This window comes from Diceros bicornis, chromosome 20 (assembly GCF_020826845.1).
Source record: "Diceros bicornis minor isolate mBicDic1 chromosome 20, mDicBic1.mat.cur, whole genome shotgun sequence".
NCBI lineage: Eukaryota > Metazoa > Chordata > Mammalia > Perissodactyla > Rhinocerotidae > Diceros > Diceros bicornis.
Genome location: NC_080759.1, coordinates 47,266,704 through 47,555,061, shown reverse-complemented (window position 1 = coordinate 47,555,061; position 288,358 = coordinate 47,266,704). Strand labels below are relative to the sequence as shown.

At 36.5% G+C, this 288,358-nt stretch overlaps 1 pseudogene; it reads left to right on the top strand.

The window, feature by feature from the left end:
* Positions 1-16,447: 16,447 nt before the first annotated feature.
* On the top strand, positions 16,448-17,834 carry LOC131418952 (E3 ubiquitin-protein ligase RNF167-like; annotated as a pseudogene).
* Positions 17,835-288,358: the final 270,524 nt, after the last annotated feature.

The following is a 288,358-nucleotide window of genomic DNA, read 5'->3' as shown; positions in this document are numbered from 1 at the left end:
GGCAAAATGAAAATGCAGGGCTCTTGTTTGAAGAGTATTAAGAATTTCAAGATGGCAAGAGCAGAGCATTAAACCACGTGTAGGGCTCCTTTGAGTCCAGGGCCCTGTGTGACTGCACCTATCACATACCCATGAAACCAACACTGGCCCTGGGATGAATTTTCATATAACACTCTTTTTGTCATGTCACTCTGCTTATACATTTCTAAATGGTCCCTTGGGGCAGGCCCAGTGGCACAAGCGGTTAAGTGCGCGTGCTCTGCTGCAGTGGCCTGGAGTTCGCTGGTTCAGATCCCTGGCACGCACCAACACACTGCTTGACAAGCCATGCTGTGGCGGCGTCCCATATAAAGTGGAGGAAAATGGGCACGGATGTTAGCCCAAGGCCAGTGTTCCTCAGCAAAAAAAGAGGAGGATTGGCAGATGTTAGCACAGGGCTGATCTCCTCACAAAAAAAAAAATAATAATAATGGTCCCTAGTAGTGTTTAAACTCCAAGATCCCTCCACCTTTTGGCCGAAACCTGACTTTCCATCCTTAATTCTCATGTATCTCTTAAGTGAATACTTTTCCTGCCTAACTAATGGGGTAATATACAAGAAAACATCCATTTTCTTAGGAGCTGGGAGCAGAATGGCAGACTGTTTGAAGAAGAGGTCTTGATGAGTTGCCCAAAAGGAGAAGTGATGCTCAGGAAGACAGTCACATAGCAAGAGACAGAGGCAAGTTCTTCTATATAACAAAGGAAGGAGAGAGGAAGGTGATGCTATGGGGCAGAGCCCCAATGGGTACAATCTCAGGAAGAAAGACTGTTGGCTTCTTTGGTAGCAAGATTTCAAAGAGAGGAAACCATTTGAGTGGAGGTTTGTATTTGTGTTTTGGTGATCGTATCATGGAAAATCTCCTCCATCTTCCCTACAAAATCTCCTGCTAACTTTACCTTGTTCAGTAATGCTTTTGGGAACAATGGAATCATTCTGGCAATGCATGGAAATTCTGAGTGAGTCTGTGTCAGAGTTGATATGTTGCAAAATCAGTGACTTCAGGGGCTGGCCTGGTGGTGTAGTGGTTAAGTTCGTGTGCTCCGCTTTGGCGGCCCAGGGTTCATGGGTTCGGATCCCAGGTGTGGACATACACATCACACATCAGGTCATGTTGTGGCAGTGTCCAACATACAAAATGGAGGCAGATTGGCATGGATGTTAGCTCAGGGACAATCTTCTTCCTCAAGGAAGAAGAGGAAGATTGGTAACAAATGTTAGCCTAGGGCCAATCTTCCTCACACACAAAAAAAAAAGAAAGAAAAAAATCAGTGACTTCATGAGGGAACTACCAACAAATGGATTCTGCCAGTTATTTTACCATTCCCCAAACATATCTGGCATATACCATTTCCCTGCCACCCTCTTCAACCTACCCTGTCCCCCAGCTCTTCCTTCCTCTTTGCCCCTTGGTTACCTAAAACCTACACATCCTTTGAGGTCCAAATCAAATTTTTCCTTCCCTAAGAAATCTTAAGGACCATTCTACCTCAAAATGATCTCTTCTGCTATAGATGTATTTTATTTATTACTAATCACTTGACATTGGCTTATTTCCTCTTTCTAGATAGAGTTGTTTTGTATGACTATACCTGATCTCCCTACACACTAGAAAGTTACTGAGGGCAAGTCTTGTCTTTTTACCTCTTGTTACCATCACACCCAGCCCAGTACTATGTCTCTATAGCAGAAAGGATGCTGATCCTAAAGGGGAAACTTGAATGGGCTAGAAAAAACCTTAACATCAAAAAGAAAAAACGAAAAAAGGAGCAGAAAATATTTAAGTTTTAGAGACAGCCTGACAAAGCCATAGCTAACACTGGGTGACTGTATTTGAGAGAGCCAAAGCCTTCCATAAAATATGTTGGTAAATATTCTCTTCTAAAAAGTGGTATTTTGATCAGGTACATTAGTAAGTCTAAGACTTTTTACTAAGCTTCCTGAAGGAAGTGGCAGATATTCCAATATAGGAGTCAGAGGACAAGTGTAATAAGGGACACACTGAAAACATACAGGCTGTTCCAGAACATTTCTGTTACCTGTGATAACAAGCTGAAAATAATCACTAATTTCTTGGTAGGAACTTGAGTCTGACATATGTACTCAGATTATATTCCATTACCATAGTCATCATGCCTAACGAACTCAACACTGTTTTCATGATAGTGTATGGGTTCAATTTTCCCATCTAACTTATTTGTCACATTCCTAATGTTCTGCAGGTATTGTTTGTACAGACACCTGATGGGGTACAAATTATGACTACTAGACTCAATATTTTGATGCCTAGAATGGGCTACAGGCTGGTAGGCAGCAGATTTTGGAGAATTTTGTCTTAAAGATGTTCATTTTTGTATGGATATCCTGACACAGAGTTTTGTTAAAAGAGGAGGGAGTTGGGATCAAGTGAGAAAGCAAGAACTGACTCTGTTGGAGGGGAAACTCTCAAGTAGGAATAAATTTTTGGTATACCAAAAAGTATGGTAAGTCTATATTTGATTTCAGAAGATATTAGTACCTGAGAAGTTGAACAAAATGACGGTGGTAGTGATAGTGAGTAGATATTTACACAGCAGAAAATTCAAACAGTCTTTCCTGTACGAAGTCATATGAGTCAGTAGAATATGGACCCAACAAATAAGCTGATTGGGAATTTAGAAATCTCAATAAAAATGACTCACTCATTTGAACAACTTTTTGTCTGCAGCTCTTTTCCGCTAGATACCTGCCAGGGAGGCATTAACTGAGGGAGTTATTATGGTGCTTGGACTTACAGACTTGGAAGCTTGATTTTGTCAGGCAATTGAGAATCATCTATCTCTAAGGCGCAGGTTTGTATTAACTGAGATTGAGGCTGATATATGGACATAGAATGCAAATTTATCCATTCATAGTCACGGCTGTCACTGTCATAGGAACCAGAGAACTCAAGACCTCAGCACCAGTAGGTTCTTTCCCTACATGTCAGTCTGTGAGGGAAGCCAAATTCTAACCAGAATACTTGCCAGGAAGGCATCAGAACGTAGAGCATTAGTTTGATGAACTGCAATGTTTCTCAGCAATAAGCTAAATTACCCTGTTGTTTTCACCACCACAATAAGACTATAGTATCGACAATAGACTACAGTATTCTGTGACTGCTGGCTAGGCCTGTTGCCTATTCAAAATGCTTTGATGAGCAGCTCACATGTATCCTTCTGATACTCCTTTTGCAGCTTCCGTAACTCACCAAGCCCACTTTGGAGCAACATATTCTTTTTTGAGACTTGTTAGTGAAATCCATCTGATCCCAATCAGATTCTTCAGTTTTAGGCCCTTAATGTGACCTTGCAAAATGGGATGACTTTTTAGAAATCATCTTATTTTCTTCTTTTCCAGCTTCATCAATGATTACTCGATTATAGCTTATGGAAAATAAGGAGACAAATCCCAGTCATTACTTGGTGAGGGGGCGTGTGGTGGCATTATTGTGGAGTTTGGTTAGTGGTGGCAAGATCTTCAAGATGGAAATTAGAAATGAGGAGAAGTTTCTAGTCACAGAAGAAGCCAGCCTGGTTTGGAATGGGAAAATTTCGGGAGAAGATCACTTGTGCTGATTCAGCTAAGATGGTTGTGGGGTGCTGATCTCCTGGTGTGAAGAGCTTACCTCAACACACATCAATGCCTAAATCCAGGACAGTGGACAAATACAAATGAGTGCTGGGTCTGCTCTGGTCAGGACAGGGTGGTGTAAGCTAGACCTAGTCTTAACTAAAGACATGGATGCCTAAGGCTTGGAGAAAAGGCCAGACACCAGGAACAGGTTTGGTAATTCTTTCTGGAAAACCCAGTCATATCCTGATTGATGGAACCAGCAGAAAAGGTGAAATTTTCATTTTGCTTCTTGTTGTCTTGTCTACCTTTCTTTCTACTAGAAAGGAAGAAACGTGGAGCATGGAAACATTTTTCGTACAAAGGTTTAACTAAAATCTTAACTAATAGCCATGCTCATATTTTTCTTTTCCTTTTTTAGCGTCATATTCTGACAGCATTTGGCCAAAAATTAATTTATTTTGCAAAGTGCTATATCCTCCCCCCAAAACCAAAAACAGAAATAAAAACCTTTAAGAGGAGGTGTGTCACTGGTTTCTGATAGATTTTGTTAGCAAATTCAAACTTTGTCCTACAATAATATTGAACCATTGCCTTGTAAGTTAAAACCAAAGCATTATTAAACTCTTAGCAAGAGAAGAAATAAACTAGTTTAGTTGACATGGTTTTGTCTTCTACCCAAGATAAAGAAGAAAAAAAATTACAATGATATAAACTGCACCAGTGCATAAGCCCTTTTGACAGTGTTGTGTTGCATACTACATGACTTCAGTAACTGAATTTTGCAAATATACGAGAATGGGATATTTGTAAATAGTTCTATTCTGGTTATTAAGCAAATGTGAGTCAAATCATTTAATTCCACTTTAGTGGCATTAAACTGATTTTAAGCCCTTTGTTTTCTCCAGTCCACCCTTCTGATCCTATGTTGATATTTATAGTACATATTATATCTCAAGGAGGTATTTTAGGAAAGTAAGAGATGGTGGCAGAATTACTTTGATAATGGACAACACAGTGACATTTATGGTATGTTAGAGTCCTCCTGTAATATCTGTCTGGGCTCAAGCTGTGGATCTAGTTTGAATATATTCATTTTAGAACAAGACCTCTCAGTTAAATAAATGAATAGTCTTCGATGTGCTTCAGGAGTGGAATTCCTTATGTTACACAGCACTCTATGGTATGTTGTTGGATCACTTGACGTTTTTTATTTTTATTTTATTTCTTAATTTATTTATTTTGAGGAAGATTAGCCCTGAGCTAACATCTGTCACAAATCATTTTCTTTCTTGCTGAGGAAGATTGGCCCTGGGCTAACATCCGTGCCCATCTTCCTCTACTTTATATGGGATGCCACCACAGCATGGCTTGACAAGCGATGCATAGGTCCACGCCTGGGATCCAAACCTGTGAACTCTGGGCCACCGAAGCAGAGCACAGGAACTTAACTGCTACGCCACTGGGCCAGCCCCATTGATGTTTTTATTTTGATAAACTTTCCTTAAATATGAAAAGTGTAAGTACAGTCAGTTCTGCTATAACATGGTATATGTATTCCTAAAAATCGCTCTACTATGCAAAATCACACACTATAAAAGATTGGGCTTTTGGAGACAGAAACCTAATAAAACAGGTAGTACAATCTTTTACATGTTAAAGAGTTAGGAAACATTTTTTTTGTGTGTGTGTGTAGAAGATCGGCCCTGAGCTAACATCTGCCAATCCTCCTCTTTTTGCTGAGGAAGACTGGCTCTGGGCTAACATCCATGCCCATCTTCCTCCACTTTATATGGGACACCGCCACAGCATGGCATGACAAGTGGTGCGTCCGTGTGCACCTGGGATCCGAACCGGCAAAGCCGGGGCTGCCGCAGCAGAGTGCTCGCACTTAACCACTTGCGCCACTGGGCCAGCCCCCAAGGAAATATTTTAATACTATAATAAATATGGCACTTTAACCTGAAGTTTCCTTATAAAATCCGTACAGTTTGTGAGTTACTGTGAAGTGGTGGAAGGACAGTTATTTAGAAGCCATTGGAAGGTCGTAACACCGCCTGTGGATGGGTGTGGCTCCTAACACATGAGTGAACTCAGGTAGGTGATAGATGCTCGTGTTTGAACGTTTGTATATTCCTACTTGGCTCAGTTTAGCTGAGTTGCATTTTCTGTGTTCAGCTGGTGTTTCTCAAATTTTCGAATTCAAATTTTCCCCTAACAAATCAATTGTGGTGGAACAAAATTTGCATTTCAAACAAGCATTCGAAACACGAACGGACTGTATCTTCTTCCAAGTCATCATTGCCACCATCGTCATCATTATTCCTCAACATTTTCATGAGTTGACTTTAGAATAACTTCTTGGGCATAATTTTTTTCTTTCAGAATAATGCTTTATTAAAACAGAACTTGACAAATCTGGGAAATAATTTTTGTCTTTCAGAATAATGTTAAAGCGTATTCTCAATATTACAGAATAATGAATCCATGAGATGATCTTTTGGCCATCTGAAGGTTTTGTTTTTAGCTTGCAGATTCTCCTTCTGAAAGTGGGGCTAGTCCTGTTATTTCTCCCAGTTCTAGGCACACAAAAGGTGCCCAGTACATGTGCGTTGGCTTGACTTGACTCAGAGGAAGTGGAGAGAACCAGCCAAGTAATGTTGATTGACCAGCAGCTCTTGCCCATTAGAATCTTCAGAAAAAAACTGAGAGTTACCCTTCTAAAAATCCTTTTTTAAAATCAATGTTGATTTATTTTAATTACTTCCCATGAGTCATATTTGTGTTCCCACAAGAATCATGGAGAGGCATCCATATATGAGGGAGGTACATAGAATTTGAGAAAAAAAACACATTCTATGCATTAAAAAAAGATGTATATGCTTGACTCTTTACCCGCATTTGGTGAGCAGGTTTCTTTTTTCTACAGCAGTGAAACCATCCATCTCTCTGGAGCGAGAATCACTGATAAGATGCCCCACTCCATTTGTGGTCTGCAAGAGCTTCTTGACCCTTTTAAGAGTCCAGCGGATAATCAGTTTCTAAAACCTGATTTGAGAGTATTCAACTCTCAGACCACAATTTATCAAAATATCTGTGAAACTAATTGAATTATCCTCTTACAAATGTACACCATATGAATGAATCTCTTAGAACTTTAATACTGAACAGAACCTGGATCTTTTAGTCCATTTTCTTTCCTCCCTTGTCTCATTTCTTACTTAAGAAAAATTAGTAGAGAAACTAATAAAGAGTGATTCCCTTAAGAATAGTAACAAATCTGCATTATTTTTTCCCTATAAATTAAAATTACAGAGGTGGGCATATAATGATTTGTAGACTTCTTGATGATTTTCTGCAAAGTTAGACTATGGAGGAGTAAGTAAGAACTTGGGGGTGATTAAGGCCATGAAGACTAACCTTGAGGAGTTTATTTGTTGACTTAAATCACCTGAATATAACTTTTCTTGTGACCATGATTACCAGCACACCATAACTGGACTACAGAAGTTCAAGAATAACAACTACATCAGTTCAACACCGATCTCCAAAAGGTCCCACTGACTTAAATTTAGCTTGAGACTCATCAACAAAAAAGAAAACCAGATCATGGGTATCGTACAGAGTCTATTTCAGTATTGAAAATATAAACTGAACAAACTAATTTTATGCGTAATTTAGTTGCTATTAAATTTATCTTTAATGACATAATGACATTAGATAAAGAAACACTACACAATGCTGGAATTTCACATTTTCTAAATAAGTCTTTCAGTTAAAAAGTAAATACATGTTATAATATTATGTAAAAATAAAAAAATACAATATTATGGAAAGATGAATAATAAGCTGTTATTTATTTATCTATATGTAAAAGTAACAAAATTGAAAGCACCCAACTTATAATCAAACATTTGATTCCATGAAATTTTATGCCATTTTTCTTAAAAAGGCCAAAGGGGGATAAAACATGAGTAAAATTCAGTGTATAAGAATAGATCCTGTTCTTGTATTGAGTAGTATAACAGTCAAATAAAGGAAACACATATAATCTATTGCATGGATGCACCCAAATGTGAGGTGAGGTACCAAGAAAAAGCTCTATGACACATCCAGCCAAACTGGATAAAGCAATCTCTCTTATTCGGGGTTGGCATTACAGGTCTATTACTTAAACTTGTATTGGGGAGTAGGCAGGAAGAAGTTGAACTCAGGAGTTGTCAGGCACCGTGGTTCCTGCTGTGTAAAGACAGCCAGTTCGCAGGGAGGGAGAAGGAGGCTAATACACACAGCGATGCAGACATAAGGGACAAGTATAAGCCCAAACTGTACAAGCCCATGGACTCCCACTGCACCCCAGTTCTACTCTGCGTTTGTTGTTGTATTTGTTCCATCAATTCCATGCATCCACATATTTCTATTTTTGCTTAACTGCTTAGGTTTCTGCCAGCGGCAACCGCACCACTGTAAATACCTGTTTATCCCACACTTAGGGCTTTTCGTGGCTCTGCAGCCTCTCCAAACACTAAAATGTTCTTTCAACACACTTCTGAGTGATTCAGCTGATGCTGATTACATCTCCATATAAAGTGGAATCGCTAAGCTATAGAAAACACGGGCTACTTGAGTGGCAGAAAATGAAATTGCCGCATAAAAGACAAAAATGGACACTGACTAGCTCCTCCTGAGTCCAGGGAGAGACAAACTCCTTCTCAGGGAAGAAGCAGCTTCCCCTGAGACTACTCGTCATCGGGGCTTTTTCAGGAAAAGAGTATGGAGCATATGCCCGGGCTAGTCTACTTAGACAAGATTGAGACAAGAGGAAGCTAAATTGCTCTGCCTGAAAAGAGAAGACAGGAGTTTTCCAATTGGATGAAAGTAGAGTCAGGCCACAGGGTTTAACAGCACGTCTGCGTGCAAAGAGAGCTACTCCCTACTTGAAGGTGCGCAGGTGCACAGAGGCACCTTATTCCCACAAAGAGGCTTCTTGGTTTCTGAGTAACTGACAGTTCTGGTTAACAGAAACTTGGTCTCGTGTTCAGAGTTTGAAAGTTAAGCACCTTTTGCTAGTTTTGACACTTTCATTAGATTCAGAAGTCAAGCTTTTTGGGGTAAAGCTTATTGATTTTGGCTCAGGGCTGTTTTGGACGTGTAGGCTCAGCTTTGCAGACCATCACGCCTTTTGGGATCCATCTTGTTACTTCCTGAACACTGTTTCTGCTCATATTTTTTATCCATTTTATTGAATTTGGATTCTTAAATTCAAATTAGAAGCCACACTTGTTATTTAAATCTTCTAGCTCTAGACTGAGAGGAAGCCAGGTGGGCATTCCTGTGGGGACACGGGCACACAGTTTAGCTCATTGGCTTTGAGTCCTATATGGTTCCTTCAAGGAGGTTTTTGACATATGGCCTGAATATATGAATTTTGTTGAACGTATAGTCATTCTTTTCTAGGTTACTTTAAGATTTAAGATCCTAGAGGGTACATTGTCTCTAAATTATGGGCAATAAAATATCATTATTTTAGAAGCCATACATGAGATACACCATAGAAACCACAGAGCAGACCAAAGGAGGCTGGGTCTTATGCTGACAATTCCTAGTCAAAGAAAGAAGTAGAAGGATTTTTTTCTATAGTTTTAAAGTGGGGTGACTGATTTGGGAATACGGTTAATATAAAAGGAGGAAATAATATCATACCATCAATTAAGAAATGATCTGCAATGTTCTATATCTTCATTTCTTTCTTTACTGAAAAACAATTACTTTGAGTTGCAACCTGTTAGGTTGGTTATTAATTGTAAACATCAGCTCATTTTGCTTCTCTTTTGGTTATAGAATTTCACATTTATAACTTTCAAGAATTTAAGGAACTTAAATTTTAAACTAGAGAAACAGTGCATATTCCCAGGGATGGTTCTTCATAACAATAAATAATATTTACTTAATTTTTGCATATTAGATTAAGTTTTTAACTGAGGAGAAATATGTTTTTTTCCCCTATGATTGGTTATTCCTAAAAATAAATCTATATTTTAATTTAATCCTTCAGTGCACTTTCATCCTGTGAATAATGCCATTTTAATGAATTTTACATTGGTTCCAAAAATCCTGAGCAACCTAATACATTCCTATATATTCCAAGCTTAGGGAGTTTCAGTGCTAAGCTTTTAAATCCAATTTAATAATAGTAAAAAATGTTATTCTAGGTTTTTATGTGATGGCTTCTGAACTTTATATAGTTTACAAATATAAGTAAGCTAATCAGTGGAATCAGTACTATGTCATAGGCATTATGGTTAAAACCCAGACCATGCGAGAGGGGAGATAGAGGCAAAAATAGAAAGAAGACCGATACATAAAGACGAGATACATAAGGTCAGGCTGCCCTTTAGAGAAACACACAGAAAATGCACTTTTAAAGGTACAAAGGTCACAACTTTCATTGTTGATTTTAGGACAAGTTGATGTTTCTTGTTTTTATTATTATTATTTGTGTGTGTGTGTGTGGGGAAGATCAGCCTTGAGCTAACATCTGATGCCAATCCTCCTCTTCTTTTTTTTTTTTTTTTTTTTGCTGAGGAAGACTGGCCCTGGGCTAACACTTGTGCCCATCTTCCTCTACTTTTTATGGGATGTCGCCACAGCATAGCTTGACAAGTGGTGCGTCGGTACAAGCCCAGGATCCAAACCTGAGAACCCCGGGCCACCAAAGCGGAGCACGCACACTTAACTGCTGTGCCACCGGGCTGGCCCCATGTTTTTATTATTTTTTAATCGATAATTTTTCTGATTTTCTTGTCCTGTTCTTAGTGTAAAGACATGGAGAAAATATATTTTTAGTAGCTCTTAAAGATATTCATTGTAGAGGGAGATGGACTTTGCTGAAAAGACACTTTCTAACTCTGGGTTTCAGGGGGATGCAAGGGGTTCCTTGTCATAATAAAGGAAGGAGAGGGGAAGGAAGGGGATGCAGTGTTGCAGAAGGCATGGAGGGAGGGAACAGCCATTGGCTGCACATGGAAAACATGCACTTGGGAAAAGAGACAGTTGAATGAGGATTTCTTTTTAGTGGAATCCTAGGGATCCCACTGAAACAAACTTTGAATAATCCTACCCAAATTATCACATTCTGGATACAATTGGATTTCTTACAGAAGCTGGTTAAGTAGTTAAAATCTGAGTTAAGGTTGCACAGAGGTCAAAAAGAATTAAACTTAGCAGCAAGGGTAGTTTTATATTTCTTCTAATCATAAAAACTACTTTTAATACACAAAAGTAAACTTTTAAAATTAGATTTTATTTAATTTAAAAACCTGATCAGAAGTATACTGTCTGCCATAGATCACATTAACAGAAACACAGTCTAGTTATAAAAATTAATTAAAAGAGATTAAATTGATATTATTAAACATGATGGAGGAGAACTAATTTGTAAACTGCAGTAACACATCTTAAAATCCTCTTCTCTGCTCCTTTCTCTATCAGTAGCTCCCATATCCTATGGCTGTTCAGAAATCATTCTCATTATCCCTCACTCTCCAACTTCAGAACAAACTCTTATCTGCATCCTAATCTCCAATTCCAATCTAAAACCAATAAATAGCAATAGACACTTGTTGAACATCCACAACTCGTTAAGCAAGCTGATGAATGATGAGGATGCATCGGTGGATAAAATAGAAAAGCAGTTTCTGTTTTCATGATCCCCTGTCATTCATTCTAGTGGGGGAATAGACTATAAAAAAGAAAAATAAGTAAAATATGTAATATGTCAGACAGTTATAAATGATAAGAACCAAAAGTAGTGATAGTGAGTCTACAAGGTCTGTTGGAGAGGGTAGTGGCCAGTGAAGTTCTCACTGAGAAGGGGATTTTGAATAGAAATTTCAAAGAAATGAAGAAGCAAGCCATGCAAATATACAAGGGAAGCGCGTCCCAAGCTGAGGGAACATCAAGTACAAAAAAACCTGCACGTGGAGTAATTCTGGCATGTTCAAGGATGGGAAAGGAGGCCTGTGTGGATGAAGGAGAGCGTAGAAGGGCAGGGTTCATAAGGGAAGGGATCAGAGAATGTGTGTGACTTTACATGTAGTAGAAATACTTCTCCTCTTATTCTGCATGAGATGGAGCACACTGGGAATTTCTGAGTAAATGAGTGACACTAACTTACTAAGTTTTAACAGGCTCTGAGTTGAAAATAGAAGTACTAGAGTGAAGGGAGGCAAGAGTGGGTGCAAGAAACTCAATCAGGAGACTTTTACAATAATTTAGGAGAGAGACAATAGTGTTTGGGAGCAGGGTGGTGGTAATTCAGCAGGATCCTAATATATTTTAAAGGTAGCACCAATGGGATTATTTTTAGTAGACCATATGGGAATTGAGAAAAAGAGAGAATGGAGTTGTTATCATCTATGATAGCAAGGATTGAAGATGAGTTGTTTTGGGGATGAATACCAGGAACTCTGGTAAGTTTGAGATGTCTGCTACATACTCAATGGATAAGTCAGGTAGGCAGCTGGATATATGGGTTTGGGTTTGGATTTTGGAGAGAAGTTTGAGCAGGAGCTATTAATTTGGAAGAACATAGGTGCCATGGAACTGGCTGAAATCCCTAAGGGTGTGAATGCAAATAGCATAGGGAAGAGATACAAAGGCTGAACTTTGTTCACTCCAGCATTTAGACATGGAGTGAGGAAGAGAAATGTAAAAGGGGCAGGAAAGAACAGTCAGAGAGATAGGGAGAAAATGAGATGAAGGTACAGATCTGGAGGCCAAGACGGAAAGTGTTTCCAGGACAAGGGTGTGATCAGCTGGGTTAATGCTTCCCATAGGTCAAGTCTAATGAGGACTGAAAAATGATCATTGGGTTTAGTGATATGGAGACCATGAGTGACCTTGAGAAGAGCAGTTTCAGTGGAATGATGGAGGCAAATCATGATTGGAGAAAGTTCACTAGAAAGGGAAAAATTGAAGAAAGGGAGTCCTAGAAGGCCCTTTGCAAGAAGTTTTGCTATAAGGGAAAAAGAGAAAGAAGAAATAGCTAGGAAGGAAAGCCGAGTCAAAAGAGAAGTTTTTTTTTTTTTTCCCCTAATCTCTCTCTCTCTCTCTCTGTCTCTCTATCTATGTCTCTATCTAGCTATCTATCTAATCTATCACCTATCTATTCATTCATTCATATTTATTCAATCCTGAGAGAAATGTTCATAGGCTAACAGAATTGATCCATGAAAGAAGGAGAAAATTATGACTCTGAAGAGAGATGGAGGACTGCTAGAGCAATGACCTTGAAGGACACGAAGGGATGGGATCTAGTGCATAGGATCCAGAGAGGTCTTGGCTGGGAGCATTGGAATGACAAGGTCAGGAGTCTGGAACCTGCTTTAGCTCCTTCCATTTCCTCTTCCTCCTCCTCTCCAAGAGCTCTACTATCTAAATGTAAATTACCCCTTACAAGCTGGAAAATGAAGAATCTTACCCAAAAGAATCAAGTGGGGAAGGAAAGGGTGGTGGTGAAGAGGACATGGAAACCTACATAGATAGGTGGTAGGGCACAAGGCAGTCGGAATGTTGGAATACTTCACACTTAATATGTTTTCTTTTTTAACTCTTAAAAATCATTTATATTTGCAAACTGGAGTGACTTATTGATGATTATATTTCAATAAAATAATTTTGTGTCTGTCTGCAGTATGGACAATGAGTTGAAAATTGAGAAAAATCTATATAATCACCAATTGTTTAGATAATGCAATGCCCATCAACAACTTCACTCTTTTCCACTACTGAATTGACTGATTGTTTTCCTCCACTGGAAGGACACAATATGGATTTGAAGGCTTATACTGGATCCCAGATGATAGTCTGATCCACATCCAGGGGCCCTATTGTTCTACACTAAACATTTTCTTTTGTTTAAAGTTTTCTGAGAAGGCCATTACTAAATAGAAAAGGCGAGACGAGAGGAGACCTTTGGATTCTTTGGGAAAGTTAAAGATGGTGTTAGGAAGCTTTCAAAGTCATAGAGATCCTTAAACACATGTCAACTCATATGAAGAATAGCAAACAAAGGCAGATAGTTTTGATACCCATTACAAGCTAAATGTTCTGGATTGAGATAATTATCAGTCATTGATGACAACTGATGAGCATTTGATCTGGAATATATAATCACCAAATGAAGATAGCTTAACAAGTTAAGCTAATGAATTTGTATTTGATTTAAGAGACAATTACTTTAAAATTATATATTCATAGTTATATAATTATAACACACATATTTATTTTTTATATATTATCTCTATTATACACACACACACACACACACACCTCAATAATAGTTGACTATATGATAGTCTCACTGTGAGGTGATTAGGTTTTTGGTAAAAAGTTTTCCTCGCCAGCAACTTTATTTCTGGGACAGAATCCTTGCCCTAGAGACAAGAGAGTTGGAAAACACAATCTCACTCCCCTGAACTGGGAGAATGTTTGAGGGCCTTCCATTTGCATGGGCCCCTTCAAGGCTCTGTTCTTGATTTTGAAAACGCAATTTTGTCCTTTTCTTTAATCAAAGAGGGGTCCCAAATTGATAAACTCCAAGACTAAAAAAACCTGAGCCCATCCCTGCCTCTGACCACTTTAAGCTCAAAAACATTCAGTCTAGTATGATAACTGCACAATTCTAGTGCAGTCTGGTATAATATAAAACCCCAGACTTATTAAATATTTTCTCCTCCCCTAGCTTGGGTCCAAATCAGGCTTTGAAGGTTTCCAGGGGGCACTGCTGGCTTCTCTTCTCTTTGGTCTCCAACTGCTCTGGTTAGCTTCTGCTCTTGACCTCTCTAAGACTGGTCTCAGGGGGAATAGTCACAGGTGGCTGGCCAACTAGACATCTGGTGCAGGTGCCCCCTGGCACAGCAAATAATCCCAGACTGATTCCTTTTCTCTGATGCTTTGGTGGATTTCTTGGCAATATTTTCCCAAGTCTTTTCAACTGCTCACTTGATGAGGACAATATCTTTCCTGGGCTGTCTACCTGTGACTCGTCCTCTGTCCCTAGGTTCCAGTATCCACCCCTCCATTCTGGTGTCCCTTTGCCCTTTCACAGAGAGCCCTCTGGAGGATCCCTTTTAAGGGTTCCCTATAGCAAGGTCCATGTTTGGACTTTGAGAAACTTCTCTGAGTGTCGAAATGCAGCGTGACCCAATGCAGACTCCCCACCCCCTTCCTTTTCCCTGGACTTCAAATTTCACAAGTCTCTCTATGTCATTTTCCCTTGGCTGGAGGTTAAGGGAAAGCACCACCTCTGCTTCCCCATGGCTGGGGGTGTGGGGGTCAATATAGCTCACTGATAACTCACTCTAAAGAAATCGCCTCAGTCCTTCAATTTTTTAGGCTGGCAGGATCAATTTGGGACTGCTCTCCCCTCTCCTCCACACCTCTAAAAATCCCTAAGGAATGGTTTAGACTAGCATCTGTCCTCAAGTACTAGGTGTACTTGGGGCTTACTGTTTTGTGCTTCACCTCAGAGGGATTATGCTGAAGCAGGAAGAGTAGCGTTTAATAACCCGTTACACTCTCAAATTGGAAAATCCAGGAAAATGGAGATGAAACAAGTCTGGAAGAACATTTTGGCAAATGGAATCAATGTACCAAAATGGCAGGAAAATCCTGTAACGTGAGACGCTGGCCACCCAAGTCTGGAGGGACCACTTGGGGCAGTGTACTCAGAATAAAACCTTTCCATTTCTGACTTGGCAGATCAGGCACATCTTATTTAAAGTGCTCTATAATTTCCTTTGCTAATCTAGGTTTTGACCTTTAGGTGTACCAAAGAGAAAGAGGCTAGCTGTATGGAAATGTGAAATCTAAGAACCAACGGATACTCTTTCACGTTGTAAATGGTCCCTCAAGAAAAAGAATCTACCTCGGTTTCCCACAATTTTATATTCCGATTATTTCCTTAGTCATACAACAAAACCTCCAGAAAGTCTACAAAGTCTAGAAAAATTTACCACCCAAACACTCGGCAGGTTAACTTCTAACCTAACTTGGTTCTCATGAAGAAACAAGATTTTATTCCTTTCTCCATATCGTGTTTGAAATGGAAAGAGACATGTATTAGTTTAAAAGATTGTATTGAGGGCCGGCCCCATGGCTTAGCGGTTAAGTGCGCGCGCTCCCCTGCTGGCGGCCAGGGTTCCGATCTCTGGCCATGCTGAGGCCATGTCCCACATGCAGCAACTAGAAGGATGTGCAACTATGACATACAACTATCTACTGGGGTTTTGGGGGAAAAAAATAAATAAATAAAATTATTAAAAAAAAAGATTGTATTGAGGTATGGGGATAAAATGATTAAAGTGTTAAATTCTTTTAAAATAGATGATCCTTGGTTATCTGTATCATAATAGTGGCATTTGTGAATTATCTCAGATTTCAGATATTTGGGAGGTAGGATAACAAAAGAGTCACACTCATAGATATTGATGTGCATTCTTATATTACATTCATCTGCCATAAAACTTACAGTAAAATTAATAATCATCTAGAAATTTTCCAGTTGGGCTGCCTTGGCGCAAGATGGGATGACCCAGGCTTGCCAGTTACCACTCTCTCGCGATAGACACAGTAAGATTTCAGTGGTGGGAGGTAAGCATAGTGAGTACTCTGGCGAGACCTGAAGGTACCGCAGCTGCTGCAGCGGCCAGAGGGAGGAGGAGAGGACCAGAAGTCCTTCACCTTGAGCGTTCAGAGCTGAAAGCGGCCGGACTTTCTTTACCAGAAACCGTTTGCCAGAGCCTACCTGGCAAGATGGGCAAGACGGCCCACCTGGCTGGATGTCCCACTCCCTTGAACTCCTCCACCATTCCAGAAGTTTTTGTGTCACCTGTGCTTGCCTCCGCCCGTTTTCCCGGTTTTATTCCTGTACTAGAAAAGGATACATTTAGTGTCTCCACCCCAGCTCCACTAAACCAGTTGCAGTCCAGGTTTCTTCCCTGCACCCCCACGTAGCTGGGAAGTGGGACCTGGGAGTGGTTGGTCCTCTGGAATCCTGAAGGAGGGGCGGAGAGGGCGCAGAGCTCCGCCTCTGCTGCTGCTACGAGGACACGGCCTCCTCAGCCTCTCCCCTCCCGCTGCCGTGCACCCTGTGCCTTCCTGTGGTTGTGGCCCCTGTGCTGCGGGGAGTGGCTCCCATCCGGGGGCTCTTTTGAGCTGTTTCGGACCAAGGTGCCAGCGTCGCCTTTGCAGACCTCCCAGCTCTCTTTGAGGCTGCCTTGAGACAGGAGGGACTTCGGAGTCTCCTTGTGGAGGCTCACCCAGCCAATGCCTGCAGCCCCCTTTCCCCACCACCTCCAGCCCCCGTCCACGCGTCAGTCAGTCTTCGTTGCACTGCTTAGAAGATTCAACTACAGCTTTGCCCTCAAGGTCGTAAGTGCTCAGAAGGCTGGCTATGGTGCAACTGTGGTACACAATGTGACTTGCAGCGAACTTCTGAACATGCTTGGACCAGGGAGGAAATTCAGCAGATCTGGATCCCGTCTGTGTTTATCAGGGAGAGGAGCTCTGAGTACCCGCGTGCCATCTTGGTCTACCACAAGGGGGCTCGGGTGCTTCTGGTCTCAGGCAATAGCTTCGTTTTGGGCTATTGCCTCATCCCTTTTACAGGGATTGTGGGACTACTAATTTTTGCCATGGGAGCAATGATGATAGTTCATTGTATTCCGTGCCAGCAACACAAGCTCCAGTGGAATCGGTTGACCAAAGAGCAGCTCAAACAGCTTCCTACGCATGACTATCAGAAGAGAGACCAGTATGAGGTCTCTGCCATCTGCCTGGCTAGATATGTGAATGGGCACAAGTTGTGGGTACTTGCCTGTACTTATGCCTATCAATCACAGCCGCTGTATGGACCCCTGGCTCATCCAGACCCGAAGACCGGCCCCATCTGCAAGCAGCCTGTTGGTCAGGGTCCTGGGGAGAAGAAACAGGAGGAAGAAACTCAAGGACAAAAGGGTGATGAGGAAGGGGAGCCCGGGGACCATCGTACCTCAGAACAGACCCCACTTCTGAGCTCTGGCCCCACACTTCCCGCACCCTTTGGCTCGCTAGCCCCAGGCCCCCTTGTTTGCCTGGATCCTCAACAGATTCCTCCCCCACTCCTTCCTCCTCTTCCTCTTCAGCTGCCCTCCTGGTCTAGTATTCCCCTTCCTCCCTCCCTCTGACTATCTACTTGCACAGCTCCTCCTCCTGCCTCTAGTCTTCTATGTTATGTCTTCTATGTGAGGGGACATTTCTGCCTCAGGTTCCTCCCTTACCCAACCCCAAGCTTTTGAGGATGTTGGGGTTGCAAAGGGACTGGGTCTTCACTTACTTGGTTAATAAAATAATAATAAACTTCACTTACCTCACTTGTTTTTGTGGACCCCCCCAAAAAAAATTGTTCAGATATGTGTGAAAGCCATAGGTAAAAGCTGTCAAAAACAATACTTAAAGAGCAGATTTTTGTAATTTGTGTCAAAGATGACAAAAAATAATTAGAACATTAAGTTCCTCTTAGAGTATCAAATTTACTTCAGGATATTAACATTTCACATTTGGCCTCATAATGCAATTTCTCATGTCTGTAAAAATTTCATTACATTTCCTTTAGCCATTTTTGTTCAGGGTGAATATGAATTAAGTAATCTACACTTATCTACATGTTTAATTGTCATTAGTTAATACCTAAAAAGTGCAAAACTGCTGAAATGTCTACATGGTCATGACAAATAATAACTTGGTTGTAGGTCACTTGTCCCCTGCATTTCCCATCTGTTAAGTGGCTTGTAAATACAACAGATTTAATTGCTTTGTAGCATTCGGTCATTTAGCATTCTAATATGGCTAACTGGGGTGGAATTTTAAGAGAATGCTTTTTAGCTTTGTCTTTTCACCTCTTGGAAGTAAAAACCTATTTAAATGAAGGAAACATGCAACATCAAATGCTTTTCACCTGAGAGTGGTAATTGTATTTTCTGTGTCTGGAGCTGCCTATGTGTAATTGTATGAGAAGGGAGTTAGCTAATGGGAGATCATTAAATATGCCCTTCCTGTTTAGAAATTAAGGTCATTTTCACCCTTTAATGATTGTTAATGATAGCTAAGCTAGTTCTCATTTATATGGCCAATTTCAACTCACCTCAAACTTCCAAGCACTACACTGATAATGTAAATGATTAAATACTCTCAGTGTAACTCTGTTATTTGGATTGGAATGTTCTATTTCATGCAAGCTTGGAAATAAACTGTTACCACACACTGAAAGCTTTCTATCTTGGAAAACAGAATCAATAGGCATAAGAAGATCTATTATTTAAGCAAATATATATTTTTATTTCTATAAAGATGTATTAAAATCACAATTTTAGAGCTGAGATGGGCCTAGTGAATCAATTGTCAATACTATTGCAATTGATTATCTGTTCTATTCATTAATGTTATGCTCCAGTTTTTTGATTTTGATATTTCTAATAATATACATCCTTTGGCATGAGGTTGTATTGAGGTTTAGGCACTGATAAGCGTTACACAATATTAATGGCTGCAGTATGTTGGGGTCCCCAAGAAAAGACCCCAAAGTGGAGTTTTGTGTGCATAAGTTGACTGAGGAGTTAGAGAAGCAGAACTGGGCAGAGATAAAAGTTGAAGGTAAATGTGGTTTCAACAGCCGCCTCAGCAGATCTCCCAGAGAGCACTGGAGCTGGGATGGCCCTGCAGAGCTGTCCCTAATCAAAGCAAGAGGGCTGGGTCCACATGCCCCTGAAGCGACCAGTCATTTCTTACAGGCTGTCACGAGGGAAGAGGAGTGATTTTGGGCTGGGTAGCTTTGTTCAGACAAGGACAATTCCTCTGTCTTGGAGAGAGACTCGGCTGAGAACCTTTGTCTACCAAAGCCCTCCATAGCTGGAGGAATGAATGCTTCCGTCCTGAAGAGAGTGGGTCTAGGCAGACCACTGCAGAAGCTACTATCAGGATTTACTAAGCGTGGATGTGTCCAAAGAATAACAAGAGTGAGAGACTTCACTAGCTTACTTTGTGCAGCTTACTTTCTGTTTTACTATAATACTCCGAGGTTAGTAGCAAATGTGAGCGATATACAGAAAGTGCCTAATTAATATTTATATGAGCTTCCTCTAATGTAAGTTAATACCAAGAGAGTGGCCTTTGTTAAGCTGAGTCAGTGATGAGATGAAAATAGGAAATAAAGACTACCAAATGTTTGCAACAGGATTTTCCCCAGATCCAGGCTAGAAAGGAGCAATTGTTCAGTGTTTCATGTATTCATTACAAGTATCCACTGAGCTTCTATAATGTTCCAGGCACTGCAAGGACCGGTGACACAGAAGAAAGAGATCCCATCCCCAATTCTCTGATCTTCAGGAGAAAACAGACAAGTACAGTCATACATAGCAGGTTGCTCGTGACAAGTACTAAGAGAGGGATAAATAATCTAGAAAGAATAATACACTGGTGTGTTGGAATGGCTCATACTGGCTCAAGAGAGCTAGTTGTTAAAATTTCAGAAACTTTGCCACATTGTTGCTAAACATGGGCATTATTAAAAATAAAATTTTATAAAATTACCATTAAATAATTTATATTAAAAATAAAGTTAATACATACTCATAACTCATCACTTACTAATTATATTAGTATTATTTATGCTCTTGAGGCTCTCTATGTCTATTAAGTCTGTCTGGTGGAAATACCACATAATGGTGTGCTAGTGTGCATATCTTCCCATCTCTGTGTTCAGTGACATTACACTGGAGCTTGAAATTGGTCATGATAGGATCATTTACACCACAGAAATTGGCAAATGCTTCTTCCCTCACTTCACTTCATCAAGATTTGATTTATGTTTTGTTGATTATCTAGACTTAAGAAAGTAATGGAGAAAATGTTAATAATGCAGATTAAATTTAAATATGTGTCATATCTATAGCCATTACATTATGAATAGTACAAAAAACTGAAGAAATATTCTTCTAGTATTTGAAAACTATTATCTGTTTGGGTAAGTAAGTCCTTATGTCATTGATGAATGAGTGAAGTTGTCACATACATCTTCATTTATCCCCTTTTGTCTTACTCATTAAAATATATGGGAATATCAACTAATATTTATGTCAGAACTATATTAGTTTGTCAACGACATGAATCACTTCTGAATTGGGAAGTAATCAAGCATTTATTCATAGTCTAATTTTGTGAAATCATGGGTGAATTGCAACCGTAAGTTTGACTACACATTCAAGAGTTCAGCAAAAATCAGGCTAAGTATTGTGTGAGAATAAATTGACTATGTTATTTTCACAATAAAGAGTATTGTATATTTTATTATTTTTGTAAATTGTGTACTACACACCCCTTTGCATCAGTAAAAATTATAATCAAATTATATACATGTATACATCCATTCATTTTTTTCCCCCACAAGAGCAAGTTGTTAAACCTTTTCCAGCACACCACTGAATAAAGCAGAGCTAATACAGAAATTTGCATAGTTACTGTGTGAGCACAATTGGAAAGGATGGAGCGAGGGGAGGAGGAAGAAGAAAAGGAAGGTTGAGCTGAGATCACTAGTAGAATTCAGGTTCCTCCTCTTTCTCTCTTACTATGTTCTGCTTTGCAGCAGATCTTGGGGAAGATAAAATTCACAGACTCTCCCTCATTCTGCCATTAGTATTGTTGATCACAAATGCACTAATTATTGTTTGGACTAGATGAAGGTATTCAAATGAAGCACTTCTTATGGTCATCGTATTTCTACAACCACATTTTTGTGACACCTATTAAGCACGGTTGAAATTACCTGCTTTTCCTCATGAGATGCTTCTCAGCAGTCTGGCTCCGTATGGATTCTCTCTTTAGAGCTCACTATGGCAGAACTATTTCCTTGAGTTATTTGGGGTAAGCTAAACCTCCCTTCACCATTGGAAAGTGCCATCCATCCATTACCCAAAAACGGCGAGGCTATGTCCTGTAGGCCCTGGTTTCCATATTGGACGTGATGGGGCTCACCACCTTCCAGACACTGTGGTGGAATATTTTTCTCAACACACAACAGGAGAGCATTTCTTTAGGTAAGATTTTGCTCTCAATCCTCCTCAGATCATTTTTCCTAGGTCCTAAGTATCAAATCTGCCCCATCCACATTTATTTTGCTGTTTTCCTCACATGGATATATTTTATTTAATCTTTGTAGAATTCACAAGATTGAATATTAGACAAATCAGAAATATCTTTAAATTTAAATTTAAAAATTCATGTTTTTTTCAGTTAAAACCATTTTTAGAATTCTTTAGTACTTTTAAAAACTGATTTGTAGAAATAGTTTTTTAAAGACAATGCAGAATTATTACAGTTTAATATTTTTTTTCTTTAAAAAAGACTTTTTTTCTTTAAAAAGTTCCTTGTATAGCACCTCCCTAGACAGTAAACTTTTTATGGAAAGAAATAATGAATTTTGTCTCATGGTCCTGAGGTACTAGCCCAGTGACTGCCATATACCTGAATAAATACATAAGTGAATATTTTTAAATCACTCCTTTAAAATTTGATTATATATATGAGGTTGTAAACATTTTTTTGGTCATGAATGTGTTCTGTATTAAGTCAATGCAGATTGAAGTCAGTGGAATGTTTTTAAAGATGTATTAATACTAGCAAAGGCTAGTATTAAAATTCACACTGTCTCTGTTCTTTTCTCAGATAGCCATCCCAACTCTACACATTTTAAAAAATCTATTCACCTATTCATTCATCCATCCATCCATCCATCCATCCATCCATCCATCCATCCATCCTTCCAACCAACTAATCCACCAGTCATTCATTCTGTAAGTATTAATTTGTATACTGGTTATATAATGGTGTGCAGTTGAGGAGGGAGAAGAAACAAAGAAGGAAATTTAAATAGAGTAGCTGCTTTTCTGGTATCCTCTAAGTGTGTTATTTAATTTGGGAGCAAAATCAAAACAAGATGCCAGATTGTGCTTAACATACATGCCCTCTGAGTCGGTGAATATAATGTGGTTGGACAGACTACATGCAGGGTTAGGTCTTCTGTGATTTCTTTTGAAGGAGATAAAGACCATGGGAGGGTATCCAGGTCTAGAGCTTCTATCCTCTTGATTGAAAAAGGCACTAAGGCATTTGGGACATTAATTTTGGAAGAAGACAAATACAGTAAATAATTGTTGCATGAAGACATGGCACTATTGTTTTATGAAAGCCCATTCAAAATTTTAAAAATCATAGATATGTTTCTTTAATATTTATTTCAGTACTACATAGATATGATGCTTAAAGATCTCCATTAGTAAATGTGATCTTTATTTAACATTTGACCGTAAGTAGTGATTATTTGTGGCTGATTTATTCTTATTATCACTGTAGGTTATTGTTTTGTGAATTTCAAACTGCCTGTTTTTTAAAGATAATGTTATTTACTTAACGATGAAGAGGAACTTTGATTGTCTGAGATTGCCTGCAGTGGCCTTAATAGTTGAAGAGATGGTTTACTTTGCCTGGAAAAGGAAATGTGACCCTAGGATTACACCCTTGAGAGATGATACTTCAATTCAAATTGGGATTCACAGAGTAATTGCAGCCTGTGGTAATGCATCTTCAACATCTTGGAATAGCTCTTAGATGGGTAGAGCTTTCCCCTAGAGGAATGGCAGTGTTCACCACGCGATGTCTTTTGTCCCTTTCAAACCGCAGAAGCAGCCTTTGAACAATTCACATAGAAACACAATATTTGATACTTTCCGGAGTGACTTGAAAATGCACTAAGAACAAATATATTCTTATCTGTTTTGGATGGTGCCACAAATAAAAAACAAATAAAGCAAATAAATAGAATAATATCTGGAAAAACTCCACATTGGGGAAATTCTTCTGCTTCTAATAGTGAGTATAAAATTTAGACTTCTTAGAGCTCTTTCTTAGCGTACCAGCAAGTCACTGAACAAACTCTCCATGTAATGGGTCATTAAACCCAGTTTATCTGTATTCTTTATAGAAAAACATGTGAAGAATAAAAATATGTCACCATTTTTTTCCATCTCCTGTAGGCAAAAGGTGACTGACAGCAAATAGTGAGATATTTCTTTATTCTTAATTGCTCAAATTGAGCCTATGGTTTTCTTAAATATTCAGTGAACTGGGCTATTTGATTATTTTTTTTCTTGGTCACAATTTGGACGAGAAGTAGCAAAATCTGATTTAAAAAAAGTCCTTTGAAGAGTCCTCCATTCACGTAGAGGGCTGCAAAGCACAGAAAAGTGTGAAGATGAGAGGAATGTGGCTGGTGAGAGACCAAACCACACCTAAAAGACAAGAAGCTGTGGAGGATGATGCAGAAGGTGTGTACAGACTCCTTTCTCATGTCCGGAACTGCCGGAAGGCAAACTGGCCCCAGGGAAGCCTTTTGGGAAGGGAGGACATAGATTGAGATGAGAGAGCATGGCCGTCAAATGGTTATGAAAATGCCAAACCCGGAAGAAAAGACAAAAGCTAAGTCAGAAAAGCAAGTGAGGATGCGGCCCCGTGGCATAGTGGTTGAGTGCGCGCGCTCCGCTGCTGGCGGCCCGGGTTCGGATCCCGGGCGCGCACCGACGCACCGCTTCTCTGGCCATGCTGTGGCGGCCTCCCATATAATGTGGAGGGAGATGGGCACGGATGTTAGCCCAGGGCCAGTCTTCCTCAGCAAAAAAGAGGAGGATTGGCATGGATGCTAGCTCAGGGCTGATCTTCCTCACAAAAAAAGAAAAGCAAGTGAAAGACTGAGTCCAGAGAGAAAGGATTTTATGTAAAACTGGAAGAGCAGGAAAGTAAACGACAGACAAATAGCAAGGCTGGGTGATCAAGGAGATCGGGACACTATGAGCAGGAACAAGGCATGCTCGTAGGTTGATCCAATCAGTTCAGGAACTAAATCTGTAAATGCGGAAAGGCAGCGAGGTGATTAATTTGGAAATTCTTAAATATAATGGTGGCTGCTTAAAGGAAATTCATTGGGTCCAACAGAGGACAGGCAGGGACTTGGCATCAAGAATAAAATACCAGAGGCTTCAGCCGCCCAGAGTCTGTGGGAGGAAAACTGAGAGTAGCAAGCCAGGCAGTGTCAATGGTCCGCACAGCTCCAGAGGCTGGGGAGTAGGACAGATTCATCCAAACATACGCAAAGAGCACTAGTCATGCGGCGGGTACAATGCATGGGTTACAAAGAGATATCCGGGTTGCTTTCTTTTTCTCAGGAATCTGAAAATCTGGTTGGGATACCACCAGCAGCCACTCTCCTTCCCAAACCAAACAAACAGAGACTTCTTGCAATCATATATAAGCTGCTGTTATATATAACTTTACATTTATTTTGTTTTATGACAGGTGGGCTTGGGGACCCAGCCAGCCCAGCGTGGTGGCTTGCCTGTGGCATGGCTTGCAGTAGTTCTGAGAGAAGTGATTACTGAGTGGATAGGAAATAGTATGAGACATTTTCTTGACATCCATCCTAATTTATCTCCTAGGCATGTAGCCATCAAATGCTGAGCAGCACAGTAGGTCTGGAGCCCTCTCCTTGGCCACACCAAGCACTAAACCCAAGATAAAATTGCAGGAAAGGTCTTTAGCATAGTATTGATGGAAGAAATATGCTTTGATTCGCTAAGAGTCACGGACTCTTTGATTTGCTAAGAGTCACTAGTCACGGACTAGTGCCCCAAGGAACTCAAGAGCTGGTTTGGAAGCATTTAACTGTTGTTATGTTAAGGAGACAACCAGTAGCCACCCTGAAGCTAAGAAGCCTCCCTACAAGACCTGCGCCCATGACCTTGCCTTATTTTTTAATGTGAAGATCTCTTCAAGAAGAGATTAAGGGGGCCGGCCCCGTGGCTTAGCAGTTAAGTGCGTGCCCTCCACTACTGGCGGCCCAGGTTCAGATCCCAGGCGCGCACCCACGCTCTGCTTGTCCAGCCATGCTGAGGCAGTGTCCCACACACAGCAACTAGAGGGATGTGCAACTACCACGTGCAACTATCTACTGGGGCTTTGGGGAGAAAAAGGGAGAAAAAGGAGGAGGATTGGCAATAGATGTTTGCTCAGGGCCGGTCTTCCTCAGCGAAAAGAGGAGGATTGGCATGGATGCTAGCTCAGGGCTGATCTTCCTCATAAAAAAAAAAAAAGAGAGAGAGATTAAGCCTCAATACCATAATCTGCAGTGTACCCACCTCTCCCTTTTGAATACTCATTCTCCAGCCAAATAAAAGTTCCTCCTGCCCTTTGTTCGGGGACGCAATGACTTTGGAAATGATTCCTTGTGGCCTCCTCTTTGCTGCAAATACGCTTTACTTTGTGAGACAACTTCCACTGGTGTAGAGTCTTATTTAACTCACCAGGAAGCAAGCCCACTTGGTTCGGTAACAAGACCAGTAACAGCAGTCACTGCAACCATGTTATGAAGTAGTCTAGGAAAGTCTTAGCCACCGTAACAGATTAATTTAACTCCCCAGGAAAGAAGACCAAACACAGTATCAGCAGCCCACTGTGACCATTGTCATTCTTCAGTTGTCACAGTAAGCATTTGCAGCTATTTCCTCCCTGCTGCTGAGAAGGAATGTAACTTACTTTTCTGTAATTGACCTAGTGGATCTATTTTGAGTACTCAAGTACTCGAATGTGCTTTCTAGATCTTATCTGTTTAAGTGCCAAGTATTGGGATACACAGGGCAGAGTCTATAGTAAAAGTCAGGAAACCATGTGCCTGGGGCCAAATCAGGTCATTGTCCATCTTTGTAAATAAAGTTTTATTGGAACACAGCCACACTGATTCATTTACGATGTTGTCTATAGCTGCTTTCCTGCTACAACAGCAAAGTTCAATAGTTACGTTTGGTTCACAGTGAAAACTATTTGCTATGTGGTCCTTCAAGAAAAAGTTTGCCTACTCCTAATCTACACAGCGTATTGCCCAGTGGTTACGAATGCCACGGTTTGAATCCCACCTTTTCCATTTTCTAGCTTTGCGACCTTGGGCAATTTATCTAACTCTGCCTTCAGTTTTTTTATCTGCAACACGGGGCCATACTAGCTCCCACTGCATAAGCTTAATATGAGGATTAGATTAATTAAATCGTGAAGAATGCTTCTAATGGTACCTATAGTGCTATAAGTACTCAATAAATATTAGCTATTGTTATCACTAACTGACACAGTGCATTTTTTCATTTACAAAAATCTATTGAATATCTACAAATGCTGGGCAGTGAGTCTAGGCATTGGAGATGAGTTAGGGTCCATTCCTTCCCCTGATGGGTTTATGGCATAGTGGAAGTGATAGAGATGTAAATCGCTAGTTGTAATATGACAAGTAGACATATGTTCAATGTCAGTGGAAGTATGAAGGAAGGTCAGTGGAGTGCTGAGATCTGGCCTGCATCTTGAAGTAGGAGTGGGTTTTTGTAAGGAAGATACTGTGTAGAGCGGCAGGAAGAGCCTGTGCAATATCAGGGCAGTGGGATGCTGTGGAGTAAGGTAAGAAAACATAAGACGTTCTTTAGATCCATGTGGAAAAGTGGCAGAAGAAGAAAATGGAAATGTAGGAAATGGGAAAAAGAAAAGGAGTTTAATGTAGGGCAAAGAAAAATTGCATTTTGGAGCTGACTTGGTGTGAAGGGTGGATTGGAGAACAATGAGACTAAAGCCAGTGCGGAGAAGCTGGCCTTTTGAGGGTGTCTATTAAGGGGACATAGAAAAGAGAACTGAATCATGGACGGTGTCTGAAATAGAAGACTTCAAGGTGTCTTATTCATCTTTGTGTTCTCCACGCCTGACATTGTATGTATTCCTTAAAGGAATCTTCAAGTTGCTCACCATCAATATTGACAGTAAAAATTAAAGGAATAAGTTCTATTTTTTGAAGGAATTGATTTTAAAAAGAAGGATGCATATAGTTTGAGGAGCCCTTCCTGGCACTGACGTGAAGAAGGTTGTCTTTGAATCAGCCCCTCTACAACAGTTTTACGTCTCTGTGAGCACCTTGGAAATGTAAGTCTGGCAGTCAGGAGGCCTGTGTTATTGTTTAGATTTTTTTCCTAACACTGCAGCCATTTTCTCTTTGTGCTTGAGCAACTTGTTCATAACTATATCCTGGGATCAAACATATATGTATAAAGTTCCGGAGCTGGCAAATTTTCAGCTGAATAGGCAGATCTCACCATGGGCTCTTTAAGACTAAATCTGGAGTCACTGGTCCCCTTTCAACTTCAGTGTTCCAACCTTGTTCTTTCTTTTTTTTTTTTACATTTCTTTTTTTGTTTGTGTGTGTGTGTGAGGAAGATCAGCCCTGAGCTAACATCCGTGCCAATCCTCCTCTTTTTGCTAAGGAAGACCGTCTCTGAGCTAACATTTATTGCCAATCCTCCTCCTTTTTTTTTTTTTTTCCCCCAAAGCCCCAGTAGATAGTTGCATGTCATAGTTGCACATCCTTCTAGTTGCTGTATGTGGGACACGGCTTCAGCATGGCCGGAGATGTGGTGCGTTGGTGTGCGCCCGGGATCCAAACCCGGGCCGCCAGCAGCGGAGCTCGCGCACTTAACCGCTAAGCCACCGGGCAGCCCAACCTTGTTATTTCATATTCTTCATTTCTGCCTCCTTCTTCCCTTGTCCTCCTCCTCCTCCTTCTTCATCCTTTCCCTCTCTCTCTGCCCACCCCCGACCCCGAGAGATATGCAGACATCTTGAAACCAGAAATGATTATGAGAAGCAGTCTAATTTTTTTTCCCCCCTGAAGGGATATAATATGAAAGTCAGGAAAAATTGTTCCTTTGGTATCAGCCTATATTTAACTTTTGGGAGAAATACTCACAGGAATTGTCACAGAGATTGAATGAGTGCACACGTTTCTTATAAAATGGAGGGTGTCATGCTTTTAGTTGTCTGCCAGGGTTACCCATCTGGTAATAGCAAGGATGAGAGGTGAGAGAAACTCAGGCTCTAGGGGATATTTCTTCCTGTGGGTCTTAATCGTCCTTGGGAGAACCTATTCCCAATGAGAAAGACACACCCAAGATAGAACCTTGTGTACAGCGAGTGGGTGGGAGAGAGAAAAGAAAGGGGCATGAAGTGAAGTGAGTCTATTCCACAGTGAAATTTTATCATTTTGCTGAGGGCGAAGATGATATCAGTTGCTTTCGTCATAAAGCAGTCTGGGTTAATTATTACAACCAGAGGAGAAAAAATGTATTGTTCAGTATTAACTATGACCTAGTTGAGGTCTGTTTGTATGGTATTTGGCTACGCACAGGGTTAGCCTGAGACAATATATTGCGTGAATCAAGTAGGCCCTTAAAATATGTGCACTACCCTGTTTAATATGTTGGGTTCTTAGTGGTTTCAGTGAGATAGGTGCTATAAGTCAGATTCTCCCTGGAATAGCTAATATCTTTGCTTTGACTTCACAGAGTACAGCAATTTGTTATTGAAGTCAAAATATTAAAAATGTACAGCCGGTCTCCTAATGTTCTTGAGAAATCAATTCCTTTTCTCTCTTTCTTAGCATTTTTTTGGCTTAAGAGAATAAAAATATTTCCATTTTTACGTGAAAATAGGAATAAGGAGGGCATGTTAAATCTACTGGTGAATAAGAGAAATGGGCACAAACTTAAAAAGGCAGCATCACATTTTTAGTAATAAATAATGACAACTATTTTTTACACCCTACCTTCCCTACAGCTCTGAGCACTGTGACTTTCTATTGTGGCATATTAAAAGTGTGGACATTCTAGATTTTTCTAAGCATCAACACTATGAAGAGACTTGTGAAGATCATCAGAGTTGTTAAAGCAGATGTAAGGAGAAAGAATAGAGAATGTGCAAGGAAGCACGAGGTCTCTCTCTTGGAAGATTTTCCAGGGAAATATTTCTGTGGAGACTGGTCCATCCATTTCAGGCTTTATTGTTAGAGTTCCTATTTCTTTCCCTCACCAACTTATCAGCAAATACTAGGTTCTATCTTTAAAATAGATATCAAATTTGACAGTGTCTATATTCTTAGGTCTATTACTTTTCACATGAGCAATTACAATAGCTTCTTATTTGCTGCCTATGTCCACAATTGGACTGCTCCATCTCTTCTCCATACAATAACCTGGTCCTAAATTGAAGATCAGTTTCCTGATTGACGCTCCTCAATGCCTCCCAGTCACTCTTAAGGTGAAATTCCAACTCCTTCCCTTGATTAATGAGACCTTTGTTGGGCAGACTTCTAAAATGTGCCTCAATGATCCCTACCTCCAGGTATTCAGGCTGTTATGTAATTTCCTCCTCTAGTGTGTGGCCTAGACCTAATCATTTGCTCTGACAAATAGAATAAGACAAAAGCGATGAGACCTGACTTCTTTGATTAGATTACAAAGGATTCTGACTTCCATCTTGCTAGCAGACTCTTTACTTCTCAGTTTGCTCACTTGATGAAGCAAGCTGCCACGTTGGAGAAGCCCACAAGACAAGGAATGAAGGGTATCCTTTGGCCAACAACTAGTGAGAAATTGAAGCCCTCAGTCCAACAGTGCACAAAAGACTGAATCTTGGCAACAACCACATAAAAGGTTAGAAGTGGAACATTTTCGAGTTGAGACTTCAGATGACCCCAGCCCAGGCCAACACCTTGACTGCAGCCTATGAGAGACTCTGAAGCAGAGGATCCAGCCCGGCTACACACAGATTTCTGACCTAATAATAAATATTGTTTCAATCTACTAAGTCTTGCGGTAATTTGTTAAACAGCAATTGATAGCTAGTACATGGCCCTATAGGATCTGGTCCTTGGCTGCTTCTCAGACCTCACTCTCTTCGCTTTCTTCTCGCTCACTTTTCTCCAGCAACTCTGCCCTTATTTATTCTTCTTGGACACATTAAGCTTATTCCAACTCTGTGGATGTTATGCTTGCTGTTTGCTGTCTTTGCAATGCTCTCCCTAGACCTCCACATGGCTTGTTCTTTCACATTTTCAGGCCTTGTTTCAGTTATCACTGTTGCAGAGAAGCTCTCTCTGGCTTCCTCCTGTGGAGGAACGGCAGCTTCTGTCTCCACTCCCCTGCTTTTTGCCCCCATCCCCTCCCTCTGTCCCTTTGTCCTGCAGTACTTTCCTTCCTAGCCTTATGCAATATTTAGTTTACTTTTTATTCTGTCCTCTGCATTAGATTTTAAGCTCCACAAAGGTCAGGGTTTGGTCTATCTTCAGTGCCTAGAATGTACAGGCACTAACTAATATTTATTGAATGAATGGGTATATTTTACTACAACAGTCAGACATTTCCTCATATGTAAAATAATGATGTTGGGACAAAAATAATTCAATTCACATCTTATCTAAACTTCTTATTTTATGACTAATATGGCAAAGAGATTAAAAATAACAAATCAAAATTGGATCAGAATGAGATTTGGGGCAAGAAGATTTCTGGAGAGATAAACATGGGGCATGTGAGAGACTGTGGATAGAGAGGATGTGAAATTTATGTCATTTGCATAAACACTATCTGGTCCAGTTATGTCCCATAGAACTTCCTGTGATGTGGAAATGTCCAATTCTGTGCTGCCCAATGAAGGAGCCACGAACCACCTGTGGCTACTGAGCTCTTGCAATGTGGCTAGAATGACTGGGGAACTGAATTTTAATTTTTATTTCATTAATTTAAATTTAAAATTAAATGGCCCTTTTAGATTCTAAAGGGTGTAATTCCTCTTTGGCACTATAATTTTACCGTCATAGTCTGCTCCCACACGAAAGGTAAGGGCATATTAGGGTGGCACAGTCATACGGTGTGTTGACTTCAGAGACAGCCAATTAACAGGAGAAGGTATAGCTTCTATGTACTTGCCTTAGATTTATGTCTAAAAAGCAAATTAGGAAAAAATATTTTTGCTTAGAACCAAAAAGATATGATGGAATAGTACTCCTCAGTACAAATTAAGTGCCTTCTTATAATAATGACAATTTTCTGTGTGTTTGAATTTTTTCTCTCCTGCTTCGTTTTACTTTATTCTATTTTTCGGTTCCATCTCTGTGGTTTTGAGCTCTGGTGAAAGTAAGCAAAAAGTAAGTGCTCGGTTTCTCTGCCACATTGAGTACAAGTGTTGATTACCACCTAAGAATATCTTTGTGGATGATTCTGAACTTGAAATAATCCATTTGGTTCTCATGTTCTTTGGGTCTGTGATGTCTCTCTTGTCGTCTGGCATTTAAATGTCTGAGCTGCTGTATTTCTGCCCCTTTCTTCTTAATTATTATTCCTTTTGCCTCCACAGAGAGAATCTGAACTGTCTTTTAACAAGTGATAAATGCAAAGAAATGTCAATGGCCTAAGCTACCCTTTACACTCAAGGGAGCCCCTCCTTAGCTCAGGGGCTCAGCTGGAACACGGAGTTTCTTAAAGAGCCCACACACTTATTTTTTCCTTCTTTGATAGAAATATTAAAAGACATATTTATTTTCCTGGATAACAATAATAATGACTCAAGGAGATCTTATAATGTTTCGGGTTTTCCTTAACAACACATTAATTTTGGCATCTGTGAAAGGTAATGTGTTACATGGGATTTGAGGTTAAAAGACCGGGTTTAAATTTATGCTGTGCTATTTATTCATACGTGACCTTGAGAAAGTTGCTAAACAACACGGTTTATCTTCCATTCTTTCACAGGCAAAAAAGGGATGATAATATGCATGTCTCGGGGTTGCTGTGAGGCCTTGCTAAATTCCTATATATGAAAGCACTTCACACACAGGGAGTTGATGTGAAACTAAATTAACAACAACTAAAAAATTTGGAAGTGCATTCCAGTTTTGAGACCTGCCTTTGAACTTCTTCTCTCTCGGGATGTTTATCTGCCCCTCCCCCATCATGAATTCCCCCTCTTAACATATGGGTCTCACATCAGATGTCGCCCTTCAGAGAGGACTTCCCTGACCACTCTGTGTCCGTATCAAATTATTTTATGTTAAGCACAGCTCTTAGTAGTGTGTGAAATGATCAGATTTATTTATTAGTTTCTGTGTATATTAGCTGTCTCTCTCCCCACACCCCCAGGATGTAAATTCCTTAAGGGCAGGTATGCCTACTGTTTTGCTTACTTCTGAATCCCCAGTGCCAGGAACACTGTCTGCTCATAGTAAGTGTTGAATAAATAATTTTTGCTGATGAATCCTCAGGAGCTCTTAAATTCATCAGAATTCATCTGCTCTTTCCATAGCAGGCAATATTTACTGAATTTATGAACATTCCTACTTATTATCAACTTTAACAGTGTGGTTGCTATGGAAGCTACATTTCCTCCTAAACTCATTGTGGGTGGCAGTGGAAAATACAGATAATCTGTCATCCTGAATCTAGCTTAAATATTTTGGTAAAGAGTTCCACAGCTCACCACAAAGCTCTGTTAAATTCTTTACCGAATGTCATTAGGATCTACAGGTTGTTAAAATAGATTTAGGTATAGGGTTAGACCTAAAGGAGAAACTTAGATTTTATTTCGCTAGCGTCATAAGTTACACTTTTATCACACAACGCTCAGCGGTGTTATTTCTTTGCACATTATGCAAAATTCATAAAGTAATTTGGGATTGTATTTAATTAATAATCAAATGTTTTTATTATGCTACTCCTGCTGGCGTGAGTTGAAATAGTGGTCCATTAGCAAACATTTCAGAAAGTTCTCTCTTGCCATTTGCTAGTGCCCCAGCAAGGAGACTTTTTGCTGTGATGGGTACCCCGCTTTTCCAGGCTCTGGGGAACAGAAGGAATTTCTGGTGCCCCTAATGCGACACTATGCGAGATAATGTCTGTAATTTGCAGCTTAAAATGTCAAGCCTGCAAAGCGAAAGATGCTCAAAGTAACACAGTGATTCAACAGCAGAAGCATTAGTAGAAGTGACCTCCCCATTTGGGGCCAGAATACCGCCATCACGGTGTTAACTGATAAATTCAAAAATTTCCTTGTGACAGCGATATTTATTATTCTTAGTGGACCTTGAAGCTGCACAAACTCCTCTAAGTCATGGGACACATCAGTTTTGGAGCCATTCCCTTGTACTTGTAAGATTTGCAGGGAGCAGTCATAAACTTGCCTATACATAAGTTAGCCCAGAGTGTTAATTACACTGCTTTCACAAGTTCATATTTTAGGGCCCTCTGATGGTTAATTCATGAACCACCATGTTAAATAAGAATCAGAAACCGCATTTTTCTTCCGCCACGTGTCTACAAGTGACAATGGCATCCTCAAACCAGGCACATCTACTTTGAATTAGTTGTGTTTAAAGAGAAATAAAATAGAGAGGTTGTATTTTAAATATTTTTTATGACATACTTAAAACAATTTTGAATTACATCTGTCTTGGTGAATGATGTCATTACCTGATCAAAAATCTTAGATGTATGGTGAAGATAGACCTGAATTTAAAGTTAGACTAATTGGTTATGAATCTGAAACTTACTAATTATATAAATATTAGATAAGTCATAATTTCTCTAAGGCTTGTTTTCTTCTTTTGTTAATCAGTTGGGGAGGAAGGCAGGGAGACACATGATTTTTCATGTAAAGGATCCTATCTGCTGCATGAGAAAGTGACACTGTGAGAAGGGCATGTGCGAATGCTAGACCAGGGCCTGGGGCCATGCTTCCTCATCCTCTTGGTTGCATATCAGGCTAGTGGAGGCCTCCTTTTTGCATAGGCTGTCATAAGATGTTTTGGGCACTTTATTTACTAAACATGCTGATAAAGTCTGCCTGGTAAGAAAAGTTATTAAAAAAAATAGTCTTAAATTAAGGAAGAAAAGCAAAAGAAGGAACGCTAGCTTTGTCACCTGTGTGCCCAATGCTACCCTTACTACTTGGGTTGAAATTCTCATTCTCAGAGATTATCAGAGGCTGGGGATTTTAATTACAGAAAAAAACTAATTGATTTACACATTACCTGAAAAAGAAGAGGGTGACCTCTAGATAAACTTTATTAACTTGGTCTCACCCGTTAGTGCAAGGATGAGACTTGACTGATATTTAATTGACAGATGACACTATGGTTCCTGGAAAACTGGGAGGAATTGACTTCACCAGAACACCAGGATGAGACTTCACTTTAATCTAACCTAGAAATTCTTCCCCTTTGCCGTAAAGATTGGTTTAGAAAACCCAGGATACAGCCAGTCGGCAGAAGGCATTCTCTTGGCACACGGCTTGGTTTAGAAATGGGCATATAACACAATTTGGCCAATGAAATACAAGAGAAAGTTTACTTGTAGCTTGTGAGGAAGAAATGTTCTCAATTCTAAAATAGAGTTGTCAAGAGAGAGATTGGAGACCCAGAAATATTAAATCCATTTTTTTATGAGCATGAGGATGCGGAACAAAAGAGCAGTAGCAGAAAAATGCAGTTGGATCAGAAATTGCACTGTCTCTGACCACTGCTCTGCCTCTGACTTTGTCTTTAGTTTTCAGAAGTTTGACTATGGTGTGTCTTAGTATGAATTTCTTTGGGTTTATCGTATTGTGGTTCACTCAGCTTTCTGAATCTATACATTTATATCTTCTGCCAAATTGAGAAGATTTAAGCCATTATTTCTTTAAGTACTTTTTCTCTTCTTCAAGATCTCAGATGGCATTAGTGTTCCATCTTTTGTTATAAAAGCCCATAGGTCTCTGGTACCATAGTATTTTTTTTCCCCAATCTATTTTCTCTCTCTCTTTCTTTTGTTATTTTTAGATTTGATGATTTAATTTATATTGCTCTATCTTCAAATTCACTGATTCTTTCTCCTCTTCTCTCCATTCTGCTATTGAGCCTCTCCATTGAGATTTTTTTTTCAGTTATATTTTTCTGTTCTAAAATTCCCATTTGGTTTTTCCTTATAGGTTTTATTTCTTTGCTGAGACTTTTTTCTTTCTTTTATTTATTTCTTCCCTGAGGAATATTCGCCCTGAGCTAACATCTGTTGCCAATCTTCCTCTTTTTCGCTTGAGGAAGATTCACCCTGAGCTAATATCTGTACCAGTCTTCCTCTATTTTGTATGTGGGTTACCGCCAGAACATGGCTGCCAATGAATGATGTAGGTCTGGGCCTGGGAACTGAACCTGGGTTGCCAAAGCGGATTCATTGAACTTAACCACTAGGCCAAGGGGCCAGCCCCTGCTGAGACCTTTTATTTTTTGTTTGTTTCAGGTGTGTTTGTAATTGCTTATTAAAGCATATTTATGATACTTGCTTTAAAATCTTTCACAAGTAATTCCAATATCTCTGTCTTGTTGCTGTTGGGGCTCTTTGTTACTGCTGGATGATGATTGGGTTCTACTGCCCCTGTAGGTCTCCACTGACACCTTCCTGGCTGGAAGGCCTAGGAATAATGCATTACTGCTGCACACATGGCCTCTGCTGACCCCACAGATGGAGCGGCCTCATTACTGCTGGGTATTGATACAAGTTCTGACTACCCACTAGGCCTCCTCTGACACCACCCTTGCAGGGAGGTGGAGTGTTGGCTTGTTCTTGCCAGGTGTTGGTGGAAAACCAGTCTCCCCATGTAACTCCACTGAACCAGTCGTGGGTGGGGTCGTTGTTACAGCCTAGAGAGGGTGGAAGTCTGCTTCCCACTTGGTCTTTGCTGAAGAGGGTGGGAGTAAGCCACAGATTGTTTTCTGTGGTATTTGGCTGGAGTGAGTGTTTCTTGTCTAAAAGTTTCTGTCTTGCTGGATGCTCCTTTCCTGGTCTTTTGGTTAGAAAGATCAGGCTTTTCTTGGGGTTTTTTTGGTCTGCATCATTGGTATTTCCAGGCTGTCAGTTTGGCTTTTTTAGGTCCAAGTCTGGGATATATTAAGCAAAAAGAAATTCAGGGAACTCATCACTTGGTAATTCTTCAAGTCCCTAGCTCCATAGCCCATCTACCTTCTATTCTCCATATTTCAAAGTTTTCTGATGTTTGTTTTATAGATAATGTCCACGTTTTTAGTTGTTAGTGGAGGCATAGGGAAAAGTGTGTTTACTCCATCTTCTTATAAGTAAATCTTTCCATGGTTTCTGTTTTACTTTTTTTTTTCTCTTGAAGCATGCATAATTTATTTTGGTACAAAGAGTAAGATAGGGACCACGCTTTACTTTTTCTCTCTAATAACCAACCAATTATCTTAACAGCCTTTATTAAATAATCCATCTTTTCTTCACAGAATTAAAGTGCCATTTTTGCTACATATTAGATTCCTATATATATTTGGAAATATTTCTGAATTCTCTACTCTGTACCTTGATCTGTCTATTTGCCCTCCAGCACTGAAATGTTTTGATTACTATTTTACTACCTGGTATGTCTGGTTTATCTTTATTACTCTTCTTTATCAGAAATTTTTGTGGGTATTCTTACATTTTGTTTTCCAATATGAACTTTAGAATAAGCTTGTCAATTAAAAAAAACCTTCTTTTTATAGCATTATATGAGAAATATTGAATATATCAATATGCAGGATAATTGAGTCATTTAAAATAGTCTTCCTCTATGAGAGCACAATATTTCAGTTTATTGATGTCTTTTATGTATCTCAAGAGAGTTCTAATATCTTCTTCATAGGAAGAAAGGCATAAGCCTTATTAAGTTTATTCTTTATTAGGTATTTTATTCTTTCTTTATGCCGCTATTATAAATGAGATATTTTCTTCTATTATTTTTTATTGTAAATGCCATCTTTGCTTTTTCTTTATAATTTGCTATTTTGTCTGTTTTTGGTGATTCATTTATTTATTTATTGACAATTTAGAATTATTTCAATCTGTTTTTAGAATGTAACTAAATTCTATTTTGGATTTTTTTTTTTTTTCATTTAGAAAATATCTATTGTCCTTCCTTATAAAGATGAGAACATTGGCATAATTTCAATATCTTTTACTGCCTTCCCTGCCACTCAAATTCGGCTGGTATACTTATATCTGTTTTTCTTTATTTATCAACTTTAAATAATCTCTTTAAGTGTATTCTGGATTCTTCACTCTCAATTCTTTTAAACACATCTGCTTCCCTGAGCCAAGGTTTGACCTATAGCTTCCTTTGGAAGGGAGTGATGCTTTCTTCCCTTTGGTGTGGGTGAGAGTTTGGGTACTGATAAAGGAGAGCCTTGGGAGAAAGGCTATGAAGGTATTAGATCCTTGGTTCTCCAGAACAAAGGTCAGCTTTGGCCTGTATATGCCCCTTTCTCCCACCCTCTGTTCACCATAGGGCCTTGAGAAGGAATTGTCTCACAAGCAGAGTCCTTTGTATCCCCAAGGCTGGGAATGTGTATGAAGATGAGGAGGCAGGAAGGCCTCTTTCTGGTCCCTTGACAAGAAAGTCTCAGAATTTTGCTGCCCTCAGAGGGGCAGTGCACCACATTCCCACCACTCTCTAGATGACTACAAATAAAGGCTTCCAGCAGTTGGACTCACACACTTAACTGCTGGCCTAGGGGGCCCAGAGCCAGGGAAAGAAGGAACAATCAGAGGAAGCCTCTCAAGAAACAGAGATGCTAGAGGAGACTACTAACAACCTGAACAAAAATAATAATGCCTCCTAAGGAGAGTCAAGTTAAAGCCAAAAAATAAATTTTGAACTAAAAAAAAATTACATAAGGGGCTGGCCTGCTGGTGTAGTGGTTAAGTTTGAGAGCTTTGCTTCAGCGGCCCAGGGTTCGCGGGTTCAGATCCCAGGCATGGACCTACACACCACTCATCAAGCCATGCTGTGGTGGCATCCCATGTACAAAAAATAGAGGAAGATTGGCAACAGATGTTAGCTCAGGGCCAATCTTCCCCACCAAAAAAAAAAAAAAAGTCAAATATAATTTAGTAGGTGACTCAAATGTTGGTAATGATTGCTCAGTTTGTCAAGCCTGCCTTCCACGTCCCTGACTGTATTTTTTCTGCACTGCCTAATCTCTTTTTGCTGCTTCTTTTGTGATTTTTATGTCTGTAGTAAATTTCATTTTCTCTTCAATTTCTTGCCTGAGAATTTTCAGCTCACTTTTTTTCTTCTTCTATTGCTTTATTTCGTTTTTAAGCTCTTTTCTCAGAAAGGTGATATTTTCTTTAATGTCTTTAATTTCATGCCCATTTTTTTTGTTCCTAATTATCACCTGTCCCAATTAAAAAAATAAATACCAATAGTCCAGACATTAACTAAAGACCTCCCATGTTTTGCTTATGATATTGAGGAACTGGTAGGCTTGTGGATCCATTTTGCAGTGGATCCACATGTAATTGTGGCTATGGTCATTTGCAATTCTCGGCAAAAGAGAGGAAAGAAAGCAATTAGAAATGCTTGTTGTGTTCAGTACTGTGCAGGGCACTTTATGTACACTTTCATTAATTCTTGAGGGCAAGTGAAAATGTACACGAACAGGAATCTCTCCTTAATTTAAGCTCTTCCCATTGTTATTATGGTGGCTACTTCTTGCCAATATGGACAGCCTACTTCTCACTTCTCTTGGATACCAAAATTTTTACTTAGAACATCTTTTTTGTGTGTGGTGAAAAAGGTTAGCCCTGAGTTAACATCTGTTGCCAATTCTCCTCTTTTTGCTGAGGAAGATTGGCCCTGAGCTAACATCCGTGCCAATCTTCCTCTATTTTATATGTGGGACGCCTGCCACAGCATGGCTTGATAAGCCATGTGCAGGTCCACACCCAGGATCAGAACCTGTGAACCCTGGGCCGCCGAAGTGCAGGGCACGAACTTAACCAATACACCACTGGGCCAGCCCCAGAACGTGTTTCTTTTTATCAAGACTTTGATCCTTTAGAAAAATATAAATCAGACATTCTCTAATGCTTAACAGTATTACCAATTCCTTGCCCATGAACATGGATGACATGTGAGCAGAGAATTTGGCAATAATATAAGATCCAGACACTTCAAGAACAGTGTCAGAAATTTTGAGTAGAAAAATAGCAAAGAATGAGGAAGACAGGGGACTGAATATGAAACATTTAACAATTTTGTCCTAGACGGAACCTGGGTTTTAAGCATGTGTAAGTGCTGAGATGGAGGTTTGTACCAATTGGTAAATTTTCTTCTAATTACAAGTTCTGCCTAAAAGAGGAAAATGAATTAGGTTATAAAAACTGTGAGAATAAGGAGGGCTAGGTGAGAAACAGATCAGGAGAAATCACCAAAGATGAAGAGGTTGCTGGATGTGTGAATGGAGCCGGTACAGGCCTAGGTATCATCAGGTAGTTACAGGTGATATAATGTGAGGGGCCCTGGGAGGTATTCTCTCTACTTCCGTTCTCTCTCCTCAGCCCAGTGCCCATTGCTCACAACTCCACCTTGAGAGGATGGTTCTATTAACAGTTTGTCCTTTTCCTGCTCATGTTCTACTCACCCGGTGTCCAGACAATCACCAGGTGTGATCTTTGGGAATCATAGGCTGGATTATTTACTGCATATCAGTTAATGCTATTCCCTCCACCTGAAATGTTTTCTTAATCATTTTCACAAATTATTAAAATTTCCTTTCAAGCATATCCCTGATCAGTCTAGCTAGAAATGCTCTGTCTCATAGCTCTTGGTTCCGACGTTACCTTGCTGACGATAGATTACACGCTGTGCGATGCTTTATTGGGGTTTTCCTGCACCCACCAGACTGTAATCTTTTTGATTGCAGGGCTGTGCCTTAACTAAGCCTCTATCACAGTATATCATTGGTTATGATAATGACTAAATACTTGCTGCTTGAGGAAAGGATTAAGTTTAAAAAAACAGTTTGCTCTACTTTTGTTCCTCCTTCCCGCCTGTGAGCATGTCTACATCTGTGACCTTCTTTCCCACTGTACTCTTGTTCAGAGAGAGAAATTTCCCTCCTCTGAAGGGAATTATCTGCTTCTGCTACAGATTCCCACTCTTCGTGTCTCTCTTTTCTAGAATGTTTCATCTTGACATTCTTCACTAGTTTTTGGAGTTTTCTCTCGGCAGCTCACCTTCTTAACAGTTTCTCACCTTTAAAGACATAACCAGCGAAAGAAACACGAATAGACCTCCCTCTGCAGCATCTTTAATGGGTAAGAGAGAATGGGATCCCATTACCGCAGTCCTGGCCCAAATGAAAAAGGCTGAAGTAAGGTTATATCACTGAGGATGGAGAAAAGGGAAGGGTTTTAAGACATGTTAAGCAATTTCCCTTTTAACTAGCAAGTAAATCTGATTATTCCACTCTTACTATTTCTTTCATCCATTCCCATTGCTCCTCTGTCTAGCCACTTTGTCTCTTTTTTCTTCACATCCAAGTTTATGAGAAAGTTGATCACCGTCTACCTTATTCCTTCCCATTTACTTCTGTCCTCTTATTGATCCTGTGGTCCCCTGGACGCTTGCTTCTGTCACATCACTGGTGGACTTCCCATGACTGCCTTCGAGTTTTCTTTGTTACTAGGCCAACGGACATTTTGCAGTGCCTTCTCTGCTGCATTTGACTCTGTTTCCACCCCCAAATTTTGAGACTCTATCTTTATTTTATTCCAGATCATCTCTGTCTCCAGCTTCTCCTTCTGCCTCTCTGGCTGTTCCTTCTCACTTCTCAGTCTCCTGTGGGCATTTCTCCCTCCACTCTCTATTTAAATGGTAGAGTTCCTCAAGGATTTGTCAAAGTCCTTCTCACCACACTCAAACCCTCCTTGAGAGATCTTATCGTTTCTTATGTCTTCTAACATCTCCTATATGCTTTATTGTTGTTAGTGCCCTCGAGTCATTTCCTACTCCTAGTGACCCTATGTTTAGCAGAGCAGAACTCTGCCTGGTCTTTTCGAGCCGTCCTCTCACCTTCCCAAGGTATATCAGACAATGCTCCACTGCTATTCATAGGGTTTTCATGGCCAATTTTTTCATAAGTGGTTGCCATGTCCTTCTGCCTAGTCCGTCTTAGTCTGGCAGCTCTGCCGAAACCTGTCCATCATGGGTGACTCTGCTGGTATTTGAAATACTGGTTGCATAGCTTTCAGCATCATAGCAACATACAGCTGCCACAGTATGACAACTGACAAGACAGGTGGTATGGTTCCCTGACTGGAAATCAACCTGTGCTGCAGCGGTGAGAGTGCTGAATCTTAACCGCTAGATCAACAAGGCTGGCTCTCCTATATGCTAATGACTCTCACTTTTTTTTTGTTGTTGTGCTGAGGAAGACTCACCCTGAGCTAACACCTGTGCCAATCATCCTCTGCTTTGTATGTGGGTCACTGCCACAGCATGGCCACCGATGAGTGGTACAGGAACCCGGGCTGCTGAAGCAGAGTGCTCCAAACGTGACCACTAGGCCACAGGACTAGCCCTGACTCTCACGTTTTTATTTCTAGTGTCCATCTTTCCCTGCACTCTAATCATCTATCCAGCATCTCTCACGGTCACTGACCCGTAACAGATCCAAACAGAAGTCACCTCCACCCCATCTTGCTTGTCTTCCCGTACTTCCCATCCTGAGGAATCAAGTTGACTAAAACAGCAACATAGGGATCATTCTGGATTTATTCCTCTCCCTCACCCCAGAATTTGGTCTCTTATCAAGCCGCACCTATCCATTGTATTACTGCCTCGACCTCTTTTTTCTCCGTCCTCACTGCCACTGACTTCATGCAGGTTCTTCTGATTTTCCTTTTTATCTATTACAAAGGTCTAAAATCATTTCCTATAGTACATCAGAATGACCTTTCTAGAATGTATTTCTGCCTTGGACAAGGCCCTAGCTCTCTAGAAGGATGAGAAGTGCTGAGAGCTCTTTGTGATCTGGTCCCTGTCGGCTTCTCCTCACACCTGCCACCTCTTCTGCCCTCCCCCACCCTGGGCTCCAGCTGTGCTGAACACTTGCAATTGTCCCCACAAGTCTCTGCTTGTGCTTGCCACCTGCTCAACATCATTCATTCCCCACAGCCATCTCTCGTCCTGAATAATTCCTATTTGTCTGTTAAGACTTCAGTCAGGCATCCTGATATCTGTGAAATCTTCCCTACATCTTTTCTCTACGCATCTCACTCCAGACTAGGTTAGGTGCCTCCGGTATGTTCTCTTAGCTCCCCGGGCATGTCTGTTTCTTTCTCACCAAGCTGCATTGTAAATGCCTGTTTATTCATCCTTTTTCTTTACTTACAAAGACTTTTCAGTGCTCTGAGAAAAGTGACAGTTTCTTAATTTGTTTTTGTATTTGTCTAACCTAGCAAAATGACTTTTTTTTTTAATGAATGAATGAAACTCAACAGAGATTTGGTGGTTGAACTACATTAGGGTATTTAATCTAATCTAGTTAAAATATCAGTTTTAATCTAATTATTTTAATCTCAATTCCTTTCTAATCATTGTTCATATGCAAACATCACTTTACTTAATGTTCCTACATTTTTATAGCATGCCATTAATTTTAACATTATAGAACATTGATTCATAATCTTCACAATTATTTCAATTTAGAAATGATATTTCATTAAATTGACGTATTGTCATTTATTTGTGTAGTTCTCTATTGCTGGCCACTTTAGTTGTAAGCTCTTTTTACTTATAAAGACAATGATTCCACAAATCTGACGTGGCATTTTCCCCCATTCACTATTACTTAGGTGCTTAATGGAAAACAAGGATCTTACACAAGAAGGGGACACTGTAGTCCAGCCTGGATATATAGGAGGAAGACATAGTCAAACATAATTTTCTCTTCTATCATTTCAATTTTCCTGTAACATTTGCTTTTCAGAATTATTAAGATCAAAGTCATGCCAAAAACAGGGACTTAATGCTGGTCCATCGTCTTAGCACTATTGAAGCAGGTCTATCAAGATTGGACTCTGCTATCTTGCTTTTGTTGAAATCTGCACCAGGTTTCAGGTTGGTGCAAACTGGCACTTGGGTTCTTAATTCATAACCTGAGCAAATGCCCGTGATGGATTGTCCTATCCTCTGTTGCTCTGGGTTTGCACCCGTTGAAGCAGCTGCTAATGAATGAGTGCTGCCTGAGCTGAGTGAGCTGCTGTTTTGTCCCAGAAAGGAGGTATAAGACTGTGTTATGGACTGAATGTTTGTGTCCCTCCCAAAACTCATATATTGAAACCCCAACCCCCAGTGGGATGGTATTAGGAGGTAAAGCCTTTGGGAGGTAATTAGGTTTAGATGAGTTCATGAGGGTGAATCCACCATGATGGGATTAGTGTCCTTATAAAAAGAGAGAGAGACTAGCACCCTCTCTGCCATGTGAGCACACAGTGAGATGGCAGCTGTCTGCAAATCAGGAAGAGGGCTCTCACCGGGAAGCAAATTAATTGCCACCTTGATTTTGAACTTCCCAGCCTTCAGAATTGTGAAAAATAAATATCTGTTGTTTAAACCATCCAGACTATAGTAATTTGTTATAGCAGCCCAAGCAGACTAAGACAGATTATGTAATCTGGAAAAAAATATTGTTCCAGGAATTTTGAGCATAGAAGATGCTCAAGACTTCAAGACTTCCTTCATATGTTTTACAATATGGATTCTCAATTTTTCATCTTTCTGGCTATTCATCTTTCAATTAGCTTCAGTATATTGACAACTTTCTTAAATGCAGGGATCTTTAAGCGCACTATTCTAAATGTGGCTTAGTAAACTTTGAGAAGTGGGCCTATAATCTTCCTAATTCTGACATACAATGTCCATTAGTATAGCTGAAGCTTGCGTTGTTGTTTCTTTTTAGCAACCTCATCATTATTTAAAAAGTCAACATTCGTTTGTGATGAATAATGTTAACTCTGTCCTTTTCAAGGCAACACCCTTAGATTTTAAAATTTAGAGTGAGAGGCACAGATCTGCTCATGAGGAGTGGGAATTTCAGGCCCTGTAGGAAGAGGGGAAGCTGTCCTGACAGGGCAATGGCAGAGTTTCTTTGGGATAGACAGGATTTTGCCTCTCTCAACTCATTCCATATGCTTCATTTACTCAGCCTAGGCATGTGGCCAGCCTTGATTAGCACAACTTGACCTCATGTTGCTCCTGCTATCCTTTGTTAGAGGAAATCTCATCTCCCTGTAGCACTCGTATGCCCAGTTGACAACGAACTGTGTATTGCTTGTTTGTTCGGTAATTAATTAATTAATTCCTTCTGGTAATTTTGAGTTTCCAATATATGGCCAACACTTTGGGAAATATAAAGGAGCCTGTAACATGCTCTTTTATGATTAGACTGCTTACTGTAAAATGTTAGATTGAATATAATCAAATGTCAAATTATCTTTTTTGGGGGCTAGGTAAATTGGAGTATCCTGACAGACACTACTATTGCTCACCAATATTTCTAGTTCCTCTTTCCTTCCTGGCCCCCAAGAGGATTGCACTTCCCTGACCCTTAAAGCTAGGCATGGCCAGGTGCCTTCTTTTGGCAACAAAATGTGAGCAGAGTGATGTTTGCCACTTTTAGAAAAAAATCCTTTCAGAGTAGTGTCATACCAACCCTGCTGCAGGAAACTATGAAAGTTTCTTGTTGAGAGGTTGGCATCACAAGTTGATAGAGTCTACAGCATTCTGGTCCCTGAATATTACAATGACCAGAGCCCCAATACGATGAGTGTGGAATAAGTAGCCTGCATGACATTCATAGCAGGTGCTCACTGAATATTTTTGGGCAAAGCCATGTATGCATGAATGAATATCTTTTAAGGTAATTGTCTTAGCTTGGGGTGCCATAACAAAAATACCATAGACTGGGTGGCTTATAAACAACAGAAATTTATTTCTGAGTGCCAGCACGGTCAGGTTCCAGTGAGGGCCCTCTTCAGGGTTGCAGGCAGATGTCTTCCTGTTGTATCTTCACATGATGGAGAGCAGAGCAGCAAAGCGAGCTCTCTTGTGACTCTTCTAAGAACACTAATCCCATTCATGAGGGCTCTACCTTCATGACCTCATCTAATTCTAATCAATTCCCAAAGGCCCTACCTCCTAATACCATCACATCTGGGGGTAGGGTTCAACACACGAATTTTTAGGGGACACATTCAGTCCATAACACTGATGATGTACTTTTTTGGTGAAAAGAGAGCACTGAGGTCTTGGCTCCAATATTGGCAGAGACTATGTTTCTATTCTGTAGGGCTAGCATTCTAACTTTTATCTCAGGATCTTTATCTATGAAAATTCAGTACAGTTTTGACAAAATAACAACTTTTTTACTGAAAGAATATAAGTTCTCAAAGTTAATTATTTTCTTGCTTATGTAGATTATCCCTAAATGAGACAGATGTGTATTTATTCTATTTTGCTTCAATTTTTTTAGATTGAATGTTTACCCTTTAAAAATTATGTTTGAGAATAAAATAGATCTTTTTCTTCTTTAATGTATATTGTCCTACTAAGAATTTTACATGATGCATTGATTAATCTAGACCTGAAATACATGTTTTAATACCTTTTGAATAAGTAAGGATGCATTTCAGGTGAAAGAAATCACAGATTCTGAAAGCTAGAAAAGAACCTGAACATGGTGTACTCTATTCTTTCTTTGTACAGGGATAAGGAAGTCAAAGTCAGAGAAAGTGGCAGAAAGTTCCTAATATTTCAGAAACAAGATGTTTTGGACCACAGAAATATTTAATTAGTTAAATTTTCTATTAGAATGAAAAGCTTTGAAATCATGGTAGGAGAAATAGGTTAGCAGTTTAAAGTGATACCATCCATTTCAGATTTTAGATAATATTGATCAGAAGTACTTTAAACACCACTCTGAAATTTACCACCTTCAGGAATAGAGAGAAAGTGGGAGGTGCTTCTGCTGCTTCATTAGTGATTTGTCAATCAAAGGTATAACTTTTATCAGACGGATAAATGATTTTTAAATGACTAACATGGACTTGTCTATCTAGCAAAAAGTGAGAAAAAAAGAGCAAACATCATTTCTGCTTCTAATATTTTACCATTTTAGCAAAGGAGAGTGAGTATGATGTATCTGTATGGGTTCTAATCATGCCAGCTAATTCTCGCCATGTCACTAACTTCAGACGTGACCAGTGTCTGGGTCTCCCTGGGACCACCCTAGTCAGAAGAGTGGTCCAAAGGAAAGCTTCCGGCTAAAAATATCAGAACTGGCATCTCAAACAACGCCAGGCAAGTGGCAGGCTCTCAGGAAGTATTTGTGAAAATGATGCTGGGAGTTTATCTTTAAAGGTTGTCACATGGGAAAACAATGGTCTACTGAGTGTAAATTTATTTGCAAAGTTCTGGGCTATGGAAGGAAATAACTTGTATTTCACGAGTGTGTAGAATGTTAAGGGAAGCAGGTTCTTGTACTTGGAAGGAAGAATGCACTGGAATAGAGGCAAGAGCGACAGCTGGAGGCATTTATTGTTATAGTGTATAAATTAGCTTAATCCTGCAATTAGCAGGTGAGCGGGTGATCCTTGTTTCTCTCAATTTGATTGACAGTTTATTCTTGAGTGTAGCTGAGTAAGCATTATTGTCAAATGTGTACTGAAAGTAAAACTTTTTTTTCTCCTTTTCGTTGGTGTCAATAAAAAACTATTTTGAGAATCCCAAGAACTGGACTGTTTAAACGAAGTAAAGATTGTGTAAAGAGCACATTGACAAACTCATCAACACTTCTTTTCTCTTCCACATTTGCATTGGAAATCAGTTACTTTCGTCGATTTATCATATGCACTGAAATGAAGTATGAATAGAAAGGCCGGTTCCATTTTGTTTTCCATTGTTTAAATAGGACCCTACTTAGTGCTTGTGTATCACCTATTCATTTAAGTTTCACCTTAGACTCTATCATCTTTGATAAAGCATTGTTAAGAGTCTGGCGTTAGGTATACTTGATGTATAGGTATTTCTGCAGTTAATTTGCATGCATGGGAGAAAACGAAGCATAGAGGTTTCTTAAAACATTTATCTGAAATAAAAGACATTCATAAGAATGAACTCTTTTTATTCTTACCAAAATTGCAGAATTTCACAGTTAGATCCGTTCCATGCAAGGAGATGTGCCTAACTATCCCTGTGCTGTGTAGAGTCACTGCACAAATTTACATATGACACATAGAGGTTACGTATAATAGTTACTAGTTTTGTGTTAGGCAAAATGGCAGGTTCTGAATGACGCAGATATTGACCCTGACACAGACCATTGAGCCTGAAATTATTTGAAGGATTGTAGACACCTTATTTATCTCTTCTTCCACCTTTAAAAACACAACAAATACTGCTTTAGGAAACATCCCTACAAAATCTTTCAAATAGAGAATTGTAGTGCTACTGAAAATTGTTTCAATTTTGTTTAAGCAAATAATTTTATTTTGCCCCTTGTTGTGTCTTTATTCTGTCCATTTTTAATAAACAAAAATTATTTTATATAGCCAAAGTGAATAATTACACCAAACAATCATTATGTACAAACTTTTAATAAATTCTCACAAATAAATATATAGCAACATCATCAATAGCTTTCAAATCGTAGGGCAAATTTATGAGTATGGAAACTCTTCAGTACTTATAAGTCTAATAAAATATATTATACAGCTCTTCTAAATTTTTAATAATCAGATGGGTGAAAGAAATTAGAATAAGAAGTAATATTTATGCAATAAGTTTAAAAGACACTTTAATGGATATTCATCTTTTTATGTTATCTCTTAAGCTTTGGGTTATTTCAGATTGTTCACTACTATACTATATGTATATGTATATATATAAGTCAGGTTTGACTTTTGTTTCCCTCTATAGACCGAATATAACAAGCTCTCTTTTAGTAAGAAATACCAACAGTACAACTTCTTTGTACCCATAGCATTTTGCACATTCTTTACACATAACGTTCATTGTCCTTGCCTTGGAAGCTTCCTTTCTGTTACTCACATCTCTCATATCCAATCAGTAGAGAATATTTTCAGACCCAAATGATGCTGACAACCCAAGTTGTATCATCAATGGGCAAAGCAAAGCATCTTTTGCAACATTTTGTAAGCAAAATTTTAATACCCTAATATCAAACACCTCCTAGGTTCAAAAATCTATTACCAATCCGCCCTACCCCACCTCCACATCTCTACGGTATTTTCTGTTTCTAGTTCTAGATTGCTCCAGATTTCACCTGGTTTTCCTTTAGAGAAAAGGAGGTGGGAGAAAGAAAAGTATTTTTGTTTTAATGGCTGCCATAGGGAAGTGCTCAATTCTGCAGTTGGTAAATGGCACACAACTCTGCTTGATAAGCACTTCCAGGTATAGGAGGATGCTTTTCAAAAAGGCAAAGCAATCAACTTTTTTCTTTTATCTACTCTTCAAAAAAAACCACAGTTATGCCTTTCTGTACATTCCTAGTCTTTTGGTGGCCATTACGTTTTATTAATAAGACCATGTCACCAAACTGGTAACAGAGACTGTGGCTGTAACAGCACAAATCTTCTCCTGAAGAATATTGATTTCCCTACTTAAATGCACTTGTAAACAGGGCCTACAGCACAAGCATCTTATCCTATGGATGAAACCAGTATAAACATCTTATCTGACATCCTTTGTCTTTTTTTTTCTTGTAAAGTATTGAAAAATTTTAAGGATGTAAGATTATGTCTTTGTAGCTTTAACTAAGGCTCCCTGAGAGAGAAGAAACGGAACAATTAATCATGAATGTTATGTGGTGTAGAAGATTCAGTGCTGTGCCTGGAGCCAGGGTGTCTGTGTTCTAGTGCTGGCTTTGTCACTTACAGCTGTGTATTTCAAGATAACAGGATGCTGGATCTCCCTCGGATTAGCCATTGAATTTGTTCCCCTTGACTACCATATAATCTAGCCCAGGAGATCCCAAATGCTGTAGGTGCACCCCAGGGGATCCTCAACACTCTTTCAAGAGGACTGCAAGGTCAAAAACTACTTCATAATAATATTAAGATTTAGTATATCTTTTTCACTGAAAGTGCAAAAGCAATGAAGTGTAAAACTGATGGCACCTTAGCATGAATCAAGGCGTGGCACCCACCTGTGCTAGTGGTCATTGAATTCTTCACCACCACGCATTCACGGTGTAAAAAAAATTGCTAGTTTCACTTGAGAATGTCTTTGGCAAAGCAGGAAAAATTATTAATTTGATTACATCTCTACTCTTGAGTACACATCTTTTTAATATGCTGGTGATGATTTCCGAGGGAAAATCACAGTTGTTTGAGTTGTGAGCTGAATTAGTTGCTTTTTCAGGGAACACTCATTTTCCCTTAAAGAACAACCAATAGACAAATGAAAATTTTTAGACTTGGATATATGGCAGATATTTTCCTGAAAAAGAAATTAAGTGAGCCTGCCACTTCAAGAAAAACGAAAGACAGTATTTGCAGCTAAGATAAAATTGGATATTTCAAACAAAAATAAGAATTTTGGAAAACTGGTTTTCACCATTGTTTGACAGCTTCACAATATGTAAAGACTAATCTGATAAGATTGGTGGTTGTTATGGATAAATGTTTATGTTCTCCTAAAATTCATAAGTTGAAGACCTAACCCCTAATGTGATGGTATTTAGAGGTGGGACCTTTGTGAGATGATTAGGTTTAGATGATGTCATAGGGATGGGGCCTCCCTGATGGGATTAGAGCCCTTACAATAAGAGGAAGAGAGACCAGAGCCTTGTCACTGTCTCTCTCTTTCTCTCTCTCTCCCTCTCTCTCTCATTTATGCAAGGACACAATGAGAAGGGGGCTGTTGGCAAGCCAACAAGAGAGCTCTAACCAGGAAGGAAATTAACTGGCACCTTGGTCTTGGAATTCCCAGTCTCCTGAACTGTGAGAAATAAATGTCTGTTGTTTAGGCCGCCCAGTCTGTGATATTTTGTTACAGCAGTCTGAGGTGACTACGAGAGTGGTGATATTAATGAATGTGATTTTTTGATAATGTGCAATAAAATAACTTAAAATTTGGAAGATCTATATCAATCATCTGAAACAGCTATTAAAATACTCCACTCTATTCCAAACACACGTTTGTATAAGGCCAGATTTTCTTTATGTACTTTAACTAAAGCAACATATCATAAAAGATTGAATCCATAATTGAATCCATATATTAGAATCCAGCTGTCCTCAATTAAGACAGATATTAAAGAGATATGCAAAAATCTAAAACAATGACACTCTTTTCACTTTTTTATTTTGCTCTGGAAAATATATTTCCCATGAAAAATATTATTTATGTTAACATACAATGTATTCATCATTGTTACTTCAAAAAGATTTGATAAAATATTTCTCAGTTTTTATCTCTAATATGGTAAATATCAATAGATGAAATCCACATAAACAAAAGCTCTTTGACATCTTCAATAACTTTTAAGAATATGTGAAAGGGATCCAGGGCCTACAAGCTTAGGAACTGCTGATTTCGCCTGTCCTGTGCATTCACCGCCTTCTCTTTGTTTTGTCACACCCCCCCCAGCCCCTTCAGAGTCACTTGGGTGACACCTCACAATGACTATTGCTGCCAGAGCCTGCTGGGACCACCCCGAGTCCAGGACACAAATTCATCTCCTATACTCTCCAAACTGTGAGGTCTGAGGTTCTGATGGGGTGCTGGTCTCTTGGACTCTTCCCCCTACCAAAACTGCTACAGTCTATATATAAAGGAAGGACACTCCCCTCACCCTCAGGGGGTTACACTGTCCTCTGCCAGCAACTATGCTGTGGACACCCTGCGTCTCAGGCGGACCTTTGTGAAAACAACTTCTCAGGCATCTGCCGGAAGTGTTCTCTTACAGCTTCAGTCAGGAGCACATGTAACTGAGCACGGAGCAGTGCTGGTTTTCTATTCTCTTTTCTTCTTTGGTTCTGACCCCAAACAAAACTCAAACCAACCAAATATAATACAGAAAACCCTCATGCCAAACAAACGCCCCTGAGTTGATCCAGACAAAACCAGCCTTGTCCATATGGCAGTTCAAGTTCAAACCGGATGCTTTGCTATTGTAACCTTTTACTGAATGAATGTTAAGGTGCAAACAGAAAACAAACTTTACTTTTCCTGCCACTAACCTCTTAAACTCGGACCGTGGGATTGTTCTCTCCTTGCCCCTGGATGAACTCTCAGATTTGCATCGGATTTTTATTCAATTACACTTAGATAATAAAGAGCTCAAATAAAACTTCAGAGAACAGTCTCACTTCAGTCATTAAAATGTCCAGACCAGAGTAATAATCAAATTCAAAGATTGAAAATTAATGCTTCTTTCTGCTTGGCTCCAGAGTGAAAGTTCTGGTCATTCCAGATTCATCTCTCTCTCTGTCTCTCAAACTCTGTCTCACTGTCTTTCTCTTTGCTGTTGGCTCAGATCAACAGTATCAGACTCTCTTTCGACATTCGGTTTTGCCCATGTAAATCAAGGCTTAACCAAGGTTGATCTTTTGTCAGTGACAGAACTTTAGGGATTGTTAATCTGTGAGAATTCTTCTCTAAATTTGGTAGGTAGGTTACCCTGAGTTCTCAATCAAGTCAGTGCCCCCTTCCCTGTCTCTCTCCTCCACGATTCTCCTCACTGTCCACCATCCAGCAATTGAAAGGTGTTTAGAACCACAGGGCACCAGGATCCCGCTCCATCATCTGTTAGCATCAGCATAGTGGCAGTTGTTAAATATTTTGAATATCACCACTGAATCAACCCATATCCCCAAACTTCCAGAGATGTGGGTCAAGATTTTTGGTGGTCCCTTGAAGCCCGGTTTGATTGGCTGCCCTCACACTTCACCCTTCACCGGAACCCTATCCAAACCGATGTCCTCAGTTTCCTCTACAGGCTCTGCAAAGCTGGCAGCACTGTGTTGGGCCACTCCCTGTCAAGTATCCATGGATGACCCAGCAGCTTGCTTTTAAAGAGGGGACACTTGGTAGCTACTTTTTGTTCTAGACTTTTCGAGTTCAGCTGAGTCAGTAAATATCTCATTTTTAACACTCAGAGACATTCTATTTAGTATGAGCACAAATCCTTCAAGAAAATTTGTGCCATTAATAACTGCATTTCTGTTTGGAAGCTAATATTAGCTGCTTATAATATAATATAGGGCTAGCATGAAGATATAGAAGGGGTTTTGTGAGGGGGTGGGAAATTATCACATGACTAAGGAACAATTTGGCAATAATTTAGAAATAATTTTGAAGTCTACACAAATGTCTAGTTCCATGACTAATTCTATGTATAATAACATATGTGTGTGCTATATGTAATATATTGATTACATGTATATGTCTATATATGTTTCTGTGCACATATGTTTTGACACTCTATTTGGATCGTTAAAATACATAGACAAGTGACAGTTTATGTCATCTAGAATGTAAAGCATCAAAGAGAAGAATCTGTGGGTGGTGGCAGGAAATAAAAAGATCATTTACTGGAAAATTAGCTGAAGGAAAAAATAGTGGAACTAAAGCAAACTGTACACTTCAGTATTTCAAATGTGGGAAAAAATGGTAAAAAAAATTCTATTTAATAGGTTTAAGATGGCATTATTTTTAATCATCAATATTGTCCCAATTTAAAATTTTCTTTCCTCTGCCTCCTTTTATTCCATTTCTATTTCCATCATCTTCTCATTGAAGTTGTTCGACATCATGCAGTAATTCATATTCACTTATTTAAAATAAAAGCCTTATACCAAGCAGGAGAAGAAAAATGAGCTGTCTTATGCTTGTAAGAGCACCTAATGCCTGATCAGCATAAAGAGAGGAGCAGAGAAGGAACTAATTGTTGCCTTAATGCATTTTGAGACATTAGCAGGTCAAGGATTAAGACAGGGAGATAATTCAGAACAGAGAGACTAGTAACGTTGCTAATGCATCTCAAAAGACCACAAGAGGAATGTGATCTGTTTTGAAAATATTGATGAGTTTTTACTGAGGGTCCTTGCAAGTCTGTGGTGCTGTCTTCCATGATCTAGTGCCTCTCCCTAATAACAGAAGAATCCTACATTGCTAATGCAATGAATGCTGCTTGCTTAATGTTCCACAGATTTTCATCGTTCAGTGAAATGGAGACCTACCTTTAAACTCAGCTACTCATAAATTTTGGTTATTTTAGATATGGATGCTTTTGTGTCTCTCATATCAACGGTATCTTTGGAAGTGTTTTGAATATGAAACTAATAGAATAAAAATCAAGAAATGGTGGCAGGTTTGTACAAATATATCAGGGATATATCATAAGACAGTCATTACAAAAGGACTCAAATTCTATTTTCCCCCCACATTTGTGTATGTAGACAATCCTAGAGTAGGAATGATGGAGGTGGAGAAATAGTTAAAAAGAATTCATTGACTTGTCCTTAAAAAAGGTTATTGCTGTTTAATTAGAAGATTATAAATGAAGTTAAACAGCTTATTACATGTATTTTTTAATGACAGAATTACAAATTACCTCCATTATGTGTATATTTTGCAGTTGATAATTTTGGTTCTTTATGTTTCAGAGTCCTGAGGAAATATTGGTGAAAATTGAGAATTATCATCATGTTCAAGTGAGGCTAACTCAAAACATAAACCAAGCCTTATGAGAATATTATAGAAGTTTATAAGGGAAATATGTATCTTAGCAACAAAATACATACTTAATCACGCATCCATTATGAGCTTCCTAATCTGGCCCCCTGACTATCAGAACACCTTGAGAAGCAGATAGTTCTACCATCATTTCAGAGATCTAAGGGGTAAGCCAAGAGGTTCCCTTGTAGCAAGTACAGAAAACAAGAGCTAGGGAAGCTTCCTTTTCCCTGTATGAGATGGTCACAGCAATGATAAAGCATGAGTTGATGAAGCATTTCTGTACCCTATTTCCTTATGTGATCATTTGACTATTTCAGTAACCACCTATTCAATCACCATTCCTTCTCATGCTTCTAGAAGAAACATTTCAGGAGCCATGATAAATTGCATTTTAAACATCACATTTCTGCATTAAAGATTGGACTGTAAGGCAACTTTCTGGATCCATTTCATTATTTTATTACGTTTATGACTTTTATAATAAGTCCCTACATACACCAGAAGTGAATGTGGGTGGAGTATGAGAAGATTCAGAGAGCAGTAGAATTGTTAAACACTCCCATAAAAGACATTTGTACAAAAAGAGGTGAAGGCATAGGGACGAACAGTTCTTAAAAACATTTGTTGATTCTTCTTGTCAATCAAAGAAATTGAAATTGCTCGTAGGCTTATTTTTTAAAAAATTTTTTTGCTGAGGAAGATTCTCCCTGTTGCCAATCTTCCTCTTTTTTTATGTGAGCTGCTGCCACAGCATGGTCACTGACAGACGAGTGGTGTGGTCCCACACCCAGGAACCGAACCAGGCTGCCGAAGAGGAGCATGCCAAACTTTTAACCACTAGGCCATCAGGGCTGGCCCTGCTCTTAGGCCTATTATCAGGGATGTAAGTCACACCAAAATCCACATCCTTCTAATGATTCTAGAGTTCACCTCCCCACTCATTATGATGCATCTCCAGTTCATACTCTCATGCTTTCCTGATCCTGCTATTTACTTTATCTCCCTAGTTACTTACTTTGTGTCTCTCTTTTCTCATACTTCTTTCCCTTCTCAGGATTGACTTTTTTTTTTTTTTTTTGGTGAGGAAGATTAGCCCTGAGCTAACATCTGTTACCAATCCTCCTCTTTTTGCTGAGGAAGATTGGCCCTGGGCTAACATCCGTGTCCATCTTCCTTTACTTTATATATGGGATGCTGCCACAGCATGGCTTGATGAGCAGTGCATAGGTCTGTGCCTGGGATCCGAACCTGCGAACACTGGGCTGTCAAAGCAGAGCACGCAAAATTAATCACTATGCCACCGGGCCAGCCCCAGGACTGATTTTTTTAACACACTCTCTGCTGTTCCTTTCTAGCTTGCATTTTAATACCCAAATTCAGATACGAAATATATTCACTCCATTCCTGACTGCTACTTCCTCAAATAATCCTGTCATCTTTACAACTTAAGTGAGGTTTTCTGTCTCCATTTAAATCTTTCTAGTCTATGCCTCCCCTCCCCAGTAGAATCAAATCTAGGAAATGCTGGCTTACAGTAACTGCTGACCTCACTCTCTCTCAATTTTCTTATGGTTTACTAGAGAGCATTTAGCAGGGAGGGGGTGGTGATAAAAATATATAAAGCAGATCAAGCTAAAAAAATTTTGTGTAACTTAGTGTACATGCACATCATTGGTTCAAAAGTTGATGTAAGCTAAACACAGACTTAGCTTACACCCCATCACTTGTACTTTTACTTATTTACCCAATTGACTTGAAAATTTATGCCCACACACAAGCTTGCACACCTGCACATGAATGTTCATGGGAGTTCTATTCATAATCGTCGAAAGCCGGAAGTAGTCCTTATGTCTTTCAAAAGGTGAATGGAGAAAAACACTGTAGTACATCCATACAATGGAACACTACTCACCAATAAAAAGAAATGCACTACTGGGCCCTATGAAGACGTGGAGGAATCTTAAATGAATATTGCTAAAGTGAAAGAAGCCAATCTTAGAACGCTATATTCTTTACGATTCCATTTATAGGAGATTCTGGAATAGGAAGCACTATAGAGACAGAAGCCAAATCAGTGGTTGTCAGGGAAGTACATCTTTTCTCCTCAAATCTTTTTTTTGTGTGTGTGTGTGTGTGAGGAAGATCAGCCCTGAGCTAACATCCATGCTAATCCTCCTCTTTTTGCTGAGGAAGACTGGCCCTGAGCTAACATCTATTGCCAATCCTCCTCCTTTATTTTTCTCCCCAAAGCCCCAGTAGATAGCTGTATGTCACAGTTGCACATCCTTCTAGTTGCTGTATGTGGGACATGGCCTCAGCATGGCCGGAGAAGCGATGCGTCGTTGCGTGCCTGGGATCCGAACCTGGGCCGCCAGTAGCAGAGCACGAGCACTTAACCGCTAAGCCACGGGGCCGGACCCTCTTCTCAAATCTTGACAAGACTGCAGGCTTGTGAGAGACCGTGAGACTGAGGACCCAGATGCGCTGAACCAGGGTGCCTGACCCAAAGAAACCGTGAGATAATAAACGTTTGTTTTAAGCTGCTAAATTTTGGGGCCAATACACGTTAACTCTGAAAATAGGACGGTTTTGAAACTAGACACAGAGAATGCTATACCTCCTACCTTTTCAGAATAATAACACTTTTCAGTATATACTATACTTCAAAGAAAATTCCTTACCACGAGTCATACTATTCCATTCTCATGCAATTTTCTCTCGAATTAGTGCTGACTCTCCAATCATTAAGAGGAAAAAAGAAAAAAGATGTGCCTTTAAACATGAAATAAGACAAAATAAATGTTTGGTCCTGCCTTCTGGTTCCTCCTAGATGTGTCTACATTTTAACTCTACAAGAGGAACAGGCTTCTTTCACGTGTTTTGTGCTAATGGAATGGAAAAGAGGAAAGGGATGGTTCTAGATAAAGAAGTAAAAGACTGTTATTTAGACTCAGAGGGGGAAATAAAAATCAAATGGAAGCCAAGATAGTTTAAAATGTCAAACTGTAATTTATCTGATTCCTCATTCATATCATGTTTGAAACTGCTCTCTCCACCGAGCTCTCTTTTCTATACAAATGTGGCCCATTTCCTATACAGATATTTTCTTTTGCTAATGTTCCCCATATGCACAGATCAATCTTCACACCTTCTCACATTCATTTTGCCTCTTTTGGCATGTATTCTGTTTGCCTGCCATATGTAACCATCCCTGCAACATTTCCAGACCCAATTTAAAGTTTGAAAAATATCCTTCCCTGCACTTTGCATTTCTTTGGAACTTGGTGCAAGTTTTCTACATAAAAATCTGACTGATCTTTTTTTACTTAGCTTGTTAATTTCAAAGAAGTATTTCCTCTTACTTTTATCGTGTTTGGCCCAACTCTGAGTTCAGAGAACAGAAAAAGGTAGCAATGTGTCAGAAAAATCTCTTTGTAGTACTGTCAGGGGGATCCTAATAGACAGGTGGTGTCTTCGTGGGACAACTGGATTAGAGTAGAAAGTTCTCACCTAAGCTTTTCAGCTGACTGTGTGTGTGTGAACCTCCCTTGGCTCAAGAAAGATACTACAGCAAGTGACCATTTACTATGATAGGAAAGAAAGTTTGTCACATATGAGATCTGATCTAATTTGTAATTCATAGAATGGTCCTTGGAGTGATTGCCCAAAAACTAAAATTCCATATCCTAATTTATCTAATGGCTCTATGGACAAAAGCAAACTATTCTATCACAATTTATATCGCCCACCATGACTATGACAAATGCTTATGTCCTTACTCCAGGTTGAATCTTCTTTCTCCCCCTCTATACCTTCTCCATTTTCTAAAATCTGGGTCAAGTATCACTTCCTTCACAAATCCCCCACTGATTACACACACATTGATCTCAACTTTTCTAATCTCTCAAAGCATTAACTGTCTTTCTCATTTTAGCTCTTAGTTATAGAGTCTTACACAGCCTGGAATACTCTTCCTTCTTGTCTTTGCCTGACAAACACCCTATACTTGTTATTAAGGACTCATAGTAAGCATCACCTCCTCCTTGAAGTCACCCTTGACCACTCCCACCTTCTGTCACCCAAGGAAGTAAATGTCCTCTTGACACTGCTCCTACAGCATCATCTGTATGAGAATAGAGCATGTATCCTTCTGTTTGATAACATTTTTACATTCTCCACCTTCCCATTGCAGAGCGAGCTCCTTTCTAGTAGGCAGTTAATCATGTCCAACTCTGCCTCACTGACACATAGCCCTAGGTCTGGAAAACTAAGGAAGCTCAATACGTATTTGACGAAATAATAGATGAAGGAACACAAAAACTAATGAACGTGTAAATGAATGAGTTATTGCATTGTTATGTGTATCAAATAATTACTGATGCATATAAATTAATTCATTACATGTATCAATTAATCAATTAATTATTTGCATGAATGAATCAATCATTATGTTTATCAATTTAGGACCATCAAATCAATTAACAGTATGTATCAATTAATGATTTTGTGCACATTTATTTTTTGCTAAGTATAAAGAGGGAAAAAATGAATGCGTATATATGAATTTTCCTATAGGCAAAGGAAAGAGATTTTGTTTTATTCACCAGTGTAGAATGAAAGTTTGTGTCCTCTGAAAATTTATATGTAGAAGTCTAATCCCCAATAAGATGATCTTTGGAGATGAAGCCTTTGGGTGGTGATTAGGTCACGAGGGCAGGGCCCTCGTGGATGGTATTAGTGCCCTTACAAAAGAGACCCCACAGAGCTCCCTTGCCCCTTACACCAAGTGAGGACACAGTGAGAAATCTGCTATCTATGAACCCGGAAGTGGGCTTTCTCCAGACACTGAATCCTCTGGAGCCTTGATCTTGGACTTCCCAGTCTCCAGAATTGTGAGAAACGAATGTCTCTTGTTTACAAGCCACCCAGTCTGTGGTGTTTTTATTATAGCAGCCCAAACAGACTAAGATATTTACACTTTGCATATTTTTAACAAAAAGATTATTATTAGAAATAAATACTTTCATTATTATTCTAATTTTATTATAAATAAATAAATAAATAAATAAATAAATAAATAACTGAACTTTAAGGAAGTGAGGAAAATAAGGAAGAAATTACTGGCAAGAAAAATATGGATAAACCTGGCATTTTAACCATAGCACCTAATATATTTTCTTCACATGTTTTCCATGTAGTTATTATTATGTTTTACCATTTTGTATGCTGATAGAATGGCTGTATAATACTCAATATAATTGGCTGTCATAATTTAACTTATTGAAATCCACCAGCCAAAGACCATGAGAACACATCTGAGTGAAACAAAGGAAGGTTGTTTAGCTTGCTGCAGCCAGAGCAAGTTCTCTCCAGGGGAACCATGGAGGTCTTAGTAGGAAGACTTTGCAGGTTTATTAAAGGATTGGGCTTATGCTGGGTGATTCTAAGCAGGTTTTCCTAAAAGGAGGGGACCTTTCTGAATTGGATGCTATCAGAAATCAGAGACAATCCAAGGATTGGCTATCGTGGCAATTATTCTCTAGGAGGTTAGATGATTAAAGCCATGCTGGTTGTCACTGGTAAATACGTAGTAGTCACTGGGTTAGTACAAAGGGGGGGGGGGTCTGTTTAGCTGTTTTGTGGTTGCCAGTGACCTTGCCTCCATCTTGTTTCAGGCATGGTCATAGCCACGCCTCCCTGATGAATGTTGACGTTTTGTGTGTGTTATCCATCACAGCCTGGCTCTAACTGCCTGCTGCCAGGACTGATGCTCAATTTTACTTGTTGTTGGACATTTAGTTTTTCTCCTTTTTCATTTCTGTGATATGATATGCTGAGCACCATTATAAATAGCCTTAAAAAAGAAATAGGATCCCAAAGATGGCTATTAGTAACAATTTGTGGAAATTTTTCCTTTGATCTCCTTCTATTGCCATTATTTTCCTGTGAAATTGCCCTATATCAGTTAGAACTATCAACAGGAATATATGACAATATCCTGCCATCGTTATCGTAAAGTGCATATTTAAAAAATTCATTATTTAGTAGGCAAAAATGAAATACAATTTTAATTTATTTGAGCTCCTATAGTTATTTGTGAAGTTGAATTTTTTTCTCACACATCTTTATGGTTTGCATTTGCTTTTTTCGAAGTATCTGTTCAAGTTCTTTGTCAGTTAGTTGAAGCCCTATGTTTCTTATTGAATCTATGTTAGCTCTTCAAGTAATAAGCTGAAAATAATTTTTTTAGTCTAGTCTAAAAATAATTTTTAGCGTATTAAAAATGTTACAGAGTTCAGTCAACTTTCTTTCTTTGTACTTTCTAGCATGCGTTTCCTATTTTCACACATCTTTCCACCCTTCCAAATTTGATCCTACTATGTTAAATTTAACTATAATTTAATATTAAATTTAACTCTTCAATCTGTCTGAAATTGTTTTGGAGAATGATGAAAAATGCATCTCTAAAATATTACTATGGTGGATATTAATATCTACTCAATTTCTCATCATACATTATGTTTATTTTCCTACAGAAAGTAGCATCTTTGGACAGCTGTGTGTGTAGTTGTTGAGACTAAAACTGAATATTTGATATATTTAGAAATAGTGTTTTAGTAGACAAAATAAATAAATGATTTCTTCAGGGCAAAAATTTCAACTCTTGGTAGAAATTACAATAGATATTGTAATTGAATGAATGAATGAATGAGAAAAAAAAGAGCAATTATTATAATCACACAAGATGCAAAGGCAAAGTTTTTGAGCTGTTTGCTTCTTTATAAAATTAATGCATTTAAATTTCCAAAATGAGATAACTGCTAAAAGCTTTAAGCTGCTAAATTTGTAGTCATTTGTTTTGCAGCAATAGAAAACATATTGGTTTTTTATTTTCCCAAATATTTTTGGTTGGACCTCCATTTGAAAAATAAAGGAGACTTCCAGAAAGGAGGACAAGCTTCCATGATGTATGTATCTGAATTTTTGTTTTATGCAATCTTGGTTTTAAGTTAACATGATAAAATTCTAGACAACAAGTATACTCTCCTAAACATCTATCGGGTGATAAGCTATAGGTAAATGAGAATTTCTAAATGTTAATATTTCAGCTCTGCATCTTTCTCAAAATAGACTTATAAAATTAGCTAAATATAAACAAAAGACACTCCTAAAATGACTTAGAATGTATTTCTGTTTATCAGTTATTTTGCACTGACTTTCATATTTCATATGATTGTAGCTTTCAGGTAATAACAGAAGTGTACTCAATAGTAAACTATATATTTAAAATTATTGTTCAAGTTTTATTTTAATATTTTAATAATTAAGTATTAAAACATAGTAAAAATTATTTTAAACATTTAAACCTAATTTATTTGAATATACATACCAAGATACATGGATATTTTATACATATAAATGTTATTTTATACATACAAATGTGATTTTATACATTAAGCATATATGTATATGTATCATATATTTGTACATACATTCAAAATATATGTATATTTAAAATCTATGATACCTTCAAAAACACAAACAATTGCTTTTCCTCTGATTTTGAAGGCTAAACCGCCCCCAGAATTCCTAGTTCTGAATATGACACGCTTGCTTTATTCACTTAAGACAATCTTGTAACATCGATCACATCCTGCAGCCAGCAACTGCAGCCATGATGTTGTCCAGCACTTTCCCTGTAATTATTTTTCAAGTCATTTCCAGAGTACTTCATAAAACATTTTTAATGTTCTATGTGGAAACAGATAATAAATTAATTCCATTTTCATGGGCCTTAAAGAAATGTAGCTTTATTTTAGGTTGCAGTTAATTTTGTATTGTTACTTTTATCTGAGGCGTAAGATATAGTGTTTTTGTTTCTTAAGATAAGGTTTCATTGTTGCTGTCTAGGAAAAACAATTACGTTATAACAGTGAAGTCTTTTTTTTTTTTTTGCATGGGGAGGGGAAAAAAGCGACCTTACCATGTCCTCTCCCATATGCTTCAACTTTCATGTCTGTTTTGCCATCACTTCCCTTAACATTATGATTAATGAAAGCTCTCCAGAGTTTCAAATCCCTTGAAAAGTAGCCAATGCCTGCTCTTTGGAGGCTGCATTGAAAATAAATAACAATAAAAACAGGGTGATCCAGGCGGTTGAAGTCTTTAAAGACACCATCCCTGTGATCTTTGTACCACTGCTGTGGAAAAGAGGACAACATTTCACATTTCTGGCATCACTAATGACAGCACAGCAACTGAAAGAAAGCATGAATTTCAGGGAGTAGCATTAGGATACAGGACTCCTGCTGAGCTCACCAGTTCCTTGCTCTGCACAGCTGCCTTCTCAGCTGGGGGTGTTAAATCAGCACTGTGAGAAAAGACAGAAATGACCATGATGCATTTGCCTCACTATGAGCTCAAGGTAATGTTCAATTAACGCTTCAGCCTTCTGTTTTCCAACTGACTTATTTCTGTCTTTTGTTTGTACGTTTTGCTTTGGGTCTTTTTTTGTTGTTCCTTTTCATTTCATGAAATAAAATGCTTAAACTAAAAATATCTGTATGCTTGCAGTGATGCGAGAAAGATACTGAACTTCTTTGGCTTTGCCGAAATCAATGAGTTGGAGGAATTATAGTGTTTTTAAACAATGTCTACATGCATACCCACAGGATATTAACATGGGATTATGCTCCCCTAGCTAAGGCTGCATGTAACAGTAAAAATATTACGACTGAAAGAGTAGAGCCTGTTTTAAAGGTGTTTCAATAAATGCAACATCTGACTTGTAGAGAATGCATATATTTGCTTTACCTGCTGTTCCATTGTAGAATTGTCTATAAATGGTATTAATGATGAGCTCTGCTTTAAGGCTGGTTTGAGTACTAATATAAAAAGAGAGTTAATTGCAACAAAGCAATGTTTTTAATCTTCCAGCGATAAAGAAATATATTATCATTTACACTTGTTACAAATTGTACTTGGAATTGCATAGACACAAATTAATAAACATGATTTTATAGAATCCTGTTCTTCACAGGGTTATTTGGTTCTCTGTTCTTAGACATAAACCCGCTAGGGCTCTTAGTTGTACTGTTTTATTTTGTTTTTTTTCTCTTTGAGAACAATTTATTTTACAAGCCCAGAGTGATATGAGAAAAAAGAGCTACGTGATATGTGTATGTGTTCTTGGACGAGTGAGTATATGCCTAACTCTGACTTGGGTCTTATGAATTTCCTCTCAAATTTTCATTAGCCTTCTGGTTGGAAAGATGAATGATTTTTGAACTTGAATAATATTCTTAAGAATGAAGTTCAGGGGTTGAGTGTTCATTGGAAACATGTCGATACAGTTTTATTTTAAGGTGTGAACCAAAACCACCACTTTAGTAATCACTCAATATAAAATCAGGCCAGCAATTCATTGTACAGACATTTATTATGTGCCAGGCACTGGGTTTGGCAACAGAGACAAAAAGATAAGCATGTGGTTCTCACTCTCAAGATATTTATAGTCTAAATCTTTTGATCAAAGAACTATTTTCTGAAGAAGGATCTGATGTTTAACTCTGTTGCTGTAAAACTCATGTTAGAGGAGAGTTTTGCAGAATTTATTGAATTTCACCTCAAAGTAGAATATTATTTGCCTGGTAGGCAAGTGGTCTGCAAAGGATTCATTTTTACCTACTCAGGCAACAACTATTTGTTGAATGACTATATAGTCATTCAACACTGTTGTAAACACTTGAGATATAGCAGCAAACAAGACCAGCAGAGCCTTTTCCCAGGATTTTACATTCTCGCAGGGGACTAAGGACAAAGAGGTACCACGAACTTTCATTCTTGTATTTAGAAGGACAAAGGGACAAGGATGACCTAGCAATTGAACCTGCCGACTTGATATTAGAGCAGTTCATCCTGCCCACTTGTTTTTCATATTGGGCCACGCTGACCCAAACGAAGAGAAAGAGCTTCTACAAACATTTGTAAGCACATTCAGAATACTTGGAAGTGACTTTCAAGTCAAACAACAAATAGTTTGTAATAATACTCTTCTTCCAAATTCTTTGTTAAGAAGAGTGAGCAAAAGTTAATTTACATTAGTCACACATTTTAGTGATTTTAAATTTTGGACACTTGTAAGTGACTTTCTTAGCAATAGTTTCTCTGGTGCTTTCCATTGACCTACCAATTGGCAAAACACACAGGTTCTTAATGTCCACTGAGATTCCTCTACCTCCTCTGTTGGCCTGCTTTGGTTACTAGTGACAATGTTCCCTGAGGAGGCTTCTAGGATTTCACGCTGGAAGGCATCTGGAAAACATTCATACGCAGCTCCATATTCCCTTTCGTTCTTGATTTGAATACCTCATTTTACTATTTTAAGATCGCAGTAGAATACATTTTTCCTATTTTCTTTTTTGAGCTCCTTCTTGATAACTTTTTTTGTTTCTTCCTGATCTCTTTATCTATCTCTCTGTCTGTCTATCTATCTATCTATCTATCTATCTATCTATCTATCTATCTATCTATAATCTCCATCTACAAATAAGCATCTAATCTTTTTAGCTGACCTCCAGGTATTTCAAATTAATTTCTCCATTGTCACATCTGTTATGACAGTTGAAAAAGCTAAGTTCTCCTGTTCCCAGGCTCCCTTGCAGTAAGAGTGGCCATATTATTTAGTTCTAGACACTGAGACATGAGCATAAACTTGTTAAGAGCTCTACTAAAAATTTTGTTTACCTGCTATAAGGGAAAGACATGGTTGGCTTGGCTCCTTCTCCCTTCTTTTGTGAAGGCATAGTGGGTTGCTGAAAGCTGCTGCAGCCATTTTGTGACAATGAGGAGGCAAAGATGAGGAAATCTCAAGAGAATTTCAGAAATGCCAGCCCTAACCTGCTGAATCCTATGAACCAATGCCAGCAGCCTCCCTCAAGATTCCTTGTTATGTCAGAAAAATAAACTAATATTTATTTAGCCATTCTAAATGGTGTTTTCTGTTACTTTTAGCTGGAAGCATTCCTAACTGATGCCATATTCATAAAAAATTGATTAGAGATTGTTGAAAGTTTAGCATTATGTTATAAAATAAAACACAACAATAAAGGCAAAATGCAATTATTGTCTTTAAGAACCTTATGGTGAACATTTTATATAGTAAGCAAGTAAGAATCAAAAGATTTTCTGATACTTGTCCAAGGTATGAGACCAATTTGCATGGGCATATTTCTTACCGTTTCTTGGTGTTCGTTTTCTTGTATGTAAAATAACAGATTACATTATTTCTAAGGTCCATTGCAGATCTAAATTTCTGAGTTTATTGCAGTAAAATGTATCTTAAATCTATGGATTTATAAACACTACCTGTTGAATGATATTTTAAAATTTGTATTCCATGGTACTTTGGATATGAAAGAAATCATTGTGCTTTTACTGTTTATGCTTAGAATTCTGTATATGCAGCATTGAAAAAGATGGGATATGAGTCTGAGCCTTTTGATGTGCCATTATATACTCTAAAAATCTAATTTATTTAGTTATTTACCTACTGAAATTAGCATAAAAACGATATCTGGAAGTATCCTTTAGGAAGAATTTCCCCAGCACATCTCTATATGACCTCACACCCCAGTTTTGTGAGTACAAAATCCAGACAAAATAATATTAAAGTATGTCTGACATACTAGATTTTTCAGCCTTTTCGTGAAATAACTGTGAAAGGCAGGCATGTGGGATAATTAAGGAAGGAGAATGAAAATGCACCAATAGAGAGGCTGTGTCCTTTTCATGAGATGAGTAAACTATTGCCACGTATGTATCACCACCTCTTGTTTTCCAGAGTAATGTGAAGCCCATGAACTGGAGAGTCGATTTGGTACTTAAAAAGGAGGGGTTCTTTCTTTCTTTGAAGCAATATAGTATCTCTGGGTGGTAGTCGAGCATAAAACAAACAGAGATGCCTTTTTTCTACATGCTGGAAGCAGTCATCCCTGTTGCCAAGGAAACATCCTCTGGCGGCAAGGGTCACCTTTGGAAACAATTGAAAGACTTCAAAGGCAGATCAATAGAGAAACACCAAGACCTAAACTTCCTAGCTAATGTTGTCTCCTATTTTAAATGTCATTTTCAACAAACACTTGCTTATGTGATTACTATGTACTGGGAAGTAGGAAGGCAAATTGAATGCATAATAAGTCTAGTCCAGTATTTTCAAGCTCTGCTCTTTGAAGTCTGTGGTTTTGGTAGAGATGCTTGGAGAGGGAGAATGAGCAGGATCAGCATCCTGGATGATGGACTGACATTCGGGTTTAAAGAGAAAATCTGCATGTAAGACTTCATTTGAAGAAAAGAGTCCACTCATTAAAAAAACACAGATTCTTTATGTATATAAGGACACTTGATTATCCTTTGTCTAAATTAGTGAGAGTTTTGTTTTAATTTCTGAAAATCTTTGGTAATATATTAGGTTTGTGTAGATTTTGTGTCAATAATGCACAATTTCATTCATTAATTCATTCTTTTGCCAAATATTTATGATTTTATGCTATGAGTCAGGTACTACTCCAGAAATGAGAAGCAAATAGAACACAGTCCCTACATTTAAGGTCTGGGGGACTCAATCGGATGAAAAAGGTAGATATAAAAATAAACAATGGAATTACTGGTGGAGAGAGCATAGCAGGATGCTGGTAATTCTTCATGGGGAGATGAGAAAAGGCTTTTGGGGAGAGGAAATGCTTGATCTTAGCTTTGAAGGGTGGATAAACATTGAGCAGGGAGTCTAGCGCTGGAAAGACATTCTAAGACAGAGACAACAACAAATGCAAAGTGCAGAGATATGAAGAGCAGATTTCATTGGCATTCTGTTGACTGAAGATCAGGATGTATTTGGGAGTGAGTTTGGAGATGAAGTTGGAAAAAGCAAGTGGGTCTAGATCATAAATGTCCTTATATAGTATGAAGAAGTTTATACCTTACTGTTAGTTTACCAGATTTTTCCTTTATAACTTTAGATATAGCTAGTGAGATTACTTAATGCTATAATAAACTAGGCTTTAGATTGGTGTTATTCTCCTCTTTTCCCCTTTTACAATCCATAATTATTTAAAAATACCTATGTGCTTTCAGATGGCTTAAGGAATTAGAATTTCTGCAACTGTTTATTATCTAAAGTAAGAACTGTGAAATCTAGGGATAAACTCTCTTGCTATTAAAACTCACAATAATATTTGATTTATTAAAGTGCAAATAATGGAATTTTGTAATAGGAGTTAGGATGACCTCCATTTTCAAAGTAAGTAGTAGAATTGAGTTGTTAGTAGCAATCATTTCTTGAAAGCATGTACCTTTCTTTTTGTCAGAAAATTCAAAAGTGACAAATGCAGACAGCTCTGGTGACTACTACTGTGTTACATTCTGCACTGAAATGCACCTTGTTAACTCTTCCTTTATGAGGGACAAGAATAAAACTTTGTGTACAAGAAATTGTGGAGGCTGCGTATGTTCAAGAGCTAAAGCTTTTTGGCATCACTTAGGTTAGCCACCTGTTCTAGCCGGCGTTGACTGAATAAATTAGATGCTGTGGGAAGAGAGTGTGCAGCTGATTGGTCTGCCTTGTTACCAAGGCAACCATTTTTCTCTCTGCTCTACAACTCTGAAAGGATTCATAACCCATTAGTGCTCCTCTGGGCGAGAACATGAGAAAATTTCTTTCTTTCTTTTCTTTTCTTTCTTTCTTTTTTTTAAAAAATTCCTGATCAAGACTATGGGATTAGCGGCACTTAACAGATACTCTTACCATATTGTTTATTCAGACGTACATTTTCCAAATGTTTGAGAAACTTAAGTCCAAACCTTAAAGGCACATAAATAACAGCTAACTGGAGGGATGCTAATGATAACTACTAAAGAAAATTGGAAATATTTTCAATCTCAAGTGAGTTTATCTAAGGCAATATATGTAAAACAGATTCCCTGAATTCAGTCCAAAATGCAGTGAATGAAAAGCTATTTTCCCAAATTATTCCAGCTATTATTTCTATCATGGTTTTCTCACTCTGCAGAGATAATGAAACATGAAAGGACAACAATGTAGCAAAGCATTTATCTGATCCACCAAGCCATAAGTCCAGGGGCTAAGTGATCATGTTCTGAATGCTCAAGTGCTGGGGGAATTGTGAGGGAATGGCTGACCCCACACTACAGTAACACCGTCAGAAATCAACGCAGATTTTCACCCCCAAGTGACATTTAGACCTCAGCATATTAGTTTTCTTCTATTTTGTAATCCGTGTTTGTCTTTCCTCTCCTCCTTTGTATGCTGTCCCTTTGTATTTCAAATCTTCATGCATTAAAAAAAAATCAGTAAGCCACCCAAAGAAATAAATTTCTCCAGCATCTACCTTGTACCAGGAATTTTACATGCTATCCCGTTGGCTTCATTCTTCACGTCAACTCAGTGAGATAGATAACATTTATCCTGTCTTACAGTCGAGTAGACTGAGACTCAAGTGGATTACGTAACTTGCCAAAAGTAACGGGGTTGGTATTCATATTGAGTTCTAGCTCATTCTAAAGCCATGTTTTTTCACTATGCTGTGGTGTCACTGAAGATCTGTAATAATACTAACAAGATATGTCCTTTCTGAACATTGAAATATTGGGGAGAATAAAAGCCAGATGGAATCTTAAAACATTTAAATGAAGCCTCTTGAAGGACTTGTTCTATTATTTTGGATTTTTTCACAAATAGAATGCAACTTCAGGGTCTACTAATTCGCTATAGTGCTGACGCTTTTGTACATATTAAGAGGAATGGCTTTGTCATACATGGCAATTCTTGTGACATTTCTTTTTATTACCTTTCTATAAACACTAGAGAAGCTGATTAAATTTGAACCTTAAACACCTATTTTGTAATTATCTTATTTGTTGCTCTTCGCAGTTGAGGAAGAACATATAGTCTGCTGATATACATGGTAGGACTGCTAAGACCTCTGTGAGAGATAAGGCTCATGTTTTCATCATGGAAAAATATTAATGCAGTTAGATTTACTTTGATTTCCAATTTTCTATCAATTTTGATTCTGCATTCTGAGGTTTCAAAGCTGGAGTTGATATTTGTAAATAAATAGTTCTTTGATAGATATGGGAACATTTTAAGATACGACCACACCATGAATGGGTAGTTTTTAAAAAGTAAAGTTCTCAGGGTCCAATAAGGCAGTGGAAATATTTCACTTGGTGTGAAGGTAAAAGAATCCTTCTTTTTTGAGTATATTGGGATTGATCTTTGCTATGATTAAAGATTAACAAACACTTCACTAGATGATCATAAATATTCAGGAAGAATACACAGATATTATTCTCCCAGAATATGGGAATTTGGCCAAAGAAGAAAATGTGTACTTTAATTTGTTGCAAGCAAGATAAATTTGCTTTTTTTCCTCCCATTTCCAGCATCAGTTCAATGTTTGAAAGTTTCGCTAAAGAACAAGGCAATTATTTACAATCTGAAAAAGAATGTCATACAAGGGCATTCTATTTGCATTTTTAGAAATACCTTTATTTAAATATATTTGCTTCTGCCATTTTCTTACACAGTTACCTAGATTAGATTAAAATGCTATTTTTTTGTGCTCAAAATAGTATGCTAATATCCTAGTTCATTCAACATGCTTTCAGCAACGATTTATGGTCTCCCCTGTGCCAGGTACCCTGTTTAGTGCTGAACCCCCAGAAATGAGCATGCAGTTCCTCTCCTTCATGAGCTCAGTTTTGTGGGGGACTGTCTACAAGACAGTCGGTGATCTCAGTGATAAATGCTGTCATAGAGTCTAATGAACTTGTGGATTGAGGGACATATTAGAAAGTGTTTCCAAACAGAGCGATTCTTCCAGTACCTACACACTCTTCATCCTGAATCACCCTCAATGTTTTGTACTGCTGATTCGTGTCTGGCTACTCGCTTTTCTGTTTTCAGCCAAGACTTTGGATGCGTCAGAGTGTTAGCTTCCCAGTTATTGCCTTGGTTTTCCTCAGTGTTTTCCTCTCTGCCTGTGCTATATAAGTCAATTTGAACCATGACTCTCCTAGAATGATTTCACAGTTGTGATTGTACGGCTACTTCTCTCACTAGGATAATCCTGGCCCATTTCTTCCAACATTGCATTTTAATCACAAACTTTTAAACAGTTGACCTATCCATTAACTCCAAGTGTACGGGGTGTGTGTGTGTGTGTGTGTGTCTGTGTAGGAAACATTTCTTCCTGAGGGATCTCCTCACAAGGAGTGCTGTACTATAATCAGCAATTAAATGCCACTCCTCAATAGTGTCCCCACATCTCTGTGGAGTATTTTTGCAGTATGTACAACTAAGTTGCGTAATGCCAACTAGAGGCCTGACAGCACCAACCAGGAGAGCAGCTAGCTTTTCATCATGAAAGTCAGCGGGCACCTTCCACCAACATTGAGAATCAACACAGTCTTGGGGTCTGAATTTATTTTGTTGTTCTTTTAAATCTAAATTTTAAGCACCCCTCTTTTTCACACAAAAGAAGTCATATTGGACATATTATTCTACAACTTGCTTTGTTTCCATGTAATTTGGAGACCTCATGGAGTGCTCAAGTCAAAATGGAAATTTAGTGACAGACTCTGGGCAGTCCAAACCAAATCTCCAGAAAGAAGGAAACCAAGGCTGTTCTGGGGAGGTCAGAAGCTGCAACTCAATAGGCCATTGCCATGATGTAACTCAACTCACACTGCCTTTTTGTCTGGTTGTCCTTGTTCCACTTTGTAAACTCCTAAGGGAGAAAATCTGGGTCTAGTTTGGGTCACATGTCTCTACACCTGACTCAATCAACCATGCCCAGAGAGACTAGTGGAATTGATCACTGGGGGAATGATGACAAGTGTTCCAGCCACCCCAGCTTGTGTTTTGCAATTACACTTGTCTTTTCTTCATTTCCTTGAAAAGACCCAGTTTCCAAATAAAAGTGGCTTTCCAGCACTGACTATCAATTTATTATCTCGTCTGAACTACTAGCAAAGGTCTCTTTTCTGAACTTATTTCTTCTTTCTTGAAACTGTCTTAACCACAAATTAACCTCTCCTGTTTATGTCCTTCCCTTTCTTTTTCTCTATGGGCAATATTGTTTTGTCATGAATTTCCATAACTTCACTGATCTTGATTTTTCTTGAAAATGATTCTAGTTCTCTACCTGATTATGTGATCTCAGGCTTTCTAAATAATAACTCTCTTGATACAAAATTGTCTCCTTGTAGGGCTCTCCTAGTTAACTTTCCAGTGGCTCTGGAGCGGGTCCTTGACGTGTTAAATCTTGAAAACAGAGGGAATAAAAAAATGTATGGAGGCATGAGGAAGTATAGTAATTTTAGGGGACATTAAAGGCACAGTATACAAGTGAATGTAAGGATAGTTGAGTCTGTAAAGGTAAAAAGAGCTCAGGGAGGTTTGAAGGCAATGATGATCTTATGAAGAATTTATTTAAGAAAATGACATGACTAGATATGCATATTAGGATAAAGCTTAGCTTAGTGTAAGGCTTTGAGGCCTTTTAAGGGTTGTTAAAATAATCTAAAGAAATATAAAGAGAGTCTAAACCAAGGTAGTGGCAATAGGGGTGGAAAGTGGAGAACAAATATGTGAGATGTTTAGGAGGCAGAATTGATAGGACTTTATGGAGTAGTGAGGGAGAAAGAGTTGAGGTTGACTCTCTAAAGGCTCAGATATTTGGAGAGGTTAATGACATTGTCATTTATCAAAAAGAAAATACAGAAGGATAAAGTGTGGCTGAAGTGTGTGTGTGTGGGAGGGGGTGGTTAATACCTTTACTTTGGCTTAGGAGTCTGTGGGCAGTTTAATCAGAAATGTCCAAGGAACAGATGTGTATGTGGGACAGGACCTCAGGAAAAAGTCTGGGTTTGGGCCCTAAAGTTGGTGAACAAAGCTATTGAAGGGCAGATGAGACTAAGTATGAAATAGATTATTCAGGAACAGTGCAAAAATAAAATAAAAAGAGGGAAAGAAGAAAACTCTAGGAAATAATTATTTTCACAGTAGGAGAACAAGAGAGAAGCCAGGACAGAGTTTAAAAAGAAATTCACAGAGACTGGAGTTTACTTTTAACCATGCAGGAGAGAGTGGTGAATAGCTAGTTAAGGAAAAAAAGAATTCTTGAAAGGAGGGCATGATTAACAGTACTAAAAGTTATAGAGAGGCCAAGTGGAATAAGGTATAATTTATGTAGACCCAGGTGATTACCAAACAATTCCTCTGAGTACTTCACTCTTGGAAAGTACTTAAAAATTTAACTTTTACCCTAGAATGTATGAGACCCCTGGTCAAGGCAGGCAGCCTTTGCTTTCCTATGAAATTCATGATTCCACAATCAGATTGCTGGTTCCTAAGTGACACGGCGCTCAAGATTCCTAATCTTTTTCTTGTTCTTCACCTCTGATAACCACGAAACTCTGAAGTCTGTTAACTTAAGAGTTAAACAAACAGGAATCAAGTCATTTTATTTTTTAATGATAAAATGATGTATTATTATCGCAAAATTTCAGAAAATATAGAAATACAAAACACAGGAAGTAAATATAGAAATGCGTAATGAAGAACATAGAGTATCTCAGGATGAAATGTCTGGCCCAATGATAACTATTGTTAATCCTCTATTGTATATTCTTCAACATTTAAATTTATACTCAGGAGATTTTTCTGTGTAGATACATTTTTAAAATAAAAAATTGAATTTTACTATTCATACTATTCCTTACCAGCGTTTTAACTTGACTGTAAAAAATGTTATTTACGTCTTTACTTGTACACAATAGCCCGAGATTTCCATCATGCTTTTTAATAGTGACTTGGGATTCTGTGGGCCCTCCTGTGATTTACATAACTAATTTCCTCTTGATGGGCATTGTGTTATTTCCAATTTTTAATATCATATGTAACATCAAGATGGGTACATTTGTACAAATATCTTTACGCATTTGCTGATTACTTCCTTAGGATGCATTCTCAGAAATGGAATTTCTGGTCAAAGGTATAAACATTAATATTTTGATAGATGCTGCCAAACTCTTGCTGATAGCTTAGAAGGTTATTACTTTTTCTCCTGTACTGTTGCCAACAGTGGATTTAATCATTTTTTTAGAGCGTTTGCTAGCTTGATAAGCTGTCAGAGTCTTAACAATTGCCTGGCTCTCCAGACCTCGATCCATGTGTAGGGCTCTTGTGCTCTGGCTGCCCTCAATGAATCTGATGTTATAATAAGGCAGACTTCACAACTCCATCATTGCTCTAAAGGGAATTTTCTCAGTATTTAAAAAAATGTTTGGGTCTCATTGCTTAGGTTTCAACAGTAGCCTCTCATTTATAGCTGCTGAATGGACCTCCTTCCTTAAGTGATATTCCCACTGCTGGAACACTTTGCTAGCATCTCCTGCAGGATATGAAGTTTCCTAAAATTTTATTTCCTCTTCCATCCTTGCCCTAAGTCTACTTTTCCAAGAAAATCTACTCCTCCTCTTTCAAATATACCAACAGTGTTTACCTTTGTATTGGCTTTTTATCTTCAATTGGTAAATTATTCATATTTTGCCAGAACTGAATAGAAAATAGATTCCCCAACTTGGACAACAGGGCAGAAGACCCTACCCAAGCGATGGTGGTAACAGTGCAAGTCGATTCAAAGGCAGACTTCTTGGACAAGGCATGTGACCAGATTCTGTGGCTTAACTTCCAGCCTCCAAAGATTAACTCACACTTTTGTTTCTTTTTTGTCACATTGATCAGCATTGTGTTGAGAGAACTCACACAATACAGGCCAAGTTTCTGTTCCATCTTTAGCTTCTGGTATAGAGACTTCTGTGCCACAAAATTGAACTGGGTAACATTGACTGCAATCACTTGGGGAACATGACGTCACAGGAATGGTTGGAGCAATTCTAAGACTCCTGTATTTACAGTCCCTACTTCCTCACTCCACTGGGGCTGACACCTGGAAACCTCTAGTTTCACTTCTATATCCGAGGTTTTATCAGACAGATACCTTTGCAATCATTACTATCATTTTTTCACTAGAATGTGAGCTATTTAAGTTCATAAAATCTTTGTTAATGATCTTTAGATTCCCCACACTCCCAAAGGACTTATTCAAGACTCAAGAGATACTGAATGAATTAAGTTTTAACTGTGAGTCATGCTTCCAAGGATGAATGCAGACATATCGAAGGTATAAAAAATTCCTAAGCTTTTTCTCCTTTTACTGTCACCAAGTTTATTCAGGCTACTTCCATTCTCTTACATGTCAAAACTTTCCCAAACTACATAGAAGAAAGAAATGGCTAATCCTGCTACTGATTCCCCAGGCTTTAAATCCATTTCACATGCCAGGAATTTGGTGCTATGCAGAGTGCATCTGGTATCTAGTGATTCAAAGGTGTCATTTTGCCTTTTATTTTGGGATATATTCCTTTTTATCTTGCCTTCTTTGGTTCTTTGGTCATTGTCTCAACATGCTGTGATGCTAATGAATGCCTTTGTTTCAAAGGTTTGGCCTCTTCCCCTATTTGGAGGTAACCCTGTTCAGGACATTATTTGATGGAGTGCTCTTTGGGATATTGTCTGAGGACGTCATGAAAAAGTGCTGTTTATATGACCTGGAAAGCACACCCAGTATCTCCTTAAAATACTTTGAGTTTAGAATCATTTTCAAAAGCAGAGGGTCAAGATGACCTCTAGCTTTATAACTATGTCATTACCTTTGAACCAGGTCTATGTGAAGGGATGTATTCAAATTCGGGTCCAGGACTATGAGCAGAAAAAATAAATTGAGGGCTGGGTTTATTTTTCTTTTCATGCATCTGACGATACAGCCTCCATTGGAATATTCATATTTGTAATAATTTCCTTGTCTTGAGTCAAATACAATTGTGGATTGATATCTATTTTGCTTCTTCTTGAACTTCTGGAATTCTAGGCAAGGACTGAATGTAACAACTCATGAAATTTGATCCAAAGGAAGCCTATTGTTTAGTAGAGACGAGAGAGTAAGAAGAATGGAGAAAAATGTTTTTCTGGATGGGATGTAGCATTTTTTAATGTATAATCTTGCCTTTGGGTCATGTCAGTGGTTCTCAACTGTTTGCACATTGGAAACCCCTGAGGTGCTTTGATAATAATAATAATAATAATGACAAATGATAAATAATTAAGGCCAACGTCTCATCCCAAATATTCTGATTCAATTTTGGGGTTCTATCTGGATGCTGATATTTTTAAAACCCTTAAGTGATTCTAATATGCAGCCTAGGTGAAAACTCACAGTCTAAATAGCAATGCCCCACTGTATTCTGATACTGTCCTTTAATATTTCCTTAATAAGTCTGCCAGTTTTCTTGCTTGCCCATAGCATCTGTGACATTGCATCTCTTAAAACCCCGTTATGTTAAAATAAGAAAACTATGCTTTTTATAAAGAAGAAACTTTATTGTTGCTATATCTTTTCTCTCAAAATGGGTTTTCAGGAGATGGAATGACCATCACTCAAGTATGTGTGGAATGCAATGATTTCTTTGGCTTCTCTGGTTTTATCAGGGCTTTGTACAATGGTCCTCAGACACTGTGGAACCCATCACTGATCTGCTAATAAATACATACTGTCTTGTTCCAGAAGATGCCAACCGAGTGTTCTGCTTTCAATCAGCTAGAAACAACTTTAATCCCTTACTGAGAAGAGTTCCTTCTAACTCAGTGCTCTTCAAAGTAAATCGACTTGTGTACTACCCAGTCACTGTCTGTTTCTTGGCCACCTTTGTCCCGTGGGTCTTCAGGAAGGCAAACGATATTTCTACTATGTAAAAATGAGGAAGATAGATGACAGAGTCTCTCTGAGACACCCTTTGAACTTTAGGTTCAATGAACTATGATCTAAGTAGACATTTTAGTAGACCACTGAATGCTATTTGGACCTAACAGAAGGAACAATAGTCTTCATCTTTTTTGTAATTTTATTTGTAACAGCTAATTATAGCCAAACCAAATTGTTATGAAGGGCCATGGACTCCTAGCATGTGAGCAAACATGCAGTAATTAATTAAAAAATAGAGAACTTTTTTTTAAGGCCTGGTGGTTGCTGTCACGGGAGTTACACACTTTTATCAGACACAATCCCTAAGTTTACTTTTAAGAAGTTTACTATCACTCATCAGGAAGCTAAGGCAAGTATACAGAAATATCAAATACCAGGTCACAGGTCTGTGAGATTGGTACACACTAAATCCTAGTATTGGGAGGCAATCTTTTCTAGCAGCATGAGATGTGGAGAATACTGCACAGCTGAAAAAGCCCCTCAACTCTTCTCCTGGCATGCATTCTTGCCCACTGCAATCACTGTAACCAGAAGATCTTTTTTTAAATTTTTTTTTCACTTAATTGTAGATTCACACGCAGTTGTAAGAAATAATATGGAGTGATCCCATATACCCTTTACTCAGTTCTAACCAATAGTAATTTGCAAAACTATAGTATAATATTAGAACCAAGATATTGACTTTGATATGATCCACCCATCTTAGTCAGATTTTCCCAGTGTTAATTGTGTTACTGTGTGTGTGTGTTTTAGTTCTATGCAATTTTATCACATCTGTAGATTCCTGTATCCACCTTCATATTCAAGACACAGAACAGTTCCATCACCACGAGGATCCCTCTCTTTGCTCTTTTATAATCACTCATGTCTTTCCCATTACTCGCTCCTTCTCTATCTCTAAACCCCAGCAACCAGGAATCTGTTTTCCATTTCTATAATTTTTTCATTTCAAGGAAGTTATGTAAATTGAATCATACAATATGTAACCTTTTGGGATTGGCTTTTTCACTAAGCGTGATTTCCTTGAGATTCATCCAAGTTATTACATGTATTAATGGTTCATTTATTTATTTTTATTGATGAATAGTATTTCATGGTATTCCATGGAATGGATGGACCACAGTTTGTTTAACTGTTCTCTCATTGAGGACCATCTGTTCTGTTTTCAGTTTTTGGCTATTACAAATAAATCTGCTATGAATGTTCATATACAGGTTTTTGTGTGGACTTAAATTTCCATTTCTCTGAGATCAAATGCCCAAGAGTGCAATTTTTGGATAGTATAGTAATTGCATAGATGATCTCTTATAAACACAATTTGATTGGGCCTCTCCCCTTTTTAAATTCTTTCAATGGCATTCCATTACTCTTAGCATCAGAAGAGCAGACATCAGGGCCTATAACTCCCTGATATATCTGGAGTCTGCTGTTTGTTCTTGCCCTTCTTTTCCCTTCTCTGCCTCTCCCCTCTAGACACATGGGTTTGCTTTAAGTTTCTTAAATGTGCCATGTTTTTATCCTACTACAAATGCCCTTTAAGAGCAGTAGAAAATCTTTAATATCAGTAGAATGCCAATGGAATGGTTAGTCTGCTACTGAATTAAACATAATATGAGTTCTTTATCCCCATCATCCAGCTCATAATCCCCATGCTCTTCATATCAAACCCAGCCCTCTTGAAACCAACTATTTTTTTTCCACACTAAAGCTCATGACACCTATGTTAACAGGGGTAAAATCTTCCCTCACCTCCACTGTTATACCATGTCATGAGATAACATGACCTAGCAATTCAACTTTCTATCAAGTCAACATGTATTATTGACTTAATCTGAGTCAGTGGTTTTTTATTTTGATGGATCAATTCTATTTCCTTGGTGGTAAGAGTTAGTTTTTATACATTTTGTTAATTTAGTACTATATTGACACGAACTAATTGTATTAATATGGAGATATTGGATCATTGTTGAAATGATGGACAGTTTTTACAACAAAACAATGTGGCTAATTTGATGGTCTTTAAAATCAGGGCAAATAGAATAAACTTTGACATTATGAAATGAGTAGAGATTTATTAGCTTTTGGTATGCTGTCTCTAAATATTATCTTATTTAACATCACTAAACGAAGCCAATGTCAAATTTATTTAGAGACAAATAAGTTAATTAATTAATTAAATGTCTGTTTTCTGTTTCTCTGTATCAATTATCATGCCTAATATTTTCTTCACACCCATTTGGACTGTCTCCCAAAATATGTCGTCTAATATTGAACAGAATATAGACTAATCATTTAAAAATATATAATTTGCAAGCTTTATTCTTCCAGCTTTACATCTTAACTTTTTTGTTCTTCAACTTTTATAGTTTATCTCTTATCCTTCCTGATTTTTGCATTAAGAAGAGATTATAAGTAATAACAATGTTCTCTTCATTCCAAGAATTAGGTAAAGGGTCTCAGAGTTATCTGAAAATGAGAAAAGTTAAACAATGATATATTTGACTTTCATTTAAGATTTGCAAACTGATATACTGGAAGAAAAAGTCACATTTAAGAAATTACAAAAGAACTTAGCGAGAATTCTTTGCTTTGGTAAATTTTAAAAGCTTCATTCTTTTCATGAGATTCAGACTTTCATTGGAAATAAAACTTCCTGTGGCATTTAAGTTATCTTAGGTAAGATATTTAATTATTGTTTTATGATGCATAAGACCTTTAAAAAGGTAAACATGATTAATCTAGAAAAGGACAGCGAGAAAAAGAGAAATTCAATCTGTGAGAGACAATTTAGTATGCTTCACAGAGAATCTAATATTCTGTACTTTAATATATAGAATCATAATTTCATTTATGTGCCTTGCTGAATTTTCAAAGCACTGATGCTGGATTTTCAAATGAACAAGGATGAATATATATCCATATAATTGATCTGAAGCATAGTGGTCCTAATATGCACACACTGAAATAAAGATTTCTTGTGACCAATAGAAGTTATCAGTTCTGCCTTTGAAATATCTTTAAATTATTTCCATTGTTTCATGTACCTATTTATTCATTCATTCAATTATTCATTCATTTAACAAATATTTATTATGTACCTACCAGGTACCTAATACTGTGCTAGGTACAGAGATGCATTAACGAGCATAAAGCAGATAGGGCATCAAGCACAGGGTTTGGTAGGAGAGCCTGACACTCAAATACAATAAAAAACAGGTCTTTTCAGGTTGATAAAAGTGGTCAGATGGAAAGAAACATGGCTTTTTGTGAGTTATAGCAAAAAGCCTGGTTTAAGCTGAGGGGTCCAGGGAGCTTTCTTGAGGGAGTGAAGTTTTAGATTAGATGCAAAGGTTAAATTGGAGCTAAAGGAGAGGCTGGAAGAAGCACTCCAGGCAGAGGAATAGAATATGCAAAACCAAGTAGGAGGGAATATGTCACATGTAAGACATGAAAGAAGGCAACTGTGTTGAGTACAGCTTCAAGATAGAATAGAAAGCACCATAGTTTGGGGGTGGAAATGTACTCAGGGATAGGACCAAGCATTAGAAACCATTTCAACAACTTCTGAAAAAAGAGCCACCTCTCCTATTGCAAGTTAATATGAACATTATACACAAGTACAGGTAGTTAATTTTGGAACAAAGGACAGCAAATATAATGTGAAAATCTGGAACATAAAACATTGAATATAATAGGAAACACCATATGGAGTAAATGGGATATATTTCACCATTTAAGTTTCCAACATCATGCCTCATGATTATTTTTTATCTAATAAAATAAATTTGTGATTTGGAAGGTGATATAGGGTCTTTATGTTAGAAATGCTTCTGGTTGCAAGAAACAGAACTCCCGATTAACAGTGACTTAAACCACATGGACACACAGTCGTGCTCCACATAATGATGTTTCAGTCAATGACAGACCACGTACAGGATGTTGGTCCCATAAGATTAGTACCATATAGCCTAGGTGTGTAGTAGGCTCTACTGTCTAGGTTTGTGTAAGTACACGCTATGATGTTTGTATAACGACGAAATTGCCTAACGATGCATTTCTTAGACTGTATCTCCAATGTTAAGACACACATGACTGTATATTGTTTACCTAACAAGAAATCTAGAAAAAAATGTGGAAATCACCAAATACACAGGCTCTTCTATCTTTCTTCTCTGCCACACTTAATGTCTTGACCCCTTGTGGTTATGAGATGTCTGATGTATCACCAGGAATCAAAAAAATAAAAAAAGTCCTTATCAACGCAGAAACAAGGAGGAAGAGGGAGTGCAAACAATTTATCATTTCATACCTGTCACTTTATCTGGAAAGCAAAACACTCTCCCAGCAAATCTAAAGCAGTCCTCTGCTTCTATTTCGTTGACCAAAATAAACTCATGTTACCACCCTACCTGGAAGAGAATCTGTGAACATGAGAATTTGGCTGTTCTCAGACCCTTATGGGGAGCCCAGAAAGGGAGAAAGGAGGGGGAATGCTGTTTCGTTATTCATCAACAGTGCAAATACATGAAGAGATTGGGTTATGAGAACACTTACCTTGGCAATCAAGAAAGGCATAATTTATTTTGGACATAATTATCCACTAGGCTTCTTTTTCTCCCATTGGGGTTTTGTGAATATTCTACAATGATTTCTTGATTTTCTGTCTTTGTTTTTATGATCACAAACAAAAAATTAATGTTGGATCATATGATCATAGTTTGGATCACATAGATAACTGCATTAGAACTGTTCCTCATGTTTTTTTGATGTTTGGATCACATGGGCACCAATGGTACATCTTTGATAGTCATCAGTTAGCAAAAAAAGAATGGAATGTGATTAAGCAAGTACACCAAGCTTTCCCAGAAGTGAAGGTCCAGTGATGTCATGAAGCCCTATGTAGATAAAAGTTTCACATGAGTTTGGGTGGAGAAAAGTGGTAGGTGAAGTGAGTTAGCAGATGGCACACAGTGGCACAGGCATGCCAAATTCTTCTGAAACCATGATGTGGCAGTCACTACAATATTCAAATTTTAAACAGACTCAGTTTTAGCATATGAAGATGATTCACCACATTAAATTAATAACTAATTTTAATTTTATTGGTTTATAGTTTGGTTCATATTTAATTTGTAAATTTGTTTCTATAACTGACTAACTCCTCTGAGCATAAGATCTTTACACCTAGTTTTATATTTGTACACCTTTATAAGGATAGTCAAAGTAATGCAAATCAACAGTGGGTATATGGGTCAATATTTTTTCCTTTAAAAAGGTTCAGGTTTTAGAAACATTGAATTGGAGAGCCCTTCAAGTTAATCATGGACAACCCTGAAATTACCCTAGCTTGCCCCTATGTCACGGATAACTAGATATGCCTATTTCTGCCCTATCCTGCCCTTTGCTATTCCACATTTTTAAAAAGCAATCAATAAACTCATCTTGTGTGTTTTTAGATTTGTCCCAGGAACTTCACACTCCAATTCAAGGAATGGACGGGTGTCCCTGAGTAGTATCTAATGGAGTCCTTCATTCATAGTACACAATGAACTGTTTACTTAGGATTTTAAAGTTGGGAGTATTTAATTTGCCAAGGAAAATTAAGAGTGTTTATGCAGAGATAATCTGCAAGGAAAACTTGATAAAGAAGCTGTAATAGAAATCTAATGGATAGGTTCAAATAGAATCTTGGCTTTCTTCTCATAGTAGGCAATGGCCCATTTCATGGAACAGCACAGCCAAGAAGAACCTTAGAGGTCATTTACATGGAGGGCATCATGCTGTCTCCAGGACTTCAGGAGGCTAAGGGCCCTACTAAGGCCATTTCATAAGCTAACAGAAACATGATTAGGACCTGGATGTCCTAAAAGAGTATGGGTCTTTTTCTTTGTATCATATTTTTTGAAAATGGAACTGACTATTTGCAGGGGGGGGTGGAGAGTGAAAGTATGTGTATTACAGACTGGTTCACTAAGCAGTGGCGTATTCCCTTCTTCAGGTTCCTATTGCTGTATTATTGAATAACTCAACACCATACTCACACATTATGCTAAAAGCGATAAATAGATCAATCTGAATTGTACATTTAGGGAACCTGATACTCTAGTAAGCAATCTTTGCAAGCTTTTCAGGAAAAATGCATCTGTCCTTTTTAATCAAGGAAACAGTATTAACGACCACAACTGTTTTAGAGCATCTTATAAAAATTTCTAAGGTTATTTACACAAAATATTTTATCTGTAAATATTCAGTTAAAAAAGCGTAATCAGTACACACAGGACTCTGAGAAAAGTTTAGTCTTTTCTAAAAAAGATTACAACATAAATTACACATGATTATGTAAAGTAAAATAATGAAGGTTCTGGGCAGTTTGAATGTCTCATATGAAAGTCGTAGCTCTGCACAATAATAAAGAAGAAACTGGGACATTAGAGAATTTAGTTAAAGACTTCGGGAAAAAAAATCAATGCTTATTTTGAGCAAATCTTTCTTGAAAGTGACCTTTTGAGTCAGCTGATATATCTTGGCAATCATTTGTGGTGGTTGTGTTTAGGTTAGGAGGCATATTCATTCTCAGCAACCACCACAAAATGCTGAATTGTGAAATACATTGATCGTGCCCTAAATAAATATCACACGAAAAATTTCTGCCATTGGAAATTAGAGGATTCAGCGTTAAAACTTGAGGTTTGCTAAATGACTTCTTATTATGGAGTGCAGCAGCAGCTGAGCTGTTTCCTGTTTCTGGAGCAATCTGTATGTGTACCTGTTGGCCATATTTTCTTTTATCAGATGCTGTCGCTAGGGCAACCATCTCCTTTGTACAGGCCCAGGATAGCTGCTTCTTTTTGGAAACGAACTCTGGGCTGGTTGCCAGATTTTCAATTCTCAAATTCAGGACTCTACCGTGGCTAACTTAACCCTTTCACGGGCCTGAGAAAATATAGAGTGCAAAAGTTTTTTAATGTTTTATTCCCCCCAAGAAGCAGAAACGATTGTGTGATTGAAATCTAGAAATACTCTTTTGCTGGGACATATGCTGTGTTGATAAGGAAAGTAAGGAAGATTGCTTTTTTTAAAAAATATAATTAAAGGGAAGACAAACGTTATTGATGTTGTTCAGAACATCAGGGTTCAAAGGGGCTGTGATTTAAGTCCAGTTTACAGTTCTCTAATTCTAATCCAATGCAGGGGAAAAATCGGTTCACATTAGTAAGAGGCAGTGGATTTTTAGTATATTCCTTACTGTTTTCTACTGAAATGCAAAATATATCATTATTACAAAAGAAAAAATAAAAGCTTCCAAACCCAGTTTCCTTATAATCATTTGAACAAACCATATTCCTTAATTGGTTGAGTTTCTCCTATTCTTACCATCTTTATTCCTAAGTCTCACTGGGCTTCAAGATTGAGAAGGGGCTCCACAGGTCTCCCAGCCTAACTTCTGATTCTCCACTACTCCTTGTCTTACGAAACTGTTCATTTCATCTTTCAGCCCTAATTATTAGAAATTCTTCATATTTTGATGAAGTCTGTGTGTAGTATCCACCTCTTTGTCCTACTTCTGTGCTTTGAAGTCATGTAGAAGAAATCTAGACCTTTGCCCAAATTACAGCTTTTTAGTACAACTAAAAACAGCTATTATGCTTCCTCAAGTGTTGTGGCCATGGAGGTGTGCCTTCAAAAGACCTGCTGGAAGAGCGTACCTGGTTGACAGTCTCCAATGGCTGCACCTTTGGATCTGCTGGAGCACCAATGAGAGAGCATCCTTTCTTTGGGCTGCTCCCACCCAGTGGCTGAACACAGCTGCCGTAGATGAGCGAAGTTGGTCCTGCTCTACAGGAGATGCATCTAAGAGCCAAGTTTGGTTTGGGAACTTTCCATAGGTCTGGCTGTTTCTTTTACAGAACTACACTGTGATCTGAAGCTCTTCCTCTACAACCCTTTCTTTTTTCTGTCCTTCATAGGTGTCAGTGCTGAGTCACGGTCTTTTTTTTTACCTGTAGATTTTTTTTTATTTAAAAATGTGAGAATAGTAAATTCTTTAGGTAAACATAACTGCCCTAGACTAATAAAATTATAAAATAGTAGAAAATTGCAGCCACACAAAGAGACTTTAAGTGTGGTTAAAAAAAGAGAGAGAAAAACAACTACATGCCTGAAAAATACTTAAGAAAGTATTTAGAATCTTATATTTCTACTACTTTCTTAATTGACTTTGGTCAGGGTTAAATAAAGTCATTTTCAACTTTTTTCTTATACCTGTGAACACATGAGGGATAATCAATTTTAAACCTATTTCTCAACTGAGGTAGAAGCAAGGGAGGGGTGGACTTGGGTGAGTGTTTATTAGAAACTTCCAGACTCTGACTACATGTGTGAAATGTGGATTCTTTTTTTTCCTATCTTCTCAAGTTATTATAAATCTAAAACAGTTCTGAACAGTCAAGTCTATTTTTTTTTAATTTAGTTTCAGGTGTATAACAGGGTGATTTGGCATTTATTTACATTACAAAATCACCTTGATAAGTGGGTCACAATCTTAAGACTCTTTCTACCTACTCCTGTTCTCTCCTCCTTTATTCTTCACAGACATTTTCCAATAAATCTCTCGTATATCCAATTCCATCTTAACTTCTGCTTCTTGGGGATTCAAACTGACACACTAAGTGTTTTCTTTCTCAGGACAAATATTCTCAGCTCATCAGTCTTTTTAATATGTATGCAGTACTTTGCAGACCTTTATCTTCAGGATGAATTCCAGTTTCTCAATGTTTCTCTTAAGTGAGGCACCCATGTTGAACAAAGATCTCCCAGGACTGTCTGAACAATGCAGACTAGAGCTGCACTTATTCTGAGTTCTTTAGTCTGAGCACAATATTTTTACTAATGCCTTTCAGGGTGACATTAACATTTTGAGCAGCTATATCACTCTGTTGATTATTAATGAGCTTGTGGAAAATCAAATGAAGAGTTTGAATTCAGTTAAAATTCAAGAGTACTTCAGCTATCTCATTCAAGCCCTTTGGGATCTGAATCCACTAAGACTTTTTCACTTCCACTATTTGTAATAAAATTTCTCTTCCCCTATCCTATACATGTAATTAAAAATCTGGGCATAGGGATTTACATCTGTTCCAAGTTTATTTCACTTGATAATTTCAGGCCATCTTATCATCCATTAGATTAGCTATTCCTTGTATCACTGCCACCCTGGAGTTCCATAAGTATGACAGCAATATTTAAATCAAAGCTATTGAACAAAATATATAGCCACAACTGAGGAGAAGCCACAAGAAATCTCTTTATATTAAACCAATCATTACCTTTGGACAGGGTCATTAATTCAATTACATTTGCCCAATTATATTGCCATTCATAGCACATTTCTCCATCTTTTCCATGAGAATATTATAAGATATTTTCAAATGTATTACATAGATAAAACACACCTGAATGCATTTTCTTAGCTTATAGATAAACTATATAAATATCATATGATGTGTTTTGAACCCATATGGGTGCATAATATTTATTAACCTTTTCTCTCCTTAGAGTGTAAAATCCATATTTGGATTCTATTCTAGAAATGTAAAGGGGGTGGGGATATTGTGTAAATATGTCTAATTAGTATTAACAGAATACACCTTGGCACTAACAGCCGTATAAAAAGGTTAACAATATTTCCACTTATCATATATAATACATTTAATTGTAAGTTTTTCCTCTTGCTACACTGTTCAAAATGAGGTTCTTAAAAGGTGGTTCATCACAGAATCATGACAAAAAGAAATTCACTGAGAAGTGAGTGAAAAGTCTAAGTGCAAAGAAGATTTCAGTAAGCATGTTTAAGAAACATAAGGTTCCAAAGGCTCATTTAGGTAGAATTTATAAACCCTTTGATATCTCTCATCTATCATTGTTAAAGGAATTTGGAGATTTGTAGTACAAAATTATTTAATACTCAGCAATATCGTGTCTCCCATTGATAATCACACAAGATGTCGATTTTGGCTTTCTTGTTCTTTTTCCCCCTTTTTTAGTAATGCAAAGTATTTGAGGATTTTATCTGTGTTCACACAAATACAATTTTCTAAGCAAATATTTGAGAAGAGGAGTAAGTTGGCAGTGATGCATTTATTCTAAAACTATTGTGAAAGAGTACATGCCTGGAAAAATGTAGTATTTCCATTCTCTTCAGAGGTTTTAAGAGGTGTATATATATGAAGGGCAAATACATATGTTTAACCTCAACTCTTTTGTATGTTTTTTCCGAGTTTTCTGTGGTGAGAGATGTGCTATGTTTTGTTTTGTTTTGTTTTTATGGTGAGAGAGCAAGTTATTCCCTCATGTCCTGTCCAGAGGGTAGTACCAGTTTCAGAAGAAAAGAGTGTTTTTAACCTCTGCTTGAAGTTGTAGGTCAAAAGGCAATTTATTCCTACTTAAAAAACTGAAATTTTCTCACATTCTGTTTTCATTTGCTAAGCTAGAGTTTTGCTTCCTATAGCTTGCTCACGGATTACGTATATCTTAAGTCTGTAGGCTTTAAAGCTACACAGCCTATGTCTGTTTTTCTTTCATATGACAGTTGTTTAAAATTTGAAGACAGAAAGTACTTTCTTCCCCAGAAATGGTTTTCTAAATCCTTCATAATCTTGGACAACTTTTTGGATACTATCAGATTAACAACATTTTTCCTAAAATATATTGCCCAGAAATAAAAACAGCATTCCAGATGTGGTCTGATGAAATCATGCATATGGGATTGATTTTACATTAGGAAATAATTAATAGTATTTGTCCAAAGAAAACGAAAACACTAATTGGAAGAGATATATGCATCCCTGTGCTCTTTGCAGCATTATTTACAATAGCCAAGATACGAAGCAACATCAGTGTCCATCAATAGATGAATGGATAAAGATGTGATATATATAAACAATGGAATATTACTCAGCAGTAAAAAGAATGAAATCTTGCCATTTGTGACAACATGGAGGGAACTAGAGGGTATTATGCTAAGTGAAATACGTGATTCATCAAGGAAGACTTTAATCTTTTTAAAACCTTAAGGCTGGGTTAGATGCTCTTTCTCTTGCACCCCAGAATTTTTTGAATAATGCTGTCATTTTGTTTAGCACATCTCATTGTAATTTTCAATATATATGTCCATCTAGAATACCGAGGTTCTTGACTAGTATTATCTTTTAATTAATAGTATTTAGTAAAACATCAGGAACAAAGCATAAGTGGAATAAATGTTTGTTAAGGAGAAAATTAGTTTTATGAATTAGGAAATTGAATTTCAGAGAAATTAATTGGCTTGTCTAAGGACACAGAGCCAAATATTGATAATCAAGACATAGAATTGAAATTAGATATAGTTTAATTCGTTTAATTTTTGAAGATTTAGTTTTTACATCTTAAACAGAGGAAACTCACGCAGACATATATCTTATAGCATCTATCTAGAAAGGCAGCATGCTTTCCTGGAAAGAGGGATGTTAGCCAAAGGTTTATGTATTAAGACTTTCGTGGAGAGTGTAGTCTCAGAGATGCAGGAGAGAGGGCTAAAAGAGAGTGAGGAAGGAAATAAAGAGAGCAAAAATGAGGAGATGCATTACTGAGCTAGCCATTATTTGACATCAAGAACAATGATTGATTTGGCAGGACTGTTGTTGGAGAGGTGGCGTGATCTATTGGGTATCCTGACAGTCCCTCTGGGGGAAGGAAGGGAGATAATTTGTCTGCTAGGTTTGTCTCCTACTGGTCTAAGATTGGTTCCTCAGGGATTACTTCTCTATGCTTCTTGATTGAACATGTATGACTGCCACCTGGTTCCCATGGTGTCTTAAATGTCAGAGAGGACTTGTTTTAGTGTGCTTCAATTGCACCGTCTCTACATGAAAAATGCTTCATAACGTTCTCATATAGCTCTTATTTGTCTTATTAGATTTTGACCTATGGAGTTAGCTCTTTCCTAAAGGTGAGACTGGTACTCTGACTCCTCTCCCCAAAAACATTTTGGGCGCTAGATTGGAGGAAAGGAAGTAACGTGCAACTGCAAAATAGAAAAACGGCAAGTATGAGATGTAACGAATGAAAGTTATTTCCCTTAATTTCCTGAATAATAGATATCAAATTGTAAAGCACTTTTGTGGAAGTGATGTTGTCCCTAGAGTGTCCTAAGGAACTTCGGTGATCATTCTCCTTGCTTATTTTCAGAAGTTCTTATGTTCTTGAATATGATAATTATCATTCACCAATTTCTGTTACTCAAAGAGATAGTATATTAAACATGTTTTATAGTGGATTATTGCATTGCCAGAGGAAAAGTAATACATAAAAACAATGTTTAGTCAAGACTTTTTGATTCCCTTACCAAATTTCCAGATATAAACATGGTTAAAATTTTGGTATGTAGTCTTCCATATTTTTATACAATGTATGTGCACACATACAGCTGGGGAAATTTTCCTATATATGCTGCTCTGTAACTTGCCTTTAAGCTTCATCTTTGTTTCTTTCTTTTTCTTTTCTTTCTTTCCCTTCCTTCCTTCCTTCCCTCCCTCCCTTTCCTTTCTTTCCTTTCCTTTCCTTTCCCTTTCTTTGTTTCTTTGTTCCTTCCTTCCTTCCTTCTTCCCTTTCCTTTCCTTTCCTTCCTTCCTTCCATCCTTCCTTTCTTTCTTTTCCTCTCTTCCTTTTTCCTTTCTGCTCTTATTTCCTTCTTGTAGTTACAAAACTGCAGTGAAGATTATTCTATTTCCATAACTTTGAGTAAATTTTGCATGTAATCACTGCAAGTGGAATTGTTAGTTCAAAGGGAAGGCATGATAGGTATTGCAAAATATGTTGCATCAATTGAACCTCTTCAAATGTTGAGTGCCTGGTCTCTCCCATGTTCAATCGAGTATTAAACATTTTGACCTTTGTCTATCTGATGCGTGAAAAAGATCTCATTGTTCTTAGTTGCATTTATTTGATTATTATTTAATGTTTAGCATCTTATTATTTGTTTATTGGCCAGTTCTGTGAATTGCTTTTTGTATGTCTTTTCATGTTTATTGGAAAGTCTCTGAATTGTTTGTTCCTGTTCTTTTCCATTTTAAAAACTAGGACTGTTGATATATTTTTATATTAATATGTAGGCATTTTTGATATTTTGTATAGTAACCTATTGTCTATAAAATGTATTGTAAAAATTTCTTCTATTCCTTTTCAATTTTATTTATGATGTTTTCAGTTTGGCTTATGCGGCTATTTGCTATTAAAGCATTTCAATAATTAGGTTTCAAATATATCAATCTTTTCTCTTTGTGGTTTCTGGGTATCATGTCGTTATTAGAAAGGCCTTTTTCATTTTAAAGATATAAAAATATTCTTTTTGCTTTTACATGTATGTAAGTATTCAGTTTATCTGGATTTATTTTGAGCATAGCAAAAAGTTGTATAATATTTTTTAAAAAAATAGTTACTTAGGGGCCGGCCCAGTGGCGCAAGCGGTTAAGTGCGCGCGCTCCGCTGCCGCGGCCCGGGGTTCGCTGGTTCGGATCCCGGGCGCGCACAGACGCACTGCTTAGTAAGCCATGCTGTGGCGGCGTCCCATATAAAGTGGAGGAAGATAGGCACAGATGTTAGCCTAGGGCCGTCTTCCTCAGCAAAAAAAAGAGGAGGATTGGCGGATGTTAGCTCAGGGCTGATCTCCTCACAAAAAAAAAAAAAAAATAGTTACTTAAATTTCTATACACGATGTATTAGCACTCTTTTACTCACATGTTTAAAATAAAATGTCTATTATATTCTGAAGTTGCATAAGTTTTTGCTCCTGGCTCTGGGCTCTTATCTTGTCTATTGAGCTCTCTATATTTTTATGTGTCATTATCATAGGATTTTATAATTGTGACTTCATAGTATATTTATTCACTTACTCAGTTCTTTGTGTGTCTTAAGCACTGTGTGAGGACCTGGGAAGATAGCATGGAGCAAGAAAGATAAGGCCCTTGCTTGTATGGAACTTAGTGAAGAAGACGGATCATAACAAGCAAACAAAGAGAAAATTAAATTACTAATTATGTAAGGTTCTATAAAGGAAATAAAATGGAACATCACTAGTCTGATTTAGGTAAGATGTTTTTGGAAGAGGTCAGTCGATTAGCAGCCTTAATTCTACCTGCAACCTTAATTCGCCTTTGTCATGTAACCGAACATATTCACAGGTTCCAGGGATGAGGACATGGACATCTTTGGGGGCCCATTATTTTGCCTCCCACAGGAGGGGAGGGTACTGCGGTGCTGTGTGAGTGCACAGCACTGGGATGAAAGTATGGGAGGTGGGAAAATACAATTTTGTTTACCATGGTAAAGAATTTGGATTTAGGGGCTGGCCTGATGGTGCAAGTGGTTAAGTGCGCGCTCTGTTGCGGCGGCCCAGGGTTCCTTGGTTCGGATCCCGGGCGCGCACCAACGCACCACTCGGCAAGCCATGCTGTGGTGGGGTCCCATATAAAGTGGAGGAAGGTGGGCACGGCTGTTAGCCCAGGGCCAGTCTTCCTCAGCAAAAAAAGAAGAATATTGGCAGATGTTAGCACAGTGCTGATCTTCCTCACAAAAATAAATAAATAAAATAAAATAATAAAATAAAATAAAATAATTTGGATTTAAACAAGAACCAGCCATGGGATTATTTCAAAAGGGACATGCCATGATTTGATGTAGGTTTTTAAATGACTTTTTTTTTAAATCAGTGTTTTATTGCTTATGCCAATGACTTACTATTGGAGGTGAACTCTAGAGCAAAAAAGGTAAAAATATATCCAGGAAATACAGCAGTAATTTTGATTAAACCCACACTGAATTGATACAAATATTTGGCAAATGGCATCTTTACAATACTGAGTCTTTCCATTGTACAAAATCTATCCTTTCGTTTACTCAACCTTCTTTTGTGTTAAAAGAAAATATTTCTTACCTTGGAACTGTGTATTTAGTGTTAGGTCTAATCTTAGGTATTATATAGAATTAAAAAATATTTGTAATGTGATACAATTGATAATTGCTACTTAAATTAAGTGCTATTGATTTTTGTATATTTTTTAAAAATCTAGCAACCTAGTAAAACCTTCTTATTCTAATATTTTCCACTTAATACTTTTTGACTTTCTAGGTAGATAGTTTTAATATAATATTTATTCTTTCATTTCAATATTTATACATCTAACATTTTTCTTAGCAAATTGTACTGACAAGGGCTTACAGAAATATATAGAAATGATATATAATAGAAATGATAAGTGTAGGTATTGATTAGTAGTGAATGCTTAATTTTGTTAAATGTCTTATTTTAGCATTCTCCATTAATGTGTAATGCAATGAATTACATCACCATATTTCTCAACATTGAACTATTCTTACCTTTCTGGAACAAATGAACACTGTGCTTTTTTCTTAATACAGTATTCTTTTGCTTCTGTTGGCATTTATGAACTAATACCTTGAGCATATTAACTAATCATATATATGTATGTGATGTTGATCTATCATAGTTTTTATGCCATCTTTGTTCATTGGATATTAGAGTTATAGCAGCTTCATAAAAATATTTGAAGGGTCTCATTTTTTTTTTTTTTGTGCTCTGGGGCAAAATAAAAACTCAACCCTTTTGTTAAAATGTATTTGTAAAGTCTTATGGATCTGGTGTCTTTGTTATTGGTCTCTTCAGGCTTTCTAATTCTCTTGTTAGGTGAGGTTGGTCATCTATATTTTCCAATAAATTATTTGTATTTGTAAACTTATTGGTATAATATTATACTTTATTCCTGTACAACATTTTAACCCTCTTTGACTCCATGGTTACGTCCCCCCCCTCATCTCTTTAGTCTTGGGAATGTTTGCAAGAATTTTTCTATTTTATTAGTATTTTTAAAAATCAGCATACTTTCTGGGGCCAGCTCCGTGGCCTAGCGGTTAGGGCTCTGCTACTGGCAGCCCGGGTTCGGATCCCGGGCGTGCACCGACGCACCACTTCTCCGGCTGTGCTGAGGCCACGTCCCACATACAGCAGCTAGAAGGATGTGCAACTATGACATACAACTATCTACTGGGGCTTTGGGGAAAAACAAAAAAAGGAAGAGGATTGGCAATAGATGTTAGCTCAGAGCCGGTCTTCCTCAGCAAAAAGAGGAGGATTAGCAGGGATGTTAGCTCAGGGCTGATCTTCCTCACACACACACACACACACACACACACACACACAAATCAGCATGCTTTCATCTATTATACTTACTTAAAATATTAATTTATATTTTACTTTTATTGTTGCTGTCATTCAACTTTCTTTGGGAGAAGATTGACTACAGAGCACATGTAATTGGATAAATTTTTTGACAGAATGAGAGACTTGTACTCTATTGGAGAAGAAACAAAGAAATGTCTGCATCCATTATCTACTTCACTGATTAGATTGAATGTTTTAAAATTTCAGCTCTTACATTTTTAAATTCCTTTGATTCTTTTCTGATTCACTTGTTATAGTATCTTGCTCTTGATTTATGGATGCAATATGTTCTCAATTTCCACTAAGAATACTACTATTCTGTCTACTTTCCTGTATTAATCTCATTTCATTAGAGAAAGAACACTTATTGTCTTTATTTGAGCCTCTTCCCAGGGTATTGAGTGTCCTCCAATGACACATTATCTGACAGTAGCACCAATTTTTAGAATTGAGGGTGTAGATCCTTATATTGCAGCTGGTATGGACTTCCTCCACAAAGCATAAGAGTCTATGTAGCTGTGTCAACAGGTAAATATGGTTACCTTTTTCTCTCTGTTACAAAATCAATTTGTATTGCTATAGTCACATACCAAAGTGTTAGGCATATCAACACTTTGGTTTTTTGTTTTGCTTTTGTTTGTATTGATTTTCTTCACTATGGAAAAACGAGAAACTAATGTTTTCAGAAGCCATTCTTTTCTTGGCTGTGGTAGAGTTGTCCAACTTCTTTGACTTGCTCCCTTGTGTCTACTTTCTAAACCAACCAAACTTCTGCCTTCTGATGGTGGAATATTAGGAGTGTCTGTGTCTGGCCTGAATTTTAGCTGCCAGTGGTAAGAGTGTAGGGAAGAATTTACTGTAGGAATTAAAGTTTCTGGGGATTTTATTGCTGTGCTGAGTCATTTTACCCTGCATGTGTGCTGTGGTTGGAGAACTATTTATCTTTTCTCTCTCTCCTAATACTAATAATTGAAGTCTGCTTTGGCAAAATTTCCACTTTTCTTAGTGACCATCCTAAGCCAAATCCAAGCATGGTGTAAATACTACAATCCGGTGTGTCTAGAATGGGATAGCTCTTGAAGTTGCTCTGCAGTCTTCTGTTTTCCCTGTCACTTCCTCTTTCAACACTGAGTTTTGGGTTATTTTGTTGAAAAATTTGTTACACTTATTCTATAAGGTAACTTTCCTCTGTCTGAGTTCAGTAATGAGTGATATCCAATTGATATCAATAAATTCTTCAGTTTCTTATCCACTGATAGTACATGTCTCTGTATAATGCCTTTATTTCTTTCTCTTCATTTTTCTTACATGTAATCATTTGTTGGTGATTAAAATAGTATTTAGGAAAGAAGAAATATATCTAGATCAACATGTCATCATGTAACTCAAATGTGAAATTGGGTTCCTTTAACAATCAATTTGATTTTTCTACATGTGCTCCTTCGTCCAATACTTTCTTTCCAGGGCATTCTAAATTCTCATACATAACCAATGCAGTTTGACAATTTTAATGTGCTTTATAGAGTTAAGGTAAAGTATGTCCAAGAGCTGTGTGTCTACAGTGATGGAGAGCAATTTGTTAGGCATCTCATTGAAATGGGTGGGATTAATGGTTTTGTTTCTTCTGAAGGATTTTTTATTTTTTTTCCATCTCTGGAAGTGGAATTATATGTAAACACATTCTGTATTTTCCACAGCTCCATACTGGGAGATTCAGGACCAAGAATCTAATTCATCCAAAAACTAATGTACATCTCTTCTACCTTTCCAAAACTCTCTTCCATTTTTGTGGCTATTAGATGTTTTGGTCAGATCTTCTATGTTCAGGTAGCTAAAGTATTATTTAGCTATATTTTGCAGATGTGGCAACTGAGGCTCATAAAATTTAATTAATTCCCAAGAAACCTAGTGAGACAATGCTAGAATCCAAACTGTCTCCTTCTGCTATAGTTGTGCTTATACATAGAATTATGTCTCTAAATATGAGTGAAAAAAATTTAGTCAAGAAATATTTTATCAAGTATCTAATCGTGCAATATACTATTATGGCCAGGAGAGACATGTGAAAGTAAATATGACATGAATCTGAAGAGTTTGCAATTATCTGGTTGAAGAAATAAGCAATGAAGGTATAACATTATCTATATCATTGCGCTCATTAACAGAGATAAAAATCATTATAAGCAGTGAAAACAAAAACGGAAAGATCCCCAGTAAGCCCAGGGTGTTATAGTCAAGACAGTATCTTTATGATGTTGTAGAATAGGAGTTGGCTAGGCATGTTAACCTATAAAGGTTTCCTGGACCCCCCTGCAGAATCTGATCTCTTTAGAAACTGTTACCTGTCTTGTGTCACTGTGGACGCTTCCTGGGCTCCTGATGACTCCTTGGCTCCCGTTCTTGACCACGGCATTTGGCATCTGCCCCACTTGGCTCTGGATTTCTTTGACCCCTGGCTGCCCCTGCCCACCCCTGCGACCTGGGTCTTTACCAGGAACTGAACCTGCTGCTCACTTGCTGCTTTTTAGTACTGACTCTGCAAATTCCTGATCTAAATCCTGCTTAGCCTGGCAGTAAGTGTCAGTGGGGACATATGTAGGCAAAGCAAATGGAGGGTTGCATAACTGCCTAAACAACTCTTGCCAAATTCAGTTCAGGCAGAAATATCCATTTTGATGTGGGTCAGGTATATAGAAAATGAGTCTTTTGATCAGAGCTCTTAATTTAGCACTTCCAGGGTTGGATATGCCATACAGTAAAGGGCCTTTTTGAACATGCGACTATTGCCCAATGCATTGAGTAGAGACAGACAGTTAAAATATAATCTGTAACCCAAAGATCTATTGTAGAAAAGGTAACTAAAAAATAGTAAATCTTGGGGCCAGCCAGCTGGTGCAGTGGTTAAGTTCACGCACTCTGCTTTGGCGGCCCGGGGTTCACAGGTTCAGATCCTGGGTACAGACCTACACACTGCTTATCAAGACATGCTGTGGCGGCACCCCACATACAAAACAGAGGAAGATGGGCACAGATGTTAGCTCAGGGCTACTCTTCCTTAGCAAAAAAAAAAAAAAAAAAAGTAAATCTCAAATGGTATCAATCTGGATATAAGACAATCTATAACAGTGAAGTAGTTTTAAAAATTTAAAATTTCCCTATTGTATTTGGCTGATTCGGGGCCACAGATTCAACATCCCAATGGACATGTTGAGCTCCATGTTAATCAAGCTTCTGGGTTAGAATGCAATCTATTTTCTCTCCTCCCCTCCTTCCTCCTCTCTCTTTCTGTTTTAAGCTGAATATATATATTATAGATAGTAGTTAGGATGAACTTGATTTCCAACTATTATCATAGACTAACTATAACCATTGTCTTCAGAGAAGTGTCTTATGCAAAATAATGTTGCTAAAAATGGGAGAATTTTGTCTGCTTGTTTCTAAAAGATGATTCTTGAGCAACAGAATAGAGGAAATGATCCTGTCTCTCAAATGGAGACTACTCTTCCAGCACAAGTGTCAATCCACCACCAAGAACAAAACATAAAGAGGTCAAGAAGCTTTATGAACATTCCAATTGCCTTTTGTCTTCATCTGCACTTTTTTTTTTTTTTAGGCATTCTGAAAGGTGTATAGTAACACTTAAGTATGGTTTTAGTTTGTATTTTCCTAATGACTAGTGATGTTTGAACATCTTTTCATGTTCATTTTGCCATCTTTATCTTTTCTTTGTTGAGTGTTTATTTAAATCTTTTGTGTAAGTTTTATTGGGCTGTCTTCTCATCACTGAGTTGTAAGAATTCTTTATATAATTTGGATACACATATTTTATATGATATGTGTTTTGCAAACATTTTCTCCCAGTCTGTGGCTTATGTTTTTGTTTTCTTTACACTGTCTTTCAGAGAGTGAAGTTTTATTTTGACTGACTCCAATTTATAAATTTTTTAATGGTTGGCGCCTCTCCTCTCCTATCTAAAAAATCTTTGCCCAACCTAAAGTATATAGATTTTCTCTCATGTTCTCTTTCAGAAGTTTTATAGTTTTAGAATTAGATTTATGAAATATTTCAATCACTTTAGAAAACAGTCTTGCAGTTTCTGATAACTCAAACATCTTTACCATATGATCCAGCAATCTCACTTCTAGGTATTTACTCAAAAGAAATGAAAACATATGTCTGTAAAAAGCTCTATGCATGAATGTTTATAGCAGCTTTTTCATAATTGCTAAAAATTGGAAACTGCCCAAATATCCATCAACTGGTGAATAGATAAATCGTGGTGCACTTATATAGTGCAATAAAAGGGAAAAACTGCTAATACGTGCAACAACGGGATGCAGGTCAAAAGCACCATGCTAAGGGAAAAAGACACAAAAGCTATGTGGTTTATTATTCCATTTATAAGACATTTTAGAAAAAGCAAAAACTATAGGAACAGAAATCAAATTATCAGTTAACAGGGGCTAAGGATGGGAGAAGGGAGTTGATTACAAAGTGGTGTAAAGGAACTTTTTGGAAAAATGGAAGTGGTCTACATTTCAATTTTATCAGAGGTTATGTAACTACTTATGTTGTTTAAAACTTTTTCAACTGTGTATCTACAAAAGGTGAAAAGTTTCTTTCAGAGTTCAAACTTTTACACAATTAATTTCAAAGAAAAAAATTTGAGTCTGTTTATAAAAACGTTCCTCCCAATTTTTCACCATGAATGGACTGATTTTTCCCAGGAGACAGAACCCAATAATCAATTCTGGGCTCTCAGAGAGGTGCTAATAGGTTATCAAAGAAGTTTTCTCCATTTTTATTATCTTATTGAATCTATGTCAATTTCTCAGGCCAGAAAAATCAGACATATGTTAGACTTTTGCTCCTTACGTGTTCCTAATAAGTTATGTACCTAGTTCTTGCTGCCTTTGCTGTCTTTGAACTAAATTTAATTCTTTCTTTTTCCTTTCCTCTCACTATCCTAGTCTATGGTTCCTCTTGAATCAATGCATTTGGCTTTCAATTGCTTTTCCTCACCCTAGGCTCTAACTCTTCCAATTTATATTGAAGTTGATGACCCATTAAATCTTAAAATGCAGACTTTATCAAGTTGCCTAATACATCATCATTACTTCTTCCATTTGCCTTTAAATGCTTTTGGTTATATGGCTCACTTTGTCCCATGGTTCCAAGCAAAACATTCTCCAAAGAACAGGTGCTAAAGCATTTTGTTTGGTTTAGTAACTATAACATATACTTGAATATAAGGTAAGAATTTGTTTTCTCCCAAATTATCCTCCCAAATTAAACATATACTGGTGCCCTTACAAAGTCTTCTACATATTGAAGTACTCTCTCAATGACTTCATTTTGATCAAGAAAATATATTTGGGAAAAACCATTTAACCTTTAATGATATCAGTAAATGCTGGGTTGGATGCCCATAGAAGTCTTCTGGTAGAGTCAAATACGGGTGCTAAGAAATTTAACATGGATTTAGTGATGGGTGCAGTATCACAATTGCAAGACTGTACATTGTAAACAAGTCTTTGAAAATGTTTAACTGATTTCTAAGAATCTATTTGACCATTTGATGTTATTATTCAAGTTTAAGTTGGCCAACATACTCCATTCACCTTTTTTTGATTTTCTCATTGAGATCTATCAATCTATCTATCATGTATCTATCTATCTATCTATCTATCTATCTATCTATCTATCTATCTATCTAATCAACCAAATCAATTGAACATAACATTGATGTATTGTCCATCTAGATTATCTTGACTATCAAAGAAAATGTAATCAATTCACTTTCTCTATCCATGTTTAGTTTCTTCAACTTCTAAAAGAAATCTGCAACTGTCTTTCACATAGGGTTTAGCAGTACTTGGCAAGAAAATTGTGTTTGTGAGGCTCTCAACCACAGTAAGATTTGAAGAATATTCATGCTCTCACTACCTCCTCTCCTCATTAATCTATGGGAGTACCTTCACAGAGAAATCGAAGCTTAATGGAAAATTGATGTCTTAGGAATTCTTTAGTAGTTTGCGTTTTCTCAATCTTGTCTGGCACATCTATTAGAATTTGCTCTTCTTCTATAGATGTTTTTAAAATGTGACCATGAAATGTGTAGTACATACTGGATGAAATTAGCTTAAATTTAGGAGATTCGGCATTATCCCTGGGCCTATTATCCCTCTCCCCTGGACTTCTATTGGTCCTCCGTCAATGGAAGAAGCAGGAATTGAAGTTGTATGCATTCTTTTCAGACTTTAATACTATTCAATCACACACAGTTTATAACCACAACAGATACTTAAATAGGTGTGATGTCCTCAAGACACGCCATAGTCTCCTTTCTTTTACAAAATGAATATTTTATTATACATAGTTGGCCTAAAAGATGGGTGTCGTAGTGAGTGTTTATTGTGATTTGGAACAGAAAAGATGATGCCAAAACTTTGATTATTTTTTCTTTTCTGATGTAGTAGAGCTTGTAAGGAGCTGAGACCTATCCACGTTGTTAGCAAATGTTAATGCAAATAGAGGTAAGTCCTTATATTAGCTGATTGTAGTAACATTAATAATTGGTTTCTTATCTATACATTTCTCTTGTGAGGAGAAAAACAAGCAGAGATGGAAATGATTTCATGATTCTGTGACAAATACATCAGTCAGTAGCCTGATGATTGTGAGTAGATGTTACCAAACAACTCTGAGAGCAGAAGAGACTTCTTGGGGACTTGAGGGTCCTGTATTTACACCAGCAGTCCCAGCCCCCCAATCCCACAGAGGACCTGAGAGGCACAATGTATGGGCAAATGGCTTGTTTTGTTCTCCAAGTCTCAATTTCTGGAAGTTACTACGTTCCCCTCCATACTCAAATATCCCACGTTCTTTCCCTTCCATGACTAAATATCCTCTAGTCCAACTTTGATCTGCCCTAAGTGGAGGGTTACACAACTGCCAACTGGAAACATGATGTTTCCACTGCCGCAATAGTTTTTTTTTAAGTCCTTCTGTTTTTTGCGCTGTAGAAGGATGGCCCAGTTATCTTACTGGACAATAATCGTAATTCTCATACATAAAATCATAATTCTCAAAGGGAACTTGTAAATCTAAAACAGAAGTGGGCTACAAGAAACTCAGATTCTTCCTTCAGTCATTTATTTCTTTATTCATTATATCTGTTTTAGATTCATCCAAGATTTATTGAGGACCCACCATGTATCAGGCATTGCTCTAGAATTTCTGAACATCTGAACACAGTGATCACCTGGCAGAAGCTTCTAGGTGCAGAAACATCAGAGGAGAATATCCCAATTGTGTCCTGAGTGATATTGTTACTGCAAGATCTCCCTACCCAACACACAGCTCACATTGGTACATCAAAGGCTAGAAGATATCTTGTAGGAGAGGAACCTTTGCAACTTTAAGCACTTTTCAAGCTTATCTGAGCAAAAAAATCTCTCTCTCACATGCAATCATTAATTTTTAGCTTAAACAGGTACAGAAATATCATCATTAATTTTAGCAAAAATCTCTATGGTTATGTGTTGCCTTGCTTAATAAATTGAGAAGAAACTTGAGCTTACTCTGGCAGTTACTGAGAAAGGGAATGAGTGAGGGGAACTAAAGTTGTAAAGAGATAGAGGGGATGGGAATAGGGGTTCTGGAAGTGAGAAATTCCCTGCAGTGGGGATGGTAAGAGGTTTGTAAACAAAGAGATATGTAATACTCAATTTTATGTTTTAGGTTCTGCTAGGCTTGTGTATAACACTCTGGTGTTACTTCTTGAATTTTAAATAAAAGCCTATTCCTCAAAACTGCGTTGTGAGAGTGGTGTTTGCAGAAATCAAGATTAAAGGAGACTGTATATGACTTTGGGTGGAGGGACAGTACAGTTACTAGAGGAAAAATAAAAGTGAATTAGGAAAATCAGGAGAGAAGGAGATAGAAATTATGGCTAACTAGGAAGAATTTGAGCACTGACCAATCCTCATTACTGGGCCTGAGTCATTTTAATTATATTGTCAGAGCAATAGGTGGGGGGGCCACTGGCAAAAGAAAGAAAGATTATAGGGTGTTTCAAATAAACATAAAACTAAAAAAAAATTCCCTTTAAAAATGTCAGAGAACAACTGAAAGATTGCCAGAAACTAAAGGAAGAAAAGATATTCCTTGGAGACCATTGGGAAAAAGAAAGAACGTGCCTTTCATTCTAACTTCTTTAAAACAAAGATCTAAAGGAGACCTGGCGGGAGAGGAGAGTGGGTGTATGATGTGCAACTGGTTATCAGGACCATGATTTCAAAGGGATTACAAAAATCAACTCGTGTGTGGGCTCTGGATCCAGATTCCCTAGATTTGAATCCCTTTTAGCTTATCTTCTCTGTCTCTTGGTATTCTATTCTAGAAAAATGGGGCTATTTCTATATATTTTATGGGGGTTGTTGTGAGGATTAATGGACTTAATATATGTAAAGTGCTTAGAATAGAATTTGACAGAAGTGCTCAGTAAATGTCAGTAATTGGTTATTAACAAAATTATTGAAAGTTCTCCTCCAAAAGCTACAGGTAAGAAAGCAAAAATGGCATCCATTGAGGAATCTCATTCTAGGGGCTAAACAATGACACAGCTGACAGATGTAGGAAGAGACATCAAGAAAATTAGTATAGGACAGTTCAGGCATTTATTGGTAATTTCCAAGATGACATAAATGTTATTGTGAAAACAGAATGTCCCATGCTATCAGAGGACAAATCTGGGGAATTTTTAGGGGTTGTGGTTCTGAGGACAGGTGAGATGCAGTAAGAGTGCCAAATAGATTGAATTCTGTTGGATATTGCATTGTTCAAAGAAGACTGCCTTGGGGAGGAATAAAACTTTCAAAAAAGGTAAGAATAAGCGTGATGACTTTGAAAAATAGACACTTTTGATAGACCCCAAATTAATTAGCTTCAAAATTTTTACTATGAAGAAATGTACAGCATAAAATAGGAAAAGTGTTGGAAGAGCACAGACAAATTAAGGGTGACTCCATACCCGGATTTTAGTTCATGACTACATCTATAATCACACAGGTCCCAGAGAAAGGATGTGGAAAACACTCAGAGTGGAGAGACAAAAATGAATGAGGTTGACTAGGAAACTGTGTTGATGTGCATTATCTAGCTGGATAAAGTGTGGGAACCTAGATACTAATAGACCTAAGATAGATCTTACTCTTGCTTCTCATTTATGTTAGCATTTCCTACAGCTGAGGACCAAGGAAACCTTGGGAATTATTAAGAATAGAGAAAAACGTAGAAAAGTTTGTTTTACATTTCCCCCCAGCCCTGCTTCTGGGCTGTGAGCGACTGCTACTTTGCTCCTGGAATCCCATGCAGTTATAAAAGAACACACTGCAAAATTCCTTACCCCACGCTGATGCAGTCATCTTCTGAACTCGGGCTCACATCCCTCATTCAGTGAAGATTTTAGCAGATTACCTTTTACTTTCTCCCATTCTTAACGATATCAAGAACAATATGGATGACCATTCAACAACGATCCTAGTAGTATTTTCCTTCCTTATTTTTAAGAAGCCCTTTTTTAAAAAAATTGTGGTAAAATATACATAACGCAACATTTACCATTGCAACCATTTTTAACTGTATAGTTCAGTAGCATTAAGTACATTCACACTAATGTGCAGCCATTACCAATATCCATCTCCAGAATTCTTTTCATCTTGCGAAACTGAAAGTCTGTACCCATTAAACAAGAACTCTTCATTCTCCTCTCCCCGCAGCCCCTGGTAACCACCATTCTACTTTCTTTATGAATTTGACTACTCTAGGTACCTCATATAAGTGGACTCGTATAGTACTTTTCCTTTCTTAACTTGCTTATTTCATTATCAGAATGTCTTCAAGGTTCATCCATACTGTGGCGTGTTAGAATAACATTCCATTGTATGCATGCCACGTTTTGTATATCCACTCAGTCTTCAGTGGACACTTGGGTTGCTTCCACCTTTAAACTATTGCGAATAACACTGCTATGAACATGGGTGTAAATATGTCTGTTCAAGTCCCTACTTTCAATTCTTTTGGTTATACACCTGAAAGTGTAATTGCTAGATCTCATGCTAATTCTCTGTTTTATTTTTTGAGGAACTTCCATGCTGCAGTATTTTACATTCCCACCTGCAATGCACAAGGGCTCCAATTTCTCTATATCTTTGCAAACACTTGTTCTTTTTCTTTTATAATAGCTATCCTAATAAGTGTCAAGTGGTATCTTGTAGTTTTGATTTGTATTTCTGTAATGAATACTGATGCTGAACATCTTTTTATGTGCTTATTGGCCATTTGTATATCTCCCTTGGAGAAATGTATATTCTAGTCCTTTACTCATTTTTAAATCAGGTTGTTTTTATTGTTGTTGAGTTGTAGGAGTTCTTTCTATATTCTGGATATTAATTCCTTATCAGTGAAACAGCATTTTGAGGTATAATTGACACATAATAAACTACTCATATTTTATTGAAAGTGTACAATTTGATAGAGTTTTGACACGTATACACCTGTTAAATCATTACCACAATCAAGATAATGAACATATCTATCACCACCAAAAGTGTCCTCCTGCCCTTTGGTATTTTTTCTCGCCTCTCCCTGCTCCCCTACCCCTTCATCCCCAGGCAATCGCTGATATTTTTAAGTCACTTTATATATTAGTTGGAATTTTCTAGACTTTATATATATGGAATCATGCAGTATGTACCTCTTTCTGTGTGTGGTGGTGGTGGTGGTGGGGGTTCTTTCACTCAGCACAATTATTTTGAGATTGATCCACGCTGCGTGTATCAATAATTCCTTTTTATTACTGCATAGGATTCCATTGTATAGATTATACCACGATTTGTTAGTACACTCACCTGAAAATGAACATTCCTTTGGGTTGTTCCAGTTTTTGGCAATGATCAATAAAGCTGCTACAAATATTCAGGTAAGTCTTTGTATGGGCATATACTTTCATTCCTCTTACGTAAATACCTAACAGTGGTATGGCCAGGTGATACAGATATGTTTAACTTTATAAGAAGTTAAAAATGTTTCCAAAGTGATTGTACCATTTCTCATTCCCAATATCAGTGTTTGAGAGTTCTAGTTGCTCCATATCCTCACCAACACTTGGTAGAGCCAGTCATTTTAATTTTAGCCATTCAAATAGGTGTGTATCAGTAGCTCACCGTGGCTTTAATTTGCATTTCCCTAATGACTTATGACGTTAGTATTCTTTTATGTGCTAATATGCGTCTGTATATCTTTCTCTTCACTCCTCTCTTTTGAGGACTTCAGTTACACATCTACTAGACCACAGCTTACTAGTGACTCTTTATTTTTGTTTTCAATCTCTTTTTCTCTCTGTTTCATTGGATGGTGTCTATTGCTATAACTTGATGTACACTAATCTTTTCTTTGGCAATATCTAATCCATTATAAACACTATTTCATATAGATATAGATTTAAATATATTAAATCTATTTAATATATACATTTAAATTTCAGACTCTGTGGTTTTCACTTTACAAGTTCTATCTGGCTCTTTTTTCATATTTTCCGTGTCTCTACTTGACATGTGCAATCTTTCCTGAATCTTTTAAAACATATGGGACATAGTTATAAGAACTCTTTTAATGTTTTTGTCTACTAGCTCCATCAACTGTGCCACTTCTGTGCCCATTTCAGTTGATTTATTTTCCACCTCAGGATGGCTCTTGTTTTCTGCCCTTGCATGCATGGCCGTCTGGGATTGGGTGTCACTTCACTTTTCCGTGTTGAGCGCGGGATATTTTGTAGTCCTATCAATTTTGCTGGGCTTTGTTCTAGGAAGTGTTTAAGTTATTTGGAAACAGTTGATCACGTCAGCTTTTGTTTTTAAGCTTTGTTAGGCTAGCTAGACCAGAGCGGCATTTAGTCTATTGCTATTTTTCCTCACTAATGTGTGCTCTACCCAGTGCCTCAAGTATGAGATTTTCCACGTTGGTTGCTAGGAACAGGAGCTATTCCCTTTTGTGAGCTCTGAGGATTGTTTATTCCTATCTTTTTTAGTGCTTCTTTCCCGCTTCTTGGGTCATTTCCTCACTTAGGTGTGCTGATCAGTACTTAGCTGAAGACTCAAGAGGTGTGCTCCACAGGTGTCTCTGATTCTTTGTGCAACTCTCTTCTCTAGGATGCTCCTCCCTGCAAACTCTACCTGCCATGGGCCCCTGAAATCCCAGCTCTACTTTCCCAACTCAGGGACATCTCCAGGCTCCACCTTGGTTGCTTCCCGATATCGTGGTCTGGAAACTCTCTTCAAGCAGTAAACGAGGGCAATCGTAGGGCTCACTGTGTTTATTGCTCATCTGCTAGGGGTCACCATCTATCAGTGTCTGATGCTCAATATCTTAAAAGTCATCGTGTCTTGTTCAGTTTTTGATTGTGTCAAGCAGGTGTGCAAATCCAGTCACTGTTACTTCAGCTTGGTTCAAAGTGGAAGTCTTCTTGAGAGCATCTTGATATACCATCCTAGCTTTGCTTTTTCCTCCCAGTAGAGCCTGAGACAGGACTTAGGTACAAGTAGTTCATTTGGGAGGTGATCCCAGGAGGCATGAGAAAGTAAGATATGGTAGAAGGAAATGCCAGTAAAGAATTCTTTATTGAGCTGGTTACCACCATGTATACTGGAGCCTCTGAGGATTTATCCTGGGGATGGACTGGAGGTTGGGGGGACATTTATTTATTGATTCACATCCTCTAATTAGTTGAAGGTTGCCCCTGAAAGTGTTATAATCTGTAATTTTTTACTTATTTGTTTTTTTTGCTGAGGAAAATTTACCCTGAGCTAACATCTATTACCAATCTTCCTCTTTTTGTATGTGAGTTGCCACGACAGCATGGCCACTGAGAGACAAGTGATGTAGGTCCTCGTCAGGGAAACCGAACCCAGGCCACCAACATGGAGCACCCGAACTTAACCACTAGGCCACTGGGGCTGGCTCAGTCTGTAAATTTTTTGAGTTTCATAGTGAGCTCTTATGACTTTCAAAAATTTCTGGGCAGCAAAGTGGAGAGATGCGGCAGGCACTTGAGGTGTCCTGCTGATGATGTACAGGGCAATTGTCTATTGCAGCTTACAGACAAAAGTGTTGGGCTGAGTACATGTGGCCAAAATAATGATGACTCCACTTCTTCACCTCTAGGGTTCACTTTCTTCACCCAATATCAGTCCCTCATTTTCACTATTTCTCTTCCTTTGTTACTCAAAACAACATTACTTCAACAACTTTTCATTTAACTCATTTATGTCAATGTGAGCTTTTTAATAAAACGTGAATGTTTTCGTACACAGAAAAGATTAGTTCAGAGCTGCTTTATTTTTAAAATTAATAATCCATTTATTAAATTTCAAATGAGAAGCTCTAAAGCTCTGATTCTTCATTAAGCTTTTAAGTTCAGCTACATATCTCACTATTCTCCTGGTAAATCTAATACATTTTAATGATCACATGAAAGGCAATTTTACAAAATAATTCAATGTATTTTAATACTTAAAAAATAATATATGTTTTAAAATATTTGATTCTCATTTTAAGGATATGAATTTAAAATATTTGATTCTCATTTTAGGGATATCAATTTCCAATCAACCAAAATAAAAATAAAGTTCCCATGTGCCAAAGTAATTCTTGGAAATCTAATAAATTAAACTTATGCCTTGGACGGATGAGTCTTTTTTTTTAAGATATATATATATTTTTGTAAACCTAGTGGAATTTCAAGTAAAAATTGTGACTCTAAAACAATTACTAATTTAGATATTTTAAATTAAAATTACAAATTAATCTGCTACTGCAATAAGCAAAATTCTCTTAAAAATTACATAAACTTGAAACATAAAATATGTGAAGATTACTTCCTAACATAGAATTATAATTATTAAGCTTGTCATTTAATACTTAATTTTAAAACCTTAAAAGTTAAAAATGATTAACCACTAGGGAATCAATTATGCCATTTCAGGAGAATTTTAGAGTTAGTTTCCAAGCTTAAATTTTTTGGCTTTGTGGCTCAGTTGGTTGAGGTTGCGTGGCAACCAGATATTTGGACAAGATGTGAGACTTTGAAATTGCAGTTTTTAATCCATGTTCCCACTTGTCTTGCTGAGCCCCTTTTATTTCATAGTTGCTCTGTAAATGGGGAGCTCTCTTACCCCATCTTTCCTGTATTAAACTTACACATCTCTAAACCTCTAATCTATTGAAATCCCCAGTTAGTTTTCTTCAATCATCCATATGAGTTTTGTATATTTTTTATTTTATTAGTTTACACCATTGCAACATTAATTTCTCCTTTCCAAAATTATTTTTTGAGTGTCTACCAAGTGCCAGTTATTGCTCTAGGCATCTGGGGATATTGTTGAGCAAGACAAAAATCCCTGCCTTGTAGAACATATGCACTAGCAGAAGGAAAAAGACACTAAATGACAAGGTGACCAAATAAGTAAACTGTTTAATAGGCACACATAAACAAATTATTTAGTATGTTAAATGGGGATAAATGTTAACGGATAAAGAGAAAATAGAGCAAGATAAAGGATTGTGAGTGCTATGGGGAAGGAGTTTTCAGGATGAAAAATTATAGAACATTGTCAGGAAGGGTCTCCTTAGCAGGTGATACTGAGGAAGTGTTTGAAGTAGTTGAAGAAGTTAAGTAAGTGAATACTAGGAGAACAGTGGTCCACACAGTGGGTACAGATAGAGCTAATGACCTAAGTCTAAAGCATGCCTGTTGTCTTTGATAGATAGCAATGATTGTGAGTGGCCAGAAAGGTATCAGGGGAGAGATGAGGTCAGAGAACTAACAGGGCCTCATAAGTGATTGTAAGGACTGTTTTTTTCCTTTTTGCTGAGGAAGATCTGCCCTGAGCTACCATCCATTGCCAATCCTCTTCTTTTTTTTTTTTTTTTTGATTGAGGAAGATTAGCCCTGAGCTAACATCTGTGCCAATCTTCCTCTACTTCTTTGTATGTGGGACACCTCCACAGCGTGGCTATTGAGTGGAGTAGGTCTGCACCTGGGATCCTAACCCACAAACCTAAGTGGAGAGTGTGGAAATTTAACCACTCAGCCACGGGGCCAGGACCTGTAAGGACTATGTCTTTATGTTCCACGAGATGGAGAACAATTGAGCGAGGACTATGTCTTTATGTTCCAAGAGATGGAGAACAATTGCGTAAGGACTATGTCTTTATGTTCCAAGAGATGGAGAACAATTGCGTAAGGAGTGTGTCTTTATATTCCAAGAGATGGAGAACAATTGCTGTGTTTTGACTAGCTCAATGACATTACCTGACTTAGGTTTTATAGGACTCCCTGTGGCTTCTGAATAGATTGAGAATAGAATGTGAATGGTTGGCAAGACAAAGGTAGGAAGACTTGCTAGGAATCTATGGCAGTAATCCAGATGAGAAAGAATGATAGCAACGTGTAGACTGGAAGCAGTGGGTGTGGTGGGAATTCTGGATATATTTTGATGGTTAAGTGAACAAAATTTCCTTTTAGATTGAACATGGGATGTGAGAGAAGGGAAGGAGTTGAGATGGCACCAATTGCCTTGGTTTGAGAAAATGGAAAATTGGATTGCCATTAAGTAGGATTGGGAATACCTAGAGTACAATTTAGCACGTGTTCAGTATGAGCTTCCTATAGGACATGCAAGTAAAGATGTCAAATCAATGGCTTGATATATGTTTCTGGAGTTCAGGAGAGAGATCTGGACTGGAGCTACAAATTTGGGGAAGTTAGCATATGGATGGCATTTTATTCTACAAGAGCATATGGCTTCAAGTAGAAACTAAAAGTGTCAAAGACAGATACATGGCGAAAGCCAACATAGAGTGGTTAGGGAGAGAAAGTCAAATAAGTAAAAGATAACCTGCACAAGGCACCAGTGATACAGGAAGAAAACCAAAAGTTTTTGGTATCCTGGAAGCCAAGTAAAGGAAGTGTATTTATGTGAAAGGAATGATTATCTGGGCCAAATGGTGCTAATAGTCAAGTAAGATACAGATTAAGTAAGTGGGGACAAATTGACTATTGGATTTAGACATGTGGATGACCTTGACAACCTTTATGAGAGCAATTTCAGTGAAATGATGTGGGTGAAAACCTTATTGGAGGTGATAAGAGAAAAAGAAGAGAGGACATGGAGACCGTAAATATAGGAATTTACAGAAAGGTTTGCTGCAAAAGAGAGAAGAGATGTAGTAAATGCCAGGGGTGTGTGGTCAAGAGCAGATTTTCTTAAAATGAGAAAAAATGCAGCATGTTTGTATGCTGATGGGAATAAACTGATATAGAGGAAAAACAATTGGTTACATAGGCTTGAGAACACAGAATTGCTGATATGATACCATATTTCTGAATATGCAAGAGAATACGGGTTCAGTGAACAAGTGTAGGAATCAGCATTAGAAAGGGGCGTGGAAAGTTCATCTATGTAACAGACTAGAAGGAAGAATGCGGGGTGTGGATGCTGGGCGATGGATAGAAGAAGTGGTGCAAGTTTGTGAGTGTTTCTGTTTCCTTATTGAAGTTGGAATCAAGGCTATTGTTATAGACTGAACGTTTGTGTGCCCCTCAAATCCATATGTTTAAGCCCTAACCCTCAATGTGATGGTGTTTTGAGATGAGGCCTTTAGGAGGTAATTAAGGTTGAATGAGGTCATAAAATGGGTCCTAATCTGATAGGAACAGTGACTTTATAAGAGGAGAAAGAGATATTTCTCTCTATCTATCCCCATGCAGGACAAAGAAGAAGTCACATGTGCACACAGCAAGATGGGGCCTCCTACAAGCCATGAAAAGAGGCCTCAGAATGAAACATACCTTGCTGGCACCTTGATCTTATACCAGCCTCCAGAATTGGGAGAAATAAATTCCTGTTGTTTAAGCCATCCAGTCTATGGTGTTTTGTTATGGCAGCCCCAGCACACTAATGCAGTTATCAACTGAGAGTGAGATTAAGGGAGATGACATGAGTTTAAAGAGAAAGGAGAAAATTTATCTATTATTCTAGGAGAATGGAAGGGTACATTGATGAGAGGTGTCTAGTGTGACTGTCTGTAGCCTTAAAGACTCACTGAGGTTTGTGCTCATGGGTTTAAAAGGAGTCTAGTTGTTGTGGTTTTGTTTTTTCTTCAGGCACACAGATGCATGGGTTCTGGTGGGAAATGGATGTAAAGATGTGTCTAGCCAGGACTATTGTTTTGCCAAGCGAGAAATCAAAGTGAGAAAAGGGAAAGAAGGGGAGGAGAGGGTAGCTAGAGCGGCATGATTATAATGATTAACCATGGAATATAAGCTGGTTAGGTGGGAGAATGGGGGTATCAACAGAAGGAGAGACAGTAACAGGTGACAGAATCAAACATTTGGAGGTTCTGTCAGAGGCAAAGGATGGATGGTGGTGGGATGTTGGAAGGAGGGAAGGAAAGATAGGAAAAAGTTGTGGTAAATGAATTGGGATGCCCAAAATGGGCTTAAAGAAGGACTGCAGTTTTTTGTAGTGACAAAATCTAGACTAAAGCCATAAAAGTGAGTTGTTGAGGTAGGTTGATAGGTAAAATCATTACATCACTGGAGGAGAAAAACTCAATAAATGAAGTGAAAGTGTTGGGAGGAAAATCTTCACTCACATTTACAGATTTGATGCTGGAAGGAGTGACAAGGATCCAGGAACTAAAATCACTGGGGAATGAAGGAGAATAAATGGGAGACAGTAGAAATCAAAAACAGTAGAAGCAGTGGATGGTATAATCAGATGACGTCAGAATCAAAGCTGAGAGATTTTAGGGAGGAGGGACAGAGAACGATCTTAGAGTAGCAATGAGCCTTGGGAGAAAAAATATAGTTCCTACGTGAAAGGGTAGCAGAGGAAGCAGTGTCTTTAGAACAAAAATCAAGGATTTACATAAAACAAAGAGAACATTTAGAGAACAGATTAAGGATACAAGATACTCTATTGATAATGGATCACCAACTCCAGAGGGCACAGTGGAAGTGCTTTAGGAGTTGGGAGGAGATGGCAGGAAAGAGTCCTGTGTAGATGATATATAGAGCTCTGGGTGGAATCTTAGAGACCAGGAGAGGAAAAGTGGGCTGGGAGCTGGGGAACTTGGAGCAACTGACGCAAAGAGAAATGGACAGTTATTGAGATGCATCTAGGTAGATTGAAGGCAGGTAGCCGAGGTGAAGCCGAGAGTGGGCAGGCATATGGAGGAGTGGGTTCCTGGGCCCCCTCCTGTCCTGTGATGATGCAAGTTGAAGGCAGAACATTCCGTACAAGTCTTAACCCCAGGTAGCAGAGACATGATCTTACCTGGGCTTGTACTTTGTTGCTTGATTGACCTGAGCACACTTGTGGAAGCTAGTCCTACCTCACCTATAACTCCCCTTGACCTCTGATGCGGGCAAAATGCACCCAGAGCCCGGTGGCAGTTAGGGCTTAGCACCTATTCTTGACTCTAGATGAGGGTCTCACTACTGCTATTTTTATCTTTAATTCACTTCCTGTAGACCATACTCTATATCACTGGTCTCCAAGTGGTATTAAAACTTCTATTTATATTTTTTGTTATTTTTACATTTAAAATTTTTGTCTTTACCAGTTTAATACATAGCATCGTATAGATTTACAAGGTTAACAAAGATCATCCACATTTTTCACTCTTCAGAAGCAACGACTTTTACGTTTTTAGTTTACTATTTTACGATTTATCAACCTTTTGCCAGAATATACGAAGGGGCTCTTAGGAAACTTACTGTTCCTTAAAAAATACTTTTCAACAAACTTCTAGTTTTAGTTCCTGTTTTTTCCTTCTGTAAATTCCTGATGCCTCAAATTTCTTAGCCTTTTTGGAACTTTGCAGCATAAAGCAGGATGGTTTTATTGACTTTTCACACTGCCAGCTTAGATTTAATTTCTCTTAGGTCTGCTATGTCACGAACCCTTGTCCTTGTACTTTTCATCTTCCAACATTTTATTGCTGTGGTTTCTTATCCAATTATCTTTGTGGCTTTTAAAATTACATTTTATGGCTTTTAAAATTATTATATTTTTACTGTTATTTGTTGGAGTTTGGGGCAAAAGCTAAAGTAGATATGTGTGTTAAATATGATTACTTTACCTGAAAGTATTTTATATGATTAATCTTATTTTATAGAGTTAAAGTTATTAATATTTATGGTGTATAATGATGTAACTTATACTTGGAAGCACATATATTTTGTAGACAGGTTGCACAAGACTAATTTTGGAGATCAATACTCACACTGGCCAGAGTGTTCTTTTTAATTTAATAAATATATATTGATTGAAAATAGTCTCAGAAATTCTTCAAAGCTTGCAGGTTTCCTACTAAATATAACATGTTCATTTGAAGCATTAATTCCTATATATTTAAGAGCAGAAACAAATCTTGTTATGGGAAAAAGTTATATAAATTCAGTGAGTGAGCATCAAAATAGGAGGACATCTGTCCATTTGAATCACTGGCAAATTGAGTAATTCAAGATATCAAATACTCAGATGCTCTTTTGCAGTAAAAAGTAAGCAATTCTAATGACGCAGCTTTAGTGAGGAGAAAAGATCAACTGAAATACTGATTCTACACCCATTCCCAGGAGTAGAAACTTTACGATGCAGCAATGATTTCACAGCTTTGTAATCCAGCTGCAGCATAATGATTTCTGTGACAATAGGGTGCCACCAACACAGTCTCTTGGACACTGTGTACCTAGAAAAAATTCACAAAAACATTTAGGCCTATGAATAGGAATCAGATCCGTTTTTACTCTCGAGAGCCCTTTGGTTCAACCTTGAATTGGATAGTTGTGACCACTATTTGCTTCAACTTCACATAGAGCTTTAAAGCTTGATTTCCCATATATTATTGATAATAGGCTTTTTCCTTGATTATCTGAGAAGGTTGGATTTCTTTTCCTTTCAGGAAACAGACAGAGTATTCTGGGCTAAACTCTATGTTGTGGCAAAATGAATATGTTTTCATTTAAAAATCTTTCTTTAAATTTTGTAATTGAATAAGACAAGATCAAATAAATGATCTTGGTCGTTTCTTGTGCCTCTTCATCCTATATTCACATTAAGTTGTAATGACATTTGAAACATCCTCTTTCTCAAACTACCAATCATTATTTAAATACATTTCAACAGGGTAGAAACCTTAAACTAGCAAAGACATAAAATGAATGAGCCAAAAGTGTAGCCAGAGATGTTTTACTGTGTACCTCATGAAGGGCCCTAGCAGTGCATTAAAAAGTAAAATATTTTAACTGCAATTTACTTAAGACTGCTATTTCTTCCATTCTGTTTTCCTCTCTGTCACACTTCCCCTCAGGTACTTTTCGTACCTGAGGCAGTTCAGGTACTTTTGGGATTCAGTTAAGGGGAGGTGGAGAGGGGGATACTGTTGATTTGTGTTCCGTGGGATACGTCTGAGTGGTTTACAGTCACTTTCATATATAGTTCAGCTTTGTCATCTATTTCAACATAACATTTCCTTTAAAACATGGTACTGGAAATATCTGGGTTGGAAAGGAGAAGCACATTTTGAAATGTGTTATGGACTGGAAGTTTGTGTCCCTTCCAAATTCATATGTTGAAGCCCTAACCCCCAATGTGACACTCTCTTGAGGTAGGGCCTTGGGGAGATAATTAGGTTTCCAAGACTCATGAGAATGGGACCCTGATGATGGGATTAGTGCCCTTATCAGAAGAGGAAAAGAGACCAGAGCTTTCTCTATCTCCTCCACTATGTGAAGATATAAAAAGAAGACAGCTATCTACAAGCCAGGAAGAGGGCCTTCACCAAGAACCCAACCACGCTGGCAACTCAATCTTGAAGTTCTCATCCTCCACAACTGTGAGAAATAAATGTCTGTTGTTTAAAGCACCCAGTCTATGGTATTTTGTTATAGCATCCCAAACGGACTGTGACAAAATGTACAGAACCAGAAGCAAATCATTGGAAAATATGTTTAATTATCAGATGTATAAAACTTAAGTGCAAGATTTAGTTCTCAGTGAGCTAGTTTCCTTCAAAAATAGACTAAACAATGCAACAATTAGACTTTTACGCCAACTTTTCTTTTTGATGGAAATCATATAAAATACATTTTATCATAATTCTCATGTTTTTAGGACACAAACACGTGGCTGTACTACAAATAGCAAAACTGTCCATGTGTGGAGCCATATATTTCATATATGGCAACATACCAGATCCAAGTGGACCTGATGCACTTTGTCCTGCTGAAGTCTGACTGTTCAATACCAAACTGCATGCAAAATTGCCATCAACATAGCAAAATGGCTGAAAAAATCAAGTATTCCTCCCTATTTCATCCATAAGTCAACGTGTGCTCTCTGACAATTATGCAATTATGTAGCTCAACCTCAAATAGTAATAATTTAATCTGAGAGCACTGTTAGAGAATAATTTTCAAAAGAAATTTTATGTTATACTAACATAAAAATGAATGTGTGTTGAGAATTTTATTTAACTGATTAATTAGGAAACTGGGAAAATGTGAAATCAGCTCAACAAGAAGTCCGAAGAATATATTTATACATCAGGAGCATTGAAATGAATGTGCAACTGGAGATAAAACTGCTTTCATCCACTGTGGGGGAGAGAAATCAATTGAACCATACTTTGCCTATCTGCAGACAAAAATTATTGTGTATTTCAATCGTCTACAACTTACAGTATGGTAAAATAGTTCCCAAAGAATCAGAATAAGACAACCCAGAAGGGTGTTCTCTAGACCAGAGGTGGACAAACTTTCTGTAAAGAGCTAGATAGTAAATATTTTAGGCTTTGTGGGCCATACTGTCTGTGTTGCAAGTACTCAACTCAGTCCTTGTAGAGCCAAAGTAGCCACAGATAATTTGTAAACAAATCGATATGGCTGTGTTTGAATAAAACTTTATTTTCAGAAGTAGATGGTAGGCTGGGTTTGACCAGAGGGCTGTGGTTTGCCAACTCCTGCTCTAGGCAATGCATAGTTGTCTATGGTAGCACATCTTTCCCCCTACACCACTTTAATCCAAGTTCAAGACTTTAGAATTCCTGACTACCCAGATGATTCAAAACTATATGGCAACTTTGCGAGGTGGCTAATTTAATTGTAATTCATACTTACTCTGAAATCTAATCTGTTAAATCTGTGCATCAAGAAAAGAAGTTAATTAGAATTTCCACCCAAATATTTTAAATCTCAGGTAGACCCTGGACTTTAATATTTTCACCTTGGTGCTACATCACCACTAGAGCTCATTTATGTCTCAGGGCTTTTCTCTCATAATTAAGAAAACATCCTCAGAGCCAAAAAAAAAATTTTTTTTTTTTGAGTTCTGGCCTTGTCTTTCTTTGTTCTTTTCTTCTTCTAGGTTTTGGCCTGGGAAATATTTACTTTATGGTTACTACTTTTAGGAAGATTTAAAAAAAAAATATTTAATCCTTTTTTTTTTTAGTATCCTTGTTTGAAGGGTTGGTCTGAAGTATTCAGTTGGCATTAATGTTCACAGAAGTCCCATTTTGTTGATTCTTTAAACACTCTAAGCATTCATTTTAGTATAGCACAAAATAACCTTCAATGAATATTCTTCTGGCTTTATAGTCTCACTCATAACAATAAAATATATTATTTTGCTTACTCTATTCTGTTTTAAACCATTTCTTTTGACTTTAGAAGACCTTAAATTAAGACCCTTCTTTGATAGGAAATGGAAAGGTTGTTACACACAATTCAAAATATTTTGGCACTGGTTTCATAAACAATGGAGTATCTTGAGATATTTAAAATATATCTTGATTTACCAACATTGGATAATTTTTAAGAAATGAATCTACTGTATAAAACAAATTTTATATTTGTCTCTGACTGTAGGTCAAATTATTTTTGAAAGAAGCATAGCATTCTATATACCAAATTATGATTTTTCTCTTTACTGAAACACTCAAAGTAATAAAGAAGCAAAATTATGAGATCACATTTATGAGAGGTAAGAAAATCTATTTTAAATACCCAAAAAGGCTTAAATCATAAAAAGATAAGCTTGTATGTTTAAATACATTAAATTAAAAAAATAGTCTCTATGACTGAAGATATATTACACAAAATAAAAAGATAATACACAGACTAGGAGAAGACACTGGTAATTTATGCCATGTTAATTGGTATGTACTCAGAATCTAGAATGAATGATAAATAATTAAGAAAATGTAACAATGCAATAAAAATATTGGTAATGGTATGATTTCATTGAAACTGAAGTCCTCATGGCCAATAGACCTTAATGGTCAATAAACAAATGAAGAAATGCATGACCTTTATATGCTATCAAGGGAAATTAAATTAAAACACAATGAGAAATAACTTTATACCCTTACAAATAGCAGAAAGCAACATCTCTTCTGTTCACTACTCATTGGCCAGAACTAGTCACATGGTCCTACTTAAAACTAAGTGGGGCAGAAATGCTTGGAGAGCAGAGAGACCAGATACATTTGGTGAATGGCAAAAATGGCCAACACTGCTTCTATCAACACCATGCATAACAATTTGGTAATGTCCATTGATTGAAGCTGTGCATAACCCATGACTTGGCATTTCTGCTTCTAGGAATTAATTGGAGATACTTTTGCACATGTGTGAATGGAGACACATAGAAAAATGTTCTTAGAAGCATGGCTTGCAATTGAAAAAAATGCATATCAAAGGCAAAAGAGGTAAAATTATTTTGGTGTATTCATACAATGGAATGTTTTATAGTCATTAAAATGAGTGATCTGGAGATCCGTATATCAACCTGGATAATTCTTAAAAATACATAATGAATGGGGAAAAAAAGCCTAGCTGCACAATGTTATATAAAATGAGCTCTTGTGTGAGAATTTATAAAATATTGAAAGCAATACTATATATTGCTTAAGGATAGCTATCTATGGCTAAAAGCATGAACACACAGGCAGAACGTATGCATGCTGTCTTTAGGAAGATGAGTCCTCTCTGTAGAGAGAGGGATGGGTTTGATATCATACAAAGTGATACAAAGGAGACATTAACTCCTTAATGGTCTTCTAAAGTGATTGAAAGCAGATAAGGCAGAATATTCAATACGGATGGTGTATATACGGGCATTTAGAATAATACATTCTTTATTTTCTGTTTAGCATTTTTCCAGTCAAAAAATAAAATAAGGGGATGGAAAGAGTGGTGGGCTGAGCCTGAAGCATCCTGCCACAGAAAGTTTTTCTAAATCATCCACGCGTATTTGAAACCTGACTTTCACACATAACCGTATGTCACATAAATTAAAGTTTCAAATTACTCTTAAGTACAATGGATGCTCGGGAAGATGGGATATGTTCTTGTTTCCTCCAGATTTTTCAGTCACTCTAGACTGTACTTAATTTGTCACTCTAGATTGTACTTAATTTGGTTTGACCTTGCACTTGGACCCACAATGATCTTCCCTCCTCTGAACTTTTGTGATGGTTCTTATATAAGGCACCTGTTTTGACACAAATTCTCACTGCATTATACAATTACCTTGAGCAGTTTTGTGAATATTATTTGTGTCCATTCTGAGAATACAAGCTCCCAGAGGCCTGGGAGTGCACCCTACCATACTTATGAAAACACCTACCAAGGTGCTAAGTGTATGAATGAACTCTCTTAATTATCTCTTATCACATTCAGAGGTTTTATGTAATCATCCTTCTCATTGGTAGAGTGAATGTAACCTGTGTGTGTGTGTATGTGTGTGTGAACACTTGGCAGGGCTGGAACAGGGACAGAAATATTTAGATATAGTTTCATGTGCTCTCTTAAGTTAGAGATGGTGGAAGCACCTAACAAATAATTATATATGTGTGCCTTGTAAATATATTTGCTATGACACAATATGTGTCTTTCTAAAAATATCACCTCATGCTCTACAGAATTCTGGGATTAAAATTAAAGGAGCTTATGCCAAAAAATAGGGCCAAAAGTAGTCCATGAAAACCATATGCAGCTTTGTAACTAGCCTACTGAGAAAAATACTCCTAATAAAAATACTAGTAAAGCTAATCAGAGGTTAACTTTCTTTTCTTTTTCTTTCCTTTTTTTTTTTTTTTTGCTGAGGAAGACTCGCTCTAGCTAACATTTGTTACCAATCTTCCTCTTTTTGCTGAGGAAGATTTGTCCTGAGCTAACATCTGTTGCCAATCTTCCTCTATTTTGTATGTGGGTCGCTGCCCCAGCATGGTCACGAGTGGTGTATGTCTGTGCCCAGGAACTGAACCTGAGCCTCCGAAGCGGAGCGTGCTGAACTTAACCACTACACCACTGGAGCAGGCCCAGAGATTAACTTTCTAGTGAATAAATAAGTACTTTAGTACATATTGGGTTTAAACGAAACAAAGTATGGTGCTAGCTTGATGGAAAGGTTGAGATTGCTGAGTTATGGAGGAAAACCTAAAGTGCACAAAGATCAAGGGAACCCATGCCACAACCCTTCCAAGACAGAGCTCATGGTGCTCAGCTGAGTTCAAGAAAACGACATGAGGTAGGTGGGAATCACATAGAGTACTAGATTTTTCCACGACTGGCTGCATTCAGCAGCAGTAGCGTATTTTGAGTGTATTTGACATTCCATGGCAGTGCAAAGTATGCTTACCTTACTTTATTAATTTTATGTCTTTTATTATCAAAATACTTTAAGGCTTTCTTATGGCTATGTTTTCTTTTTTCTTAAGCTTGGATGCTTCTAGTTTCTTGCTATATCTGAACCTCAGGGATTTCGTCTGTATGTAACGCCTAGTGAAGTGCAGTGAATCACTGTATCTACTTTTGAGTGGCTACCCACAAGTTAATGTAGTCTAACTTTTGTTTTGATAAAAGTAAAATAAAAAGAATTTTACATATATTTTTTCTAGTAAGGGATTTGTAAATAATACCTATTTGAGATATTAAAGTGAGGTCAGCACTATGTTAATAGTAACATAAGAAATTTGAAAGACAATTGGATTGTAAAGTAGCTTTGATAAGTAAATGTTAAGTTTATCTTTCTATTTGATACCAAATTTGTTTCTATTTGCTTTCTTAACAAAGAGGTTATTATTCATTAAGATTCATCAAATGCATTTTATCCAAAGCTCCTAGGCTGACAAAATAATGGATTTCTGCTAATATGGTGATTGATGATTGCTGCTAGTCACTGAATGTCTTTCCCCAAAGTTACACTATAGAGACTCATCTTTGGATAATCATCAGCCATAGCTATAACAGATTTTCACTTTATAATTTGGGTTGCTCCACTGAGCAGACTGAGATATTGAACTGATTACAGGTAAATTACCTTTGTGTCATTTGCTTCCTTGACTATGTGGGTGGCTAGTACAAACATTGAATTCTATCTTGAATTTAGATAATTCTTCCTAGTCTAACACTGTATTAAGGCTTTTAAAATATTCTTTCCTAAACATATTCCTTCAAACTATAACCAGATGTTTAAAAATAAAAAATGAATGCATTCAGGTTGAGGCTGCTACTCAACTATCTTTAACTACTATAATTCATTTTTAAGTAAGGTTTTGTAAGATCTTCTGTGATTACATAAGCATTTAACAAAATTAGCATTGTGTGTTTTGGCCTCAGATTTTCTCATTCCTTATTTTCTCTGAATGTAGTTTTATGAATCATGTTACTGTAAAGTGAGCTAACTGAACTAAAAAGAATATAATTTTTCTGACCCGGTAACAAAATACTTCAAACTTTAGGATTTTAAGATTATTGCCATATTTTCCAGCTTGGCCATCAAAAACAATCCTCAGCCCTTCTTTGAGATGATTGAGCATTGAGCTAATAAGAACTACAAATTAAAATAATCTCCAAAATCAGAATATGACAATTATTTTCTTACTTAAAGAAAACTATAGTCAAAGTACATGTGTTCTGCCAATATCTCCTTTTCTTTTTCAAAATGTTGGTATACAGTCCTTTTTAAAATATATTCTAAAGTATTTAAATAAAGATAAATCAGAAGACTTAAAACCAGTTCTTTTTATTTTGTGGTTAGTTGGCTTAATTAAAATATCTCTATTTTCAGTGTTCATGGTAGATTATATTTTTGGAAACTACTTTTGAAAAACATTTGTGGTTATGACTAATATTCAAAGATTATTATCACTACTTCTACTTGTTGTAACGGCTAAAATTAAACAGACTAAGTACCAAGTATTGGTGAAGATGTGGAGCAATTGCGACTCTCATACATGGATGCTGGAAATAGAGAATGGCACAACCAATTGGAAGAGTTTGGTAGTGTTTTAATTAATTTATTCATACACCTACTCTATGACATAGCAATTTCACTCCTGGGTACTTAGCCAAGAAAAATAATAACTTTTGGCCACAAAAAGACATGTACTATAATATTCATATCAGCTTTATTCTATAGTAGCCCAAACTAGATACAACTCAAACACACATCCTCAGGTGAATGGATTAACAAATTATGTTATATGCATACCTGGAGTACTACTTAGTATTGAAAAGGAATGAGCTATGGATATACACTACAGCATGTATGAATGTCAAAACATAACCTTGAGCAAAAGAAGCAAAAAAATGAAAAAGAGTACATACCATATATTTCCACTTATATGAACTCATAACAGAGACAAACTAAATAATGGTGATAGAAATCAGAACTGTATTTGCCTGGAGGAAGCAGGTAATAGACTGGAAAGGGGCATGCGGAATCTTTATAGGGTAATGGAATTGTTCTGTAGCTTACTTAGAGTGGTATATACATGTGTGAACACATTTGTAGAAATTCAATATACTGTATACTTAAAATTAGTACATATTATTGTATATAAATTGAATTCAATAAAAGTAGTAAAGAAAAAGTGAAAAAATAAAAAAGATTATTGTCTATTAGTATTTGAAGTGTTGGTTAATGTTGAATTTAAAATAACTGCCAGTGTTAAATGGAAAGGTCCATTTTGCATCAAAGGTGTGACCTTGGTAACAATACAGCTCAATATCTAAATTGGGGCACTTTTAAGAGTGAAAGGGATACTATGAATAATTTTGCTGGATTAAAAGGCATAAATCAGGACTTTCCTGGGCAAATCAGGAAGTATTGTTATCTCAGTTATAACTCATTTCCAAAAATGGTGACCTAAAGAACTATAGAACAACCTCTTGTAGGGGTGGACTAACTACCTGATTATTTGTGTCTTTGGAAAGTTCAAGACAGATGACAATTTTCAGGAAGTAGCTACCATGATGGCATATAGAACCTCAGTATCCACAACTGATAATGTAATGTGAATCAGACACACCGAGTGGTGTCTACAAACCTTGTGGTTCTGTTCTTGAAATAACTGAAGCAGTTTTGCTCTGCTCCTCTCTTATCCACAACTGCATTTTATCTCACAGATTCATTAGGTAGCTGTGTTCACTCCCAAGACTTTTCCAGGATAGAGAATTATTCTACAATGCAGTGCTAGCCTACAGGATGCGATTTATCTCTCAATCAGTGACTAGTACAGAGTGGAGTGAGGATATCAAAAAATCAGAACTTTAAGCAAATTGGAGACAGACAAGTGTTTCTGGAGAAGGTGATATTTGAACTGAGTTTTTAAGGACAGGTAAACGTCATATAGGCAGAGAAAAGGAGAAACCAGTTCGGGGCAAAGAAAACAGCATAAAGAAATGTGCTGAAGTTTCAAATAGCATGATATTTTCAAAATATTGCTGTATAGAGGAGTGTGTAAGGAGAGGAGGAATGGTGAAAATGATGCTAATGTAGTTTTCTATATTCAGGTTTCTCTGTTAACTGTTGTGAGGCTGAGATAGGGCCTCTAGTCTAAAGACCCCCAGTATGTAATCAAATTTATGGGTGAAACAGGGCAAGCACTAAGTTTCTCATTGGGATACCAGATAGTTTTTAAAGAAGGCTCCCAGCATAGTATGTTTCTTATTTAGCACCATTTTATTGTCGTCTATGCAAACGTTATACATCCTTATTCGGTTAAATTTTCCTGCATTTCGTTTCTATTAATTCAAACATAGCCCATAGAAGTTAATATGAACTAGTGTTTCAATATATTTGAACAGTATTAATAAATACCCATTTATCACTAAGTTGTTGCTGGGTGACGAACTACTCCAAAACACAGTGGTTTAAAACAACAATCATACATTATCGCTCAGAAGTCTGTGGTAGACTAGGCTCACTCACACATCTGTAGTCAGCTGTGGGTGAGTAGATGTTGCTGCTGATCTTAGTTGTGTTCCATCACGTTTGGGATAAACTGGCTGTCAGTTGGTCTAGAAGGGCCTGAGTTTTCTCTGTGTGGTCTCTCATCGCTTAGTAAGCTAGCTTGAGTCGTTAGAAAGAGAGAAAATACGGTGGGCCTCAAAAATTGAAAGAATATGAGAGTGGATAAAAGAGAGTGGGGGACAGCATTCCAAGACAGACACAGCAAGGCCGAGAACAAAGATCAGACTACACATGGCAAGTAAGAAGATACAGTGAAGAAACTAGCCCAATTGTAGCAAAGGGATACGTATGAGTCACTACTGACAAAAAAAAGGCCACATAGCAAATTACCCAAAACTCAGTGGTTGGATGATTCTGCTTCAAACTGCTATTAGCTGAGACTGGCTTCAGGCTGTGGATTGGTTTAGATCAGCTCCGTGTTTGTTCATTCTGGGGCCCAGACTAAAGAGGCATCTACTACTGGAAAAAGCTCTTATAGCAGATTGCTGTAGTTTAAGATCCAAAGCAATCATATTTAAAACCACACAATCACATTTAAAGTCTCTACTTAATCTCATCTGCTAATTTTCTGTTAGTCAAGTTAGTCACATGGCCAAAGACAATATCAGTAGAGCACGGACATATACTCTACCCACTATGAGAGAAGTTTTGTCATTTTATGAACAATAATCCAAATTATCAAAGAGTATATTTGGTGAAGTATGGAAGAAGTGAGGACATAGAAACCAAATGAAAACATCATTTAGGCTGAATAATTAAGGTGAAATCGGAGTACGTGTAGCACATGACATTTTCCAGGATGACCACACATTTCATATACTCTTATAGAGACACTGTGACATCCACACTTTTCACATCAAGTGGCCAGGTCTCTATCCTCTCCCCTTGATTTTGCTCCAGCTTAGTGACTGGTTGACCAAAGGGTACAGTGAAAGTGACACCACGTTATTTTCAATCCTGGGTCATAAAAGGCCCTGTAGCTTCTGCCTAATTCTCTGGAACAATCACACTAGAGCCCTTAGCTGCCATGCAAGCAATCTGACTGTCCCCGGGCTACCATGCTGTGAGGAAGCCCAAAGTAGCACCAGTTTAAGGATGACAGGGAGAAACTCTGACGCCACATAACAACAGAGCAATGCCTCACTCACCCTCGATGCTCCAGCCCCCATGTCCCAGCTCTGGCTTCCCTCTGACTGCAACCTCATGGGAGACTCCATGCCAGAACCCCCTCCCAGCTTCCTAACCTCCAGAAACCATGAGAAATAATAAAATGAGTATTGTTTGAAGTAACTTAGTTTTGGGATGACTTGTTACACAGCAATAGATAACTAGAAAAATGTGGTAGAACATAAATGCCTGGAGGAGAAATTTGACCTAGGTCTAATAAGCAATGAAGGACCACATTAAAAATCTGTTGGGTGGAAGGATAACAGGATAGACGGGGTGTTTTAAGAAGTTCAGGTGTGTGGCAGTGTTCAGGATCACCTGAAGGCAGAGGTGCCTGGAAGTAGGGAAATGATCTCAGAGTGTTCCGGGCACCAAATGAGCAGTCTTTGGCAAGGCTGGGATTTTTCTATTTACAGAAACATTTCTCTTTTTAAAACAAGATGTTTTAGGAAAGTTGAATATCTTGATTTGGGGAAATTTATTCAGATTTTAAAGATCTTGAACTCTTAATGAGCACCCTATTGAGTCATTTTATGAAAAATATATTTACCTCCTTGTAAATCTGTTTTGTAAATGTGGGTTTTCATTAATTGGTTCAATGACCTTATCTACTAGTCACTTTGTTCATTATTTTTAAATCTCCATTTAACACGACTACTGTGTGGAAAAGCCAAGAGATTTTGTTAGCCTGGCATTATATAAAATTAATAAGCTAACATCAATCCTTTTCCCAAAAATGATTTAAACCAAGAAGTTTTAGTATACATTTCAGCAATTAGTACATTTCACAACACAGACCAACACCATCAGCACATCTACTGTATCAAAGTGGTGAGACTTTGACACATATTTCGTTACTGCTGATGCTCAATGGAAATCTCACGCTGTGTGAAGCGTGTGATTTTGCAGTTTGTGTAGTCCACGTGTCAGTTTTCTTCTCTCTAATTGAGGATCACCTCCATCTATTACATTAGAAAAAGAAGAGGGAGCTGTCTCATAGCTGCCCTCAGCTGGTATGTGGCTGCTCCCAGTCGTCTACTCTTTCCGTGTTCCCTGTTCTACCATAACCCATCCTTCACTTCCCTGCTGTTCACCAACTGGAGCTGCTTGACAAAGAACCCTCAATTCTGGCCATTTCCTGCATTCGGGGACAGTAGAGAGGTATATATGAGGTGAGCCATGCATCTTTTTATTTCCTGGTGTTTTACTCTCTAGAGCTCTACTGAAGAAAGCTCTAGAAAGTATCAGACTTTACCAAATGGTACTAAAAGACACATTTAAACTAAGAGGGAAATATTTTAAACTGCATACCAAATATTTTATTACTAGTGCCCAGAAAGCACTCTAGATCTTAATTTTGTTTTATATTCAGAATGTTCTGGACTGCTTACCATGGTCTTGTCTCTGTACCTCTGTTTGAGAGAGAGTTTCTCCTTTTTCTAATCTCCATCATCAAAGTTTTACTCTTCTTTTGGGAAGTCAAGAGTATATATTTACTCAAGAGTAAGGATTGGGGGACATCAGCAGGATCGTCTGTGGTGGCATTTAGCCTGCCAAGTATTGTAGGTGGTTCAGAGGGGATGAACTCTCTGAGTCTTATCCTCATCCCCGTTTATTCATCAGTATAAATTACATACTCTTTATTCTTCAGATTGTAAAATCTCCTCCTCTCTCTCTGTCTCCATCTCTCAAGGTCAAATGTTAATTATCAGAGATTATATAACCCAGCACATAGCTCAAGAAAGAGAGACATTCCTAAGGGCTTTTAAATCAGAGATGCTACTTCTCTTTACTTTACAAGCAGTGTTAGTTGCTTAGTTGGGATCTTTTCCTCCATCCCTTCCATATTTTGTCTCATCAGCTCAGTTTAGTTAGAATAGATCTGGTGGCGAACCACTTAAATTTTAAAATGGCCATCCTCTTTAGCTACAGAAAATATTTAGGGAAATCTAGAAATGAGCTCAATTAAATATCAAAGACACGTAACCATTCTTTGTCTGGAAGAAAAGGAAGTATAGGTTTAGTTTTCTATGAAATAGAAGAAACCACTAAGTAATATCTAATTCTATTTGTTTAGTGCATATATATTCCCTATTTTACTCATTTATTCATAAGTTAAGAATATACTAAATGATTAAGTGTTCATGATGTGAAGATTTGAGATAAGAACATTCCTGACCAAAAAAATGCAGCTGTTGAAAACACATGAATGACTCTAGAATATTTGAGGAAGGAAAAGAAGATCACGCGGCTAACGTGTTGTGTAGATCCTAAATATTTTCCCAATGCTTTTATTTTATAAAATAAAGAATAGAGGCAGTGAGTATGTCTCATATTAAAAATTTTGTACTTTTATTTGGAAAATGAATTGGGATTAGAAGAATGGTTTAGATCTTTCTTCTCTTGCCCACCAACCATGTCCAACATTCATCTCATTCAGGGAAGACTGAAGAAAGAAGAGAAGAACAATTATGGGGAAGATTTAGAATATTTTGCACCTTTTCAGAAACAAGGAGTAAAAGAAAGTCTTTTCAACTTTCTTCATCTGGGGTATTTGACTGGATTTCTGACACTATGGTTCAGTTTTTGAGGTGCTGCTATGGAAACTTGTATTTTAGCTAATATTATGTTTTTTCTCCTTTCTGCGAAAATAAGATTATAATGTATTTAATAGCTCAGGTAGAACAGTGGAAGAAGTTTGCTAATAAAAGATTTGGAAAAAGAATTAGGAGAGAGAGGCTGGCATGATTTTTAGCATCAGCATGCAAACAATCCCCCTGGAGGGCATTACCATCTCCTGCCAATCATGAAGATTCTCCTAACTGTCAGTCACTAGGATGCCCAGACTCTGCCAGCTCGAGGAACTTGCATATTCCATGCTGAAGGCATTTTTTTCTTTAGCACCATGAAGCTCCACAAAAGTACTGCTGAAGTGATTGAAATATAACAACATGCTTGCTTGAAGATTTTACAACCAAATAAAGCATTTTCTTCTTCTCTTCTAATGGCCAAATTCTTTCCAGTATATTAATTAGTTTTCATGTACTTTATAACTTTATACTTAAGAATGGATATATGTGTATAAGAGATTCTGAAGTAAGGTGATTTTTTTACTTTTTAGGAACCATGCAGAAAATAAAATAATTGTTTGATTTTAATTTGGGTCATGATTTTACTTTGTATGACTCAAGGTCATTACTTTCACACACACACCCCCAATGTGAGTTTTGTTCATGGGGAACTTTTATATCTTATAAATTTCTTAAATACAGAATATTTCAACTACAAAAATATATGCAGCTTTAATTCAAATTTATGTTTATATTCAACTTTCAATTAATCAGTTACAAGATAAAATTTGACAGTCTTCCTTTCTTTGCAGTTTAGTAGATACATGGTATAGTTGCTTTCTTAGTTCACACATGGAATTTGGGAGAGTAATCAGTGAAATGATCACATACAGAGAACTGTATGTGATGGCTGAATTCTGAGTAATTGCGCTATTTACAGAGAGAATTTAGATGTTAACTTGAGGAACTAAAAAACTGATAGAACTTCCAAGAACACACTGTCAGAGGTAAAACAGAATGACATGCTCCTGAATCCATTTGTGGATGGGCAGTTCACTTTGCTCAGAGTGGAGGTCCAGGACAAATGACTTCCCACTGAGTGGAGAGAAAGATCCCATCCTCTTTCCCTCTTTCTTGCTCAGCCATTAATATAACCTTGAGCGTGGCTCTTGCTCCTTAACCTTCTTCCCATTCATTTTGATCTAAATGTGCCACTTTTAGGTGGAAGGCTCCCTCCTCCGCAGCCTTGGATTCTGGCAGCCTCGGAGGCTGTCTGCCCTCCAGCTCTGCTGTTGCTACTTAATCCACGGCAGTGTCAATATTGGATTCCATATTTTCATTTATATTTATGAGATTTTTAAAATTCGTTACATCTATAATCTATAAAAAGTCCATAATTAGTGGACTTTTAACCATTATTTTACATACAGGTAAACTGGATGATGTAAAAAAGCCAGAAACCTAGTATTTGAAAAAATAACAACCAATATGAAAAACCCAGGCAAGATTGAACTCCCATAATGCACAAATATCTCGTTGAAAACTCAAGTTATTTTTGCAGTTAAACAAAACAGTCTAAGCTATCTTTAATTAAATTCACTTTTATCCTTCTCTTATGGATGAGTTCAGACCTTCAAACTTGTATCTGTGAACACAGCCTAAGGAGTAAACACAATTTCGTCTGTTGACATAGAGAAATTGAGTCCTTGTGGATAGCAATCATATATTCTAATTCAATAGCCCTCCTCCCTCTTCTACCCAAGAACATAGCACAATAATAAGCCCTCAGTCAGTGCTCAATCAATGCTTTATATTACTGTGCAATTTTGAAGGAAAAAAAACTATCACTTATTTATCTTTATTTCTCTGTCCTGAGTTTAAATCTACCTAATGGCCCTGGCTTTTAAGGCAAAATTTTATTCTCATATCAATGTGAATAAACATCTTCCTAGAACATTACTCTTGATAGATGTAAAGTGAAGTAGTTAGGGAATGAACCATTTTTTAATGGGTAATATGCTTGATACAGTTCTAATACAATGTCATATGTAATTGGAAGCTCAATAAACTACTTTGATTTAATTCTATCCTACTAGAGAGAACATTCCTTCTCTTTACCATTTCAGGTTTTTTGAGATTAAGATTAGGCAGATGCCTGTTCTTCATTCTTATGAAGATATTGAACTAAATCCAGCATCACCTTTGTTGGGAGATAATTCTCCATGAGTTTTTCACAATTCTGCACTTTTATGAGCAGAAACACCGATAATCTTTCCTCTGGGCTATCTATTCAAACATATTTGTGTGGCAAACAGCCTTGAAAGATAGAGATAATTTCACCTCTGGAGCAAAGGTCAGGTTTGCTTGCAGCTCATTGTATAAAAGGTTGGAGTTTCCTAAGCTCGGGGTCTGTCAGCTGTGATGCAAACCCACTGCAGGCACAGCAGCCACTTGGGTCCCTCTGTGTCACCCCATGGACTTGGAGAGCTAGAGGAACAAACACAACCACGCGGCTCATGCTTCCTGCTGTGCTACGAGTAATAAAGTCATTTGTTTCTGTTCCAGGAGACTCTTGTCTTTGGTCAGCCACCAAGAAACAATAGCAGGCTAACTTGTTAGGATGCAAGTAGAGTGAAATCTCAGGCCCTTCAGTTCTTGACACATTTTTGATGGGATAAATGGAACCATATAGTGTGACATTTTGCTAGGGAGAAAGGAAGTTTAAGGAGCCTATGACAAAGTCTCCTTAGTGTTCTGTTGTGTAATTAAACACTCAGTCACTTATTTTTCTATTTTTTGTTTTTTCAAATGGTCAAGAAAATTCAGTCTAATGAAAAGTAAGGCAAATAAAAATAGTGAGTGTTTGTGTAAGGCTCAGAAAGCTTTGTTAGGGTGGGGTCAACTCTCAAGTGTATAGCTCTACCATTAAGTAGATAGAATGCCAAGTGTGTACGATTCCTAATAGAAAGATACATGAGCTTTTGTTCAATAAATACCTTGCCCATATTTCATTATTAGCCCTCTTTTTAAATGGAGAGGCAAATATAAGCAATATCAATAATTTATCTTTGTATAGTAACCAGCAGTGCATTTGATATATTTTCCTATAAAATCAAGAGATACATTTTTTCATTTCTTCTTTCAAGTTTGGCTTAATTGGCCCTCAAGAATTGATTTCCTCCATACTGCCCTTTATTCCATTCACCCTGTTTTGATATGCCTCTAGTAAACAGTTACAATTTTAAAGATAACATGTCATTTCGACACATCAAAGAAAGCAGCTATTCAAGCTGTAGTTTCTATGTGTCAACATGCACTAAAAAACATGTGACTAAAAAGTCACAATCACTCCCTGTTTTCTACATCACAGAAAGTCTCCAAATAACCAGACTTTGTTGGCTGAATTAATATGCTTGAAGGTAATGGTTTTATAGCTGATGGATTAGTTATGTGTCTCCACTTTAGAAACTGGCATATACCTGATAATTCGTTTTCAATGGCAGTGTTTGTTTTTAGCAGAAACACTCAGTATATTGTATCAACGGACTCAAGCTCCGCTGTAAACAGATCACTCAACAGAGAGAGACCTTCTCCGGTCTGTCATTCTGAGAAAGAGGTAGAAAGCTGACAAATGGGCACGCAGCTTGCCCAGTTCATCTAATATCTACGAGGACAAAGAATAACTTCATATATTTCCTTCTTAAGCTTCATTTAAAAAAAAATTAATTGTACTCTACCAAATTGAAATTGAAAAAAAGAGTAATTTATAAGTTATATTTGTATTCTTGTCCTCTCCAATTAGATAAAAGGAAAACCCAGTGTAAAAGTTACACAACCCTTAAAAATTAAAATGGCCACTGGATACCAGTGGTGACATCCTTCCTTTTTGAAAATGTTTGAATATGCTTTACTCCTTGGTTGGTTGAAGACTGTTTTGAGTCGTTTTAGAAATTTTCAAACCAATACATCATCACTGGCTCTCCAGCTATGACTATGGTCAAGTTTTGGTCAAGTTTTTACTCCAAGTAGGAATATCAGTTTTTTTTTTTTTTTTTTTAACTGATCTAACAGGCTTTTTATTCAGTAATTCATGAATCAGGCAGCATCCAATCTGGCAGATAGAAATCTGATCCCAAGAGATGTAAAGTTTTTTTTTTTTTTAATTTATTCTACTCTTTTTATTTGTAAACCCCAAGAATTTCTATGGATCACTCAGGGTTTGACCAGAAAAACAGGATCCGTAGGATACGTATATAACAGCGGAATTATCGGGATTTGACCTTACACAAGTGTGGGGCTAGTTACATAATCTATGTGAGGCTGATGTTTCTCTGTCCGACGTTGGTAGCTACAGTCCGCAAGGCAGACAGTCCGGAAGGAAAAACGGAAGCAAAGTGAGGGACTCCTGGACAAAGCGGAACCGGAACCAGCGGGGCGGAAGTGGAACCCGTGAGAAGGTACTGAACCTACGCTGATCTTGCACCGTTTCCAAGCTTCCAGCTTCAATGGTGGGGCGTCCTGCTGGAGAAGCTCGTGGGGCCCTCAGGCGCTCAGCGCACACCTGGCCCAAGCTCTGGAGCAGCTGACCCACTGGGTCTGGAGGGAGGGGAAGGAGCTGTGGGCCCGAGGGCTCCCGGCCTGAACCAGGTGAGCACAGGTGAGAAATGATGACCTCTGAGTGAGGGAACACGCTGCTGCTTCACTTCCGCCTGCCAAATCTCATGCGAAACGTGGCTTTGGGCCCGCACTAAGCCGGAATTGTGCAGGGAAAGGAATCCTGGAGAACAGAGCTCTAGCTTAGTTCAGTGGACACCCTTCACATCCACCACCAGGAAGCACCCAACCAGTGAGATGTCACCACAATGTAGATGGATACAGACTGGATTTCTGTGTCTTTCAACACTATTACATAACCTAAAAAATATGTATGTACATATTTGAGCAGTTGGCTGTTCCCATCTGTGCCAAACACAACCAAACCCTTACCTATATAAAATAAGTCGTTCGCTTTAAAAGCTTCTCCTGTATGGATTTGATTTATTCCACGATCTTGCAGGTAGTGAAATTAAACTGCGTCTCGCTTTTCTCCTTAGTAAGAAGGGGGAGATGACACAAATCAAATAGGTGCTGCTCCACCACCCACCAGCTAAACAACTCTGAGCAAGTTTCTTTACCTCGGTGAGCCCTCCTTGTCTCATTTATGAAATGAGTGCAGAAAAGTTCAGTGGTCAGTTGCACACTGTTCTAGAAAGATTTTCTAAAATCCTGGATCAATAAATCCCGTTCCTGGAGAATTCGTCTTCAAAAGAATATTTTAGAATTCTCAACTAAGACCTCTCAATGACTACTGTTAATGTTTGTCGCTCATTGAAAAGTGGTAAGCATTGTTTGCTTTGCTATGCACACGTTATCTCTAACTATCACATCCTATAATCAGGTTTTGTTGATGCCTTATACGACATTGAAATGTAGTTGTGAAATCATTTAATGACCCAATTAATTTTAAATGGAAATTTTTTTAGTTGGTTCTGAGCCTCTGCTGGTGAGGTTTGTACCTTTCCTCTCAGCACGCAGTGATTTCATTACCATGTACAAAGATGTAGGTATAAATATTTTATGTAGTTTGATCCCTTGGTTCTGTTATTGCAATGTTTGATATTTATTATTCATTTAGTTTATTGTCTTTTTTTAATTAATGTGCTCGCCTATTGGCTCCAGGGGTATTATGATGTGAAGAAACAAACTAAGCTAATAATTCTGAGAACTCTCTTATTTCAAAGTTGCCTAATTAAAACCAATTTTGGAGACAAAAAAGAAAATTAACGATTATAACAGGATATAATGCATGTGATCTTGGAGGGATGCTCAAGAGTCCTTGGGAACTGAAGAGGGCCATTCAACTCAGACGGAAGAATTCCAGACAGTAACACTTGAGCCTTTATTAACACTGCTAAAGTTGTATATGCACATTGAAAAGAAATACAAATAATACAGAAGTGTATAAAGTCAAAACTGAAGGAATTAGAGCCAGCCCTGATGGCCTAGTGGTTTACAGTTCAGCACACTCTGCTTTGGCGGCCCAGGTTCAGTTTCTGGGTGCAGAACTGCACCACTCATCTGTCAGTAGCCATGCTGTGGCAGCGGCTCACAGAGAAAAACCAGAAGAACTTACAACTATATGCAACTATGTACTTTGAGGGGGGAAAAAGGAAGAAAAAAGGAGGAAGATTGGCAACATACGTTAACTTAGGGTGAATCTTCCCCTGCAAAAAAAAAAAAAAGAACTAAATGTAATGTGGTTCCCTGGATTGGATCTTGGAGCAGAAAAAGAATATTAGTGGAAAAACAGAAGAAATCTATATAAAGTTTGAACTTTAATTAATAGTAATGTATCAAGGTTGGTATTTTTGGTTTTGAGAAATATACTGTGGAAATGTAAGATAACAATGGGAGAAACTGGGTAAGAGGTATCCAAAAACTCATTGTACTACCTTTGCAACTTCTGTAAACCTAAAATTATTCCAGAATAAAAACATTTTTATTTAAAAAGTGAAAAAAAATCTTTTTTTTTCTTATAGTAGGATCATACTAAAATACTACTGCCCTTTCCTCCAACAATATAGGGTAGACTTTCAGATCAATGCACACAAATCTACCTCGTTTTAAAAATGCCTACAAGTTGTCCCATGATGTTAATTTGCATATTTTAAAGTCATTCTGTTGAGTAGACTCCATGTTTTGCCTTAGCAAATAACACTGCAAAGGGTATCTTTTCAAATATATCCTTGTACATTTATGTGAACCTGGTGTATAAATTGAATGTTTAAAATTGCCAAAAGTAAAGATATTAACATTTTAAATGTCAGATTGTTCTTTGAATAGTTGTTGAAATTTATAAATCTACCAGTAGTATATAAGAATGTTATTTTACTCATACTTTTACCCAACTGGATATTACCACTTAAAAAAATATTGCCATTCTATTAGAAATCAGGTGGTATTTCAGCTGTCATGATGGATGAGTGAATGTTAGCCATGCAACTGGGGGTGTGGGGGAAGACTGAATAAGATGAAATCACAGGCAAATGCATGAAAGCACAGAGGGAACGCTTTTCTCAAAATATTGTATTTTTCGGGAAAATTGGAATTTAGCGTGGAGTTGAGGGTCAATGTGAGGTTGGTGGTCATAAAATGTTTGAATCCATATTAAGGGTACTGAATGTTGAAGGGTTAAAAACTATTACAGTTTTTCAAAAGGGAGAACACACTGGATTTTCATTTTAGAGAGATGTCTATGAGTGCAGTGTAGGAATCTGGCTTAAATTGGGCTAAAGCTTGAAAAAAGATAGTCAGTTAAGAGCTTCTTAATATGATATGATAAGTAGTGGCACTTAGGCAAAGGAAGTGCCTTTGAGAGAGGCATAAGGGACAGAAGCTGTAGTACTTAAAGGCTGACTAAATATGAAGGGTAAAAGAAATGGAATAGACTGCAATAAATCTGGTTTATTTTTGCTGTCAATGGCAAAATTAGAAACTGCATGGGGAGAAGCAGATTTGAGAAAGAGATGATGAATTTTGCCTTAGACATGTTCTGTGTGAGATTCTTACACTCAAAATTTAACATATGCAGTGGATAAAGGGAGATGCAGGTTTCAGCCTCAGTTCTGGCCTGGAGACCCAGATTTAAAAGTTATCCATGTATACATGGAAGAGGACATTTTGGTCTGGATAATTCGTTGTTGTGGGGGGTTGACTCATGCTTTGTAGGATGGTTGGCACCATTCCTGGCATCTACCAACTAGAAATCAGTAGCGCACCCCAAGTTGTGACAACAAAAAATGTCTCCACAGATTGCCAAATGTCCCTTGGGGGTAAAGTAAATTTCTGCAGTTGAGAACCACAGGACTAAGTGAAATGAGAAAGGAAAAAAGCTGACGATGGATCCCTGGGGAACATTGGCATTAAAATGCATCAGTGAAGGAGCATAGGAAAAGTGCCAGCAGGTTGGAGTAGAACAATAGCAAAAATAATGGTACCATCGAAGATAGAGGATGGGATGTGACAAGAAGAAGGAAATAGACATAGATGTCAAATACTGACGAAATGTCAGGTCAGTTAAAGACTAAAATTGTCAACTATATTTGGCAATTTCAAGGTCACTGGTGACATTAACAAGAGTAGTTTTTTTGGATGTCAGCATCAAGTGCCACCTGGAACCAGTTGTCCTAAAAAATCCGATAAACTATTAATTTTTTGAGTAATGGCTATCTCATTGCTTTTCTTAGGGTTTTACTGGCAGTTCTGTTAACTCTTTTCACCCACACTCAGTCTGGGTGTTTTGGTTGGAGAAATACTGAAACCTTTCTACATTTCTCCCTCCTGATCCTGTTTTCAGATTTAAACTTTTAATAACCAAATACCATTCTTATTTTAAGGCAACAGCTCTCAGTTTTTATTGTAGTCCCATCATTCTAAAATATTCAGTTTGTGTCCTGGTGCTAACTGGAGTGGCAGACATTTTATTTTGCCAGAATCTTCCTTTCCTTCTTTTCTTGAACCAAATACAGATGATAAAACACTCTTTACTTTTAGGGTGAATTCTTCCTAGTGGTATTTTGGAACTGGCTCTCACAGGCTGATGATAGCTGATTGTTAAATTTTCAGGAATTTTTGAGCTAGTCAGTAAACATGACCATTATTAAAAATTAAATTAGAAAACCTTATACTTATATAATTTAACAACAAAAGTAATAAATATTCAGCACTCATGACTTTCTAATTATTTTACTATTATCTATGTTCTTGAGGTTATATCTATTATATTTATCTGGTGAAAATACTATATAACGTGGTGCTTCTGTGCATCTCTTCTCAACTTTGCATTTAGAGATGTCAGGTTGGTGGCTTAAAATCAGCTACAGTGGAGATATTTACATTGTGAATATTGGTAAGTGCTACAAATCAGAACCTGATTTTATTTATTTATTTATTTACTTACCAGTACTGGTGGTTTGTTATAAAGGTTACAACTCAGGAACAGCCAAATAGAAGAGATGCATAGGGCAAGATATTGAGGGGAAAGGGAGTGGGGCATGGAACTTCCATGCCGTCTCTGGGCACACCACTCTACTAGGACCTCAATGTGTTCACCAACCTGGAAGCTCCCTCATTTATTTTTTGATTGTTTAGACTGAAGAAAGTGATGGAGAAAATGTTAATAATGCTGATTAAACTTAAAAGTGCCCTGAGTCTGTAGCTGTTACAATGTAAACAGCACAAACATGGAGAAAATATTCTTATGTTATCCAAAGAATATTATCCAGTCATCGACGAAGTCATTCAGGTCCTTGATGAACGGGTGAAATTCCAACATGTCTATGTTGTTTCAATGTTATCTTACTTATTAATAAACCATCATTCATATCAGCCAATATTCATGTTGGAATTACATTCATTTAATTGCAAACTTAGATTGGATATACAAGAATTTGGCAAAAATCAAAGTATTTTGTGAGAATCTATTGGCTATAAGGAATTTACAAAAAAGAGTAATGGATATCTTATTTGCAAATTATATGCTATACATCCTTTATATTAATTACATTTATAATAGACTTAGGTTTGTATATCTATATAAATATTTATGTCCATACATATATATGTGTATGCACACATTTTTTTTCAGAAAGCCAATTATTAAACATTAACCAGCATTTCTTTCTTATAAGGTTAATATCTACCAAAATCTGAGGTGAATACATTTTAGACTTTATCAGAAATTGTTGCTGCATGTTGATATTTCTAAAATTGCTCTCCTCTCTTTTCCCACTCATTCTCCTTGCCCAAACTTTCATTTTATCATATCTTTACAAAATTACTCCATCTTCCCCTTACCATATCTACTCATTGTGGAATATTTGTCTTGCAATTATTTAGTCAATTTTTACCTTGTAAAATTCACCTGGCTTTCTAGGTTTATCTTTTTATTCCTTTTCTGTGACACCAGTTACAGGTTGTATAAATGTAATTGCTCGTATTGTAGTTCTACACATTTTGGTCTCATCATTGTATTTTGCCTCATATACTTCTGTTTTTTCTTTTCTCTAGTGACTCTAGTCTCTCATAACTATTTTTCCTACTTGTAAGTTTGTACTAGTTTCCCTATTTGTAAGTGTTGTCAACCCCATAAACATTCATGGATATTCATTCCAACTTCAGTAGAAAAAGTCACCAATGATCTTTTAGTTGTTGAGTATCGTACGCCCACTCAATGTTTCAATGAGTTGGCTTTCTATGGTGTTGGGCACAACTGAACAAAATCGCCTTGAAACTAGGCAGTGTCTATGTTGACCATTTTCCCTTTTTCTGCATCCATCCATCTTCCATCCATCAATTTCCTTTTTCTGTTTCCTTCATTGAGTCACTTTTCTAGACAAAATACCCCTAACCTGTCTCCAGCCATCACACACTAGTCCAAGTTGCTATACTCCTACAGGATAGTGGTCCTTTCTTTAAAAACATTTATCATTTGTTATGGGTTGAATTGTGTCCCTGTTCCCAAAATTCATGTGTTGAAGACCTAACCCCCAGTACCTCAGAAGGTGACCCTACTTGGAAATAGGGTCATTGCAGATGTAATTAGTTAAAATGAGATTGTACTGGAGTAGAGCGAGCCCCTAAACCAAAATGACTGGTGTCTTTATAAAAAGGAGAAATTTGCACACACATAGGCACATGGACACACACACACAGAATTACCATGTAAACATGAAGGCAGAGATCGGGGCAATGTGTCTACAAGCCAAGGAATAAGATTCCCAGAAAACCACAAGAATTTAGGAGAGAAGCATGGAAAAGATATTCCTTCACAACTGAAAGCAGGAACCAGTCCTGCTGATACCTTTCTTTCAGACTTCTGGCCTCTAGAACTGTGAGATAATACATTTCTGTTCTTTAAGCCACCCAATTTGTGGTACTTTTTTTACGGCAGTTAGCAAACATTTATCATTATAAATAATATAATTATAAATTAATCCCTGAGATTATTTAATTAATATCTTATTCCACACCTACAAAGTTTTCTGAGAGCAGGGGCTATGTCTATTTTATTCACAATTGCACTCTTTGTGCCTACCATGGTGCGTGGCATATAACAGATACTCAATAGAAATGGTGAATTGAATAAAAATCCCATTTCTTAACAAACAATTTGCTTCTATAATGATTAGGAGAATTTTACTTATAATTTACCTATTAGATTTTCTGGTTGCCAATACAGTATTTCTTCTGCAGATCTGTCCTTGAGATGGGGAAAGGAAGGAAAGCTCTTCGTTGAGTGGGATGCATGTATCTGATGATAGGGGTCCTTTATTTTATGTAGGCTAAATTTACAAATTTTTGGCCATAGCAACAGAATATGTGCAAGAGTCTGAGATATAGTAGTGTGTGGAATGTGATGACAGCACCATATGGGGAATTGTGTGCTATCTAGATGATATGCTGTATTTCAATGTTTAATTTAAGAAGATTTGATTTTGACAGTAAGAGTTGAGGATTAAAAAAATAGAGCTAAGGGATAAATCTGGAATAGAACTGTGTGATAATAAAGAAACCTAGTTGTCAGAGGATAAACCATTATTTTCTATTTTTATATATAATGCTTTCACATGAAATAAAACAATATTTCATCCCTCTCACTCACCCAATCTGCATTATAAATACTTATTGTCATTTTACATGTGAGAAATCTTTCCCATTTTTCTCTATTTCATAGTATTTATTTTGGGTGATTGTTTTATTGTTGAGTTTATTTTAAAGACACTCTTTGTTAGCTATTTTTAATCTTATATAAATATGATATTTAAATCATTATTGCAACAGAGTTTTGGCCAAAGATTGATTTATATAAATTAGGACATATGGATTAGAATAAGGAGTAAAACAAATCATAGTTCATTCCAGAGGAACATATGTCATTTCACTGTTTGGTGTCACTAACATTAGATAGATAAATTTGATTGCAAAATATTTTTACAAATACATATATGTTATCATATTTTTAAACAGAATACTTTATTCACTAGTTAACATATGCATTCTTCATATATCTGTGCTAATTATGTGCAATTCTTCCCCCATCATCCTAGCATAGCCATGTAATTATGACGTCATTTGGTAAAAATATATTTAAGCAATTTCCATAATAACATATTTTCGTCTTCCATTAATATAAGATTTCAAATATGGGAGAATGCAGTTAAATTCTATTTTATACACTTAGAAAAAAGAGTGAGAAAGTAGTTCTAGTAAGTGCACACACACACACAAACACACACACCAACTCTCATGAAATCATTCAACCAAATTGTAATGCTTTGGAAGCTAATTTTGCCAAATTTAAATTAACTAAATTTTTTTTGTTTGTATGAGGAAGATCATCCCTGAGGTAACATCCGTTGCCAATCCTCCTCTTTTTTGCTGAGGAAGATTGGCCCTGGGCTAACATCCATGCCCATGTTCCTCCATTTTATATGTGGGACGCCTGCCACACCATGGCTTGCCAAGTGGTGCATCGGTGCATGCCTGGGATCCGAACCTGCGAACCCTGGGCTTCCAAAGTGGAGCAGCGAGCTTAACTGCTATGCCACTGGGCCAGCCCCTAAATTAACTAAAATTTTTGAGTTTACAAAACACTCCTTTAGGGATTTTGGTTTATGGAAATTAGGGTAATTTCCATTCTCTAAGAATAATTTAAAACAAATTTAAACACTCAAAGAGTTTCTTGAACCTCATAAAGCCTTGCATAATAATACGTATTTTAAATACACATGAAACTGACCATGAAGTTTAATTTTCTATTAATCTATTAATATAATAAAATAATAATATATTAACATATTATATTATTTTATATATTATATTATTAATAAAAATATAATATAATAAATAAAATAAGCTATTAACCTAATTAATTAATTAGCTATTAACCTAATTAATTAATTAGATTAATTCACTTAATCCAAGTGATAGATTAAGTATTTAGTAGGAGATGCTTCAAAATGGAAAATATTTAAAAAGGAAAACATCCACACTCAAGTGTTACTAGGTATTTCTCTTCTTATATCATTTTAAGAACCAGTATGACAAAATAAAACATTGTGTTCAGAAATGTTATCCTGGAATTTTAAAAAGATGGAGACTAAAAATATGCACATTTACTTAGGGAATCATTGAACAAATTTTAAGCACGAATTTAAGGTATAAAACCCCCAGGGAAGAATAGCAAATAAGGTAAAATGTCTCCTCCGTAACACCAAAGGGTTTGTTGTTATCTGTATCATCCTAGAGCCAGAGAATAGTAGTACCATCAAGATGAGAATTATTGATGTTGGTCCTCAAAAGAAAGACAACAAGCAAACAAAATGAAGTCAGATTTTTCTCTGAATTGTCTTCCAGTTAACTTTGACCCATTTAAGTTGAAAACTCAGAATTGGCCTAAGGTTACTTGGAAAAGCCTGAGTAGTGCTAAATAAACTCGAAGTTTTCTCTAGTGTTTATACTGAACCTGTTAATTATACGGTATTATTTAGAAGAGGCCATAAAAAGCACTGTGCCAAATTATAACAAATTAATGGCTTTTAAAGGGTGACAAAGTGACTTGGTGTCCTTGTTCGCTCTTGTCAGCTGCGGGCAATGGATTTGTAAGATGGAATGGAACACTACGAAAGCGATTCTTTTTTCTTTTTTGCCTACTAAAAATTCTTTCTTCCTCAATTCAGGAACAAAGTTAGAAAATAGTTTTGGGTAGACTTTGTGGAACTTTCTTAGATGTAAGCCTGGCAGATCACAGGTAGGAAAAAAGATATTGGGACCACTGGTAATCTTCTATTTGGCTTCTATTTAGGCTTCTCCCAAGCGCGCAGCAGGTTGAGTCAACTTGTCTAAGTGCCTATCATTTGTTGGGAGGGAAGGATCAATAGTCTTCAAACATCTGTCCCCAAGATTTAGAATTTGAAAACACTTTTGAAATGGATTTGGGTGGATCCAACCAAGGTACAGAGGTGAGGAAGCGAATGGGGGCTCTGAAATAAAATTATCATCAGTTTTACGGGAGAGAGGCATCCAGTAGGTTGGATTAGGCAAAGAGATTAGGAGAGAGAAGAAAAGAGACATGTTCCTGATCAAGTCCTGCTAGGAATGATTTGTACCTAGGAAAACTGCTTTATGTGAGAATTAAAACAGCAGGGGGTCACAGTTGTGATAATACTCGGAGCTTGGTCAGATTGCCCCGATGCCCTCTTGTGAGCAGATTTAATCTAAAGAAATGCTTTGGTATTCATGTCTTGTCTCTGCTATAGACCAGTTCTTCTCTTAGAGAGGGCTCCCAGAAATTGTTCTGAATCTTTTCAGCTTCATACCTTCACGTATGTGGGATACTTGAAAGAGTTTACTCTCTGGACCCTGGCTAGATTGCTGGGGAGTCCCTTCCACTCTTTTTAATGGAGAAACTGGTCGGCCCACTCTGGCCATTTGAAGAATCGGTACTGCAAGGACAAGCGGCCACGCAGCACACGTGTTAGCTACTGGATCAGGGGACTTTCTTTAGCTAGAATGCTTGTTACAGGCGCTGTTGGTCAAAATAAAAAAGACATTCGATTTTGGATGTATCAACAGCAAGTTATTCATACAAAACAGGAGAAAATAGATTAGAATTAAGAAGGGCAGAAATGGAACAATCATGTCATTAGACGAACATTAGTATCAGCATAAAATTTTAATCATTTGGAGTTATTCAACGTTGTAAAAGTATAAATAAAACATAACTCTCTTTAATAATAAACGAACAATTGGGAATTTTGATATCCTCATACTAGAATTTGATTCGTAATAGGTTAAATTTCTTTAATTTATATCCTTCAAATATTTATCCCTCAGTTTTATACCAGCAATTTGTCAATGTTCCAGAACTTTCTAATTTCCTGAAATGGTTCTTTGTTTTTTTTCCTTTGAGTAGAAGATTAAATCTGAGCTCTTTTATTTATAAAATGTTCCATATAGATACTAAACAAGAACTATTGTTAGCAATCACATTTTTTATCTCACATATATATTTATCAAAATGTATTAAGTTTACATTAAAGGAAAAAATATAGAGAGAAATTTTTAATAAGCTTTCCTTTTTGTATGAGGTTTTAGAGTGTTAGACTACACTGAAAGAATGTATACGCCTCAAAAATATGCCCAGTCATCACATAATTAGCACTAATTGTATAAAAAAATTGTTACAATTAATTATTAATTGTATAAAAATTGTATAAAATTATCATCTACTCATGATAGCTAGATTGATACTACACAATCATTTGACTTCAAAATGAAATTTTTATTCTCTCAATAAAAATGTTAAGCAAAATTGATTTTAAAGAATAGTAAATACTAATAGTGGCAAAGCAGATCAGCACATAATTACATACAGATGGTCCCTGAATTACGATGGTTTGACTTAAGATTTTTCAACTTTATGATGGTATGAAAGCGATACACATTCAGTAGAAACTGTACTTCAAATTTTGAATTTTGATCTTTTCCTGAGCTAGTGATACTCTCTCGTGTGGCTGGGCAGTGGCAGGGAGCCGCAGTTCCCTGTCAGCCACGCGATCACAAGGGTAAACAACTAATACACTTAGAACCATTCTCTACCCATCCAATCATTCTGCTTTTCACTTTCAGTACAGTATTCAATCAATTACATGAGGTATTCAAATAGGCTTTGTGTTAGATGATTTTACCCAATTGTAGGCTAACGTAAGTGTTCTGAACACATTTAAGGCGGCTAGGCTGAACTATGATGTTCAGTAGGTTAGGTGTACTAAATGCGTTTTCGACTTAGGATATTTCCAACTTGAGATGGGTTTGTCCAGATGTAACCCCATCGCAAGTCTAGGAAGATCTGTATATCCATTTTGTATTTTTAATTTTAATTCAGAGCATTCACTTTGTAGAATATTTGCTTAGTCTTTCTGTTTCTTTTTTGACTGCTTTTCTCAATGTGTGACTGCTATTCTCAGTGTGAATAACTGGTCTGGGGATTCTGGCTTGCCCTTACTCTAAGGAGTGGATATGATTGGATGAACATGAGAAAAAAAGGAAGAGAAATGGGAGGTGAATATTGAAATGGACAAAGAGAGTTATATAGGAAAAGGGGAGGGTCATTATTCAGAAAACAAACACCGCTATTTCATTAGTTTGAAAGCTTTGGCTCTTAAAACCTTTGGCTCAGTTAGTTTAGTTAGAAAATAACCTCTTTGGCACAGCTTCTATCAGGTATACCTCTACCTTAAGCAATATTTCTGAATAATGACCTTTCATTTCAATTTATCCACTTGGAATTTTAGTTGGTCATGAAAAATTTCAGTGCCTATTACATTCTTTTCCTCTTCCTTTTTTTTACTGAAGAACTCTTACCAAATAACCTGAAATTGACACATCATTATCAGTTTTGGTAATTATTACCAGTTTTGCTTTTCTTAGGGATATTTAAATTTTACAAAAGTCAAAACTTTCAACTAGTAGTAAGTTTTTGACACTAATCTAGTGGATTTTTTTTTTTTTTGGGCAGTGTTCTTTCTTACCATTACAGGTAGAAGGAAGTATGCATTTTGAATAGTTTATGAAGAAGTGGTGATGAATTACCCTGGATATGTTTTATTTTCTACTCTTTGGTTCCTCTTGTATGTGACTGTACAGATTACTGAGAAGAGTTCTGAGGCAGTCTGTAGACCTCTTACTGTGTGAAGATAACTGGCCTCTACTGCAATGAAGGACGTTGGCCTTGTAAGACATTTTCTACAGCAACACATTTGAAGGACTTAGACACGAATTGGGACATGGATGTGAATTATAACACTTGTCTAAAGAATAGATATTGCAGTGTCTGCCATACATAGTATATGTTCAGTACATGTTTATTGAACAATTGCATACATTTATGAATGAGTGAATAAAGAAATAAAATAATATAGACCAGTGACTTTCTGATACCAAAATACTTCTAAACTGTTTTCACAGCTAATAATTGGAACCTCAGCACAGATTTTATTTCAAGTTAAACTTTGGAATTATGAAGTGGAGAGAAGAAAGAAGGATGTGATTATAGGTCTACACCCTCACCTCTGCAAGCTGGGCTGTTTTGCCATCCATTCTTTTGCTACTTGTCTCTCCCTACTCTGCTCTAGATCTCTCCTGCATTATTACTTTAAAGATTTCTAATCGCTGGACACTTGCTTCCAACCCAAGGGAACACATGACTCATTTAGTGACATGTTGTTCTTCAGAAGAATAGAGTTCCTCAAAACTTAGGAGACAAAATGATTGACACCTCCATTCCGTCAATCACATCTGTATAGAAGGAGTAGATAAGATTTGTGCACTGGTCTAGAAATCAAAGTATAATTTGTGATACTTGTTTCCCTGGGAAAATGTGGTCTCAGGTTCAATTAGCTTCAAGGCATTTTTGGAACATTATCCACTGGTGAGTTGGAGATAATGATTTAGAATTCAGATTCAAATACAAATTAATTACCAGAAATGTCTGCAACTCTCTTATATAGCCCAGATACAATTATCTTACTTGCTTTTTTTCATAAGTCTAAATTTAAATTAAAATAAACAATACTGAAACATTTTTATTAAATCAAATTTTATCTCTAATTAGTTGAAGATACTGATTTTTTTTGAAAATGTAATTGAAAGAACAAAGCCCTATGGTTTAGGTAAGCCTTTTTAATAGTCTATTATTATTATTGCCTTTAAAGATATCTAAATAACAATTGGTTGAAAGTTAATCAAGATAGGACATTTTTACATTCTCCCCAAACTCCAAAACAGAGAAGGAACATTTGGACTGAAAAATCGAATATACAGATTCCAAAAAAGGTCATTTGTAACACTGCAATTTTTAAATTTACTAAACAATGATTAAGAATGGTACACTGAATACTTTAAATTATGCAGATTTTTCAAAAAACAAAAACTCTGGTGAAACCGAATTTCAAAAGTTAACTCTAATCGACATCTTTTCCTCTAGTGTGAAATACAATAATTCCTTCCAATATTGAAGTTATAGTTATATCTTTATAAGAGAAGTCTCATTGAGGATTTTAAACTGTATTAGAAAAATAGGCTAGGGGGCCGGCCCTGTGGCTTAGCCATTAAGTGCGTGTGCTCCGCTACTGGTGGCCCGGGTTCAGATCCCGGGCGTGCACTGATGCACCGCTTCTCGGGTCATGCTGAAGCGGTGTCCCACATACAGCAACTAGAAAGATGTGCAGCTATGACGTACAAATATCTGCTGGGGCTTTGGGGGAAAAAAAAAGAAAAATAGGCTGGAAGGTTAATTAAATTAATTCTATAAAGGCGCATGGAAATATTTTGATTTTCATTGAAATAAGTAACAAATTAAGTGAATTTAAATATTATTTTATATATTATAAAACCATATTAATAAGAGGTATGCTACAGATTTTAATGATCTCCCCTTGGTCAACAGGAACTTTCAGAATCTTTCCCCTCCTGAGTTGACGAAAGTGTGTGTGTGTGTGTATGTTTGTTTTTGATAATGTACACAGTAAAAGTTTATTTTCCCTTATGTTTACATATGGAACATCTCAGAATTGTTGGCTCTCAATTCCTATTTCATCCTGTCAACAATCCCAGACACAGAATACCTTGGATGCTTGAGAGGAGGACATGCACGTGCACACACACACACACATTGGATAGTGTTTATTTAAGCTTCTTAGCCGAGACGGGGTGTTTTTCAACCCTGTACTCATAGACAGATATTTTCCTACGAAAACTTCATTCCAGAGCTTTTGCCGTGCTACACACTTTCCGGCTTCCTCCTTTTTAACAGAGCAAAGAGTGTAAGGCTACGACCAAAACTGACTTTTCTTTGCTTCCCCGTCAAGCATTCCAGCAGGTCCTCAGCAGCAGTTCCGGCCTGCCGCCCTGCTGCGCAAGGAGACAAGGTGCCCCCATGGCTGTCGGCCGTTTATTCCTCATGGCACAGGGAACGGCACGGGCTTCACGTTTGCATCGCTCCCCTTTGTCCTCGAGTTCCGAGGGTGGTGATGGGGCAGGCCCAGGTGAATGCTGCGCGCCCAGTGGATTCTTGTTAGACGTGAGGAACACTGAGCTTCAGAAAGCCCCACTCTTATAAGGAAGCAGACTGCTGGCAAATCTCTCCTCCCTCCAGAGACATTATCTTTATCATCGGAATGTGTCAGGAGATGAGAGCGGTCTCTAGCTTTATAACCTTGGAATTTAAGCAAATCTGCCACGTGCGCGGGAACAGCTCTGCGAACATCCTTGAGTAAAGTTGTAGGTGCCTTTTGCTCAGAAGATGTGAAGAAACGGCAAGTTCTTGGAAGATTATCTCCCAACACTATCTTTTTGTCGCCTGTGGCTCCCTTTGAAACCTTACTCCTGTTTAGCATTTTGCGTTTTTCTTTTTCTTTATGTATTACAAAAACAAAATTTTATTATTTTTCTAATTATCCTCCCAGGCAGCAATTCTCATGTGCTTTACTAGATAGAAATAACTGTATATGCTGGCATTTGAAGTAAAGAGATTTTGCAATTAAGGAGGAATTAAAGCCTTTTTTTCTTTTTTTTTGTGAGGAGGACTAGCCCTGAGCTAACATCTGATGCCAATCCTCCCCTTTTTTCTTGAGGAAGATTGGCCCTGAGCTAACATCCGTGGCCATCTTCCTCTACTTTATATGGGACGAGCCACACACAGCATGGCTTAACAAGCGGTGCGTCGGTGCGCGCCTGGGATCCGAACCTGCGAATCCCAGGCCGCCGCAGCCAAGCACACGTACTTGACCGCTTGCGCCACGAGGCCGGCCCCAAAAGTATTTTTTTCTTGATCAAAACACTTAACTCATGTTACTTTTTCATGTTGGGGCAGTGTTAGTGGGGTATTTGACTTTACAGAAATAGAGAGCAATTTGGAAGTATGCTCCCTGCTTTGGAAAATGCTAATATGATGACTTTAAAGAAGCATAGGTATCCATGTACCCCTAAAGGAGGAATGAGGAAAAACACCGTATTGTTTATGTCAAACTAACAAATACTAAATTACAAAAGTGTAGACGATTAAAAACTTATGATTACTAGGTACAAAGTCATACTGTCTAACCTCTGTAGCACCTGAAAACAATCTCAGGTTAAGTCAGGCCACTGTTGAGTGTGCTGCTTTGATTAAATCTTCTTTCCCATGGCCAGAGTCTTGGGATGATGGGGTAGCCATGCTCCACGTTTTGCACCAAGGCAACGCTGTGAGATGAAGTTGGAACTTCCTGTGTCTAGCTGAGATCACTCACATCAGCTAGAGTTGGTAGAGTTTAGGAACGTACTTTTGATTGCTGAGCTCCCCAAACAGCTAACAGAAAACCTGCTTACACTGGTGCTTTTGCCTTAGAGGTTCTTGAGAATTTTCACAAATGCCTAACTTTGTTTACTGATAGAGATCTATATGGAAGCTCACAATTAATACTTTATAGAGGAACAAAAAGTCAGGGTGTGTTCTTTGTTTCAAATTTGGTCGGGCAGTTGAGCAAAGGGTCTTAATCTTTCTCAGTGTTGGAAACCTGCTGTTTAGGCACAAAGCTAGATTTTTAGCTCCAATGAGGAAGACATTTGCCGTTCCACTAAGCAAGCAGCAGCCAATACAGTATTCTGGTTCCATCAGGAGGAGGGATCACGCATAACTCACCTCGTGCCTCCTTTTCTGGCAGCGATGGGGCTGGGATGCACCTCTGCTGAAGGACTAATTCTAGGAGGACTTTGGTGAGAGTGCTGGATGATGAACTGGTCATTGTGATGAAGATTCTAGTCTCTCCACACTCTTGGAGCTTTATGTAAAGCTAAATGTCAAGTCAGAATAATTGTAAAGACTAGTTGTCCCAGCTCAGCGGTAGCTTCCAAAAGCATAAAGTTATGGGCTTATATCTATTTGATTTTAGGGGAGCTAGTTTTTGTTTTGTCATCCCTAAGCTGAGGGTATAATGCTTACCTTTTTCAAAATTACCCAGGAATGAGATTGAACAAGTTCATTAATGAGAACAGTGGTATGAAAATACATAATATGGTACATAAATATTAAGTATATTAAGGAGGCAGCACAATCCTCAATAAAGTCTAGATATAAAATTTAAATGTAAATCCCTAATTAAAATTTTTACATTTGAAATATACAGCTACGCTATTATGCATTCCTAAAAGAACACTGCAGTTAGGCGTTACAAAAGAATATTATAGTTACCAAAATACAAGGTCATGAATCCATGTTCTTAAAAACGATTGCGTTATGAATCTGAAACATGATGTGTGTCAGAATCATTCAGCTTATAATAATATGACAATACCGATGTGAGTATTGCATCACAGTTAACCCAGGGAAAGAATATTTTGTTTAAGATCACCGACATGTGGTCAGCTTGAAGTAAGCGCTTCTCAGTGGCATGAAAATTGTGGTTTTGTAAAGGGTAACACAATCAGAATAAAATAAGCCTTGCTAAAACCACGTTCTGAAAGGGTACTTGTGTTTGATTTTGTTCATTGTGGACACTGCAATCTTGATGTTAGTGGTTAGGGAGGTTGCACCCACTCTAAAGCAGTACAGGAGCATGACGGATTCAAATTGCTTACATACAATCCAATAGAAACTTGATGTGCAGCTTACTTGATATCAGAAATATATGCAATTGTTACAACACACATTACCAGATTACAATACAAACATAAACATATCCCTCTGATTTCAGAATTAAAACTGGTAGATCCCCCGTTTTACAGCTTAAGAGAAAGTCTAACATCGTTCTAGAGAAATTCTCTCACTGCCTGAACTGTTGAGGTACAGGTATTATTCAATACCATTCCAGCATCCCAATTCCATTCAAAGACAAACTGGAGAATTTGCTCAGTGCACAAGGGAGACCAGGTGTTTGCCTGTTTATGCTCTTATTGCTGCCATAACATGTCTCTCCTGCAAGCTGTCCCCATGCCGTCCAGTGTGGGGACAACACACACAGGCTGGCACAGACCCTGCCTGCCTGGAAGGTGGAGGGGCTCCTGCCTGGACATCTCAGGTGAGGTTCGTTGGCTAATATTCACATGTTCAGACATTTTCCATGATCATGGGTTCTTAGCCAGGATGGCCCGTCCAGCCTGGGCATCCAGCCATAGCTGCTCATTTTCCCAGAATCAGCCCTGGCGTGCGACTTGAGTCACCAGCCCCAATGTCCCCTCCCTCACGCTGAAGTTCCCTTTGGGGGCCCTTGATGTCCTTTTCTGCCATCATGGTTGGGACAATCTCAGTCTATCAGAGAGGGTTTCCACTTTCAATGATATGTTATTAAATTTTGGTGTTGGTTCAGGAGCAATAACAAAAACCTCAGTTTTTTACAAAAGCAGATTTTCCATTTATAAATCTAATTTTTTAAGCATAGATGAAAGACATTACTCCTGAATATTTTTATCTGCTGAATTCCAGTAAGAAGATTTTGAGGTATCAGTGGGGGTGAGATCATGAGGGGCAGTTTCTCAACACATAAGAAGAGCCACAATCACTTTAATCATTAGTTATGCAATTTTCTAAGGTAGAAAAAGAAAAGATTCTGTTTTAAAATGACAGAAGCCCTGGAAATCTCATTTAAGGAACTGGAAATAGCTCATCAGTATTTTTTTTTTCTTTATGCTCTAAATTCTTCTTTAGTAACAGTGGAAGCAATCTGAAATGAAATACAACACTTAAAGCAAATGAAACGGAAATGAATGCCAGCAGTAAAGGGCAAGAAGAAATACAGTTCGGTGTGTTTTCCAGAAATCTTGTCTTTTGGAGCTGAATGTCAGAAGTTTAATTCTTATTCTTATTTTTGAAATTTTACAATTGTGAAGCTACTCATTGATATTAAAATTAGTTCCATTATATTATGTCCATTTGTTCCCTTCATAGAACAACTTTGGCTTCAAATAGACCTGAACTCAGATCAAATCTCTTAATTTCTCTAAGATATTTTCTTTTTCCTTAGATTTAAAGTGGAAAAAAAAAACTTGTATTTTATTTATGAAGATTAAAGATAAAGCATCTGATAATGGACCTCACCTGTGTGCTAGGTACTTAACACATGGTAGCAACTGTGATTGCTATATGTGATATTAGCATAATAATAATAATAATAATTTGTTTTAATCTTTCAGGTATTAATTATTTCTATCACCTTTGTGGTAAATGCTTCTATACAGAGTTTTTAAGTTCAAGTGTTTAAAGTTGTTAGAAACAAAGATATTTGACAATAACATAGTCATAATCGAAATGGGAAATAAAGCCATTGGGCAAGAAATACAGATGTTCTCAGTGTATGTGATAACCATACAGACTGGAGGGTGACTTGAAGTGGAATCAGTCTGGGAGTCAGTGTTTATAATGAAGCTAAGGAGTTTATCGCAGAGAAGTGTGGAAGTAGACACAGTTTACTGGGAGAAGTGCCCACAATTAGGAAGAAGTTCGGTGTCTGGTATCTTCCTCAGTTTCTGTGTTTCTTCCAAAGCTCTATTGCCTGCCGTCTACGTTACTTCTTGTGTCTTTTTCTTGCTGGTAAACTTAAGCATTTTTCCTTGGATTCTATCCTCCTATCAATTGTGCTTTCATCTAATGGACTTCCGTTGAACCTCCCCTATTGGGCATTTTAACAACAACTTAACAAATATGTATTTGACACTTTCTGTATAAATGACGTTGTTTAGAGTCCTAGCAATACACACATACATAAAATTTGATCCCTGCTCTCAAAGAAGTTGATCTATTTTGAGAGACATCAAGGAAACAAATGATCTTACCATAATAACATAATTTCATAACAACATAATCTCTTAGGGTGACATGGATTGGGGGAGAGAAAGTCAGAAAATGTTTCTCGGAGGAAGGTGAAGCTATGCTCAGTCTTTACGAATGAAAAGTTTACAAGAAGGACAAATGTAGGGCTGGAGTTCCTAGAATAGGGAACGGCGTGAACAAAATTACAGAAGCAGAAGTTTGGGTGATGTGTGTGGTAAACTGAAAATAGTTTGTAAAGTACAGGGCTGAGAGTAGCAGGAGATAAAGCTAGAAAGAGGCACGGATGCCAGATGAGGAGGACCCTGTGTATAAGGCTGAAGTGCTTGGATTCCATCTCAAAGACAATACGGAGCCCTTGGAAGGACAGGTTGAGTGAGAAATGACGTGCCATTTAGAGTTCATTAACACTGAGTGGCAGTCATTTACCATACAAACCAACTCTGACCCATACTAAAGATATTGAGAATTCAGAAGGACTTTGGAAAATGCAGAAAAAGGTGTTCAAAGTCAAAATTAAATCCATCATATGCATCCCATTTCCTTCACCCAAGCCCGATACCCCCCGAGAAAAATCCAGAGGAAACACCCTTCACAAAGGAGTTGAAAAATATAATATTGAGGAAAGGCCTATTATTTAGAATAGTGCTTTATTCACATTTCTGTAAGCTAGAAGTAATGGTAGAATACAAATAAAATGGGCTACCTTGATGTCTCCCAGAGAGTAGAGCCTATGGCAAAAGCTGCAACTAGGGAATGCAAAATTAGAAAAGCAGGGTGAGGCAGAGAAGGAGGGAGAAAAAATATCAAGGTGTGACAGCAAACTGGCCACTGTTTGTATCAAGTAAAACTGACAACTGGATCTTGTGGGAGTGTCTTATGAACCACATCTCAGGACTGTCCATCTAGGAGGATGAAGGCAGAAGAATTTATCCATCAACTACTGTCTCCTTTGCACTCCTTCATTGTGAAGTCAGCAAAACTACATGGTCTCTCCTCTGAAATTCCACAGGGAAGCCCTTGGGCAGGAAATGAGTCATATGTTGGCATGAGGTAATACACTGCTGGGTTATACTAACATGAAGTTAGTCAGAGCCCATACAGACTGGGTCACTTCTGTTGTGGCCTGCTGGAGATGGTTGTGGTCAACAGCCCTGGAGACAGCTGAGGCTGAGAAGAATCTGTGGACTCTGATATAGGTTTGGTCAACACGGGTGAGGCAATCACAGTGTGGCAGAGATGAGTAGGAGCACATTCGCCATTAACAGCTAAGTGTGTGTGGTTTTCATAACAAAAGGTGGGACTGGCATTAGATCTCTGAGATTTGTATGATCTGCTGAGCTCTTTCACACTCGCTAATTGATGGTAAGTTATCTGAGCATGATACTGATGGTCAACTCATGATGCTCTTTCTTCAGTTGTTTTAATACAAGAATTACAACTCTCATGAATAGAGATAGGCTTGAGCAAACATGAAGTAGATTATATGGCTCTCCTCCCAATATCAGATAAAGCCTCAGTCCATTCACAGACACAAAATCTTTTAAAGGAAGAAAATAATTGGATTTCCTTGGGGAAGGATCCTATAACGAGACAAAAATATCCAGAAAACCTTCTCCTTAGTCTTCCCCATATGACTTGGGGTCACTTGTACAGATGATGGATAGTGGCGAAGGCAAAACACCCAGGCTTTTCAAGAGTGATTGGTGTTGGCTCTGAAGTAACACTAATTTCTCAGGACTCAGAACATCAGGAGATCAGTGTAGTTTTGACTGATATCCAAACTGAGAAATGTCGAGTGGGAGGCTGAGTATATCCACGGTCATCCACACAATATTGGGGGCAGATGCCCTTCATACCAAGAAGAATCCTCACAGCGATCAAAATTTCAATTACTTTCTGGTGAATTCTCTAAACTCTCTTCTTTCATCTGTTATCTAGAAAGCTGTGCCACATGCATCCCCCCCACATGCATCATGGATGAACCCAGCCACCTGCCTTCTCTGAGTCTGTCTCCATGAAACAGATCATTTATTAGAGATAACACACACACACATATACACACAATGAGACTGATGCCAATATAAATTAGGCTTTAATCCTTTATTTCTTTGGACAGTTTGCTTTCACACCACTCACAGCCACAACTTCAAGTCTGTTCTTCCCTTCTCAAAGCTCTAATAGCCCGATTCAACCTCTATATTCTAGGAAGAGAGCTTGCCTCCTTCTTGAATGACTAAATAAAAGTCACCATATGTGAATTCTCTCAATTTTCCCACCAAAAATATGAAAGTCAAAGGGTGTCTATACTGACACTTCTCTTTTCCTTTTATATTACATCACTTCCCGCAGGAAGTGTCTCTCCATGTTTCAAACACTAATTTTTCCATGTATGCTCTGGATTCAAATTCCCAGGAAACTTACACTCCCAGGTATCCCTCTCTTTCATTTGTTCCCCTCTTTTTTTCCCTCTCAGGTCCTGTTTTGGTCTCTCCTGGCATAGGAATACTTTCCTGGAATCAATATTATCTTCTGTCTGTGCTATGTATGCCCCCTCTCTCCTTCTTTTCACAGCTACAAGTACATAAAGGGGTTTCATAAGAGGCAAGAGATGCAAATATTTGAAAGAAGGAATAAGGAAGATGTAAACCTAACTTCCCAACCCAAAAGTACATGAGGTAGGAGGAAACAAGCAGCTTTACTTGAGAACATGTCAAGGGAAGAAGAGTCCTCAGCAGACAGCCAAGTTTCAGTTCAGTCAAAACATGGGATTAACATTCAGGAAAGAGGCTGAGAATTTAATGGAGATTGTACTACCTTTAAAGAGAAATTTTAGTGGGCACAATGTTTAGCAGAGGATGGGAAGAAAGTGAGAAAGAGACAGAGAATGAGAGCACAAAAGATGAACTTTTTTTAGGTCAAGAAAGCACAGTGAGTTATGAGGATGAGACGGGTAGAACAGTGTTGTCTGATGATAAAATTCAATTGCCCTCAGGTAAAAATACATACTCCCAGTTTTCACCGCAGATCTGATCCCCAGAACTAGCAATTGAATTTCTAACAAGTACTATGGGTGATTTTTATAATGGGCAAATACGAGAAGTGCAGCCTTAGAGGGTGAGTGTATGCATATTTCTATATGTGTGTGTTTATGTGCATAGGTGATGGTATTTTGGACACCAGCTGTTAAATAGAGATGAAGAACTTGGAGAATCTGAGTTCTAACAGTTTTTTGGAGCTCCATGGATTCTTGGACCACACAGAATCACTTGTGGCTTGGGCAGTTGATGGTTTGTCCTCTAGGCACAGTCCCCCAGATGTTCCTTTCGGTCCTCAAACTTGTAACTGTGGTTGGTGCAGGAGAAATGGGCACAATAAGGCAAGTGAGTATGAGGTTCTAATTGTATTATGACAGTGCTTTAGAGGCCTGAAGCCTCAGAGGCTTGCAGCAGTTTCAGTCTAGCAGCAGTGTTTTCGGGAAGTATCTGAGTTGACATTTTTGGCTCACCTGAGTTTAAGGCTTTTGTGATGTTCATCCAAAACTTTGTTATAAGGCTAAATTAAGGCAGTGGTGGTGGGAAAGATGAAGGATAGAGTCAAGAAATATTTGAGAGAAGCTTGTGATTGATTAGAAGGGAGAGACAGAAAGATACAAGAGTTTTCTGCCTTGGGAGACTAGGTAACCAGTAGTACCATTGACTGAGACAGAAAATGCAGGACAAGGAGCAGGTTTGCCAAGGTAAGAGAGATCAATTTTGGATGCCTTGAATTTGAGATGTCTATATTGCATTCATATGATGTTCAATGTCATATATTTCTGGAACTCAGTAAAAAGGCATAGGTGGAAGATTTGGATTCCATAATGTGACAATTAATTTTATGTGTCAACTAGGCTGGGCCATGGTGCCCAGATAGTTGATCAAATATTATTCTGGATGTTTCTGTGAAGATGTTTTTTGGATGAAATTAACATTTAGCTTGGTAGACTTTTAGTAAAGCAGATTACCCTCCATAATGTGGATGGGGCTCATGCAATCAATACCGGCCTGGATAGAACAAAACGCTTACCTCCCTTCAGAAAGAAGAAATTCTGCCAGCAGACTGCCTTCAGACTCAGACTTCAACTCTTCTCTGGATCTCCAGCCTGCAGCCCTACCCTGCGCATTTTCTACTTGCACCTCTACAATCACAAGATCTAGTTCCTTAACATCTCTCTCATTCCCCCTCTCTGTCTCTGTCTCTGTCTCTGTCTCTCTCTCTCTCTCTATATATATATATATACACACACACACATATATATACATACACATATACATCCTGTTGGATCTGTTTCTCTGAAAAGCCCTGACTAATAACATTATAATCAGCATGTGGGAAGTATTAAGTAAGGGTCTTGAGATGGAAGACATTGCCTTGAGGAGAGTGATCTGAGAAGAGAAATGGTCTGAGAAAAGAATTATGGGGGCAACAGCAATGTTTAAATAGTGAACAATGTAAGAGTAAGACATGAAGAGTGTCACAGGAGTGACTTGAGCAATCTAATAGAACAGAGAGTGTAAGGACAAAGGGAATGATGAACAGTGTTAAACACAGCAGGTAGGATTGAAATGTGGTCTTATGATTTGGCAATTGGAAAGTCCTTGGTTATCTTAGCAAGAGTGCTTTTGGGATGCAGAACCTTGTTTTCAGTCTGGAAAGGAATTAATTGAGAAGTGAGAAACCAAAGACTTTTCCTTGGAGATTGAAAATGAAAAGGGAAGGAGAGAGGGCAGTAACTAAAGAGAAATTCAGGTCCAGGAGAAAAGTATTCACAATTTCTTTTTGTCTTTGTTTTTGTTTTGTTTTAAGTCTAAGACACCTGCAGCACATTTTCAAGTTGGAGGAACTTCTCCTAAAAGAGAGAGAATGAGTATCTGAGCAGAAGTGAAGGAAAACCTGGAAGTATAGGCCAGACATAAGGATGTAGGCATGGGAGGTATAATGATGAAGGAAATCATAGAAGCAAATCTTCAAATGAGAAAGAGGTGGTAAGGGTCAGTGTGGGGGACTTCATCAAGTGGCAAAGTTTTAGAATTGCGACAACATGGATGAATCTGGAGGGCATTACGCTTGGTGAAGTAAATCAGACAGAGAAATGGGTGAAGGAGGTCAAAAGGTACAAAATCCCAGTCATAAAATAAATAAATCATGGGGATGTAATGTACAGCATGATAACTATAGTTAATAATACCATATTGCATATTTGAAAGTTGCTAGGAGAGTAGATCTTAAAAATTCTCGTCACAGGAAAAAGATTATTATTGTACCTATGTAAGGTGACAGATGTTAACTAGACTTATTGTGGTGTTCATTTTGCAAAGTATACAAACATCGAATCATTATGTTGTACACCTGAAACTAATATAATGTTATATGTAAATTGTACCTCAATAAAAATTAAATTTAACTTAAAAAACAAATAAATAAAATAAAAGTATTGATTAGTAGAGGGAATTGGTTAAAGACCAGAAAAAAATTGATAGATAACAGTAAGAGTCAGATTAGAAGATTAAAATCTAAAATACTAACAACAATCCTTGGATTGTACCTTTTTCTGAAGAGTACTTGGTAGCCTAAATTCAGGAGAAGAGTCAGTGTTGCACCATTCAACCATGGCTGTAATATAGATGAGGTTAGGTGAGGTTTTGTTTTTTTGTGGGGAGAAATTAAGGTAATCATCAATGGAGTTTGGGCTGAGTGGGAAATGAGGTGATGACAGAAGGGAGCTGGTAGAAGAGATAAGAGGGAAGGATAAATGTAAGAATCTCTCTCCCTCACTTTTAAATCCAAACCATATTCTTAAGGCAGGCATTTTCCCTTCCTTGGCTTGAAGAATTATCCAAAAATCTACTACTGGTACTTGCTAATTGACTCAGAGAATTATTCCAGGTGGCTACAACTCTCACCATCTGCTTTGAACCCTCTCTCCAGTCTGGTCTCCCAGATTTCTCTGCCATTGGCATCATTACTTGGAAGCCTTCTCTCTGCCTGGCCCTGGCAGATTGATTACCTATTTGGACAGTCGTCTGTTCTTTGGACAATGGCTGCAACATGTGCTGCTACTCAAATTACCCTCATGGCAACTGTGACCAGCAGTGAGTGGTGGCCCATCTTCCAACACAGCTCCCAGGACGTTCACTGTGCCTGCTTGATGGGGGTTGTTGAGAGTTCATGGTGTGTTCTTATGTTAAGCAAATTTTGTGTCCAAATTTCTCATGAAAACTGAGACATAATTAATACATTGGGGATATTTTATAATACCCAGGATCATATAAGGATAAAGTATGAATGCTAGAGGGTTATAAACATTATGCATTTTTGATGCTTGATAATCAACATAGTTATTTGGTGATATGAAAATGTAGCTCCTTTCAGAAGATAACTTGCTGAGGTTTAATCTCTCATATTCTACAAAGAATTAGGCTATTATTCAGAGCTCTTCTATTTATTGACTCATCATCATTGTGCCTTCTGTAATGTAGGAGCATGCCTGGTTTGAATCATCATTATTTTGGGAATCTGTTATTTTTTGGGTAAATTTGAAAGTAGGAAACATTTAAGCGTTAACTACTGGAGTTTCTTAGAGGGACGCATAGCAGACCTGGTTTTTCCCACTTTTAAGGGAAAAATAATTGATTTGTATTACCAGATCTTCCATCCAATACAGAAATTCCATGAACATGTTAGAGTTTACGTTGTGTGTAATAAATACTGGGGATACCATTCTTCATTGTCACAGATGTTTGAACAAGCATTATTTTATGATGAAGCAATATAGCACTTGGAATCAGAAACATCTGGAATTTGTTTCTTCCTCTGTCAATAATTCATGCTGGCACCTTGAGAAATTATGTCCTTTTCAGGCCTTTAGTTTCGAATTCCTTAAATTTGGTATATTGCTCTCATTCTTAAAGTAGACAATCATTTACATTAAGATATAGCTTAAAGTTATAAAATTGACTTTATTTTAGTTTCACAATAATGTTAAATATATATAAAATTTACATAGTGATTTTTCCCTTGCAGCTTTCCTTCAATGATGTTTAAACAAAGAGAAAATTTTGGTAGATTAGCTACACGCGTGCCAACACTTCTATTTTAAAGTGTTTTCTGGCCTTTGTTTTATGTGTAAAAAGGGATAAAAATTCTGTATGTTATCAGCATGTGGTAGAAGCAAATGACAAGACCAACTCCAGTGCTATCATCATTTATGGAAAAAATGAGGGTTAAACATATCAGAAATTCTCAAACAGTATTCTTTCAAATTCTATTTGGTGTGGCCATGGCCTTATGAATGAGAGACCGTCTTTCATTAAGTCACCATTGTTGTTGCAATCTATTTTAAGACAAACTAATTTATTATCTATTTATTTCCACTTCATCAATATCATTAGAGGAATGATACCCACAGAAAGAGTCACTCAACTGTTGCAAAATCATTTTATTCAGTTAAAATGCTTGCATATTTATTTTTGGAAATATATTTTATTATGAGATGAAATAATACAATTTCCCTTCTCAAACTGCTTTATTCAAGATGAAAATTTTCTAATAAAACACTGGTCATTACCATGTTCATCCCAGTAGCCTATGAAGTTCATTTAGGTATCCTGATATTTCTACGATTCCTGTTAGGATGAGGATAAACTCTCTCTATTTTAAATCATCACATAAATTACGTCTTTGGTTGAAAAATAACAAATATAGCTTAGTGCTTTTCAAAATTTAAATACTTGATTGTGGAAGGCATACTCACTTTTCTATAAAAAATGACAGTGTACTCATTATCAATTTCTTCATAATAATTAAATAACAGGTCATGATTTGTGCAGCTTCAGAGAAGTTTACTGCTCTCACGACAGTGGTCAAGCAATTCTTCAAACTTGAAAGAAAAACTTTCGAGAAATTATATAACAGTTCAGCATACACCACATGATTCTGGCATGTGATTCATCTTCCTTTAAGAGGGCAACATATTACATATTTTTTCCAGTTACCTCATCAGTAGAAATAAGTAGAACTAACTAACTAACTAAGGAGAACTAAGTTTTCCCATATGATTCCATAAGAAATCTCAAATTGTCAAATAGAGGGCACAAAAGTAATTACAGTGGTTCACAGAATGATAACTCTTTAGTGACCTTTACCAAACAAATACAACAACTCACTTAAACCCCAACACCAGTAGGTCTGTGAAGATGAATGCTCGTTATAAGAGGACCAACATTGGTATCTCCTATTTTATGAGAGAACTTGTCTGTTACAAGTTCCAGATTAGATCTGGTAATTAGGTGGAGGAAACTATTATGTTCCCTTTTTGTATTTGACTCCAATACTATTTTTTTTTTACATTTCCAATGCATAAGAGTCACTTATTTTTTAGCTATTGTATGCAGCTTCCTGTTCTTGACACACAAATAGACATTTTGTTAGAATACTTTGTGTTGGAATAAGGTATTGAAATGTTAACTCTTTTTCCCTCTTCAGTATTTCTTCTTTACTTTCTTCTCTTACTTACGTTATAAAACATAATATGCCTCAGGGTAGCTAAGATATTACAGAAAAAAATGCAAAAGACTTTGAGTTTCAAACATCTAGGGCCTGACAGGACTCAGGATATAGAGAAAAAATGATGAATCTGAATGTCAAGATGCAGGTTTCTCAGGTTGGTAGAAGGGAAGTAAAGAGAGTCAAAGGAGAAATGAAGACATCTGAAAAGCTGATGAGTCTTTCAAAAGGGTCCCCATACCCTGAGCACAACTTCGTGGATCTAGAGCCAATGGACAAAGACGCTGGAAGCACAACAAGATCAGTTTGTGGGAGCCGCGTCCTGAGTCAGGAGCCCTGAGGACAGCCAGTTAGGCAGACAGATCTCAGAGTAGAAATGGCTGCAAGGTGTTCCTGAATATTCTTGAAGAGTTTTTCACAGCCCAGTGTGAATTGTGAGTAGGGAGATGAATCCGTATGTTCCAGAGAAGGGCACAAAAAGAGGAAAGGAGTTGTTCTCAATCTAGACACCAAGGAAAGCAATGAGTAACAAAGAGTGACCTCTATGGGCAGATGAACTCGAGGGGATTGTAACTGTCTCAACAGATACCATCACGGATAGATGGTGGCTGTGAACCAGAAGTGCCGCTTCCCCACCTCAAAAAAAAAAAAAAGAAAAAACCTTACCAATATATAAGCAATCTTAAACAAAAACTCCTGGAAATGGGAGACCAACACAAATTGACCGAGATTATTATTTTATTCCCCTCAGGAGTCTGAAATAGGAATTAGGGTGAGTTGTAAAAAGTGAATAGCACTTATTTCATATTGTACTCGCCACAGCAATCAGATTTCCTCCATAGTTCTAAGAATCCTTGTATGGCTGAGAATGATTAAAAACAATAGATAGGACCCAGAACAGCCAAAACCATCTTGAAAAATAAAAACAAATTTGGAGGACTCATACTTCTCAATATCAAAACTTACTACAAAGCTATAATAATCAAAACAGTGTGATAATGGCCAAAGAATAGACATATAGATCAATGGGACAGAATTTAGAGGCCAGAAAAAAAATCCTTACATTTTTGGTCAAATGATTTTCGACAAGTGTTTTAAGATAATTCAATGACAGAAAGATAGAAAGGATGTTGCTGAGATAACTAGATAATCCACATGCAAAAGAATGAAGTTGGGGTCCTTCCTTACATGTTATACACAAGTTAACTCAAAATGGAACATAAACCTAAATATAAGAGCAAAAACTATTAAACTCTTAGAGGAAGACTCCAAGAATAAAACTTCTTAGATGAAGGAGTAAATCTTTGTGCCTTGGATTAGGTAAGAATGTTTTGTTTTTGTTTGTTTGTTTTTAGCTATGATATCAAAAGCACAAGTAACAGGAAAAACATAGATTAATTGGATTTGATCAAAATTTAAAGCTTTGTACTTCAAAAGACACCATCCAGAAATTGAAAAGACAAACCACAGAATAGGAGAAAATGTTTGCAAATCATTTATCTCAAGAAACTTTTGTATGGAATATATAAAGAACTCTCACAACACAACAACAAAAAAGATGAACAACCCAATAAAAAATGGGCAAATGGTTTGAATACACTTTTCTCCCAGAAGATATATGGTTGGCCAACAAACACACGAAAAGATGTTCAACATCATTAGTTCATAGGGAAACACAAATTAAAACCACAGTGTGACACCATTTCATATCCACTAGGTTGGCTAAAATTAAAAAGACAGAAAAATAACAAATGTTGGCAAGAATGTGGAGAAACTGGACTCCTCTTACACTGTTGATGAAATTTGAAAATTATGTACCACTTTGGAAAGCATTTTGGCAGTTTTTCAAATGTTAAACATAGAGTTACCATATGACCCAGCAATTCTACTCCTATGTTTAGACCCAAGAGCGATGAAAATATATGTCCACACAAAAACTTGGACATGAATGATCATAGTGGCACTATTCATAATGACTAAAAAGTGGGAACAACTAAAATATCCATCAACTGATTCAATGGACAAACAAAATGTGATATACCAATAAAATGGAATATTATTCAGCAATAAAACAGAATGAAGTACTGATGAATGTTATAACATGGACGAACATTTAAAAACATCATGCTAAGTGTAAGAAGCTGGTCACATATTGTATGTTTCCATTTATTTGAATAATATAGGCAAATCAGTAAAGACAGAAAATAGATTAGTGGTTGCCAGGGGCAAGAGAGAGGGAGGAATGTGGAGTTATTACTAATGGCTGATAAACTTTCTTTTTCTTTTTTTTTTTTGCTGAGGAAGATTTGCCCTGAGCTAGCATCTGTGCCAGTCTTCCTCTATTTTGTATGTGGGTCACCACCACAGCATGGCTGCCATGAGTGGTGTAAGTCCACGCCTGGGAACTAAACCCAGGCCGCAGAAGCGAAGTGTGCCAAACTTAACCACTAGGCCCCAGGGCCGGCCCCAGCTACTAACTTTCTTTTTTGAGGTGAATAAATAGTCTCAAATTAGGTAGTGGTGATGACTGAACAACTTTGAAAATATACTAAAAAGCACGGAATTGTACATTATAAAATAATGTATTTTATGTTTGTGAATTGTATCTCATAAACAACAATAGACTAGAATGAAAGCAAAGAAGTCTTAAATCATTGTCTACGACTCTGTGGGACAATTTTGTCAGCGATGAGGCAGATTCTCAGAATTCATGGCTGACTTGCAGTTTCTGTGGTTACATGGTGAGAGGAAATTTGAAGTCATTCTATTGAATGTTTTAAACATCCTGGGAAGAAAGAGGGTGATTTTCAGAAGGAAGAGAGAATGAGTAAAAATTGACAATTTTCATTTTTCCAAGTGACAGTTCTGAGAACACTTAAGCAAGCAGGTCTGTGGGAGGTGATTTTTAAGTCTATATCTTGAAATAGAACTTTCTAAAATAACAGAAACTTTTCTAGGAGAGATTAAAAAAAATACTAGTGATTATCTGCCAAATGAGGTAAAAGCATCCAAACTAGCATGTACTTTAATATCATTAAGTGTAGTGATTTTGTACAAGTGGATTGTCCTCCCCCTACCCAGCCTTTCCCCAGTCACATAGAGTGAAGACCTTATCTATATCCAGCCTTACTTACGTAGCTGTGAAAACTCTGGATATATGGTGTATGTCTGCATCTGTGTATGCTAGAGTTGGAGTGGAGATAATGCTGTCTAGAGAGCCACATGCTGATGTGCATATGAGTGTTAATATTTTGTAGAAATGGATTCAGATATAGGTTCAGAATATAGTACCACTTCCTAAAGATACACACACACACACACACACAATTCCCTTGCAACCATGAAGGGCACAGAACTAGCAAACAAAATTGTCATACCTGAAGAGGTCTTGTATAAGGAAAAGAGATATGACACAGCAGTGTTCCTACTTGCACCAATGACTACAAACAACACAGGAAGATGGATATTACAGCAGATGTCTCTGTAGATGGAAATCACCAAGCCCCACAACACACACACACACTCACACGCATATCCCTATTCCCTGGAATTATGTAAATGTCTTGGATTTTATAGTCAATTAAAGGAAAACGTATTGGGTAGGAATTTGAACAGTCTGAAATTAAGTTTCTTCTGCATGATGGAATTGATCCTCAAAAAAGAAATTACGATAGATATAGAAATCATAAAGATATACTTAAGTTATGGACTTAGGTTTGTTGATTTGTATAAAAGAGCTTTGTAAGTGAAACAAACAAAAATGACTTCAAGATCCCAATCATGACCATTGGCCTAACTGTGTTGATTGCTATAATGTCTAGAGCCTGTAGTTAAATGTTTGTTTTGACAATAACAAGTTTGAGTTTGTACTATGGTATTTGTGCTTCTTCTGTGCCCATTACACAAGTGACTCCCTAAGTGTGGTGTTCCACTTTCATTTCTTTTTTGTGGAAGTAAAAAATATAAAAAAAAGCAACATACAAAAAGGTACAGAGATGGAATACAGTTTTGATGTGTGTCTATGGTAACCATTGTAGTAAAAAAGATTACGTGAATTCACATGAAGAAGATATGAAAATATCACCTGAAGATGCAGCAGAAAATATGGTATAAATAAGCCATGGCATCCGAGTCGATAGAAGCAATTCAGCACCGCCCTGTGGGCCAGAGCACATGTCACACTGATGCTGGTCCAAAAGGATCAGCGCTTGTGAGGAGTGCTCACTGGAGCCTCAGGTTTACAGGCTGTCATTTCAATCTTGCACCCTTGAGAACTACATGAACCTTGGGTTAAGAATGATTGGTTTAAATGAGCCCTAAAATCCTTCCTAGTTTGAAAATTTAGTGACTCTATTGCAAATGGGAGGAGGTCTTGTCATTAAATTGACACAAATTTTATTTTACCTGAACTTTGAATCCTTGCTAGATCAATCTTTATTTTGATAAAAATGACCATATTTAGTTTTCCAAGATTCATTTTTTTCCGATAAAACTGTTGAGAAACCATGACATTTACGCTCCAATTAGAGAAAATCTTTTTCTTTCATCGACTCTTACAAGTGCCAATATGACAGCAATAGTTTCATCTAATGGCGTGACAGCAGTAGTTTCACTAGGATCTTTCAAAAAGCAGTGGTGGTGACTCAAATTGTCAAAACTTAAGATAAAAAAAATAAGAAAATATTGTTAAAATGTTTGCCATCAGGGATTTTTCGGCTGTAGCTCTCACGTGTAAAGAGCTTAGAAGTCATCACTCCATCCTTAAACAAGAAAAAACTGGACAAACATAAACTCAATGACTTTTCTTGAATCCATTAAAGAACTGAGATCGTAGACCAAACCTACACCCCCAAATCTGGAGAGACAGGTGCATTCAGAGAGGCACAGCTGAGATCTGCTTACCTGGAGTAGAAGCTGCTGGAACCACAAACTTGTAGGAACAGGAAAATAGTAGTTTTGACAGATTGCTGGAAGCTGAGTGTGGATTAGTGTGAAAGTGAGAAACTCTTGGGGGCCCCAATCTTAGGAGTCTCGCATTCTTTCATGGTCTTTACCTCCAGGAACCCCACCAGGTTCTCATGATAAAGAGTCGAGAATGATCTCTTAGCAGTGCTGGCAGGGGAAGAAGTGTAATCATTGTGAAATACACCCAGAGCTTTCTTCATAGCAGAGGCCTGGTCTCTAAGGAAAGGACTTTATCAGAGTCTTATCCCAGTTGGGGGATACTACTGATTTCCTGTCTCACCTAAGGGAAATACAAACAAGCAAACAAACTTAGTCAACAGGGGTCAGGAGTTCAAGAAAGTAGAGTTGGGATGCTGCAGCCAAGAAGGAGAGTAGGGGCAGGAGGAAAATGCTCTACCACTGGAAAAACACTTCATAATTCACAGCCCTGAGACACAGGCCCATGAAGAAACTGAGATTTAATAAGAAGATTATAGAATTGCCCCTTCCTCTCTTCCACATATGCTTTCCCACCACATAAACAGGGCTACAGAAAAATAGCAGTGAATTACAGCTAAACAGGTGCTGCAAGATGCAGAATCTTTTGGAGGAGGAATATTTAGGGAAGTCCAAAGACCAAAGGGGAGAAACAAACAAGGGTACTAGAGGAATTTGACACCTTTCTCATCTATAGCTATAGCAAAAAATAAACAAAGCTCAATTCCTAGCCAGAATAAAATAAATTCTCATACTAAAGGACTATTTATCTCACTTCTTGTTACCTGATACAACATGTCTGGCTTTCATCAAAAAATTGAAACAGTGCAGTCTGAAGAGACAAAGCAAGTGCCAGAATTAAATGCAGATAAGACAGAGATGTTGAAATTATTAGACAGTCAATTTAAAATAACTCTGTTCAATATGCTAAGGGTTTTAATGGAAAAAATAAGCAACGTGCAAGAATAGATGGGTAACATAAGCAAAAAGATGGAAATACTAAGACAGAATCAAAAGGAAGTGATAGAAATAAAAAAATAATAGAAATGAAGAATACCTTTGATGGGCTCACGGGTAGATTCAATATATCTGAGAAAAGAATCAATGAGTTTGGAGATAGGTCAATTTGTATTTCCCAAACTGAAATACAAAGAGAAATAAGAATGAAGAAAAACCAAAACACACACACAACAAAACAGAATAGAATATCCAAGAACTGTGGGACAATAAAAAAAGATGTAACATAACATGCAGTTAGAATTCCAGAAGGAGAAAAATGATAAAATAGAACAGAAGAAATATTTGAAGTAGTAATGGCTAAAATCTTTCAAAATTAATGGCAGAAACAAAAACACAGATCTGGGAAGCTCAGAAAACACCAACATAATAAATATCCAAATCTGAACCAAAACCAAAACAAATAAACCAGAAAAACCCTCATACAGAGACATATATTTAAACTGAAGAAAACCAAAGACAAGGAGACTATCTTGAAAGAATCCAGAGGGAAAAATCACCTTATCTATAGAAGAACAAGGATAAGAATTACAGAAGACTTCTGCTCACAAACCATACAAGTAGAAGAAAACAGAGTGACATATTTATAGTGCTGAAAGAAAACAAACATCAACTTAGAATTCTATATCCAATGAATTTGTCCTTCAAAAGTGAAAGAAAAGTAAAGACTTTCTCAAACAATTACATAGAGACAGAGACTGGATTGGTGGTTACCAGAGGGGAAGGGGGGAGGGTGGAGGGCAAAAGGGATGATTAGGCACATGTATGTGGTGATGGATTGTCATTAGTCTTTGGGTGGTGAACATGATGTAATCTACACAGAAATCAAAATATAATGATGTACACCTGAAATCAGCGGACCTGTTCTGCAAGAAATGTGAAAAGAAGTTCTTGAGACAGAAGGAAAATTATATAGGATAGCAACTTGGATGTACATACTAAAAAAGAACATTGCAGGGACCGGCCCTGTAGTGTGATAGGTAAGTTCAGTGCACTCTGCTTTGGCAGCCCAGGTTTGCGGATTCAGATCTCGAGCGCAGACCTACACCACTTGTCAGCCATGCTGTGGCGGCAACCAACATACGAAATAGAGGAAGACTGGCACAGATGTTAGCTGAGGACTAATCCTCCTCAAGCAAAAGAAGAGGAAGATTGGCAACAGATGTTAACTCAGGGTGACTCTTCCTCAGTTAAAAAAAAAAAAGAACATTGGAGAAGGAATAAATGAAGGTAAAAATAGGATCTTTTATTTTAATTATTCTTAATTGATTGAAAAGACAACTTCGTTTAAAGCAATTACAGTAACAATGTATTGGATGATCATAGCATGTGGATAAAGTGAAATGGATGAAAGCAATGTCACCAAGGATAAGAGGAGAAATGAGGACTACTGTGATATAAGGTACTTGTACCACAGGTGAAGCACTATAATGTCATTTGAAGGTAGACTTAGATTGGTTAAAAATGTGTATTGGAAACCCTAGGGAAACCATTAAAAAATTTCTAAAAAGAATATAATTTATATGCTAAGAGAGGAGAGAAAACTGAACCATATAAATGTCAGTTAAAACCAGAGAAGGCAGCAAAAGAGGTGGGGTGGATAATGCATGAACAGAAATCAGGTACAAACACAGTTGATATTAATCCAACTATATCAATAATCATTTAAAATATGAATAGTCTAAGTGCCCTAATTAAAAGATAGAGACTGTCAAGAGTAGATATAAAAATAAAGCATAAACTATATGTTGTGTACAAGAAATCCACTTTAAATATAAAGACCCAGGTTGGTTAAAAGTAAAGGGATGGGATAGAGGTATGTCACACTAACAAAAGTCAAAGAAAGCTGGAGTAAGTAGTTATATTAATTTCAGACAAAGCCACCTTCAGAACAAGAAAGATTACCAGGGATAAAGAGGGGCGATGTGTGATAATAGTGGGGTCAATTCTCCAAGAAACATAATAATCCTAAATGTGAATGAACCTAATAATAGAACATCTAAATAATTGAAACAAAACATTTACCATCAGTTGAACTATATAAAGACAAGATATTGACATAAAAATGTTGGCTCATAAACTGGCCTCTGTACACAGAGAGCAAGGAGAGACCAAAGAAAGAGGCAGGCCACTCCAGAGTGGTAAGTGGTGGTTTCTATAAGCAAAGGAACTTACATATGGAACTTACATGCAGCTCTTCGACAGCTGCATGACGAGTAGATCTCTGCACCCACCCACCAGAATCTTAAAAGTATGTAGAGGCCTTACCGGGGTTCAGCCACATATACAATCTGGGTAGTCTCAACACCACATTACTATCTCAAGACTATGTCCTTGGAATGTCTCCCACTGTGAGAATGATGGGCAGAATTTAAGTTTCAAGGACAGGAGAGGGGCTGAGGTGCCTCCGATTGCCTGGGTCCAGCTCGCTGGTCAACTGGCGGTCGCATCCTCTTAATGACTTCCTCCGACAAAAAAAGATATAACTTTTCCAGTAGATTTATTGTAAATATAAAATATTTTCATATTTTATCAGCCATTATATATTTACAACATTTTGACTGAAACTGTTTCTAGGGATTAGAATCACATACATCTACAAATTTGAAAACGGATTAAATGCTGAGATTGTTTCATTGTTTAAAAATGCTTCCTTTCACGGGATGTGAATAGAGTCAATGAGCAGAAGACAGATTCGGGAAAAATGTGAAGCAATTGTAACATGAACTTGAATAGCTGGAATATGTAAACATACAACTATCGTTAGACTCTGGTAAGAGAAAGGAATAAATAATGGTAGTGATCATTACTTTGTAAATGCACTAATCATTTACAAGTATGACAATTTGCTTAAGTCAATATAGGATTTTAGGGATAACTTTATGCCAAGAATGCAAACAATATTTATTTATGCATTTATTTATTTAAATTGATGACTAGATCATGTAACTCTAATAAATATATTCTCAGAGTGATTGGTTCTCTGAGCAATAAATCTTATTGAGATGATAAATGAAATTACAGGTCGGGGGCTATAATTTGTATCAAAATATTTAATTAACAAATGTTTATCAAGGTTCTACAAAAATCTCTGCTCCTGTATAATGTACATTATATTGAGAGAGGTATAAAACAAATAAACAAGCAAATTAATAAAGAATAAATTCATGATTAAAATAATCTATCAAATAGTCTTAAAGTATTTCAAGTAATATTTCGTATATAAGACCAATAGACAAAAAATAATGATCTAACACATCATCTGTGAACAAATGACTAAATTTATCTTAGTGTTAAAAATTCATCTACTCTTTGGTTATGCATCCCTGGATTCTGATGTCATATTATTGTGAAATGGAGAGAAAAAGGAAAAGAACTGGTAGATGGAGAAAGGTTTCACTGCCTTCAGTAAGTCTCTCCCTATGGCCATCCACTTAGGTAAAGCATTCTCTTAATCCACTTTCAAGGAATTTTTCTGGTTTCCAAAAAGCAGAACAGAGGAGGAGATATTGCTTGTCTGGATACAAAGATTCTCTTATTTACCCAGTATTTCCATTCCCAGGTCATCAAGCAAAGAAGCAGAGTTACAAATTTCCTGACTAGATAAATCTATAACGATTAAGAATACATTTGTTTTGAGACTATGATTAAATTATTTTTAATAAAGTTCTGCTAACTCTAGGACAAAAATCTTTGTACAAATTATACATTTTTTCCTTATGAGAAGAAATAGAATTCATGAATCATATTAATTATATAAGGCTAGCTTTTTTCTAATTTTGTAGGATTTTTGTTAAAAAAATCTGAATTAGTTAAATCTTCTGAGCCCACGAGTCTAAATGAACACTAAACAGAATACGAGTTTTACTGTCAGCTGAATAATAGCATAATGCATAATGTCTTTTGGTTCTAAGCTCATTTGCCGCTGTTATAATTCTATATCACTGTATAAGCTCAATTGAACAAAAATGGAAATGAGTTATTAAGGACATTCAGTAGTGACATGAAATCACGTTTTATCCATTTGATAATGGATAATGGATAAACCCTCAACTTCAACACCATTGACATTTTGGGCTGACAAGCGTTCATGCAGAGGTCTTGAAAAGCCTCTTTTACAACTATGGTTGACCTTTCTAGAGGAGGAAAGGAAACAATTTCCGTTTGGCCCATCAATCCATGAATAAGCAGTTTGGTTCCAATTGGAAAGCTGCTAGTGCATTGTCAGACAGAAGCAGTTATTAACCAGTCCCTGAACAGAATATGTTATTTCCATTACTTTCAACTCTCCTGATGGGCAGATAAATGGATAGAAAAAAATGAGTTGACCAAAATAGAGAGCTGAAGATAATGTATTTGCAAGGCACCAAGGTGTAAATGAAATTCCTAACAGCTTCCATTGCGTCTGAACACAGTAGAGCAAAACTAAGTCAAAAGATAAAAGACTGCTCATGTGTAATAACATGGCGGAGGTCATGTTCATTTTGGATTTAGGAAAGCTAAGCACAATAGAATAAGGAGACATGGACCTTAGCATCAAGGAGCTCATAGCTGTGAAAACAGAGAAAGAAGAGTCAACTGAAAGTGTAAGAATGTGATATGTATAGTGACAAAAGTAATCCCAAGGTGTTCTGAAGTATGTTAGCAAGGAACCTAACCCATAATATTAGGGCCAGGAAGACTTCGTGGATTGAGTTTTTAAGAATGCATGAGGGTTGGATAAATTAATAAGAAGGAAAGAATGTTTTATGTAGAAGGAAGAGGAGAGCAAAAGAGAGAGGATTTGAAAAAGCAAATTGGAAATGAAAACTATAAACATGCTGTTTAACGTGGCCGGTGTGTAGAGACTGGATAGTTATGAAGTAAGAAACGAGGTGGGACATGGAGAGAGGGTTAAGAAGATTGATTTTTTAGAGAACGTTGAGGAAGGGTGATTGCCTCAGGAGATTCAAATTCGTAGTTATTTTATCCGGGTGAACCAATCCACATATAGGCTGAGGGGAAGCAACTCAGTAGAGAGGAGAAGATGAAGGGTACAAAGGTCTGTGAACTTCGTTCTCAAAATGGCTGGAGTCTTGCCATTCGAGTCTCTAGGTAAAGATTGTCAAGGGATGCTGAATCTGTCGCATTCAGAGAAGGAAGTTGAAAACGTCTTGACTAATGGTCTCTTTTACCCCAAGATCGTGGTTGTTAAGTAGGGCCGATTTTGCCTCCCCAGTGGATATTTGGTAATAATTTGGAGACGTTTTTGGTTGTCACACTGGTGGGGTTGCTGCTACTGCCATCTAGAGGGTCGAGGCTAAGGATGCTGGGTAGAGGCTTAAGGATGCTGCTAAACATCCTAAAATACACAGCACAACTCCCATCCCAAAGAATTTTTCAGCCCAAAATGTCAATGGTGTTGGAGTTGAGAGCTCTGCTTTAGGAAGTAGTAAATAACATCATTTGCAGGTTTTAGGGGTTTAAGTAGGACCATCAAGAGAATAGACTGTATTTGAAATAACTGCTGAGCAAAATGGTGGAAGTACTTTAAATGACTGAGGAATGGAAAAGTGTGGGCCAAAAATTCAGTGTGTCTAAAGCTAATGGACAAAAGTGAACTGAGTTTCAAAAGAATAAGTGACAAGAGAAGTAATGTACCATGGCTATAGAGGGCTGGGCACCAAGTTTACTCTCTGGGAAGAAGGCTTGTGCCACCTAACGGCCAGGATGAGGCTTGGGCCACGCCACTGTGTAGCCTGCCTCTCTGTGTTCACTTGCCACTCAGACCTCAACCCACTTGCAATCTGCCTTCCGCCGCCTCTTCTTTAATGAAACTGCTTTCACCTAGGCTGCCAATAACTTTCTTATCCCTTAATTCAAGAGACAGGCTTCAGGGTTTACTTTCCTTGACATTTCAATTTCTGTTGCTGTTGACTGCTTGATTCTTCTTGAAACAAGCTCCAATCTTGGCTTTCGTGCTGCCGAAATGTTACGGTTTTCTAGTTACTATTTTTTAGTTTCCTTGCTGGCTTCCATTTCTGTACCAGATCATTAATTTTTTTTTTTTTTTTGAGTTCTTTAAAGTCTCCGTCTTTGGTCCTGTTCTTATCTCACTGATATCTCCGTCTGAATGTTTCATAAGCAACTTCAATCCCATACATTCAAAACTGAACTCCTTTTCTTTCCCTGAGAAACTCCTTCTTTTTATATTTCTTAGCAATGAATGATGTCAGCATAAAACAGAAATGGCTGTATTAGTTACGATGATGAATATGACAGAAAACCCAAATTGATGTTAGTTAAACCATCCTAGATTTTAACTGTCACATCCAAAGGCCAGAAGTCAGCAGTTTGGGCTTTATTGATGATTTCATGCATTTTTGGAAATCATTTTCTTCCATAGTATTCCTCTGCCACCACTGTGTCGTTCTTCTGGTTAGCATTGTCACAGAGCTGTTGGAGCTTCTGACAACACATCATGATACCGGCCACCAGATAGAAGAAAAAGAAGCAAGAGTACATTTGCTCCATTTAAGGACACTTCCGTTAAGTTGCACACATCACTCCTGTGTAGAGCCCAGTGGCCAGGACTTGTCACATGCCCACAGGAAGCTTCAAAGGAAGCTGATTAAGGTAGCTATTATTTTAGGAAGCCATGAGCCAGCTGAACAAACGGTTCTAGTGTCGTCGAGTGGACACTGGGACACTAGCAGTCCCTGCCACGTAGTTCACAAGTTAGAAATCTGGGCACAATTCTACTCTCTTCTCCCCCTTTTACTTTTCATGTCCACTAAGTCCCACTTCTATTGATTCCAGCTCTAAAATTCTCAAATATGTTTATTTTTTCTTCTATCTTTACCTCAATGGCTTCTTAACAAATTTCCTTATATGTTGACTTGGATCTAACAAATCCATTCAAAACACTAAAGACAGATTATTAAAACAGCCAACCTCCAAAATTTAATAAGTTACTCTGTTTTAACAAATTACCATTAACTGCAGGATAATGTCTCAGTTTATTAATGCCATTAAACTTTATGTCTTATAAGATATCCTTGCTCCTTAAACTACAGAAACTTTGCTCCTAAAATGCTATATCATGACTTGTTAAAAGCCTCATACTTTGTTAAGATTTCAGTGTATTTCCAGAAAACTTAATTTCTCATCAGCAACTCTGGCTCAGATCTTCTGCTTTCTGGTAGTGGTTCATTTTAAGAATGGATAATGTTCCTGTTTGGTGCTGGGTCTAGAGCCAGACATAGGACTCAGCTACTTTCCTTGAATGACAGATTAAAAGTAATTACTAAGTGTTGGCTGTGTGGTCAATAAACTGAATATTTGATGATACAAAACAGATTAGCACTATAGCAATACAAGTAGCTTTAAAGTTGAAGAAGAGGCATTTTTAACTCTAAAACTCATTTTAGCCACTCAACCACATTACTGAGTGAGTCTCCTTTCTCTTTTCTATTTTGCCTTCCACACTGATCATTTCCCCCCTCTTTCTTTGTTTCATTAATCCTGGTACATTTCCAATGCAGTTTAGTTTTATCTCTTTTGTCATCACATGTGTGAACACTCGCTTTCACGGGGCGCTTTATTTTTACTTCTTGAAATCGTTTCAGTACCTTGTATCTCTGAGGATAGTAATGATTTTTTTTTTTAAGTTTCTCTTCCTTGCATAGTCTGTTTCCTCTTTGTCTTCCACCCCTCTTGTTAGTTTTCTTATTTACTTTTAATGTTAAAAAGCTTTTCCTGGATAATTTGTTAGGTATGGTCTCTGTCATTTATGTTAAAAGGCTTTCCTCAGATAGTTGGTAATCTTTAGTTTTCTACTTATTTTCAATAGTGAGGAGACACTGTTGTTTGTCTTACTCTGATTTTTCTTCTTCTTTTCCCCTCACTGAGCCAACTCCTCCTCATCCTTCACTTCTCATCTTAAATGGCACCTTTCAAGGGTCAATTTCTCAAATCCCCTAGATTAGGTAAAATATGCTTGGTAAAGAATCCAGTAACATTCTGTATTTTCTTTTCAAAATCATCACACTTTTAATTATATGTGATACCCAACACTTTATTTGAATATATTGGGACCAAGCTCAAGTTGACATTAGGGGAACTGTCATTGGGAAATAGCTGCCCTACTTACTGCTTTTCTCACAGAAACCAAGACTTTAGGTCTTCCTGAGGAGAGCACAGGAGGAAATGCTGGGCTGTCCTCTCAAAGCTAGGCTGAAGTTGATCAAGAATAGAGGGAGAAGAAAAAGGTGAGTTTACCTACAATGTGATTTTAAAGGGCAAAATAAAAAGGACTAGTCAAAGATCAGCTACAGAAAGGGTATTCTGATGGAGATAGGAGAGATATACTGGGAATGATGAAATTGTTACTCTCTCTGGCTCTTTCAACACAGACAGTCATCCAAGTTTTGCCCAAAGTGGGCAGGTAAAACCTAGTTTTCATCAGCCATTACTAGTTTAACACACCGTGCACTGTTTTGCCCCCTTTGACTCTAATTCTCTAGCTTTAGTTTATTTCTCTCTCTCTCAAGTGAAACTACCTTCATTTGCAAACCATCCAGATTCTTTTCTCCGACATGCTGACCTCAGCTCCTTGCCCATATCTACAGTTTGCACTCTGCCAGTTTGACATCATGTTCAGCTGTAATAAGAAACTTGCTCTCCCTATTCCAAGCCAGTTAGAATTTATGAATGTCTCTCTGTCGAGCTTTATGTCCATCCCTTGCCCCTGCACTCATGCATACAAGGGGAGCAGTGGTTTGGGAAATCACATGAGTTACCCATTAGTATTAGTGAAAGTAAGCACTAGCCTAGCAAGACTTTATTGACATGTTGTAGAAATTATGGATTCAAAGATCTATAAAGACCTTCAGACATTTTGATTCTTCAAATCTATCATTCTCAACATGTGACATTCCATCCACTGGTATAAAAAATGTTCCATAGACTATTTCTCTGATACCTGGGGAATTAGTGGCTATTTCCTCTTCTATTATTTCAAGATTTTGAATTTTATTTAAAAAACATTTGGAATCCACATGGCACCAATATTCTGGCCCATAGTCTTTGCCCAAAACTGTTTGGTTATTAATATCGACAATGGATATGTTTCTTATAGAACTGTTACTGAGGAATCCAGGAATTTAGGAATTTGTACCCGTATAGTTTAAAGGAGCAGCTAAAATTACCTTATATATATTTTGAGTGATTTCAATGCCTAATATATCTTTAATAAGTAGCACCATTTCTTCAGTGATTTGTACCTCTATCACTATTAAACTCTAAATAGAATCCAGAAAGGATATAATTTAGTTAACAACTGTGATTTTAATGATTTCAATGAAAATAACAAATTGTTTTAGATTTTTAAGCAGCTATCACATTTCTTATCTATATGAAGTATCACATTCATTCCCATATTTTTAAAATAGCTTTAAAAGAATACAACAGCATAAAGAACTTTTAGAAAGATTTTGCCATTCATGTTTTTTCCTTTCTAAAAACCATTTGGCATCGTCTACTCACAAAAGATAGAAACTATATAATGAGAAAAGAATAAGCAATAATATTTTATGAGAAACAGAGAAGAAAAAGCAAAACTTACAAATGCACTGCTTACCTTCTTTGAAACAACATATTATACATTTTTAAAAATAGGATTTTCCATCAATCTATTTTCCATAGTTACTCCTTTTGTATAATCAGCCCGTTTACGGTCCTTTATTGCTTCCATAGTTTGAAGCTAATCACCACTCTCTGTTAAAGACCTGGTTTTAAGGAATTGTAGTGATTTACAATTATGGGGAGAAAATATCTGTTTTTCTTGGTATTTCAGAAAGAGAATTTTTTTAAAGGCATTAAATATAAAATAATTGTGAATTAGCTAAAAAAGCACTTAAATTTTTAAAAACATTGCCTGTTTTTTTTAAACAGACACACTATTATTGTACAATAGTCTCCAATTTAAACAAAGTGGCTATTCATTTTACCGGGTAAAATTGAAATGGATTACTGATATTTTTATAAAGGCTGAAGTCAAATGTGGCAATATATGAATAACATATATATATACACACACACATACACAGTATATATTATATATAAATATACATTATACATATGTGACATACTATAATATATAACGTATGTTATACACATATTATAATATATAGCATGGTATGTATATGCACACATATATATCATATATGTATGATATATATTTTTTCCAGGAATAGGACAAGTTTTATTTTACCAAAGAAGCAAATTTCAAAGACCATACTTCATAATCTCTGAATTATGAATCTCTAGTCCTATTTCTTTAATTTATATTTTAGGCAGCCTAGTTTTATCTAAAATTCAACTTATTTTGCAGTAGATTTACTTTTTCTTCTTCCTGATTTCTATCAGTGTCTACATGGTTCTTTGATTCTTTGGCTTGTCCAGTCTCTGCATCTCTCTTTTCATTTCCCCTTTTCTGTCGTGGCCACCATCATCCAAACTCTCGTTTCCTCACCCTCGGCAGTAACCTCCTCCCTGGGTTTCCTGCGTCCTGCACACCTCCAGCAGTTCAGTCAGACTCACACACACTGTTTGCCTTTGTGCCTCAACTGCCTGGAACTGTCAGTGTCTCCTTTATTAACCAGGATGAGGTTGGAATTTCTCAGACTAGTTTTTCATGCCATCTATAATCTCTCAATCAAAGATAATTCTTATCACTCTCCAACAAGAATTTTTTGAAGTTTGTTATTTAGGTATTTACAGACACACCATCCACTCATCTGGTTCCATTTCCTTATATTATCTTTCCTCTGTTTTGATATATTCAAACTGAAAAACAGTCTATGTAGTACATAGATCAAGGAGGCCATTTGAAAGTCAATCATTATGAATCAGGTGTTGATAAGAAATCTATTAACTTTGGTGCTTATTTCTCTAAACCCCCAAGGCAGAAACTTTCCAAAATATCCTTTTTCTACTCTTCCCTTCCCTTCTCTTCCTTTCCCTTCCCTTCTCCTCTCTTCTCTTCTCTTTCTCTCCTTTCCTTCCTTCCTTCCTTTTAACTTACTCTAAACCTTTAATCATTTAGTGTTGGGAACAACTTCTCTCTCCATCTCTTTGCTGGCAGGCTTTAACACTTAGTCTTCCTGCTACCTCCCACAATGTTTCTAGAATTTAAGAAAATTTATAAGTACATAGTAGGGTCACAATAAATACTTATTTATTTTTTTAACTAAATAGAAAAATAAAATTGCAATTACTAATTGTACAGAAGAAAATTAATTCCTGTGGTTAGCAATAATGTAGTAGTCTACAGGGAAATATGACATGAAAAGATAGAGAATGAAATCATTCATAATAATTAAAATAATAATAACTATGTGGAACTAAGTGCCAGTCCCTGTTCTAAGTACTTTACATATGTTAAACATTTAATCCTCATAGCAACCCGATGAAGTAGGTACTATTATCCCTTTTGTAGATACGAGAAAGCTCAGGCAAAGATTTTAATTTTCTAACAGAAGTGACAGATAAATTAATATTTATTACCAAAAAATGTCCAAGAAGTCTCAGAAATAATAAATGAATCAGAAAGTGGGCACCATTTTAATAAATAGCCACAGATATACATTATTTGGTTTTCTAAAATACATTCTTAAAGCTTTTTAAGATTTATGCATGGAAATTATATATGCTATGATCTAAATAGTCTCTACCATTTGTTGAGTTCTTATCATATCAGGTGCTTCTCTAGCTTTTTTCCATGTACAATCTCATTTGATCTTCCTGGCACCAGTGAATACCCCTGTGTTAGTCAGAGTAGGTGAGGTTAATCTGCATTAACAGAAAGTGGGAACAGCTCAGTGCCTTAATGAACAAAGGTTTCTCTCTCATGCTGTGTATCCAAGGTGGCCTTGCTGAGGCTCTATACCACATCACCTGAGGACATGGCCAGACATTGCGGTGGAGGGACAGAGCCCCTGTGAACCCTGTGCCGCTCCTCTGATTCTCAGTTTGAAAGTGATACTCATGCCATTTCCCTGCTCACTTCTTTGGTCAGAAAAGGTCATGTGGTCATGGCTGAATTCAACAGTTTGGGAATGTACAGTGCTTCCACAGGGAGGGGGACTAATAGGAGAGACATTGAATTAAGGTGACCAGAAATGCAATCTACCACATCCCCTTCCTCTACATGAGGAGTTTGGACACTACAAGGTTAAGTAAGTTGTCCAAGGTCACACATCTGGTAAGCTAGATCAGGATTCAAACTCGAGTAGTGTGCCAAAGCATGATATTACAGTTCTGCTGTGTGCCTCTGTCCTGCTGGAATGTGGTTAAATGCTGTGAGATTCCTCTGGCACTGAGCAACAGAGAATTTGGTTTCCTAACAGTATTTACAGAGAATCCATGTCTTTTAGACTCTTTCTACATTAATAACGGAATTCAGCAGTTCTGCTTTCTTCCTGTTTTTCCTTCGTTTGATCATGTCACAGTCATAACTTCCATCTTTACACTCAGTTCTCCTCTGTCTCTTCGTGCATAACAAGTCTACATGATTATTTGAAGGTAGAAGTGGTTAGGAAGAGAATGCCAATGTTTAATGACACATAAGATGCTATGAGGTCATGGGAAAACAACATATAATGTTTCCTAACTTTGCAACTAGATGACAATTTGGTTTCAATCATTGTTTTACATTGTTATGCTTTCTAACCAAAGAGTTCAAGTGAATTCTGGAATAACTCATTTCTCTTTGATTACTATGGAATATCATAATACCATTTAATTAGGCAATCTTATACAATGCTTGGGGACAAAATCTTTTATGGATATTTAACAGTCAGAATGGCATTCATGACATTTATATGGTTCTATCTAGAGAATTTATAGTGTGTAGACATTATGTTGATTATTCCTTTTTATGGAATAAATATTATATGGCTCTGGATAATTCTTCCCTCTTCCTACCTATGTAGTTATGTTTTAAATAGTGAATATGTTCTTAAACATGTTCTTTTAAATTAATGTAGAAAAGTTTGTAATCTTAGCCTTGCTTATTATTTTGTTTGTTAAATGTTCTGCATGCACGACAATTTCTGTGTAACGCCATAAAACACATTCTTGTGAGTGTCTGGGATTAACTGTTTAACTACTTCATTTCTGATTTTTTGTTGACTGCATATGGCAGTGGGATTGGAGGAAGATGAAAACTGAGAAAAAGGTTTTAAGGATGCATAATGGGAAGCAAATGAGGGTTTATTAAGAGTACTGTTCCAAGGATATTAAAATCTGTAAGATGCTGTAATGTTTTATAGCATTTGAGATTGTTCAAATTAAATATCTCTATTTATTATATATATATATAATATTATATATATATAATATTATAATATTGGAACCTCTAGTGTATATCCTTCCTCATTTGACTATAAACTTCCCTCAGGTGGGGGCATGTATTACTACTACCCAGCACAGCATGTGGCACCAAGTACAAACACTCTGTTGTGGATTAGATAAATAAATGAATATTGCTTAAGAAAAATAACAAAATCCCTGTCTTAAATAGAATTATATTTAAATTACTATTGAGTTATTTTCAATTAAGCATAAATATTTAAAATTTATTAAAGATTATTTTATTAATGGTAATTTCATATATCAATTTGGGATGGAAATTACACTGACAAAGTAATTATATTTTAAAATTAATTTCAGGAGGGACAGTCATGGATTCTGAAAGTTATTTTGAGTTATTTTTTCCTTTTGTACTTGACTTGCATGGCAATGCATTGAAAGTTTTACAACTGACTCTTGAATAATAAATGCTCGCTATTTCTGGTTTCAGAAGATTAACAGAATTGTAAGACTCTATTAAACTTTCCAGGCATGGAGTGTGGATTTTTATGGTCACAAGAATATCTAGTTGGAGAAAGATTTGGCTTTCTTAAGTATTTTCTTTCAAATGTAAGACAATCTCACATCTAGGTCATGTCTCATTTATATTATTTCATTGGAAATAGTTGTCCAAGAACAAATTAAACTTATGCATTCCAAGTTATTTTTTGGTGTATTTACCAAATTGCTTCAAACTATTAAGTCCATTTGGCTAGATAAACATGCATTTTTATAATGAAAATTCAATATAGGACAATAAGGCTGAATGTTAAAGTGGATATTTAATTATTGTTTGATTATATAACTCCTCACGATAAATTAAAATATAAAATAATTTGTAGCTATAGAGTTCTCTTGTTTGTTTCCACTTGTATGAACACGAAACTGGATTTATTAACTATATATTTCTATATAATGAAATACCTTGGAACAAGAACCAGACCTTGTCTTAGAAGTTTATATTCTGGACTCCATATGTTGAAAAGGTATTTATGGTTCGTTAAACCAATATTACAAACAATTAGTTTTATTGTGAATTGCAATTTCTATAGCATTTCTTCTTTTTTTTTCTCATGTGACCCTCTCAACAACCACATGTTGCAGGCAGAATATTTGTTAACTTTCCAAGTTAATAAGACTAAAACTTAGAGAGCTGAAGTGGTTACTGACCTTCACAAAGTTAGTGAAGACAGAATCAAAATTTCCAAATTCAATTCTGTCTTCTTTCCAGCATGGCACATCATCACCAAAAATGTGCAATCCATTCAGCTATTAGCTTCTTTCAGACAGAGACAGAATTCCAGCTTGGCTTTGTTAATAATCTCTTAACTTTCCTCTTTACACTACATTTTGCAGAATTCTGTAAAATGGATTTTCCTGAAATGCAGTTTATTAATTCATTTATTGTTCACAATAAATCTTAATTCTTAAACTCCAGGATATTCTAGAGTCTGATACCAACCGTTTTTATCCTCTTGCTTTCTTCCTGCTATTCTAGCCAGACAGGAGTAATCCATCTTTCTTACACGTACTTTCCTGTTGATTTATATTTGCTCAATCTTTTCTCTTAGGTCCATTTTCTAGCATTTTATCTCATCAATGTCCTATCTTTCAGTTGAAGCATCACTCAAATGTCACTTTCTCTATCAAAGATTTTTCTGATTTTCTGACTCCTGTCCTCTTCCACCCTCTCACCCAAGTAATTTTTTCATACTTTGAACTCTGGTAAAATGTTATCTATAGTGTTCTTATGATACCTCTTGATTTCTAAATAACGGGCACCTACTTTGTGGCAGTCACTTTCCTGTAACTGTGGGTGGGGGTGAGGGGAGGAAAATACAATTTGATCTCTGAATTCAGGGAGATTTACGTCTAATGGGAAGATTGACAAGTAAATACAAGAGTAACTCACAGCATGATAGGTGCAGTATCATGCCAATAGTAGAAGTCATGAGACACTATGGCCAATTTGGCAAACAAATAAGACTGAAATATAGAAAGTAAAAGAGAGAAAGTTGGAGGGATAGGGATTGAAAAGGGAGTCAGTTCTAAGTTATTGATGGGCTACGTGTGTCCTGATAGGGAGTTTGGAACATTTTCAAACTCTCCCCTACACATGTTTCTACTACTACAAACTCTCCCTTATACTTTGTAAGGCAGTTTCTCTCTTTCTACCTTGAGGGCAGTATTCATATTCTTCACTCTATTCAATTCTTAATTAGGCATATATAACTTTTTAAAAATATATCAAAACCTGCTTAAAGTTTTCCTATCTTGGGATGTGGTATAAAATTAAAAAGAGCAAGAATTTGGTGGTAACACACGAGCATTTTCCAAGGCTGAAGTGTGTAGTGATAGTGAGATCAAATAAGATGAGACGGAAAACCGAGACCCGGATTACACCATTATTGCATCACACTATCTAGGAAGCTTCTTGGTATTGGCTGGAACCGTGAGAAGCAATTTTGATTTTCAAAATTGATTCAAACTTGTAAAAAGTCAAAGAATTTTAATGTTTTATTTCCAATTGGCAATTTTATTCTGTGCTAAATAAAACTTCCTCTTATCACTTTTCAAAGTATCACCTCCAGGAAATATTAAACGAATGATACTTCATGAAATTAATATAATTGTACAATGTTCTCCACAATAAAAATTTTAAAGGAAGTCACAGATTCAGTCACATAAGACTATGATTCAGATTACTTGGGGGGGCCCGGCCCATGGCTTAGCGGTTGAGTGCGCGCACTCCGCTACTGGCGGCCCGGGTTTGGATCCCGGGCGTGCACCGAGGCATCGCCTCTCTGGCCACGCTGAGGCCGTGTCCCACATACATCAACTAGAAGGATGTGCAACTATGACATACAACTATCTGCTGGGGCTTTGGGGAAAAAAAAAAGGAGGAGGGTTGGCAATAGATGTTAGCTCAGAGCCGGTCTTCCTCAGCAAAAAGAGGAGGATTAGCACGGATGTTAGCTCAGGGCTGATCTTCCTCACACACACACACACAAAATTACTTGTGGGATCAAGCATAACAAATTGCAGCATTCTGCAGAAAGTACAAGTCCAAATAATATATCTAGAGATTAAAAATGTAGCAATGAGAAGTTGCTTTAAACCTGTAGTTAAAGTTATATATAAGGAACTGGGAATTTGGGGAAAAAAATTGACTTTAGTCCTTCTTTGCTTAGCAGATAAGTCATTTAACTTCTCTAGACTAGTGTTCTTATCTATACAATGAAAGGACTGTACCGGGTCAGTGTTTCTTAAAAAGTAACAAAATATATGTGTGTGTGTAGTCTGTTATTTCCATTTGAAAATGTGACACTATCTCTATTAGAATTACATACACCCAGATTTAGCATTAATTTCCAGACCCTGGTCTACTTGAGGAAATCTATAAGGTCTGTTCCATCTCTTTCTTCCAACTTCTATGGTTTTATAAATTAGGCCACCACGATTTTGCAGATTTTAGATTGTATGAGGATTACTTTAGCATTATTTTATTTTATAAGATTCTTTTTGAATTAAAAACACTAATACATTTTGCCTTCAATTAGTGAACTCAAATAATTAAAATGGTGATTTCTCAGGAATTTGGAGACTAAAATTCCAAATGCTCTATAAATTCAAGATCTATAAAATATTGAGTCTTAGTGATAAGGAATTGATTTCTATGATGTCTCAAACACAAGGAAACCCTCGGGATATTATAACTCATCTTTCAGACAATGAAAACTTAAAGCAAAAATCCTTTATGTCTTCTCATGTAGGAACCAAAGGGTATTTCATAGTTACATACAATACTACTATCATATAACTAGGTACTTAACATATGAAACAACTTTAACAAAGGAAGGAATTTTTCAGTTTCTATTGTAGGAGTATACCAAGCCCTACAAAGCCAGCTATTGCCCAAAACTTTGCTCATTACGTATAATGGGATTTGCAGCTCTAAGACAGTGATATTATCCTTTAAAAGCTGTTATCAATTCAAGGATAAAGTCATTATCCAAACTGTATGTAAAGGAAATGAAATAATTTGGCTCTTATAGAACAAATGAAAAAAAAATACATTGGTCTAATAAAGACACATATTTATAAAAAAGTTATAAATGAACCTACATAGTCATTACCTAAGTTTTAAATGTGTACTCATCACATACAAAAAGATCAATCCAGATTATCCTTATGGCTATGGTATAAGGCAAAGCAGTAGAAGGGCCACACAAAGACTCACCATATTTCATTTTTTCTAGCAGAAAGTATATTTAAAAATCAATGTAAATATATATATTAAAATTCTTCAACACCAAAGTTGAAAATTCTTGTCAGTACAAGTGATAATACCTGTTACGACATTAACCCAAGTAGATTGCGTTCTAATGATCAAATTGATTTAAAAATTACATGTCAATTTTCAAAACATATGGAGTTTACAAGACAACTTAATGTGGTGATTTGAAGCAGCCTGCAGAGCAAGCCTGGCTGGGTTTGAACCTTGGCTCCAATATGATCACTGTGACACTTGCTGGCTGTGTGGTCTTAGTGAGCCACTTAAATGCTCATATCCTCATCTATAAAAGGCAATGATTACGGTACCAAGTCCCTAAGATAATTGTGACAGGTAGATGAGATGACATGTATGAAACACTTAGAACAGTGTCTGGCAGATGGTAGTTACAATAAAATGTTTGCTATTATTATTATAATTATTATATTTTATTATGTTAACCAATGTGTAGGTTAAAATTTATATTAAAACCTCATTTACAATTTAATTAATGTTCCAACATTTCTTAGCACCAAGGCACAGAATGCTGATTGATACTAATAAAAATGAAATTTAGGGGCTGGCCCTGTGGTCTTGTGGTTGAGCGTGGTGCATTCCACTTCACCAGCTTGGGTTTGCTTCCCAGGTGTGGACCTACACCACTCGTCAGCGGCTATGCTGTGGCAGTGACCCACGTGCAAAATAGAGGAAGACTGGCACAGATGTTAGCTCAGGGCAAATCTTCCTCAAGCAAAAAGAGCAAGATTGACAACAAACGTTAGCTCAGGGCAAAATTTCCTCAGCAAAAAAAAAAAAAAGAAATTTAATATAGTTTCTCATTTCATTATTAGCAAGTGCCAATTGTCTTGTAGAGTGGTTCTGAATTTTTTTTAGGTCACAGACTCCTTCAAGACAAATAAAATTTATTGATATCTTCTTTTAAAAAGAAGATAAAAGAAAAAAGAAAAAAAAGTATGTAGTATGTACATAGATTTGCAACCTATTTTAAGAGATTTGAGGACTCTAGGGTTAAGAAACTCTTAAATAATTAATAATTTTTAGGTCAGATTTCTTTTATTCTTTCTCTGATGAAAATATTGAGTAGTTTTATATGTTTAGTAAAAATTCATCTTCTCTGTGTATCCTCTCTGTATATAAATAATTACTTATTATCATCGTATAATATAACATGATAAATGCCTCATATTCTTTCTCCATAAAATACTTTAAGTTTTAAAAATTAATTACACAGTATAGGAACAGAATTTTATGCTAAGGACAGCCCTGACATGCTATTTAAAAGGTCGTATAAATCTGGATGCCAACTCATCTTAATTGGAAAGGTTAGGAAGAAATACTGATTGCATCAGTCAGCATATGATCCCACTATAGCACCCCTGAAGTATTTATTTAGAGCCATTGAGGTGGGAAATTTTTTTTTTTCCCCTAGCAAAGCAATTTCTGCTGAGTATACAACATTTTTGCTTAGGACTTTACTCTGCTGTGGTGGTCACTGCAATGATTAAACTTGGTTTTATAGTATTAGTTTATGTTCTAGACATTAAAAGTAAAATTCTCCTTTCATAATTTAAAAAATATGAGTAAATGTGATTTAACTGATTTTTGTTTCCAAGGCTACAGGAGCCTGGGAGAAAATGGAGCTGTGGGTAACAGAATACTCCTTTCTTTACCCTGCCTAGTATAATCCTGGAACTTCATCCCCTCCCAAATCCCTCCTATTTATAAGTGTTCTCTTCATTGGAGGGCTCAGGAATTGGTCCAAAGAGGTCTCCACTGAAAGATTATCTGAGTGTCACCACTCCATGATGCCTTGGGATAAAGTATTTCTTTCCCAGTTGTTGGCACCATGGCAAGCTTGTGTATGTAAACTCGTTTCTTATCTGTTTGCTACTTTGAGGAACAAATGTGCTCGAGGACTCAGCTTTAAGTCCACCCTGTTGCATGAGTCTAGATATGTAAGGATAAGCTTTTAGAATGGGAAAAAAATTCATAAAACTTGCTTATCCTTCAAGGTTGACCCAAAAAGTCAATGATTTTGAGTGTCAAATTCGATGAGTATTGACAAATGTCTACAGCCCTGTGCCCACCACAACTATCAAGAGACAGAATATTTCTATCATCCCAGAAAGTCTGCTTTATAACTCAGTTTGCTAATCCATTCACTAGTTGATGGGCATTTGGCTTGTTTCCAATTGCAACTATTATAAACAAAGCTTCTATGGACATTCATGTAAGAGTCTCCTTGTGGGCTTATGTTGTACATTTCTCTTGAGTCATTTCTAGGAGAGCATTTGCTGGGTCATATGGTAGCAGTATCTTCAACTTTATAAGAAACCGTCAGGTATTTTCCAAAGTGTGTTGTAAATATTCTTACCAGCAACATATGGATGTTCCAGTTGTTCCACATCCTTGTCAACACTTGTTATTGTCACTGTTTAATTTTAAGTCATTCTAGTTGGTGTACATCTTATTGTTTTATTTTGCATTTCTCTAATGACCGATGATGTTGAGCATCTTTTCATGTACATCTTGACCATTCATATACATTCTTGGATGAAGTGGCTCATCAATCCTGTAGCCTATTTTTTATTGGGTTGTTTTTCTTCTTAATATTGCATTGTAAGAATTCTTTCAATATTCTGATACGTCTTTCATCAGCTTGAGGTTTTAGACGCAGTTGCTTCTGTCTGTGGTTTGCCTTTTTACTTTCTTAATGTTGCCTTTCAAAGACCTAACATTTTTAAACTTAATGAAGTGGAATTTATTAATTTTTTTCTTTTATGAGTTATGCTTTTCGTATCCTAATTTATCTTTGCCTAATCTAACATCATGAAAACTTGGCTCTATTTTTGTTTTTGCATTTTATAGTCACTGTTTTAGAATTTAGTTCTGTGATTCATTTTAAGATAAAGTTGAGGTACATTTTTAAAAATATGGCTATTATGGACTGAATAGTGTCCCCTTAAAATTCATATGTTGAGGATCCAACTCCCAGTATTTCAGAATATGACTATATTTGAAGATAGGACCTTTAAAGAGATAATTAAGTTAAAATGAGGCCCTTAGGGTGTGCCCTGACCCAATCTGACTGGTTTCCTTATAACTTCTTAACTTACAAGAAGTGATGATAGTGGACATCATTACTTTGTTCTAGATCTTAAGGGAAAAACTTTTTCTATTTCACCATTAAGCAGGATTTCGTTGTATGTTTTCGTAGATGTTCTTTACCAGGTCAAGGAAGTTCCCTTCTATTTCTAGTTTGTTGAGAGTTTTTCTTTTTTTTAAATCATGAATGATTGTTGATTTAAAAAAAATATCTGCATTTATTGAGTTGATCATGTATGTCTTTTTATTTTTTAGCCTGATGATATGATTTGGAACTACACTGATTGATTTTTAATGTAATAGCAAATTATCATTCTGACATTAAAGCCCAGTTGGCCATGATATATAATCATTTTTATATCTTACTGGGATTATATTTGGTAAGGTTTGTTTATGATTTTTGTATCTATGTTTATGTGGGATATTTGTCTCTGATTTTCTTCTCTTTTAACGTCATTCTCATTTTGATGTCAGTGTAATTTTGGCTTAATAAAATAAATTGCAAAGTGTTCCCTTCTATTTTTCAGAAGACTTTCTGTAAGATTGGTAGTATTTCTTCTTTAAGTGAGTGGTAGAGTTTACAGGGAAGCCATCTGGACCTGAACTTTTCTTTGTGCGAAGGTTTTCCAATTATGAATTCAATTCCTTTAATAGACATAGGGCTATTAGGTTATTTATTTCTTATTGAGTGAGCTTCAAAGATTTTGTAGCTTCAAAGATTTTGTCTATTTCATGTTAAATTGTTAAAGTTATTGGCACAAATTATTTATAGTATTTTCTTATTATCCTTTTAATATCTAAAGATCCATAATGATGTCCCCTCTTTTATTCCTGGTATTGGTAATTGGCATCTTCTCTCTCTTTTTCTTAACAGAAAGCTAGAGATTTATGAATTTTATTATCTTTTCAAAAAGACAACTTTAGGTTTCATATATCTTTCTCTATTGCTTGCTCACTTTCTAATTCATTGATCTTTTGCTCTTATTTTTATTAGCTTTTTCCTTGGCTTACTTTGAGTTTTATTTGATGTACTTTTTCCAATTTCTGAGAGTGGAACCTTATATAATCAATTTTAGACTTTTCTTTTTAGCTAATATGGGCAATTGATAACTATAAACTTGCTTCCAATCAACATTTTCTTTTGCATCCCACAACTTCTGACATGTTTTCATTTTCATAGAGTTCAAAGCACTTCCTAATGTCATGAATGACTAAGTAGGACTGTCTTCTTTAGATAGCTGAAAATACAGATGTCCAGTTAACTTTGAATTTCAGATTACCATTTCTTCTAGTATTAGCATATGTCATGCAATATTTGAGATGTATTCATGCTAAAAAAAAAAATGCATTGAATACCTGGAATTCACATTTAGCTGTAAGTCCTGTATTTTATGTTACAACCTTACTTAAGAGTATGTTGTTTACCTTGTAAATATTTAGTGATTTTCCAGATAGCTCAGTTATTGATTTCTAGTTCAATTCTGTTTTGCACAGAGAATACATCTGCCATAATTTTAATCTTTTGAATGTATTGAAACCTGTGTAACAACCTCCAGTAGAGTCTACCTTGATGAATATGCCTTGTGCATTTGAAAAGAATGTGTTCTATGCTACTCTTGAGTTAAGTATTTTGTAAATGTTAATTAGAACAAATTGGCTGATAATGTTGTTTGTCTTCATTAACTATATCAGAGTTCGACCAGAGAAGCAGAATCATTACGAAATAGACAGATGATAGATAGATAGATAGATAGATAGATAGATAGATAGATGGATCCATCTATAGGTAGGTAAGTAGGTAGATAGATGATAGATAGAGAGATGTTTAGGTAGGTAGACAGATGATATACAGACAGATAGACAAATAGATAGGTATGGATAGATTGATTGATTTGTTCCAGGGAATTGTGAGAGCTGGATAAGCAGTCTCTGTAAAATCATTGTTTCCACATCTGATGCTGGGACTTGAAGTTCACAGGGAAAGGCATCAGAAAGGGAAGATGAATTTAAAGTCGGGGAAGTTAAGGGCATAGTGAAACCACTAGCATGAGCTGGAACCCCACAAGGACAGACTAACTTTTGTTACTTCTGACCTTGGTTAAGGTAGTATTTTGCAGAAGCAAGGGATCTTCCTCACAGAGGCGTAGACACACACCTGGACCACGAGTCACAGAAGCTGAAGGAGGATCAGGAAAAGGTTCAGTGGTTGCAGGCCCGGCGGCTGCTCCATGCCAACGAAATAGCAGATCAGCACTAAAGGGAGGTGGCTTCAAAATAGCTGCTGCTTCCCTTTTACCCTCCAAATGTCCCAAATGTCTTCTCTGTGGCCTCCAGGAACTGGAAACACTCAAGAAAGGGAACACTGGAAAATGAAGTTCAGCCTAGAGAAGCTGACACGTTACAAAGCCAGCACAGCATCCTTACCGACTTTTAGTAAGCTTGTTCTGTCTAACTGAGAGAGAAGTGTTGAAATCTCCAAGTATAATTATTTATTTCTCCTTTCAGTTTCGTCGACTTGGCTTCATGTGTTTTAAAGCTTCTTTATTAAATGCGTATGTATGTTTTATGATTAAGTCTTCTTGATAAATTGACCATTTTATCCCTATGAAATGCCCCTCTTTATCCTTGGTAATATCCTTTGTTCTAAAGTTTACTTTGTCTGATGTTATGTAAGCTTCCCACCCTTTCTCTGATTAGTGTCTGAATGCTACGTCTTTTTCCGTTCTTTTACTTTAACATCCCTATGTCTTCAAATTTAAAATGAATTTTTCCTAGATAGCATATAGTTTACTTCTACTTTTTAAAAAAAATCCAATCTGACAACCTCTGCCTATTAATTAGAGTGTTTAGTCTATTTATGTTTAATCATCAATATGATTGGATCTAATTCTATTATCTTGTTGATTTTCTATTCATAGCCTCTGTTCTTTGTTCTTTTTTCCATATTTTTCTGCCATATTTTGAATTAATTGAGTGTTTTGGGGTTTCATTGTCTCTCTACCACTAGTTTATATCTACACCTCTTTGCTGTGTTCTTTCAGTGATTGTTCTAGGGTTTACAATATACATCATTGACTTATCGCAGTCTACCTTAAAAACATATGTGCACTATAGAGTAATTATATTACTAAAGTACATTTTCATTTCCCACATCTCATCCTTTTTGTTATTGTTGACATCCAATTTATTTTTACATGTTATAAACCCCACAATATATTGTTATTATTTTTCTTTTTAACAGTTAATGTTCTTTCCAATAAGTTAAAAAATAAAAACAAAACAAAAAACCCTTTTTCTGTTTACCAACATATATTCTATTCCTGAACTTCTTTATTCGTTTATATATGTTCAAATTACCCTCTGATATAATTTTTCTTCCAGAACTATCTTTAACAGCCTAAATGTTCAGTTTTTCTGGTAATGGATTCCCTCAGCTTTTGTTTATCTGAAAAAGTGTTTCATTTTCATTTGTGAAAAAATATTTCCACCAGGTATATCCTTCTGGGTTGACTATATTTTTTTTCAGTACTTTAAAAATGTTGGTAATTGTCTTATGGCATGCATAATTTGGACAGGAATTCAGCTATCATTTTATCTTTATTCCTCTGTATGTAAAGTATCCCCCCACTACCTCTGACTGCTTCCATGATTTTCTCTTTGTACATGATTTTAAGAAATTTTCTTACAATGTACCTTGGTTTGGTGTTCTGTTTATTTCTTATGCTTGGATTTTCTTGAGGTTCTTAAGTCCCTTGATTTCAAATTTTCATAAAAATTTAAGAAAATCAGCCATTATTTCTTCCTCCTCCCTTACTCTGTGTGTATTATTTCTCTATCTCTCTCCCTCTTTCCCTTCTGGGATCTGAGTTACACATATGTTAGACTGCATGATATTCCCCACAGGCCACTTATGCCTTGTTCATTTTTATTTTCTAGGCTTTCCTTTCTAGACTTTATTTTGGAGAATTTCTTCAATTTCACAGCTATTTTGTTTTGTCTAATCTCTATTAATCTCTCTTTCACAATATTTTTCATTTAGATATATTATTTTTCATCTCTGGAGCTTCCATTTGGGTTTCTTTCATATCTTCTATTTCTCTTCTCATCATTTTCATGCTTCCCTTTACATCCTTTAACATATTTATAAAATATATAATCGCTTAAGTTCTCTGTCTACTCATTCTGTCATCCCTGTTATTTGTGGCTCTGTTTCCATGTTTCTCTCCACGATATAGGTCATAACTTTCTGTCCCTGACAATTTCTAGTAGTATGCCAGAAATTGTGAATTTTAAATTTTTGGTTGCTGGATTCCTTTAACTATGTTTGTTTGTTTTTCTAGCCCAAAGTTAATTTTGGGGGGATCATTTCCATCTTTCTGAAGCTTGCTTTCAGTTTATTAGGATAAGCAGGCTTCACTTTAGGGATAATTTAACCTCACTACTAAAGCAATTAACTTCTCAAAACTCAATTCAATGCCACATATGTTTCAAGGTCTCTCTCTGACATTTATGTTACTTCCAATGTCTCTGGGCAGGTTTTTGAAAATTAAATGAATACTATTTTAATTATAACATTTAAAACAATTACAAAGTGCTTAAGATCTACACTCTACTACTTAGGAGAAAGTTATTATTAGAGAGAAGCAATGCTCTTCTTTCCAGTATAAGTAGTACTCACCAAATATTCACGTACTCTTTTCATGTCCCATCTTCCCTTGTAATAAGACTGTAGCCATGTAACTGAGTCTGGCAAATGAAATGTGCGCCCCACTTCTGGTCTAAGGCCCATAAGATTCTGTATGACTCTTCCATTCCTCACTTTCCCTTTGGCTGTTGATCGTAAAAACCATATATCGAGATGGCGACAGTGACAATACACAATGGAAGTAGCCTGGACCAAGAATAATTACATAGAGCACAACTGACTATAGTTATCATCTTACCTACATCAGATAATGCGTACTTGAGAGTTAAACTCTTGTAGTAGTAAGCTACTTAGATTTCAGGATTAATTTGCTGCTGAAGCATAGTCCATCAAATACTGCTTACTATAGTTCTTAAGCTGAGAGATTTAGCCAATATTTAGGATAACAAAATCCAGTGCTGGTTAGGAGGCAGCTTTGACATTGCACACCCTAAACTACTTGTTCTTAGCATCCTAATGAGAGGACTTTTGGTGCTTTAATACAGCAGTGATACCCTATGTTCTTATCCCTGTGATTAACCTTGAAATAGAGGTAAGAAGCTAGTATCAGACAGTATTCTGGTTGAACAGACCAACGTTTTCTTCCTGGATAAAGCAATACATCCAGCTCCTGGGAAATATCAGTTGGTGTTGAGAAAATCATACCAAAGCTATAAAAAACCCATACATGCAAAAATCCCAATAGTCTTTTGGAGAATGATTAAATATAAGATGATAATTGGAGATCATGTAATATTTGAAAAAATCCTTTAATCCAAATGTAGACGTCAAAGGGGACAAACAAGAAAAGAAATTTGGAAAGGAAAAGTGTCCATTTTCTATGCTGCTAACAAATTACAACAAACTTAGTGGCTTGAAACTCATGTATTTATTATTTGCCAGTGTTTGTCCATGCTCAAGAGTCCTGGTATGGCATGATTGGGTGTGCAGCTAACAGGCTAACATGGCCGCAGTCAAGGCGCTAGTTGGGCTGGATGTATATCTGTATAATTGGCTGAGGAAGATTCTGCTTCCAAGCATATTTATGTTGTTGGCAGAATTCATTCACTTGGGGTTGTAGGACTGAGGGTCTTGGCTTCCGGTTGGTTGAGGACTGGAGCATTCCTTATGCCCCTAGAGGTTGCCGTAGCTCCTGGAGGCTGCCCACAGCTCTCAGCCACAGGAGCTTTCCCGACATGGCTGCTTTCTTCATTGCATCAGCACAGGGAGTCTTTAGAGTGAGTCTACCCACAAGAAGGAGTCTTATGTAATGTAAATGTAATCATGGGAGTGAAAATACAAGGAATCCAGCACAGGAGAAAAGCTAAGGATATTTCTAGATGGTGGTTACAGCATTCCTTCAACTGTGCATCTGGCTTAGGCAGACCCAAGTTCAAACTAGCATGGAAGAAAGAGGACTGCAGAAGAGAGATCTCCAAGGAAAAAAGTCAGTTAATTGATGTGTTCAGTATAGTAAATAGGCAAGGCAAAAAAGATGCAACTATTAATCCACTGACAAGAAAAACCTGTATAAGAAAGGAAATAATAAATGCTACATATTGAATTCACCAAATTTACACTAAAATTATTTTGGAGGTTGGACAGAGGAGATGTGCATGTGTGTGTATATAGTTGGGGTAGGAATAAAGATATCAGAATCCTCGTATTTCATAGTAGAGAATCAATAGATTAATATCTAAAACTTAAGGAAGGAAAAAATGGTGGTACAAGTACATTGGTTAACAATATGACATTAAATAGATGGAGTAATTGAAGAACTGAAAATCATTGCCTATGGTGAGTAAACAGGAAGATGTACATATGAATGGCACGGTCTACTTTTTTCTGTAATACCCTTCCTAGTTTATTTGATTTTTTAAATTATATATTTGCATAATCATGATAAAAATAAAAATTAATTTAATAATGAGTATAATGAGAACATTAGCCTTTTACTTTATACACTTTAGCATTATTTGAATTTTTTTTCAAAAGTTATACATCTTAAAGTTGTTGTTAAAAAACAATAACATCTCTCTACTTCATCTAAAGCCATAAAACCCAATGAATTCTGAGGAAACAGAGAGAATCTCCCTTGAGGGTGAGATAGGATGGGGAAGGGAGCTGGTGTATAGTTAGGACGAATAAATTTCACTAGCTTTACAATTTTTCCCACTCTAAACATTACATTAGAAGAAGGTAGAAAGTGGGCAAAGAACATCATTAATTGCCTACTGTGTGCTAGGCTCTCCAGAGACGCTATACTTAACATTTCTCCACTTACTCCTCACAATAACACTGTGAGACAGACATTGCTTACTCCATGTCACAGAGGAGGGGACTAATGATGAGAAGTTAAATAAATTGCTCAAGCAAACCAAGCCTCTTAGTGCCACAGCAAGAATTGAAACCAAAGGCTTCTCTGACTCAAAAAGCCTCAGCTCTGAACTGAAGCCCTGCTTGGCATCAATCCTTTGCATATAAAATTTGCTTCATTTATTAAGTGAAAACGTCCCTCATTGTGTTAATTAAATACACCCTCTGCAATCTTGTAAAATTCGTCTAAAAATAGACAACTCAAAGTTAAGTTTCAGTTTTGTTTTTGTAAAATGTTCAAGCCCAGAATTTTATATCTATTTTCATTAAATTTGATATATTCAAATAGTACAACAGTCTTTTATTGAGTGATTGTAGGTGGTTAATTAAAAAAATTTGCTAAGCATAAGTATTGGATTCTTATGTAATTTTTAGCTAATTGTATGGCAACTTGATTTATCTGTTGCTATTTGATTAAAACTTAACACATGATTTTAGCAATAAATCAATATTTAATAGACTGATTAACATATAGTTGATATTTTGCTAAATCTTTGTGTAAGACCTTGCTAATTATGAGTTTAAATAGCTGGCTTTGTTGTAGTATGTCTATTTTTTTTTTTTTTTTTTTTTTTTTTTTTTTGTGAGGAGATCAGCCCTGAGCTAACATCCGCCAATCCTCCTCCTTTTTTGCTGAGGAAGACGGCCCTGGGCTAACATCGGTGCCTATCTTCCTCCACTTTATATGGGACGCCGCCACAGCATGGCTTACCAAGCAGTGCGTCGGTGCGCGCCCGGGATCCGAACCAGCGAACCCCGGGCCGCCGCAGCGGAGCGCGCGCACTTAACCGCTTGCGCCACCGGGCCGGCCCCATAGTATGTCTATTTTTAAGAAGAAAAGTTTTGTTCTAACAAAACTTAAGGAATCCATATTTTTTGGCATATTTAGGACTTTGGGTGAGCAGTTTTAGAGAATCTCAGAATGGACTGTTTGCCCTGATCCTCTGCATTTATTGCTGTGACAAAAACAAGTAGAGGTGTCAAAGAAGAATAGTGATATTGAATAATCATGAAGGGATTAACAGCTCAATGGTGAAATAGTTCTATTCATTAGTCTGTTCATACATATGAAGAACAGTCTTGCAGATGAACAATGGGTGAAAGATCATGGTGCTGTAGTGCTGACACAAGCATGGGCTGTATTTTCACAGTGCACAAGCAGGCAGAAGATAACAACAGTCTGTGGCCTTTGGTTTTCCTGGAAGCTCCTAGTCTTTATTGCAGAGGATGAAAACCTGCAACAAAATGTGTAGGTGTGCGAGTGCCTGTTTTAATTAGTAATTTTAACTTTCCAATTAGTAAATAAAAAACACATTTGTGTTGTTGACTCCTGATCTCAAATAATCTCATCAGAGTCATGCTGATGACTTATACCTAAATCTTTAAGAATATTCTTCAAATGAAATGATGAATAAAGATACCAGTATTTCCAACTATAAATTGTCAGCTTTTATGAGAAAATGATATGATTATATTCTCTATCTCTATTTGACAGTATACTTAATTTTCCATAACATTTACATTTCACGAAAGGACTTACAAATAAGTTGAAATGTGAAAAGTATAGATATTTTTTTCTCCAGTATAACGGCTCTGCTGTTCACTGTTGGAAAGGAGTAAGTGTATGTGTGTGTGTGCGCGCGCGCGCGCGCGCGCGCTTGAACATGTAAGAGAAGGATTTCATGTGAATGAGTGCGAGAGTGCAAGTGTTACACTAGGGAGGATTGATGTTCACCCATATGGTCACTAACTAGCTTGATGGACTCTCACCAATGTCTCCTCCTGTCTCCTGGGTGGAGCTCATTTAACTGAAAGCATGATGAACATGGCAAAGAGGGACCAGCTGAGCCTTAAAGCCTTTGTTTAGCCTAATAAACCAGGTTAGCTTTGTGCAGATGTTGGGTTTTCAAATCAATAATCCTGTTGATGGCATCTCACGGCAGTAGCTATTAGATGATGTAATCGGGAATTTGATTTGCTTCTTAGGTTAAGACAAATAAATCTCATTTGCAGTGTAAAGTATCTAACATCATGAAAATGATGCCTTCTGCTTTGCTTTCTCACCCAAGGGCATTTTACAGAAGTCAAGGTTATTGTGACAGTCATCGCACTGCAGAAAACCGCAGCGTAGACTACATTTTGAAAGCCTGCTTTTTTCACTTATTAGGTTATCGCAAGGATAACCATGCTAGTAGAGGTATTTGTAGCTTTGTACTGTGTTAGGAGAAATAGAATCCCCGATATTACAGCTGCACTTTTGATTTGTCATTTACTTGAAATAAATAGAGGGTGGTATGCCAGTTGCTATGGAAACCCGTTCTACTTTGGAGCAGCGCAAAACCTTTAAGCACGTTTGAAATTGCTTCCTTCTCATTATGTTTCAGCACTGAAGAAGGTGTAGTGTGCAATTAAACAGAAATGAAGGTTTAATTAAAAAATTAAATTACATTTTCTGGATTGTCCTTCATGTGCAATAATCTTAAGAGAGCATTGCTACCTATATTTTGAAAAGAGAAAAAGATCATACTCTTACTGCTCTGTGTGTGTGTGTGAGAGAGAGAGTGAAAGAGAGAAAGAGGGAGAGGGAGTTACGAAGGTCTCTCTCATAGAAGTTTATTATAAAAATGTCAATTTCATCTGTAACATTCTGGGAATCTTGGTAAATGTATGCAAGGTTATAAAAAGAAAAATATATGTTTGGATTTGTTTGTAGGCTATAAATCAAGAGAGTTAAGTATCAGGATGGGATACAAAGACATTTAATTTTGCAGATTTTTAAAGATAATCTTTTAAGGAAAACTAGTGAAAATAAGAGATTGCTATATAGTTAGGGACCTGAAATATTGGCATTACAAAAACAGGAATGTGTGCACACGAGGCAGCAAAAATATGAGGATTTTGCAAGATGAAAGCTAAAAGCAGGCTATATTTTTTTTAAAAAAAGGTAAGTGTATTTTATACATAAGGAAGTGATATTTCTTAGCTTCTAAAATAGAAAACCATGTTGAAATGTTTATTTAGTCCTCTGTATCGATTATATAAGTTGTCCTAGAAATATAAATATAAATTATTCAAAGGTAATTGGGGGATCACCTTAGTTATAGCCATATGTTAAAACCTTACCTTTTTATAGCTCTTTACAATATATAAAGGGCTTCCACATACGTTAGTTCATGTACTCTCTCAACAACTTTGAGGTAACAGTGTAGAGCAGCTGTTATCTCCTTTTTAGGTATAAGTGACTTGCCTAAAGTCACCCAAGTAATCAGTGGAACCCCTGGGAATCAATGTCTCCCCACTTCTAGTCCTATGATCTTTCTATGTCTAGAATTATATTTAATCTCAGACTAAATTTACAGAACATCCTGTTTTCTCTTGACTCACTGAGGAAGGTATAAAGTATTTAGGGGTACAATTTAGCTGCTCTTCAGAGCAACAGAAAGTGTGTGATGAAGTGTGCTTTAAAATTAAGATTTCTTCTTCTAAGCATCTTAGCATATATATATTTATTTTTCACAGGTTTAAAATGAGTTTTCCGGTTAATTCATGTTGTTCAGGCATCTTGGCCATGATTTGATGTCTATATAATTGAAATATCCCTGCTCTGTTGATATACAGGATTGTTATTTTTGCATGTATGATGTATTCCACTTAACTAGGTGCTATTTATGTTGGTAGTTGTCCGCTCAGTCAATCCCTTACTGGCAATGAGCCCTCACAGCAATGGAGCCCCATACTATAAAAAGACTGTATGGAGCACTGAAAGCAGAGTGTTCTATAATAACGGGAGCTTCACTGGTAGTGAGCAGCTGCTGGCCCAGCAGTTCTGGGACTTGCATGAGGCTGCTCTGAATATGTTCACAGCATGCTGAGGCTGGTTCCATGCTGCTTAAGTGCTGCATCGCCAAATCCCCTTTGCTGGAGAGAGCTGGCTTCCTCCTATTTAATTCAGAGCCTTTCTTAAAGGAGATACTTTGTGCTTCTGTCAAATAAAAATTATGCTGTTCAATGTATAATCAATGCCTTCATAACATCACCATACAGAAATTAGCACTTGGGAAATATTATGTGAGTTCCTTTTTTTTGTTAAATGTGAAGATTCTCCTTTATCACAAATCACTGGTCGAGTAGCTAGATTTCAAAAGAAGAAATAAAAGGGATCTGTTAAGTTATTTCAAGGCCTATTGTCTAAGTCTCGAAATGTAAAGATTTAATAAAGCATCAGCTTGTGGTTGAGATAAAGGTCGTATCAAATGTCAACAAGCGGGAACGCAAAGGAGTCTAGGTTGTTCTTTGGTAAAGGGAGTCTGACCGAAGCAGCAAGCACCCAAGGCTTTCCACGCTGGCACCAACCCTCATGCTCCTGAATTCTCACAGCTCGTACTCTGCCCTAAAATGGCGACAGCTTTCTTCTCAAAGTTTTTACACTGATGCTAAGATAAATACCAAGGAAGTCAACATAGAAACCTAAATAGGTTGTAGCCATTTTTTAATAGGAAACTTTTAATAGAGTGTAAAAGGTTTACAGAAAAGTGCATAAATCATTAGCGTACAGTTCAACGAATTTTATAGAGCAAACAACCAGTGTAACCAGCACCATGAACAACACAAAATATTACTATTACTCCGTAGGCTTTCCTGGAGCCCCATTCCTGTCACTATCAACCCCCAAATAGCCAATGTACTATCTTCTAACAGCATAGATTCGATTTGCCAAATTTTGAACTTTATATAGATGGAGCCATACTGTGCATACTTATGTGTGTTTGGCTTCTTTCACTCAATGCTACGTTTGTGATATTCATCCATGTTTTTGTGACTACATGTCGTTTGTTCATATCTGTTGCTGTACAGTACGCCATCATGTGAGTCTATACCAATTTATTTAATCATTCTTCTGTGGATGGCTGCTGGTGTTGTCTCCAGCTTGGGACTATGAACATTGCAGTACATGCCTTTTGGTGAACACATCTACTTGTTTCCGTTGGGTACATACCTTGGGGTCGTTGAGTCAGTATGTTTGGCTTTGGTAGATACTACTGAATTGTTTTCTGAAGTGGCTGTGCAAGAATTACAATTGCTTCACATCTGGCCCATATGTGATCCTCACTGCAGTTTATTTTTAGCCATTTGAGTGGATGTAGAGTATATTGTATTGTAGTTTTAATTTTCATTTTCCTGATCACTAATAAAATAAAACAATTTTTCATATGCGTGTTGACCATTCAGGTTTTTTTTCAAGTGCCTGTTCAATTATTTTGCCATTTTTCTATTGACTTGAAGGTCTTTGTCTTATTGTTTTGTAAGTATGGTTTTTATTGCCTCAATTCGCTTTTTCTAATATATATTTTGTTAATATTTCTTCCCACTCAACAGCCTGCTTTTTTATTTTCATGATGTGGTCTTCTCATTTATGACTAGATTTTTTTACTTCATTTAAGAAATCTTTAAGATTATTTAAGAAAACTACCTTGGTTTCTTCTAAAAGATTTATTGTTTTAACCTTCCACACTTATATCTGCAATTCATCTGAAATTGATGTAGAGTGAGTGGTTTGGTAAAAAAAAATTTACAGAAGTTTCTCCATTGCATTGCAGTGTCATCTTTGTCATAAATTGCACAATCCTATATGTGTGGGTTTGTTGCAGTACTCTCTATTTGGTCCTAATGGACTATTTGTCATTTCACCAATACCATCCTGCCTTTATTACTATAAATCTTTTATGGGTCTTTCTATGTGGTGGTGTAAGTTTTCTAAACTTGCTCTTCTTTTTTAAGGTTGTCTAGACTATTTTGGCTCTCTGTATTTTCATACAAATTTTAGATTCAGATTGCCAATTTCCACAAAACAACTTGCTGGAGTATTTTCAAGATTTCCCTGATCAATAGGATGAATTTTGGAAGAGCTGATATCTTTACAACCTATGAACATTTTGCATACTCCATTTATTTAAATGGTGATACCTCAAAGGGTAATTCTTTAAATAAGTGATTCTGTGCCAACTGGATAGCCATATGGATAAAAATGAACTTTCACTTCTATACATAAAGCCTCACACTATCCATTAAAGATATTCCTAGTTGCATTATAGATCTGAATGTTCAAAGTGAAAAATTATGTTTCTATAAAATAATATTTGTAACTGCATTTTATGACTTTGAGATGGGACAAATTGAATATAAAAATGTTTCTTAAACAGGACACTGGAAGCATTAACCAAAAGGGAAAAGAAGAGTACAGTGGATGCTGCCGAATTTAAATTTTTTTGTTTTTCAAAATACAACATGAAGCTTGCAGAAATTAGGAGAAAATATTTTGAATACATATTACAAAGGACTCATGTCTGAAATATATAAAAAACTTATTCAAGTTAATTAGAAAAATATTACTTAATAGGGAATTGGACAAAAATGTAATACATGTTTCATAAAAGAGAATATTCAAATGTCTAATAAATACATGAAAAAAATCCTTACCAGGGAAAAGCAAAATAAAGCTATTCAATAAACGGCGTTACTTGTTTATACGAATGATAAAAGTAAAAAGAATGTTAATATCAAATATCGGTAAAGATGTGGGGCTGCAGGACCCCTTTCACACACTAGTGGGGATTTATTTTGGTAAAGTCACATTGGAAAACTGACATTAACTCCTAGGGTTGAATATACGCAATCCCTATAGCCAAATAATCTCATTCATATGTATTTACTCAGTAGACATGCACACATATATACACCAAAAATCAAGAATGAGGATAGCAACATTAATTACTTTAACCTAAGAATAAAGACAGCTCCAATGTACTTCAACATCAGAAGAGTTAAAAAGTGTGGTATGTTCATGCAATGGGATATCATCTAGTGATGAAAATGAAGGAATGACTCTTACATGTAACAACATAGATAAATGGAACAAATGTGGTACTGAGAGACAGAAACACAATCCAAAAGAATAATACTTGTATGAATTGATTTATTTTAAGTTCAAAAACAGGCAAAACTAATCTATGGATTTAGAAATCAGGATAGTCATGATATTTTAGAGAGGCAAGAGAGGAGCTTCTGCAATGCAGCTTTGTTTAATTTCTTGATCTGGGTGGTGATTACATAGACATGTTCACTCAATAATAATCCATTAAACTGTATATCTATGGTTTGTGCACTTTTCTGAATGAGTTTTAGGTCTCCTGAAAGAGGTAGCTATATGTTTACATATTATATAAAATGATATACATACATAATATATTTGTTTATATATTTCACATATTGCTCCATATTATGTGTTGGAAATGCAACATTGAACAAAACAAAAGTGGTCTCTATCCTTCTAGAATATTCTGTTTTATAGTCTTTTTTTCCAGTTTTATTGAAATATAATTGATATAACATTATGTAAGTTTAAAGGGTACAATGTGTTGATTTGATACACTTATATATTGCAAAATGTTTACCACTGTAGTGTTAGTTAACACCTCTACCATCTCACATAATTACCATTTCTCTTTGTGGTGAGAACATTTGAGATCTGCTCTCCTAGCATCTTTCAAGTATATAATACAGTATTGTCAACTATAATCATGCTGTACATTAGATCCTGAGAACTTATTCATTTTATGACTGGAAGTTTATACCCTTACAGTCTTAGATGGATGCATAAATATCTAGTAAAAATATTAAAATGTAGATAGAAAAGGTATAGCAACTTCAGTATAGTGACTGACTCTGAGAGAAAGGTTAAAGAGATGGAATTAGAGAGGGAAATAAAAGACTTCGATCATAGATCAAATATCTCATATTGCAAAATGTTACTTTTGTTGATTTGTAAATTTGTTAATTCATACTGGTGAGTACAAGTTTAATTCATGCTGGTGAGTACAAGTTTATCTGTAACTACGTTCTCCTAAATTTTCTACCAATGTTAAAATCTTTTATATAAAAAAAATTTAAAAACACATTTAAAACAAATAAAAACAACATATCTTAGGGGACTGACATCTAGTGTCAGAGTCACAATCAGTTGAATCGTGTAAGGGCTTTAATTTGACAGAGAGTCATAAGAGCAGTAAGCAGAAGCCATGATTATGAAGTTCCTTGAAGGCAACGCTGGGAATGTGAACATTATCTAAGAGTAATTGAATAAACGTAAGCAACTTCAGCTGTATATCTAGAAATGTCTCAATTGACTGTGTAGTATATAGTGAACTGGACAGGACACCGTGGGAACAATAGAAGTGAAAATAAAGGCTGTGGCAGAAATCTAGGGGAGAAGTGGTACATTTCACAACTACTGTAGTAATAGTGAGAATGGAGAGATTTGGACTCTTATGAGAAAAAGAAAACACATGAGAATATGCTACACATAATTGATTGAATGTGAGCATTTGAAATAGATATTGAAGTCAAGAAAGATATCCAGATTTATGGAGTAAGCAATTGGAGTAAAGTGATCTTGACAAAATTCATTGGGAGGACTCTGCCTCAACTCGGGCTCCATCATTGAAGTTCCAAGCCTACATAGAATAAAATGTAATTCTTGACCCAATAAAGCACTCAGTCTAATGAGATTAAAGGTATATTATTAACTAATAATTGTATTATTCTAATTCACAGAATAACAGATAACTTATGAGGACAAAAAATTGTCCTATGAAACATTAATCTCTGCGGCCCTCGATTTACGTACTTGTAAAAGGGTAGTGATGTCTGAGGTATGTGGGGAAGAAAATCCTCTCATTTAATTAAGTAATCATATTTTTCAATCCATTTTAAATATTAGCTTGCCTGGTCAGTTTCATGAAAGAAATTTTCTAAGCCCTCAATTTCTATATTATTTTAAAACATTTAAAAAGCTATATGGGTCTCGCCCACCTTGGATCACTTCCGTCTCTCACACACGTGGCCAGCAAAGGGGAAAAAAAAGCCTTCTTCAAAAAAAGTTTATTTTTTGTGAAGTTAAACTTCATAAAGTTTATTTTGATATTTTGTTGGACAATCTTAATCTTAAGCATCAAACTCAAAGTTATTTAAGGGACTGGACTTTTTTGATTTTTGTATCTTCCGTGACTGCTATGGTAACTGGTTTATTCATATTTTTTGAATGAATGAAGGCTTGTACCACAACACAATGCATGCAGGTATTTCATTTGACCTCACACTAGACAAATGAACTATATTTTAAAAAGCAGACATTAATATGCAATAAGGCATGCATCTTGTTAAAATTGTTCATTGACTATAAAAATCATTTGTCTAATAAATTAAGATTCAGCTAAAACAGTTTTGAAATTATTATAATTTTTGGATCAATAGTACACATTCCTTGGTCTGTTAAATAATTTGCAGCTATTCTTTTACGCAGAAAATATTTCCCAAAATAACTGTTGGTCGTAATTTAGACATTTACCCAGGCAACCTATCTTTGGGCGCTGAATAAAGTGCGACCTACCCAGATAAGGCAGTACAACGGCTAAACTCAATAACGAATGATGTAAATCTGTAGAACCATTTTAAGTGTAATCTATTTATCTTACACTGACTCCAAATGAGCAAGTGCACAAAAAAAGAGATCATTTCAATGAGGAAGAATGTTGAAGATTGATAGAATTATTCTTATGGAAAAGTATACAAAGCAATATGCCATATGTTAGCAATATCTGAACATTAGTTAAATATTTTTATTTTATATAAATATTTCACTTTTTGTGTGATATCCAAGGATAAGCTTTAATTTATTTATGCACTTAGAAGTACATATGAGAGATATTGTCAGCTGGCATTCCCCCATCCGTGTACCCAGCAATTAAAATTGGTTTAAGCCAACAAGGCAGTCCCATTATCCTTTGACAAATACTTTTTTCTTCTAGCTAATAAGAGTTTATGCAAGTGCATATAATTTAGGAGTGCAAAATAGATGATTGAGAAGTTATTTATATTCACATCTTTTAGGATTTACTCATTTCTCATTAATAAATTTATTTCTTTTAAGTAACTGATCTTAAGCTGTAACTCTCCTTAGCTAAGTCAACCTTATGTATCCAAATCCTTATTTTTCTTTCATTTTTCCAGACTTTATATTTAGTTCTCTAAAATGATCAACTGAAGAATCCAGATGGATGGTAGGAATTTATTTCATCATTTTGTGTGACTCACACTTAAAAAATGCTCATTACCATTTTGTCCTTTTATATAGAACAATAAGGAAAGACATATGAGCCCCATTTTGACTAAATAGTTGAATGACTAACCAAGGAGTCACTCGTCAATTTCATCAAAATAATTTTTTTAAATTGCACATTCAGTGACAGCCTTCGCCATCTTTTAAAATAATACATCATCTTTTACTTGTCAATAGTTTATCTTACTTAGGAGGTAATTATTTGTAGCTGCCACTGTTGGCTAACTATCCAGCGTACAATTCTTTCTACCTGACAGAAATGTAATTTTCTTTGGGACCTCCTCCTGCCCCACACAGCCTATAGATCTCATGGTAATAATAAACATAAGTGTCATAGCTATGTTATGGAGCCCTTGTGTGTGCCAGGTCAGTTTTATACACTTTATTTATTTATTTTTTTAATTTTTTGTTCATTGCAGTAACATTGGTTTATAACATAGTATAAATTGCAGGTGTACATCATCATACTTCTATTTCTGCATAGATTACATCATGTTCACCACCCAAATACTAATTACAACCCATCACCACACACATGTGCTGAATTATCCCTTTCGCCCTCTGCCCTCCCCCCTTCCCCTCTGGTAACCACCAATCCAATCTCTGTCTCCATGTGTTTGTTTATTGTTGTTATTATCTACTACTCAATGAAGGAAATCATACGGTATTTGACCTTCTCCCTCTGACTTATTTCACTTTGCATAATACCGTCAATGTCCATCCATGCTGTCGCAAATGGCTGGATTTCATCGTTTCTTATGGCTGAGAAGTATTCCATTGTGTATATATACCACATCTTCTTTATCCATTCGTCCCTTGATGGGCACTTAGGTTGCTTCCAAGTATTGGCTATTGTGAATAACACTGCAATGAACACAGGGGTGCATGTATCTTTATGCATTGATGTTTTCAAGTTCTTTAAATAAATACCCAGCAGTGGAATAGCTGGATCATATGGTAGTTCTATCCTTAATTTTTTGAGGAATCTCCATACTGTTTTCCATAGTGGCTGCACCAGTTTGCACTCCCACCAGCGTTGTATGAGAGTTCCCTTCTCTCCACATCCTCTCCAACACATGTTGTTTCCTGGCTTGTTAATTATAGCCATTCTGACGGGCGTCAGGTGATATCTCATTGTAGTTTTGATTTGCATTTCCCTGATAGTTAATGATTTTGAACATATTTTCATGTGTCTGTTGTCCATCTGTATATCTTCTTTGGAGAAATGTCTGTTCAGGTCTTTTGCCCATTTTTTAATTGGGTTGTTAGTTTTTTTGTTGTTGAGATGCATGAGTTCTTTATATATTGTGGAGATTAAGCCCTTATCAGATATATGGTTTGCAAATATTTTCTCCAATTGTTAGGTTGTCTTTTCATTTTGTTGATGGTTTCCTTTGTTGTGTAGAAGCTTTTTAGTTTGATGTAGTCCCATTTGTTTATTTTTGTTATTGTTTCTCTTGCCCAGTCAGACATGGTACTTGAAATTATGTTGCTAAGACTGATGTCGAAGAGGGTACTGCCTATGTTTTCTTCTAGAAGTTTCATAGTTTCAGGTCTTACATTCAAGTCTTTAATCCATTTGGAGTTAATTTTTGTGTATGGTGTAAGGTAAGGGTCTACTTTCATTTTTTTGCATGTGGCTATCCAGTTTTCCCAACACCATTTGTTGAAGAGACTTTCTTTTCCCCATTGTATGTTCTTGGCTCCTTTGTCAAAGATTAGCTGTCCATAGATGTGTGGGTTTATTTCTGGGCTTTCGATTCTATTCCATTGATCTGTGGGTCTGTTTTTGTGCCAGTACTATGCTGTTTTGGTTACTATAGCTTTGTAGTATATTTTTAAATCAGGGAGTGTGATACTTCCAGCTTTGTTCTTTTTTCTCAGGATTCCTTTACTTATTCGGGGTCTTTTGTTGTTCCATATAAATTTTAGGATTCTTTGTTCTATTTCTGTGAAAAATGTTGTTGGAACTTTGATAGAGATTGCATTAAATCTATAGATTGCTTTAGGAAGTATGGACATCTTAACTATGTTAATTCTTCCAATCCAAGAGCACGGAATATCTTTCCATTTCTTTGTGTCTTCTTCAAATTCTTTCAGCAATATTTTATAGTTTTTGGTGTACAGATCTTTCACCTCTTTGGTTAAGTTTATTCCTAGGTATTTTATTCTTTTTGTTGCAATTGTAACTGGGATTGTATTCTTAATTTCTCTTTCTGCTACTTCGTTGTTAGTGTATAGAAATGCAACTGATTTTTGTGTGTTGATTTTGTATTCTGCAACTTTACCATATTCGTTTATTACTTCTAAAAGTTTTTTGGTGGATTCTTTAGGGTTATCTATGTATAAAGTCATGTCGTCAGCAAATAGTGAGAGTTTCACTTCTTCCTTTCCAATTTGGATCCCTTTTATTTCTTTTTCTTGCCTGATTGCTCTGGGTAGGACTTCCAGTACTATGTTAAATAGGAGTGGTGACAGTGGGCATCCTTGTCTGGTTCCTGTTCTTAGAGGGATAGCTTTCAGTTTTTCATCATTGAGTATGATATTAGCTGTGGGTTTGTCATATATGGCCTTTATTATGTTGAGGTACTTTCCTTCTATCCCCATTTTATTCAGAGTTTTATCATAAATGGATATTGTCAAATGCTTTCTCTGCATCTATTGAGATGATCATGTGATTTTTATTCTTCATTTTATTAACGTGGTGTATTACGTTGATTGATTTGTGAATGTTGAGCCATCCCTGCATAACTGGAATAAATCCCACTTGATCATGGTGTATAATTTTTTTAACGTATTGTTGTATGTGATTTGCTAGTATTTTGTTGAGGATTTTTGCATCGATGTTCATCAGTGATATTGGCCTGTAATTTTCTTTTTATGTGTTGTCCTTGTCTGGTTTTGGTATCAGGGTAATGTCGGCTTCGTACAATGAGTTAGGGACCATCCCCCCGCCTCAATTTTTTGGAAGAGGTTGAGAAGGATAGGTATTAAGTCTTCTTTGAATGTTTGGTAGAATTCAGCAGGGAAGCCGTCTGGTCCTGGACATTTATTTTGGGGGAGGTTTTTACTTTTTCGATCTCCTTACTGGTGATTTGTCTATTCAAATTCTCTACTTCTTCTTGATCCAGTTTTGGAAGGTTGTATGATTCTAAGAATTTATCCATTTCTTCCAGGTTGTCGAATTGGTTGGCATATAGCTTTTCATAGTATTCTCTTATAATCTTTTGTATTTCTGAGGTGTCTGTTGTAATTTCTCCTCTTTCATTTCTGATTTTACTTATTTTTGCCTTCTCTCTATTTTTCTTTGTGAGTCTAGCTAAAGGGTGTCAATTTTGTTTATCTTTTCAAAGAACCAGCTCTTGGTTTTATTAATTTTTCTATGGATTTTTTAGTCTCTATTTCATTTATTTCTGCTCTGATTTTTACTATTTCCCTTCTTCTACTGAATTTGGGTTTGGTTTGTTCTTCTTTTTCCAGTTCCTTTCGGTGTATGTTAGATTGTTTATTTGAGATTTTTCTTATTTGTTGAGACAGGCCTGTATCGCTATAAACTTCCCTCTTAGAACCGCTTTTGCTGTATCCCATATATTCTGGCATGTCGTGTTTGCATTTTCACTTGTCTCCAGGTATTTTTTGATTTCATCGTTGACCCAGTCGTTGTTCAGTAGCATTTTGTTTAATCCCCATGTATTTGTGGCTTTTCTGATTTTCTTCCTACAGTGGATTTCTAGTTTCATACCGTTGTGGTCAGAAAAGATGATGGTATTATTTCAATCTTCTTAAATTTATGGAGACTTGTTTTGTGGCCTAATATGTGATCAATTCTGGAGAATGTTCCATGTGCATTTGAAAAGAATGTATATTCTTTGGTTTTGGATGGAATGCTCTGTATATATCTACTAGGTCCATCTGTTCTAGTGTGTCATTTAAGGCCAATGTTTCCTTATTGATCTTCTGTTTGGATGATCTATCCATTGGTGTAAGCGGAGCGTTAAAGTCCCCTACTGTTATTGTGTTACTGTCTATTTCTGTTTTTATGTCTGTTAATAATTGCTTTATATATTTAGGTGCACCTACATTGGGTGTGTAGATATTTACAAGTGTTATATCCTCTTGTTGGATTGTTCCCTTGATCATTATGTAATGCCCTTCTTGGTCTCTTTTTACAGTTTTTGTTTTAAAGTCTATTTTGTCGGATATGAGTACTGCTACCCCAGCTTTCTTTTCATTGCCATTTGCATGGAGTATCTTTTTCCATCTCTTCACTTTCAGTTTGTGAGTGTCTTTAGGTCTGAAGTGTGTCTCTTGTACGCAGCATATATATGGGTGTTGTTGTTTTATCCAATCAGCAACCCTATGCCTTTTAATTGGAGCATTTATTCCATTGACGTTTAAAGTAGCTATTGATGAGTATGTACTTGCTGCCATTTTTTAGCTTTTTTTTTCTCAGAGTTTTAGTAGTCCTTCTCTGTTCCTTTCTCCTTCTATAGAGAAATTATGGTCTCTTTAGTTTGACCTCTGTCTGAAAGCTCTACTCTTTAACACCTCTCCTCCCTCATTTTATGTTTTTGGTATCAGATCTAACCTCTTTTCTGTGCATTTGTATCCATTACCCTCTTATCATGGAAATAGATAATTTTTCCTATTTGTGGTCTCCTCTTTTCCCCTTAAATCAGTCCCTTTAACATTTCTTGTAGCACTGGTTTCTTGTTAACAAACTCTTTTAATTTTTGCTTGTCTGGGAAATTTTTGATCTCTCCTTCCATTTTGAATGATTACCTTGCTGGGTAGAGTATTTTTGGCTGTAAGTTTTTTCCTTTTAGCACTTTAAATATATCACACCACTCTCTTCTAGCCTGTAAGGTTTCTGCTGAAAAGTCACCTGATAGCCTTATGGGGTTTCCTTTGTATGTAACTTGTCTTTCTCTGGCAGCTTTTAGGATTCTCTCTTTATCTTTAATTCTGGACATTTTGATTATGATGTGTCTTGGTGTGGGCCTCTTTGGGTTTATCTTGTTTGGGGCTCTCTGTGCTTCCTGTACGTGGATGTCTGTTTCCTTCCTTAGGTTAGAGAAGTTTTCATCTATTATTTCTTGAAATAGATTCTCGGCCCCTTTGTCTCGCTCTTCTCCTTCTGGGACACTATAACACGGATGTTAGTGCACTTGATTTTGTCTCAGAGGTCCCTTAGACTGTCCTCACTCTTTTTAATTCTTTTCTTTTTTACCTGTTCAGCTTGGGTAATTTATTCTAGTCTTTGGTCCAGCTCGCAGATAAGTTCTTCTGTATCCTCTACTCTGCTTTTGAGTCCCACTAGTGAATTTTTCATTTCCAGTATTGTATTCTTCATTTCTGATTCGTTCTTTTTTATCTTCCATTTCTTTGTTGACATTGTCACTGAGTTCATCTATTCTTCTCTCCAGATCAGTGAGCATCCTTAACACTCTTTGTTTGAACTCTCTGTCAGGTACGATGCTCATTTCTGTTTCACTTAGTTCCTTTTCTGGAGTTTTGTCCTGTTCCCTTACTTGGAATGTATTCCTTTGCCTCCTCATTTTGCCTCTTTCCCTGTGCTTGTGTCTACATATTAGGTAGGTCAGCTACGTCTCCTGCCCTTGGATAGGTGACTTTATATAAGTGATGCCTTAGGAGGTCTGCTGTGTGCTTCCCTCAGTTCTCAATGTTCCAGGGGTGACCCCTCTGTAGGCTACATGTGTCCTTCTGTTGTGGCCTGTTTGCTCTCCCTGTAGGCGCCCAGGGAGGCTGAGTTATGCTCCTGGCCAGCTGTTGTAATGCTCAGCTGTTTGTAGTTGTTGTGGGCCCTTCAGTCTCTTTATCAGGTGTGGGGAGCCCCAGCACAGTTGGCTGCAAGTTCTAATACCACATTTGTGTTGCAGTATTTCTTTTAAGTGAGTAGGCCCCCAGCGTGGCAGGTTGTTAGGCCCAGGGCCTTACAATTGCTATAAGCCTCCAGCCTTTAAGTCTCTTGTCAGCTCTCTGAGAATTGCAGCTGGGTGGGGCTGGCCTCAGGCACAGGAGCACCCAATTGTTTCAGGCTTTGGAAGGTGGGGCAAACCCCCATGTGAGTCTTTGAGAAGCACAAGTCTTTTGCAGCTGACAAGCCCCACCACCCACAGGTCCACACACACAGACAACACAGTCCTGCCCCGTGTGCATGCCCTGACCTCCTGACATGGACCCAGTCTCTCCATGGCAGGAGCACCACACATTCCACCACCACCCCACACTCTCCACCCGCTCCTTGTGCACACCCTGCCCCACTGACGTCAGCTCAGTTGCCAGGCTTCAGAGAATCCAGTCACCAATCTATGCAGGCCCACAAGTTGTATGAGGGCTTGTTGTTGGGTGGGGCCAGTCTCTAGGGTGGGCTGCCTGCCCTGATTGAGCTGGATTAAATTGGTCCTCTAGTGGGTGGGGCAGACTCTGGGCTAGCAGGCCCCAGGGAGAACTCAAATGGCGTCTGTGTCAGCACGCCCACACCAGGCCACAACAATGGCTGCTGCCAATGTCCCAGTCCCTGGAGAGGTCTCACCTCTCACCGAGATGCACTCAGGGCCTATCAGGTGAGTGTCTTTTCACCCAAGCACTGTGCACCTTTCTTTCTGGTAATTTTAGGTTGCTTTCTGAAACAGGTGAGTTTGCGTGTGGGCCCTTTAAGAGCTGGTTTTAATTTCTTTGTGAACCAGCTTTTCTGGGGGTACTCCCCAATATTTTAGTAGCAGGCAAAGTCAGATATTCTGCCACTCGTCTCAATTGTGCTGGGTCCACAAAATGCCCACAGCGGGGGCACTCCCCGGCTCAGCGCCCTGCGCCTCCAGGTAGGGCCACGTACCTTTGGGCTTCTCCCAGGTGGCCGTGAAACTGGCGGCTTGTGAAGGTGGCGTTTTTTCTCTCCAGAAGGGAATTTCTGCCTCTTCCACCTCAATTAGGATTGTAGTTTTTTGCAGGAGTTCCTCTTATCTAGTTTTCAGTTCTGTCTCAGGGGTAATTTTTCCAAGAGTAGTTGTAAATTGGCTGTGTCTGCAGGAGGAGGTGAGTTCAGAGTCTGCTTACGCTGCCATCTTGACTTCTTTCTATACACTTTATTTATTTATTTATTTATTTGTTTATTGCAGTAACATTGGTTTATAACATTGTAAAAATTTCAGGCGTACGTAATTATACTTCTATTTCTGCATAGATTACATCATGTTCACCACCCAAATACTAATTACAACTCATCACCACACACATGTACCAAATTATCCCTTTCACCCTCCTCCTCCCCCCTTCCCCTCTGGTAACCACCAATCCAATCTCTGTCTCTATGTGTTTGTTTATTGTTGTTATTATCTACTACTTAATGAAGGAAACTACTTAATGAAGGCTATCAGCTGACTTCTCTATACACTTTAAACGTAGTTAATCCTCACAGAACTCTGTGAGATACTATCATCACCAATTTACTGCGATGTTGAAGTAACTTATCAAGGTTTTACAGGTAGCAAGTGATTTCTCACTTGGATTTCTCACCCAGGCACTAGCCAGGGTCAATGCCCCTCCCAGGACTCATCAGCCAGGACAGATGCCTGACCCAGCTGCAAAGATGTGCTCTGATTTTCTAAGACAATTATAGTAAGGATTTTTCAAGAATTGAAACAGGAATCTAGTTTTAAGCCATTAGGGTTATAACATTCCACTGGAAACTCTTAGCAATACAGAGGATCCTCCTGACTTTGAATAGTGTAAACAGTTGGACTAGGAAGCAAAATCTGAAAGAAAAAACTTTCATTCCAGTATTGGAATACCTCCTCTCTCCCACTGGACAGGAAAGGAAGTATGTTGCCATAGGGCCTTATCAATTATATTACAAGCAAAAGGCAAGCCAGGTTCAATGCAATGTCTAGCACAGAGGAGAACTATAGCCATTTAGAGAAGGGTCATATTTATTGAGAATACTTTGTGCAATAAGCAAACTTTGAGCACATACTCTGTCAAATGTTGTACAATGCACTTAGCACGCATAGTAAAATAAAACGCTCAATAGAAAAGATGATCCAGTGGTACAGAAAAATGAGATTGCAAAACAATATGTTCAGTATGAGTCCATATGGGCTCACTATGCATGGATGTGTGCAGCTACTCCAATGTCCACATATACAGGCCCCTTTTATACACACATGTATCTAGCTATTCCACATTTATTTACATGGCACTATGATGTTCATGTTGTACCTATCTCATTCAATAATCTAATGTATATACAATACATAATAACAATAATAATAATATGTGATTAACATATATTATTAAAATATTTTATTAACATATAGCATTAATGTATATTAACATATTTATGTAATATAATGTTAAACATTTTCTCTTTTATCAAACACTCAGGAAGAAACATTTTTAAGAGCTGCTTAGTATTCAAATGTATGCATGGGGATTTGTTTAATTTTGCTCCAATTTTCACTAATATATAAATAATGTTTAAATTAACAAATGCATATAAGTCTTTTTATTTCACATACTCATGATTAATTCCTTAGGAATAAGAATTACATACATTTTAAGAATCTTGATGTCAATTACCTTTGTGGAGTGTGTGAGAAAGTGTATGCCTTCATGTCTGTCCATCACTTGATATTTTTCTTTTTCATTGAAATAAAATTTACACACAGTGAAATGCGCATGTTTTAAGTATGTGACTCAATGAAGTTGGATATGACTACATATACCCTGTAAACACAACCCCAATTAAGTTATAGAAATTCCCATCATCCCAGAATGTTTCCTTACGCCTTCTTCCAGTCAACCACTGCCCACAATTGGCCCCCACTCTTCTGATTTCTATCATACTAGAATAGTTTTTCTGTTCTACTTTAGATACAAGGAATCATATAATATGCTCTTTTTGTCTGATTTCTTTCACTAAACGTAATGTTTTTGAGATTTATCCATGTTGTTGGTGTATCACTAAGTTGTTTATTGCTAAGTAGTATTTTATTATATGAAAATATCTCAAATCATCTTTTTATTTTCCTGCTCATATATGGGCATTTAGACTTTTTCAATTGGGGGCTGTTATAAAAAAATTGCTATGAACATCTTTATAAAAGTCTTTGTGTGGATATGTTTTTATATCTTATAAGTAAATGTCTAGAAGTAGAATTACTGGATCAGTGGTATGTGACAGTTCGACTTTAAAATAAATCATTTGCCAAAGTGGTTCCAACCAGCAATTTACGATGGTTTCAGGTCTCCATTTCAATAAGAATACAAAACTTTGATATAGACTGCTAAGATGATTTTAACTTTTAAAGATGAGGGAAATTAGATGAATATTCAAGATCTGGACATCTTTAGTAGATATATTTGACTAGACCACAAAAAGAGCAGATACATTTCAGTGAAAATGCACTCTGATCTAATTGCTAAGATGAATATCATTAGAAGATATTAAAACAGCGTTCTTAAGATTTTATATGTCATCTCATAATTTTAAAGATGACCCATTTGCTTTAGCTTTCAGAGTTCTTGTTTGCACAGCTATATTGATGATATTTTTATTTTTAGGCAATATGTTTGGCTGATTTATTCAAATTTACCTCAAAGTTTGATAAACTTTATAAGTATTTTTGTGCTCTAAGTAAAATAATGTGAGTAAAGCAAAACAAGTATATCTTGGAGTTTTGTCCTTGTAACAAATTTTTTAAAACACCTTTACTCATTATTTTTTAAAAAAACTTTATAGAATTTGATGAAGCCATAAGATCTTTATGATAAACCAGAAATTTATTCTAGAATGTATTAACTACAAGTCAAATGCACATTATATGGAAAAATATAAGGGAGAGCAAGTGATATTTAATTATCAGATGTAATATAATGTGAAGTGTTGGTTGATGCCACTTTTCCCCATAGCTTTGTTCTGTATCAGGGCAATAGTCAAACCAGTATTCAGTACCCACATTGAAGCTGCTGCACTATATTCTTTTAAGAGATTCCCCTATGTCAGGAGCCCAACAATTTAACTCTGAACTTTTGGCTAAAAATTATCCTGAGATTTCCCAGACAACTGTGTAATATTGATATCTTGTTGACCTTTTCAGTGATCTGTAATTGGACTACGTAGACATTTTTTTCTTTCAGATTTCTCTGTTTTGACAAATACATAAAAAGATGCTAGAATCTTTTAAAGGTTACAGAGATTCTAATGGGAAGATAGTAGGGTAACATAAGCAAAGCATTTTTCTTACAATAATGATCAATGTAGATCACTATGAAATGGTTTTATAATAAGAAAGAAAAAAATCTTTTGGCTATCACCTTTGACTATTATCTTGGAGAACTCAGTTCTGATAACTTATATATTCTTATAACAACTTCCTGAAAATTCTTCATTTATAATTATATATCTGGAATAAATATTAGTGTGTTAGACTTTTTGGAAACAAAATGTTAAAAAATATTGTTCATAGGGTGCATAATCTCTTGAGTTTTTAATAGATATACTACACAGCTCACTTTTTCTTCTTCACGATATAATCTGCAAATTAGATAGAACAGCTATATTTAACTGGAGTTTTTTTTGTTTGTTGTTTTTAGATATGGAAACTTCCAAATGGAATTTAGGCAAGTTTCCTAACTTATAGAAGAAATAGAATAAGAATCCCAGGTACTCCATTCCAAGCTCTTTCCCTTTTTATTCTATCTCTCTGTTGTCATATAAATGGTTAGTATGTTGGCTGTGGAGGAAGATGTGACTCTTAAAGACTACTTAAGAATTTGTTAAAATTTAGAGCTTAAAACTGTGTGAAGATTTTATTTGTTTCTGAATTAATTGGCTAGACCTTTCAGAAGCTAAGACGAAAAAGACTTTGTATATGGGAGAGACAGGTTCTGGATAGTTCTAACACAGACAAAACTTGGGAGCTATCCTTGACTTCTTCCCTGTCTTCATTCACCTTGTTATCAATTATAATAAAATGTACCTTCTAATCTATTCATTAATTCATTCAACAAATATTTATTGAAGACCTGCCATTTGCCTGTTTTTATTCTACATGCTTTGTATACAAATTCCCAATTCCCATGGATGGAAGTGGAGAAACAGGTTACAAACAACATAATTAAGTGAAATAGATGGGATAACATCTAAGAACAATAATAAAGTAGGAAAAGGGGGTAAAGGAGATTGGAAGGGCTGTAATTTTATATAAAGTGCCCAGGAAAGCCTTCTCTGAGAAAGTTATATTTGAGTAAAGACCTGAGGGCGGCAAGTGAGTGACCCTTATAGATATTTGGTGGAAAAACATTGAAGGGAGAGGAACAGAACTTGCAAAGTCCTTGAGGTGGAAGTGGTGTCTTAAGTATTAGAGAAAGAGCAAGACGATCAGCACGGCTGCAGTGAAGTGAACAAGGATGAGAGAGTTTGTGGAGGGCCAGCATGTTGAGGGTTACTGAAAGTGTGTTTGCTTTCTCCTTGAGTGAGATTGGAAGCCATTGGAAGGCTTTGGGTAGAGGATTGACATGATCTGCTTTCTGTTTAACAGAGTCACTCTGGATAGCCTGAAGGAAGGCAAAAATGGAAGCAGAAACACCAGTTATGAGATTAGTGCAATCATCTGAAGGAGAGAGAATGCTGCCTTGGATGGAAGTAGCAGCAGTGGACTTGGTGAGAAGTAGTCTGATTCTGGATATATTTTGAAAGGAAAGCTGACAGAATTTGCCAAAGTATTGGATGTGAGGTGTGAAAGAAGGGAAGAGCAGTCAAGAGCACTCAAGTTTTTGGGTTCAGAAACTAGGATAGAGTTGCCATTCACTGATACGGGGAAGACTTTCCAGGGCTACTGTTGTGTTCTTCATTCAAGTGCTCATAATTTCTCAATAGGAGACTACAGCAATCGCCTCACTGATCTCTCTGTTCCATGTTGACATCTCCCAAACTTACTCTGTATCTCAACACCAGCGTTTTCCTTTCTAAAGCAGAAGTCTGGTCTTATTGTCCCTATGATTAAAATCTTTAAATAGCTCTTAAGTGACTGTGGAAGAAGGCCCAAACTCTCTTTTGGCTCTGTGTCTTTAAACTTATTGCTTCCTGTGCAGAGAACACCCTTCCTCCATGTTTTGCTTGATTCAACTCATTTTATTTCCATTTGTCTCTCATTTAACTCTTATTTTCTTTCAAGATTCAACTGTGATTCTTTCTCCTTCAGCAAAATTTCCCACAGTCTCTAAAATACAGTAGCATAAAATGTGTTATCCTGTATTGCAATTTACCTTTGATTTATTTTAATTAAAAAGCTTATTGAAATGTATAGTTACCTGCAATACTGTTTGAAAATGCAAGATTCACCCTGCTTGCAAAGGGAACCACTAGCTAATTTTTATAAGTATTTGCTCGCTTTTTAAAAATTTGTACTTTTACCACCTAACTATGCAAACCTAAATATTATCATTTCATTTGGCATGTTTTAAACCTTTATATAAATGACATCATAGAATAAGAAATTATGTTAATTATCTAATGCTGCCTAACATATCATCCTGTAACTTAGTGACTTAAAGCAATGATAATCATTTATTATCTCTCCCAGTGTATGTGGGTTATGAATTCAGGGAAAATTAGTGGGGGAAGTTCTAATTAGGGGTGTCTTATGAGTTTGCAGTTATTTAAAGGCTTGACTAGGCCTGGAGGGTCCAATTTATATGGCTAGCAAATGGCTTTTTCTTCATGTAAGCCTCGCCATGGGCTGCTTGCATGTCCTTCTGACAGGGAAACCAGCTTTCTCTGGACTGAGCGATGCAAGAGTAACCAATGTGGAAGCCTTTTTACCTTTATTACATAGTCTTTAACTGAAATAAATACACATGACTGTATTCACTTATGCAGGTCTATCAACACTTTTAATAATGTTCATGTATATTCTATTATTCATATTGGGTAGCCACCTATGATTCTATATAGGAGGAGACTACTCAAATTTGTAAATTCCGGTAGGCTAGGATCATTGTAGGCCACATTGGAGGAAGAATGTTATAGATTGCCCTCTGGGCTCCAATAATTTATATTCTTCCCACATTCAAAATACTCTCATCCTCTTCCAAGGCTCCCAAAAGTCTCATCTTATTGCTGACAGCAGCAGCTCTAAGTCTAGGATAGCCTCATCTAAATTAGATCTAGGTGTGGAAGCGTGTTCCTTGGAGTACAGTTTCTCAAGTACAGCTCTGTTAGATCGAAAGTCCTGTAAGTTAAGGAGGTGAGTTATTGGCATTCCCCTGTGTCTTGTACCCGACAACAATGGTGGGACAAGAATAGAATAATCACCAAAGATATTCTCATTCCAAAAAGGGAAAAGCAAGAGGCACACAGGGTTGCTATTCTATAGCAATTATGAAACCTGCTGGGCATCTGTTGGCGGTTCCTTGATTAGGACTCAGTTCTACTGCTCTCTACTAATAATTCTCCATAGCTCTCAGCTCCACCTTCTAGAGTTCCACCTTCTCAACTCATAGGTTACGCTTCTTTTTCCACAAAAGATAGCCCATGTTTACAGATAAGTAGGTATCAGAGTCCATTCAGGCTGCTATAACAAATTACCATAGACTGGATGGATTGTCAACAGTAGATATTTATTTCTCACAGTCTTGGGAGCCAGGAAGTCCAATATCAATGCACTGGCAGATTCGGTGTCTGGTGAGGGCCTGCTTCCTGGTTCATAGACAGCCACCCTCTTGCTGTGTCCTCACCTGGTAGAAGGAGTTAGGGAGCTCTCTGGGGTCTCTTTCATTAGGAGACTAATCTCATTCATGAGGACTCTCTCTCATGACCTAATCACCTCCCAAATGTCCCACCTCCAACTAATATCATATTGGGGATTAGATTTCAACATAGGAATCTAGGGGAACAGAAATATTCAATCCATAACAGCAGGTTTCTTAGTCTGCTTCCTGTCTGTAGAAGTTTGGGGTTCCAAGACCTGTTTTCATTTGGACTGTTTCTGCTTTTTTTAGTCCAAGCTATTGCAATTCTCTTAAAAACTTTGTAGGTCTTCTTTGATTATTTTTTAGTTTAATCATTTAGACAAAAGACACATTAACAAATCCCTCCGGGGAAAGCCCTTCTCTATCTTAGGTTTCTGCTAAGACATCTGAGGGACAACACTTTAGCATTCTTAGTTGTATGATTTAAGAGAGAAGATCTAGGTGGCACACACTTGAACTCCTTAGAGGGCTGAGGCACTTCTTGAATGACTTAAATATTTATTGAGGTTTGCACTTTTTAGAAATTTTGGTATTTAGATAAAATATATTACCTAAGCCAGTTGGTACTCCAGCACCAATGCATAAATGATCTAGTAACAAAGAAAAGTTACCTAAAGAGAGTACATATATGACTGGAAAATTTAAATTTTGAAAACAGAGGAAAATAGAGTTTCTAAGCCCAAGAAAGCGTGTGTGTGTGTGTGTGTGTGTACACATATGTGCATGCCTGTGTATGTGTTGATGTGGGGGGATGGTGGTGGGGAAGAAATAGTGAGTTGACATTAGAATACTCAGAAACATTACTTACCAAGAGTAAAAATTATTTTCATTTTCTCTATAAAGTTTATGGGAAATTTCAACTTGCATAAGTTACAGGACAATTATAACGTAGGGATCCAGGTGCTATAATTATAGTTAAACTCATAAAATGTCATAAGGTTAACAAAATAAAGGACTAATTATCCTTCTAAATTTTTTTTACCAAAACCTCTCTGAATTAGATATGTGCCTGCTTCTCAAATGACACTGATTAAAATTCTCTGTAGAGGTTTTATTTGTATGTCTGGTTTTGAGGCAAATATGGACAGCAGTAAGGAAATATTTTATCTAAGAGTATTTCCATATATTATAAATAATTTTCCTCCCCTATAATTACTATGAAAATCTCAAAAATTGCAAATGAATGCATAAACTGGCAAGATGAAATAAGCATGAAAACTGGTTTAATAACCTTAGCTATCAAACTAATTGTGAATAACTGGAAACACTTCATTCAGAACTGTTTTATAGAGTGATTAAGTGTGATTTGCATAATTTTCTTTTAGAGTGAAAATAGATCTAAAATATTTTGTAAAATGGAAGCAGAAAAGCACATCTGAACCAAATATTTCATAGAGTAGTGTGAGAGAGTTAAATTTTCATTTTATCCAATTTTATGGAAAGTATATCTGAAACAATTTATTGCATTTATTTATTCATCTAGTCATTAAACCATCCATTCACTCAAAAGTATTTTGAACTAGCTCTCTGCCAGATTTCAGCGTGCAAATTCTCACATAATTGCCAAAATGCAAATTGGCTCTGTCGAAAGAGATAATAAATAACCATTCTACATGTAACTGAGATTTTGAAACCCAACAATGTATTGAGTAGTCCATGTACAGGAAATTAATGATTTATTTTATAGCTGGAATTTCAAAGCCTTTAATAGACTAATAGACTGCTACAAATGTTAGTTGTTGTTTTTTTTTTAAATTGAAAAATCACAAACACTGAAGAAAGAATAAATAGTAGAAAAGAAGAGGAAATACTTTTCCAAGTCTTTTCAGATCTTTGACCCCATCTCAGCTGGGAAAAATGGAGGAACAAATCTATTGCGGTATGCCAATTTTATTAATAAAATATACTTTGCTTCGAGACTCACTAACTAAAGTAGAACAAATATTCGGAGAATAATAAATGGAATCTATGACATTTTTTACATATCCAGGGCAACAAGGTTTATCCTTCTTCTGTGTTAGGTGGGACTCTAAAGTATTTTCCTGACAGTATTGCCCACTTTTCTTAGTCTACTTCTAAACAGAAGTGATTGAATTTTAGTGCTCAGAAATGTGGATGGTTGGTTTCAAAGTTTTGAAGAAATCATAGCGCAGCAGGAGAAACTAAAAAGCAGCAAGAAAGAAAGATAATAGTTGATGCATTTGACTAGTCTGTTAATATGTCTCCTCTCTCTGCATGACTGATTTTTTTCCTGATATTTAATTTCATTTTTCAGAATATCACATACACAGTCCAATATACAGATTTATAAATTGTGAACATTACTGACTTCTTCTGATGGTAGATAAGGGTTTTAAAACAATTAAATTACTTCTGTCCTCTTTTCTCCCAATAAATTTCTATGCTCATTTAATGTTAAAATATTGCTCAATAATTTCATTAATATGATTAGGTAAAAGTAGTATGATTGTATATTTTCTTTCCCTCGGAACTTTTTGTTATGAAACTTTCAATTTCCTTGAATCTTTGGAGAAATCTTTCTACCCTTTCTATCATCCCTATAATCTGATTCGCAATAAATTTTTTTCCAATAACTGCTTGACAATGTATCTGATCCTTTTTATTGCCTGGCAATATCTCCCCATATATCCTTTATCTTCATGCTTTCGTTCTATGCTAGCACTGACTGCTTTCAAGGCCTACTGCGAGGACGCCATACTGGAGATTCCCTTTATTGCTCTCTCATGTTAGATTCCCAATCTCTCAGATTCTATTTATTACTTACTTCCTTATTTTAAGGAAGCTACTTCTATAGGTTCTTTAAAAAAATATTTGGCTTCATTTCTCTTATGGGTGGGTCAAAATAATTAAGAAACAAACACTGTTAAAAACACACATATTTTGGATATGAACAGACATCTTTCCAAAGAAGATATACAGATGGCCAACAGACACAGGAAAAGATGTTCAACACCGCTAATTATTAGGGAAATGCAACTCAAAACTACAGTGAGATATCACCTTATACCAGTCAGAATGGCTATAAGTACCAAGACAAAAAATAACAAATATTGGAGAGGATGTGGAGAAAAGGGAACCCTCATACATTGCTGGTAGGAATGCAAACTGGTTCAGCTACTATGGAAAATAGTACAGCAATTTCTCAAGAAATTAAAAATAGAAATACTATACAATCCAGCTATGCCACTACTGGTATTTATCCAAAGAACTTGAAATCAACAATACAAAGAGATTTATGCATCCGTATGTTCATTGCAGCGTTATTCACAATAGCCAAGACATGGAAGCAACTCGAGTGCCCATCAACTGGTGAATGGATAAAGAAGATGTGGTGTATACATACAATGGAATACTACTCAGCCATAAAAAAAAGACAAAATCATCCCATTTGCAACAACATGGATGGACCATGAGGGTATATGTTAAGCTTAATAAGCCAGATAGAGAAAGACAAACACTGCATGATCTCACTCACGTGTGGAAGATAAACAAACACATGGACAAAGAGAATAGATTAGTGGTTACTTGAGGGCAAAGGATCAGGGAGTGGGCAAAAGGGGTAAAGGGGCAAAAATATATGATGATGGATAAAAATTAGACTATTAGTAGGGAGCATGATGCAGTATATACAGAAACTGATAAATAATAATGTACACCTGAAATTTCACAATGTTATAAACCATTATGACCTCAATAAAATTAAAAATTAAAAAATACATGCATATTTTCTGTTAGAGCTTTATGAAATGAAGAGGATAAAGAAAGGATTTGACTAGCTAATTCCCAGGAAAACAGATATAAAAATGTCACTTTTTATTGTTTATGAGAATTAGTTACATAGAAGATTTATAGTAATATAAGATATATTATGCTATAATTTATATAAATTGTGTAATTATTTGGTGCAATATAGCTAGTGTGAACTGTTTAGGATTAAATTTAGCTGTAAGAGAAAACCCCCAAACAATAGTGACCTAAAGAAATAGAAGATTATTTCTTTCTCATTCAGTAAATCCATCCTAACACTATATCAAATAGATAATACAAGCACACGGAAAATTAAATTAATACAGTAACATCTAATCACATTACTCTAATTTTAAACCTTTATTAGAATATAAGCTAAAGTCCAAAGGAACTGCAAAGGAATTTTGAACTGTTGGTAGATGTGAGGTGTTGGTGATATTTATTTATAAATTACAGAAGACGTTTGTGTATGATGTAAATAGGGAAAAGAATACACATTTTGATGTTTGAAATCAGGATTCTTACTGCAGGAGAGGGATGTTTAAAATAGGGAGTGGATGAGGTTGAAGAACGCTGTGGTGTTGGAGTTTAGTTGGAGATATTGATGTGAATGCATGAGTTTTACAAAAATATATTTCTCATCTTTATTTACCGAAAGAGCCTACCAGCAAAAACCACAGTAGCAACCACATAAGTGTATCTGGGCAGATTATGTTTTCTAAAAACCTGGTCCTACTAACAGGAACCAGTTACCTTAGAAAAATATCTGATTCCAAATATAGAACATACAAATGATGAGGTGAGCCTAGGATATCTTATCATGCAAGAAAACAAGAGATGTTCAAAGAATGATGGGTCCATGTTAAAAACAACATAGGTTGGGTTTGAATGGGCTTCCACACTCAGCATCTAATTTGAGCATCAAAAAGAATAATGATGGTAATGAATTATAACACATCAAATAACAAAGAATCCGTAAGTCCTACATGCCATTCAAAAAGGAAAGCTGATAAGAAGAGAAAGCTAGCTAATATGTGTAGAAGGAATGATAGGTTCATAAAAATTACCATCTTGCAAACACCTTTGTATATTTAATTGATTTAGGTAAGGCTCATCATTATTGAGTGAAAAGTTTATAGAGAACAAGATATTCACAGAGCCTGAAAATATCAACTCAGATTATTTAATAATTATTAAGTGAAAGAGACCTTTACAAAAGAGAAATTTGGCAGATAACATCTTAAATAGGTCATCAAACTGAGCACCGCGATATATGACCTGCTGACATGGATGCCTCATAGACTGAGGCAATGTGAAGTATTATGTTGAGTATTGTCACCTGTGTAGTAGTATGTCAAAAATGTTTAACTTGAGTCAATTTGTGTGGAAAGATTCCAAAATGTGGGATATTCTACAAGAAAGATTGCCGAGGCACTTCAAAATAACAAAGCCATGTAAAATGAAAACAAGGTGAGACAATCTATTCTAAATCAAAAGAGATTAACCATAAAAACTAAATGTAATGTGTGATTCTTGTTTGGGTCTTGGGTAGGGAGGAAGCCAAACAGGAGATATTTGGGGATAAATGAAGAAATTCGATTGCGAGTTGTTGTTAAAATAATATTACCTAAAATATTCAACAACATTGTTCAACAACCTTCAACATTGTTGAATAAATATTAAATTTATTGAGTGTGATGATATTCTGATGGTTGTGTAGAAGAATATCAGTTTAGGAGGTACATGCTTAAATATTTAGAGGTGAATTGTCCTGATGTCTACCTCTTACTTTCGAGTGTTTGAGCAGAAAAAAAATTGTATGTGTGTTGTGTGTTTGTGTGTATTTCTTCCTGTGTCCAGCTTGATAAATCATGTTTTTAAATTTGTTTTTATTATTTAAGTTACCAAATTTATGGGCACACTATTTTATTATTTTTTAAATAAATTTTTGGTATACTATCTTCTTATCTTTTTAATGAAGGATCTCTATTGATATCCCATTTTCATTCCTACTGCTGCTTTCTGTATTTTCTTTTTTTCTCTGCAATTAGTCTTGCTAGTGGTTTATCAGTTTATTAATCATTTTAAAGAACCAGCATTAGGCTTATTGATTTTCCTTACGGTATGTCTACTTTATATTTCATTGATTTCTGCTTGTTAATTTATATTTTCTTTTCTAAGTTCTTTAGGGATAATTTGCTGAATTTTTGTAGTTTCTTAAAATGAAAGCATATAGCGTTCTAATTTCAACTTTTCTTGTTTTGTAATAAATGTATTTAATGCTAAAAACTTCTCTCCAATACCACGTAACTACATCTCCAAAGTTTGGATACAATATATTTCATTATCATTCAGTTCAACCTAGTTTTTAATTTTCTTCATGATGTCTTCTGTAACCCATGGATTTTTAGAAGGCCTTTGCTTAATTTCTAAATATTTGGGGATTATTCAGCATGTGATCTACTATGGTAAATGCTGCTTCTTCACCTGAAAAAAATATATCTGTGTTATGCAGATGTTATATGCAGAGTTCTACATGTATCTATTAAATAAATGTGATATCTTCTATATTGAAGAAGGAGTGTTGAAATCTCCAACGTTGATTGTGGTTTTGTCTATTTTTTTTTTTTTTGGATTTGTCAATTTTTGCTTCATGAATTTGGAAGTTATATAATTATGTGCATCCACATTTAGGTTGTTATGCCCTCCTGAAGGACTGATCTTTTTTATCTTTATTTTGTATACTACCCTTTGGCTGTAAATCTATTTTATCTGATTTCAATTTAGCCAAACTGATCTTTTTTGTTGTTGTTCTTGATATAATTGCATGATATAATATTTTCCATAATTTTATTTTCAAACTATCTGTTTCTCTGAGTTTAAAGTGTGTTGTAGACAGCATATAATTTTATTTTATTTTTTTCACTCAGATTAATAATATTTATCTTTTAATTGCAGTATACAGACAGAGGATCTTGGGTTTAGCTCAAAGGTTTAGAATGCCCATTTGATTCTTTCATATGGATGTCTTAAAATTGCTATCTTTACATCCCTTTTGTTTGTCTTTTTCTCATTCATCTTGAACACATTAATAATAATTATATTAAAATCCCTGTCATCAATACCAATATCTGGATAGTCTATAAGTCTATTTGTATTATACATTGTTTCTTTTTTAAATCATTGGTCATATTTTCTTGCCCCTTTATATGTCTAGTAATTTTTGATTGTTTACTAGACAGTAATTTAAAAGAATCATAGAGGGCTCCACAGATTGGACTAGGTTGTTGGTTGTGCTGCGGTTTTAGTGAGACTTAACTCTTCTCTGGTTCCTTCCTCAGTTGTGGCCATCCCAGGTTTGATTAAAAGTCTGGCTGATCTCTTTCTCCTCAGCTATGAATGACTGCAGAAGATTTGTTTCTGCCCTTTGTGAGTTATCAGCGTAGCTCTTTAGTCTTCCTTCCTGTGCAACTTCAAATTATAGCATGCGTATTAAGAATATTGGCCATGTATTTGAGGTGGGCTTACATCCTCTCATGTAACCTTTCTCCAACACACTGTGAGAATGTAGGATATTTCACTCTCCCTTTTATAAGGCTTTCATTTATCCCCCAGTCTCCTATTTTCCCTAGCAATCAGCCCATGCCGTGTAGGGAAAACTGGCTATTTGTCTAGGGTTCCTTTAGTTTCCAATGTGTCATGGCAGCCCCATGAGACAACCAAGAGCTCTGTTGGTTTCTCTTTTCCCTGTTAGAGGCTCTCTGCCAGGGCTGAGCTTGATCCTCGCCTGTGAACCCAAGTTGGTTAAGGCTTCAAGGATGAAAACAGCCAGTGATCATCACCTTGCTTAGGAAAGGCTCTTCCTTGCCTGGAATTTTGGTTTATCTCATTCTTCTTTCTTCCATAGGTCTCTGATATCTGCAAAATATGATTTTTCAAAATTTATCTATTTCTTTCTAATAATTATGAATATACCAAAATTTGTTTATATCCTATTGATGACAGAAATATAGAGAATTCCAGAGTTAACTAATGTGACATTCCACATTGCTTTGCCGTATATCATTTCCCTTCCCAATTTTACCTCATGGCCTCAGATGACTTCTCAAGCTCCAGACATTATGGTCACATTCTGGATGTCAGGAAAGATGAAAATAAGAAGGCAAGTATACTCTTTCAAGGATATTTTCTATAAGTTGTTCACATTATTTTTACTTATTCTCAATAGCTAGAACTTAGTCATTTGATTATATCTAGGTACATGGGAGGGTATAATATTCATTTTCCATTTTAGGGAGTCATATTTTTAGGTAAAATTGAAGCCTATTATTATGGAAAAAGTGGAGAATGGCCATAAGGTGACAACTAGCAGTTTCTGCCACATTTGTAATGATTTCTAACCTTGTCTCTATCTATTATTTATAGTTAGGCAGTTTGTGTTTTCTTAGACTGATTTTATATTTACAAGAAAAATTTTGATATTTAAAATTGAGAAACTACTATGCTCATATTGATTAATGCATAATACATATAGTACTAAAATATAAGTAATATAAGTGTTTTAGACATATTTTTTGTTGTTGATATATGCTGTAGACTGAATGTTTATATCCTCCCAAAATTCATATGTTGAAATCCTAATCCTCAATGTGATAGGATTTGGAGGTGGAGCCTTTGGCAAGTGATTAACCCTCATAAATGGGATTAGTGCCCTTATAAACAAGACCCCAGAGAGCTCCCTGGAGCCTTCCACCAAGTGAAGACACAATGAGAAGATGGCTATCTATGACCCAGAGCATGTCCTCACCAGACCCTGAATCTGCCAGTGCCTTTATCTTGGGCTTCTCAGCCACCAGAACTGCAAGAAATACATTTCTGTTGTTTATAAGCCACCCAGTCTATAATATTTTTGTTATAGCGGCCTACACATACCAAGACAATATAGCATATTATTTTTAATAACTCTTCTTGTAATGATTATAGTATATAAATGTCCTATTATTAACAATATATTTATTTGATGAGGCTAAAGTAAACTCTGAAGAAACTGATGAGAAATCCCAACATTTATTTTCTGCTGGTAATATGTGATACTTAAAAAACTGTCTATTATGTGAAAAAAAAAACCCACAGAGTAACCACATATATGATTTACAGAATTTTGGAAATAGCAGCATATTGTGATTTTGACCTACATGTGTATCTCCTTTTTAAGAAAATAAAACCAGTAGTACTAATTATATATTACATGATAAATCATAATTTGAGTTACTCAACAGTTTTGAGTTCTCTAAGGCGTCAATTACTGTAAATTCATAGTGTTTACACTCTGTTTTTAGTATGCAATAAATGTGTTCATTATTGCTGTCTTTTTGATAATTATGGGTCATAAAAGATTGAATTACTTCTCTGTATTTAAAATTCCATGAATGCATACAAATTTTAAAAATTGTCTGAGTCACTCAGAATACGGTAGCATTGATACATTGTACGCATGTCCAAAGAAACCAAGAAGATAACAACAAAACAAATATTTGGACTATACTTGAGATTAATTTGAAGCTCACTTTCAAGCTCTGTTGCAGAGCAGGTGCAATCTTTTGCCATTAAAACATACAGACAGCTGGGTCTGGGTAGCAATATGAACCTCTTGGGATTAGAAGAAGGTGACAAGGTGAGATAAATGCTTATCTATTGATTGTCTGCCTTGCCTTTCTAGCAATACTGGTTTGGACAGAAAGTGAGAACCCAGGCAGGGCAGGCAAAATTGATTATACGAGATCTGTTACAAGACGAGTATTAGAGAATGACACAGCTTTTCCTGAGGTGGAAATTAATTCTTACTTCTCCTGTGTATTCTCAGTAGTTTGAAATTTTAAGTGACTATTCTTTCTGGAAGAACATAAAAATGAAAGCTGGATCACAGAGAAATTGGTGAATGAGGAAAATCTGCCAACAATATAGGAGGGAAATAATTGACTGAAAAATAAAAATGAGTTGAGAATAAGAAGTCTTGTAGGAATACGTTTTTGGAATAAGAGGAGCCTGGAATCTGTTGTTAAAGATCACTAATGGAATACCAATAACTAGTGCTGACTATGTGCTAGCCACTCTTCTAAGTATCGTTCGTGAATTAATCAATTTAATTATTACTAACTACTGTGAGTAGGTACAATTCTATTACCCCATTTTACAGATGATGAAGCTGAGTCACAGAGAAGTTAAGTAACTTGCTCAAGGTCACACAGACAGTAACTGGTAGATTTAATTGACCAAAGATAGCCGGTCCCAAAATCTGTAGTCTTTACTCCACTTCTAATGAAAAACCTTCAGAATAAAGGCAGATGTAAGAGAGGCTAGGTTTACATTTTAGTGTAAAAGAGCAAGACATGCTTCATTTACAGTGAGGACCAGTTATAAAACAAGTTGGTGCATCTGTCAGTTGATTTAACTCTCAGTAGTTGGAGAGTTGGAGTTCTGCAAACAGATTGAGGAGGAGAAGAAGGGATGACCTCTAGATTGTGGTAGGATGATCTCAAATTCAGGGACAGAATTTGGATGAAGGTAGGGAGGAGAGCAGAGAAGAAATTACCTTCTTCATGCAGTGGATCAAACGTAAAGATGGGTTTTTTGAGTGTCAAAATTTTCAAACTTTCAGAATGGGTAAAGGAATCAACAACAGATTATTAGAGGGAGCCAAAACAGCAAAGAAGGAATGTCTTTGGATTGGCAGTGTAAGTGGTTTTGCCTCCCAAAGGATCAAAATGTTACTAAGGTACCCCTCTCTAAAGAATAGTTTGATTTCTAGATTCAGAAAGATACCATGGACTTCATTACATCTGTCAGCTTTGATAAACCAAATATAACTCAGAGTAATTTGTCAATAATCATGATTGAGCTAGCCCAACAGAGGATGTGAAGTGGCTGATTCCAATTTTAAGAATTCAAGCGATCTCTCGTGAGGCTACCCAATAAGGGCAACTGGGAAAAGGTTAACAGTAGACAAGTAAAGTTCCCTGTAAACATCTGTTAGGAGAAGATGACAGTGTCACAGAGTGGAAAAGTATAAGGTTTTTGGAGTCTTAACATCATAGTTTCTTTCCCTGAAGAGTGTCTCCAGTGTTTTTTATTCTCTGTGACATTGAGGACAGATGTTCTTGGAGTCTGTTCTTATTTTCCATAAAATCAGGATGAGAATCCCTGATAGTGTTGTTTCAAGTGTATGCTGTATGTAAAGTTTCTGCACAGTGCCTGACTCCATAAATATTCATCTTTCCTGATCAGCTTTGAAATTATTTCTACAATTTTAGCTTTCAGATGTTTCTATTTATGTCCTGCCTTATAGTAATCATTAGCAAAGCTCATAAGGGAAAGAGGAAAAAGCTAGGGAAAGGGAAGTATTTTAGAATCTATTTTTAAGACAGCACAGGCTAAGCTGTTCTAACCCCAGGGACACAAGGAACAGTCCAGAGCAGGTGGATGATTCAGTTGGGGACTGAGCATCCTCTGGGATATGGTCCTTGGCCTTGGTCACACGGGTGGAGAGAGCTTTCCAGAACCACACCACGGCCCAGCTTGTGGACAAAGAGAAATGTGCTCTGGAAGTTGCACCCGTCTCTTCTGCTCTCATTTCGTGATCCAGAACTGAGTTACAAGGCTGGAGGAGCAACGCTAGAAGAGACCGGCTGGGGAGAAATGAGTTCGGGAAAAACACACAAACGAACAAACCCTAGTATTTAAGATGCAACATTGTAAATACTATGATAAAGGGATCAACAAATTGCAATGGGGGATGGATGAGGGAGCAACTAAGTCAGCATTTTGAAGTAGGGAATAGCTTTCCTCAGCCCTTATCTTTATTGATTTGTATTAGTTTTTCATTATATTGACAAGATACACATATGCTTTCTTTTTATTGATTCATGTGAAGGTATACTTTTCTGTGTGAATTTTAAGCTATCTAGCTGTTCTTTCTAATTTTTTAAATCCCACTCCCTAAATTTTGGTGATTCCTCAGAGTTTGCTCTTGGGTCTAGCATGCTGAAATAATCAAAATAGTAGAACTGTGTCTTCAAATCATTTAATTTAACTAAGTGGCTCTTATCTGAATATACCACCTCCTTCATTTCTTCACTTTTTTAGACGGTAATTAAATATAAGCAGATTTTGAAATCGACATAATTGATGACTGGAAAGAGAGAAGAGTGATGAAGTAGGTGGCATCAAACCCTGGGAAAAAAAGAGAAGCTGACTCAGTACCACTCAAATGGAGGAGCTGAATTGAGGAGAGGGAGAAATCAAATGAGAAATTAGGATGGTAATGATGGGCCATAATATGCTCTGAAATGGATTTTTCTTGGGCGTATGTTCTGGTGAATGACCGTTCTAATGGACAAGACTTACTAAAAGTCCTCCTTCAAATATGTGGAGTCCTTGCATTACCCTCCCCCTCCCGCCCACCCAATCGTGGCTAAGAATGAGCTAAGGATGTTAAATTAATAGAAGTTTTCCTTCTTTTCCTATTCAACTATTCAAGGTGTTTTGTGTGTCTTGAATCCTAATTTCATTAAGAAGCTATCAGTAACACATTTAAAAAACAGTAATTGACACCAAGTATGGCCAAAGAAATTGTGCTAAATGTAGAGGTGGAAAGATGAATAGAAAAACGCTCCAAGTCCAGCAGGGCAGACAAACATGGGTGGAAAGTAGCTCTTATGCATGGTTGATGTTGTAATGGAGGCATGTGTAAAGTGATATATAAAGTTATAAACCAGTGGTTTGTACACTGGGGGTTATGAATTACACACTCAGATGCTGTTTGTGGAAGGGGCAAAAGAGTGGAATTCTGGGGCACTCATCCACTAGATCCCCTCCCCCACATCGTCTACCCACTGATCCAATCAGAGCAGATGGCGCCTTTAACAGTTTATACACTCATATTCTACGTTCAGTTTGTTTGAAGAAAGGATTCAGTAGGTAACAAGAATTGAAATCCCATTGTTTCAAGATCCCACAGCTAAAAGAAGCTGTTGATTCTGCCTGAGTGCTGTGAATGTAGATTATGAAAGATTTCTTTGGCTAATTCTATATTTTAATATTTATTACAAAATATATCTAATGAGAAAATATGAATACAAACTACTATATTAACCCCCAATATACCAGCCAGCCAGTTTAAGAGAGAAAATGTTGCCATTATAGGTTGAATCCTCTGTACCTTTTTTGATCTTATCCCCATGCTTCCTCTCACAGTTGATTGTTAAACCTAATTTGGAGATTATCACTCCCGTGTGTATATTCCCAACAACATGCCATATAGTTTTACTGAATTTAAACTGTATATAATCCATACCATGTTTTTATTTCTGCATCTTGCTGTTTTCATTCACTTTATTTTATGGGATCCATCCATGTTGACAAATGTAGCTCTATTTCATTCATTTTCAATGTTCAATGGTATGCCATTGTTTGAATCTACCAAAATTTATTTATTCATTCTCATGTTGGCCTCATATATTTCTTCTATTTTTAATAATTTGGTATAGTAGGAAGAAATCTGAGATGGCACCCAAGACTTCCAACCCCTGGTGTACACATCCTGTATAATTCCCTACTAGTAATTGTTGGTAGGACTGTGCATGATAGATTTCACTCCTATGATTAGGTTACATTATAAGCCAAAGGTGAAGGAATTTTGAAAAGTACTTAAAGTTGAAAATCAATTGACTCTGAGTTAATCAATAGGGAAATCATGTTAGGTGGGCTTGACCTAATCGGGTGAGCCCTTCAAAGGGGCTGGACCCTTCCTAAAGGAAGAGATTCAAAACATGAAAAAAAAATACTCTTGCTGGCCTTAAATAAGTTGTTGTGAACTGCCTATAGAGAGGCACAACCTCTAGTTCCTGCAGGCATTCAGTCACAAGGAACTGAATTCCTCCAACAATTTACATGAGCTTTGAAGAGGAGGCCTAGGCTCAGATGAGATCTCAGCCCTGGCTGACACTTGGATTTCAGCCTTGGGAGACCCTGAGCAGAGGACCCAGGTCTTGACCCATGGAAACTGCAAGATAATCAATTTGTGTTAACTTAAGCTACTAAATCTTCAGTAATTTGTTACGCAGCAATAGAAAACTCAGACAGCAACTAAAAAAGTTTTGCTATATAGTTCTTTGTGCACTTGTATGAGTGTTTCTCTGGGATATGTACCTAGGGCTGCATTGCTGGGTTCTAGGTTGTATGTCTTTCACTTGACCAGATGTTGCTAAATGGCTCTCATAGGGGTTAACCCTGTTTACTGCCAACTGTGTATGAAACAGCAGTTGACTTCCCAGGAGAAGAACTAATTACCACATCATTCATCTTGTAACCAAGACTTCTTTCTGATATTTCATTTTTCTGGGAAAGCCCTTTACTCATATACTCGCATAGTGTAATAGAATATTATTAACACATTTTTTCTTAAGAATTTATATTGTAGATTTGCCTGTCACACTGCATAGTGTAATAGCCACAGAAATATTACTGAATAGTAATTAGGAATGCTAATTTTTAATATATAACCACTGTTCTTTTTTTCCTATTTTTTCCCTGAGGAATGACAGGCTTATTGGCTCATTTAATATATACACTGAAAAACAATACAATATAATGTCCATGTCTAGAGTGCTCTCCAAATTTATGAGTAATATTGAAATAACCAAAGATCCCTTATACACATTAGAAACAGCAAAAAAGAAAGGTCACTAATTTTGCTCCTGCAGATCTATATTTGCACGTGTTGCTAGGAAATGGAAGAAAAGCACAGCCCTAAAGCTCTACAGTGCCTTTTTCTGACACCTATTATTAAAAAAACAAACAAAAAACCCAAAACAAATATATGCAATGATGTAATTTTGCATAATCATTTTCAGAATGTTGTTAAACACTAAAACTTATCTTAGACAACAGCAAAGTTAATTTCCTACAGTTAGAAAAAGTGAAGTTTTGTTTCTCATTTTCTCTTGCTGTTGTTATGAAACAATTTCAGATACTTCAGTATAATATTTAGAATACAACGGTTTTCTTCTCAAAGTCCAAAATAATGTTCAATAGTCTCTTGGCACTTAAAGATTGAATATTTGGGGCTTTAATTTTTCATGAGTGATATTGTTGATTATCTATATTCCTTCATAATTTTGCTGAGGCAAATATTTGACAGTCAGCTTAGCAGACCACTCAGCATACTTATCATGAGTGCCTCATTTTTTCTCTATATACTCTCTCTTTCTTGTGAACCAGGAAGAAAGATCATTGTGAAATTACCCACTTGCCTCACACACGCACACAGTGTTTTAACTCCAGTGGTGGAAAAAGCCATGAGGTTTGGTTTAAAACATTTGTAATAATAAAAAAAAAAGAGCTTGGATGATAGCCAACATTGAGATTGTGGGTTTTCCGAGGATCCTCAGGGAGCATCTCCCTTGAAGGTCAAGTATCTCCTTTTGACATTCTGTGCCATTCATTGTGACACCTGTAGGCAAGGATCAGATCTGATGAGACATTTTTGTTTTTGTTTTAATGCAGTCTCCAGATGCCTATAAAGTGTTCTATAAGGAACACAAACCAGAAGGAAGAAAGAGCCTATGAATCTTCCTTCAGGCTTCAAGGCTTAGAACACACGATTCTCTCTCTCTGCCCCTCTGAGAATTGCCATGAATTTTTTCATCTGCCGTGAACCCGCCTTCTTATTGGAAATGTTTTTAGTGTCTTTCATGTTAGGCCTTCCTCAATCCCTCCACCTGTGCCTAAGTTGGGGTCCCTGCTATGTGTTGCCATTATACCTGGTGCATCCCTTTCTAAACATCATCACATTATGTTATGACAGTGTTTTCACCCCACCTCTAGACTGCATAGCAAAGTCCTTATCTGTCCACTACCTATGACAATGTTAGATATTCACACAGTGCCTGGAATATAGTAGGGGCTTACTAACTGTGTACTGAAGCATTTGTGCTGTGGTAGTGAAGAGTATAAATTCTGCAGCCACACTGCTTGGGTTCGAGTCCAAGTTCTAATACTGACAAATCATACTTACCTTCAAGACCTCCACGTAGGGCCCCACATCTTACATACTGCTCAGATCTACGGAGCACCATTCACATAAACTACAATGTAAATGGTCAAACCTGGAGTCCTCATTGCTGATGACTTTGGGTAAGTTATTTAATCTCCATTGTTCTTGGTTTTCTCACCTTTAAATTAGGATAACTATTGTTCCTACTTCAAAGACCTATGGAGATTAAGAGTCAATATATGTCACTTGCTTAGAACACTGATTTCTATAGACTAAGCACTGAAAACTATTAAATATTTTTGTCTTCTTTTTATAATTATTGTTAAATGAGATGTGAAGCAGTCACAACTGTTGCCTAGCATTCCATTAAATGAAGAAAGCGTTTACTTTTTCCATTCTCTTACTAAATGATCGTTCAGGTTTTGTCCATTTTTTTTCACCTTTACAATTATTGCAAATCTAAAACGTATTTTAATACAAGTCTCCGTGAGCACTCATCTCTAGGACAGACGCTAAAAGTGGAATTTGAGGGTCCAAAGATATGTATGTGTTCAGTCCAGCGAGATAGAGACTAATTGCTCTTTGGGGTTGCCATAGCAACTTACACTCCTACCAACACACTAGTTGTGTATATGTTCCTGTTCCTCACGTCTTCATCAGTATTTGGTTTAATCTTTGCCAGGCTAATAGATGTGAAGTATTTCATTTGTCCTGTAATAGTTTTCTATTGCTGCCATAACAAATTACCACAAATTTAGTGGCTTAAAATAACAACCATTTATTACCTCACAGTTCTGTGGATCCGAAGTCTGGGAATAGCATGGCTCAGCTGAGCGTCCTGTGTTTAGAATCTCACAAGGGAAAAATTGAGGTGTTTGTAAGTCTGTGTTTCCCTCTAGATTCTCTGTGGATGAATTCCCTTCCAAACTCATTCAAGTTGCTGCGAGTAGTCAGGTCCCTGTTTCCTTACTGGCTGTCAGTCTGGGACCAGTCTTTGCTCTGGGAGGCTGCCTGCATTCCTTCTCATTCTTCCCATGTGGCTGCCCTCCCGCAGTGGTGAGTTCAGTCCCTATCACACTGAATTTCTCAGACTTCTTATACCTTACCTCTTTCATTCCAGCTAGAGAAAGTTCTCTGTTTTAAGGGCTCATTTGATTAGGTTGGGCCCCCCTGTATAATCCAGGCTACCCTATCTTGAAGCCCATACCCTTAATCACATCTGCAAAGTCCTTTTTGCCATTTAGGGCCCAGAGTTTCTAGGGATCAGGGCCCAGGCATCTTTAGAGGGGTTTCATTAAACCTACCATAGTTCTTTTAATTTGCATTTTGCTGATTACTACTGATAGCGAGCATATTTTATATGTTAATTGGTCATATTGGTTTCTTATGCTTTGAACTGCATATTCATATTCTTTTTCCAATTTCCTATTGGATCATTTATCTTTTCTTATTGATTTATTGTGGATTGTTACATATTGTGGCTAATAATCATTTATCAGTTATGTGCATTGAAATATTTTAAAATTATAGCTTAACTTTTAAATGAGTGTATGATGTCTTAAAATAGTCAAAGATTTTAAATTTTAATGTATTCAAATTTAACAATCATTTTTCCCTAACCCTAATATCATAAGGACAATCATCTATATTATCTTCTAAAAGTTTTTCACTTTCTCTTTTCCCTTTTCCTACATGTGTCTTTAAATAATTTGGAATTGATTTTACTGCATGAGGTGATATAGGTATAATTTTATCTTAAATAAAATTTGCCTCGACACTGTTTAATAGTACCGACGTCTCTTTTGGTATTTGTGTCAAATTCTCATATACAAAGTTTCCATATAGTTCTCACTCTTGACTCTGTATTTTATGATTAATATCATAATAATATGTAATTATTAACAATAGCAAACCTTATTAAGTGGTAAGGAAAATCTTTCCTTATTAATCTTTCTTAAGTTTTCTGTGGCTAAGTTTTGTGAAAAACTCTTCAGGAATGTTAAATACTGTAGTGCATTTGTAGTTCATATTAGCAAAACTATCATCTTCATAATCCTAAATTCCTTTCATTAAAAAAAATTGTTCTCCATTCATGTAGGTTTTGTTTTATGTTTTTTGATAGCTGCTATGATCTTAATATTTGTGTCTTCCCCAAATAGGTTACAATCCTGGTCTACCAAGGGTGATAGTGTTAGGAGGTGGGGCCTTTGGGCGTGATTAGGTCACGAGAGTGGAGACCTCATGAATGGGATTAGTGCCCTTATAAAAGAGACCCCACACATCTCCCTCGTCCCATCTGCCATGTAAGAATAAAAAGACAAGTCTGCAACCTGGAAGAGGGCCCTCACCAGACCATGCTGGCACCCTGATCTCAGACTTCCAGCCTCCAGAACTATGAGAAATAAATTTCTGTTGTTTACAAGCCACCCAGTCTATGGCATTTTGTTATAGCAGCCCAAACAGACCAAGACAATAAACTATTATGTTTTTCCCTAAAGGTTTTTCATTGTTGTTGTTAGAGTACATTCAAGAAGCTTATGGCTTTTGTTTATAATCTTATTTTATATATATATATATATATATTTTTTTTTTTTTTTTTGGTGAGGAAGATTAGCCCTGAGCTAACATTCGTTGGCAATCCTCCTCATTTTGCCTAGGAAGATTGGCCCTGGTCTAACACCTGTCCCCATCTTTCTCTACTTTACATGTGACGCCGCCACAGCATGGCTTGATAAGTGGTGCATCGGTCCTCGCCCAGGATCCAACCCGTGAACCCCAGGCTGCTGAAGCGGAGTGTGCAAACTTAACTGTTATGCCGCTGGGCCAGCCCTTGATATTATATTTTTAATTATGTTATCTAATTGTTTTTGGCTGCATATTGGAATCTTATTGACTTTGTATATTTATCTATGTCAGACAAACTTTCTAAATTCTTTTACTTTTAATAGTCTTGAATTTTCTGTGGAGACAAACAAAAATTGTGAATATTTATAATTTTGTTTCAAACTTTTATGCTTTTATCTATTGTCTTGTCTTATTGCACTGCCTCAAACTCCCATAAGATTATGAAGAATAATGATGATGATGGCCATCCTTGGTTTGTTTATTCTTAAGCTTCACAAAATGTTTTGACATATGTTTTTGATATATGCCCTTTGTCAAATTTAAACATTTCCTCATATTCCTATTTCTCTAGGAGTCTAAAATTATGTATGTGTATTTGATCTTATCATATTCTTTATTATTATACCTGACTCATTTTTATTTTTGTTTTTCTCTTTTAATTGATTAATATTATAAATTACACTAATGTTTTACTAATGTAAAAATACCCTTGCATTCCTGAGATTAAATATTTTAAGACACAATTAAAAAATACATTGCTGAGTTTAATTTGTTCATATTTTATTAACGAATAGCATCTTTGTTCATAAGTGAAATTAGCTGAAATTTTCTCATATTGTCTGGTTTGAATGCTTCACTAAATGAATTAAAGAAATGGAGACACTTTCTTTTTCTCTATTGGTGAATAGTGTACATGTAAATTAAATACTACTATTTCTGTGAATGTTTCATAGAACATATCTGTTGAATTGTCTAAATCTCATAGTTTTTGAATTGTTTAACCAATACTTCCATTTCCTTGATGGTTGTAGATGTATTTATATTTTCTGTTTCTTTTTGAATCAGTTTTGATTCTTCTAGGAATTTATAAATTTATTAAAAGTTTTCATTATGTATAAAATATTGTCCTAGATTCCTTTCCAATTTTATTATTTGTGCCATCTCTGTTGTTTCCTTAAGGTTCTTATGTCTTATGTCTCTTCACATTTCCTTAATGTTTTCTGTCTTCTTTTTAAATTTTATTAATGTCTCATAGTCTCACCTACAACCTCATCCCTAAGGAATCTCAGCCCTGATCACCATCTCCTCCTGAGACTGTGGTTGATGTAGTTGTCCATTTATAGTCACAATTAAACAAGGATTTTCAAAGCAGCACAGAGCAAGTCACCTGGTTCTAAATGTTTTTCTCCCTGCGTCATCATGTACTCCTCCTCCTGATGGCCAGGTCAGTTAGCCCTGGCAAGATGGCAACTCCTTTCTTGCCTTCTGGTCGCTGGACACAAGGATCCTAAAGTACCCAAGTGGCAGCCATAGCTTTTAATAAATGAGACGTTTGCTATGTTCCTCAGCCCCATTCAGTAATGGGATCCAAGAGTTGCATGAGTGGGAAGCACAAATTACTTCAGTGGGCCACTTGTACAGATGCCAAGTGTGGCCACTCCGACTTATTCTCATTGGTTTGTGAACTCATGAATTCTTCCTAGTGTGGAGACAGTGCCATACAGAGGTCTCTGATTGAGTGCATATACTCCATCCTGAAGAATGGCACCCTATTGTTATAGAGTATTGCCTCTCTGCTGGCACTTCAGCTGCCAACTGGCCACTAAGTGGCTGGTGGGTCTCCTTGACTTATGGTGCCATCAGACTGGGGGCTCAGCTTTGGTCTCTGTGACTGGCAGGTCAGCTTTTTAGCAGAGGCAGTGTAAGATCAGCTTTAGTAAATGGAGGTCCACGGTGTTTGGTAAGTACTCCCTAAATTGGCCATTTCCTCTCCAGGTCATCCCCACGAGGGCAGAGTGTCAATAATCCCATAATGGGAGTTCCGAGGTTCATTAAAGACTTTCAGTGTTTCTGGGAAATTACTGGAAACCGTACTATATCCATTTCATTACAATCTGAATAATTTTTATTTTATTAGATAAACATTGCATTTTAATGAGAATGAAAAGCCTTTAGACACAGCACTGAAAGGAAATCATTTGTGCATTTTAATTTGTTACAAACTCAGAAAGAGTAAGGCAGTAGTCTATAGAGCAGTGGCCCTTAAACTTTTGTGTGCCTCGGAATCACCTGTAAGCCTTATTAAATACAGATCACTGAGCCCCAACCCCAGTTTCTGATTTAGTAGTGTGAGTTGGGCAGAAATTTGCATTGCTGACAAGTTTCCAATGATGCTAATGCTGCTGTACCTCCTGGGAGCCACACTGTGAGGACCACTGCATAGAAGATACTGCCTACTACCTGTCAGTGTTTCTAGATTCTGGGCGCTTTCAGTGAGTTGAAACATCCATGATGTTCTATTTTCTCTGCATATTCATTTTAAGATTGCACCAGAAAAAGAAATTTCAGACAACAAAACCATTTTTGGAATGATTTGATTTCTCTTCCCCTTTCTTTAATTCCTATATTTTGATTGTTTGAATTCTACTAATGCTTTTGTGCCCTGCTCCATTCTTATCCCATGAAGCCCATGATGTCGTGTGCCTTTCTTGTCTGAACTGACTAGGCACCATTAAATCTCTGCTCAGGCGATGACTTGCCAGATGCCTGATAAAACTCTGCCTGCTTTTATGTTTCAACACCTCAGGGAATACCTTCAAGCTCTTTCTCCTCTCAATCCTCCTAAGCTAAGAGCTCAATGATTTTTGTTCCATTGCCTATAGACTGGTTTTCACGTTCTGGTCTACCTTTCATTTGAACTCTTTTTCTTTTGGTTATCAAACCAGAATGCACAGACCATAAAAGCAACCAGCTCTGGCTCCCAGTCTAGATAAAAGTTTTTTTCCTCAACATCTAACATGGTAGAGGGGATAATACAGGCACTCTTAAGGCTCTTACAGCAATTTTCAGATCTCTTTAGCAGTCGTTTGATGTCTATTATAAATACTGAGTCTTCAAAAAAGAATTTCCAAGGAAATTCTCTCAAGTGTTTCTCAATAGCCTACTCCTAAAGATCTAAAACCTGGAAATAGCTTATATCTCTCTCTCCTATTTTTTGGATTGGCAGCTTTCTGTCTCTTCCTATACACATTTTAGGCGCCTGCCAAGCTATTGAGTGGGGCTGTTTTGTTGTGCTAATTATTTGGTAGCAAGGACCAGACAATAGCCCCCTGTCAAAGCTGAAACTAGAGTTTTTACTGAGCAGAAACATGAGGATGATGACACCTTGTGATGATCCTCTGGGCTGTAACAGCTTAAGGATATTACCATTTAAACAATTTATGTCCAATTTTATGTGAGCTACATATATTCACTGTCCTATATAATATTCTCACTAATAAACAGAAAACACATGTTATCATACCTTACCTAGCTTTCACCTTTATGAGGATGCATTACCTAAACTTATTTTAATTTTTTAATTGCTTACAATATAATTAATAGCCCAAGTGGGAAAAGCTGAAACTTGGATATGAAACAAGTCATGCATTTGCTGTACTTTAGGTAACCTCAGTCTTCAAGAGCTAGCATTTATTATATCCATTCTCCTCATACATTCTGTTTATCCTTTATGCAAATTATAAGATCATAAAGTATTCCATGGGGTTGTTAGTTATGCATGTTTTATGACACTATTAATGCATCTTTGCACATCTAAAATGATACATTGGTAAAAAATTGATTAACCACAATGTATTTTACAAACTGAAACTAATTGTTAAACTGAATGGATTAGTTAGAACCTGTTAGTCTTCTGGGAGCACATGTTGAATTGTTTTCATGCTTTTCTAATTTTATTACAATAAATTTTCTGCAAATTAATGGCTTTAAAACAGAGTGCATCTCAATTTATAGGCAATAGGAGTATGTCTAGTTTCTCAAAATATGTGTTAGAACTAATAAAAAAGACTAATGAATAGATTATTACACTTTTTATGGTGCACATTTTTGCCAGTCACATTGATATAAAACTAGTTTAGGGACTTGCAAATTATTCAAAATTTTATCTAAAAAGTTTGCTATGACTATACTCATTATGAAAGTTTGACCTTATCTCCCTCATCTCTTGTGACTATAACTCAGGGAGAAAATAATGAATTTCACTTAGTCACTTACATTGCTATTACACAGCTTTTAACATTGCTCACCATTAAATGGATCTGCCTTGAATTTTGCAGCAGTGAAATCCATTGCGGTTGTCTCCGTGAGAATAAAATTTTTGTTTTTGCTGTTTTCTCAGTAATATTCTTGCTAAGTTTGAATACATTCCATCTGAGTATTCTTATATGTGAAGGAGTCTTAACATTGATAAGACTTGACTTGAAGCATATGATTGTTTTTTAAGAAGCTGGTCTAGATATTTATAATTTATTACCTGCTTATAAGAAAATAGTTATATTTTAAGTCTTTTATGATGCCAGTGATCCCATATTCTATGTTCGCCAAACTTCCTGGCATTTTCAATTTTATGTGTTGTTTGTATATAGTGTAGAGACCAAGTGGCAGTAATAAGGAGACCACAATGTATAGTATCTCAAGGTAGATGATTACTTTTCTCTTATGTAATAGGTCAAAGCTAGGTAAACAGTTCAGCGTGGGTAGGCAGCTATGTTCTGCATGGTCATTCAGAAATCCAGGCTCCTCTCTTGCTGCTCTTCTGTTCTCTAAGTTCTTGCCTCTTTTACAGATTTTAGCTTGCAGAAAGAGAAAGAGTGAAATGAGAGGCAAGCAATTTCTTAAGGACAAAGAGGAGAATGAGTTTGAGGGCAGCGAATGTCAGCCTGCTGTTTTCCCTTTTGAGGAATAGCAGGTTGATTTTACTATGTCTAGTTATAATTTTTATTATCTAATCAAAATTGTAGTAAAATATTTAGTCTTCAAAATTTTTTTATAATTGAAATGTATACACAAGTAATTGGCATATAAAATTGCACAGTGGTGAAATATCCACTTTATAAGTGTACTTAATAAGAAAGTTATAGCAAGCGTATTTGAATCTTTCTGTCTATAACTCTATGGAATTAACATTTCTATCTAATTTGGCCATTTTGAAGTATCTGTATCCTTTAGGGGGTTACAGGAACCGTTTAATGTTCCTGAACTTTAAAATATGGTATTTAGATTCCCGCCACCATATCTCTGTAGCATTCCTCATAAATATGTCAAATATAATATTTGCGACCTCACAAATGCGTTTGTTGATTTATAGCATTTACACTCTTACTATAAAAATGTGGCATTAAAAATAAACATTAAACATTATTGGCATTAATTACCAAGTTTTAAGGAGATTTTAAAACTATGAAATAGAACTTGATATTGAAATCATTTTACAGAATTATGTTTATTGAATAAATAAGTGCTCAGAAAATCTTTTTCTTTTTTTAAGGAGTAACTTCCCAGGAAGGCAACTGATATACACATTTTTTTCCTTTCTTCTTCTATTTCCCCCTCATTTAATGGTCCATATGGTATGCCATTAAAAAAAATTGAGTGGATAAATGTGAGAGCAGCAGTGGTATTTTGCCCTAGATAATTTTGCCTACTGAACTTCCAACCTGGACATTTTCCCATCTTTAACTGTGGAACTGTTTTGACCATAGATAAGTTTTTACTTATAAATGAATTTGCATTAATGTGAATTGGGATTACTTATAGCTCTAATTTTAATGATACAACTCTTTTTTAAGGCTATTTGTTTTGGACAAACATCCAAACTTTAGAAAATGTTTTATAATTTATAATTTTACTCAAATATATTTGGAATTCATTTGTCAATTTCCCTATCATTCTCTCAGTAAGTGATCCAGCCTGCTATAACGAAAACTGATTTCTCCTAAAAATTAAAAAACTTGACATCAAATTCCAGCTCAGTAACTATTTTTGTTCTTTGACCTTGAACAAGGCATTAACATTCTCTGAGTCTCAATTTCTTTATCTCAGTAGGAAGGGGTTAAATTAGATCATTACTAACAAACTCTTAATTTCATTTCTAAAATTATATATTTCTATCACTTTTTTAGAGACTTTTATAAGGTATATTGCTACGTTTAGAAGATATAAAGATGATTTAGATACAGTCTTGCCCCATGAAGAGCTTATTGTCTTTATGAAGTGATTATTTCCACCCAAATAGAACAATTAATACATAAAGTAAGTGCCACAAGAGAAATGTAAACTTTCACATTCTTTGAAAAGACATCAAAGAGCAAGACTACTAACCTATTAGAATGGTGTGTTGTTGTAATTTCTCATCAATTTATCAATTTATCCCTATTTCATCCAATGTCATTTTCTCTCTAAGTAGCCAAATACTGTTCGTTTTTATAACTTTTCTCTACGCATCCAGTTACTTCTTTTTTAACCCACTGCTTCCCAGGGAATTCTCCTTGCATCTTAATAATTCCAAGTGGAGAAAAGACAAAAATATATGCTCCTAGAAAAATAAAGTCCAGGCTCCCTTAGCTAGCACTCATAACTCACCATATGTTGGTCCTATACCTTTCCAACATTAACTGTCATTATTTTTCTACCTAATTTTCCACTGTAAGTAGATGCATCTATTTATTATTCAGCTACACAAATGTAAATTACTCACTGAAATTTTGATTGCAGTGGATGCTTGCCTAATAAACAATTCTTCATATTTTTTTTTTATGTTTCAAGATTGTTGTCGAGTCCATTTTGACTCCTAATGACCCTGTGTACAGCAGAGCAGAACCTTGCCCAGTCTTTTTGTGCCATCCTCTCACCTTCCTGCTCTGCTGCTATTCATAGGGCTTTCATGGCAAATTTTTTTAGAAGTGAGTGGCCAGGTCTTATTCCTAGTCTATCTTAGTCTGGAAGCTCTGCTGAAACCTGTCCACCACGGGTGACCCTGCTAGTATTTGAAATACCGGTGGCATAGCTTTCAGCATCAGAGCATGAGTAACTTTCGACACCTAAGAATAGTCTTCCATGATCAGATAGAAACATCTTCCATTGACTCCATTGTTTCCTACTGGAAGGACCACAAATGACTAGAACTCTGGCTGTAAAAAGTAGCCACCTTCAGAAACTAGAGATTGTAGACGGGAATGAGTTGGTTACACCTGTCTTATTTCCAATTAAGTAAATGGAAACAGGCCAGTACAGGACCTACTAATATTACAGAGCACCAGAGCTAGGAAGCACAAACATATAATACTTTTGAAAAAGATTGTTTCAGGAAACAGACTTTACAAATCATTGGGTTTTGAGATTTCAAAAATTGAAAAAGTTGACTTTATGATAAAAATAGATAAAAATATAATTTTAGATGAAAAAGATTTTTAGACTGAGATAAAAAATACTATATGAACTAAGGTAATATCACAAGCAAACTTAATAAAGTAGAATTATACATTGCATTTGAATTGTGAAAGAATAAAACAGATGAGGAAGATGCCATATAAGGAGGATAAAACACAGGCAGGAAACCAAAAAATAACTTTTGAGGAAAACAGAGAACACATATAAGAAAAGCAATAATTAAAAATATATATCTAATCATAAGTTTTTTGAGACAAAATCCTATTTGTAGATTAAAATTGTCATTATCAAAGTGCCCACCATATGGTACTAGTCAAAACAAGTAAAATATTACCAAGATATTAAACATATCTTGGTAAAATTTTTGTATATCATCATATTTTCAAATTTAAAATCATTCAGATAGAACACTTTTCCTATGAAAACAAATCAAAATGACCTCATCTTTTTCTGTCATAATGCTAATATATCACAACTATGGCACAATGTCTAGAAAGATTTGAGAAGAAAAATCCTCGCTGCAAGAATTTTATAAGGAGCTATATAGATCATACATGGAAGCCAACAAAAGGGTTTCCCTTTTCTGCTTTGTCAAGGTTTATACCACATACCATTCATATACCCTACCCCTCAAAAAAATTATGGAAGTCTGCCAAGTGTGCAAGTGAAAGCAGAAACTCAAGAATGAGGAAATAGTGCTATGAGGGAGTCACAAGAAACACTGAAGTTGGGGACCTAAATAATAACAGCTATCATTATCAAATTGAATGGAAATATTATACGCAATTCTCAAATTACCTAGTAAAAATTATTTTAAAAATAATAAAAATACGTGATATATATAATCACATAAATACTATATATTATAATATAATGTAATAATATATAATGTCAGATGTTATCAATAATAAAAAACAACTGGAGGAAGGATAGAAGAGTAGAAAACTTTGTTAAATGTTATCTCCTTTTCAGCGATATTCAATAGATACATTTTTTTTTCATCCTTGACATTAATAAATTCAAGCACCTAAAAGTAAAATTAGATATTTGATTATATCAGAATACATTATATTATATCAGAAGTCGGGGGAAAGCAGGTAGCACCTCTAAAGCATTATTGAAGAGGGTTTGGCGAAAGGATATTTACAATGGTTTGCACAGGAGTAATGGGAACCATCAAAGGGTGTAGCATTCCAGGGCCAGCAGCCACGGGAAACTACTATCATGTGTAAGCCTCAAGGGACAGGGGAAGAATTGGCTCCAAGACTACGTTGAGTCCTGTTGCTGTAGCAGAGTGCTGCCTGACAGCAGCTGTGGCCTGCTGTAAAGGGGCGCAGCCTCTGGAAAATCATGACTTACCGTGGAAGGAACCCCACAAAGAAGTACTCCGATTTCTCTCTCCGCCTGCCCTCTGATTTGCTGCTGCTGCCTCCCATTGGCCAAACTCAGCTGGAACCTAGGAGTGAGGTGGCCCAGGGGTTGCAATTCCAAAGTACAGCCTCTTGGGGCAGAGTGTAGGGTAAAGAAGGGTGGAGAACGCACCCACAGGGCCCCTGACATGAATGGAATAAAACAAAATAAAGACTTTAAAAATCAGTTGAAGATCTAAATAAATAAGCCTCATTAATATAGAAATATTAAAAACTAAAGAAAAAAACACAAGAGGGGGAAAGCATTTCTGTTAGGGAAACTGGTTTGGTTTGCTCTCAATATTCAGAGAAAACAATGGAAAATTAGTTGTTTGAAATATAACGTTTTTGCTGGTCATCCTAAGAATTGCCCTTCCATCAGCATGAATCACAAGTGACTCAGATAAAGGTCTGTACTTAAGGTATTTTATAACCGATGCTGAATGCCTAATTTTAAAAAAATCTAGGATTAATTCCTCTGTATTCACATTTTGTGCCTAGACAAGTGCTTTTGGACTCCCATTTAGAAGCCACTTGCTGAAATCAGAATGCAGACAGGTAACTCTTGACTCAGGCGTTCGGGTATCTTAGTGCAAAATTTAGGCTTGTCTGAGATGAGATTTACATTACCCTTCATTCTGGGGCAACTCTGAGCTGTTGATCAGCAGGGGCCATTTCTACATCTAAGCGGGAACATATTAAGGATGTTGCACGAGGTGGCTGCCTAGACTGAAAGAAAAGAAGATAATAGGAAAGGACAGTAAAACTATCAAGTGAAAAACAAACAAACAGTAGGATCACCACATCATCATGCCGTATTTAAAAACCAGATAATATAATAACTGGGTAAATATATGCAATGACCATGACTGTAAATTTGTATGTTTACAAGAGCTCATAGAAATGAAAATGAAACACTAAAATTTCCTCTACCTTCTAAAAAAGACGAAGGACAATCAAAAATTTGCAAAAAAAACACCTCCAACTAATAAACTTGCAAAAGTATTCAACCGTAATGGTAGTAGAAAATGAAAGTCAAAAGGATAAAGAAACTTTTTCTTTAAACTCTTAAATGATTAATGATAGATATTATTTTACTCAATATTTATAAAGATGATAAAAGTTGCTTTCTCAGTGACAATGGAGATATAAATTTACTGTTGCTTGAAGTAATTTCTCAACAAATGCATTATGAAATTTAACTTTCTTTTGACCAGTAATTTTAGATGATAATTACTGTTTTAGGAAACCTCACCGAGAATAGAAACTATTGTAAAGATTTTTATGCTGAGATGTTCATCACAGTGTTATGTATATATCAGTTAGAAACCGAATATAATCTAGATCCCTAGAAATAGGATATATATAAATTATATGAGAAAATATGCTGTATCTTTGAAATGTTGGCTTTGTAAATTTCAAAACAGTGAGAAATGGTTGTGATAGTGCCTTAATGCAGGACACAAACTTGTGTAAAAGAATATAATTATATACATACATATGCTTATATGTATACTTATGTATACTTAGATGTACATGTATATACACATATAGATAATACTCATATGTATGTATGTGTATGTATATTGTATATATACACACATATGTCTTCATATGTGTATCTCCATACATATATTTTTGCATGATAAAGACTGGAAAGTATATTAAAATTTTAATGCTAATTTTGTTTGAGTGGAATAAAATATTGCAATTAATACTCTATCCTTTTGCCAATTTCAGCCTATATGGCTACATAGATATTTCTTCCTTCTTCAACATTTCTGAAAAAACATATGATTTATGCTCTGTGAGAATGTTAAGGAGAATAAGGTGAATTCATATATATTAGAACAGGTCAAATATGCTCTCCCACTTTGTTGCTGTAGCTTAAAGAAATTTCTAATCCTGCTGTTGTCAAGAATTTGCATGTATCAGTTTCATGGCGATGAGAAATAACGTTTAGATGTTGTAAGTTAACTTTTTAGGAAGTATGCTAGCATTAATTAAGGACTAGATATTTTTCTTAGATAAGAAAGCATATTTCTGAAGATGCAAGCTGCATTAGTAAAAACTCAAAATTCAACTATGTGACATTTGGTTTAAAAAAGTAAAAAGAAAAATATGTGGGATTCAATCAAGTTTGCATATGCTGCTGTCTAGATAGTGTGGATATTCAAATGCCAAATATAGATTAGAAGATATAAATGGGATTTTTTTCTTCTGAAAATAACATACTTCTAATACATGGTATTTATAGAAGAAATAAATACAAATCTTCTGGAACTGTTAAGAGTGAAGAGATTAAAATTATTTTCTTTTGGGGAAACATATTTTGACAGACTATATTAAATAACTTTCTAAAATGTCTGGGGGTTAGGTTAATCTATTACATTCCATAGTTACTATTAGATGCACTATGAAAAAAAACGTATTGTTATTTGTAAATTTGGAAAATATTAGATTAAACAAAGACTTTTTTTAACTGTGAGACTTAGTGCTTTTAATATAATAAATAATAGCTAATATTATTCAGTGGTTGCTCTGAGTCAGGTCACTATGATGAAATCTGCACATGATCATCACAACAGCCTAATGAGGTAGGTAGCATTATTATCCTTTTTGGGGCTAAATGAGAGAAGTTAAACAGCTGAGTTTACTTGGACAGTAACTACTAAAGAAGGTGTATGGGCCTAAGCAGGCCAAAGCAGATGTCTGGATTTTGAACCAGCAGGAAAGATATCATCTCTCCTCGTGAGCCAATGCCCACTGAGGATCTCGTACGGTAGAATATTGTGTATGTGTTTCCCAAATTTACTGAATCTCAGACTTTATATTTTTTCCAAAGAATCTCAGAGTCTTCCTGGGTTGTACAATTCGTTATGTAAATACTCAAGTTTTATTGCCCTACCTACAACCTCTAGCTACATTATTAAACATTGTTTGTTTAAAAATTTTTTTTTCTCAAAATCAGAGAGGAACATGGCATAGAAGGAAAATCTGAAAGTAGGAAATGGGACCATTAGATAAAGAAGAAAAAATATATTGGGTAGAGGATAGCATATCAGTTATGAGTTTGGTTGGCAATTTAAATCAAAGTGAGCTCTTTCTTATCACTGTTATTAAAAATCATTATTTAAAAATATTTATTTTTAATAGTTTGTTGCTTAGCTAAGTATTTGGACCCTGAAGCAATTCACTGAAGAAAACCATTTTAAAAAGTCAAATAAACAGAAATAAAGTCTGAAGATAATTCCCTGCTGCTTTTTTCTGAAAATCATAAAATAATAAGACCACAGAGGGTTTTGAGTAAACCTCAGTATGGGGTATGAATAAAATGAGGAAAATATCTTCTTTGACCTACTTAAAACATGTATTTTCAACCTTTTTCTTTATTCCTACTGCTTCCTCAATCAAGGAGTGAGTATAACTCAGTAGGTGCTGTAGGTGGGTGAAATTTAATACCAATTTTCCGTAAACTAGAGATGTTTCTCACTTGGACCTGAGAAGAGAAAGGTGGATCCAATTCAATACAAAAGACAAAATAAAAAACATACTAGGGGCCGGCCCCGTGGTGTTGCGGTTAAGTGCGCTTTCTCCGCTGCTGGCGGCCCGGGTTCGGATCCCGGGAGTGCACCAACTCACCGCTTGTCAGGCCATGTTGTGGTGGCATCCCATATAAAGTGGAGGAAGATGGGCATGGATGTTAGCTCAGGGCTGATCTTCCTCACAAAAAACAAAACAAAACAAAAAAAAAACGACATACCAAATTATTTATTTTGACTTATGGTAGTGACATAGCAGAGAGTTATCTGCTCTCCATGTACATTTATTTAGCCTCAGATTGAATTGTTCATGGTAAACAGTTTAGCAAAAATCTACTCCATCTTCAGGAAAATATTTCCTTTTGCCTGAATTTTGCAAGGAGATGAATTAGGTCTACTCTGCAGGACTGAGTCTTGCTTTATAATAAACAGTTGACTTTCATCTAACGACATTTCCTTGTGTTAGGAGCTGTTAAACTAAAACAGCTACATCTATGATACAGTGGACTTGGAGGAAAGAGTCCTTAAAATGTCTTCCATCTCAGCACGATGTAGGCATCATTTCTGGTAGGATTTTAGGGGCCCCAAGATGGCTTGCAAGTCAGCGCTTCTCCATGTTCTGGTAAATACCTACAATAACCTGGAGAGAGGCCAACCCGGGATTTAAGTAGCTAACTAGAGAGAAGTCTTAGAAAGTGAATGTCCTTGGACAAGTAATTCACATAACACAAGAAAACTCTTTGGGTTCAAGTTTTAGTTTAGTTGAGAGTGGAAGAGTGAGAAGCCCACAGAGGTGGAGAGAACAAAACAAAGGAAGAAGGAAATATGTTTTCACCGAAACATATCATTAGGCATGATTTACAGATGCAAAGATGGTAGTGTGAGATTTTATTTTCTTTAGTATTACCATGTATTTATGGTATTGCTAGCCTAACTACCGGGAGTCTATATCAGTGTTTATTAGATGCACAAGTGCCAGGCAGGCCACTTAAGAATCGTTTTGGTCACCACTTAAAAATGCAGAATGAGGCTCCATCCTAAGAAATTCTGATTCAACAGGTTTGGGGGGGAGATTCAAGAAGCTGAATAATAATAACAGAAGGTTATTATCCCTAGAAGGTTCTGGTACACAGACAACCACACATGTCAGACTGCATCATTGTAAAATAAACGAGACCATGAAAAAGGGCAGGCTGGATCACTAAATGAGTAGGCAGACTGATGTTTTAAATCTTGGAAGTAAAAGTGGGTCAATGAGGCAGGGAAATAATTTCCCTTAATACAAATTCTCCCCTCATTTCATTTTAATAGAATTTTTAGCTAAGCAGATCAATAACAAAATTTAAAATTACATTTCTCCATCATTGTTGCATCTAGATGTGGCCACGTGACTGAATTATGGCTGGTGGGATGTCAGAGGAAATTTCACTTGATTGTCTAGGGAACTTTTTGCCCAATTCCCTCGCCATTCTCCCCTCTTGTATGGCAGTTTGGATAGCAGAAGCTGCCAAACTAGACCATCAGGAAATGGGCCAATCTTGGGGATGGTGGCATGGTGAGCTGGAAGGAGCCAGAATCCCTGAGGACTTTAGAGGAGAGCTACCACACCAGCACTAGCCTGGATACCCCTAGGATTTTAAATGAAAGAGAGTCATGCTTTTATCTTGCTTTGCATGCGGTTCTTCACCTCTGACATTACTAATTTTAAAATTATCTAACGTTATGCACATGAACCAATGTCAAGGGTGCATAGTATGGAAAGAGAGGTGGCCTGGGATACCAAGAGCAGGATACAGAATGACTCAGAAACAATTCCTTCATTGTGTTGGTTCTGTGTAATTTGAAACATTAAAAAGCATTACTGGGACAGCTCCGTGGCTTAGCGGTTAAGTGCGTGTGCTCCGCTGCTGGCGGCCTGGGTTCAGATCCCGGGCGCGCACTGACGCACCGCTTCTCCGGCCATGCTGAGGCCGCGTCCCACATACATCAACTAGAAGGCTGTGCAGCTATGACATACAACTATCTACTGGGGTTTTGTAGGAAAAATAAATAAATAAAATTTTTTTTAAAAAAAGCATTACTATTACACATGAAGTTCAAGAAATGTGTAGTTTAGAGGTATAACCCTGAAAGAGTGAGACTGCTAAGGGTGTTAGAGCATTCATAAAATGTGCGAAAATAGAGATATCATGTAAGCTTGCATTGCTATTGCCTAAGGACAATCTAATTAACAAAACTAATGAATGTGTGTGTGCGCGTGTGTGCACATGTGTATTTGACATTTGAATATAAAAAATTAAAGAACAGCCCTATAATGAAAAGTAGAACCTTTATTTTTGTACCAGACTTGTCATTTTAGAGTGGGTAAATCACAAGAAATGTCATGTGTATCAAAAGAATTAAATTATTTATTTAGAAGACGTGAGCAACCCCACTCAAAATATATGAGTAGTTAATGATAATTCTGCTTAGTTATTTTTGATATCATAATTCTAAAGCCTTCATAAAAGCATCAGTGTTAGAACCAAACATTAACTGATGGTCAGCGTGTTTTATTAAAATTAAATCCTGGTAAGACTCTAAAATGACATTTTTTCTGCTTTGAATTTCAGAGAAGGTATTTCTGTTTTTGAAAATACACTCTAGAAGTTTATATGAATAACCTAAAATTTAGTTTTTCGTTCTTTAATCAGCTCATGCTGATTGTTGTGATGAAATTGCTTGGCTTTCATAGTATTTTTGATGTACTAACACTTTCTCATGGGCACATTTTTAAGAATAAAAAATAATTTTTTCTTTTCACAATACATGTTCATTATAATAAAAAAGAAAACACAGAGAAGCACATGGAAGAACATGAAAAACACTATGATAATATCTTCCCAAGAGAGACACTTTTACAATCTTTGCCTATATTTTTTCTAATGATTTTATTGCTTTTATTTTTTAGATGTTTGTGTTAAATTGCATAAGTAATACAGGTTCATTAGAAAAAAGTCAAAAGATTGTATGTAGAAAATTGTGTGTAGTAAAATCTGAGTTCTTTCCCTATGCCCAGCCTCTGCAGGTAAACACTGTTAGCTACTTATAGGGCAGCTTTTCAGGCATTTTTCTGTGCACTCCAAGAGAGATAGATAGATAGATGTATTCACACACACACACACACACACACACACACACACACACAGAGATACATACATAATAGTTTCATAGACACATTTTTACAATATATGTGGGATAAGTGTTTCTCTTGCACGCACACATACACACACACACAAATACATGTTTCTGTGACTCAGATTTTCCAATTACATACCAAACTTCAGATGAGCTGAATATTAGTTTCTTTATTTAACATATCCTTGATTAATACTGGTCAGGTCCAGTAATAGAAACTTTAATTCTAAATTCCAAAGCTAGTGTTCTTTGGGAGTTCTTTGAAAAGTGTGAAAGTAAAAGAGATTATGGGAAATCTGTTCAACATTGTACTGGAAGTCCTAGACAGTTTAGTAAAGTTATGGAAAAGGTATGAAAGAGATACTGATTGTAAAATAAGAATTAAGTCTTTGTTCACAGATGACATGATCATCTATCTATGTAGAAAATTCTATGAAATCTATAAAAATGCTACTAAAACTACACAGTGAGTTTAGCTAGGTCACAGAACACAAGATCAACATACAATATCTATAAAATAACAAACAATCAGAAATTTAACTTAAACTAGATTTTATTTACTAAAGATTGTCTCAGATCATGTAAACTTGAAAAACATTTGTGTTAGTTTCTGTTTCTGTGAGTATACTTGATTTATATAAATGCTTGTTTGTCTTTAAGCCAATTAAATGGAGCTCTTTACAAATTAATTTTTGCAATATCATCCAAAGGTAGAAAAATATAACACATCTATATACAAACATAGACATACATAAACATACAGAGAGAGGTACAGATCTTGCAGCATTTGTTTTAACACTGTAGTCGTGAGATAGGTACCATAATGCAAAAACTCACTAGTTTATAACACAACAATTGGATCGAAATTGTGTTTCTGGCAGAGAGAATAGGTTAAGGTTACCTGCTCAGATGGCTAAAGCTTTTACGAAGATTTGTGGAAAAGATTTTTTTATTCACCTAATTTCCAAATAGCTTCTTTTTTTTTTCTGAAAAAAATTATCTCCCTGAAGTTTGTATTTCAAGAGATGGTTCTGGGTTCCTTGAGGAGACCAAGTAGAACACCTACATTTCAAAATCACAGAGAAAGGATCTAAGTTTCTCCAAGAAGGGCTTTTGTTTCCTAAATCCAGATCTTTTACAATAGCTGCAAGCCTTTTGCAATGAATTGGGGAGGTTGGTGGATTGGTAAAAAGGGTAGATGGGCTTTGAATTATTTCTAGAGCTGCACTTCTGTTCTTGTAAAGATTGGATATGTAAGACAAGTACAGTTGTTTTTAATTCATCAAAGAATTGGGTTGCAACCTGAATGATATCAATACCCAACCATCCAACTACACTATCCTCAATTTGCTTCTTTACATCAGGGAGAAGATCTTTGACTAAGTTGGAAATCAAAAGATTCCTAAGTTTCAGATTTGAATGTTTTAGTAGATCCTTTTGCAATGGCTTCAGAATGTCTTTCTTTCCCTCTGGGCGCGTAGTTTCATTTTAACTTAAGGGAGAAGGCCTAAAAAAAGTTTCCGTCAGGCTCTGAATATCAGGTTCCAATTTGGACAACTTCTGACTACAGAACCACTTAAAAAAAAAATTTTTTTTTTCAAATGTCTTGTCAGGTTTCAGCCAGGACAAACAGTAAATATTCCTGAGATTATTGAACAGTCACATGGACACACACACACACACACACTCACATGAGAAATTTAAATTACAAATACCATTTATAATAACCTCCAAATATTATTCACATACGGATACATGTAATAAAAGATGTGTCAGATTTGTACCCTGAAAACTACAAAACACTACTGAGAGAAATTAAAGAAGACTCAAATAAATGATTAGGTATCCTATGTTCCTGAATCAGGTAACTCAATAGTGATAACATGTCAATTCTCTCCAAAATGATCTCTAATTTCAACAAAATTCCAATCAAAATTCTCACAGTCTTTTTGTAGAAATTGACTGATTCTAAAATTCTTATGAAAATGAACAAACACCATTGAAAGAGAAAGCAAAGTTGGAAGACTTTGTTAAAAAACAAAATTCAGCCACGAAAATTTTAAAGATCTCATTGGCTTTATTCAACGGTTAATGAATTGGGCGGCATTCAGTCTCATAGACAGAATGGAGCTCTGAGGAGCAGACTAATGAAAGACTTTTATAGGCAGAAAGGAGAGGGAACAAGGAAGATACAGCAGCAAAAAGTTGATTGGTTGTGGCAAGGTCACCTTCCTTTAGAGGATGGCAAGAGTCTGTCAGGCAGATGACCTCGCTAGCGCTGATCAGGTGAATCCTGATTGACTGGTTTAAGATTCCATTTGTGGGAGAGCCCAAACTGCAATTAAGTTAAGCCTCTGGTGATGTGGGGCTTAGCATAAGTGACTCCATTTTGAGCCTGTTGTCTTTTTAACAATTTACACTGGTTGATTTCAAGATTTATTTTTAAAACTAGAGTAATCAGCAGTGTGATATTGATAGGCAAATAGATCAATGGAAAAGGATAGAGTCCAGAAATAGACCTATATATATATATGGTCAATGGATTATTGATGAAGGTGCAAAGGCAATTCAGCTGAGAAAGGATAGTTTTGTCAACAAATAAATAGTGCTGGCACACCCCCGTACCTTGCATCATATATCAAAATTAACTCAAAATGGATCAAAGACCTTAGTGTAAGTCGTAAACCTGAACAAGCTATAGACGGAAACAAAGGAGAGCATCTTTATGACCTATTTTTTGTAAATAAAGATGTATTGGAATAGAGCCATGCCTCTTTGTTCACTATTGCCTATGGCTGCTTTTGCAATAAAACAGTAGAGTTAAGTAACAGAGATCATATGGCCCACAGTGCCTAAAATATTTACTGTCAGGCCCTTTTCTGAAGTTTACTGACTGCTGTTGTAGATGATAAGGAAGAAAACCCAAGAAAAATTGGCTTCTTGGTTGGAACAACTGGAAGCCCAGGAGGAGGGTGGCTTCAGGGTTGTCCTAATGCTGTGGCTCTGAGTTTCGTGGGTCGACTTCATCTTCAGATAGGTAAGGTGGCTGCAGGCTTCAGAGCCACACACTACAGATGGTAATATCTGGAAGGAGAATAAAGAAGTTGCTCCTTCCTGGGGCTTTGTCTTTAGTTTCTGGAAACTTTATTCAGATGCCTTCAACAAACTAATTTCATGTACCTCTGATGTAAATGAGAATGTGACAGAGGAGTGACAGGTGAATCTTCCTGATTCACCCTCTTTGCCACGAATTTATGGCTTGGGCCCACGTTCTTGAATCATCCACGACTGGGAAATGGAATTCCTTTTGACCACGCAGGGCCATCTTGTGGGTAGGGATGGGTTGGTGGGAAGTAGGATGAGGTGATTGTAGTGATGATCCATGTGCTTTGTCTGCTATTACTTTTACTTCAAAAAGCATGGCTTGTTTAATTTTTTGCATAATTAGATTTACTGGCAAGTTTTCTTCTCTCTCTTTTTTTTTTTGGAGATTCCACTGCTAAAAATGCTTGTAATATATTGGAGTTTCATCTGTATGAATATTCTCAGCTGTTGATTGTAGATAAATACCCTTTGTAATAAAAATGAAACATCTTTCTACATAATTTAAAAATAATCGCAAATTTATATTAAAATTTCATATGCCTTTTATTATATATTTAAACACTACAAATTTTAAATCTAGAGATGTGATGAATTGTATGATTAGATTTTTTTTTTTTATTGATATTTTAATGGTTTCTAACATTGTGAAGTTTTGGGTTGTACATTTTTGTTTGTCCATCACCCCATATATGACTCCCTTCACTCCTTGTGCCCACCCCCCACCCCCACTTCCCGGGTAACCACAGTCCAGTTTTCTCTGTCCATGTGTTGGTTTATATTCCACATATGAGTGAGATCATACAGTGTTTGTCTTTCTCTTTCTGGCTTATTTCACTTAACATAATACGCTCCAGGCCCATCCATGTTGTTGCAAATGGGACGATTTTGTCTTTTTTTATGGCTGAGTAGTATTCCATTGTATATATATACCACATTTTCTTAATCCAATCGTCAGTCGAGGGACACTTAGGTTGCTTCCACTTCTTGGCTATGGTGAATAATGCTGCAATGAACATAGGGGTGCATAAGCCTCTTTGGATTGTTGATTTCAGGTGCGTTGGATAGATTCCCAGTAGTGGGATGGCTGGATCATAGGGCATCTCTATTTTTAATTCTTTGAGGAATCTCCATACCGTTTTCCATAGAGGCTGCACCAATTTGCATTCCCACCAGCTGTGTATGAGGGTTCCTGTTTCTCCACATCCTCTCCAACATTTGTTGTTTTTTGTCTTGGTGATTATAGCCATTCTAACGGGCGTGAGGTGGTATCTTAGTGTTGTTTTGATTTGCATTTCCCTGATGATTAGTGATGTTGAGCATCTTTTCATGTGCCTATTGGCCATCTGTATATCTTCCTTGGAGAAGTGTCTGTTCATTTCCTCTGCCCATTTTTTGATCGGGTTGTTTGTTTTTTTGTTGTTCAATTGTGTGAGTTCTTTATATATTATGGAGATCAACCCCTTGTCAGATGTATGTTTTGCAAATATTCTCTCCCAGCTGGTTGGTTGTTTGTTCATCTTGATTCTGGTTTCATTTGTCTTATAAAAGCTCTTTAGTCTGATAAAGTCCCACTTGTTTATTTTTTCTTTAGTTTCCCTAGTCTGGGTAGGCATGTCATCCGAAAAGATTCCTTTAAACCCAATGTCAAATAGTGTGTTGCCTATATTTTCTTCTATGAGTTTTATAGTTTCAGGTCTCACCTTCAGGTCTTTGATCCATTTTGAGTTAATTTTTGTGAATGGCGATAGCACATGGTCCACTTTCATTCTTTTGCATGTGGATGTCCAGTTTTCCCAACACCATTTATTGAAGAGACTTTCCTTTCTCCATTGCATGTCCTTAGCACCTTTGTCGAAAATTAGCTGTCCGTATATGTGTGGTTTTATTTCTGGGCTTTCAATTCTGTTCCATTGATCTGTGTGTCTGTTTTTGTACCAGTACCATGCTGTTTTGATTACTATTGCTTTGTAGTATGTTTTGAAGTCAGGAATTGTGATGCCTCCTGCTTTGTTCTTTTTCTTTAGGATTTCTTTAGCTATTCGGGGTCTTTTGTTGCCCCATATAAATTTTAGTATTCTTTTTTCTATTTCTGTGAAGAATGTCATTGGGATTCTGATTGGGATTGCATTGAATCTGTAGATTGCTTTAGGTAATATAGACATTTTAACTATGTTTATTCTTCCAATCCACGTGCATGGGATATCTTTCCATTTCTTTATGTCATCGTAGATTTCCCTCAATAATGTCTTGTAGTTCTCATTGTATAGGTCCTTCACCTCCTTGGTAAGATTTATTCCTAGGTATTTTATTCTTTTTGATGCAATTGTAAATGGTATTATCTTTTTGAGTTCTCTTTCTGTTAGTTCATTATTAGCATATAGAAATGCAACTGATTTTTGTAGATTGATTTTGTACCCTGCAACTTTGCTGTAGTTGTTGATTGTTTCTAACAGTTTTCCAACAGATTCTTTAGGGTTTTCTATATATACAATCATGTCATCTGCAAATAGTGAGAGTTTCACTTCTTCATTACCTATTTGGATTCCTTTTATTCCTTTTTCTTGCCTAATTGCTCTGGCCAAAACCTCCAGTACTATGTTGAACAGGAGTGGTGAGAGTGGGCAGCCCTGCCTCGTTCCTGTTCTCAGAGGAATGGCTTTCAGTCTTTCCCCGTTGAGTATGATGTTAGCTGTGGGTTTGTCATATATGGCCTTTATTATGTTGAGGTACTTTCCTTCTATTCCCATTTTATTGAGAGTTTTTATCATAAATGGATGTTGTATCTTGTCAAATGCCTTCTCTGCCTCTATTGAGACGATCATGTGGTTTTTATTCTTTGTTTTGTTGATGTGATGTATCACGGTATGATTAGATTTTTTAATATCACTTCATTTTTCTATTTCTGGAATGTATCCTTTTTATTATGGAGTATTTATTTTTTAGGATACTCAGATTATATTTTATTTGTGATTTTTTAAATCTCCATTCATAAGTAAGTTTGAGTTTATATTTGGGGGTTTCATTAGGTTTTGATATTAGTTATATAAACTGTGATATCAAAGCTCTGTAAAATGTCTTTTTTTCGGCTGGGAAAAATTTGCCCTGAGCTAACCTTTGTTGCCAATCTTTCTCTCCTTTTTTTCCATTCCCAAAGTCCCAGTGTATAGCTGTATATTCTAGTTGTAAATCCTTTTAGTTCTTCTATGTGAGCTGCCACCACAGCATGGCTACTGACAGACAGGTGGTGTGGTTCTGCGCTTGGGAACTGAACCCCGGCAGCTGCAGCAGAGCGTGTCGAGCTTTAACCACGAGGCCATTATCAGGGCTGGCTTTGTACAATGGTTTTGAAGCATTCTTTTTTTCTATGAATTGGAATGCTATCAAAGAATTGAAATATTCTTTTCCAAGATAGTTTGATATGACTTACTCTTCAACCTATCTTTGCCAGGCACATTGAAAAAAAAAAAATTCACCATAATTTATTGGTCTAATAACATTTTGTTTCTCTATTTAATCAGTTTTAGTAATTTATACATTAAAACATTTCAAAATTCTTGTTCTGTAGACCTTGAATTTTCTGATCTTTTAAATCTTTTTTAAAGTGTATGTTAGCATATAAACTCAATAATGTGTATGTAAATAAATCATTATATGAAACATAATTGTAAGAATATAAAGCTAGCTTTTTCTTTTAGGGACTAGACAAATTATATCCATTTTATAAATACTCAACCTCAAAACTGGACACATATATTATGAGCAAAATTAAAATTAGATCTTAAAAGTTTCATGAATAGTTAACATGAGAGCCAAATATTTTCTTCTTATGAAGGAAAAAAATACCAACGCCAGTTACACAGCACATGGCTACTATGGAGATCAGATTCCCTCTGTATGTGCAATTTCATAAATAGCTGTTTTGGTTTGTGTGGTACTGTTGTTATTTTAGGCTTCCTCCTTGCTCTAGTGACCTTGATATAGAAATATATACGTTTAAATAAACCATTTTGCTTTGGGAAAATTTAAAATCACCTCTTACGCGTGATCATGTTTCCAACACTATAGACTAGACCTGCCATCCATTTCCTAGCTTCCTAAAATTTTTCCTGGACTGGTAGTTAGTCCCTTAATAGATGGTTCTGGGAAAGAACAAAGCCAGTCCAACTATTTAAGAAGCTAGTTTTGTACCAGAATGTTGGTAAGCGGACTGGAAGCCTTCTAGAAACCCCAGGACTTAATAATTAGACATTCCTATTCTAAGATATTTGAAATCAGGTTTTCCCCTACATTTCTTTTGATTGCAAAGCTATTTACTACTTAGTATCTTGAAATGCTGTGATTTGTAATAGAAAGATAATTAAACATACAAACACCCTCAGGACGAGAATAGGACTGCACTGCTTTTCCCTTGCAGAAGAGCAAGTGCATTCTGTCAGGCCTTAAAGCAAACTAAAGATTGCAGAATTTCCCCCTAGAAACCAGTTTATCTGCTATAAATGTGTACGACAATATTATACTCATAAAATAGAATAATTAAAATTATAGTTTTTCTGGAATTGTGGCTTTCCCTTTAGATATTTAGTATTTCTTCAAACAGCATAATTTCTTTTTTAAACTATTAAAGTTTGTAGAGCTCATTTAGCTGGATGAGATATTGGACTATTAAGCAACATTAAGAAAATAAATTAACACTGATATCAGGAGGCAAGTGTTTATAGTTTCCGAATGATATACGGCTTTTAATAAAAACGAGAGAATTAATTTTCAAAGCACATTAGGACTTCCAGAATTAGAGTTCACATTTCAACATTCAAGGTTATGGATATGAACCCTTGCTTTATCGTAGTTTGGCTGGTTCAGAGCCTTCCTTTTTCTATGCCTAAAGCTCTTGCACACTTATTATATAGTTATTTATTTACTTATTTAACTATTTGTTTATTTACTTATTTATTTTTCCTCTCTTGGGGAAAACTTGGGAGTAATAAATTGTGTCCATTTACTATTACCCTCAAGCAGGCCGGCCCGGTGGCGCAAGTGGTTAAGTGCGCGCGCTCCGCTGCAGCGGCCTGGGGTTCGCTGGTTCCCGGGCGCGCACCAACACACTGCTTGGCAAGCCATGCTGTGGCGACGCCCCATATAAAGTGGAGGAAGATGGGCATGGATGTTAGCCAAGGGCTGGTCTTCCTCAGCAAAAAAAAGAGGAGGATTGGCAGATGTTATCACAGGGCTCATCTTCCTCACAAAAAAGCAATAGATAAATAAAAAGAATACCCTCAAGCGTGTGAAACCAAAATCCCTGTACCCTCTCTCAAAAAGACACACTTCACACAGTTCTCACAGAAATCCTGTGAGTCCCCTCTGGTCAAAACTAGTTGTCACATTTTTCTTCAATATTTCTGCTAGATTGAATGTAGGGACTTGCTCATTTCATGGGCCTCAAATGAGGTAATTATTGGATCTCATGGCCAATTAATTCTGCCCTAAAAAAGGTTATAAAGGGGCTCTTGTTTGAAGCTGACCTCAAGTTTCATGCAGAGCCCTACCTGCTTAGCCATACCACACATATCAAAAACTGGAGGTTCTGGATATGTTTGGACATATGACCAAAAAAAGCAATTTTACCAGCTAAATCCACTGTGTTACTATCTGAATGCTATTTCATATAATTTTATATAATCAATAATTGACTAGTAGAGTAACCTTTTGACTGGTTTTTAGATATGTTCTTGCCCTGTAATATCTGCCTCATTGCTTGTAGTCAAGCTCTGAAGTTATAACTAGCTAGAAAAGGAAATCATCTGTCATTTAGACAAATACCTAATATAATGTCCAGATTCTCTATGTATGGTTGAGCAGGTTGTTCACTGCACATGTGCACTTGGATAAGAAGTAGGGGCTCAAATTAATCCTGGGATATACTCTTCAAGCCATTTACCCTTGCAAAGTTATGTCCTCCAAAGGAAGGGGCATTTTTTTCCTAATTACCCAAAGGTGTAATTGGGTACTGAAGCTATTGAGTTTGGGAAATCCATGTAGTCGTAGAAAAATGTGATACTAAAATATTCTAAGACTATGATTATTAAAAATAATCTGAAATTTAGCCCTGAGGGACACAACCTTAGATTTATTCTATCAAATATGTATTACTTTAACATTGTGATATGAAATGTCTTAAAATTTAGAATAAACAATTTCATCTCTGTGTTTTAACCTCCATTATTTAGATTTTTATAGGATTTTGATCAATACCACTTAGAATAACCATCAGTAAATCAAATAAGTGAAAATGATGAACAGTATGAAATACTTATGAGCTACCAAAAAAGAAATTATTAAATTATAACATGAAACTGACACTTTTGTGGTTCAAAAAAGTCAAATATCGTTGATTTCTTATGGTTTAATCTAAAAAATGCTTTGTTAATGAAACTCTTCCCTCAAGCCATTTCCCTGACCTGGCATCCCATCCCACATCTCATGCCCCTCGTCAGAGTAAAGGCGTTGTTCTGGACCCCTTATCAATTTGCATATTATTCTGTTATTCATTCATGGGTACATTTATTTCTTCCATTGTTCAATATCAATTTAATGAATGCCTACTCGCTACCAGTCAAAAACATATAAGTTGCATATATCTTATCTTTTAGGAAATATTGAGGCCTCTTTTTAAAGAATGTCATAGTTGGCTCCAAAGTTTCTGTCCTAGAATATATGATTTTGAATGTGGGGCTTGGTATGTGTGTGTAAAATGAGGTTAGTTTACAGTATAAAATGTAGCATATTGAATATAGTATGTGGTATAATATATTGAGTATAGTATATGGAATATGCATTTATAAACATAGTATAAATGAGTTTAGTTTGTAGCATAAAAATAAAGAGCTGTGGGAATGGGAAGGCTAGAGCCAGCAGTGTTTTTCGTCTGGGCTGACTGGACCATCTCAGAGACATCTTTCTGCATAAGAAGACAGCAAGTTAGAGGGGAGTGTATTTCCTGTCTCTGGAAGAGAGCGCCCCCCAGTCCTCCTGTGCGCCGGTCCTCAGCCCTCCCTGTGAATCAGAATCAAGTGAGGAGCCTTAAAACTATATCCTCAGAGATCTGACTTTCCTGGCTTTAGGCTCTTGCGTGGATATTTTTTTCAAGCTTCCAGATTATACTGATGTGCAGTGCAGGTGGAAACATACTTCTCCAGAGCAAAACCAACACAGGATGAAGGGCACATGGCGTTCATTAAGTAAAGAAAAAGTAAATATTGGGAATCAGCTAGGAGGGCCTCCCTCTGATAAATGAAAATTGTTGATCAGGCTCTATTTGTTATTATAAAACAGTGGTAAAGATTGTTGTGCTTGTGATGGGAACAAGGTTTTAATGAAGAAAACCTAAGAAGGGTCTAAATATAAGAGAAGGCATATAGAAAAATGTATGTAATTTAAAAACTTTTATGAGGTAAAATCAAAGTAATTTAAGTAACTATTGAAATATGCCTATCGTAGGACAAAAAGGAATCTATTTTGACTATCATTTATTTTTATTCAAAGGCATCTTCATGAAACAAATTTTAAGAGTGTTGTATTTTCACAGAACACGTGATTTTATTTACCATTTTAGAAATTTGTATTTGGGAGAATGGGCTTTCCAGTCAAGGCAGCATAATGCAAAGGAAGAAACCCATGAAGACAGGAGACCTGAAATCTAGATTTCTTGGTGAATTTACTTGTTCTGGGCATGTTGGCAGGTTATTCACCTCTTTGAATCCCATCTTCTTAATCTGTAACATGGGGACTCCTACTTCTGCTTATAACACAGGAAAGAGAAGCTCTCTTTAAACTAAAAGGCCTGGATAAATAAAGCAGCAAAAAGAGGCTTGTTGATAATTCTCCTATTTTGTTTGCAAAACGAGCACACTGAGAAACCCACTATTTTCTAAAGGTCCACCTAGGACTCTAATATGCTGTTTCAAGAAGCATGTGTTGCCCTATGTTCCTGCTTTTGATATCCCCTCTTACTTACTATGTGGCCTCACTATATTTGTAAATCATTTTTAATTTTTTTTTAGATTTTTAAAAATCTTTTAAAATCTGTTCCTTTACCCTTCTTGTTTTGAAAGTGGGCCCAAAATCTATTCATATTCATTAGTTATGAAAAAAGACATTTTGGTGTAATGAAAAAAGAATTTATTAGGAGTCAAAAGACCTGGGTTATTGCCTTAATTTTGCTAGATCCCTGTCAGGTGACCATGTCAAGCCATGGGCTTCTCTGGTCCTTAGGTTCCCAGTTCTCAAAGCTGTGGCTGAAGGAGGCAAACTAAAATACCTCCTTAATTCCTAAAATCCTATAATTCTATAGTGATTTGGTTTATAATTTTATTTTTAAAATATACTCATTAATGTTATAAATTACTTTGTGCATAAACCTTAAATCATATCATTGAATTATTGTGTGTTATATTCAGAAAACTATATTCGATTTTATTATGCTTTCTCAAATTTTGCAATATGATTCACCAAGTATATTTAGTATATTTAATATTAGCAGTACACTGACAAAATCAATCTTCTATTCTAAGATGCTTCCAAGCTTATGGAGTTCTCTCCAAATTTTACCTTCCATATATTTAAATAAATAATAATAGAAGTTCAACAAAGTTGTGTTTATCTTAACATAATGAAATGCTAAATAGGCATAATAAAATGACTAGCTTAATGTCATTTTTGTATTTTGTGATATATATTGAAAATGAATGTGTATTTGATTGCCAGTTCAAGTTTTAAAAAATTGTCTTTTACCATAAACCACTTAATAAGTGTTCTGAGATGTGTTTTTCACTTTTATTGATTTTAGCAAATTATTTCCAGTCTCTTAGGACACACTTCTGAGAAATGATTAAGACAGAACTGCTATTTTTAAGAAGCTAAGAAATCAGAGGATAAAGGGCATCAGCTCATTATTATGATACAAAGTCAAAATTGATGCATCCTTTAAGGATGGTGTAAAAAAAAAAAAGTCTACTAGCTTCTAGAGGAATTCTGTCTTCTTTGCACACTTCCCCAGGACTCTATGAAGAGATATGTTCATAGGTGTTGTGAAAGCTCAAGATGATGGAACGTTAAGAGGAGGAATGTAAATAAGCCTTTTTAGGTCATATGACATTGTTCTCCTCTTCTTTTCTTAGGGTATTTATATTTGAACCTAACTTTTGTCCTATCAAAATAGTGAACAACTATAACAAAACTAAGAAAGCCTTGGCCTGTGGCAGGTGGCCAAATATGTTAAGTTTGTGTTGCTTCTAAGTCCTTAGACTTTCTTGCTGCAGTAAAGAGGGTCCCTATGGATGCTTGTGTCCAACCTATTTCAACAGAAAACCATACTAGTGTTTAGGTCAAAATGCTGCTGGGAAATGATTGTCCTTTATGTTTCTGCATGTCTTGAGAGCAGAAGCACAAGGGCCTTTGTTCTGGACCATCTCTTGAAAGATGTTAGCATGATAAACAGCCTTGGAAGACAGAGAGTGTATGTATGCCTCAGGAGCGAAGAGCAGGTTTGTTTACTGTCCAATATAAGATGTCTCTTTGAGGTAATGGCCAACCATGCTTACAGTCCATTACAAAAGATATAGGTTCCCTAAGCTCAGGGTTCTGCTTCTGTAACGTAACCCACTCTGCTTTCTGTTGCACACTAGGAATCTTGCTTTTTCAAAATACCAGTTACTTTTGGAAGCTCCTCCTTTGCCATGATTTACAAAACTACATTTACTACCTACCATTCAAGATGTCACACTGAACATAATGTTTATCTTCCCTCTTTTGTCAAGAAATGTTAAAATGGCAGTAAAAACTTGAAAAGAACTATTGTAACATAGAACAAGAAGGGGGCCACCAGATGATCAAGTATGTGGATACGTTTATAGAAGATAAAAAGCAAGTGGGGTAATACTGATAAATCTGACAGAAGAAAAGGCAACTACAGTCCAGAATATTCAGAGGAGAAGGTAACAGATGTGGTAACAGATATAGGAGATATTTTTGTTGGCAGAACCATAGAATGACTCCAGTATCAGAGTGGGAGAGACTGGGAGCAGATTTGGGATGTAACGAGTAATCAGGATGCTTAATTAAAGGGTATTCGAGGGAACATGAGTGACAACTGGTCTCTTGTCACCTCCCCCAGGTGCAGGGTGTAATTGTGTATCATCAGTGTTCATCCTGCCATTATACCCTGGGAACTGTTCTAGGAAGAAACTGAACCAACTCTCTAGAAAGAATAGGAATCATAACATGGTGGTTGGCACTGTACTCTAGGGTCTTCATTGATTTGACATTTCTGGACAGCACATCCTGCTAGTTTGATCCTTGCTTTCTTTGCACACCAACATGAAGCTCGTTCATTGATTCACCCCTCTCCTACACAAAGCTTTGGTCTACCCTCTCTTTCAGGGAGAAGTATTGTAGGGGAAGAAACCAACACAACAGGGGCAATTTTAATCCACCTAAATCTTCATTCGTATAAATGAACAATCAGCCAAGATACCCAGACTTTTGAGAAAAACTAGCAGTTTAAACATAGATAAACACAGAGATAAGATTATTCAAATTAAATAGATATTCAATGGAACATAAAGTCTATCTTCCTCCTATTTCATGTCCTCAGAAGGATTAAAGGTGATGAACCAAATATAGCAGCTTTGAAAAAAGATAATGTGAAAACAAGAAGGCATTCTGAAATGAGAAATGTGAATGCTGAGGTAAAATAATAAATAGAATGACTGGAAGGAAAATTTATTAAATGTAAAGTCAGAGATTAAAAGTACTAGAATAGAGTATCAATACAGGTAATCCAAAATATAACAAAAATGTCAAGAATAAGGAAGAGGGAGAAAGTTTAAATGGAAGAATATTTTGAGAGTTGAAATAAGACATGAGTTTTCATATTGAAAAAGGGCATCAAAAACCAACACAAAATGGTATAAAAATACTGTCACTTAGGCATATTCTTGTAAAATTTCAGAGCACAATGGCAAAAGAGAAGACTCTAAAGGCTTCCATAGAGAAACAAGCACTTAAAAGGATCACCTATAAAGGATCAAGCATCAGACATTATTACCTAGACACTTCCAAGTTCTGAGAGAAAAAAAAAATGGACTTAGATATCTCTTGATAGCCCAACTGTCCATTTAACAATAGAGCAAAATAAAATATTTTCAGAAATGCAAGATCTCTACAATTACACATTTCACAAACTCAGAAACCTAAGAAATTAACCTACAGAAACAAAGAAAATAACCTAATCAGAAACAAGGCAATACAAATCCTTGAAAGAGAAAGATGTGAGATCTAACACAAGATGAACTAAGATGTGCAATGAAAATAAATGGCATGATGACAGCTGTGCTGCAGTCCTAGAGAGCAATCTGTCCAAATTAGAGAGGAAAGTTTCAGAGCTCTGTAAACACGCCATCAGGAGTCAAGGGGAACGGCATCATTAGGAAATTCTTAGATCTTAGAGATGTCATGAAAAAGGTGTATGCTTTATTTTTCTACATAAAAAATAAAATCAATTGCAAAATGTAGAAAAAAATAAGAAAGCCAAAGTTCAAATAAAATGTATCATTATTTGCGTAATTAATGGAAAATAAAACCAGAGAATCCTTTTGATGTTTACTTGTGTGGAAAAAAAATATTAGACGATAATTTGAAATACAGCTTTTGTCATTTACGGAAAAACTGCATACAAGAAGTAAAGGGGAAACTCGAAGCCAGAGGCCAGAGACCTCCACAATTCAGTACTTGGCAGATCGATTTTACAGCTTCTCTTACACACGAGAGAACAAGCCAAGATTCCCACTGTCCTCTCCTAAATGTATCCCCAACACCTTCTAGGGAAACAGGTCCTTATAACACATGTAAAGAAACTTCCCAAAGGCTCTTACATTTGAAAAAGTGTTCAAGTACGAATTTGAAAACATGGAAAGTAACAGTAAATGAGGCCAAATGTATACTTTAAAAAATCTTGATGTTTGCCAAGAAAGTCAGGTTTCAGGGGAATGAGGGAATGAGGCAGAGTTTATGATTTTGAATCTGTAAAGAGGTCGCAATACTAGTTGTAAAAGGAGGTAGGATATTAAGATACTCTTTGTTGGTTGAACTTTTAATTTTTAGAAAGTGTGAGAAAATTATTTTGATTATCATGAGGCTGACTTACACTTCATCCTGACATTTGGAACATTCTTAAACAACACAATTTTGACATATATTCCTTGCTTTTCTCCATGACCCACTTATAATACTCAGTGCTGCTTTAAATATTGTTTTCACAATTTAAAGTGTTAAAGGTCCATTAATGGTTTAAATTATTGGAAATTTCAAAAAGTTAAATCTAATCACTGAACATATCATTAAAAATATATATATATATTCCCAAATTTATTTTTCCTTGTCCTCTTTCCTAGGCAACAGTCCCATATTTTCATGTCACTGGTGGGTATTCTGCTATATGTCACCCAAAACTTTATAGATGCATAATTTAACTCCAGTTTTTCCTAACATTGACTCCTATTCTTATATTCCTTACTGTTACAAATGTTTTTGTGACACTCATTTTCAAAACATCCTGCAGTTTTGAGCCTTTCTCTACTTTATCCAAATTGTTATGGATTATCAACTTCAGTTGACGCTTAGTTTTGATTCTCTCTCATTTCCATCCCTTCTCCAACATTTATTGTAATGCTCTTAACTCGGCTCTTTTTATCTCACATTTGGATTATTGTTGTAACCTCTAATATGGAAATTCAATGTATATTCTTTCTCCCTTTTAACCCCTGCACACTAAACCAGGTTAAAAATTTAAAAACCCTGCTTATGTCTCTCCTCTGCTTGTAAATATTTAATCACTCTCTTACATTCAAATTCCTTTGTCTGGCACACAAAGTTTTTCACTATCTGACACAAAAGTAGTACCAAGGGGAGACTTAAGGATGTCTTTTAACCTCCTTAAATCCCCACCTGGAACTTCAAGCCATTGAGCAAAAGAGCAATCAAAATAAAGTAACATGTTTGCAATAAAAGGTAGCCTCAAGATAGGGTCTAGGCTATCACCTTCCTTCCTCGTGTACAACTCTAGTACTACCTCTGATCTGACCCGAAACCAAATTTTCTGTCATGCCTTCCTGTATCCCTCCACCCAATACTGTGCTTAAAACCCAACTAGTTTGTCATAGTCTCCTGAAACATTTTGAATTTTGTTATAATATCTGAAATACTATCTCAATTACTTACTACTAATAAAATACCTCCTATTCTTCACAACTCAGCTCAAATCCCATCTTTGCCACAAAAATTTACCCTGACCTCTCCTACCTGATGGGATGACTTCCTTCAATAAATTATTTTATCCTGAATTAAATTTTGCTATTCATCATTTACTTCTGTGTCCTCTTCTGTTATTATTACCTCAATCTGTTAAAACAAATGTTTGCATAAGATTTTCACTTGTTAAATTCTTAAGGCTTCTACAAGATTGCACAATCTTGAGGGTAGGAGTCAAGTTTTTATTCTTATTTCCAATGGCTTCCATATAGAAGGAATTCCACAATTCTGTTAAATAGATTAATGGGATCATAAACCATGGTGAGTAACTAACTCCTATGTGTCACTGATGATCTAGACCAATGATTCTCAACTAACGGTAATTTTTATCCCCACTCATGGTAATTTACCAACATCTGGAGACATTTTGGGTTCTCACAACCAGTGGAGGATGGTGTGTAATTGGCATCTAAATGTTGAGAGCAGAGATGCTGCTAAACTTCATATAATGCACAGAAAGTCTCGCACAAACAAAAATTATTCAGTTCCAAATGTCGAGATGTAGTGCTGAGTTTGAGAAACTCTGATAAGCCAGTGGTTTCTAAAGACACTACCCTGATCTTGAGGCTTCAGCAACATTTCTTAAGAAATGCTCTTGTGGGTCAAGAGGAAGCCAGATCTTCAAAGCCACCACTCCAGCTTTAATCAGAGGCAATCTTTAAACAATTGTATAGATATTAAGGCCCTTTATAGATCTTGATTGAAAAATGTCCACAACCGAAAAACAAACCAAAAAAATCAAGCCACTACTGGGAACCAATAGTATGGTTACTATGTAAAGCAGACTAGGAAATAGAGAAGGCCCAGGATGGGCAAAGAATGTACAGAAAGAATATGCATCTGTCAGATTTCTTAGCTACATGGAGCAGAAGACATCTCTGGCCAACTAAGGGAGAAAAGGAATTTAATAAAAAGGTATTGGGTAACTCCTGAGTCAGTGAGAAAGTGGGAGGAAAGACGAAGTACCATGGTTGCAGACCAACGCCCCAAAACACACCAAAAAAACTCTTCTGAAAGCTGCTCCTTCCGCTAATCACTAGATGCTACAGTGTGCCTGCTGCCTCTTCTGTGCTTGGAACTCAATTATCCTGTATCTGCATGCAACTCCTAAGATGCTTCTTTTGTTCCAGGAGACTGATCTCTTTGGGGGTGGGAGAGGGAGACAAGAGAGAGAGAGAATGAATATGACACTACAGCAGCCCCTTCCACGTGTATCACTAGCTCCTGACACAAAATCAGGCAAGCTGCATCTGCTTGAAGAAGCCTAAATCTCATGCCCACAAATTAAGTACAGAGAAAGCTGGGAAACCAAGTATGTATCTAGAATTTTCAACACTTATAGGAGAGGCATTTTCTGTCCCTTGCCCAGACTAATAAAGGGAGCGGGATTCTTCAAACATAGGAAAGGGTACATATATTGGACAGCTTTCCAAAGTGACCACTAAAAACTATTTTAAAATTAAAAAAGAAACCACTATCCAATTTTCACATGAAAATGATTCAAATAAGACATAAGTTAATCATAATGATCTGTTCCTTTGAAATAAGAACAGTAATTTTTAATCAGGGTGATCACGTGGTTATATAGAACTAGTTTTCAAAAAAGATAGTTAAAATATAATGATAACACACCTATTCCACGTAATTTAAGAATTAACATAAATAAAACTATATTCAGGGTGTCTTCTATATTCTTACTTTTTTCTTTCCTATAGTAAGTTAATCATAGGCATTCAAAGAGTATTGTATTATTTTTAAGTCAAATCTTCAGGTTTGAAAATGTATAATTGAATTTGACCTCCTTTAACAATGACTTATTCTGTAGGTTGTGGAAGGTAGAAACTGTAAAATGGCACGCAATTTCCAGAGTTATTACATCTAGTAATATTTCTGTACCTGAGTTTAGGAGTGTGAAGAAAGAAAAAACAAATTACTTTCTTTGTTTTAAGGTTTAAAGGTTTAATAGATGTTGAAGTCAGCGAGTTTAATAAAGTTTATGAGGATATAAAGACTCAAGGATACATCCTTGGAATGGTGTGCTTTGAAATGTGTGGTAATTTTTATGGACTAAAGGAAAGTATCCTATGTCTTAAGTGACTCTTTGAGAATGTTTCTCCCCAGAGATTGTTAATTTTCTGAAATGGAGAAAATTTCTTTTACATGTTCTATTACCAGTGGCAGCTTGAAGGGCCATTCACATTTAAATAGCTGTTTCACAGCATCTCATTCTTTGCCAGCTGCACGATCCTGAAAGTCTAATGTGCACCCAGGAAAGGACTAGTATTATAATATCAACACTAATGCACTTTGAATGCCATGTCCGATATTTTTATTGAGATATCGTCAGTTATTATGTGAGCTAGCTAAAAATATAACAAGAGCTGGTGGAGAGTGAAAGCTATTTCTATGAAAATTTTGGACCCAGCCTATGACTTATCCATGTAATTTTTCTCATTTTTTCTCTATTGCACCTATATTCTATCCTTCAAAATACAATAAATACCTAAGTCAATGTTATCCTGCATTAAATGCATAGCATATTATTTTCCAGATGGCTTTAACCCCAGCATATTAGAATTATAAGACTTTGTTTTTAGGTATAATTGCTCTGTCTTTGATTTGGATGATTTGCAAGGTTAACTGAACAAGAACTTACAATATGTCCTAAATGCAGTATTTGGAAAGCAGAACTATAATTCATTAGTGGAATTTTATTTATTAAATTGAAAACATTTGAGATTGGGTTTGGTAGGTCAATAAATGTCTGGATATCGACAATTTCTTGTAGTTTAATAGAAATTGAACTTTTTATTAAAATTAGTTGAGTGTAAAGAAACTTCTTTGCTCTTCCACTTTCCTGGAATTCAATAAATTTTGGAACCTGAAGAGAGTATAGTGAATACTTCAGCTTGTGCCTTCACAAAATTAGTGAGTTCCTTTACAAGTTGCGCTAATGAGACTTACCACACAAAAAGAATTGAAAAAAAAAATCCTTAAAACACTTTAGCTTTGGGTTAAAGAATTCACAGTTTAAATTCTAGTAGTCCAAAATTCTACGTGACTTAAAAAAAAGATGTAAAATACCTTAATTTCTGACTGGAGACCTTCACGTAGTAAAGCTTTCCTCCAATGCTACCCAAGTCTTACCACGTCTACCTATGTCTTACCCATGTCTTACTGACTTCCAGGCATCCTCCTGATCTCCACTAAGCTCTGGCTAATTCCAAACAACCAGATGTGTGCTTTTTTATTTTGACATTCGCACATAGCTTTATACATTTATGGCATTTCTATATAATCTCAGTCATTTGCATGATTGCTTTTATTCTGCAGCCTGACTTGAAAAAAAGATTTGTCTCACTCTTTTTTTTTTTTTGCTATGACAATACATAGGAAATGTGTTTGCTCATAATCAAATATTGGTGTCTGTCAGTGGATGAATAGATCAAGAGAATATGGTGTGTATATATATATGCACAATAGAACAATTCTGTCATTTGTGACAATGTGGATGAGCCTGGAGGGCATTATGCTAAGTGAAATAAGCCAAACAGAGAAAGACAAGCACTGTGTGGCTTCACTTATATGTGGAATCTTAAAGAAAAACACAAAAAAGTTGTACTCACAGAACAGAGAATAGAAAAGTGGTTGTCATCATCTAGGGGGTGGAGGAAATAGGGAGGGGTTGGTAAAAGTGTACAAACTTTCAGTTATAAGATGAGTAAGTTCTGAGGCTCTAATGTATAACATGGTGACTATAGTTGATAACACTGTCTTGTATAATTTAAATTTGCTAAGAGACGAAAACTTAAATATTCTCACCAAAAACACACAAAATAGAGTACATATACGAGGTAATAGGTTAAATTAAATCAATTGGGGGGAATCCTTTCATCACGTATATGTATATCAAATCACCACAATGGATACTTTCAATATATTGCAATTCTATTTGTCAATTATACCTCAAAAAAACTGAAAAAAATCCCAAATATTGGTTGAATTAAATGAAATTTTGAAAAATAAATTCTTTAAAAAAAAATCCTGAAAAATAATAATCAAAAGGAACTGCTAGATTTGCCTTAAAATGGATTAAATGGATAATATACATTTTCCTGTATATAAACACCTTAGTATTATACATATAGAGAAATGCATATAATTGTGTCCCCTCAAAATTTGTATGTTGAAAATCTAACCCCCAATGTGACCGTATTCAGAGGTACGGCCTTTCAAGAGGTAATTACAGTTAAATGAGGTCATAAGGGTGGGGCCTTAATCCAATAGGACTGGTGTCCTTGTTAGAAGAGGAAGAGACACCAGGGACGTATGCACAGAAGAAAGACCACGTGAGGACGTAGTGAGAAGGCAGTCAAGGGGGAGGCCAAGGGAGAAATCAAACCTGCCAACACCTTGATCTTGGACTTCCAGCTTCCATAACTGTGAGAAAATAAATTTCTGTTTTTAAAGTCTCCCAGTCTGTGGCATTTTGTTATAGCAACCCTAGCAAACTAATACACAAAACAAAACAAAGAAACTCTCAACTTGAGCAGTGTTCTCCAGGCCAGCATGCGCCTCATGGACATATTGTCTGTGCTCTTCTATTACACCAGTACCAAAGTGCATTCATGCAAGCAAAGGACATTAGGGATCTGCATCTGACAGGTTCAGGGCTCCTCTAAAAAGACATGTTGCATCTGTGCCTGGGTTTTTCTTATACCTATTGTGAAGCATTATTAAAATTTAGTGTTGAATAACATCTATGAGTCCTATGAGTCTGCCTTAATGAGTCAACACATTATGGTATTTCAAGTGGCCCTACAAGTACCTAAAAGTTAACACTTCCACGACTGAAACAATCACTTCAGACCTGCAAACATGTATTTTGATAAATAGCCCTTGTATTAGTTTCTCAGGGCTGCAGTAACAAAGTATCACAAATACAGTGGCTTTATAAAGAAATTTATTTTCTCACAGTTTTTGAGGCTATAAGTCCTAAATTAAACTGTGGGCAGGACCAGACTCTATCAGAAGGGTCTTGGGTAAAATCTGTTCCACAACTTTCTCTTAGTTTCTGGTGTTGCCTGCAATCCTTGGTCTTCCTTGGCTTGAAGATGCAGCACTCAATCTCTGCCTCTGCTATTGCATGGTATTCTTCCTCTGTGTCTCTATCTCTAAGTCTCTTCTCCTCTTCTTATACAAACACCAGTCATATTGGCTTAAGGGCCCAACCCAGTCCAGTATGATCTCATACTAACTTGATTATATCTGCAAAGTCCCTATTTTCAAATAAAGTCACATTCACAGGTACCAGGAGTTAGAATTTGAACATATCTTTTGGAAGGAAACAATTCAAGCCACAACAGCCCACAAATCTCTAAGTCACTTCGGTTTCTTAATTCTTCCTTAAAGGACAAGGGGAATTTAAAGAATAATTCATTCATCTACTCATTCACTCATACAACAGATATTTATTCAGCATCTACTTTGTGTCAAGCACTGTTTTAGATGCTGATGGTAACATTATGAACAAGACAGACCACACTCTTGCTCCTTCAAAGTTTATATTCTAACTGTGGGGCATCTGCAATGAACAAATAAACAGGTAGATGAATAGGGGAATTTTTGATAGTAGTAAGTCTTGTGAGGAAAATAGGGATTTTACAGATGCAATTAAGATTGATGGACTTTAAAATAGAGAGATTATCATGGATTATTTTATGGGTACAGTCTAGTCATATGAGCCTTTAAAAGCAGAGAACTTTCTCTGGCTGGAATCAAAAAGGTGAGGCAGAAAGAAAAGTTGGAGAGATTCAAAACAAGAGAAGGACTTGGCCCACTGTTGCTGGAGGAGAGGCACATAGAAAACAGGGAAGGGAATACAGGCAGCCTCTAGAAGCAAAGACATCCCTTGTTAACAGCTGGTTAGGAAATGGGGCCTTTATTTCTACAATTGCAAGGAACTAAATTCTATTAACAATCTGAATGAGCTTGGAAGCAGATTTATGTCCAGAACCTCCAGAAAGGAATTCCAACACCTTGATTTGGGCAATGTGAGACTAAGCAGAGGACCCATCTAAGCCGTGCTGTACCCAAACTTCTGACCTACAGAACTGTGAGATGATGAATGGTGTTGTTTTAAGCCACTGAATTTGTGGTCATTTGTTACAGCAACAATAGAAAACTAATACAATATCCATATTTCCCATGCTGCATGCAACTGGTTCAAGCCACTGGTCCTTTCTATTCCTGTTGTCATAAAACTTGGGTAATGGGTTAATTATTTTGGACTTTATTACCACCAATGACCTCTGAAATGCCCAACTCCAATCTAAACTTGTGTTCACATTCAATTAGAGTTATTGTTCTAAAAAGAAAACCTGGATCAGGACATTCCTTCTTTATTCATATGAATAAGTACTTTTTGTCAATGAAACCAATTCTGACAGTCTTTCCCTCAGGAAGCCTTCTATGATGGCCTCCTTCTCCAGGTTGGCTGTCCCTCTTCTGTGCTTCCATAGCTCCTTAATTATTATTCTATCTCATCTCCTATCCCTCTATAAAGCCATTTTTCATTTAAAACGCTGTACTCTATTTTTACGATGATACATGAATTTCACAATTGATACATGAAACAAAATAATTAAGGGTGTGAAATTTTTTCTATGTCTTTTCTGTCCCTTTATAAATTCATATCTAACAGAAATCACTGTTGGGTTACTGTTTCATATATTTTCTATGTCCATATAAATTACAGGTTGATATTTGGGTTTGCGATATGCACATATATATGTGTGTATATATACACACTAGTGTATCTTTTATGAAAATGTAGAGCACTGATTGGTTTTGCAATCTCGTTTTTACTAAATTTTTAGATGAGTCACAATTAAGCTCTTTTTTCCTAATGCCTGTAAATTATTTCATTGTTTGAATGCCTTTTATTTTATTGACTTAGGTCTCTTTTGAAGAATTTTATAAATAATTTCTATCTTTGTCTTGATAATGCAAATTTTTCCATAATTAACATGCAAATATATGTGTTTGAGCTCTCATGAAAATATATTTGTAAAATAAATATGTAAAAAAGTAATCAAGGTATGTCCTTTGAAATTGCCAAGTTGCCTTCCAAAAGTACAGTGCCCGTTAAAACTCTCATCAACATTGTGTGAGAATTCCTGTTTCTTCACAACCCCAGTCAATGTGAGGCTTTGGGGTAATTTGTTATGCAGCAATGTAGAAGGCTAGAGCATTGTCATAAATAATCAATCCATGAGGTAAAATAATCAGTAAGTAGGAGTTCCACACAGATAAACCAATGACATTGGTGAGGGGAACATTATACAATAAATAACAGAAAGTTTCCTGCAGCTGACAGGATATATATGTCTTCAAATTCAGAGGAAGATGGATAAAAACAACCACAATTTGAGGCACATCAATTGGAAATTGACCACCTTATGGATCAATGATATAAAACTTGGAGTGGGATATAGGAAAGAGATTTACTCATCAGTCTATAAAAAAAAATCAGTTTTACCTCAGATTTCTTTTTAAGAAGTTTATTGAACAGAGTACTTTCACACAAATTTTATCCTATACTTCTTCAACCAGTCAAAATACGAATCAATTGTGAGGGTAGATTATAGGTGTTTTAGGATTCAGTAAATTTTTCACCCACGCGCTCTTAGGAAATCACTTGGGAAAGTGTTCCAGTAACATGAGGAGTAAAAATCAGAAGACACAGCTGCTCCAATCCAGGAGAACAGAGGATAGGGTCCCAGGATGAAGTTGGGCAATAGATCTAAAGGGCATAAATCCAGCTTAGAGCTGGGAGACAGACTCAGGAATAAAAGTCAGATACTATAATAAATATGTAAGAAGAACTTTATTACATAATTAAGATCACAGGCCAGAACAAAATTGTAAGAAAAAAGAACATGCAATTAGAGGCTTCAGAAAAAAATCAGAGAAGCAAAAGAAAGACATTTCCCCAAGGTAAAACAACTTAATCAAATAGGATGCCAGTGACATCAAAATCAGATTGGATTCTCAGCAATCGATAAAATAAATAAGAAGCTGGAAGTTATTAGTTATATGGTTCAAAAAATACATTTGTCTCCCAAGAGAGACTAGCTATTAGATATTTCAGGAAAAAAAAATCCATAACAAAAGTATCAACCAATTGTGGAGATAAATGTGTCCAGATATGGAGCAAGCTAACATGTAGCCTGATTTTAAGTAATTGGTGGAGAGAAAGAAAAAATAATTTCTTTGCACATTTTACTTTAAAGTTGCACAGGATGTAAATATTGGAACTAAAGAGAAGGATATGTAATTATCGTGTTTAACTATAAGATTTTTTATATTGTCCTATTCATTTTAAACGTATACACAAACTAAGAAGCGACAGCATGGGGGACCTAACTATGTGTCAGAATAGAATGCAAGCCTACCAACGTTGGCAACCTGAAAGTAAATTTATTGCCAATAGGACTTGGGAGCTAGTAAGAAAGGAGGGAGATAGAAGGGTTAGGGAGCTCAGCTTATCGAGGGTCGAGTCCAAAAATATTGTCTTCAGTTAATGGAACCAAAATTAGAAGCTTATGCATGTTATTTTAAATTACAGAGGTAACTTATAGAGAAACAACGTTATAATCAGGAGTAGTATATTGAGTGTGGTAGAAGTGAGATAAATCCTTGTATTTTATGGAAAAAATTGATAGGTAATATGTGAAATTATAGATCAAGAAAGAGCTGGAGAGCCATCCCTGATGGTCTAGAGGTTAAAGTTCAGTGTGCTCTGCTTCAGCGACCCACGTTCGGTTCCTGGGCATGGAAGCACGCCACTCCTCTGTCAGTAGCCGTGCTGTGACGGTGGCTCACATAGAAGAAGTAGAAGGACTTACAACTAAAATATACAACTATGTACTGAGGCTTTGGGGAAAAAAAAAAGAGAAGATTGGCAACACATGTTAGCTCAAAGCGAACTTTTCCCAGCAAAAAAAAAAAAAAGAAAGAAAGAGCTGAAGAAACATGATATTTAGGGTTAAAGGCAACAACTACCAAAGAAATAAAAGCAGAAATGATGAGAAGAGTCATTCTCTGGAGAGGGTAAGTTGGTGGTGAGGATTGGGGTAGAGACTGTGCTTTTTTATTATAGAGTTTTCTGTACTGTTTGACTTTTTGTTTGTTTGTTTGTTTTTGGTGAGGAAGATTAGCCCTGGGCTAACATCCATGCCCATCTTCCTCTACTTTATATGTGGGACGCCTGCCACAGCATGGCTTGATAAGTGGTGCATAGGTGTGTGCCCGGGATCCGAACTTGTGCACCCTGGGCTGACAAAGTGCAGCGTGCAAACTTAACCACTACGCCACCGGGCCAGCCTCCTGTTTCACTTTTTAAAACTATGATAAATCTTAGTAAAAATAATTATGAGAAAGGAGTTTTCTTTTTTAGAGACAATGATTATAACAACAAAAATTTAGACTGCACTTGATTGGCTTCTTTTGTTTGCACACAACTAAAAAGAAGCAAATCTTTAAGTTCAGAGTTAACATTCACTCCAATATGTAAAATTTCAACTCATTTTCCCTCCAGAAGCCAGCATGTAGCACAGAGACCATCATGATTGGTGGAAGTAGATGCATATACTTATTACACCAGTAAACCAAAAGGTCTGCATTTGTCAGACATCATGACAAGGACTATCACCAAAATCAAAACCAAAAACAAAACATGAAGCTCAGAATCCCACATCCAAAGTGAATGAAAATGATAGATTTTATATTTGGCATATGGCCCTTTGTTGTTCCCAGTTTACGGACTATATTTCATTTCTCTCTCAGTAAGGTATATGCTTCATGAAGACAGAAATTTTTCAATAGCACTCCTGTATTTCACAGTGCCAAACACACTGATTTGGGCATATTAGAGGCTCAAAAACATGAGTTGAAGTGAAATAAATTACAAAGTGTAGGTATCAGAATCACCCTCTAAATCTGAAAGGATTGTCCAAGAAAAGTTCACCAAATTAATTTACGTCTTAAAAGGCAGTGAGGGAGCCATTTCAGTTGTCAAATAGACTGCTCAGAACCTTCTGGACTGGCCCTGTCCTGCACAGTGCAGTTACATCCAGGGCTGGGGTCTGGAGTTTGGTTTCCAGTCCTAGCCCCGGGATAAACACATACCTTTCCCGAGCCTCAGTTTTTCTATCTGCAAATGGATGAGAATTTCCTTCCAGGGCAAATACTCTATGACATTACCTTGCACTCGTGTCACTTTGCTTTTCATCGCTGGGCTCAGTGAGGTGGACTCACACTACTGACCCAGTCTATTACCTGTGTCTTGGAATACTTGAAACTTTGTAACGCTCAGCTGGAGACGCTGTTAGTTCTCCACAGAAGCAAAGAAATTTGTAGATTTGTAAAAAGAAATCTGTAGTAAAATAAAAATAATTATTGAGAACCCTCCCATAAAAAAGTTCCCAGTACTGAAATAACATTTATATCCCAATGAAATCCATCTAGTAACTGCATCTCAGATATTTTAGCACATAGTAAATGTATTTTTGATACCTGTATACCTTTCTGCTACATATATTTTTGTAGCAAAAGAGGTAAAATTCTTAAAATATAAAATGTGCTGGTAGCAATGAAAAGGAAAACACATTTGTCATAAATTCTTTCCTGGACTAGTAAACATAAGTATATAGGTACATATGTGTGTGTGTATATATGTATGGATGTGTGTACTAATATAACATTTCATCACTATCATGTTTACTGTAAAATAATGAACAAAAGATAATCATGGAGGATTAAATGGTCCATCAAAGAATATTTTTATATTGATGTCTTGAGGAATTACTTGTTTATCCTTTAATAAATAAAAAAGAAATAAATAGAATTTCAAAAATATGAGTTGTGCAATAGCATAATTTGTGGTCAAAGGTTTTTTTAAAAGCATTGTGGTAAGATGGTTAAAATACTATTTAAAATACAAATTTACATAGGGTATACTATACTATTTTTTCAAAAAATTTTAACCTGAAAATGGTAGCATTTAAACAACAGAATTAAAATTTTCGGTGATAAAATATCCCAGATACTATACAAATATATTTTTTTATACATACAAAACCACAATTTAAATTGGAAAATATCACAGATCAGATTATATTAGTTATATTTGGGTATGTACATATAATATTTCAAATATTCATTTATTCAGTATTACTACATCTAACCATGACTTTCCTAATCACAATATTTTTTTAATATTCTAAAGTGTTTGAGATATTTTATATGCACACACACACAAAGTTTATACAATCTCATAAAATACTTTTGATCTCTAAAGTAAAATGATAGGTAAAACAGTAAGAGAGATAAAAAGGAAAAAAAATTTCATTTCTACTCATTTATCCATCAAAAAAAATTGAAATGAAAAACCAAAACTATCCCCTAAATTTAAATTAATTTAAAGGGAGCAGGCTCCTCCCTTTAGTGCATTGTTATCTGATATTGTTCTCCTTATGGACAGTCGCTTCTATCCTGACTAACCCTGACCGGTGTCTGGTTATGCCAGCAGTTAGGATAGCAGGAGAGTTTGCTGGTAATACCCTGGTGTTGAAGAACCATGCTACTTTAGTTTGGACCTCCTGTGTCTTCAGCTGGAATGTTGCCGTAAGGGAACACATGTAGATAGGTGAGGAGAAAGGAGACACCCATTCAGCTGGCCAGAGCTTTTGAACAAACCCCGACAATCAATACAGCAACAGATGCCACCGCCAGCTTGTCCTGACATGCTATTCTCAGCTCGGGACTGATTTCATTGACTTTGCAGTGGAGAAGGCTTTTAGGGTTTCTCCAGTATCGTCTACTTTTGTTGCTGTCCAGAGGCAAGATCTAATAAATTGAAAGAGACAGAAGTGTTATATTTCACTAAGGATGTCCTTATGCTTTGCAAATTGAAAAATGAACAGAAAGAGTGGCTTATTTTCATAAGTTTCATGACCCCTACCCTCCCACGTATTATTCTTTTTTTTAACCTTTAAGTGCACTGTAGAGAGAAAAAGATTAACATCCAAAAGCTAAGAGGAGTAGAAAAAATAAGAAGGAAAAGATATTTAAAAAGGTGTGTGAATATAAAGGTAAAGAGAAATGTAGAGATGAAGAATCCCTTCCGTCACCACTCTCCAATATTGGCTTCTGATTTAACTGCAAATGTAAGCATGACTAAGGAAATTTTATGCACTTGTTAAATTAAAGTAGGAATTGGCTGCTTGGTTTTCAGTGCATCCAGATACATTCAAATTTCATTTGTAGTTTTAAATTCCATCCCTTTTTCTGGGACATTTCATTAACTCATCACTTTGAATAATATAGATTATTATTGTATAGGTACTATATTTACTATTATTTTATTGTATATATATATTTTTCCTTTCTCACCCCCGGAACGTCATCTTCATCAACCAAGGGACCTTATCTCCTTTCCTCACTCTTGCATCAGCAGTGCCTGGTGGATTAGTCAAAACTCAGCAAATAGTTGTTAAATAAATGATAAATGGTCTCATATATATATATATATATGGATATACATATATATGGATATACATATGTATGTCCATGTCTTGACTGTTCCCCACCATTTTTAACTGGTGGGTATGGATATACGTATATATATGTATACATATATACATAATGTGGTTTCGATTTCTTTAGAATTAACTGAGATAACTCTACAGTGGTAACATTTGATGAAGTACGAAATCTTCAAGGTGCTCAAATCTTAATAAAATAGCCTGCCCAGGCGCTGTTTGATCAGCATTTTCGAGAATCTCCTCTCTATTTAGTGACCAGTAGTTTTCAAATATTTTTCATTAGTGGCAATTATTCCTTCAAATAAATTTGTATGAGGAATCAGAATTTCATAAGGAGAAAAACATAGAATTATACTTGTTAAAGTGAGATTTGAATGACCTTGGTCAGATTCATTTGCCCCTCCCTTTCCCACATAGCAGTCCTTGGAGTATCTTTAGAGAAATGAAGGCATCCAAAGCATAAAATTTGAAAATGACATTTGAGAGATTAACTTCTTTTTTAAGTCCGTGCTTTTTGTCATTAAATTATTAATCATTGACATATAAGATAATAAAATAAAAATATTAATATTAATATATTAATATATTTATTTGAAACTTCTTATGAACTTTCCAGTTATGTCACATGCTCGCCATATACTAACATTTTGAAATAAATACCAAAAATAAGTCTTTATAAAATATATACTTGACTTCTATTTCCTGTAATAATGAGCTAATTTTTTAGGATCAATTCCCCTTTATAAATGCTCAATACATTTTCTTTAATTTCCTTAATGGGATTGAAGAGCTTAAAAATGGTGGGGAACAGTCAAGATAATTTTAGTGGAAAGTTTTGAACTCAGAGAGGAAGAAAGAATAGCAGAGCACCACAGCTGCTTTTGTCTTAAGACCATTATTCAATATCTCACAATTGGTTTTAGCTAACTAAGAGGTAGATACTAATCAAGGCCCAGGACTATCCAGGTGAGGAGTCTTATAAGAGATCCTCCTCACATGTACTTCTGTAAACAGAAGTCTATTCAGAGCAAACATGAACCAGAAGTCAACCCTCCTGTCCTCCTACTTCTCCAAACTCATGGTTCTGGAGAAAAGGGTTATAAAAGATTCACATAAATGAAAATATATACCATGTTAGTAGAAGGGAAGATGTGTTATTGGAATTATCTCAATATTCTCATGGGTTTAATATCATAACAATCAAAATTTCAATTGGATTTGTGAATGTGTGTATGTGTGTGTGTGTATTATCTTGTGTAACCTAACAATCTTATTCTATAATATGTATGGAGATGTGAAGGACCAGATATGATCAAAACACTCTTGGAGGAGTAAAAGCTGGGAGAACTTGCTGTAAAAGATCAAAACATATTATAAAGCAATAGAAATAAGGCTGGTTAAAATTGGTTCATGGGCAAACATCCCATCCCAATGGAGGGGAATAGAGAGTACAGAACCTATATATATATTTGACTTTATGGCATGTGTATCATTATGAGTAATGAAGAAACTGAAGTTTTGTTTTTTTACTTTTTTCCATTAAATGGTTCTAGGAAAAATGGGTATCCAATTAAAATAAAATAAAATTTCAGATTACTAAAAACCTAAAAGTGAAATAAAAAATTTATATAATCTGGAAGTTCTTTGAGTGCTTAAGTTATGTAAGAACATCTTAAACTATCTACAAACAGTTCTAAACATCCAGAAAAATACTGATAAAATTTACTATGTTAAAATTAAGAACTTTTATTCTTGAAATACCTAAGGGAGAAAAGATCAGCCATAAGATAAGGGCACTGTAGATTGGAAAAAACAACCTCCCTGGGTGCTACAGCCACTTAAAGAATGAGGTCCTGTGAATGAAGCACAAGTTGTGTTTCAGCCCCCATTTACCTCCTTGGCTGAGTGCCCTAGTGCTTGGCACGATATATACAACTGTGTTTGGTGATTGTCATATTGTGGGACGAGATGGTAACAATACATATAACCAATAGAGAACTGGCATGTAGACTATGGAAACAACTCCTAATGTTATTAAGGGCAACACAGAGAATGCAATAGAAAAAAATGAGCAAAAATCTTGAATGGGCAAATAATAAAGGAACAAATCTAAAAAGTTTAATAACATTACATATATGCTTAATATAATTAATAATCAGAGTAATTAAAATTGAAACCACAAGGAAATATCACTATATACCCACCAGATTGGCAAAAATTATCTTGGAATATGAAGTGTCTGAAAGGTTATGCAGCCATGGAAGCTCTCATATACTGCTGTGGGAATGAAAATTGGTACAAGAGTATTGATAAATAATTTAAAGTTATGCATATCCTTTGACTGAGCAGTTCGACTTTAGGTAAAATAATATAGAGTAATGTATTGCTACTTATACAAAGATGTATGTAGAAGAATGTTCATGGTAGTAGTATTCTTAATAGTTTTAATCTAGAAACAAACCAAATATTCATCAACAGTAGAATAGATAAGAAAATTATGGTACATTCATGTGAAATGATATTATAACAGTACAAACAAATACACATACATGTACATACATATCATAATTCCAATTATATGAAGTAAAAAAATGTCAAAACTGAGGTATATTGTATAGAAACACCTAGTAAGATATTAAACTAAAGAATACCTCAGAAATTATTGAAACCAAATTCAGGACAGTGATTATATCTCAAGGAGGGAGGGGTGTGAATGAGAAGACACATTTGAGAAATTTGCAAAATACAGGCAATATTCTATTTTTTTTAAATCTTGAAGATTTCTCTCATATTCACTGTATATTTCTTACCCATACCAGTTTTGCTTTATACATGTTTTGTATTTGCTTTGTTTTATATGTGCTTTCTTCATGAATAGTTCACAATTTTTAAATAAAGAAAACTTTTCTTACTTAGACACTTGGGTATTTACTAATTTATTGGTTGGGAGAGTTGTACTAATTTCCTAGGGCTGCTGTAAGAAAGCACTGGAAACTACGTGGCTTAGAACAAGAGAAAATTATTCACTCACAATTCTGGAGGTTAGAAATCCAAAATGAGTTGTCGACAGGCCCATGCTCTTTCTGAAGGCTCTAAGGGAGAATTTCTCCGAGCCCCTTCCTAGCTTCCAGTGGTGGCCAGCAACCCTTGGCATTCCTTGGCTTGCAGCTGCATCACTCCTGTCTCTGCCTGTGTCTTTGCACAGCTGTCTTCCCTCTGCGACTATGTTTCTGTGTCCAAATTTCCACCTTCTCTGAGAACAGCAGTCATATTGGATTTAGGACCCCTTCTAATTTAGTATGACCTCATCTTAATTTATTAGATTTGCAAAGACTCTATTTCCAAATAAGATCACATCCTGAGGTTCTGGGTGACATGAATTTTGGGAGGACACTATTCAATCCAGTACAGGGGTATACAGTTTAATAAGCTCATGGGGTATAATTATGTTTTGTAAACAGCAATCTGAAGTTTTAATTGACAATTCACTTCTAAATCATGAACCACAGAACCTGACCCAAGGGATGAGATCTGCCCAAACCAAGGTAAAACTCATATACCTGAAACTAGAGGAAGCAAAGATGATCTGGGTATTTAGAGGAAGGAGCTTTATGGAAATCTATGGTAACTAGGCCAAAAGTGATAGGGAATTTTTTGAGGATAGGAACCAAAATTATGTTTTTACGTTGCCTGAATCTAGCTCAGAGGAGTTTTAGTTCTGTTAATCACTGAATCTATCAGAAGGAACACCCTATTCAAATTCTTTAAAAATGAATTGCTCAAAATTAGATAAACATATTTTTTGGACTGAAAATTCCAAAGACCTTTCATGTGAGGTTAATAATTTCACAATCGGAATATCTGAATTTTCTTTTGGTTATAGCTATCTTTTTGCCCGTTTATATTAGAGCCAGCATTGGATTTCAAAAGAATTGAGCTTTATTTATGTTAATTAAATAATAATTATGAGTAATTGATTCACATTTTTGGGTAGTATATGACATCTTTGAATCTAAATATATGAAAAATTGTTTTCCCTTATGGATAGGTTAAATAATTTTTCCTGTGAAATCCTTTTAATTTCTGTACCTATAGTTAGCCTGTCAGCTTTCCATTAGTACCTGGAATGTTGCTTTTCAATACTTTTAAAATATTGAAATATGAGATTTCTATTGGAAAATTTGACGAATTGTCTCCAAAACCAAATTGTTCATATGCTATATCTAAAACACAAAGTACTTTGGGAGCATAGTAGGAAAGGGGAATGACAAATCTGGATTCATTTCAAAGTTTGAAAAAGACAAGTTGGCTCTTGGCAGAATCAAAGGCCTGGATTATATTCAAACTCTCATAGAACGCTAAAACAGGAAATTATCTTATAAATCATTATCCAATCCAATCCTTTCATGTAATAGATGAGGAACCTGAAACCCAGAGAGAATTAGTACCACACTTAAGGCTTCCCAGCTAGTCAGGCATAGCTCTGCTTTATTCTCTCTCCAGGACCCAAACAAACAGATATAGGAGTACACACGCTTTCCCAAACACCCCGTATCCATTAGCATCCTGGTTTAAAGTATAAGAAGATCTGCACACTATTAATACCTAGTGTGACATGACTGGCAGCTCCAAGGATTGTTCAGAGGGAAGGAAGTGAATGGCTACAAGTGAGCAATCAGGTTTATGCAGATGTTTAACACTCTCCCTTTACAGTACTGTCCTATATCTATTGAGGTTATCCTAAATTGTGTATTAACGAGAGCCTGATAGATTGAGGATTTCAGAATGTTTACAAGTGCCATGAATAATTGTGGATAAATGTGGTTAATTGTCCTTGGAATGAAAGTGAGAAATTGAAAATTTACTTTAATTAACTTTTCATTTTATTCCAGCAATTCTCAGTACAGGTGTCTGCAGGCTTCATTCACGGGCATATCTCTCCAAATCCCATTCTCTACCTTGGAGTCTCCAGGCCATACAGGACTTCTTGATATCAATTCTTCCTTACTGACATATATACATATTTTTTTTACCTGGGTCTAAATTTTAGGAGATATTTAACTTTTTTGATCTATCAGGATATATTTGTCTTCTATATGAATTGAGGGAAAGAGTCAATCACAGATAATAGGAAATTTTAGATTAAAACTCTCTAGAAACAGTGTTCCTGATTTAGTATTCTGCATAATTAGTAACTGTAAGTAGAAAATCTGTTCAATACATGGGGTTTGTCTTAAATTTGTGCCAACTATATATACACCCTGAACATACATCCATTCATATACATGATGGATCATCTTCTTTTTAGTGTGGGGTGTAAATAACGTGCACTGGTCCAATCCAGATGCAATCATTGAGTTTCCACCAGCTGTAGGACTCAAAAGTCCATTAAAGACACTTTCAAGGCCCTAGTCTCCTCCTCTTAAATGCCCAGATCTCTGGCTTTTTAGCATCTGGAGAGGAGTGGAGTCCAGTCCAGTTTGGTCTTACTTCCATGAACTGACTACTTAGGGATATTATCTGCTGAATAGTAGTTTTCAGTGGACCTTGATTTGAAGCTTTAGATGATTCCATTTTTCAGACACTACCATGGTTTCTAGGGAAAATATTGCCATGTTTGCAGTACTTTTTCGCATGTATTAATTTTTCAATTTTGTGTCTCAATGAAGAATGAGCTTCTCACTAAGTCGGTGAATGCCCTCAAGGTCAATGATTATATCTCAGCCAACCGTACTTGGAATATAGACTTAGAACAGTATAAGCTCAGTGCGTGTTGGACACCTGTCTTCCGCTGGGCTTGTGGCGGCAGGGATCCCGGCTATGGTGAAGACAGGCCACTGTGTAGCTGTTGCCTCTTCCAGTTGCAGCAGTCCTTTAAGTGAGAACAATTTCCATGTAATTTTCAGTTTAGAAGAAGCATTTCTTCTAAACTGAAGCCCTAGTCGGCTTGGACACCAAATATGACAGCTTTGTAAATTAGCTTGTCCAAGTCTCACGCAGAATTAATTCCATGGTTATAAAAGGACCAGCTCCAGCATCAAGCACACGGTAACCTCAGACCACTGTCTGCCTTCCTCACTTCTTGTTCAATGCCGGGATTCATCCCTGGGCGCCATACTTCTGGACCATCATGTGGATGATCTATTTAGAGGTCTCCTTGCCCTCCTTTTCAGGGGCCTTGATGGGAGCTGCGACATTCCCTTTCTTTAGATTTTCGTTGCTGTGAATCTCTGAGAAAAGGTGTTGAGAAATCTTGATGCCTATTACACCCAATACCCCCCATATGTAAATTAGTCCATGTCCTCCCCAAACCACTTCATATCGTGGCTGTGCTGAACTTCCCCAGTTCACTTGACACATTTTATCTTTACACATTTAACTTTACATATTTTACCTGCAAAATAGAGGAGCTACTCAAGAAAAGCTCAAGAAATCTTTATCTGTATAGAGAGCAGCTAACGCCTTTTTAGCTGGAGACAAAAAATAGATTAATTTCTAATTGGACACATTACTATATTTGTTTTATTTATCCTTATTGATGTGAAAGCAGGAAATTATTACAACTTGAATTTAATAAATAGGGACAATATTTGAACAAGATAATATCTTTAAAAGTTGTAAAAGGTTCTCTCTGTTTCTTTGAACAGGGAAAATATCAAACTGTCATGGAATGTTTTCATAGCTACTGTTTGTTTTTTAATAGACTTTATTTTTTTTAGAGCAATTTTAGGTTTACAGAAATATTGGGCAGATAGTACAGAGACTTCCCATATACTTCCTCTTCACCACATACAGTTTTCCCTATTACTAACATCTTGCATTAGTGTGGTGCATATGTTACAATTGAGGAACTAATATTGATACATTATTATTAGCTACAGTCTATAGTTTACATTAGGGTTCACTCTTTGTGTTGTGCACTCTATGGGTTTTGACAAATGTATAATGACATATATCCATTATTATGATATGGAATAATTTCGCTGCCTTAAAAATCTCTTGTGTTCCACCTATTCATCTCTTCCTCTCTTCCCCTAAATCCTTGGCAACCACTGACATTTTTATTGTATCCATAGTTTTGTCTTTTCTAGAATGTCATACAGTTAGAATCACAAAGTACATAGTCTTCATAGACTGATTTCTTTCATTTAATAATATGTATTAAAAGTATCTCCATGCCTTTATGTGGCTTGATAGCTACTTTCTTTTTATAGCTGAACAATGATCCATTGTAAGGATTTACCACAGTTTATTCATTCACCTATTGAAGGACATCTTGGTTTCTTTCAGTTTGAGGCAATTACGAATAAAGCTGCTACAAACATACATGTAAAGGTTTTGCGTGGACATACGTTTTCAGTTCATTTGGATGAATTCCTAGGAGTGTGATTGCTGGATTGTACGGTAAGAATATGTTTAGTTTTGTAAGAAACTGCCAAACTGTCTTCTTAAGTGGCTGTACCATTTTGCACTCCCACCAGCAATGAATGAGAGTTCCTGTTACTTTCATGACTACATTTTACGTTTGGAATTCTAATTCAGCAAACGAGTGTTTAATAAATAGGAAGTCAACTGTCTATGCAGCTGAAGATGAAAAATTTTTGAGGATGGATATGCTAAGTTAGGTTCACTTAGTCAAAATTTGTCTTCTGTTTCATTTTGGGGAGGAAATTTGGAACTTTCTGCTTCAGTAATCAAGATATTTTCTATAACATGTCTCCTTAAATCCGCATTGAAATCCCGACCTCCCCAAGAGTAACGCATGCTTTTTTACATTTGATCTTTGTTGATATCTTTTCCTTCCTATGTCCCACTGTAAATTTGGCTAAATCTAGTTTAACTACATTAGTAAAGCAGCCTCCAAGTTATTTGTATTATGAAATATTCTATTTTGGGGGGGGGCAGTAAGGAAGATCGGCCTTGAGCTAACATCCATTGCCAATCTCCCTCTTTTTGCTGAGGAAGATTAGCCCTGAGCTAACATCTGTGCCCACCTTCTTCTATTTGTATATAGGATGCTACCACAGTATGGTTTGATGAGCGGTGTGTAGGTGCACGCCTGGACTCCGAACCTGAGAACCCTGGGCCGCCAAAGTGGAGCACGCGAACTTAACCACTATGTCACTTCACCGGCCCGAAATATTCTATTTTTTTTTTTTTTTTTTTTTTTTTTTTTTTTGTGAGGAGATCAGCCCTGAGCTAACATCCGCCAATCCTCCTCCTTTTTTGCTGAGGAAGACGGCCCTGGGCTAACATCGGTGCCTATCTTCCTCCACTTTATATGGGACGCCGCCACAGCATGGCTTACCAAGCAGTGCGTCGGTGCGCGCCCGGGATCCGAACCAGCGAACCCTGGGCCGCCGCAGCGGAGCGCGCGCACCTAACCGCTTGCGCCACCGGGCCGGCCCCCGAAATATTCTATTTTTTTAAAGTGAGTTTTAAATAAATATTTTATTAGTTGAAATTATATAATATTATTCTAATTTACACCATGATTCTTAGCTTTCTTGTAATATCTGTTTATTCAAATATATTGACTTTTTTTCAATGAACTATGGAATTTTCTAATTTACTAATGCAGTGTCAAAAATATGTTTACAATTTACCATCATACACTTTATAAATTGGGCTTTTTTTTATTGTTGTTTTCCCAACAAGATGATATTTAAATACGCATCTACAACTGTTAGTTAATGTTAAATTTGGAGCACATTATCTTCTTGGAAATATTTTCAAAAACACAAATCATGTAAAAAAATGACACAAATAGCATAGCAAATATAATAACAAGAGATCATTAGTTTTCCTATATTAAAATTTTAATCTTCTTCCACTTGCTATCCATCATCTATTTTGGGATATCTTGGATATATTATTGATTGCATGGATGCTGAGAGACATCATGCCTCAGTAATAGATGCAAACAACAGCTCCATTTTCCAGATCGTTTTAAAAGATTATTTTACCCTCATTATTTTCATGAGGAAACTAATCTTTTCCAGAAGGGGACAGTAATGGAGTAACACTTTGCAATTTTAAACGTATTTATACACTTTTCCTCCCCGGAAGAGAAATCATTAATTTGATTGTCATGCTAACAGGAGTCCAACATTGATTGAAGCAGTGCCTCTTAGGCGAGGTGAAGGTGTGATGTTTGCTGTGCCCTTATGACCTGTGGCTTCCCTCCTTTGGGTCTTCCTGCCTCCAGAAATGGTCTGTTCTGTCCCATGTTCCTGCTCTCAGGTGACTGGAGCAAGTCTTCTCTTCTCTGAAGCTAGGTGTCAAATGACTCCATGTCAGGGATGGAGCCATAGGAAGCCCCTCTGAGCACCGAACTGAGCTGCATTTCCAAGTCATTCTCTCAGTAAAGCTGATATTTTGATCCTCATCTCATGCCTCTTTCTACATTTTTCATTGGTTCTCAATTCAGAGAAGAAAGGTTGTGATTTAACCTCAGAAGATTCCATCCCAATTTGAAATAACTGTTAGAAACTACCCGTTAGCGAACGTGTCATTTAGACAGCAAATATTTATTAAGGAAGGAATTCCGC